This window comes from Girardinichthys multiradiatus, chromosome 18, assembly GCF_021462225.1.
Source record: "Girardinichthys multiradiatus isolate DD_20200921_A chromosome 18, DD_fGirMul_XY1, whole genome shotgun sequence".
In the NCBI taxonomy this organism is placed as follows: Eukaryota; Metazoa; Chordata; class Actinopteri; order Cyprinodontiformes; family Goodeidae; genus Girardinichthys; species Girardinichthys multiradiatus.
The window spans coordinates 28,096,155-28,384,512 of record NC_061810.1 but is presented as its reverse complement, the minus strand read 5'-3'; the positions used below and the strand labels follow the sequence as shown (position 1 = coordinate 28,384,512).

General features: G+C 39.5%; 4 protein-coding genes across 10 annotated transcripts; 3 read left to right on the top strand and 1 right to left on the bottom strand.

The window, feature by feature from the left end:
- The first annotated feature begins 12,400 nt into the window (after positions 1-12,400).
- Positions 12,401-45,721, top strand: ttc12 (tetratricopeptide repeat domain 12). 7 transcript variants are annotated; one of them, XM_047390948.1, is made up of 22 exons: positions 12,401-12,545; positions 12,860-13,011; positions 13,244-13,265; positions 17,668-17,745; positions 17,856-17,977; positions 19,916-19,975; positions 20,341-20,412; positions 20,797-20,857; positions 22,158-22,349; positions 25,193-25,262; positions 26,047-26,135; positions 28,550-28,718; positions 29,001-29,096; positions 30,033-30,096; positions 30,193-30,327; positions 30,485-30,577; positions 30,889-30,957; positions 34,327-34,428; positions 36,583-36,682; positions 37,567-37,795; positions 42,631-42,701; positions 45,591-45,721. In XM_047390948.1, exons 1-21 carry the CDS (start codon positions 12,491-12,493, stop codon positions 42,698-42,700), a joined length of 2,100 nt encoding a protein of 699 aa, XP_047246904.1. In that variant the 5' UTR covers positions 12,401-12,490; the 3' UTR covers position 42,701; positions 45,591-45,721. The 7 variants fall into 7 exon arrangements, with proteins under 7 accessions (XP_047246904.1, XP_047246905.1, XP_047246906.1 ...); XM_047390949.1 differs by lacking the exon at positions 45,591-45,721 and having other exon boundaries at positions 22,161-22,349; positions 42,631-42,725; XM_047390950.1 differs by lacking the exon at positions 45,591-45,721 and having other exon boundaries at positions 30,488-30,577; positions 42,631-42,725.
- Positions 45,722-57,310: 11,589 nt separating this feature from the next.
- On the top strand, positions 57,311-65,354 carry LOC124884645. The gene is made up of 4 exons (XM_047392677.1): positions 57,311-57,533; positions 58,328-58,484; positions 64,260-64,380; positions 64,603-65,354. Exons 1-4 carry the CDS (start codon positions 57,352-57,354, stop codon positions 64,788-64,790), a joined length of 648 nt encoding a protein of 215 aa, XP_047248633.1. The 5' UTR covers positions 57,311-57,351; the 3' UTR covers positions 64,791-65,354.
- Positions 65,355-77,038: 11,684 nt separating this feature from the next.
- Positions 77,039-99,499, top strand: ankk1 (ankyrin repeat and kinase domain containing 1). The gene is made up of 9 exons (XM_047390973.1): positions 77,039-77,375; positions 78,181-78,463; positions 78,542-78,693; positions 79,030-79,079; positions 91,084-91,239; positions 91,378-91,493; positions 91,864-91,906; positions 93,677-93,917; positions 97,944-99,499. Exons 1-9 carry the CDS (start codon positions 77,191-77,193, stop codon positions 98,989-98,991), a joined length of 2,274 nt encoding a protein of 757 aa, XP_047246929.1. The 5' UTR covers positions 77,039-77,190; the 3' UTR covers positions 98,992-99,499.
- A 54,091-nt stretch (positions 99,500-153,590) lies between these two features.
- On the bottom strand, positions 153,591-261,761 carry drd2a (dopamine receptor D2a). Its single transcript, XM_047390678.1, has 8 exons — positions 261,408-261,761; positions 223,879-224,189; positions 186,452-186,561; positions 171,114-171,250; positions 166,800-167,008; positions 165,797-165,883; positions 163,448-163,817; positions 153,591-156,405 (listed from the first exon to the last, which is right to left on the bottom strand). Exons 2-8 carry the CDS (start codon positions 224,155-224,157, stop codon positions 156,209-156,211), a joined length of 1,389 nt encoding a protein of 462 aa, XP_047246634.1. The 5' UTR covers positions 224,158-224,189; positions 261,408-261,761; the 3' UTR covers positions 153,591-156,208.
- Positions 261,762-288,358: the final 26,597 nt, after the last annotated feature.

Below are 288,358 nucleotides of genomic sequence, written 5' to 3'. Positions count from 1 at the left end.
GCGTCTCTGATGGTGGTGTAACAGTGATCCAGAATGTTGTCCTCTCTGGTCGGACATTTTATAAACTGTCTATATTTGGGGAGTTCGTGGGTCAGATTACCTTTGTTAAAGTCACCAGCGACGATTACTAAGGAGTCCGGGTTGGTCCGCTCCACACTCAGTATCTGGTCGGCGAGCATGCGCTGTGCGACCTGCACGTTAGCTTGCGGCGGGATGTAAACACCGACCAGGATGAACGAAGCGAACTCACGGGGGGAATAGAAAGGCTTACAGTTTATGATGAAGGATTCCAGGTCTGGAGAACAGTGCTGCTGAATCACTGTCACGTCGTTGCACCAACCACTGTTGAGGTAAAAACAGATTCCTCCACCTTTTGCTTTGCCGGAGAGTTCCGTGTCTCTGTCCGCTCTGTAGAGCTGGAATCCTGCCAGCTGCAGCGCAGAGTCCGGTATTAATCCACACAGCCACGTCTCCGTGAGGCACAAAACTGCCGATGAATAAAAGTCCCTGTTTTTCCCCAACAGCAGTTGTAGTTCGTCAATTTTGTTGGGAAGTGAGCGCACGTTAGAGAGAAATATTCCAGGTAACGGTGTTCGTAGTCCACGCTGGCGAAGACGTACCAGCACCCCAGCCCGTTTCCCTCTCTTCCGGCGTTTCACCGCGTGAACAAAGGTGAGCGCACCTTTGACCAGAATGTCCAAAAATTCCAGAGCAGTAGGTAGAAATGTTGGAAATAACTCCTCTGGTGTAGTAGCCCTGATGTTCATGAGTTCTTCTCTGGTGAGAGAGCTCCGGGTACCACCACAGAAGACCGTTTTAAAGCAAAAAACAAAACAAAACAATGCGCACCAACACGCCGAGGCGACCATCTGCGGCGCCATCTTGGTTAGGAGAGTGTGATCTCTCACTCACTCCACAGAACATATCAAACTTAATCAGTTTAGGTTGTCTATTTAAGCCTCAATACAACTGGGTTCACTCTCCATATCATGCAGATATGTTGCTGCTGCCTTCTTTTTACCCCATCCAGCACATCAGCATCCAACCATTGAGCTCCAGAGTCAGAGCCACTCTTCTCACTCACTCTCTGGTATGTTGAGACACATGTTCAGGGAGAAGGGGTTGAGAAACACTCATCACTTTATTGGAGTGATTGGAGCCTGGATGCCAAACTTCAACTCGCATAGCATTATTAAAATAAAGAAATAGACTTGTTTACATGATAGAAGCTTCTCTATAAAAGAAAATGAGTAGTCCTCAGTGAAAGCTTCTTTAACCTGTGGGGTTCCTCAAAGCTTGATACAGAGCACATTTTTTGTTAATTTTATATATGTCCCCTAGCATCTGTTATTTGGCCATTTATTTAAGTTCATTGTGTTTATGGTAATGACTTTCATTTGTGCATGTTTTTTCCAACATGGATCATGTTTTCATATTTTGTGACACATTTTTCTTTACTGCGTTGTGGCTGTTACAGTGCATCTTCAAAAATAATACATTGATACCAATCCAGTCTGTGAATAATAGGTTTGACTTTTGGTATTTCTTTTCTGATATTATAAGATTTAATTTAATAACCTTTATTTGATGTAATAAAACTTTTTTGGATTGATATTTCACATCTGTTTATTATTGTTTTTATTAGTGGAGAACATGGAAGCCTGTTAAATTGTAATCAAAATGTCCTATGTAAAAAAATTTAAATATTGTATTCACCATACATTTTATTTATGCAATTTTTTTTCTTACTGAAAGATGTAAGAAACATGGAGTAAATGTGTAAACATTTATTTCTGTGCATTCATTTTGTCTCAAAATTAACATTCAAAAACAGTGTATTTCACTGCTGAGTGACCTCAAAAAAGATCACAAAACTCAAGATAATGAGTCCAGAGATGAATGAGATGATATTTAGGATCTTGGCTGTTGCTGATGCATCTTCTGCAGCCTCAATGTCTCCAGCAGCATTGGCGGCTTTTACCTTGAAAAGAACATATTCCAGGAAAGTTAGGCACAACTACCACCACAAAACAGAAGACTTGTTTATGGCCTTGTTTTCTGTAGGCCTCAGTCAATCAATCAATCAATCAATAAATCAATCAATTTAAAGTGCTCTGAAAATTTTTTTTTGCACTTTCTGTTTTTTTGTTACAGTTTGATGTTTAACATCATTAACCAAATTTTTATATCAAAGATCCCCCATGGATGCTCCTTTTGCCCCTTTCTTGTTGTTGAATCATAAACACTGACCTTATCTGACACAAGTGAGGCCTGCAATGCTTTAGATGTTGTTCGTGGTTCTTTTGTGACCTCACCAGTGCACTCTTTGTGTAATTCTAGTTGGCTGGCTACTCATGTTTTTCTGCTATTTGCTTAAAATATATCTCATTTTGGTTCACTGAAGTCCCAGAGACTTAGAAATGACGTAACTTCTTTCAGACTGATAGATGCCAATAAATTTGTTTTTCATCTGTTCTTAAAATTCTTTGGATCAGGAGATATGTTTTTTTTTTAGCTCTATTGGCCTACTTTATGAAGTCAGACAGGTTCCATTTATATAACTTTCTTCATTCTACAGCTCAGGCAATAATCAGGCCTGGGTGTGGCTACTGAAACCAAACCAAAACAAATCTGATAAATCACAAATAATTTATGTTTTAACAAGGTGTGTAATTGCATTTTCACATAGGGCCAGTGAAGAATTATTAATTTTCTAATTCCATTTTGTATTTATCTGTTATTTTAGTCTGATGTTAAAATTTGTTTGAAGATCTACAACATTTAAGAGTGACCAAAAAGCAAAACCAAAAAACTTGTTCACAGGCTCAAAATTATGGATAAACATAGCAGAGGTTAAAGCCAAAACATGTGTGATATTCAGAAAACATTACTGACCTTTTTAGAGTAGTGCAGAGCTGCCATCCCAAGAGGCCAACAACAGCATGCAGCACTAAAAACAGACCAATTGTAGTGAGAAGGGACAACGTCGACCTGCCCTCCTTCCATAGTTTCTCTCTGTCTTTTAGAAAATTTTGCAGTTATGTTTTGGCTGTTAGTCTTCAGGACCAGTGCCTGGTAGGGGTTGTGACATAAACCTTTATATGCTCTATGGGTGTGGTTTAAAGAGCAGTCACTATGTGGTATATTTTACATGAAAAATAAATCTATTTGAAATCAACTGAGTTAACTCAAGTTATTTAAATATGCTGCAGTATTTTGTAACTTTTAGTATCTTTATTATGTACCTAATACAGAGTTACTTAATAGTTATTGCCCATTACAAATATGCTGCAGAAAAGTCAACATGGTACAATATTGGCTGTGTTTGGAAAGAAATGTGTTCAGAGTCTGACTGCAACCTTGATGTTTGTCAATAATAACAATAGATACTTTAAGAGAGACACATATACCCCTGCTTCTAATAAATGTCCCACCAATCCAGCTATTGGTTTCTAAAATGTATCTATCTCCCATTAAAGTAATGAAAGACTAGTTAAATGTTCAGCCTGTCGTTGCAGTAACAATAATCTTTACTTAATAAGAACTTTTGTCATTTCTTGATATGTAAACAGCATGTAACAATCCCTATTACGAGAAAAAAATGAAATCACTTTCTTACATTGGTGCAAGTGTGTTAGATTTTTGTCCTTTTTACTATGCAACAGTTAAATACTGTTGTAAAAAATAGAAAACAAAAAGTCCATGAACTTCCTTTTAAAAAGTCAAATGTATACACTTAGAGATCTAAAGAAAAGGTAAAGGTAAGACAGTAATGGTGATCTAACATTTAAAGGTAGATTTCTGAAAGTAAATAAACACGTCTCTATTTTTCTCACACTAGGTTTGGCCTACTTGAAACCTTATAGATGTGGTGAAAGACAATGGTTTCATGTCTCTCATTGGAAGGAGCTGTGAATAAAACTACAGGTTTGCAGGACATATGTTTCAGAAAGTCAAAATGTATTTTTTTAGGGAGTGCAATATTTTAAAAGCATGCAATTATTGTTTTAACTTCTATTTTATATGGCAAACTGTCATGTAACAGAGTTTATGTCTATTCTTTTCTGAACTTAAGAGTAAAACTGTGCAAGAAAATTTCATAAACCATGTTTTAGTTCACTGAGTATGAGGAGCAAGACTCACTTGTACGCCTGAACGTTTCCAGCACATCTCCTGAATGTGGGGGGTGGCCTGCTTTTCCACAGATGCACCAATGAGGACTGTGTCCCAAGTTGTCTATATGATAACCAACCATGACACTGGGCTTGATACAATTTGTGTCTGTAAATCCTCATAGTCTGTGAGCTAAGTGATCAAGCTTAGGATAACAGCACCAGCTAAAATGCTGTTGAAAGGACACATTATTTTCGAACTCAAAAGTACTTTAATAATCCCAAAAGGAAATTTATTGAATATGTTATGACTGTGGTAGAAAAGATCTCCTGTAGCGATCAGTCTTAGCAGTCTGAAGAAACCTCTGACTGAAAACACTGTTGTTGTATGACAGCCTCATGAAGAGGATGCCAAGCAAATCAACATGACTACAGACCCAATGAATAAATTTGTCATGACTTGTGTAACGGATGACCCCGGAATGCAGATAAGGTCGCGGCGGCAATCCCTGAACCCGGTTGTGGACACCGGCAGTAAGGGTAGCTGACGAAGGAGTCCTATTTGCTGTGGTTGGCTTGTGGTACTTCTGAGGCGGCTGTCGGGTACTGTGAGGCCAAGCGTGCCGTGGCCCGGGCTGTGGCAGAGGCAAAAACTTGGGGCTAAGAGGAGTTCGGTGAGGCCATGGAGAAGGACTACTGGTTGGTTATAAGCAGAACAAAGGATAATAATTCCATGCTGTCTAATACTTTAACCAAATGTATACAGGTACATCCCAAAGATTTTATACAGTGTAAAAGCTGCCTTCAGGTCATCTGCCTTGTCAGGTCTGCTGTCTCTCATCTTCCTCTTGACAACAGCCCATAGATTTTCTATGGGGTTCAGGACAGGATACTTAACTTTCCGAGGTGACTGGCAAAACATATTGCACTTTTACGCAATATTATAAGTTTCTGGGATGTACCTGTTTCCAAGCACTTTGCCATGTGGTACTCCATATATGACACTGATAAATGAGGAAGATTGTTCATTAACATGAACAAGACAAATATGACAAATATGCTGGCCAATCAAGAACGGTAACACCATAATCATTGAACCAGCTTTTGGTACTTTTTGTAGTCTGGGCCGGTGCCAAGTACTGTTGGCAAATGGAATCAGAATCTCCACAAAGCTTGTCAGTTGAGGGAAGCATGAAGTGCCCTAGAATTTCCTGGTAGATGGCTGCATTGACTGTGGACTTCAGAAAACACAGTGGACCAACACCAGCAGATGACATAGCACCCCCAACCATCACTGACTGTGGCAACTATACACTGGACTTCAAGCAACGTGGATTCCATGCCTCTCCAGTCTTCCTCCAGACTCCTTGATTTCCAAATGAAATGCAGAATTTACTTTCATCTGAAAACAGGACTTTGGACCACTGAGCAACAGTCCAGTTCCTTTTCTCCTTAGCCCAGGTTCTGAGGTTGTCTGTGGTTCAGGAATGGCTTGACACGAGGAATGCGACATTTGTAGCACATGTCTTGTATTCGTCTGTGTGTGGTGGCTGACTTCAGCCTCAGTCCACTCCTTGTGAAGCTCCCTCACATTCTTGAATGGATTTTGTTTGACAATCTTCTCAAGGCTGTGGTTCTTCCTGTTCTTGTGCACCTTTTCCTACCATACTTCTTCCTTCCACTCAATTTTCTGTTAATATGCTTGGCTACAGAACTCTGTGAACAACCAGTTACTTAAGCAACTTTTTGAGGCTAACCTTCCTTTGTGGCTAACCCACCTTGTGAAAGGTGTCGATGACTGGCCTCTGGACACCTGTCAAGTCAGTAGACTTCCCCATGATTTTGTAACCTACTGGCCCAGAGTAAGAAACTGTTTAAAGGCTCAGGAAACCTTTGCAGGTGTTTTGAGTTAATTAACTGATTAGGGTGTGACACCATGAGTGTCCAATAATGAACTTTTTCACAGGATTGTAATTTTCTGAGACACTGTATTTTGGGTTTTTGTAATCTATAAGCCATAATAATCAAAATTGCAAGAGACAAAGGCTTGGAACATGTCATTCTATGTGTGTAATGATTCTGTATAATATATGAGTTTCACTTTCTGAGAAGACTGGCAAAAAACATTGCACTTTCATTCTAATTTTCTGGGATGTACCTGTAAATCCAAGCACTTTGCCATGCGATACTCCATACATGGCACTGATAAACGAGGAAGACTGTTCATTAACATGAAAAAAACAAATCGAATCAACCTAATGCTGTTTACTTGATCCCCGCAGCCCAAGATTTGCGCTCCTTGCACCATTGAAACTAACGTTTGGCATTGGCATGAGTTACCAAAGGTTTGGCTATAGCAGCCCAGCCATGTATATTGACCCTGTGGAGCTCCAAACGGACAGTTCTGGTGGAAACAGGAGAATTGAGGTGCACTTTTAATTCTGCCGTGATTTGGGCAGCCGTGGTTTTATGTTTTTTGGATACAATCCGGGTTAGCACCCGAACATCCCTTTCAGACAGCTTCCTCTTGCGTCCACAGTTAATCCTGTTGGATGTGGTTCGTCCTTCTCGTGCTCTTACCCTGCTAATTGAATCTTCACACTCTGCTCTTACTGGTGCAATGTGCAATCAATGAAGACTAGCTACCAGGCTGGTCCAATTTAGCCATGAAACCTCCCACACTAAATTACAGGTGTTTCAGTTTCATTGTCCAACCCCTGTACATCGCACTAAACCTATCTCTGCCCAGCCCAAGCTATTCCTAATAAAGAAATAAAAATGAAAGGTGGATTTTACTTGTTGTTGTCTCCTCTGAGCAGAGGGAGAAAGAGCGGGGGGGTTGAAGAGTTCCACGCATCTGCGGATTTTCAACAAAGCAGTACGTTTTCTTCCTTGGTGGCCTCCGTGGCAGAAAGGTAGAAAAATTATGACGGACCGTCACTAATCGACTGGTACAAAACAAGGAGAGAAAGTTGCGTCTCCTTGAAACTCTGTGGTTTTTTGGTTACGTGTTAAACTCACGTCTTCGATTGGCAAAGTGAAATTTCTGGCCTTCTTATTCCAGAAACCTCTTTCATTAATTTTTCGTTGGCCAACGAAGGAGAATAAATGAAGACTCCACGTGGGACCTCCTCCTCTCCAGAGGATGCTTCAGTTGCGTGGTAACCGTTTCGAGGTCTCCAGCTGAAGGCGACTTTTTAAAGAGGGTCACCTCCTTTATAATCTCCTGTGACGTCAGACTTGGGACGCCCCGTCATATCAGCCGCAGTGGCCGCTGGGATTTGTAGTAACTGTCCTGGATACAAAATGGCCAAAAACGCCAGAAGGCCTGGTGGCGTCCAGCAACGTGCAAATGGTCCAATATTCATCAAACAAGTGGTCCAACACACCATTAAGACCCATTTTTCCAAAAGGTTTGGTTTATAGTCAAAATAATGTTTCCTTAAATATTATTTTAATATTTCCTTAATAATATTTCTTTAAATATAATTTTAATAAATGAAGGCAGCTAATTAAACACCATTGAGAATTGGTCATCCAGAAGGTTCGTTTTATTTAGCAAATCATTCTTGTTTTAATCATGATTTATCTGATCTTGCATTTTGAATGGTTGTTTAAAGGTATACCAATTATTGCCTAAGTTGGTTTCAAGACTAACTTAATTGAATTTTCAGATTCTTCAAGATAATCCTTGGTTCTCAAACATAAATAACATTGCATTGTAATATTGCATCACTCTTTTGGTCATAGTTTTCATCCACCTTTGTTTCACTTGTTTATATTGTACATAGCCCATTAGTCTTCCTTATTCTTTAAATATTCATTAAAATACGTTTGACTTTGGGTTTACTTATTTTTGTTAATAAATTCTTGTATTTTAATAAATTGTGTGAATTCATTCTGTGTGTTTATAGAGTTTTGCTGTTCAATAACGCCAGAGCTTGGCTCGTTCCTTTCAGTTTTGTCCTAATACCACCGCCTTATTGGGCTGGTATTCACAGGACAACCCTTAACAGACTGAAATATTATTAAATAAAATATTAAAGTATTAATATTAAATATTAAATAATATATTCATATTCATAATCCCAACAGTTGTTTGCGTAGATGCTCTGGCCATGTCCCGGAGTGGGATCCTGAGCTATCTCTGTAGTTATGCTACTGTGGGTTTAGGGAGCTGCAGAACATAATGACCACTATTCCTCACTTTGCTACATTCTCCTACTACTCTGCAATTTTGCATTTTTTGCAGGTATTTTAGCTTTTATCTCTATGTTCTCTCTCTGTTTTTTCTCTTCCTTGAAGCTACACCTTGCCTGGCTCTGTTTAGCTGTTACACCTTCTTGGAGGGGAGCTACTGCGGCCAAAAGCTTAATTTTCTTCTACAGATGAAACACTTTGCCCTGTCTTTCAGTGTTTATGTGTTAATTCAGTAGTGGCTCCTAATAATCCGCTTTGACCAAAATAATAAGATATGCAATGCTTTAAAATATGAAGTTGAATAAGCTTGTTATTTCAGTGTTTAGGCACTTTATGCATAGTTATTATACAACAGAACTAAACTAGTGGTGCAATTAAAATGTCTTATCAAGTAAAAGTGTGTTGCCGAAATAATAACTTTACGGAGGTATTAAATAATACTTTTTATTAAGCCTAAATTTCTGTATCAAAAATGTTTCTTTTTATTGGTCTGATATAATTTTCTAATCTTAAATATCATTATTTCATTAGCTGTAAGCAGAACATCATCATGATTAATAGAAAAAAAAGAGCTTTAAACAGGTTTTCTTCAAGTGTTGTCCTGAATTTAGCTACATTCATCTCTCCGTGAAACTTTGACCAGCTTCTGTGTAACTGCTAAAAATGCATCTCCACAGCATGATGCTGCCACCACCATAGGAAATGTGACTTCAGGGTTATGTGCAGTGTTAGTTTTCTGCCACACATTAAATTTTGCATATAAGCCAATATGTTTAATTTTGTTTTGATTTGACTAAAACACCTTGTTCAACACCTTTGTTTTCTCCCCTACATAGCATGTGCTACTTACGTTCACTACATTTGTTTTAAATGTTATGTTAGAGTCACTGAACAGCTATCTGGATAAAAAAAACAACTATTGATACCCTTGACAAAAATGGAAAGGGTGGTTTTTTGTTTATGAGGAACTAGTCATTATTTAAATGCATCCAATAAGATGATACAGATTATATAATGTCAAGGCCACAGTCAGCTGCTGAATCATCACCGACGCAGAAACTGGCAGAGTTATTAAACATGTAAACTTTTGTAAGCCTGAGAAAATCGAAGGTCTAACTTAAACAGATTTGAGAAAGGGAGGAAAGGCTGTCACGGAACAGCTTTCTATTGATAATCTATCCTACATGCTCCATAACACACTGCTACAGGGACAGACAAGGCCTTTATCAAACAAATAAACTGCTGCCATAAAGAATTATCTGTCTGTCTCTGCAATGCATTTATCTTTTATGCAGAGTTTAAGATTACAGGATCTATGCAACAAGTCAGTGCATTAAACATTTCATCAGTTCATAAGCGGAATGCACAAGATATGTAAAAAAGCACTTTTTATTTGATTGAGTTTGCACTTTATAAGCATCAATCCTTAAATTTTTAAAATTAGCAACCTTTTTTTCCTTTGTACTCTTACAGTTAAAGGGTGAAACATATTTGGTCTTAAAGAACAATACAGTTTTATTCAGAAAAACATTTTAAATCTCAACGTATCCAGATATAACTAAACAAATAGCTTAAGCTAAATTAAGCTACATTATAAAATGATATGGCACAGTAGCTGTTTAGCCACTATTCAAGCAATAATTAAATAGTGTTAAACAGCTGAAAAACATGGCTGGACAAAGATCCACATTGATTTTGTCTCAACATGAGGGACCTGGTGGGTAAAAGATTCAGAAAATTCTTTAATCATTTAAAACCATTAGTTTTTTACACACCTTAATCAGTGATGGCAATAATCTCAAAGCGTAATGTGTATTGTAATTTTTTTTATTTTTTTTACTTAGCTTGTGATTATCTGCTAACACACTATATGGTAGTAATAACGGATGTTTTAGTTGTTTGGAAGGTTCCCGTTGGAAATATTTGGAACTAGAAATAACAGTGGTAAACTGCTTTGCTGCAAGACATTCCTGGGGTCCAATCTTGTCTATTATTTAAACATGAGTTAATTAGCCTCTGAGTTTGTTCATGCATGAATGTCTAGTTTGTCACTTTGATGAACTAGCCTCCTGTCTAGAGTGGATCCCTCTTCCTGACCTATCAAGTGTTGGAAACTGCTTCCCCCCGGGTCCCAGAAGGCTTAAACAGGTATAGAAACGTTTTCAGAAACAGTGGTCATACCACTGAATGTTTGATACAAAGAAAAGCAAAATCTTGAAGCAGTAGTTTTTTTTTTATTGAATTTTTTAAGTGAATTCTTTAATGGAAAAATGCAGATACTGCATTGTTTTAAACAGCCATTTATCATTTGATAAATGTTTCCTCAGGGTCTGATTTGGAATAAATGAGTTTCCAATGCATTTGTCTTTATGGGAATAAAAGTTTAAAAAATAAATTGGAGCTTAACTCACTTTTAAAAACCCATTATTTTGAACAGATGTGCATGTGTTTAATTTACTTTACTTTGAATCAATTTCTGCTGATTTTATAGTTTTTCATTGTACTTTTTTTTCCAATTCTAATTTAATATGTGAAAATTAAAAAAAGACTGTTTTTTGTTTTTGAAGAATGTCCATTTCCATTTTATTAAAGATGAAACTGCAAATAACCCATATTCTAAATCCACAGACATATCAGTGACATTCAGCAGTAGACAGTGAAGGTGCTTCTCTACAACCTTAACTGACATGTTCTGTGTATTAGTTGGTAAAGTCCTATAGGACCTGACTGGAAATATATGTTAGTTTCAGTATAAATTTAAAGTGGGGTTCCAGCTTTTAAAATGATATCTAAAATAAGACAGGGGTATTGAGTATATTTACTGTGGCAGAAGGCAGAACATTTAAAATGCCCCCTGACCATGGTGTTTGTTCATGTTTTCTGTGGGGATGTCTCACAGAAGCTCATCCTGTCTGAAGTCTCCTTCAAAAAAGTTTGATTTCATTTTATTTATTTAGGAAGGCTTCGGTTAATTTTCACCTGTTGTGTCATGGAAAAAAAAACACACGTGAAGCCGACAGAAAAGATGCCATCTCAGAGACCTAAATATGCAAAGATGGATTTCTTTAAAATAAAAATAAAAACTTTTTAATAACATGAATTAATTGGACATTTGATGATTGCAAAAAAGGTTTATTTCAATCTACGTTTATTATTTTAAGTATATTTCAATGAAAAATTTATTAATTTTCAGTTTGACCTATAATCTAAGCAATATTATCTTGTTTATTGTTTTCCTAATAAAGCCTGCATATTTTGCGTTGAAAACTATAATAAACGTACCATGTCATTCTTGTTTTTGTATATTTTCAAATTTACAGTCTAAAATAGTGTGTCTCACAATTATACATTTTACTTCAAAACCTACAAAAAATATTCATTTTCTACTATTTCCATGTAGCATTATGGGTAAATGTAAATCAGATTTTATTTAAGAAATAATAATTTTAAAAAAATAGACAGCTGAATTTCTGTGTATTTTTGAAGTGATTAGGATATCAATAAACATAGGATTTTGAACATTTGTTCAAGTTAAAATAACATCTGTCGAATAAATAACATGTTTATAATGATTTAGGACCAGTTTAAATTTATGAAATGGGTTTCTATCGTTTTTAGTAGACTCATCCAAGTATCCAGTGACAACATACCGTGCTGATACTGACAATCTATAAATATCAATAGACAAAACGTAAGGACGTTTAAGGACGTAAATCGCCTATTAGTCCTTTATTTAGGTTATAGCAACACTCATTGTAAATTTATAATAAAATAAAAACAATGTTCCCTCATAATTTGGGTGAATGATGCATCTTTAGCCACAGGGTGACAGTATAGAACCAGCAAAAACCAGGAAAGGATTTTAGTGTCGACACTGCTCATACCAGGGTTCACTAACATGCAACGTAGAAGATAAAACAGATCTTTTGGGACGTATCTTCTTTAAATATATATATGACGAAAAGATCAACTAAAATGTGGCTTGTGTAACGTTCGTAGTTATCACTACGAACTGTTTGCTACTCCTCAGAGTGCTTATGATAAACGGATGACCGTAAACGCCTCTGCGTCACTATGGTAACAAAACGCCAAAACTTGAAAAGAAGCGTGTACGTTACATCGTTGCAACAACATTAGCTAGAAAATAACCCGTAAAGCAGGGTTTAAAATCCAAGAGAATGATGGAGAATGCTGACGACTTTGAGAGATTTCTGAACAATGTTGACAAAATAGGTAAGTAATGTAGCTTCTGAAAAACCTGCTTTAATTATGAAGAACTCAATGCGTTAGCATTATTACTTCCTTTATAATTGTCATTATCGAAACATTTAACAAGATATGGAAACTATATAATATATGGAAGAGGTCCTGTACTAGTTTTTTCAATTTCTAGACTTTATTGCAATACTAACTTTAGAAGTTTAATGTGGTCACTATTAGGTACCCTGCATCTATTTCAGTGAGATTTTAAATCTTCTTTTTAATTGAAATAATGTGACCTTTCACAAATATTACAACAATAAAGTATTAAGAGGAATTCTTTTCAGGTCAGTTATTGGAAGATTTTCAATCTTCTGATGTCGGAGTGCAACAACAAGCCGTGGCAAAAGCAGATTCCTTAATTGCTACCTTGGATAAACCTTGCAAGACAAACGTCAACAAGACTACAGTCAATGCAAACCCACTCCTTCAACCTTTGGTAAAAAAAAACAAACAGCTAGAACACAAAGTCAGCATCACACAGTTTCACTCCCCCTCCCTGTCCGTCTTCGTTTTTGTCACTATGTGTCTCTTTGAGTCTCTGTCTTTGTTTCTACTTGCTACAAGTGTTTCTCAAGCATGCATGTATCATGTGCACTTGTTGTATTAAGCTGCCTGCCAAGTCTTTCTCTTTTCAAGACTTTCTGCTAATTATTTATTTTGTTTTGCAGGCTTCACATAATGAAAGTCAAGGTGAGTAACACTAAAATTCTCAGCATTGGTAGTTTTCTTTCAAAAAGCAGAATTATATTTTCTTTTTGCTCAGTTGGTATAATTTTAGATCAATAAATGCAATAATTAAGGAATCATGAGTGCAAGGTGTTATAGCTGCAAGCAACAGCAAGCATTTGGCAGAATAAATATGGACATGATTAAACAGTCGTCTGCGTGGAGGCTTTTAAAGTACTGACTTCAGCCACAGTCTGCGGTTTTGTGCACCTATTTCTACTACACTTTGCCTTCCACTCAGCTTTAATATGCTTAATATGCGTGGATGGCATTCTTGAATAGCCATCTTCTTTTGCAATGACATTTTATGGCTCAGCCTTCTTCTGGAGGGGGTCAGTGACTGTCTTCTGGACAAAAATTATGTCAGCAGTGTTGCCCGTGCTCTTATTCAATTCAATTCAATTCAATTCAAAAATACTTTATTAATCCCAAAGGGAAATTAAATGTTGTTGTAGCTCATTATGAAGGTTTCCTCAAAGAGCCGTTGTAGATGCTGATGGCTGTGGGCAGGAAGGATCTCCTGTAGCGCTCCGTCTTACAGCAGATCCGAAGAAGCCTCTGACTGAAGACACTCTGTTGTTGTAGGACAGTCTCATGAAGAGGATGCTCAGGGTTCTCCATAATGTTCTTCATTTTATGAAGAATCCGTCTTTCCACAATGATCTCCATAGGTTCCAGAGGAGTCCCCAGAACAGAACCAGCCTTCTTTATCAGCTTGTTGAGCTTTTTTAAGTCCCTGGCTCTGATGCTGCTTCCCCAGCAGATGATGGCAGAAAAGATCACACTTTCCACAACAGACTTATAGAAGATATGCAGCATCTTGCTGCAAACACCAAAGGACCTAAGCTTCCTCAAGAAGTACAGTCTGCTCTGTCCCTTCTTGTAGATGGCTTCACAGTTGCATCTCCACTCTACAGGTCCTTCTCAAAATATTAGCATATTGTGATAAAGTTAATTATTTTCCATAATGTCATGATGAAAATTTAACATTCATATATTTTAGATTCATTGCACACTAACTGAAATATTTCAGGTCTTTTATTGTCTTAATACGGATGATTTTAGCATACAGCTCATGAAAACCCAAAATTCCTATCTCACAAAATTAGCATATTTCATCCGACCAATAAAAGAAAAGTGTTTTTAATACAAAAAACGTCAACCTTCAAATAATCATGTACAGTTATGCACTCAATACTTGGTCGGGAATCCTTTGGCAGAAATGACTGCTTCAATGCGGCGTGGCATGGAGGCAATCAGCCTGTGGCACTGCTGAGGTCTTATGGAGGCCCAGGATGCTTCGATAGCGGCCTTTAGCTCATCCAGAGTGTTGGGTCTTGAGTCTCTCAACGTTCTCTTCACAATATCCCACAGATTCTCTATGGGGTTCAGGTCAGGAGAGTTGGCAGGCCAATTGAGCACATTGATACCATGGTCAGTAAACCATTTACCAGTGGTTTTGGCACTGTGAGCAGGTGCCAGGTCGTGCTGAAAAATGAAATCTTCATCTCCATAAAGCTTTTCAGCAGATGGAAGCATGAAGTGCTCCAAAATCTCCTGATAGCTAGCTGCATTGACCCTGCCCTTGATAAAACACAGTGGACCAACACCAGCAGCTGACACGGCACCCCAGACCATCACTGACTGTGGGTACTTGACACTGGACTTCTGGCATTTTGGCATTTCCTTCTCCCCAGTCTTCCTCCAGACTCTGGCACCTTGATTTCCGAATGACATGCAGAATTTGCTTTCATCCGAAAAAAGTACTTTGGACCACTGAGCAACAGTCCAGTGCTGCTTCTCTGTAGCCCAGGTCAGGCACTTCTGCCGCTGTTTCTGGTTTAAAAGTGGCTTGACCTGGGGAATGCGGCACCTGTAGCCCATTTCCTGCACACGCCTGTGCACGGTGGCTCTGGATGTTTCTACTCCAGACTCAGTCCACTGCTTCCGCAGGTCCCCCGAGGTCTGGAATCGGCCCTTCTCCACAATCTTCCTCAGGGTCCGGTCACCTCTTCTCGTTGTGCAGCGTTTTCTGCCACACTTTTTCTTTCCCACAGACTTCCCACTGAGGTGCCTTGATACAGCACTCTGGGAACAGCCTGTTCGTTCAGAAATTTCTTTCTGTGTCTTACCCTCTTGCTTGAGGGTGTCAATAGTGGCCTTCTGGACAGCAGTCAGGTCGGCAGTCTTACCCATGATTGGAGTTTTGAGTGATGAACCAGGCTGGGAGTTTTAAAGGCCTCAGGAATCTTTTGCAGGTGTTTAGAGTTAACTCGTTGATTCAGATGATTAGGTTCATAGCTCGTTTAGAGACCCTTTTAATGATATGCTAATTTTGTGAGATAGGAATTTTGGGTTTTTATGAGCTGTATGCCAAAATCATCCGTATTAAGACAATAAAAGACCTGAAATATTTCAGTTAGTGTGCAATGAATCTAAAATATATGAATGTTAAATTTTCATCATGACATTATGGAAAATAATTAACTTTATCACAATATGCTAATATTTTGAGAAGGACCTGTACTTTATATCAATTACTGTTATATATGTCTATGACTTATTTTTGGAATAAGCTGGCAGGGATGTATGCCGATCTAGTATAAATTAAAAACGTTTCATTCTTACAATTGGCCTGGAAATTTCACTGCTCTTAGAAATTGCAGAAAAAGATATTCATATCCCTTGAACTTGTTTTCCACATTTTGTCACCTTATAACCACATATTATATTGTGTTTTATTAGAGGTTAATGAAATAGACCAGCACAATATAGTGAATTATCTGAAAAAAACTTTAGTTTTAAGGGTGTTAAGTTTTAAAGAGCCTGGGAAAATAATTAACTTTATCACAATATGCTAATATTTTGAGAAGGACCTGTAGTCTGTTGTCCAGGTGAACACCGAGGTATTTATACTCCTCCACCACCTCCACTTCTTCTCCCATGATGGAAATAGTTTTTGACTTATTCCTGTTTCTCTTAAAATCTACAATCATCTCCTTTGTTTTAGTCACGTTCAAAATGAGATGATTGTTTCCACACCATGCTACGAAGCGGTCCACCACCTTCCTGTACTCAGCTTCTTGTCCATCTCTGATTATAGGCTATAACATAAGATTCCTGTAAGAAAAAATATGTTTTTACTGTTTGCCAGTCCATTGTATGGCTTATTTAATATTCAAATTTGAGTTTTGCATTTTTAAAGGTGTCATAATCATCATATTTATCAGATGTATTTTGATGTTGTACCTAAGGATGAACCAGACCTGTGGAACTCCACAGCTCTCTTCCTGACTTATTGGCTAATTTCTTTTGATATTTCTGTAATGTCATAAAACAAACCAGTGTGTTCTATGTATTGCCTTAAACTATATCCAAAGGTATGCCTCCATATATTGTTGTAAATTAACCTTACAAAGCCATGACATCATCTTCTTGCTCTACCACATTGTTTGAAGGCATAGTCATTTATTGTATGTGAACTATTGAATCTAACAAATGTAATACAAATTATTTCTCTTAGTGATTTATTGTCTAGCAAATACTAAGTGACCTAAAACAGGGACATTTTAGCCTTATTTAATGTGAAATAGTGAGAAAAGAAGGTTTTATGTTTTTAATATGATGTATGTATATGTCTGATTTCAGTTGCATATCAATCTTTTCTGACTTTGACTTTCTATATTGAATTATGAAATGAATTAACCTTTTAGTGATAGTCTAATTGATTGCATTTTTTTTGTAGTTTGGGTTGAAGCTTTTAGTACCTCAATAGGCCACTGAAACACCACAACACACAAACATGTTTTCAGAAACATGTAAATGCAGATCATCTCTAAGTCGGTGAGCAGAACATCTTTATGCTGAAATTCACTGAGGTGATGCTGTTAAATGAACTTTGTGTCAAACCAGCAGTTTCTCTCCAGACTCATAAGAGCAACACTCATCAATACCAGTAAAGCTGCAAATATTCAAACATTTCAGATCTCTGTCTGCGATCCCCCTTCAAACTGAACGCAGTTTAAGGAGTGAAATTAATTCATGATAAGAAAGACAAAAACAAGGACTATACTCGAGCCGCCCAAGACAGGATGTGACAGTTTTTAAATCATGTCTGACCTCTTTCTTCGCAGTAATACCTGCCATAAAGTTGTGATATGATATTTAGAATGAAAAACCAGCTGTTCTTTTCAATCTCACTTTGAGTGACCTAGAGACAAGCATATATGATGATCAGATTTTATTCATTTAAATTGTGTATGCTGGCTGTGTGTTGTTTTTTTAATCTCCTTTACAATTTGCACTTTAAAACTGAACAAAATACTTTAATCATTGAATTGTCTTTCATGTTGTTCTTTTGCATAAGAACATTTCAAGAAGATTATGGAGAGAGATGCAGAAGAAAGGAGAATAAAGAGAATGGCTAAACTAAAAGAGTCCACCGGTATGTTTTTCTTTGCTTCTTACATGTGTTTCTGTGGTTGCAGTTATTGTCGCTTCTTTTGAGTTTACTGTAATGTCTTTTTTAACATTGCTCTGCTTAAATGACCGTAGCTCTCAAAGACAAGGGGAATGAAGCTTATGCTCAAGAAGACTATGAAACTGCAGTGAAGTATTACAGTGATGGATTGGCTGTACTAAGGGACATGCAGCCACTGTACACCAACAGAGCACAAGTAAACATCTTAAGTCTTCGTTTACAATAAATGTTCCACATATATATACAGTACATACCAAAAGTTTGGACACACCTTCTCATTCAAAGAGTTGTCTTTATTTTCATGACTATGAATATTGTAGCTTCACACTGAAGGCATCAAAACTATGAATTAACACATGTGGAATTATATACTGAACAAAAAAGTGTGAAACAACTGAAAATATGTCTTATATTCTAGGTTCTTCAAAGTAGCCACCTTTTGCTTTGATTACAGCTCCGCACACTCTTGGTATTCTGTTGATGAGCTTCAAGAGGTAGTTACCTGAAATGGTTTTCCAACAGTCTTGAAGGAGTTCCCAGAGATGCTTAGCACTTGTTGGCCCTTTTGCCTTCATTCTGCGGTCCAGCTCACCCCAAACCATCTTGATTGGGTTCTGGTCCGGTGACTGTGGAGGCCAGGTCATCTGGAGCAGCACCCCATCACTCTCCTTCTTGCTCAAATAGCCCTTACACAGCCCAGAGGTGTGCTTGGGGTCATTGTCCTATTGAAAAATAAATGATGGTCCGACTAAACGCAAACCAGATGGAATAGCATGCCGCTGCAAGATGCTGTGGTAGCCATGCTGGTTCAGTATGCCTTCAATTCTGAATAAATCCCAAACAGTGTCACCAGCAAAGCACCCCCACACCATCACACCTCCTCCTCTATGCTTCACGGTGGGAACCAGGCATGTAGAGTCCATCCGTTCACCTCTTCTGCGCCGCACAAAGACAAACTTGGACTCATCACAAGCACAGATTTCCACTGGTCTAATGTCCATTCCTTGTGTTCTTTAGCCCACACAAGTCTCTTCTGCTTGTTGCCTGTCCTCAGCAGTGGTTTCCTAGAAGCTATTTTACCATGAAGGCCTGATTCATACAGTCTCCTCTTAACAGTTGTTCTAGAGATGTGTCTGCTGCTAGAACTCTGTGTGGCATTGACCTGTTCTCTAATCTGAGCTGCTGTTAATCTGCGATTTCTGAGGCTGGTGACTCGGATGAACTTATCGTCCGCAGCAGAGGTGACTCTTGGTCTTCCTTTCCTGGGGCAGTCCTCATGTGAGCCAGTTTCTTTGTAGCGCTTGATGGTTTTTGCGACTGCACTTGGACACTTTCAAAGTTTTCCCAATTGTTTGGACTGACTGACCTTCATTTCTTAAAGTAATGATGGCCACTTGTTTTTCTTTACTTAGCTGCTTTTTTGTTGTTGCCATAATACAAATTCTAACAGTCTGTTCAGTAGGACTATCAGCTGTGTACTGTATCCACCTCCTGCACAACACAACTGATGGTCCCAACCCCATTTACAAGGCTTGAAATCCCACTTATTAAACGTGACTGGGCACACCTGTGAAAACCATTTCAGGTGACTACCTCTTGAAGCTCATCAACAGAATGCCAAGAGTGTGTGGAGCAGTAATCAAAGCAAAAGGTGGCTACTTTGAAGAACCTAGAATATAAGACATATTTTCAGTTGTTTCACACTTTTTTGTTCAGTATATAATTCCACATGTGTTAATTCATAGTTTTGATGCCTTCAGTGTGAAGCTACAATATTCATAGTCATGAAATAAAGAAAACTCTTTGAATGAGAAGGTGTGTCCAAACCTTTGGTCTGTACTGTATATATCTATATAGACATATAGATATAAAGATATATGCAGCAACCTAAAAAATAGGCCCCAAGTCTGTCGTATGAATGAAACTGCATCTGCGTACCCTTACTACCTTGCTATTATATATCGTTGTTGAAAGTTTACTTTTTTACTACAAAACAGCTTTTCAAAATGCCATGTTTCTGACAAAACAGTTCTATAAACACCAATAGCTGTCCTTGTTTTACAACGCCAGATTCTTTGTTCTTGTCAGTTTTCAAGTTTCATTTGCCTTCTGCTGAATGTTTTCATGTGTCCAGGCCTTCATCAAGCTAAAAAGATATAAGGAGGCCATCAGTGACTGTGAATGGGCCTTGAAGGTAAGAATCTGGCAAAGAATTCAGACATTTTGTGCCTTTTTTCAGTATTTATGTATTTAGACACTGTTTATTTGAAACCAGCAAACTAATCAGGTTTTCTGAAATATTCAAGGCATTATTTTAAATTAGGTATGAGTGTCACATTCTTGGGGTCTTTGTTATGCTACTTTTTATAGTAATTTTCTTCACAGTAAATAGGTAAATACATTACATTCAAATGGCTCAATCCATTTTTTTTATTTTTTTTTACCAAGCTGAAAGTTAATATATTGTTTCTATATGGTTGTGTTATCGGTGTTCAAACATGAAATGTGGATATCTTTCTGATGAATACCCATTAATGATAATCTTCTCTGTCGTCTCAGTGTAATGAAAGATGCATAAAGGCTTACGTACATATGGGCAAGGCATACCTGGGTTTGAAGAAATACAATGAGGTGAATACAACAATCTCTCATTACATCCAATCACATTCCATCATTTTAATAGTTGCTCTGCACCTATCCAACCACACCGAGATTTCCCAAGAAAGAAAACACTGTATGTAATCAGAGTTCAATCTGATTGTAATTTAGTCAATGTCTTGTCTTGGATCTATTGCTATTATAATGTAAGCCCTCATTACAAAACAAGCTGATATCTAATTTTGACATCAGTGTGGAAAATGTATAAAACCTAATTATACTAACATAATTATGATGGTTTGGTCTACTTTGTAGCCTATCAATATTGCTGCGATGCCTTTATATTTTGAAGATATTTTTTATTGGGTTTAGAAGAGCACATAATATATTTAACTGTACAATTTTCTTTTGTTTCAGGCTAAAAGCTGTTTTGAAAAGATACAGGAAATTGAACCTGGGAAGGGAAACATGATAAAAGGTAATTGCATTTTTTAATGAGTTAGGTGAGGAAAAATTAAATAAATGAAAGGCTTAAATAGAAGTCAACTCTTTCAGTTTTAAAAGGTTTCTCATCTCTCATTCAACAATGTTACTCAGTTCTGAGGTTTAGTCACTCCTCTGTGGTAAAAAGGTTGCTTGAATGAAGCTTATGAAAATGGTTGAAAATGCTTTACTGATATTCAGTTAGTTGTCAACTAAAGGTGTAGTTAAACAGTTCTTACACTGTTCATGGGCATGCATGTCAAACTAATTTCAGGCGTTAAAGGATGGACTTGAACCCCTTTTTTCAGAGTGGAGTGATTAAATAAATAACTTTTAGGAATGAAGATTTGTTATTTGTTTTCTAAATTACACAGGATCAAAGTTATCCATACTAACTCAAATAAACGAAAATCCTCTCTAATAACAAAGCTTTAACCATCCAGTTTCTGATTAATTAATAATAATACATTTTATTTTTTGAGACTCAAGGTGACCCTTCAAGGTCAACAAAGCAGTAAGAACATAATAAAGCAATAACAAGTCCCCCACCATAGAAGACAGACAAGCTCATTGGTTGAGTGAGCTCAATAAAGTGAATATGAATAATGAGGTAGTATTCTATCTATATTATTCCATCTATGTCTTTCTGGCGAAATAGTTTGATCATCATCTAATGATAAAGTGGTTTTCCACAATTGATTTGATTTGTCTAAATGGCCAGCTGCAAATTTTAGTCAACCTTGAAGTTTTGAAACATAGACAAATTTCTTGACGTTATGCTTACTTCACCGAGGACACTGGTGTTCTAGCAGCTTCCAGTTCATGATAGGCTTGAGCTTTGTTCATCCTCGACATTGTAACCAAATTTCCTTTCATCTGGGGGTCGTATAGTTGAAACCTGAACACAATTAGGTGTTTTAACAGGGCAATAATCCCACACGTGTAAAAATTGCTTTTGGAATGCGTAAAGCACCTAAAGTTAAGCACCCTCCCCCCCCTGGAAAGAAAAAAACACAAATCACAGCAGTTTGTTGAATGAGGTTCAAACATATAAATAAAAACTAAAGATTAATGACAATCATGCTGAGCGAATGTAAACTTTTCTCCAACATTGTATTTAATCTCACTGCCACTTCAAATGTAAAATGTTTTAAAGAATGTATAATAAAGAACTCTGAAGAACTGCAAATAGATGGATAGAAATCCCCTAAAAAATATGTGTACAAATATAATAGTGCAACTGCAGTCATTGCTGATGAATAACTTTCTCTCTTCTCTGTCTTCTCATTCTCTAGTAGAATACTTGGACCTGGTAGATTTAGAAGAAAAAACAGACAGTCAGGAGAGGAAAGCAAGACAAGAGCTTGAAAAAGGAGAGAGAAAGGCCACAGTGGTGCCTCAGCTGCTGGAGAAGCTGTCTAGGCCCGGCCAGATGCCCCTCTATTACTGTGGAGTATTGGAGAGCCTGTCTCCAGCAGTTACTGACTGTGAGTGTTCCTTCAAAAAAGCTTTGCAAAAGTCTGTTTCCCCTCTAATCGTATTGAGGCTATAGCATCTGCTCATTAACCTGCTTAAAGGGTTCAATCTATGTTGTTCAATGATGTTTCTTTTGCTAAAACAGTAGCAGAAAGCCAGGTTTAAAATGTTATCAGCCAGTTAAACAGGTGGGAAGGAAATAACTGAGTACCATCAGCATTGTAATGTTTCCTTCATTTTAGTTCCTTATCATAGAGAAGAAAGGCTTATAATGAACAGGAATGAAGTAACTGTAGAGTGGCTAATGCTATTTCATTATTGGTTAACAACATTATAAAATAAAACTAGAAAGTAGAAATTTAGATGTGCTGTAGGAATACTAAATACTCAGGCTTCGCAGTCTCAGCAGAGATACCCAAACTTCCCTCTACTCAGACACTTCCTTCAGCTCCTTGGGGGCCTAAGGCATTCAGAGACATAGTCACTCCAGCGTGTCCTGGGTCATCCCCTGGACCTCCTCCTGGTGGGATATACCGGGAACACCCCCCGAGGGAGGCATCCATGGGGCATTCAAAACAGATGCATGAATCACTCTGGCTGACTCCTCTCTAAGTGGAGGAGCAGCGGCTTTACTCCAAGTCCCTCGCGGATAGCTGAGCTCCTCACCCTATCTCCAAGGGAGTGCCCGGCCACCCTCTGGAGGAAGCGCATTTCTGCTGCTTGTATCAGGACCTCGTTCTTTCATTCATGACCCAGAGTTCATCATCATAGGTGAGGGTAGGAGCGTAGACTGACCGTTTAATTGACAGTTTTGCTTGTCAGTTCAGCTCTCTCCTCACCACAATGGACCGGCGCAGCTTCCACGTTACTGCATCTGCCACACAGGTCTGTCTGTAGATCTCCAGATCCATTCTCCCCTTACTGGTGAACAAGACCCCAAGATACTTAAACTCCTTCACTTGAGACAGGAACTGCCCTCCGAGCTGGAGAGGGCAAGCCACCCTTTTCCAATCGAGAACCATGGCCTCAAACCTGGAGGAGCTGATTCTCATTCCCGTCTCTTCACACTCGGCTGCGAACCGCCCGAGTGCATGCTGTAGGTCTAGAGGGAACCAGCAGAACCATGTCATTCACAAAAAGCAGAGGCAAAATCCATTAGGTCCCCAAGCTGGACCTTAATAAAGGGGATGCCTTTATTAAGCAGGGACAAGAAAGCCAGAGTCGAGGCAATCCTGGAGGAAAACAGGTTAGAGGGTGCAAAATACTTGATACTGGAGGTTCATCTGCCAGCAGGGCAGAAAACCATATATCATTTTTCATGTTTCTGTTTTACGTTGTGTTAGTTTGTTATATAACATTTCAATAAAATACATTAAAGTTTGTAATCGTAGCAAAATGTTAAAAGTTCACCTTCATTCAGTTAAGGTTGTATTCACTCAGTGTGAAGCAAAATATGATTAACTTATCACAGGGCACAGACAGAACTGTGTGAATTTACTTTCTACCAGTTTTATTTGCTAGAGAGAAACACATAAGCACCAGTGCAAAAATGTAACCGATGACGGTGATCTGCAATGGGTCCAAAAAAATGCAACACATTTACTCTTCTCCATTTTCCAGTTCCAGGTAACCTCAGGATATGGATTTATTTGGAGTATGTCTGTTGTTGTCCTAATTAGCAGTATAAGACCTGTGAGCTCTTTGAAGCTCTCTGTAAATGTCTTGGGTCCAATTTTGCGATCAGTCCAGGATGTATGTTTCTAATAACTTTAGGCAGGTATTGAACATATTTTTCTTTACATTTCTGTATTAAATGTTTTTTATTTATTTACCCGATATATACAATATTCTAATCTTAAATGTCATGTTTTCATTAGCTGTAAGCACAAAACCCTAATTAACAGAAATAAAGGCTTGAATACATCAATTATGATAGAATCCGATACTTATGTGAGTTAATTAGCCACATCTTCTTGTATCAGATCAGTTGTTTTTTTTTTTGCTGTATAGGTACTTGAAAACATTAAGACTGTGTGCTTGATTTAGAACATCCTGCTCAACGTCAGGTAAATTAACTATGCTTTTGTTTGACCAAAACTTTAGGCTGTCACTAGAATGAAAATAGTAGACAACAAATGACATTGTGGGGATGTTTACTTTTCGTTACAGAAATTCTTGGATTCTTTCATAGCAAAAAGAAACTGTTTTTATAAATGTTACAGCTGGTTGCATAATCACTAAATTAGCAATCTAAGCAACAATTGCAGCTGCAAATTCACTGATTGTAACATACCAGCTTTGTACAACTTTGACATTTTTAATTCATGGATTAAATAGATTTAATTAAAAGAGGAAAGCTTTAATTTGTTCAGTGAGCAAACGTTTGCAAACTGCTCTTTTTCAGTTAAATTGACATTACTTTCATCACGTTTTACTCTGAATAGTGCTATCCATTTTTATCCGAATTCTCTCTTTTAATGGTTAATAATATTGATGTCATATAATATTATATCTATCACTCAGTGTCATTTTACTGTAGATGGCAAAACCTCCGTAGCTGACAGGTTAAAGGATCTCAGCAGGGTTGACATTTGCAGCTTTCCCACGGTTGAAGTTCTCCTTCATAGTATTGCCCTACTTTCCAGACTTTATATATCATTATTAGTATAAAAGACAGCTCCATTAACAGTATACTGCAGGTAATTTACATCATTTTTGAACCTTAAGACTCTAAACCAGTGAGCGAGGTAAGCTGAACAAGGAGAGAAGTGTTGTGATCCTGTAAAGCTTCTCTGTCTCCAGCTAATGAATGGTTTTCTGTCTTCCTCTACAATCTACTCTTCTCTTCTAAAAGGTACAGGACAGACTCTCTTCCGACTGAACAATGGCTTTAGTATCATCAGCAGCAATGACGTGCTGAGGAGGTAAGGAGACTATTGGGAGAGGTGACTCTCGGTTCTCAGTGGAGCTTTGACAGATGTACAGAGAGATGGGGACATACAGAGACAATGATGGCCTAAACTAGAAAGATCATTCACCTTCCCCTCTGTCTCTTTCCAGCTGTTTGTGTAATAGCCCAAAAAATAAAAGATGATCACTCAAGAGACGGAGCTGAGTGCTGCACAGAGCAAAGGCCTTATGTTTTTGTCCCACAAAGTGGGAGTGTTTTGTACAAGATAAGAATTATTAGTCCCTCATGACAGATCACTAAGGATATTATTAACTTGTCACCGCTCTCGATGTTGTCATTATTAGTGCTGTCATAGATCAAGTTGGAACACATTGTCCATGAAGTATGAAGCTGTAGAAAGTGCAAAAAGTGTAGAGTGAACTTTGATTTGTCAGGGAGAATGCTGATGTGAGGGGAGATACACCAGTCAAAACCAATACAAAACAACATAACAAATAAGGCCCCAGTCTATATTTTCCAGGTATACCATAATCTGTCATTGCCATATTTTTATAAATGTTCACAATGATAAAATATTCAGTAAGAACTAGTGCAGAACCTCAGCTTGATTGGCAGTATCTCAGACATTGTTTCCCAGACGGGTAACTTTTGCTAAGTAATTTAACATTAAGAATAAATATTTCATATAAAAGATGTATTTGGTGCCGCAGTTTCTTCAACTTGTTTATTTATATGTAACCAATCTTTACTAATATAGTTTAATGTTATTCACAGTTTTGACATTGTTTTCTCTACAGTTGCTTGTTGCAGAAAACTGATGTTCTACTCAGCCAAGAGTCGTGTGTTTCCGTACTGAAACTATGGAGGATTATTTGTCATGAAAATGGTAGGTAAGCTTTCATTATGTGTTAGTTTGTTCTGAATAATTTAGAAATACAAATATTACTTGTATTACTATTATTTTGCTGGGATTTCTCAGCTTTTCAGTGTTAAGTCATTATTTGTTCTTGTACCACTTAAGCATAAAGGCGTTTTCTCTTTTTTAATTTGTTCGTGTATACAAATGCATGTTCTGTAAATGCCAATGAATATCCAAAGGCACATTTTGATTATGTGACCCACAACATTTTCAGCCCAGAACTTATTTTCTAGATCCTTGTATTCTACTCGTTCCGTCAGAGCATTTCCACTGTGGGTGCAAAAACTGGGGTGTTTATATAAAATCGATCGCTGACACAGAGCTTCCTTCTTCCGCAAGATTGTATCTGGAATCTGAGGACATAGATCTGCTGCAACAGTAGAGTTCAGAAACTCTTTGCAGCTTTCTGTAAATATCTGGAGTCCAATTTTTGCGATCCATACGTCTGTGATCTATAATAAAATCTAGTGTATTTAACTCTGCATGTAACTCAGCTATCAAGTAGATTGTGTTCACTGGTTTTATTTGTGATTAACCTGAGGTCATCTCTGCAGACAGGAGATTAGCAAAATGCTGTTCAGTATTTTTAGTGCAAGGTTGTTTCGCAAGAAAATGTTATTAAATATTGTGTTCTCTTCACTGCCAAAGATTACCAAGTTACCTGTGACAGTAAAACAAATAAATGGGCAATTACAGTAAATGAACGTTAAAAACTGGACCTACTTTTTTTTCTTAGCCAAGTGGGTGAATACAAACACATTCAACTAGGTTTATAAATGTGATTCACTCTCTAGCTGACATTAAACACTCCCTCAAACAACAATAATCCCTAATTTCTGATTGATTTTTACTTGTTTCTAAAAGCTTTCATTGTATTGAACTGGACAGACTTGGTTTAGTATTTTTAGTCTTATTTGTCAGACTGAGCTAAAGAATAATTTTAGGCTGTCATAATTAAGTGCTTTTAGCATACAATTTTTGACTTTGTAATAACAGATGCATCAGGTCAGTCTCATGTTTTCAGTGGTACATTTCATAAACTGAGTATAAGTGTTGCCAGAACAAGCAGTTTCAGACATGCACTGCTATTAATTTACCCTACATCTACTGAATATGCCATTGCCTCTTCTGCAAGAGCTTTTCCATAACTAATTAGGATGGGTGTCTTACTACATCCGACATTGATGTATTTGTGTTTCAGTGTCAAGGAAGCGCCAGCTTCAACACTGCATGCAGTAATAAACAATGATGTACACATACAGCAGGAATGTTCATATTCAGTATATAATTTACCTATCTCAGAGAAGTCCATGTGATTAATTACTTTTCACTGTGAGTACCAAAACTGGGCTGTTCATATAAATTACACCCGCTGACACCGAGGGCTTTCTTCTTCAGCAAGTCTGTTACTGCAATCTGAGGACCCAGATTTCCAGCTGCTGCGAGTTCAGAATGTGGTTGAAAACAGAGACATTTGACCAAAACTGGATTAGTCTGAGATTGTTCAGCAGTTATGGCTATAATCTAAGTGTTGTCACTCTAGCCCTTTTGGAAATGTGTAACTACAAGGGATTTTGAAGGAACTGTGCAATTCCTTACTACCAAGTGTGCACAAGAAATACGAAATTAGTTCACTCTCAAAAATAAAAAAGTGTGATTTTTAGCAATACAACTGGAACGAATGATTCTGTCTCAGGTATTACACTTTATAACATATATAGAGTTAATGAGAGTAGGGCTCTGGTTGGGATTACAACAATGATCTAAACCCATAATCTTTGAATATTTCTACAGTGGTTACATATGAAGATGAAATAAAAATCACTTCTAACCTACACACTCAGAGGTTTGTAACAATCCACAGATTTTTAATAATTAAGGCCTGTGCAACAAGTCCAGGAGGAAAATTAATCCCACATTTAGCTGTTGTGTGTCTGCTTCATTCAGAAGGTTAATGATGCACATTCCTGGAGGTTGTGGTTGCTTTAATTTCTATCTGAGAAATTAAATACTTTAAAGTGATATTATAACGTTTAAACGGGATGTAGGCAATTCTTTTCATTTTTTTAAATTCATGTTTCCACAAAGGTAGGGTTATTTTTACCCTAATTTCTTTGAATGTAAACACTGGGCTACACAACATGATTGGCTAGGTTTAAATAAACGTAGAAAGCTTTTTTCATGTAATTTAAGTTTTTCTGCTCATGTAAGTTTTAACTGGGACATAACTGAAACAGAATAATGGGAATGGGTATCTGCAGAGGAAACGAACCCGATGCACCAAGCCTACCAAAATGTAATGTTTATGCAATCATATTCAAGAAATGTGTCTGTTTAGTCCAACTCGTTTCTTATTCATGTATTTCTTCTCTTGGTGTTAGATGAAAACCAGAAACTCCTGATAAAATGTTCAGTTGCCAGACAGCCTCTTGTGCAGCTGTTAACATCGAAGCATGGTGAAGTTGTGAAAGAATGCCTGGAACTACTGAGTTTATACTCAAAGACATCACATGGCAGGCGTTTGGCCATTGACAACCTAAATCTGCACACGTAAGACTTATATTTGTCTTTATGTATCTCACTGCATTTGTTGTAGACAAAACACAACCACAATGCAGGGACAGCAAAGACATCTTTGGGGGAAATTTAGGTCAGCCTTGGGCTGCATGTTCATTATTGCCAGCTAAATGGGGTTAATTAGTTTAACTTTTATTTGAATTAAAGATCATTAGAATTAAGATTACCTACTTATTCCTTTTACAGCACAATAGTGAACTGCATACTGGATAGATATTATTTGGTATTATTCCCTCTCTCCTTATCTCTTTAAAGGTTAGTGAGAAACCTCATGAGGTGCATCTCTGAACCAAAGCAGCAGCAAGAGATCTCAGCAGTCTGTATTCTGGAAACCTTTGCTGCAGAAGATGGGTAATAATGCTATAAAGCTAATCAGATGTCTCTAGGCTAATTCTCATACAGATGAGGCAACACATATGGTTAGATGTTTTTTTGAAGAGGAGAGACAACTGCTTTCCCTGTTATATCTATATACTGCATGATAAAAGTGCTTCACAGAAGGGAGAAGACCTTAAAGAAACACAGTGTGTGGCATTTTTAATAAATCAACAAGTGCTATCCGAGTGTTAATGTCACATAAAAGCAGATGCCTTTCCCAACTTGCTCCTCTCTCTGCCATCTCCTGGAGACTGACATGAAAGGACATGTCAGGCTCTCAAACACAGCAGGAAATAAGTTGAGGTGTCAAGCCGTGAAATGGGTGGATCAATTTTCCTTGTCTTTAGCTCAAAGAGAGTTTCAATAAAATGTGGCGTATTGAAAAGAAAGTTCCCCTCTATTGTAGAACCTGAGCTGAGTCAAGGTTGGTATTTTATTAACGTTTTTGTTGTGGTGTAGAAATGAATACACAAGTGGCACACAATTGATTTGAAAAAAAACAGAACACTTTCAAATTGATTAGCGTAAATCTTCAAACATTAATGATCTGACAGTAAAGATTTTAACACAGTCAGTCATGTAGCACGATATGTTTACTGGTGCACCTGAATCAATTAGACAGTTCTGTAAGAAAAAAGATTTAGTTCAGCAATTCAATTAAAAAAGTGAAAGTCATAATAAATACATTTACTACACAAAGAGTGATATATTTTAAGTAATTATTTCTGTAATCGTGATAGTTATGGGTTTCAGTTACTGAAAACCCAGAATTCAGTTTGTCTGAAAATTTGTGTTATGTTATGGCCATGATGCCTTTTACAATCATAGAGGACTGCTGACACACTCGACAACAGACAGTTATTGTAGGAAAAAGGTCATTACTAGAATTGTGGTTTTTTTTTATTGCAGATTTCGGTTGAAGCTAAGAAATATGTCAACAGATTGTGTCGTTGTGCCATTTAAAATAATACTGGTAAGATGTTACAGCAAAATCCTAAATTCTATTTTATATATAGTTAAATGTATATTTGGGTAAAAAAATAAATGAGCTTATCTAATTTTTTTACAGGGAAATATCAGCAAATTTAATCAAAATGTCCTTAAATCGCTCATATCAGCTGTTGGCTTTCTGGCTGAAGATGAAGTCATCTGTCGAAAACTTGCTCATGAGCAGGAATGTTGGGAAGCCTTCGTCACTGCCACTGTAAGCACACAGCTGCATACTCGCCACTTTATTTAGAGAAGTGTAAATTACTGCTCATTGTGTTAAATTTAGATGCTTAAAAAATTTTAACACATCAGCCAAGTGTTAACGAGGGTGTTTTTAAAGTTATTTTAGATCATGATTTGCTTCTTTGCAGAAGCAGTGTGGTACATCTGAATACAAAGACATCCTTTACATTTTGCTTGGCTTGATTATCAACCTTTCAATGATCACTTCCTCACCTCTGCAGGTAAGAAAGAGTTACTTCATGAAGCAGGCTACTTCAAAAGCACAGTAGCACTAATCCACCAAAAAATCCCTGAACATCTGGTCCTTTAAAGCAGCCCTGTCTGTCACCTGAATGAAAGTAAGCTGCTAAAAAGAAATTTTGCAGCACCACAGTTACTGGTCCAATTGGTACATTTTTCACACATAAATAAAACTGACTCCTACATCAGGGACCATCAGGGACCATGCAGTATGTAGAATGTGTAATGCATCTCTTAATAACTTCAGTCATTAAGGGGCAGAATGTGTGAAAATTAACTTTCTCTTTTAAAGGAGCATGCAGTTTCTCTCTGTGACTGCTGTTTCGACCTGCTGAAAAATGCTGATGGACGAATCGTAACTGTAAGGAAAACCTACATAAGCACCTTTCCGAAAATTTAGTTTACTCTGTTTGGTATTATAATACAACATAAAACTTCAGTACATTTAAAAAATGAAAATTTGGTCCACAAGTTGGAATTTAAAGTGGATTTTCTCCTAGCAACTACTTCAACAGTATCACAATATTACATATAGCCACAAAAATAGGCTTGCATGACCATTAATAATTGGATGAAAGTTTTAAAACTAGTTTCAGAGAAACCACACAGGGCTTCTGTATCTTCAGCACTGTTCTGTGATCAATCTGGCTGGATATTTGACAACAAATATTTTCACAAAATACTCCAATATTCTTTTTAGAGCTCATTTAAATCAGTTCATTTCCTGACACAGTCTTGGCTCCTAAGCATAGCTCATAAAGTTTCAATAAGGCTGAGGTTGAAACCATTCTTCAAGCTTAGTTTTGACCTGCCTCATCTTTTTAAAACCAGTTTTATGAGCATTTGGGATCTTTCATCTTAGAAAACCCAATTCTGTCCAAGTTTCAACCATTGAACTGCTAAATTGAGGTGAAGTTGAAGATTGTGTGCAATACGGGAGCCTCATTTGACATTTGGTGCAGTGCTCTTAGGTTTGAAAGCCTCACCTTGTCTCTTCGATAATGTTTTTGTCATTATTGTGGTCAAATAGGTCAATCTTTGTCTCATCTTCCCATTAGTCCTTTTCCCCAGAAAGCATTTGGCTTGTTGTCCAAAAGGGGATGGAGGGGGGGTATGTATACATTTTATCCTATATTTTAAAACTGTATGGATTACAAAAAATCCACAATACTTCAATTGTGTGTTTGCTATATGATTATACCAGCCCATTAAAAGAATGGTTGAAATGCATAATTAAAGTCCAAATTTAATCACATTTATTTCAATAATCAGTGTATGTAAACCTCTGACTGGAAGTATGAATGTTTTGTAATTAGTGCTCAAACCCGGAATATGGTTGAAAAACAACCTAAAATGGACAAATAATTGTTTGTTTGAAATTAAAGTTAAATAAAACTGTGACTTAATATACGGTAGTTTTGATTACTTCTGTCATTTGATCCCACAAACAGCCCAATCGCAGTCGCAGTTTTGGTGTTCATTCATCTTATAATAGAAATGCTATCCTTTAAAATGGAATAGAATTAGTTTACTGTATATGGCACAGTTTTAGTCATACCGACCTCTCAAAGAGCTTTAACACCAGAGCCACATTCACCCTGCATTTACCAGTATGCAGATCGGTACACAACTTGTGGGTAAATTCCTTGCCCAAGGGCACTTCAACATGTGACGGGGAGGAAGCTTGAATCAAGACTATAACTTTCTGACTGCAAGATGACCATTCTTTCCACCGTTTTTAAATGCCTCCCTGTATTGAAGATGACAGATTGGTGTAACGATTAGCTTAAAAAAGATTCGCAATTTCTAATCTTAGGTCAAACCTTTTTTTTATCCATGTTCTACCTGTACCACAGTGGGTTTTCTGCAGGGGTTCTGATTTGAGTGTGGATCAGTGAGGGACTGTTTTCTTAAATAATTCTCCCCCTATGGCCCTGTTATGAACTATGTGACCTTTCCAGGTCACCAAAGAGTTGCAAAGCTCTTGCAGACGAGTGGGGATGAATTTAAGATGTCCTAAATATTTTTTAGACCAATATTCATCGTCCTTCCACTACAGCAGCTCTTCGTTTACCTTCTTTTCTGTTTGATGCACCATGAAGGTTTATCATAAAAGCACAGCAGAGCTGTTTTTCCCCTGTCTACTACATTATCATAACAGAGCTGTACACGATTCGAAACTCTTTAAAGAAGCACTAACACTACTGCTTAGTCTGTAAAATTAGCTGATTACATATCAAATATCATATATTGTCATACAAAATATAAATGGCTTTGAACGATTACAGTTGAATTGCCTTATTAAATGTGATAAGCATGAGATAACAATAGCACATAATTGGAGCCGTATCATATAATAAATATGTTTAATATAATGATTCAAAGTTGTTGTAAAATAATTGTTTCGCAATGATTTTAATTTACACCCCACTGTTTTTATTATTATTGTTTCTTACTTTGTTTCAAACACACTCCATTAGGTGGTTTGCTCTTAACCTTATTTTGTTCTCCAAATATATTTTTAATCCGTTTTTGTTAGGTGGCCTGAATTCTTTCTTTCCCTTTAATATTAACATAACTTTATACACAAATTGGCCATTGTGGAAAGTTCACAGTGAACATTAAATAAAACTATGCTTGCTTTAATCCTACAACGATTCTAATATTTTTGGGGTAAATTAATTGAATGATCTCAGTTTCTAGTTGGTGATAAAAAGAAGCATTCTAGTGCTGTAACTGCTGCTGTAATGTTTAATGGCTTTTAGGATCTTATCTTACTGTGGTAGGGTTTGTTTTTATTTTTATTTGTATACGGAAAATGTGCCAGAACTGTATGTTTAGTTTGTAGTTCTGCTCCAAGTTGAACTTTACCCCCATCTCAATTCTTTCAAAGCCTCTTAAAGCTTTTTTTCTTTGACAAACTTTTATTTAGCTCCATCCATCTTCCTTTTATCTCTGATCAGCTTCTCTATTCCTGCTAAAAGAAGGTGTCCCCCCTCGGCATGATTCTCATAGTGCATAAAGGAAGATTTCTATTTAGGTCTATTATGACCAGAGCACCTTCTATAACATGTTTGCCATGTCCTCTACATGGCTTGTGATAAACTGCAAATAGGATTTCTTATCATTTTCTTCCTGCCATATTTCCATAAAGGCCTGATTTGTGGAGTGAACAACTATTGCTCCTTTAAGCTTCTCCTCAACATTCTTCCTGACCTGCTGGGTTCCTTGGTCGTCAATGTTCCCTAACAAATCTCTGAGACCTTTCCAGAACAGCTACTTTTATACTGTGGTTTAAATACACTCAGGTGAACTGTCTTTACTAGTTAGATGACTTATGATGAGAAATTGGCTGCACTGAATTATATTTAGGTTTATCACTGTAAAGTGGACTATATACAAATGCACTTTACATTCAGATTTTTTGAAGTTGAACACATTTTAAAATCATATATTATTTCCCTTCTGTTTGACAATTATAAACTACTATGTGTTGGACTATTACATTCAGTCTCATTGAAATACTTTGAAGTTTGTTGCTGTAATTGGACTAAAGATAAAACGGGGGTGTTACTACTTTGCTCTGGAACTATATGCTCTTGCTCCTGTTGGTCTTATTTCCTGTTCCATTTCTACTGTGTTTATTTTTTTAGCAGTTTTTTCCTGTGTCTTTCCTACTCTTCTAACGGTTTCTTTTCTAATGTCAACACTCTTCCTCTTTACTCTCCAGAAAGTGACGGGCGTGTTGAGCACTGTCCTCCCCCAGTCCTCTGAAGCTGTTCAGCATGCTGTTCGAAGGAAAGTCATTCAGACCATGTGCTGGCTGCTGAAAGTGTGTAACTGTATAAGACACGGCAACTTTTTAAATACTTCTGTGTTTTTTCATACTTGCAAGAGCTCCATTAGCTTTTCAAATCTTGAAAAAACACATTATTTAACACACACACTTAGACGCTTACACATCCTAGAAATGTGTAAAGCTACAAGCTAGAGGTGCCTTTCCTTTCAATAAAAGCTGTACTACTACAACAACAACAAAAAACAGCTGCCTAAAAGACCATTAATTTCCTTCAGAATTTCCTTCAGTAAAGTACCAAAATACTACCCAACAGTGAGGGTTGGCGCTAGACTTTGAAAGTAGAGCCTAGGCTGCATAGCTTCTGTGGCTTAAATCTGTCATCTGTACCCGCCCACTAGAATCTGCTAGTGGTCTCTGTGGACATTTGCATGCAATGCAAATTACTCTGAGTATTCCTGCCAGGAACAGGAACAGACGGTGGCGCCAAACATAGAAAAGATAAATAAAAAGACAAACCAGCTGATAAGCAGAATAAGAGAAACAACAGCAAAACTTGATTTAAAGAAAATAAATCAGTGATCTGCTATTTTCTCTGTGTGGATAATTTATCTCTCAGGGACACAAAGATACAAACATTTCTTTGATGTGCTAGGGAGAAATTACTGTAGTCTTTTATTTTAGTTATTTTCTTCCAGGTTTTTGCTGAGTATAAAAACCAGCTCCTTATTGCCCACTAGCTGTAGAGACTGTGTGCATCTGACTGGAGAGTAGATTTTCACCTGTACTAAACATAAGACGGATAGGAGCCTGTGCTTGTCATAGTTGCGTACCAGAACTGTAGATTCATAGCAACATGCAGGCCTTCCAGTGATGTGACTTATGGCTCTTTGAAGGGAACCAAATCTTCAGGATCCGTTCACTTCGAAGAGCCGTTAAAAAGACTCGTTCAAATGGTCTGTTTTTGAAAATGTGCATCTTTCGAAGAACAAGCAATTTTACCCTTTATATAGTGTTAAATATATACATTTTTGTAAACCTGGCATGTGTGGATAAAAATGTATAACTTAAGCTAAATTATCTGTATTAAGTAAAATTAATATTTTTATTTAAAAGGTGCAAACTACGGCGTGTTCATGCAAAAAAATCTTTATGCATATATTTTCCATAAAATGAAGTATAAAAGATCAAAACATAAATATCAAATACAAATGTAGTTCTTTACCAAGTGTTGTGTGCACATAGAAACAAAATAAAGAAAGCAAAATAAAGAGAAAAAAGTGCATTTGACTTGCTTTGACAGAAATAAAAATCACCTTCTGTAGCATTAAATATAACTAAAAAACAACACACTAATGTTAAACAACACTTAAATAAAAATATTAACCAAATAAAGTGCGTAGGCTATTTGTTGCGCCACTCACTGTTTCGTCCTTGAGCAACGCAGCCTGTGTCGGCGTCACACAGTGCCACACACCCTGCTGTCATGACACAAAAACAGTGAGCAATGAGCATGCGCGCTGTGTGCTCGTACCTACCCCCTTTCGGGTTTTGTATTTGTTACTGCTTTTTTAGAATCTGCGATACTTTTGAAATATTATACTTAAAAACCAATTTAGAGAATGAAGCCAATCATAGTGACCCAAATTCTTTAGAAAAACGATAAAATAGCTCTTTAATTGCTGCCAGGACTATTTGGTTATCATAAAAATGACATGATAGCCATCGATCTTTGATATGAAATCTGTCTATTACAGTCTTCTTCTGTACTCCCTTAAGTTTATGCATTTATTTGCCAAATTATCCTGAAATCCATGGAATCTTCCCACAAACAGCTCAGACTTTTCTTTTTTAAGACGCACTTAAAACAAATAAAACCCCTGAAGGACAAATTAGATTAAAAACGCCATTCTAATGTGATTTACAATGAAATGGCAAAACTGACATTTGACATGCTGTTTTATTAAAACAAACTATATCTAAATGCAGTTAGATTAATTTTCTGCATAGTTTATCTAGTAAATTTAAAACCATTCATATCATGGTTATTTGTTCCTGGTAAGATGAAAGCAAATTGTTAAATCAAAGGTTTTTTTGTTCATGACCTCCAAGTTTTGATCTTGAGCTAGTTTTTAAAAACAGAAACATTCTGCTTGCTTAATGGTTTTATTTTTGTGTTTGCTTACCCAGGAAAAAGGTCATCCAGCCACCAAGTCGGCCATTAAGACATTGACGGTTTGCACTGCAGTCAGTGATATGGCAAGGGAAGAGCTGTTGAAGTCTGATAAAAGTGAGAAATGATTGACATGTTAGCATTAATAGGATCCTTCGTTAGTGTGAATACTGCAGTATCAGAGGGATGACCTCTGAAATAAACAAGTGTTGATCCATGTGTGAGTTCAGGGTATAGCTGAAACCATATATTTACATACACTGTATAAAAATACGCAACCTTTTTTCTCACTGTCTGATGGTAAATCAGACTAATTTTTTCCTGTTTTAGGTTGGTTAGGATTACAACAATAATTGTATTTACTAAAAACCTAAATCAGGAGAGAGAGATTTTTAGTAATTCTTCAAAGTCAAACATTTACATACACTTAGATTACTATGGCTTTAAACAATTTGGGAAAGCAGAGATAATGATGTGATGACCCTTTTTTGAGATAATGAGCTAAAATAGTTGATATATTTTAAGGCAACATCTGAAACACACAGTTGTGTTCTATCATGGAATAATTAAGAGAACTCAGCCCAGACATCAGGAAGACAACTGTGGACCTCCACAAGTCTGGTTCATCCTTGGATACAATTTCTAGATGCCTTCGATGTTCATCTGTTCAAACAAATCATACGCAGGTATAATCAGAATGGGAATGTCCTGCCTTCATACTGATCAGGAAGAAAAAGTTCTGTGTCCCATTGATAGATTGTGCGAAATGTATCAACTTTGGAATAAAAACAAGACTTTGCTAAGACGCTGGCTGAACTGTTGAGAGAACTGGGTCTTCCAAACAGGCAATGAGCATAAGCACACTGAAAAATTAATTAGTTCTGTCAGGAACCATTTATCTGGTTATAAATGCATCTTCTAATTGCTCTACATCTGTTTGTTAATGGTTTTAATTTTCATTATTCCATATTTTCCATGTTTTCATCTGTTATTCTTTGCAGAACTGTCTACTTTACGTCATTTGCTGAGTTCCAGCTATGATGAGGTGATTTCAGGAAATGCAGCTTTGTGCTTGGCCCATTGCTTTGAACTGGAAGGAGTTGCCTCCCACCTGCTGGGTACTGATATTGTACTGCTTCTACTACGGCTCGCTGCGGGGGAGGCTAAGAAGACAGCTGTGCAGCAAAACGCAGCTATTGCCCTCAGCAAACTGTGCCAGTCTGAGCCCAGGTACCCTCTCAACTCACTTTACAGACCACAAAATATTATTTACATTATGGAAGCTAATGTTCTTCATTATTAATGTTTAAAAAGGTCTCAAATGTGATGTTGCTCTGGTTAAAGAAGCGAAACATAAAACTCCTGCTTGGGCTAATGCAATTTTATGAGGCATGCATTTTTAATATTCAGCAATGATTAAGTCTTAACGCACATCCATTTTAATGAATAATGAGTAGGTGTGTTCGAAATGGGAATCTTTTTAGGACTTACTTACAGTTTGGTTCCATTAAAACCCATCTTTTAATGATTTAAATCCACAAACAGACAAATTTGAAGGGTTTTCTGTGAATTTCTAAAACAACTACAATTAAAAAGAACGATGAACAGAGCTTAAAAGGTGTATTTTTTAAAGCACTATAAATACTACTGCAATACAGCTGAATTAAGGCATCCACAAAGTCAAGAGCATCCAGTGCATTTCCTTGCAGCCACCCTCACAATATGTGAAAATGTAGCATATTCTTATGCTATGAAAAATAAAAAATATATATAACAATTTTAAATTGGTGGTTAGACAAAAGTCCTAACACGCTACTAAATAAAAAGAGAGAGGGAGATAAATTAAAAACTCTGCACATGTTTTCTAATTTTCTCTTCTGGCGCTGTTCCCCGGATGATTTCCCCTTGTCTCTCGTACTGCTAGGCTTAAACCATACCCACCAATATCCCAATCTGAGGGTGACACGGGAGTGGAATTTCTCTCCTGTCCCATCCTGCTCCCACAGAAAAATGTCTTGTCCCATCCCAATCCCAGGCCAGCAGAAAAAAAACAAAAAAAAACGTTCCCATCCCACTTCTGGTAAATTGACTCCCGCTCCCATTTAGAACGACTCCCACTCCTGTGCCACTCCCAATTTGTTTTCTTCATTTAGTCTTTTGGCAATTTCTTTGAAGGACCAGTTAGGTTCCTGTTTTTTTAGCTGTAGTAAAGGCTAGTTAAAGTAAAAATAATAATAATGAAGAAATAATAAAATATCAAACAAGGAAACAGACCATGCCTATCTCAGCTGAATAAACAAAATGTACATAGTTGTATTTTACTCATTTATTAAGTGATTGTTTCCTTTGAACAATGACATCACTTTTATGTTTCAAGTTGCTGAAACGAAAGAAAAATGCACCTAGTAAGAGAACTGTACTTGTTGAACAAAAGTGCAAAAAGCCATTACCTTCACAATTTAGAAACTGTACGTCAATGGTTCACAGTCCTGGTCCTCAGGGACCCCTTCCCTGCAGGTTTTAGATGTGTGTCTGCTCCAGAACACCTGATTCAAATTCTGACATGACCTCTTATACAGGCATCAAGAATGGAGGGTCAAACTGGACAAAATTAATACAATAAAATCATCATTCAATAAATAAATGTTGTGAATGTCCAATAAGTGAAGTAAATGTAACATGAAATAAATGTAACATTAAATGTGACATTAAATTATAGGTACCATTTATTTATTTAATATATCATTAGAAACAATAAATGTACCATTATATCATGAAATGGACTATAATGCAATTAAATGTGCCACTGAATAATTAAGTATAATTTTAAAGACAACATGACGTAATTAATGGTACACTTAATATTTAATGATGTATTAAATAAATTGTACATTTAATGGTACATTCAATTTTTTTTGTATTTCACAACATATTTATTTAACATCTTCCTTTGATGAAGCCTTTCCCCTCTACTGTGGTAAAGGCTCTTAAATCTTTAGTGCACATGGAGCAGTTTTGTTGGTCAGATGAGACTTGACACGTGATGGTACTTTTCGTTTGATGAATGAAGAGATGCAGGGCTGATTCAATCCAGAATTTGTCTTACAAGTGTCTCTTAATCACTGGTGAACTTGATTACGACTAAACATGTTTTACAAGCAGCAGACTGCGTGTTAACACCGCTGCATTCAACTCTCCTGAAGTTCGGTAATATTTGCGACTTTCCTGTCAGCTCTATGAGTTTAATAGATAAGTCCTTACTAATGACTTTACGTTGCAAATCCAATTTTACCACGTCCAGTTCTCCACCTGCGTTTGCTCCCTCCATCCTGAACGCAGGTGGAAAACATCGATCAGAAGCACTGTTGGCTTGTGGGTCGTGTAGTTCGTTTGACTCGCATTATAGTATAGGCTTCTTGGAAAAAAACTACACAATGGCGGCGTCGATCCAAGTTTTTTTTTTTCTTAAAGTTTATAACAAAGTCTTAGTTTTAAATTTACAAAGACAACTGATCTTAGTTTGTTTTCCCTCTTATTGGTTAGCTCCCACTCCTGTCTGCTCCCGTTAATTTTTTATCCTGTACCGTCCCAATCACGTGATCTTTACTAATGCCGTCTCCCATCCTGCGTGACCCGTGGGATTCCCCAAAAAATGTCAGCCTCTAGTCCCAATATCACAGTCCTCTGTCTGGGCTTTAAAAAGATTGCTTTCATATTTAAAGTGGAGCTCCTGTAGAGAACGTCTGAGTAGTCAGTTTCTTATCTGCAGTCAGCAGGAGTCATTATGATCTTATTTGGGAGAATTAGTGAGGACTTCCCGTGGGTGAATCAAACTAACTGCTGCTAAGAACCCTGTCATTACAGCAAGTTTCTAGCATCTGACACAAACCAGCTCAAAGGTTTTCTTGTGCTTTGAGCGAAGACACCTGAAGATGTTTAATATTTGTTGCAAGAGAAAACTGTTCTATTTTGACAACCAAATAACAACTGCTAGCTATCTAAATGCTGTGGAAATACATCCTGACACTAATGAGAAAAAGTACAGTCAAACTTTATACTGTTTGTATTATCTTCTCTATATGTCCTGTGAATGCAGATGTCTTAGAAAAAGCATGTTGTCATTGCTTATGTAATCACTCATTGGTTCTGATTTGTGGTTTTTGAATGTGACCAACAAAATAGCAATTAATATCTGTTTCGGTCAATCAGTCATTGAAGATGACCATTTTATGGGTAAAACAGATACCAGTTTTATTATCCTATGCTTAGTATTACCATTTTAACATGAAATTGACATTAATCCATGTTTATAAGTAGAAACTAAACATTTGATCATGTGGGTGGTTTATGTTTCTATTATGATTTACAAAGAGAAAACACTATTTTTAATAATAAATAGCTCCACCAAACCACATACCATCGGTTACAGAATTTTTTTTGTATTCACATTCATAGGTTTACTGACTAGCCTGGGCAGTAAACCTAACAAAACATTTCTATGTTTAATTTTATAAACATGTTATAATGATCCCACTACTAAAGTCTAGTCGGGACAAACATAGATTTATCATATGCCAATGAGACTGATGTTGCAAAGTGCAAGTAATCAGTTAGAATTGGTAGCAGCAGAAGTCTTGTTTCCATAGCGATACATCCTAAATTGGCCTAGCTAAAACCAAGTTTACATTTTGCTGCTGTTCTTTTTCCTCTATGGGATTTTATTGTCAAATTAAACATAAAGGTTTCATTGGGTTTGTTGTCAGTTATCAAAGCCAGATCATGAGAAGAAATTAGTTCATTGGATGCTGCAGTAACTTCCTGGTAGGCCTGTAGCTAAAACCACAGTGTAATGTTGTCTTTGGACTTGCTATGAACCAATTCCCTACTTCATCTGACAAAAAGAGTTCCCATTCTTGCATCAAAAGAAAAGGCACCATGCTGTCTCCTACCGTTTTCTAACCTATTTCTCTTGTATTGCTGTAGTTTGCCAGATGTTTGTGTTCTGTATCCCTGCTGACTAAATAATAATAATAAATAAGGGTATGTATGCATGCATGAGTTGAAAGCAAACACACTGCTTTATTGTGTGCCTCATGAGAAAATCTAAAGAAATCAGCAGAGATATCAGGAAGAACACTTCAGACCTGGTTAATCCTTGGATACACTTTCTAGATGCCTGAAGGTTTCACTTTTATCTGTTCAAACCAGTGATGTGTCATGAGGTTCATTACTGGTGTTACTGGAGTTTTAAAAGTTTTTAATTATGCTTTAATCAATTCCAAACTGATCAACAATACCATAGCAAGAAAAACAAAAGAACGTTTTATATAAAGTCAGATTTGAATATTTAAAATGATTTTTTTCCATTTTGGCTAATCTGTCTTTTTTTATTAAAATTAAAAACCTTTCCATAATTTTACCTATCAGTGCGGCCTTGACTTTCTCCCATGTATTTGAATTGGCAATGCACAAATTTAACGATTTTGATCATAAAAATTTTAAAGTTAATACATAAAAACTTTTCATAGAACAGTCAAGTGGGCAAATTGATTTTGTCTTATCATTGCTAGTATTTTACATCTTATGATAACAGGTGAGGCTGTTTTTCCTTTTAAATAACAGTGAAACTTTTAACTGGGTCAATGTCTTTACATTCTGCCTAGCACCACATCACTCCTGCACTGGCCTGCCTTTGACTCTCCATGCCGGCTGTTGTCTCAGTTCAACAGAAAAAAAATCTCTGTTTCTATTGTGTACATTTAGTCAGATGCTGTGAATCACAGACTCACGGACAGTTTGTGTCAGGTTTGCTTTAACATTTTACAAATGAAGCACTTGATGTTTAAGAGTAGTCAACGCCTGGGTGTCATTCTATAATAAATGCTTTAATCTGATGTAAGAGTTCTTTGTGAAAGTCTTAAATGCACCTCTGGGCTGATAGGCTTGGATGTGACTTTGTTGAGTATGAGTTGATCACGCTTTACAGAAGGTCGCACAATGTTTAAATTAAATGTCAGCACACTGTCAAAATATTTTCTTTCAAAAAAACCTTTTTCTTTTTTCAGACATGTGCACAAACTACGGGAGCTTCACGGCCTTGAGATCCTGCACTCCTGTGCAAAACTCATCTCATAGAGTAACAATACAATATAAATCTTTAGTCTGTCTGTCTTGTTTTCTTCTGTTCTTTACTGAAAACGATTACTTTTGCTTGTATTTTTATTTCTTTTTTAAACATACCCATACTTATTTCTTAAACTTTAGGGGAATTTTATTATGATTTCTTTAAAAACAAATCAGTTTCTAACAAAAAAATCCTAATTCTTAGTGTTTTCCATCTTGAAATCTTAAAAGGTTGATACAGGAAGAAAATGTTAAAACTAACTGAAGTTGCAGAGCCAGCTGATTGACTTGATGCAATCTGCTGGGTTTCCTTAGAAAACGTTTTAACCAATTTGAAAAAATAAACTGAATTTGACTGCAGTGTTTAATAATTAGGATCAATTGGAATGTATGTACTTGACTTGAAATCTGTATGACTCGATTGAACTGACTTTGTAAAGTGCCTTGAGATGACTTGTGTTTTGAATTGGCACTATATAAATAAACTGAATTGAATTAAATTTAAATAATGCTGAAAACAAAAACAAACTGACAGGACAGGGGAACAGGAACAGCAAATAACATGAGTTTCATATTAATTTGATGCTTTATTTGAAACGTTTGAGGTTTCGGGATAATGACCGATCATTTACAGAGGCGACTGTGGCTCAGTAGGAATAGTAGTTGTGGGTTCGATTCCAGCTTCCTCCTGCCATATGTCAATGTGCCCCTTGGCAAGGCACTTATCCTCAAGTTGAGAGTGAATATAGCTCTAGTGTAAAGTGCCTTAAGTGGTCTGTATGACTGGAAAGGTGATATATAAGTTCTGTTAATATACCATTTACACACTTGTGTCCATCAACAAGCTTTAGTGTTAATTCTATCTGGATATTTGACCACAGTTCTACAGAAACGGTGGAACGTATTTGAAATGGCTGGTTGTCTGGCATGGACCAGGATTTTCAGCATAGTTCATTGATTTTAAAAAGTGCTGATGTCAGGATTTTTTTCTGAAGGTAAATGTTATTTTGCTTTATCTATTCCAAAATCCGTTTTTAAAGTATGTTTGAGTTTATTGTTGTCACAGTCTGGTTGTGGATCAGACCAAAGTGCAGATAAGAGCTTGGCAGCATGTTTGTAAGAGTCTTCAAGTTTCATTCCAAAAAGGTTTTCAAAGCAAAACAAAGCACTGCAGGTATGAGATAATAAGTTGAGGTTCAAAACTTACACATACTGAACAATGCAGGAACATGGGATGACGAGGGTAGCGAATGTGAGCGAGTCGTGAGACGAGGAACCAGCAAAGGACAATGAAACAAACCAACTAATAAACAGAGTGAGAACAAAGGCAGGTAATCAAGGAACTAAGAACAGGTGTGACAAGCAGGCAGGGAGGCAGAGGGAGCAGTAGAACCTAATAAAACTAAAGCATGAGGAAATAAACAGACTGCAAAAACCCAAACTAAATCAAAAGTTGAAAACACAAGAACACAACAAAGTCAAAGATGTCATGACTATTGTACTTCCACCTGTGTGATGCCGGAGCCACAAGTGGCTCTTTAGACTCTTAATAACATTAGCCATTAAACAATTGAGCAACGCTTTCTTAATTTAAAGGTAAAAAAATTCTAGCTTTAGCAGTTTTTTGTGTGTTTTAATATAACATTAGCATCATATTTTCAAAACAAAAAACTATAGTAAAAATACAATTTCTTTGTATGGTTGGTTTTTTATCATTAGGTAGCAAACTGTTTAGATTTTTCATAGAAATGGAAGGGTCCATTAAAGGACATGTATTTATAACCTTTTAGAAAATGTTTGATGTTTTTATAAAAAAAAAAACCAAAACTAAAAATAGAAATAAATACAATGGTGGTTGTATTTACAGCTGACATGTTTAATTTTGACATAACCTTTACTCAAAAAGTCATCTAGCTTTTCCCTCAAAATAATTTTATTTTGCTTAACCAAGGGCATAAATGGCATAAAATGCTGACCCCTGGGTTAAATATCGATTTGAGGTCATTTTTTAAATAAATTTTAAGGGAAGCTACCCACTTTGAGCAATGTCTCAGTACTACTGTTAGCAAATCAGTCCCACAGTATGATGCTACCAACCCCATGCTTGACAGTTGATTCAATGTTCTTTGGTTTGAAGGCCCCACCTTGAGTCATTCAAGCAGTCCTTTTGTGTCTGTTGCCAAATTAATCTGTATTTTTCCCCTCTGACCATAAATCTTTTTTTTTTGCTGAAGGCCACCTTGTCTGTGTGAGCAAATTTTTGACATTCTTAAACTTGCCAATTTTGGGACACCAACTTTCATTACTTACTCAGATCATAATGATGTAGAGCTGGTTTTACTGTGGATTGTGAAGCTACAGTTTTCAACATCGTCCAGTTTATGATACACCTAAATCCCACTGATTCCTGGGTTGTTAATGATCATTCTGACCAGTTTTCTTATATCTAAGGGTAACAATGCCCGCCACATATTTGAGACTTGAACACAGTCGGGTGTATCAACAGGACAATGATCGCATACATGCACCCTTTTGAAAAACTATAGACTATGCCAAGTCGTCAGGTCAGGGCCAGGATACCAACCAATTTAAATGACTCTGCCACTTGTGAAAAGAAAAGTAGTCAAATATCTAGTCAGCAGGACGCCAGAAGCTCGATGATGGCTAAAAGATGTTTTATTGCAACTTAGAGACATTTGCCCATATTTTAGAATATGATATTGAGCGTATATGAATTTAAGTGAATTCACTATGAAGTCAAACGTCTGCCAAAAAATACCTGTTTTTAAAAATCACTGAAACTGTATGTTGCATAAATATTTTGCCCTAGAAAAAAATTGCTAAAAAACATCTTAAAATGTCAAAAGGAATGCATTTCATGCTTTGTTTTTTTTTGACAAAGAAACCGAGCCGGAACCACCCAAGACCAAACGACGCCCACACCCATCCAAGGCCAACCACCCATCCCCACCCCAGAAGGAAACCTACACCCACCCCAACATTCAAACAACTCCCAGAGCACATAAGACATTGGACACCCAGGTTGATCCCACCCCACCCCCTCCCGCAGATCCTCAACCCCACCAGCAGAATGTGCTCCTTGAAGGAAGGAGTACCTGCAATGAGATGGGACCTACCCGCCAGTTTAGAGGCCCCTATGCCCACCGACGCATCAAAGGTCCCCGAGCCAGGGCCGGGTGCCCAGGAATGCACCAGCCCAAAACTCCGGCGACATTCCCGCCAGGACCCAAGACCCCCAAGACCCAGCCAGGACCCCAGCCTGGGGGGTGATACGCCCCAGGAACCCCGAGCCCCTAAGCCCACCCCAGACCCACCCAGGAGCAGCACGGCCACCAGGCCAGTGACCTATATCCGTCGGCGCAGGCCCCCCGAAAGCATCGCATGCAGCTATCAGATGTCCTGCACCATTCTTTGGAATATTGGGGCCAAAATATTCCAGAAAAATTAAGAGGCTGCTGGGGGTAAGAGGGGGTGAGAGATATAAGGTTATGTTAATAGATATTTGTGTGTGTGTGAGTGTGCTTTTTATGTGTGACAGAGAGAAAAGAGAGTGACAGAGAGGTGTGGTAACAAGTGTAAATGAGAGGAGACAAAAAAGGGCCATATACTCAAAAGCCCAGCCTTGGGCCCACCCACATCAAACAATGTAAACAACATGCTGAGCTGTGCTTTACATTACATTTGCAAGATATCTAACCCCTTATCTAACCAGTGTTACATGGTTTAGATTAGCCTGTCTCCCAATAAAGCCACGGAGTGATCTCCCAGTCCCTGAACAACTGACCATTGACATAAAGTTTATCTACAGCCACTGTAGCTCTGGTGCCTTCAGTGATATATTTCTTCCTGATTGGGAATAAAACTCGCCTCTGATCGAGGATCTCCTTTGGGAACTGGTCATTAATGCTATAGTTCGCTCCCCGCAGCTTGCTGTCCCGACTTCTGACCTGCTGTTTTTGTTTATAGTGCTCGAATTTTGCTACAATTGGCCGAGGTCAGCTGTGTTCAGGTTTCTTACTTCCGAGCCGGTGAATACGATGGAAAGTGATGTTTTTTACCTCGTCACTTGGGAGTTTTACCTGACGTTGGAGAAATTCACGGACCGTGGATTTGGCGTCCTCCTCTGCCCGTTCCGGGATACCGGAGAAAATAAGATTGTCCCGCATGCCCCGGGCCTGTATATCCAGGATGGTCTCCTTCATTTTTTTATTTTCTCCGGACAGCTGTGTCATTCCATCGGTGAGTGTTTTCACGCTATCCCTCCGTGTTTGGTTCTCAGCTGTGAGCGAAGCGAGTTGTTCTTGGCTAAACTCCAGAGACTCCCTCAGAGCTTGAAATTCCCTATGGAGAACCTCCACCAGGGCGAGACGGGCATCCAGGCTGGTTAGCTTCTTGTCGATAGAGTCCAGGACATCAGCGTAGCTTTTCTCTGGAGAGATAGTGGAGGTGCTGGCCGAGCACTCTGAACAGGTGCGTTTTGATGTTGGTGTGGCCATGGGTGGAGATTTTTGTGGCTTGCCCATTACAATGTTATCAAAACATACGTCCACGTAGCTCTCCAGGCTGTCCAAGGTTTCATCGTCCAGTTTGTTTTATTGGGAAAATATGAGACAGTGGTTAGTATTTTACACGTTTCTATGTTTGGTTTGAATTTATTGGCTTGTTTTACCTGTTTTACCTGAGTTCTGTCGTGTTTGTTTACCAATATACCGCCATATTACTTACGCACAACTCTCGCGAGATCTCAGCCACTCATCGCCTCCTCTCAGCTGCTCATCACCTCCCTAGCCGCTCATCACCTCCCTGCATGCATTTCATGTTAATAAAACATGTTAATCTGTGTGACTAAAAAAGTCACACATTGTAACAAAGTTGTAATTTTTATTCAGTAACATTTGATTAATAATAATCTGATTTTGGTGGACCTGTGGATCACATGTAACTCAATGAAAGAAAGAACTACTGAGAAATGTAACCTTTGTGAGAATGAAGTTCAGAGGACAGCCACCCTACAAGTGATGACATTATCAGGGTCCTTGTGGATATATCTGCAAACAGCTGAAACCCTGTGCTCTGCAGTATAAAGGACCACTAAGAGCTACGACTCGCTGGGATTTAAGAGATTGCTAATGAGAAAGAAAAAAAAAACAGAAATGTGGAAGTTTTACTCCCTTCGACTTGGCCTTTTCTTGCTTACAGATATGTTTTACTTTTGATATTTCCTTTTTTGGGAAAATAGACTCAAATCTGTCATTTTTTGTCAAATGAATTTGTGCTGCTGTTGTTAAATAGTAAGTATGTTGGCCTTGCAGATTTGTGATTGGTTGTTATTTTATTTTCCAGAGCTAGTTCTTAGATAAAAAGCTGACCCGTGTTTCATGCTTTTCATTTATTTGCTTTGTAAAAATTGCAAGATAAAGCTTATAAGAAAACTAACACTAAAACTTAAACATCAGGAGCAGAAAAAAGTTGCACATGTCAATATATCACTGATATGATTTATGCATTTATTTATTGCAAAATCTTACATGATATACAGATTGTCATGATCACCCTCCACCTAATTTACAATGTGATGTGTTACAATAACACATCAGATTTGACACACATTAATCAGAAAACTGCCTAATATAAGCACAAAATTAATAGTGAAATCATCTGACATTTAATATTCAGCTAATCAGTCACACATCATCTGGTGTCTGTTACTAGTTTTCTAAATTAATTTCAGCCACAGCAGGGTTTAAATTATTACATTTGCTTTCGAGAGGCTTTAATGCCATTTAATGCATCAAATTTGCTAAAATGTCAAATCTTAGCAAATTTTCCCATTTTTTAAATATTCATTTATGTACCTGTTTTACATCACGTTCTTCTCTCTTTTTGAGCATCACATAATCTACAGTAGCAGCTTGCATTATGACATATTTGAAATTTACAGCTCCAATACATGGAGGTTGAAGAAATCATTAAAATCATGAGCTCGGTGTTTAAAAATGTATAACGCCTATGACATTATCACTGGGGAAATTTGTACGATTAATGTATTAAATCAACTCTGCAAACACTCCCCTTTGTCATGACAAAATTTAACATAGTGTACATGTTCACATATAGCTGAAAAGTCATTTTCTGTGTCTTTATTACATTTTGTTGACTATATCATGTTTTTGCATGCATCACCTCTTAGTTTTATTTGCTTCTAAATTGGTTTTGTTTGTACACTACTTGTAAAAAAAAAAACAGCAGTTGAGGATAAAATATGATTGACATGTTTCGTTATTTTTTAGTAGCTGGGGCAGAGCAAGAAGATTTCCAAAGTAACCTCCCAGAACAAACAAAAGGCACTGTTGTCACAAAATATGGACTTATGGTAAAAACAGATGCAATTGTTCGTGGCACAGAAGCAGTACCTACACAGACTACACACCGAGGCACCGAGGAGGAGACGGCCACTAAGTTTCCAAAAACAAAAGTGTTTGACACAGAACTAAAGCCAACTAATGAGGGGATGCAAAGCACAAAATCATTAGTTACTGCTTTACAAAGCATGGAACATCTTCGCTCCAGCAATGTGCAAAACACTCTAAAATCATCAACAGCTTATCTATCAGAATCAAAAGTCCAACTGCAGTCTAATTATGAAAAGTTGGTTTTGTCTTCCCCACAAGCTGCATTGGTCTTGAATAATGCCTTTGAGACACAGGTCCATTTGTCTGCAGATGCAGTGAAAGCCACTCCTTGGTTTCATGCTCCACGTGCAATCGGTAACCACAGAAATGCCAACTCTGTTATTCCAACATCTGCTGACACAGGGCTCTTGCATCTGATCCTATCTGCATCTCATCCTCGCGTAATTGATAACCTGATGGAGCTGTTTAATGACAGCGATGATAAACGACCTCAAGGGAAGAGCATTACAAACCTGGGAGGAAATGTGGATCTGTCTGGTACAAAGCAATCCATCCTCCAAAGTGATCCAAGAGAAGACTTGATGAAAGGAAATGCTGTGACAGACTTGTGTTTGACCTGTCTGAAAGATGGAAAAGTAATGTCCCGGAAGGAATTTGCAGCCCAGCCTGCTGCGTCACCTCATGTCTCTTCAGGCTCTCGTAGTCTTGCAACTTTATCACACAATTTCCACCCACTTTCGGTTGGGAAAAGCAAAGAGATTAAAGATAGAAACAGTACCAAGGATGCAATAATTTTCAATCACACGTTTCTTCCTTTTATCCTTAATAACTGTTTCATTTGTCTCCCAGATTGCTGCTGAGATGTCATCAGTCACAAATTATTACACAACAATACACCCAACCCAAACCTATCCTGGTAAAACCTTAGTCCCAGCAAAACCAAACTTAACATCCACAGCACAGTACGCCTCATCAAAGTCTCTTTATACTGGTGAGAAACCAGTAAAATATGGACAACAAGAGGTGTTTTATAAAAAGGTATCCTTTAGGGAGCCCCAGTCAAAACTGATGCATTTTACTGAGAGCAAGAAAAAGGCTTCCCGCAGCCTCTCAACAAACTTGAAAAATCAGGACATCAGCAGTGAGCCAGTGAGCAATGCACCTTTAAGTGCTCCCCACAGCAGTTTTAACAGTCTCCTCCAAAAAGGTCTGGCTCACAGCTCTGCATCACATCCAACTGCAAGAATGAACTTGATTGAAGCTCTTAACACCCGTCACCCTTTGCAGGCCAACCGCTTCCACAGTCAAAAATCTCAAGTCTCGCTTTCTGACAGCAAGAGCTGGGGCTTTCATCTCTTTATCGAGCAGCCAAACAGAATCTAAAGCTGCCTCCCCGACAAAACAGCCGATATTGACTTTGTCACCAAAGGGTCCAACAATTAGCCTTCCATCTGTCACTCCTAAACACTTTTTAGATGAGCAGGATTCTCAGACGTTTACCTTTGAGGACAGTATTGTTAAACAGTCTCCTGTTAATTTCCAAACAACAATGAATATGATAGCTACAATCAAACTACAAGCATCAAACTTTGGTGCAAAAAAGGTTACACCAGTGAGGGTCTTTGGCTCTAGATCTAGACTGGGTTCTGACAATCAGTCAGCATTAACAAGACTAATGAGTACATCTTTCACTAAGAAACAGAAAGAAGCTCAATCAAAAACCATTCAGCATGTGACTGTCATGAAATTTAATAGCAAATTATTCTTAGAGTCACAAAATAATCACAGTCTAAAGCTTGAAGAAAGAAAAAAAGTTTTCAGTGTAGTTGCTGAAAATGAGGACAAAGACATTCTTCAGACCAAAAGCAACCACAGCAGAGAAATTACAGAAACAGATGAGATACAAACACTTAACAAAGAGGATGAAATCCTGGAAAACAAAAGGGAAATATTATTAAGACTAGACAATCCCGGAATTGGAAATCTGGGAGAAATATTTAATTCAACAGCAGAGACAAACCAAAACACATACAGAGAGGCTGTTAAAATGAAAGGGTTCATCACCAAGACAAGCAGACAGGAGCATGTAACACTGAGACATGACAAAGATTTACAACATGCTGAAGTCAAGGATGAGGGAGACGCCAAAAGAGATGGTGTGACTAAAATAAATACAGAGACCTCAACCCTGGGTGCTGCTGGAAAGCAGAGACATTTTTTGGAAGAGAAAGGAGCACAGCCTGGAAGTGGGGACAACATAAAATTTAACAAGGATATTTGGAAGCAGGACTTGGCAAATGCGCCTCTTCAACCTGCAACAAATTGGAAAGAACTTAACGGAGACAAAGAGCGCATCGTTGAAAAGCTGTCTTCCTGTCATGGTTTGATTAAACAGTTGGATGCATCTGAGCACAAGGGTGTTCATCTGGGTGAAAATGCTTCACAAATAGGAGACCTAACAAACAAGTCATTTTCCTTTGTGGTGACAAGCAATCGCCAACTGCCACACCCATCTGTGAGATCTCAAGCACCGGATCTAAAAGCTGAGCTTCCAAAAGAAGACATTACGTTGCCGCTAAATGAAACAAGTCCTCAAGAGGTGAAGGGTACATTTCCTGCCACTGCTTTGCCCAAATGTTCTGAATTTATAGATATGTTGAAACCACTTATTTCTCCAAGCAGCAGTGCTGCTAAAAAAGCGAATCTGCTGTCACTCACAACCCAATTTCAGAGAGCCCAGTCCCACTTTGTAGTAAACAGTTCCCTCAATGTATCGATTATTCACAGTACCACAGATCATAAGCATAAATTTAACTGTTCAGTTTTTAAGGCTGAACCAGTTTTACATAGAGTGAATGAGCAAGGACATGCAGAATATGTTACGCCCTCAATACACCAGCAGATGTATGACGATTCATCTACAAAAACACCCACAGTCACAGCCTTGTCATCTCAGCCCCGCATCTATCTAGGCCCGTTGCAGCCGCACCGAGGGCAGTCTGCTGCTCAGAGGAGTCACTCCTCCTCCTGCTCTAAAACAACTCCAGGCCATTTATGCCCCTCCAGGCTGTCAGAGCAGGCATCTTATCCCGACACTTCGGCTGTGAAAAAAAAGCAGATATTTTCACAGGCGCCGACACTATCAGGGATCCCTGCAGCAGGAAACAATCGGTTGCCTTTCAAAAGAGTGTCACCGGTGATTAAATTAAGTATGTTTTGGAGTGACAGGTTAACTGTAACCTCTATGTTACAGAAGCTAACTAGATGACAGCAGATCAACTTTGTCCCTAGGTCCAACAGCAGTGAGTCCTTGTTAAGGACCTCTGTTGAGGCAAATCAAAGTAAAAAGAAACACGATGTGATTTATGATGACGTTAAATGCAAAACAGTCAGATGGAGTTACAGGTGACAAACAGACGACTGTCAGAAGTAAACATGTTGCTAATAACACTGATGAATTCAACTCCACTACCCTTCAGATTGAAAATAAGACTAAACAGAATGACCTTACTAATGCTGGTGGCAAAGATGAAGCAAACAATATAATTATGACTCCGAAGCATCATCATCGCTTTGAGTTAGAAGATTCTACGCAATTTGGGCACGTTACAAATTATGTTGACACAACTGATCGAGCTGGCACTGCTGCATTTTCCCAGGCAGATAGTCTGCCCAAAAGGCCTAAAATACATTTAGATGATGAGCTTTACCCATCATCTGTTATTAAGCATGGTGTGGCAAAGACAACTGAAAGGCACAACAGCCAGTATCTGACACAGCAGAGTGAGAGTAACAACTCAGTCCATATTGCAAATAGTAATTTGAGCATTAATCTTACACTTAAACACCAGATCTCTGCCCAACAAAGAATTACTACTTCTCAATTTGAGATTAAAGCCAATAAAACCACTGACATTGTTTCGCAGACAGTGACTCCTGTTGCTATCAGAGAAGGCTTTAACTCTCTGCTGACCATGAGTGAGACTCTGCCACACAGTAAAAAGTCAACTCAGAATGCGTTTGAGCACATATCTCAGCCCATTGCTCATACCAAGCCTTTAACTCAAAGAGAGCTTCCCATAACTCTCTCTTCCGACAAGCTCACCCCTGCTGTGCAGAGAATAAAAATAATAGAAACACATATTGTGCAGAAGCAACCCAAGCAAAGGATTCTTGCACAAGCTGCCAAACAAGGCCGGCATGCTCTGCTTTCTACAACTGCATTATCAGACACTATTAATATGCCAAAGTTTGAATTTCTGAAGATGGCGCACAGAACTGGGGAGGGAAACGGCCAAACGTCTGCAGCTACTGAACAAATGAGCGATTTGTCACTTAAAGGGATCAAATCAGTTCGTTACCTACTTGAAAATATTTATGGAGAACACTCACAGGACAGGGTAGACGAACATAAAAAGCATACATTGCCTGAAACAACCTCAATAAGTCAAGCAGTCTTTGCACATATGACAAATTTTGTGCCACATGCGAAGATCCCTCCCACAGAGTTTATGAATAAAACCAGCTGTACAAGCATTGGCTGTGCAATGTCTAGTGAAACTACTAAAGCAGGTGTGATTGATCATACAGAGGAAATGTATAAAACTCAAATCCCAGAGAAAGATAATTTACATGCACAAAATGCTAATAAAACAAAATTCAGGAACAACTGGAGCTTTCATCATTCGTTACCTGGTAAGCCTGCACCCCAGGCTATCAAGCTTAAAGTGGAGCTTTCACCAGTCACCAGTAAATGGGAGCATGACTACCCCAGTGATGACACAGTGTCAAAAGGGGCCAAAAGTACATCAGATAAAACTGTTCATTTGGAAAGAAAAGACACACGCCAGTGGTCTAAGTTTGCAACGAAAACAACAGAAAGACGCTTTCAGAACACCTCCAGAGCTGCTGCAACAGAGGCCGCACTGTCTGAGTCTGGAAGAGCTGCCTTGGAAACTACAATAAAGTCCACTGAACATACACTGCCTGCTGAAAGAAACACCACAACACAATTAGACAGAAGAGCAAGCAGAGCCAGGATGCTGGAAGAACAAAATGCCAGTAGGTCACCGCATGCCCAGGCTAAGAAGGAGACGGCAGGCCCGGAGTCTGGGAGTAGGCTGTTAGTGTCAGAGCTGCAGACTAAATCAGAGCTACCAAGGCTGAACCAAAGGAGAAGGACATCACCTCACCAGTATGTCTCTGGGTAATGTTATTACATCTTCTACCATTTCTATTATTAACCCACTAACAGATTAACTGTAGACGGGTTTTTATAATTGTTTCTCAGTTCACATATTACATTAGACCAATAGAAAAGAATTTTAATACAGAAATACTGGCCGATCAAAAACTACTTCCATCAACTTTACAGTATGCACTTATTATTTGGTCAGAGCACCTTTTGCTTCAATTACTGCATCAATGCAGCGTGGCATGTTCAGAAAGCCCAGGTCCCTTTCATAGTGACCTGCAGCTCTGCATTGTTAGGTTTGGTGTCTCGTCTTCCTCTTAAAAATACTCTGAATATTCTCTGTGTGATTTAGGTCAGGCCAGTTTACAGCGATACCAAGGTCTTCAGAGTAGATTTTGGTGCATTTTGCTTTTTTGGCCAGGACTAATTCCAGCTGGAAAATGAAATCATTGTATCTGTTAAGCATGCCACAGAGGGAAATATGAAGTACTCTAAAATTTGCTGTTAGAGAGCACAGCACTGACTGTGAAACTTCAAAACAACTTCTGTTCCTCTCCACTCTTCCTCCAGACTCTAAACTTTACATTCCAAGAGAAATGCAATGTTTACTTTCATCTGAAAAAGAGGACATTTATGATTTTTTGTGATTGTCTCTAGTTCAGCAGTAGTTTAACACAAGGAATGGAACGGCTGTAGTCTATGTCCTTGACACATTTGTGTGTGAAAACTCTTGAAGCACTAGCTACCGCTAAAATCCACACCTTGTGAATCTTTCCAAACTCCTAAATTAACTTTGCTTCATAGTCATCTTAAGGCTGTGGTAATCCTGTTGACTTTTTACCGTTTTCTGCCATACTTTAACCTACCACTGAACTTTCTTGTAATGTTTGCGGACACAGAGCTGTGTGGACAGTGGGCTTTTTTCGTGGCTTGCCATCCTTGTGGAGCGAGTCAGTGACTGATGGACAAATGTCAAGCTAACAGTCTTCTCCATTATTGTGTAGGCCATAACACAAGAATTTTGCATTAAAAATACATTTTATTGGTCTTATAAATATTTAAACTGCATTTTGAGTAAGCCATGGTCACCAAATTTAATAGAAATAATGGTTTTATATATCCATATTAGTCTGGTGTAATGAGTTTATAAAATTTTGCTCATTTTATTTTGTGAGTTAAATACTGGAATAAATGAATTTTTGTAATATTCTAATTAATTGACATGCAACACTTGATATTGTCACATTAAGCTTTTTGTTTCTGATGATTTTATCAAACCATTCCTAAACTGGGAAGGTGGAAAATGCTGCAGTTATTGTCTCACAGCTGTCATTGGTAAATATCTTTGGATGCTGAAACAAGTCAGTCACAGATGTTTTCATTTCCTCAGAAAAAGTGAAAACATGTCCCTGTGATCTCTTCCTAGATTTACCTTGAGGGGTTGAAATATTTGATCTTTTGAAATGGATTTTGGTCAGACTACATTGAGAGCTTGGTAAACAGCTGTGCTGTTGTTGACTACTCTATGAATTACTGTCATAAATAATTTTTCATAGCCTGACGCAGCAAAGACACAAGGTAAATGCATAGATTTTAGATGTTCCCACTACTTTCCTAACTATACAGTGTAAAAAAATAACGTTGATATCAATGGAAATGATACATTAAACTATGGAGATACAAATTAAATTCGGACATAAAACCTCCGTTGGAAAATTGTGTACAGAATCGGTTATAGTTTATATTCTTTTCAGCAACAACTCTTTTTTTTATTTATTAAGCAGCAACTCCTTTGTCTCAAACAAACTTCCTGTTGATAAGATCCAAGGGCAACATATCTATTTTTTTTATTTATGCTTTGCTCACTCACTCTTTTATCTCCTGTTACATCTCTCAAGGGCAAATACAAAAATGAAGGCAGGTAATTTCTGTGTCGAAATAACTGGCACTCCACGGGAAACTGCTGGTGTTTTACAACAAACATTGTATAAGAGAGCAGAAACCATGCTGTGTGATTGTTTACATCAAAGAGTTTCAGCATCTGCCATTACTGCCTTATGTTCTGATATCTCCACCCCAATGTCTGTGAAAGAACATTCTTAATGCATGTCGAATAACTAGTATTCAGGGTTACTATTTTAGCCAAAGTTTACTATTTTAGCCCAGTCATTTGCAAATTTGGTGCAAAAGTATTTATACCCCTTGAACGTTTCCAAACCTTGGTACATAAAAACTACATTTCAATGTATTTGATAGTGACTTTAAAAGATAGACCAACAGAAAGCAGTGCATAAGTAGAAGAAAAATGCTACATGGTTTACATTTTTTTTTACAAATAAAAATCTAAAAGTGTGGCATGTATATCTATCCAGCCCTCTTTACTCTGATACCTTTGAATACGTAGAATCATCCATTGTCAGCAAATCCAAATAGCACAACATGACTGCAAACCTACCAAGATACGGTTGTCAAATTAAACTGACAGGCCGGGGTAGGAGAGCAGTAATCAGAAGCAGCCGAGATGCCCATGGTAACTTTGGAGGAGCTGTGGATATTCACCGCTCAGGTTAAGCGAAACAAACAACAGTACAAGTGTTTTGCACATTTTTCCCAATCAGTCTTGAGCTATGGGTGATGGACATTATGTCCTTTTTTGTTATTTCTTATGCAGCTGTTTTTTGTCATGTGCTCATTGTTTTAAAATGATTGTTCCTTGCTGCAAAGATGCCCTTTGGCAGCTAAACACAGATTTTCAAATCCATACTCCTCAGGATTACCATTAGTCCAGTAAAGATGTTCATTGTGATGGATTACATGACACTTTATCTGTATAGTCAAATTTCATTTTTTAAAAGAAATATGGCAAGATATAACTGAGAAACATTAGAAATAATGAAATTGTGTATTAGATTTCACATATATGTTATTTAAATAGACAATAATTCCCATTGCAGAAAATAATGAAATATTGATCCACTGCTAGCGTGACAGAAATTTCAGATGACCTCTGCAGCAGCGGAAACTACACAGCAGAAATGAGGCTGAAGATGGGAAGAATTCTGGAGCCCGGTGATGTGGTGCCAGTCCAAGGAAACCTTCGAGTGATTATCAATCTGAAGACAAACAACAGTCAGATAAACCTTGGTGTCACCTCCTGTTGCCTGTCACCAATACTTCAGCCGGATGTCACCAACTCTACCTGCAGCCTTTTTTCCAGGTAAACTGGACAGACTCAAAAACTGTGGATGAGAAGATTTGGCATAGTGTTTTCCTGTTAGCATAACAGCTCATTGAATATAAAGGATAACAGGGGTAACTGGACAAAAGTTTTATATATTAAGTAACTAAATAAATAGATAAATCTTGATTTTTGATGATTATTAGAACACAGTGAACACAACTGTGAGCACTTTTGCCTATTTACAAAAGAAATTGTATTACTTAAAGGTATATCAATTCAGAGAGCATCAACAACACCTTTTAAGAGCTGAATATTTTTAGTAAACATGAGAAAGTTGATGTTATTATCTTCTTGTGCCAGCATCAGTCGAATCGAAAAATAGATGTAAATGTATTGCTCTCCCGGAGACTAAGACAGCCCGCTGTATAAATGCACACACTAATACATGCTGTATGTCAACACATCAGAAGGACACTTTGCAAGAAAGAACAACTTTAAGGTGGGTTCACTGTTGAAAGGTGATTTTAATCTTTCAAACAGGTTAGCATGACATCTATATTAATACATCTATACTTAGATTGTGAGAAAACTCAAGTATAACATTTGTACGTATAAAAACACTAATGTCAAAGCATCATAACTTGAAATGATTAGTTTGCCATTATCTTTCACCTCTTACCAATATTAAATATAGTTTTTACACTAGATTGCCACATTCATTTTTGCTTATCAATAAAGCCTTGACGTCTAGAAATGGGAGAAACTTCTGTTTCTTTTCAAGAGAAACGCCTCAACAAAGTTTATCAAATCCATTTGTGCTTGTTTCTCAGGCCAGCAGCCGAGCTGTCGGGGATCACACTGCTGCCCAGCGCCTTGTCAACTAGTGCCAGCTTCACCATCAGTCTCTTTCAAATGATTAATTACTCAGTGGTGTACCTACACTGTGATATCAGTGTCTGCCTGAGGAACCACTTTGACTGTGAAAGGGTAAGATTGCAGTGGGTTCACAGAGCACTGCAGTGCAATGAATGTAGGGGAATGAAAGAATGAGCATCTGAGAGTGATTTAAATGTAATGGCCTCAAGTGTGACGCTATGAAGCATGGAGACAGATGGAGAATGAATTGGCTCTTGAAAACAAATAAGAAAAAGAGCAAGGAGACAAAGGTGGGGGGATGTGTGCTAAAATATGCAAAAATGCATCGTTTTGATAAATCAAAATGAAATGGATTATGCAGTTAGTATAAAAATCTTGTCATAGCAATTCTCTGGAAGCTGTTTTCGAAATGTTGCAGAGTTTAATGCAAGGTTGTGTCTGACAGCCAATGTCTCCATTTAAAACATCTGTCATGACATTAGGATGAAAGAGAACTTTGCAAAGTAACAGAAAAACATTGTTTTATGAGTAGCAAAGGATGCAGATGCTTTGATACCTACTTCTATAACTCAGTGTTCTTGCAGTCACTCGTCTAATGGAAAAAATGTGAATCATCTGACAAGCATGTCTTATAGGTTGACTGTGAAGCTGAGGAAAAGCTCTGGAGACCCATTCAGAGGTCTATTTTTAAAGAGCACTTCTTAACAGCTCAGAATAGCTACGTCCCTAACACTGCTAAGGTCTCATTGTGAATTTGCTGTTTAGTTGTTTATTTGATTGTATAGTTGTTTAAATCACTTTCACTTCTTTACAGATATGAATGCTCTTAAACATCCATCCTAATTTCCAGATGCATTAAACTCTGTGGTTAAATGACTTCAAATCTGTGGATACTTGCAAAATTCTTTCTTTGATTTGCATTAATATGATTCTCATGTGGATGTCTATCCATTTTTTTTAAGCCAGACCCTTCTTCTAAGGTAATTTTCCATGGGAGACCCTATCACAGCTGGACTTAAGGCCATCGGTTACCTTAAGATGTGTATTTGAAGGAAAGTTAGACTTACCTAGGATCAAAGTATTAGGATCATGTAGATGACGAAAAAACAAATTGGCCACGGATGAATAAATTTCTGTAAAAAATCTTTTTCTTGCAAATTTAAGACTGTTCTTCATAAGAGAATATCCTAATCTTTCTTTAAATCTACAATGGCCTTAATACTCTACTGTAGACTTACAGATTGACCAAACAAGACAGGAAATTTTAAAACGGGAACCAGGCCTGGAGAAAACTTGCTAACCGGTGCCGTTTTACTCAAGCCTTAACTTGTTCACTTACAGTCTGTCTAAATAGGCAACACCAAGGCCCTGGCACATTGGTGCAGTCTGAGGCAAGGGCGAAGGCATTGACATTTCCAAGAGAAGAGATATTGGGCGGGTTTGGGTACACCCACAAGCTTTTGGCTGAATGCCTTCGTGTTGGACTTTCCCAAGGTAGGGAGAATGTCACCTCTCTAATCTTTAGGCTGCTGGGGGGGGGGGATTCCGAGTTATCTGGTCTTCTTGGCGTCTCTGGATGGTGCCTTGAACAGGGAGCCATTTGGGTGTTCTTTGGTTCTCTTGGGGGACTTAACTGGCCTTGTAGGTAATGATGAATGAAGTTACTTGGAGGGATGTCACAGCCTATGTAAGCTTAACCATGGGTGTTTTGTTTTTTGGACTTATGTGCTGGGCATGTGTTGTCCATAACAAAACATTTAGCCACCTTTGGTCAAAGGTCTGATTTGTTATCATATCAAACGTTTTGGTGCCTTTGATCCTTTGCAGAACAGGCAGAGTCTGGGGGCTCGAGGGACAATGAGTCCATTGCCATGTCAGAGGTCACTAAAGTAATTGATGCTTTACGTGGACAAGATTTAACCTAAATGCTGAAGAATTTAGATGTTTTAAAGCTTTAATGTTTGACACACTTCTTCAATTTTGTATTAAAAACCAGAACAACACATTTAGCATTGCAGAGCAGAGCAGCGGTGCCAGTGTTTAAAGGTGACCAAAGATTGTTTTCTAGTTGTTGGGGATCACACTTTTCAAAGATCGCACATCATTTCCAACCTCCCTTTAAAAGGTTACGGTACATTAACCAGCTCTGACCTATTCTCAAACCTTAGAATCAGGAGCAGCAGTTTGGCTTTTGTTCTGGCTGTGAAACTTTGGACCTGGGCCCGCATTCTCAAAGGTTCTCTGAGTCCTCTCAGAGAGCTCCTAACTTAGCCTAAAAATTCCTAGTAAGCAGCCGTAGTTTAGAAGTGATTCAGGTAGTTGCTGAGAGAGACTCTGAGCCAGGAGGAGATAGAAACTTTTATGTTAGTGATGATGTGTGGTTGACCCAGTCCTGTGTGTGACTCCCGGGATCAGGGTGCAAACAAAGAAGGCAAGGCAAGGAAAGTTTATACGTAAAGCACATTTCAACAAGACAATTCAAAGTGCTTTACATGAAGAAAAAAAAGTATTTTGCAGTGACAAAAAACATAAAAGTATATTGCAGGGGCACAATAACGGAAAGTAAAATAAAGAAAACTTAGACTACATACTAAAATTAATGAGATTTAAAATTTTAGGGTTGAACGAGTCCCCTGTCAGACAATCTGGTTCATTGATGCACTTGGTGACTTAGGAGTACATTGCCGAGCAGATCAGTGTGTTGTATCAGCTTGAAATGCAAGCAGCACTGGTGCCTGCTGCAGTCAGAAGGTAGAGAGGAAGAAGCAGAGGAAGCAACTGGTGAGCCTCTTCACAGATAGGGGGTGTTGTAGATGACCATTTAGGCTACTGACATCATCATGTACAATATAACAAATACTAATTCACAAAAACATTAATTTCCTTCTACGTATATAGTGTTTAGATTATTATTCTTTATTTTGTCTAGAGTGTGTATTTACGTGTATATATGTTTTTCGACTTTTTCCAATTTTTTCCAAATGTTTATATTTTTGTTAATTAATTTTACAGTCTGTAAATAATATTTAAATTATTTGGTACTATATTGTTTGAATATTTTTTATACATTTTTATTTATGGCTATTCATTATTTTTTTCATTCATTCATTTATCTTCTATACCGATTATTCCATAGTGGGTCACATGGGGCTGGTGCCTATCCCCAGCAGTCTATGGACAAGAGGCAAGGTAGACCCTGGACAGGGCCTCAAGCCATTGCAGAGCAACACAGAGACATACAGGACAAACAGCCATGCACACACTCAGTCACACTTAGGGCAATTTAGAGAACAAGTAACCTAACAGTCATGTTTTTGGACTGTGGGAGGAAGCTGGAATACCCGGTGAGAACCCACGCATGCACGGGGACAACATGGAAACTCCATGCAGAAAGACCCCCGGCCGGGAGTCGAACCCAGGACCTTCTTGCTGCAAGGCAACAGTGCTTTCATAATTTTTTTCTATTACTCATTTTTTCCTTCCTTACTACAGGTGCACCTTCAACCTGCCCTGCTGCTCAAACTCTTAACATTTGTTCACCTTAGGAGCTCTCTTAAGGCCTAAGGTGCTTTGAGAATAACTTTCAATCATAGAGGTAAAAGTCGATGAAAAAGTGCCTTTGCCCCTTATTCCCAACATTGTGTAACGTTCATCAACAGAAAACTCAAGGCATAGTTTACTAAAGGAGGGAATCTGCTATGGGATCCTCAGGGTCTCATCGCTCCTTTTTGCAAATGATGTGGCTTCTCTATTGTCTTCAAACATGATGTTCAGGGTCTCCTGGGGTGAGTTGCAGTCTAGTGTGAAGCAGCAGACATTAGTTAGCCCCTCTAAGTCTGAGGACATGGTTCTCAAGAGTAAAAGGGTGGACTGCTCGCTCTGGGTTGGGGATTAGTCTCTTCCTCAAGCTGAGGAGTGCAAAGTCAAGAGGTATAGGAAGTTGGACCACAAAATATATATAGATGGATGGGGGCTTTGTGTGTTTTAATGATTTGTGATACCCCAGAATCACCCATGAGGAGTAGGGAGAGGCATGTTTCTCTGTTATCCCTTTGATCTGCCTCAGATGAGCAGACAAGAAACAGATAGAACTAACATGGACAATTTTAAACACATGAATGAGCCTTATTTCTACTGGCATGTTTTTCCATGAAAGTGAACTGATATAAAAGCATCTTTTGGACCACAAGTGTATGTAGATAATTGACTTGATAATGAAGCAATAAATGAGAAGCAAAATATATTTTGTGTGAAACTCTCATCGGCGACGTAAAAAATATTGAGAGAACACAGTGTTATTTGGTCTCTGAAATCAGAAGATCAAAAGCTGTTTGATGGGAAAACAACATGAGAGGATTATGCAGAGGGTTAATAGAAATGATAAAATTACAAAGAAACGCACTATTTCAAACCACAACAGCATCAGAGCTAATGCGGACCCGGTTAACATCGTTTGTAAGCCTAAAGTTGTGCACAAACCTATTATCCTACTATCATGTTATGCCCCATAAACATCAGATGCAACGTTTTTTTCATGACGGCATATTACCAAACTCTTACATCAACTCCAGAACAACTATGAAGCTGTGGAATAAGGCTCCAATACATTGTTAAAACTAATAGCAGAGTAAAACAACAAAATATTAGAATTGATAGAGATAGAAACACTGATATATTAGGTAAAACCTCAAAGGACTCTTTTTTTTAATTAATTTGAGTTTTTGTTTTATTTCAAATTCGTCACAGATTTGTCACTTGTTTCATTTTCTTTCACTCAATATCATCTAATACTTGCTTTAGGAATGTGTGAATACATCACTTGAATAATTTCTCAGACACAAACATTCCCACTGCAGTTTTATAGATATTATAGGAAAAAAAGCCCCAACACGTTTTTTGGAAAATATTGTAGAGACTGACGAGACAAAAGAGGAGAATTTTGGAAGGTGTCCTCTCACATCTGGTGTAAAACCAACACAACATTTCAGAAAGAAACATCGTACCTACAGTCAAACATAATGGTGGTAGCGTGATGGTCTGGGGCTACTGATGGAACCATGAATTCTGCTCTTTACCAGAAAATCTGAAAGGAGAAAGTCTGACGATCATCTTGCGACCTTTAGCTCAAGCACTTCTGAGTTTTGCAGCAGGACAATGATCCGAAAGTCCACTTTCGAATGACTAAAAAACAGGTTTGGATCGGATTAGTTAAAGTCTAGTCTTAAATTTGATAGAGCTGCTGTAGCAATACTTTAAACGTGATGCCCAGGGCGACACAACTAGTTATCGGGTTTAGGGGGGAAAAACATTTTCACCTTAGTAAACTAAATCATTTTGAAAACTATATTTACTCTAGTTATTGTTGTCTGATATTAACATTAGTCTGATCTGAGATGTTTAGCTGTGACAAAAAAAGCAAAAGCAGAAGAAGAAAGCAAATACCTTTTTAAAGCACAGTGAACAATGTGGCTTAAAACAGCATAAAGCTTTGTGATCTTTGATGAGGTTTAGAACACAGACAATATATCAAGGTTTTTACATTGTATCTTTAAAATTATGTGTTTTCCTATTGATTGATGTCAAAGTCTTTTTAATCACTTTTCAAAACACAGCTTGTGATTTAAGATTGCCAAACATGATTAAAAGAAAGCCCTACCTTCAGTTCATTTCTGTTTCCTATCCTATGCATCAAAAAGAAGCTTGTAATACCGTACTAATACCCTACTTTATTTTTCTTAGCCTCTCTGATGAATATTTATATCAAATGCTATTGTATTTCTTTTGTAATTTACAGTCAATACAACCTTTCTTCTTCATGGGTTGTTTACATGTTAGCTACTTCATCATATCTCCTGCTATTGTATTTATTTCTTATGTTTTATGCAGCAATGCCTTCAGAGGCGGAATGCATTTCCTTCTGAAGACGCAGGCACGGTCGTGGCCAATCGCATATCCTTTGGGCCCATGTTGAAACAAGCAAACAATTCAACCTTCCCCACAGAGATAGGTAATTATGAACTCGGCACAAAAAAACAATCATTCTGAGATGACAAAGCATGAAATGCTCCAGGAGAGCAAATGAGAGATGACTGTCAACAGAGTTTGAAGAATAGAGTCACATATTGGCTCTGTGTGTAATAGTATATACTGTATACACACCCTCTATGGGTTCATCATGCAAAGGACCAAGAAATATATTTTTAGTTTATTTTTGTGTTGGATTTTTCAGATCCATCAGAACTGGACCTGGTTTTGGTCTTCATCAGCCTGGCGATTGGCTTCTCTCTCATCTCTGTGATGCTGCTGCTGGTGTGGCTGGACTACCATCGGCGGGCCATCTGGCTGCTCCGCTCTGCAGCTCCATTGCAGGCCTGTTGCAGCTGCCTACGCCCAGGAGGCGACTTGATCTTACCGTGACCAAGGAGGAACTGCTGCCAATTATGCTGATCAAATCCCCACCAAAATAGCTGCAAACAATTACATTAGTCAACAGACAGAGGGGCAGTCAATCATATTAGGTGCAGAGCAGAAGTGGCCAGTCTCGCCACCAGGCATAGAACAGAATGGACAATGAGGTGCAATCCAATTCACACCTTCTCACACAGGTGACACAGCTGTTGCAGTCAGATTTCACACTTAACCATGAAAAGTCTATTATCATCCACTGAAAATAAACACCATCCCTAAATAGAAAAGCTGCTCTGATCCCTTCCCTCACTGGCTAGAAATCAATAGGCCTCATATAACACTGGATGAATGGATAACTTGTTGATAATAGTTCAATATGATGTATGCATTAGTGCTTTAAAGTCTTTATTGAGTTTCTTTGACAAAGCATTTAGGAAAAATGTCACTTTGAGCTTAACTTTTACTGCAATGCTTCTGTAATGTTTGCTTTTGCATCCTCATGTCGTAATAAGTAATAACACAAGTGATATAGATGTTCATCGATTGTGTACACAGGCAACAAATGACTGGATCTTTTACCTGAATTATTAAAAACCACAGTTAAATGTTATTGCATAAAACAGCCATTTTGTTTTTAGTGATGTTACCTTTATGGACATTTTTCTCATATTGTTATACATTTCAGCAGTTTTTGCATTGATGAAGGGCTGGACACTCCCCTCCTTTTGCGCCCAACTACAAGCCCACAACACACACTGGAACCACACACTTAAAGCCTATTCTGGAAAAAAAAACCAAAAAAAAAACCCAGTAATTAAACATTATTAATTGGAATGGAAAGACATAAGGGTTTCAGAAATTTCAACGATTTGCAAACTGAGGATAATCAAATGCAGTCCAACCAACTGAGCAAATACAGAAATAGCCCTTTGCTACCAGCTTTAGTGTCAGTAGTCCCAGACCCATAGGCTGAAAATGCGACCCGGCGATACAAATCTCCTTTAGTGATGTTTTAGTAATGTTTTTTTATGTTGAGTGCTCACGACATCCCCTAAGCTTTGCCACCCTGGGTGGTGAGCTGTACTAAAATCCCAACTGGTCTTCAGTAAAGCGAGATTTCTTGGTTAAAACAAGACCAATGCAGATTAATTTCTTTTTCACGCTTTTTCAGGCTCATAGAGATTTTTGTTTTTTTTTAAGGCTTGATCTGTCAATTTTCTTTTTCTAAGGACTATAACATATACAACAAAAAAAATTGTGCTACAGATTCTTTGATAGTGGTAGCAGTTTTGAGTCCAACATAAAATGAACACTTATTCTTCAAAGCATACGTCCCTAATAGTTACTTGACATTTAGCAAATTCATAAATGTGCATAAATGCACATAAAGTAAAAGTCAGAAAATGGTGAAGATTCTTAGTTTTTATGAATTTATTAGGATTTCATCATTTGCAAATAAGAGCTGATTAATGAAAAACTTGCAAATTCGTATCTCTAGGCAATAGATTGGGGCATCTCCAATTTTCTAATCAAACACACTTCAACTAATTATTGAAGGCAAAGGTTTGCCATCAGTTTAGGGCAAGCCTAGAAAAGATCAGGCAGATTAGTGGTAGCTCAAAATGTTCTGGAGGTAAAAAGTATTACCCAGTTGGTTTATAAAACTCTCCCCTTCAGCCTGCTGTGAATCTTACCTGCTATTTTCTGTAATTCTTCATCACACTTGAGAAAGAAAGTGGGCTGTTAAACGTATTTCCTTTATATCACAATTACTCTCATTCAAGTCTAATATCATGTCTGGTTTAAAACAACATTTATGAGTCCCCAAGGTTAATCCAAAACACTCCAGCCTTAATTTTTAAAGGAAACAAATAGTTTTAGAGCATAATCTAACACTGATTATTACATTAGAAATATTTTTTCTTCATCAAAACAAGTGAAGATCAAATTTGAGCAGCATATATTCAGGTGATTCTCATGGTTTTTTAGTGTGAGTGATGTAATGGAAGCTAAAAGGTAATCTGTTGTCAGTCTGGTATGTTCCAAAAGTCTTGTGGTCTCCACCTTCTACATTCTGAAAGCTTGAAAAACTTGTTCGGCAGATTTTATTGTTACTGTTACTCAGCAGTAACTGGCATGTATGGGTGGGTGATTCAGTTCAGTTCAGTGTATTTATGTAATGCAAATTTATATTAAATGTCATCCTAGAGGTATACACTACCACTCAAAAGTTTTAGAACAACTTTCTCATTTAATGGTGTTCTTTATGTTTATGACTATTTACACTCACTGAACTGAAGCCATCAAAACAGTGAATGAACACATATGGTATTATGTAGCAAACAAATAATTGTAAAAGAACTTTAAATATGCTACATTTAAGATTCATTAAAGTAGCGGCCCTGGCTGAAATATTAACGCTTGGCCGTCTCTCAATGAACCTCTGGGAAGTTTTTTCAAGAGTTATTGATCGCTCAAAACTGACAGTTTTGTAACGAGAATTAGGTAAACCAGTGACAAAATCCAATGCAATATGGGACCAGGGTCGGCTGGGGATGGAAAGTGGCTGGAGGTGACCAGCTGGGGCTTGGTGAGTGTTCTTGTTACGGGCGCAGATGGAACATGAGTTGACGTATTCTACGACATCTCGGTTGAGAGTGGGCCACCAGAAGTACCTTCGGATGAAGGCGATAGTTCGGCTGGAACCAGGATGACCAGAGAAACAGGAGACATGTGCCCAAAGAATGACCTAGGATCGAATGGCCGATGGAACAAAGAGGCGATTAGGAGGTCCTCCTCCAGGATCTGGTTCATTGGCTTGGGCTCTTCGGACTCACTCTTCGATGTCCCAAGTGAGGGAACCGATGACACAGGACTGTGGGACAATTGTTTCAGGCTTGGGATCATTGTTATCAGGGGAGAATAATCGTGAAAGGGAATCTGTTTTTTTGTTCTTGGAGACCAACGGGCTTGACGGGAGGGAGAAAGACGTTTGGCTGACTGGAGGTAGGCCAGATTTTTATAGTCAGTCCAAACGATTATGGGGAGAGATGTTCCCTCTAGCCAGTGACGCCATTCCTCTAATGCCAATTTAATGGCCAGCAGTTTGCAGTCCCCACATCATAATCTATTTCAGGTAGGGTGAAGCGCCTAGAGAAAAATGTGCAAGGGTGAGGTTTGTCATCGATAGTGCTCTCTGAGAGAGAACAGCACTGACCCCAGTATTGGAGGCATCCACCTCCAGAATAAACTGGAGCTTTGGGTCAGGGTTCACTAGAATGGGGGGCGAGAAAAAACCCTCCTTGAGGTTCTGAAAAGCCTTCTCTACATCTGGAGTCCACTGAAAAGGAGTCTTTGTGGATGTGAGTGCCGTTAAAGGTGAGACTAGATGACTGAAATTTCTAACAAACCTTCTGTAGGAATGTGCAAATCCTAGGAACCTTTGGGGCTCCCTTCTGGTATCGTCCACCACAGCTCGGATCTTGCTAGGATCCGCCTTCACCTGTCCACCCTCGAGAATGAAGCCCAGAAATGTTATTGTGTGCACATGAAACTCACATATTTCGGCTTTGACGAACAGGCAATTCTTCAGCAGCCTCTGCAGGACCTTTCTTACCTGGATGGTATGGGACTCCACATCTTTAGAAAAGATGAAAATATCATTCAGGTACACAAATACGAACACATTGATGAAATTGATAGTTTCTCTATTGATGATCTCTTAAGACGTCATTAACCAGGGACTGAAACACTGCAGGTCTGTTGGTCAAAACGAAAGGCATGACCAAATATTCAAACCCCATCAGGTTTTTAAATGCTGTCTTCCATTCATCACCCTCTCTGATTCCGACCAAGTGGTAACCATTTCTGAGATCTAGCTTTGTGAATATAGTGGCATCTGTATAGTGGCACAGTTTCAAGGGCGGTGGTCAAGAGAGGTAATGGGTACCTGTTTTAACTAGTAATTTGATTAAGTCCTCTGTAATCAATACAGGGTCGCAGGGAATAACCTTTCTTCTTAACAAAGAAAAAACCTGTCCCGTCATGGGAGGAGGATGGTCGAATAATGCCTGCTTTAAGAGAGTCATTAATATAACTCTCCATAGTCTCTTTACTAAAAACCATCTTAAGGTCATGATACAGGGGAGGAGTGGGACAGACCAGGCTGGAACTCAGAGGAGTTAGGCTGAGCAGAGGTGGAGACATGAAAATAAAGAGACCCATTAAATGAGAAAGTGTCTAAAACTTTTGACCCGTAGTGTAATATAGAATCCAGTTCAATCCGAGTGCATTGAAATTACTACTTTAAATCAATGTAGTTTACTGAAATACAATACAATTATATAATAATATTCAGATTCAATTATTACAACTACAAACCTCAGTGTATTTTATGTGGATATTGTGTGGTAGAACAAAGCACGGTATAAATCCAAAACGTCTGTCATGCATTTGTATTCAGCCCCATGTGTCAATGCCATGTGGAAGTCTTTAGGGATATGTCTCTACCAGATGTGCACATCTTGACTCTAAATTTCTTGCCAATGCCTTTTGGCTAAAAAGTTCAACCCCAGAGCATCTGTTTAGTGTTCCTGCAGATTCTCAATTGGATTTAAGACTTTGACTAGGGCATTCCAATAAATGAATATGCTTTGATTTAAAGGGGACATATCATGCAAAATCCACTTTTTAAGCCCTTAAATACATTTTGTTGTGTACTTGGAATCTGTAGCAGTGCAGAAAGGTTGAATTTAGTCTTTGAAGGTGTTGCGGAGAAATCTTTACATTCTGTTTGGGTCACATTTTTCAGTTCGTTCAGTTTTCTCTATCATCTGTTATGTTTTTCCAACTGTTACGTCACAGTATTTGAGGTGGAACAGCTAAATAAGGCCATGGACTTCTGGCTGATCAATTTTGTATAGTCGCTATATTTATGTCGTTGCGATTTTGTAGTCCAAGCTCAAGTATGTATACGCTGCAAGAAGATAAGTTCGGTTCGGTTGTTTGGTGCATTAACCCACATTCTATACATAATCTGCCACCATCAGAACCTATTCGAAGTGCCTGGTTAAATTTGATTTTCATGGAAATCTACCTACATCATTAGGGAAATTCCTATTTCTCCCACTTCCATTGTTTAGAGACACTTAAATACAATTCAGATTACACACAGGCTAAATAGAGTTTGCATTTTAATGATATCTAAATCACACAGCACCCTCCTTGACTGCATGTCACTGCTGTTCCCTGCCTATTTCCTACCTAAGTGTTAAATGATTTTACTTAATGTTTAATGTTTTTGAGTTACAAAAAATCCAATGAGCATATGGACCGGAGAGACTTCAGTAAAGCTATTAGAGGACATGAGGGGCAATGGAAAAGCCTTTAGCTCTAACCAGTCAGCTTAGCCAGTGTGGTGGAGCCTGCTAATGCGATTGGCTGGCCCGGTGAGATGTGGTTTTCATCAATGAAGACAGACTTCTCCCCTCAGGTAGCCTATCAGAAATCTGATCACGACTATGCCGTTTTCATTGGAACATCAATCCATGGGTCTGTCCTCAATAATAGTGGGAGTTACTGAGGCATGAAACTATGGCTGTCAGTGAATGTTAAATTCATCTTTCACCACCACCCCTCCCCACACCCTGCATGCATAAGGAGAGTTGAAAGGTTGTGTGCTTTGGAGTTCATTGTGCTGCCTGGAGTAAACTCTCACCTTGGGAGTAGTATGTACTGTTTAAAAAGATAATTGACTTGGGTGGAAAAAGATACACAGATCTGAAATAATTAGATGTTTATGGACTATTTTGTTCACCTCATGCCAAATTTTATTTCTTCCGAGGACTTTTAACATTTCACATTAATTGCTTTGCAGTGTGTTGATAAAATCGCTAATCTACAATCAAATAAAGCCACACAGTGAAGCATCCACATGGAGCCAAGAAAAGGTCAAAATTATTTTAAATACAAAAAATAAAAAAAAATAGTTGAAACTAAAAAAAAAACATATAAAACATCTTCTCCCATGAGTTTCACCTTGTACCACTGTTGTGGGTTTACATGAAGTATGAAACTGAGCAGTATATTAAGGTTTCAACATTTAGTATTTCAGTTTTAACTAGTTTTTTGATACATACAATAATTTTGGCTCTTTCTTAGCTCCGTACTTCATAGCCTTTTGGTTTTTGGGTTGTAGCGGGCATTCCACATCCATCAGTGGACAAAGATGAATGTGCATCAGTAAAGTACTGCAAATGCTTTCCCCTACCAGAGCCCAACACCATATTTTTTAAAAAGCTGAACTTGAAGGAAGGGGCTAATCTTCCGTTGACTTAATCAGAACTTCAAACCGTGTCTTAAAAATGAAAGGATGAACAGAGAGCCAGCTCTCACCATATAGAAGAGAAGAAATGAAAGAGCCATTCTGACCTGTAGTTGCGCTCTCGTGAGACGTATGAGATGAACAAAAATCCTAATGTATCACATTTACATCGCCAGCATATGAAAGCTGGAAGAAGGCAAAAAATAAAATGAAGTGTTGCCCTGTATAGATGGGTTATACATGAGTATGGGATAGAGATCTGAATGTAAGGATTATGATCATTTTGTCATAATGTTTCAAACAGATTTGACCCACATGCAGAAAGCAATTCAGGAGACAGAGTTTAACGGTAAGGAGTTTATTTACAGGAAGTTGAAATGTGCAGGAAACTGGAACCGGGTTACCAACTGTAAAATAAACAGAACGGTGAGCAAGGGGAAACTCTGGACCTATATTCTTAAATGATAATTCTGTCTTACTGATTTGAAGGAGAGATCCGCCAGAGGTGGGTGGAGAGACCAGGAGGTTGATTACCCGTGGGACTGGAGACTGTGAATACTGGTGGGCCAGGATGATAGATGGTCCAAGAGTTTCTGTAGTTGGTGCAATGGAAGAAGGAGATCCACGGAACGAAGGAATCAGGAGACTGCCAGCTGCTTTGATCCAACGAGGTAACAGGAGGCTTGAGTCTTGGTTCATGGAGCTGGATAGTTTCTTTCCAGAAGATGGTAATCCTGGCTGGGTTCGATGCTGAAGGCAAAGTCAGGTTCAGGTAACCTGCAAGGCAACAAATCCAAAATTACAAAAAGAGCAAAGCAAGGTCAAGGCAAAGGTAAAGTGGCTTGAGCTGTACCACAAAGGGCAACACTCTGGCAGTGAGTTGCTGGCAGCCTCCTCCTTAAATACTCCTCAGCAGATCATCAAGAAGATAGAGAACACCTGTCACCTCTCATCCGGTTCAAACGCCATCTAGAGGCTAAGAACAGAAATAGCACCAAACAGACAGACATGGCACAGCTCCTGACACATTGATTAATTAATATTCATCAAGAATTATAATTTAAAATCATAATTTGAAAAAAAATGATTTCTTAACCAAAAATCATCACTTACGAATAGAAATCAGAGATGTCCCCTGGTGTTGTGATTATGGGCTCAAAACTCTCTAATAATTATAAATTATTAACCAAAACCACCAACTGTCACTGTTTATACAACCACTTCACCGGAGGTGGGGGAACTTCGATCTTGTTTTGACAGATAAATCACTCTTGCACGAAATAAACACAAACGCTTCTCTTAATTATATATATGAAGATTTATTGAAGCCAAATAATCCTGATATACCATTATTCTGGTCCAAAAACCTTCACCTAACTAGCAAGCACTATTCTACACAAAGGGAATAAAATGGCTACCTAACCATGATAATAAACGAAAAATATATATGCACATTTAGTGTCTATGAAGATCAAGCCAGTAGTTTTATGGACAAAATATGTAATTTGGGTTAAATGGAAAGAAATCCTCCTGTCGTGTTGATGTTTCGATCGCAGTGATCAGCTGATAAAACGGTGGGGCCACGCCCCTTTAGCCACAACCAGCTGATCGCCCCAAATCTTGACAAAGGGTCATAAAACTCTGAGTTGGGAACTCAGTGGAAAATCTCCAGTAATAAAACTGGAACAAAGAGTGGTCGGGCGAAGCCAAGACTGCAGTTGCTTTGAATGAAAAACTTTTAAAAGTCCAACTTCTAACTCCTGGCTGATTTGGGATCAGCCGGACAAACATTAACCACACACAATTCAGCAGCGCTATTGCACCAAATCAAAACACAGCTCAGCCTAACATAATTCAATCAGTATTGCATGCAACAAGTTAATACCTTAGATTAACTACTGGTGATCCTATATCACCTTAACTAGGCCTCATCCTGCCCAGACCTCTAAATGCACCTATCCGGTTTACTATGAAAAGAACGAAATTACTTTGAAGTTGATTTCTTCTCACCGGTTGAGGATGGATCAGGTCTGAAGAAAAAGAGGGGAGGGGAATCACGCGTCCGTGATCGAATTAAGGAGAAAAAAACAAAAAACGGTAACTTCTCATCCGTCCAGGAGGGGAAAAGATGGCGAACCGTTTAGTCAACTGAATCAACAAGGAGGGAAACTTATATCCTTGGACATAGAACCTCTGTGGGTTTCACCTGCGCCAAGTGTGGCGCGGTCTTTGATCGGCAAATAAATCCTCTGATCTTTTCATATCAGACAGATTTCCAGCTTTCAAGCTCTTCCGGGAATGGCCTTGTGGAGCAAAAGTTCGCCTGCGAGCTTTTGTCTCTCCAGATATGCGCCTCCGTTACGCTGCCCTGTGAGACAGGCTGGAAATGGCACCGAAACTTCATCTCCTCTGGGTTTTATGCTCCCAGTGACATCAGAGCTGCGACGTCTGTTGAGCTGCGTGTGTCAAAATGTGCGACCAAAATGGATGGCCCCAACATGAATTATATGCTCAGCAGGAGGTATATTGAATTCAAATGTGCTAGGAATAATGAAGCCTTTGGGCAAAATATCTTCATGAATTCCAAGAAACACCCAGGAATGTTTTATTTTTTATACATAAGGTACATATGTGGATTTGTCTTTGTAAGGCTGCAACACGACCTTATGCCTTCAGATAATCAGGTTATAAATGGGTCTGAATGGTGGTGTAATAGGAAACAGTTAACACAAAACATCTTTTTTTTCTTTGTCTTTAAAGGTCTTTCTATTGCTATAATCCCTGTTATAAAAACAGACAGCTTAAAGCTTTGCTGTCAAACATCAGCTCCCTGACTGATTCAGGGTGATGAAACACAGGGTATCACTGTCCTGCCTTAACACTGTGTTCAAACCTGTTTATCCTTTGCAAACATTCACAAAACTAAATGTATTTTAATTGGCATTTTATGTTAGACCAATATAAAAGCAGTGCATAATTGGGAGTTTGGTATGCATTTCTATTGCCTACCTACATTTATTCTAATACCCTTAAATAAAATGGACTTTAGAAGTAAACTAATTAGTAAATTACAACCCCCTTGGTTGTAATTTAATCTCAGTATGAATACAGCCACAAGCCGTTAGAGGCTTTTTCGAGAACCTCAGTGAACAAACTTCATCATGAAAGCCAAGGAACACAGCAGACGGCTCAGGGAGAAAGTTGTGGACAGGTTTAAAGAAGGGTTAGGTCATAAAGAATCCAAAAAAGGATTGAGTATGGCACTACTGCAAACCTACCAAGATCCGACTGTCCACCTAAATTAACAGGCCAGACAAGTACATCATTACTCAGAGAAGCAGTCTAGAGTCAATGGTAACTCTGCAGAGATCCACATCTCTGGGAAATGTATAATAGAAAATTGGAAAAATCAATTGACAGGACAACTCCGAGTCATGTACGCCATAAATCTAGCCTTTATAAAACATTGGCAATAAGAAAGCAATTGTTGAAAGAAAGACATAAGAAACTCTGTTTACAGTTTGCCACAAGCCATATAGAAAAAGAAGGTGATCTGATAAGATGAGAACGCGGTATCACCATTCCTATGTGTTTCTTCACCAGAGTCAGGGAATCTGGTCAGGGTGGATAGAAGGATGGAGTGAACTAAATGGAGGGCAGTCCTGGAAGAAAACCTGCAAAAGGCTTGAGAATAGGCCTGATAGTCACCTCCAAGCAGGGAAACAACCTTAAACACACAGCTATATCCACAATTGACACAGAGCTTTTTATTTGTTTATTTGTTAAGAAAAAAAAACCAAAACATGTGTACTTTCCTTTTCAGTACACAATTATGCCCTACTTTCTGTTGGTCTCACATATGAAATCTCCATGAACACACTGAGGTTTGTTGTCATGAAATGTAAAAAAATGTGAAAAAGTTGAAAGAGATGAATACTGTTGCAAAGCACTGCATACAATGTTGTAAATCATATGCAATAAAAGCTTACTTGAGTTTCACTCATTTCAGTCTTTTTTCTTTAGGGCAATGCATTTACTCTCTGCTTGCAGAAAAGCTAACTTTACATTTAATAGTTTTCCCCAAACATAGGTAAATTTGGGCCTCGCATTATTATTTGCACAAGCCATTTTCTTAAGAGAATAAACACATATTTCATTAAGACAGAAAAACAACCAGTATTGATGAAGCCGTAAGTGTAATAGTCCTCTAGGCACAAATTGTAACATTTTCTGTTTCTGTCTCAGAGGTTTAAACCAGCTTATTCCATTGTGCTTCTGGCTTTGCTTTAGATGTGAAAGTTTTACACTCCCAATAATAGATACCTGGATTCAGTGGCAATTCATAGCATTGCTGATACTGTTATGATTTGGGGTTGTTTGATTTTTGGTTTCGGGTTTTTTCCTTATGTTTTTCACTGCTCAAGTTTTGAATCATGCTTCTGTTTATCATTTTCCTGTTTATGCTTTTGTTTCATGTTTTTCTAGTTATATTTCTATTAGTTTGTTTCCTTGGATTTGCGGTCTGTTCAAGCCATGTTTTGCTCCTGTCACGTTGTGTTCTCTGATAAATGAACTTTATTCGGTTCACCTGCACCTAGTTAATCTGTCTTGCTTCACCTGGTTTACACTCCATATATACACACCTGTTCTGTCATTCATTGCGGAAACATTTCTCATGCTCATGTCTTGTTTTCAGATCATGCTCTGGTTCTGTGATTCACGCCAAGCCTGTTTTGCCAACCTGCCCATGTCTGTTTTTGCCTATCTTGCCTGTCCATTTGTTGTTTTGGTTCCTGCCTCCTTCTGTGAGTGAGCTTTTGTTTTTTTGTAGTTATTAAGTCCTTTTCACCTACCGTCACGCTGCCTGCTCATCTGCATTCTGGGGTCCTATTTCGCAAAGCCTTAACAGATACAAATATAAAAATAAAAAAAATCAATGATTGCTTTATTAAAAAACAATTCCAATCTGAATGTTTCAAAAGTTTCTGTTGAAATACAAAAGCTTTCTGTCCTTACCTAACCTTGTGTGATAACAGCAGAATTATTTTGAATGCAAATGCACTCCAGCTGGGGAAAGCTTTGATAGTTTCTCTAATCTCAAAGAAAACAGCTGGCTTTGAGGCTATTGTTCAATCCATGAAGAGAATACAAAGAGTTATCTGAGAAAAGACGTCCACAAACAAATCTGTTTTATAATAATGCTGAATACAGGGTTCAGAAAGGTGGAAAAATAAAGTCCTGCTGAACAGGTTACACAAAAAGACCGACGCCACTCATGTCTGAGTTTTAGGTTCAGGTTACGGAAAGTAGAGATAGATGAAGTTGATTGAAAAACAAACTTTGAGATAATGGCTGAGCTAACCCTATATATGATTGGAGTATTGATCTCAGTAACCTAAACCTGCTGGGACAACCTTAAAATAAGCTTGCATTATTAAGAGCAGCTGTTTAGGTGCATCTTGCTGTTTCCCTAAGCACACTCACAAAAAGACAAAATACATCTAGCTCCTGTTGTTAGCTAAATGGCCATATCCTTAAATTCCAATTGCAGCGCACTGAGCCCCTCCATTAAGACTGCTGGGGGTTAAATGTCTTGTTAAACCGCATTTAGATGGAAGTGGATGGTTCATTAGGCAGTTAATTTACTGTAAATACCGACCTGAATCACAATGTGTTTACCTATCATCTCAACCATAATAATTGATACCCTGTTATTGTTGTTGCTCAGTCTACATTTTCCCAACATTGTCATGCTATCCTCTTCTTGAAGAGGAGAGATTATAGGTTTAGATTGCATTGCATAGAGTACAGAGTTGTTCAGTAAGGAAGCCTGAAGGTTGGGGAACTGGTTAAGCAACATTACAACACAAACAGGCTTTGCACTTCAGCTCCTCCCACAGATCAAAACTCGATTATTCTACAACCGACTACCACTTGTTAAAGCACTTGTGTGTGCTATGAAGTTTCTTGTTTCCCTAAGTGAGTCACAAGTATCTCCATATCAACTGGCTGAGATGGATCTGTAGGTTAAAACCCTATTTCGACGTAGGACTAGAGGGCAAGAGTGTTCTGAGTATCCTTCTAATCATGGATTGCTGTGACAGATTCCTTGGACAATTCAGGGACTTCAAGAGGGATGACTTTGAGGCCGATTGGATTAAGGTGGCTGAAGGCAGATTTGGTCAGGTGTACCAAGTCAAAGTCAAGCTCTGGCGGGAAAAATGTGCCCTGAAAACCTTTGATCCAACCTTGTGCAGCAAGAACTTTTACAGGTATGAGGAACTTTAAGAAAACTCTCTAGCAGGTATGAACAATTCTCTAGCAAGGCAGAATAGTCCCACAGTATATACGACAAGGATTTTTCTAAACAAGAAGTAGGTGTTCATATCTAACTTAAGTGATGGAGGTGTTCCATCATCTTCCAGCTTATGATAGATTTAGTGGTTCTTGGCGTGTTCTCGAACATCTTAACCAATTTAATTTCCCCTGAGGGAGACAGCTTCGGTCAGGTCATTAAAACGTAGACAAAATTAAATGTTCTAGCAGGATCCCTGGAGTGGAGTGGATAAATCCACCTGAAATTAAACTTTTATTTAACTTTTAGAATGGCCTTCCCAAAGCCTCAACCTATGCCTATTTGAGGGTGTGTGGGATATGCTTAAAAGATAAATCTGAAACCAGAAACTGAACAGGTTGAATGAATTTTTTCTAATGTATAATTTTGATCCTGTATAGATTACACAAAATCCATCATAATTTTTATTTTTCCAGCAATTTACTTTTAAAAAGTCATTGCGGTAGTGTGCTGTATCATACGTTTACCCTGGAAAAATAATGCTTAAATCCATTGTAAAACCATTAAAATTAATAACATTCCAGCCTGTGATGACTGCATGTAAACCTTTGGTTCAGAGGGGAGACCAACAGCGGTGTGATCCTGTTTCACCGATTTCACTGGGCTTGTCCTGGGGAGATTTGATCAAAAAAAATTGACCCATACTTATACATACTTCAACTCTCTTCACCAAGTTCAAAACAAGTAATTCCCCATCTTCGGTTGTTTTTTTTACATCACAGGAAAATAACAGATGAGGTGTCCAACATAGCCAAACTAAAGTTCAAATACATCATGTCCATCTACGGAGTGTGCAGTGACGCTACTGCTGTTGTTATGGATTACATGAGTAACGGATCCCTGAACAATCTCCTGTCCAATCACAACTTCATGTGGCAAAAGAAGTTTCAGATGATCCATGAGATCTCCATGGGGATGAATTTTCTTCACAGCATGAAACCTCCCCTGCTCCATCTTAACCTTAAGACATCCAATATCCTACTGGATGATCATCTTCATGTCAAGGTCAGAGAAACCCCTGTTCACATATTATATTTCTTAGCGATGTATGATGATGGGTAATTCCAACTGTTCTTGCCTCAGATTTCAGATTTTGGTATAATCCACTGGAAGGACGGCATGTTCAAGACGCCGTTCATGGAGCGCCTGACAGCAAGAGGGAACATAAATTATATTCCTCCTGAGGTCTTTACCCAGTGCCCTGATTCACCAGGAACTGCTTTTGATGTTTACAGGTGAGCTGGCAGGGGTGTTTTCAGAGTACCCAATCAGAATCCCTGCATTTGATTTTTTGATTCAGTGCACAACCCAAAGAACCCACAGCATAAATCTGTTCTCTTCTGTATTCTGGATGTTTCCCAGCCACAGAAACATAGAACATTTCACTCACATCTCACTCACTCTGTGTTGCCCTTGTGTCTGAATATTTCATTGGATGTCAGAAAGAAGGACAGGAAAACTTTCTGTGCCCTTTGTGAGAAAGAGCAGAAGTCACAAAGTTCCCTGAATGCACGTAAAATGTAAAATTATAGTTTTATTACTGAAGAGCCTTTTCCTGCTTTAATCCACAGCTTCGGGATTGTGATGTGGGAGATACTGACACAGCAGAAACCCTACGCAGGTAGGAATTCATTATTTAAAATGAATCACATCTCCACATCAAACAGATTTATTAGTTACTTTAGCAGGAAGTTATGTAACATTTAACAAGTTCACTTAAAAAGCAAAATGTGTTTCTCGAACTAAAATTCACTTTGGCTTCAAAGATCTTATTTTTTTGTAGTGGAAATCATGTGATTCCACCATATAGTCCCTTCAGTTTTATTTCACATTTTGTCATGTTTCAATCACAAACTTCAAAGCATTTTATTGAAATTCAATGTGATAGACTAACAAAAAGTAGTACATGGTACAATAGGCAAATGAAAGGAGAAGGAAACGTGGTCTTTTAAATAAGAATCTAAAAGTTTTATATTCATTTGAATTCAGCCCCATTTACTCCAATGCCCCCCAAAATCTCTAGTTATACTGTTGAGATCCAGAGCTCTGGTGGGAGAATAACTTTTAGTCATGCACTTCACAAAATGTGCTCTGGTCAGGGACTAAAAATACAATTTGGAGAAAAACACAGCACATCAACATGAACAAACCTTCCCCACAGAGAAACATGGTGGTGGAAACATCATGCTATTGGGATGCTGTTGCTCAGAGTTGATAGTAAGATGGATGAACGCAATTTTAGAAGAACACTTATAAAAATCTGCAAAATATTTGAGACGGGAATAAAGGTTCCCCTTCCAACAGGATAACCTTGTTGTGGAATTTCTTATCAAAGTGGAGAGAAGTTGACTCACAAGAAGAGAAAATCCGGACTTTGTCTTATAAGTTTTATTCAAAGGCATTCAGCGTTTGAAGACCCTGACACTGAGGTTAGTCAGTGAAACAGAGCCCCGATCAACATTTACACACAGTATTTATACCAGAACATGACAGTGTTATCTCAACTGCAAAGAGTTTTAGAAATATGGCCCCTAGACCCTCCCCGGGTCAGAGTTAACAAAGTTATTTATGAGGGCACCCATCTACCTTCCCTTGAAATATACACTTCAGGAAGTGTTAACCATAAAACTCTCCAGCATTTGAATTTAGAGTCCATCTGCTAATAAAAACAGAACACTAATCAAACACAGAGGTCAGAGGTGAGAGGTAGATGGAAGGTCACCTGTGAGTGATACAACACAGAAACAAATGAGAGAGGTGAAGGGAATATCAGAGCACTTTGAAATAATTTTCCATTACACTCCTTTCTTCTGATTACAAGATAATCACAAAACTAAAAGAAAATTCTACAAAACCAGCACCCAAGCTCATAATCAAAGTAAAACTAATAAATGAAAAGAATATATAACAAATACATGTGTTATTTCATGGCTTCCCCTAAGATCTACTGTTCTCAAATTACAACCAAAACAAAGCTAAAACAATAAGGATAACAACACTTAAAAAAAAACTCCAAATCTCTATATATACCACTAAAATGCTGAACATCAGTAATAACTCCCCAAACACTTTAGAGTTAGCACATCATTAAAGCATCTCAAGCAACATAAAATCCATCGGTATCCATACCATCTGCCACCGCAAATGCAGAATCATCACAATCATGACAAACAGAAATTAAGTTCACATCCTTATCAACAGGCAACACAGAAAAACGTACCAGTCTCATCACCATTCCCCTAACCATTGGAATAATACAACATGAAAGAAACACCAAAATCAAAAAGAAACATAAAAGAATCACTCCAATCTTTACTAACCAAGATGTCCATCCACCAGTAAAGAACCAAGACCAAGGAGTCCAAGAGGAACTCATATTCTCCTTCTGTTGGGTCGTCAGCAAGTCCTCAAACTTATCATGGATACTTGTCATGTTCTTAGACACATCGGGAATAAAAGTGCAACATTGTTCCCCAATTAAATGACAAACACCACCCCTCTCAGCTAACAGATAATCCAAAGCCATTCTATTTTGCAAACTCATAGTTCTTATAGCCTGCTGCTCCGTGGTCAGAACAGTGAAACCTTCCTCAGATAAAGCAGTAAGATTTTCTAACTCAACTGACAACTCATTAATCCTATGGGCGGCGTTAGCAGCACCATAATTAGGAAAAATTGTACCCAAAATCCCTTTCCAATGTGGGATCCTAGCTCTCTTTTGCCGTTTGAGCATTGTCTTCCTCTCTAATAATGGGCTGAGTGAATCATAAGTCGTGACTGTAGGTAGTAAATGAGCTAGATAACATACTCCAGACCAATTAGCAGGCAGATACAGATATGATCTGTTTCCACACATCCAAACCATGTTCTTAGGACACGAGAACCCATCTCTACTAGGAAAAGTAACAAGAACCCTGGTTAATTTACCTGCCATGCCATACAATTGACTTCCATTCGGTAAGGTTAAGAGTTAACACAAAAGGATCTGGAGCCAAAGATTCTGAAATAGTATACGGATCAGTTCTGACAGGACAAGGTCTAGATGTATTACTGTGGATCAAGGCACATGAAACTGGTATAATAGTTTTACAACCCTCCGTCTTTCCAAGGAAATAAGGTGTGCTTTCCTCCTGAGCAATACAAATATCTGGATCTTTAATTGGATTTCTATTACCCCGAAATCTATAAAGAGTTCCTGTAGACGCACACGTTAAATTAGTCTCACTAGAAAATTTACCAACATTTCTGCTTTTCCGTACAGCATAATTCCTCACCCAAGGAAAAATGACCTCCACCAACTGGTTATCTGGAAAGAAAGTAGCTAGAGTATAAGCAGTATCAATAGGAACTGGTACCAAAAATGGTTGATCATTAATAGCATGTGGAATCAAACAACAAACATAGCAACTATCATTTCTTATCTTCCTCACAGTTTGATGCATCAGTTGCCACCAGACATTATCAGCATGATCATAGTAGTCAGAAAAGTGATGGATCTCTCTTCGAATCCGCTGATGAGTATTATTAGCACAATTCCTCAAATTAGCCTTACATTGTCTTTGCTGTACCTTTTCCCAAATGAACACAAGAGTTATAAAAATACTTGAAATACCAATCATTAGCATCAGAACAGACCATCTTCCATTTAACTGCATCGTGACCTTGAAGTGGAATGTCCTTTCTTCTGGTACTGAAAGCAAACAGTTTTTTCTCAAAGAAAACAAATTATAAACAACTTAAAAAAAATTAATAATAATTAAAAAAAATCCTGCTGCCTCTCCTGAGTGGCTTCTGCGCTTCAAGCTGCCCTGTTACCAGTCTGGTACAGGTGGGCGGTCGTAGGAAGCTCCTCTAGAAATATATTTAGAAACAGGAACTCTAACCTGCTGGAAGTCAGGCTTCCATAGTCCAACTTATGATTTCTAACTTTCAGGCAATGCGATGGCCTTAAGTAGATTCTGAAATAACGTTGCACTGTCCAAGGGATTATTGTGCCCTTGTAAGAACAGTGTTCTTCAACCACCTGTTCAATCACTCGCCAGTGATCAGCTTACAGTTCTTTATCTTGTGGTGGTCCGCTGTCCTCACACCTTTCAGGCTGTGGATGATCCAGTTGGAAGATGACTTGCGTCCTGGAAGCCAGATGAAGCTGGAGGAGCTGGAGCTTTCCTGCAGCTTTCCTGGGTGTCTAGTAGGATCTGATATGGGCCATTCCAGCGCCTGGACTTCCTGTGTTTTCTCCTAGATTCTCTGACCAGAATCCAGTTGCCAGGAATAAAGGACTGGAGGGTGGAAGTGGCTGTTTCTGGTAATGCAGCCTTCACCGTCTGTGAAACTTGAGAAAACACAGTGGACAGGTTTTGACAGTAAAACAACATCCTATCTTCACACAAAGATGTGGAAGAAAATTATCTTGGCAATATTCCCATGTCCAAAATAGGAGACCTGCTACACAGCACTTCAAAAGGACTGAGATTTGCCTGTGTCCTTTGTCTCAATCTCATATAAGTGAGAACAATAGGTAGAGCCTTCACAACACTTGGCTAATTTTCAATTCAAAGTCCCATTCTCAAACCTAAGTGCTTAACTACATGAACTCCATCAAAACATCCAACAAAATTCAAAGAATTGATCTTCTGACTTCACCTGATATACTAGCAGTAACCATCAGCTAAATATTCTGAATATCAAAAATGTGACATGATGTTTGAGGAAGGTCTGATTACAGCATTTCATAGTTTCAGAAAACCCAAAAAGAATTTCAAAAATGGTCTAATCTGTGGAGATATAAAATTTCACAAAAGAATCAACACCATAATTTCAGAGAGGTTTTCAGAATGTGGTCTTAGGGAGCTATGCACCATTTATATAATCAAAGTACAACGTCTCTCTCGCATTGTCACTAAGTCCTCACTGGAGGTCTGAGCTACCCTTTTTCCCATGAGTGCTAAAACTTTTGGAACCCCATGTTACTTTATTCTGACATTCCCCTCTTCTGGCGCAGGGTCCAACCCATGCGACAATCCAGCAAAAAGTTTGTACAAAAATGTTTTAGTAACCAAGATCACATTACATAGAACCAAAGAAATGAATTCTGACATAACTATGTGTCACTATGAATTTAACGAAAGCAACATAAAGAAAATCCAGATGTTTTTAACTGCAATTCAGTTTAACTGTCATTCAGTTCATCAATGTCTCACTTAGAAATTAGTCACACATCATCCTAATTTGTCTTGTACAAAGATGAGTATTAGATTAATGGACATCCAATGTAATTTGGATGAATGAACCCTACAAATTGAATCAAATAAATAATTCCCACCAAGTATAAAGGCATGACTCTGATTCTTTATCAAAAATATATTCCTTACTTTTGACATATCTTGAACTGTCAGCTAGCTTAATGGCACCAGGGAAACTTTCAATCTAATAAATCACCAATGATTCTGCTTGCAAAACTAATTCTTCAAACTAGTTTAAACTATTTCATTAACCTTTTAGTAATAAAACACTTAAATCTAAAAGTCATGCTACATCCTTAATTATTATACAAAAAAAAAACATGTTTTTAAGGCAACAATCACTACAAGCATTTTGACTCTATTGTCTCTTAAACAGTGTTAAAACTCAGGAAGGGAGGTGCTGAGCGTTACCATGACAACAAAGGCATGAACCAACCTGGTAGGTGGGCGGAGTCAGGCAGAACTAACCTCTGATTGGCAGCCTATGGGCGGACCCACAGTTTCTTCATTCCATCCCATCTTAGTGTAACTTAAACTGCAAAACTATTAACATGCACCTACCTCAGAAACAAGCTGCTTCTTAACTCTCCTGAAAACTCAAAGTTTTAATCAATCTGGGATTTAGAAACATTATTCTAAACATGAATTATTGTCATGCAACATATAAACAAACATTAATTCCAACAAAACAAAGACAAAACATCAAAGACAGACAAATGGCCAAATTTGAAGCTTCAAGAATTCAAAGAAATTTTTAACAATCTCTTTTCAGAATATGTTTTCTCAGCCATATCTTTTAATGCTATAATTGATCAATTTTGTTATGACAATCGTCAGGATCCTTTTTAAAAATGAGTGCACATAGTCCAAAGAGATCTCAAAGTATTTAGAAGCACAGCAACAGTTTTCTCTTATATGAATCCAAATTTACTGATGCTGAAACCTTTTGCTAATTCTTTGTACTGTAACTCTGTAATAATAACTACAATCCTGAGAGTTATTGTTACAATTCTCTTTTTGTTTGGCTCAATTTGATCGCAGCTGCATTGCAGAATTTCAAGTTAAATGCAAAGAAGTATTTTTTATTTAATTCAATTCAAATTCAAAGATACTTTATTGATCCCCGAGGGGAAATTAGAAAAGTCAGCGTTGACATTTTTATGTTATACCCAAACTAAACTAAACTGCAGTGTTTGACTTAATCAGAAATTAAGATAAGAAGCTTGTCTCCAAACTGGACTTTTTCCCACATAGTGTTTAAAGAAGAACAAACATCATTTTCTTTAATTTGGCTATTTAAATTTTGAGAGTTGGGGAAAACTTATTACTAGAACCCCTCTTTTACAATCCAAATGCTGATAAATGTTTCAATATTTTATCTCTTAGTAATCTGAAATCACCTTGTGTACCTTTGTACTCCCATGTATTCTTTTAATCTTTAAACCCTAAGAAATCAAACAAGGAGACTTGAGTTTGAGCCGACCATCCTCTTACTGTTAAGAGAGCATTTATTTCTTTTATTTTCCTAAAATAAAGAATTTTACTTGTCTTGATTCTGTTATAAAAATCCTAACCTTGGTTCCAAAACTAAACTCTTCAACCCCAATCTGTGTTCCCCAAAGTAGAATTTTTGAGTATTATTGCATTTCAAAGTCACCAAAATGACTGGAACTCATCATTGACTTAGATCTATTTTAATAGGTAATCAGTCTACCTTTAATTAAGTATTATAATTTCATGGACCCAAAATCTATGGCTTACAGGCTTCAGGAGTCCAGGAACCACAAGTTGAGTACTACTGCATTGAACAATGGTGTTAACTTTCTGCAGAGATTGAAGGATTGGCTAAATATATTGTTTCTGCTTGGACAATAATCAGATTTAAAATTATTAGTTCACAGCTCCTAATTTACCTCAGATCATATTTGCTTCTAACCCAGTTCATAAGAAGCTTCAGACAAACATTATGCTAAAAAGCCAAAAACAAAACCCAGATCTGTTTTAAAATAAAGAAAAAGCATCCTTAAAAACTTGATACTGTGGTGGAAAATAACTCCACGGTTCTGAAGGCCTTTTCATGCAGAGTCTTTTAGGAAGCATGAGATTAGTTTAATTTTTGTGTGGTACCACTGTCCAATCAGATTCTTTATAAATAACCCAATTTTTTTCATACTCATTTTAAAGGTTTGTTTTACCAAGGAAAATGTGTTTAACAAAACCAATTACTCTCAAAAGTTTTAAAAGTTTTTAGCTGGTGATATCTTAGAAAACAACAAGTGTTTTAATATTTCTGTGCAGCACAGAACTGATCAGGTGTCCTTTCCTTCTCCAAAGGGAGAAAAAAGAAACTGCAGAACCAAACCTTTCATAGTTTTTTGTCAGGACCTGATATAAGGTACAGTGTAAATCAACACGCTGCATGAATCAGAAGAGGGAAGAAAAAAACCTAATATAACCTCTTCCCAGCAGCTGCTGTGAAAAACAATGAATTTGTACTTTCCATAAGCGTCAGTTAACACTTGTGGACAAGAACTGCACCAAACTGTAAATACTGTGTCAGAAACTGTATGAAGACCATCTGCAGTAGAACTAAGCCTGTTTTAATGAGGTCTCTACCCATTAGATTTATGGGATACAAACTCTGACAACAGAAAATAATATCTGAAGGAGAAACCCATCAGGTTTTACGCATGCGCTTGGTTTTAAAAATGCTCCTTCATGAGATCTGTCCTGAGAATAACATAGAAACACTTGGTTACTGCTGAGTTTTGGAGATGTTGTAACTTCCTCTGCATTTTCATAACTTTTAATAACTATAATAATTGATCCTGAATATTCCACGACGAAAGAGAACTTGTTTCTCTGAAAGAATTAACTGGAAAGTATCAAATGAGTTAAGTTATCACCCTTTTAAAGATACTTTTCTAACCCTAAAATAATATTTTAACCCGCTATATCTGTCAACGTCAAGCAAGCGTGTCACATGAGCAGCGGTTAATAAGCGTTCTTCATTGCAGAAAATAGGAAAAGATTTATGCAAATGTGTGTGTGTTTGTACGTTACCCCCATCAGTTTCTTAATCGCTCCAGAGTCAGACTATCATGGCACACAGTCCTCTATCAGTCCAAAAAACAACCAGGCCCTTCCCAGGTCTGTTGGTGAGACATTCAATCATTCTTTGTCCACTTTAACTTCTCCAGGAGGGAGAAAGAAGAAACTTTGCTCCGGTTTCTCTTCTGCCCGCATAAGATGTGCTTTCAATATAAATCCAGTGTATCACTCTTCTGGCTCTTGCAAACAGCATGGATCTTTGTCCATCTCAGTGGGTCCAGACTTCTTCTGAGTTTTTTTTTTTTTTTTGTAGAAAGTCACACTGCGATTTTCAACATGCAGGAAGGCAGATCTCTCTCTTTCAGGCCGTGCTGGAGAAGCGTCTCTGGCGGAGTAGCCATGGAGAAGGGCAGGTTTCTAAGGTCCAGACTCAAAAACGCAGATGTTGAACTTAAATCCCATATATGTGTGTATTTGTGTGTGAGAGAGGCAAAAGAAAAGTTTAGTATAGGTTCAGATTTTGTACAAATACATATTATCAGTCAGTCAGTCAGTTGTCCCCCTGCCTGTCACTTCCTTCCACAACATGAACTATACTCCTTTCTAAAACAACTTTCTTTTCGCATCTCTAATGTCCCTTTTCAATTTTACCTTCTTTTCCGACTGATCGCAATATTTAAGACAAACAAAACTTCCTTCAGGAAAGTTTTAACTCTTTAACCCCTTAATTGATGCACTCTGTGCTTTTTAATCTTTTCTTGTTTTTTATTTATTTTTCCATCAACTGTTTTACTTGAAACTTTTTAAACTATTTAACTTATTTACACTCAAACTTCCACGCTGTGAAAAACCAAACTTATCTTCCAAATTAAAGCACATTTAACACAATCATCCCCACTTTTTCCTTTCATTATTTTATAAATCAGAGTCTGGAGGAGGAGACACCCCTGATGCCTCAAGGTTCCGGAACCATTTTTTTTTACCTGTTCAGCGGCACGTCTGCCCACTGGCTTTTCTCCTTTATGAGGTGTAGAAAATTGCTAAAAACCACCCGCAAAACCCTGTGTTTTGCTTTATCTTATTGTTACCAATAAGAACCTCCCTGCAATTCCTTTTGCAGGGTAACCGGGCCCTCAGCTGATGTCCTCCCTCTCGCAACTCTGGAACCTAATTAATTAGTTAGGAGATGATGGTTAATGTGTAATAAAAATAATAATATACATTATATCATACAGAGCAACTTCTCACCCAGATATATTTGAAGACAAATTGTTCGGATCTAATCAGCCAGAAGCCGCAGGCGGACATGAGGACTCCCCTCCGTAAAATGGAAGTGGACTGAGGACAACGTCTCCAGGCTGGCCAGGCGTCCGTGTCCCCTCCTGCGGTCTCCTCTGGCACGTTAGATCCTGTTCGTGACGCTAAAATTGTTGTGGAATTTCTTATCAAAGTGGAGAGAAGTTGACTCACAAGAAGAGAAAATCCGGACTTTGTCTTATAAGTTTTATTCAAAGGCATTCAGCGTTTGAAGACCCTGACACTGAGGTTAGTCAGTGAAACAGAGCCCCGATCAACATTTACACACAGTATTTATACCAGAACATGACAGTGTTATCTCAACTGCAAAGAGTTTTAGAAATATGGCCCCTAGACCCTCCCCGGGTCAGAGTTAACAAAGTTATTTATGAGGGCACCCATCTACCTTCCCTTGAAATATACACTTCAGGAAGTGTTAACCATAAAACTCTCCAGCATTTGAATTTAGAGTCCATCTGCTAATAAAAACAGAACACTAATCAAACACAGAGGTCAGAGGTGAGAGGTAGATGGAAGGTCACCTGTGAGTGATACAACACAGAAACAAATGAGAGAGGTGAAGGGAATATCAGAGCACTTTGAAATAATTTTCCATTACAACCTAAACATGCAGCCAGAGCTACAGTGACATGGTTAAAGTCAAAGGCCATATATATATATATATATATATATATATATATATATATATATATAAATTCCCACTTTCCATGTACAGAAAATGCAACATGAGTTAATGTCCCCATTAGATATACAGGTGGGAAGGCTTTATGAGTCTTAGTCTTACTGTAACTGTGGTGTGAGATTACACTGCAAATCTTATCAGTATTTTACATCTTAAAGCGCAATCTGCTCCAAATCAGCAATGAACTTTGCAGTCAATTCAAGCATTTAAATGCCTGTTTTCTTGCATAGAGTGTTGCTAACAGTTATAAACACAAAGTAGATCAACTTTATTTTGAATATAAATTAACCAGCATTGAGGTTATAATCAATGATTTAGATGCTAAAACTCCACCAACATTTTTATGCTTTGAATGCTTCATGCATACATTTTTATGCACTTTTCGTTTTTTAAAGAAATATCCTAATTAAACATGAATGGTATGTGCTTAGCCGATATAATTTTCAATGCTAGACATTACCCTTCACATTTTCTACCTGACATCAAGTGAAATATTAATATGTCTGATACCTTACAGCAAATAGTTGAGCCAGGATGCTAAAGAACCACCTCAAACTCTAATCTGACTTTACAGTGCACCTCAGGTCCTCAAGGTAGTTGAAACGTTTTGGGAGGCTTTGGTCTTTTCCTACATATATGCAATAAAAAGTCAGAGAAGCGCCTGATTTTTAACACGTTTGAGTTACTGTGGAGAGGTGTTGGGGAACGCATATAAAAGTAATATACATACATAATATGCAAGGCAGAAACAACCATCGCATTATTAAATAATGCGGGTTATAAAAAAACCACAAAATTAATTCAGATTATTAAATCAGAAGCCACCAAATTCAAGGACATGAATAATTTAAAAACAGCACAAATAATATTCAAAGATAGAAATATTTTGCTTCTAAATAAAAGACAGAGACAGGAGATATGATTTTAAGAGGGAACTGAATTTTAAAAAGGCGAAGTATGTGCAATTTATAATCCGGAATACAATTATGAGATATTGTACCACATATCAGTTAAAAATAATACATATTTAAAAAAAAAAACCACCCTAAGATAAAGAGCAACTGGGTAATCCAGGACAGTAATGGCACAGTAAAAATACACAAATAGTGTTGTTTTGCTTTTCTTTGGTGTTCATTTGCTGTTTTACAATACGAAAATTATTACTTTGAATAAGTAAAAAGCTAAAAAATCACAAAGTAGTTAATACATTCAGTCATGTAGTCTAGTAAAAATATATGTTTATACTTTAACCTACTCCTATTGAAAACCTAATTCTATTTAAACACGTTAGAAGGAAATGTAATATGTGAGAAAATGTTAAAACTATGAATATTTTAAATTTTTTTAAATAAGTAAACATTTTTAGGTTCAGTTCAGTTTACAGAATGCCTCTTTTTATTTTCATGTAGGGCTGCACAATTTATCACAAATATATAGCAGTTTCAGCATGTGCAATATTAATACTGCAAAGTCCTGTTTGGAATGTAATATTTCATAGCTAATATTTCCAAGTATCAGGAGGTAGTGCTTTGCATTCTTCTAAGATTTTTATTCTGTTGAATATAGTCCAACTGCAATAAATAACCAACCTAATGCAGATAATGTAAGGTCACATGGAGCGGTGGAAGCATCATCATATCAAACCAGAAACAGAGAAGTGTGTAGAATCTGTATTTATTGCAACAAATATCGCTATCGCACCATTTTTTAATACTGAGCCACTTGGTTATCTGAAGTGTCAGAAGCATCAGTGTATCAGTACAGGTTCGAAAAGGATTTGGGGGTTTTGCTTCAGCCAGCAACCAGACATCATTGAAACAGAAAACAATAGGGGTTGAAAATAAAAGAAAGCCCTCAATAGTTCTAAAGAGCTGAGATCTTCCACAAATCATTCTTAAATCTTAAAAGTTAAAATTTTTATTCAAACAAGTACATTTACAAGGCTATTATAGACCATTGTATGTAGGCTGTTAAAACTATCTTAACTATCAAATAATGAAGAGATAGTTATTGCATAACTCAGATAAATAATATGTCTGTTAAACATGAAGTTAAAGCCAAGAGACGTTTAGCTTTAAGACAGTTTGACCCATATATATATATAGGTGTAGAAACACCTATAACGCTGTCTAAATAACTCAAGCAGCTTCATGTGTTTAGTTAGTACAATAATAACATTTAACTGCTGAAGAAGAAAAGCTTTAAACCTATTTCACAGATGTTTTATGTGTTTTGGTCCAATTTACAGCGAGTTTTCATTGATGTATCCTGAGAATTATTGTTGTGTGTTATGGATAAATTAGCCTGACAGACATATTTTGTTGTCTCAGGGTGCAGTGTGACCAAAGTGCTGCTGCAAGTGTCAAAAGGGAAGAGGCCCTGTTTGGACATGATTCCTGAGGAAAAGCCCCAGGAGTGTGACGAACTGATCAACATCATGAAACAGTGTTGGGACAAGACTCCCCAGATGAGACCCCCGTTCTCAGGTGCAAAAGTCAAACATAACAATAAAAAAAAGTTTCTAAGTTAGGCAATGCCTACAAGTTCTAAACAGTATTTTTTTTCTTAAATAGGATGTTTGTTTTTAATAGTATGAGCATTGGTTTCCTACTTTTTGTTTGCAGACATTGTGTGGAAAACAGAGACTCTGAACGAAGTCGTAAAGATCCCAGGACCGATAAAAAATGGTGGTACTGAGCAGAAATCAAATTACTCCTGGATGTTCTCTCCAGTACATAAAGTTAGTTCAGTCTGATGCTCTTATTGAGCTGTACGTTATGGTATCTAATGTTTGCTTATTTCTGTATTTTTGATGGTTACTAATTACCTGATCATCACTGCATGAAATGTTACTGTATATGCAGTGTTGGTTGTTGTTGAAATACTGCTATTTAACAAAAGTCACTGCATATATACAAGAAAACCTGTTACCAGCATAAATGACTAAATGCCCTAACAATCTGAGTTCAAGATTCAAGATTCACTGTTTTATGAGATGTATGAGATGTATTCAAAAAGCATAAACACCCATGGGTTGGCTTTGTGACGAGGTGAAAATAACCTTCAGGTATCTGTGGTACTTTTTTTAATTTCTGTCTTTACCCCTTTAGATCACGTTGCCTGAGATGTCTGATACACCTTCAGTAAGCACAGGTAGATAGATCCGCATACTGGGACACAACTGGCTTTTTGTTGTTCACAAAACTGTTCAAATGTAGCATTATAGCATTATAGTCTCCTTAAAACTTCTTTATATTTTATTTAGCAAACTAAAATATTTAAGATTTTTAGCATGCACAACCTTTCATATTCTGGAACGCAAAGTTATTTCATTGTAGTTAGACATGTTGTCCTGTAGGCTCAAATTGGTCTCTCCTAAAATACAGTCTGAAAAGTGTGGCAGGCACTTGAATTCTGAGTAAATAATTTGTAGAATCCTGTTTTTTTAGCAATCACAGCTCAAAGTCTTTTGGGGTGTGTCTCCTACAAGCTTTGCTGAAACAGAAAATTTGCCAATTCTTCTTAGCAAAATAGCTCAATGTCAGTCAAAATAGATGGAGATTATCTGTCAACATCAATTTACAGGGTTTGCCACAAATAGTCAGTTGGATTTTGGTCTGAACTTTGACTGGGCCATTTTAGCACAGAAATATGCTCAGATTTAAGCCATTCCATTGTAGCTCTGGATGCATGTTTGGGGTAGTTGTCCTGCTGCATGCTGAACATCTGTCTAGGTCTCTTGTTCTTTTACCAGGCTCCAACAGGTTTTCCTCCAGGTTTGCCCTGTATTTAGCTTCCTTCATCTTCCCCTTAACTCTGACCAGCTTTCCTGTTCCTGATGAAGGAAAGCATGTGCTTTCTGAACAAACCATCCCCATCATGCTGTGGGAATGGTTTGTTCAGAATGATGTGCTATGTTTCCACGATTCACAACAAATGTAGGCCAAAAAGCTCAACTTCAGTCTCATCTGATAAGTGCAACTTATTCCACATTTGCTCTGTTTGGTAGGTGTTCAGCTCTGCCATAATCTTTCCACTTTCAAATGATGGATTGAACAGCGCTTTGTGAAATGTTCAGAGCTTAGGTTATTGTTTTATGTCTTAACCCTCCTTTAAACTTCTCCACAACATTATCCCTGCTCTGTCTGCTGTGCTCCTTGGTATTCATGATGATGTTTGTTTGCTAATGTGCTCAAACAAACCTCTGAGGCATTCACAGAACAGCTGGATTTGTACTGAGATCAAATTGCACACACTTTTACTGTATTAACAAATAAGGTGGATCCTAAAGGCAATCCATCACACTTAAATTTATTTATGGGTACCTGTGTAAAGGTGTTGAATATAACTGCATGCCACATTTTTCAGATTTATATAGGTCTTTAGGCATTAAAGATCACGTCAACATTGAATGAAAAACTACCTTTCTGCTATGCTGACTTATTGGTTCAGGAGATGGTATCATCTACATCATTCTGTTTTATGATGCTCACATAATGGGCCTCTTGCATGTTAGAAACTAGCTTTGTTGCTCTGACGTCAAACTTTTAGCATATAAATGAGCCAAACAGTAAACTGTAAAAGGATCAACAAACAAAAATGCATGTGAACAAAAAAAAGTGACTGAAAGCAGTGTCAGCACTTGTTAGAAAAGGGTGTAGATGTTACTTGTTGTATATGACTAGGTTTAACAATTTATATGAATGCACATGGTGCTCAGCCTCCAAATCACAACAAACAAATATTTTACACCTTAAGATGACTGACCAAACTCTCCTTTCTCCCCAAAGCCACACCCTGTAGCATTTCAAACATGCAGTTATGTAATGAAATCAGGAAAGTTAACTTTAACAAAGCACACTTCATCACAACTTAATTTTACCATGGCATGATCAGCACTTGTGCACTGTTTTCTTTTCACAGCTGACCAACATGGCAAGGATGGCATTCTCTCTATGCTATCCAAAAAGGACTTCAGTAGTTTCAGGCAGTCTGTGAAAAGAGAGGACGTGTACATGCAGTTTTCGGGCCAAAAGAGCCTCCTTCACTTCACAGTAGCCAGCGGTGATGCAGAGAGTGTCAAGCATGTCCTGAGTCTGGGTGCTGAAGTAAACTGTACAACTGCCAGAGGTTATACTCCCCTTATCATCGCTGTTCTACAAAGGTCTGTATGAAAATCTGGGCACATTGTGTTCTATGAGTGGAGCGGGGCAGAGTTGTTGTTGTTGGAGTTTGAATATATTAACATTTTGTGAAGAACAATGATGAGGCTTTCATGTTATACACATTTTGTTCCCTTTCAGAAAATAATAATACCATTATTACATAGACAGGGTCAGTATATGAGATTCGTACTTAAACAACATAAACAACACAAACAAAAAAAGGACATGAAGTGATTGTTTTTATTCAAAAAGAAATGCCAAAGATGTTACTATTAAAAAAAATCATATTACATATTGGTATAATACTTATCATTAACAAATAATATACTGTGATTTTGATACATCTCAAACATGTGTATTAAAACAAGATGGAAATTGCATGGGAGGAAGCATCACCTGCCACATCTCTTTGCATCCAAGCAGGTAGAGGACTGGGCAAGAAAATCAGTAATGTTTTTTTCTGACTCTCGTTCAGGCTCCATTGTAAAAAACTGCTGTACCAACCAATGGGTGGTCGCAGTCTGTGCCACCTCAACCACCTCTGTTTCTTTTTTTTTTTGCCACACATGTTTTCAGATCAGGAGATAAAATTCCAATATGGTGGCAGCATGGTGGTGGTAATATGGTTATCTGGGACTGCTTTTGTGGCTTTTGGGCATTGATGACTTGCTGTTATTGATAGGATCATGAATTATGCACTCAACCTGAAAATGCTGAAGGATAATGTTTATTGGTTTGTAACCTTCAGCTCAAGCTCAGTTGGGTAATGCAGAGCAATGACCCAAAGAACACCATCAAGTTCACACCTGAATGTCTGAAAAAAAAAAAAAAATTAAGGTTTTGGAATGGTGTAGTCAAAGTCTGGACTTAAATCCAACTGAGATAATATGGCAGTACCATAAACAGTTGGTTCATGTTCAGAAACTTTGAATGTTGCAGAAATAAAATGACTCTGCAAAGAAGAGTTGGCCAGAATTCTCCACTTGTTAGAAGTTGTCGCAAATATGGAAATGATCAAAAACCAAAATGCAGCCGTCTCTTATCTGTGGTTGTACATACTGCAAGTGTACTTGCATCTGTAATCTGTAATCCACGCTGTTATTCAGGGAATGATATGTGGGGAAGAAGCTGTGATGTTGCTCTTTCTCTGCAAGTCAGCTCTAAGCTAAGAGTCCGGCCTCCGTCTCCAAGCACACCGCAGTCCTTGCATCCTAACTCTGTTAGCTCGTTCAGCTGACCTTCCTTAGCAGTTAGCCATGCAGCATCTCCTCCATAACAAGCCAACTATTATCTTCCATACATCATCAAAGGTTATCCTTACCTCCACTAACAAAAACTACCAACCATAGTGTACGGAGCCAAATATAAAACTAGTTTTGTCAGAGAAAGAGTGTCTACTGTGAATGGACAGCCATCCTCTAACCCATATTTTCTATTTTATTTAACCTTGTCTTAAACTGTAAACAATAATTAGGATTAACAATCTATTTTTACAAGTGTCCTGGGCAAGACAACAGTATGAGTGTATGAATCTTTTTTTATATCCATAATGAATCCCAAAGCTTGATAATCAGCAATCAGCTGTATCCAGAGCATTTAGGCGTTGAGAGGAAGTGCGCATATAAAGCCCATCACCATAATTATGTACAAATATAGACACTCCAGTACATAAAGTTAGTTCAGTCTGATGCTCTTACTGAGCTGTACTGTATGGTATCTAATGTTTGCTTATTTCTGTATTTTTGATGGTTACTAATTACCTGATCATCACTGCATGAAATGTTACTATATATGCAGTGTTGGTTGTTGTTGAAATACTGCTATTTAACAAAAGTCACTGCATATATACAAGAAAACCTGTTACCAGCATAAATGACTAAATGCCCTAACAATCTGAGTTCAAGATTCAAGATTCACTGTTTTATGAGATGTATGAGATGTATTCAAAAAGCATAAACACCCATGGGTTGGCTTTGTGACGAGGTGAAAATAACCTTCAGGTATCTGTAGTACTTTTTTTAATTTCTGTCTTTACCCCCTTTAGATCACGTTGCCTGAGATGTCTGATACACCTGAAGGTGTATCAGACATCTCTATCTACCTGTGCTTACCTTCAGGTAAGCACAGGTCTTTGTCCTTGACAAAACCATTATATTATAACCACTATAGAAACCTAGTATTCTTTTAAACCAAAATGTCCTCTATGTGAGACCTAAAACAAATTATAATGAAAAATAGAGTAAACAATAGTTAGATTTAGAATTAGTAAAAAAAACAATATTTGCATATTTTACAAAATACTATGGTTTCAGCCGTTCCAGTAATGCGGGGAGTTTCTCGAAATTAATACTGGTTTCAGTACAGAAATCTGAGTAGGGTGTTAATTTTGTCAACTGAAATGATTACTTTCATTGGCTGTCACTACTGTGTTTTTTAAAATTGCATGCTGTAAAAAATAAAAAAAATAGATGTGCCATGTCATGCCTGGATTTTCTGCTTCCAAAAAATTACCAAACAGTGAACTTTGCCATCTAGGTTAAGTGGGGGAAAACCTCACCAAACAAACAGTTGACTGACAGCTTGCAGCAACAGGTATGGGAGGGGGTGCATTACTCTATGACTAGGGAACACTGTGCACTGCCTCTGGCATCTCATGAAATTTAAATAGCAGGAATACTATTAAAATTGGTTTGTGACATGACATTGCTGTTCTTTCATGTAATTTTTTCCACACCTGTTCTAGGTTGTCTGTAATTACTTGCCTTTATGATGTGTTCACTTGTGACTGATGAGCACACAGATAGTTCAATAATGTTAGTCTCCATGACGTTTGCACAATAAAGCTGAAAACTGATCACTGAGCAGTATAAGAAATTTTCAAAATGCCATTAAAAATATAGATAAAACTTTCAAAATGCTTACATTATTTTATTATCTCTGTGTATTATTATTATTAAATTATTTTAAACCTTAATCTGCCAGGTGTCTGGATCATTTTGGGCTCAAGTGTAAATAGTCCAACCATAAATCTTACCTCCAACATTCTTCTCGATTACTTCTTCATTTTATATTGCATAGATTCCTCCCTACTAGTTTGATCTATTTCTGACCTAAGAACAAAACAAAGTCTTCTTTTTGAAAGCTTCCAAGCATTGCAGATGCACAAAGAGGGTGTGACTAAAATAAATGTCATTTCGACATGCTATTTAGAACGCATAAGGTTTTTTGTTTTTTTTTTACCTGCAGATACATTCTCTGATATATGGTTTTAAATTGACTTAAAAAATTAATTTTTATAGATTTCATAGGTGAGGGTAGGACGTTCCTACCAATGGTCATGAACTTTGGGTCATGACCGAAAGAACGAGATCCCAGATAGAGAGGATGAGATAACCATCCTCCTTTGGGTGGCCGGGCACTCCATTAGAGATAGGGTGAAAAGCTCGGCCATCCGGGAGGAGCTTGGAGTAGAGCCGCTGCTCCCCCACATCAAGAAGAGTCACCTAACTGTTCCGGATGCCTCCTGGACGCCTCCCTCGGTAGGTGTTCCAGGCACATCCCACCGGGAGGAGGCCCAGGGGGATGGCCCGTGACACACTGGAGGGATTATGTCTTTCGGCTGGCCTGGGAACACCTCGGGGTTCCCCCAGAGGAGATGGAGGCTATGTCTGTAGAGAGGGTAGTCTGGGCATCTTTGCTGAGACTGCTGCCCCCACGACCCAGTCCCCGATAAGCAGAAGACGAGAAGTATGGAAAAATCTGTTTTACCCATTTTTAACTAAGGCTGTTTCTTTTGTTTTACAGTTGTGACCTAACCTAAGCTGATTCTTTATTTAGTAGAACATGGGATTGTAGGTTTAAGGTTAACAAGCCAAGGTACTTGGTGAATTTTAGCTTGTTGACCTAAAAAAAAAAAACCTTCCTGTCGTGGCTTTTTTTTTCCGCTGTTCTATTATGAGTGATATCAGTGCTCCTGTTCAACAAACAAGAATACATAAAATTGTTAAACTGTCTTTTTTCAACAGGTTTTATGACATCATCTCTTTGCTGCTGGAACATGGAGCAGCTGCAACACAAGGAGATGAAGATCAATGGACACCTCTGCATTTCGCTGCACAGAATGGTGACGACAGAACCATTCGTCTCCTGCTGGAAAAAGGAGCTGTGGCCGACGCGCAAGAAAAAGCCGGATGGATGCCATTGCACCTGGCGTGCCAGAATGGCCATGAAACAGTGGTGCGCCTGCTGCTTTCGCGGCTGTCGGAAGACTCTATTGTGGATCAGGAGGAGGATGAAGGAAAAACGCCGCTCCACCTAGCCTGCTCCTACGGACATCTCACCATTGTCAAACTTCTCCTTGCTCGTGGTGCGGATCCGAATGCTACAGACTATTCTTTCTCTACTGCTCTTCATCTAGCAGCTGAGCAAGGCTATAATCGTGTAGTCAGACTATTGGTGACTTATGAGGTCAAAACTGATATTTCAGACATCAGGGGATACACTCCACTTCATCTGGCTGCGCTGAAGGGTCATGCGGGCATTTGCAGGCAGCTGCTGAGTTTGGGAGCCAACCCAAACTCCAAGACTGACCAAGGGTGGACTCCCATACACCTGGCAGCTCTAAGAGGACACGAAGCTGTGGTGGTCCTTCTGGAGAGTAAGGGTGGTTCAGTGAACCTAAAAGGCCAGAACGGATGGACTCCACTACACCTGGCCTGCCACCAGGGTGAATCAGAGGTAGTGGCAAAGCTCCTGGGAGCCAAAGCTGACCCAAACACCACAGAGGACAGTGAGGGATGGACACCCCTGCACATAGCCTGTACCAGTCTTTGTTTCCCATGTGTCCTCCACCTAATATCACATCAAGCAGATGTCAATGCAGTAAACACAAGAAATGCAACGCCTTTACACCTGGCTGCCCAACATGGCTGCGTGCCCATTATTAAAGGTCTGCTGTTGAACGGAGCAGACTGGACACTGGTGGACTCTTCTGGATCCACAGCTCTGAATGTAGCCCAGCGGTGTGAAAAATGGGAAATTGTGGAGCTACTAAAGAATAAATGTGAAGAGTAATTTTATTGCAACCAGTGTTAAAGAAGAAATTGCAGCAAAATGAAAATATTATTGACCACCGTGGAATATTGTTTGTCTGCGGATTGGCGTTTTGGTCACACACCTTATGACAGGATGTTAAAGTTTTTTGAATATTTTGGTATCTTTGTCAATAATCAAGATTCAGATTGTTTTAGAAAGGCTACTTCAATTAAATCATCAGAAGTATAAATTTAAAGCAACATTCACAGACTTTCTCCTTTTTATTTGTCCAACATTCCTGCCAAAATATATCATAGGGTTCAACACAGATTTTGCTCAGGCTGAATAGGTAGTAGATGGGCTTGGTCTCAGCGAGGCCTTTACTAAATAAAATAAAGATAAATAAGGTAAACTAGATTTTAAAGACAAAACATACTGATTTATCTCTTTGAAGCATTTTGTGTGCACTCAATGTGAATTATTCTTGTAGTTGGAAGAAAGCAAAATAAAAGGAGAGCAGTTTTAAGAACGTCTAGATCTTTTTATTTGATATAGACAGATTTTTCATTCAATAATTAATTTAATTAAAATTTGACAAACTCAGCATTGATATTTTTAAATAAAATTCTTGATTGTGTGCTTAATGACAGGGTAAGATAATTATATGTCATTCCTAACAATGCAATGGAAGTACAACCCAGCTCGTGCCATGTTCATATACCACATCTGACATCTTATTAAAATGGAATGAAACGCATAGATTCGGGAGCAGAAATTACTGACCTAAGATTCACATAGTTTTTCCTAGAACTGCCAGATCCAAACATCTGATGGAGAACTAAGAGTTGAGCCCAATCGGATTAATCTAAATTAACATCACAGATCTAAATTGGCATGTTTTTTTCTATATTGCCAGGTAAATGTATTCTGTGACATATTTAACATGAGATTTACTGCTACATACTAAAATAATCCTTCCCATCTCATCACCTTGACTGACCTCTGTTTAATTCAGGTCCATTAGGCAGATTTGAATGATTGCGACAAAAACATGAAATCATTAAACCTATTTCACTTCTTTTGTTAAGAAAGTAATTAATTATTGATTACTTTCCCCATTTGTAATCTCTTAAACAATACAATGAAAATATTTAGTTTTATGAACAATACAGTTTAGTCTTAAACCCATGTGTTGCTTATGGCAAAAGTATTATTGCAGAACATTTAACATAACCTTGATTAATAGAGAAACCAAATAGCTTCAGACTGTAGCTATAAATTTTAACTTGGCTTCATTTTTGTGTTTTGGATGTAATTATTTCTAATTACTCTACTAATTTCAGATTTTTTTTCCCTACCACTTAGCAGCAAAAGGACCTTTTTGAAGTGTGACTATTGTGCATTCACCGCACTTTGCCTAAACTATCAAAAGCAGTATCGTGTAATGAAGGGGGTAGTGGTAGTTTTAGATTTTGGCCCACAGAGGCAAGTTGTGACAGGGCAGCTTGTGTTTTTGGAAAATAAAAAGATTTAGTTTTTTATCACTAAATTGCATGTATGGTCATGCAGAGTAGGGACCCCAGCTGCTCCATCCAAAGTAGATTGGCTGCCCTCTGCTTATCAGACCAGGTTTTATACCAACACGCTCAGAAATGGCCTCTCATAGACAACCAGCATTAAAATGCTGCTGAACATATTAACACTCCTCAAATTAAGCATGGAACAAGAGAAAAAATTATCTATCAGTCCAACATCTAAAAATATACACACCAAAGTAACCACAGTTTTTTGAACACCTGGTATGCGTTACTGGCTGTTTGTACTGTCCGACGTGTAGCACTTATATGCCTGACACGATGATGATGATAAGTTTGCAATATATTGTACTGCCCTAGTGTAGCCTAATCCTGGATGCAAGTTTGAATTCATTAACATTGTGAAGATCTAGAAGCCAGGGTTGAAGCCTAATCTTCCAAAACAAATAATATTTGTCCAAGCGTGTTTCTGTGTGCTGTATTAATATATCTGTGTCTTGACATCTTTTAAATCAACTTACTACTCTTACTACTCATAATAATAATATATGCTCTGCATATGACTAAACGGACAGTTAAATAACTTATTTTAGTTCTTTTGGGGGAGTTGCGTGTGTGCTTGTTCCAGTTTGAGCTGTCTGAACAATGCAGAGGCATTCATACCGCCTTGAGGACAAACACTGATAGGAAGTTAAAAATGAGCTCAGAGCCACATACAGTAGTATCACTCACTTTTCCCTTCCTAACACAGCCTTAAGTGTCCCTTAGACGGGAACCAAACCAGTATTTATCTGGGTTTTTATTATCTGATGACACATTTCTGTGAAATGCACCACTGTATCACTGTAGGATCAGTCTAACAACATTTTTGTCACTTGGATGAAACCCATCTTTTGTTTTTCCTCATACCAAACCCCTGGAACCAGTTCCAGGAAATAAATTACACAGACTTTGGCACCTATATCCAATCAGACCCACTTAAATTAATGGTTTTGCCTCAACCTTTTTACACAAACATGCAACGACACATCGGCTAGGTTCTATCTCGGCCAGTAATTGGGTTTTCAGGCAACTAAACTAATTTTATTTCCTAATAGGGAGACAAGCAGGAAGAAGATAATGTCATGTAAGTTGTTGTTACCACAAACAACAAAGGCATTACAAAGACAAGAGGGCTGCAAAGCAGTGGCTTTTAAATTTAATGGCCATGGTGTTCTGCTATATTCTGTCTTAATTAAATGGTTTTGACTTAACTTATTATATAGAATGATAATTTTAACATGGCTGTATATCTGGAATTAAAGTGGTTGCTTTTCAGTCAGAATTAGCTGGTTTGGTTCTAGCCTCCCCTAAATAATCCTTGAACAAGCCCCTGAATCTCTTATTACCATTCAGTGTGTATTGCTTTTGATTACAGGCTTTAATCAAATAATATTTTTATCAAGATTTCTAAACCTATTCACCAGACTTTAAAATTGCTCATTGCACAAATAGTTAGCCCTTTAAAAGAAATTTGCCACAGTTTTTATTTAATTTGCCTATTTTATTTTAAATCCTTATTTAACTGCAAAGAATTGAAACCTTGAACAAACATGCTTGTTTTTAATCACGTTTGCTCTTCAGAAGTAATTATTTGTATTCTGTACGGCTGTAGCAAAATCCGAGTTGTATGTGAAAAAACTGCATAGGTTTCAGGATAATTTGGCAACAGAAATTCATGGAAGCCGTTTTTGAAGAGGACCAGGACAATCTGAACGGCTTAATTCGACTTTCAAGGCCCGACAATGTATCCTGCTGGGATCTGAATTATCCAACATGACTGCCAAGAATGTTCAGTAAGCAGAGATACTAACCATGGTTCCAGTCAAACCAGTTAGCACCACCATGCCTTCACCTGCAGCACAGCCAGTAGGAGAAATAAAAAAAACCCTTTTTATGGCTAAACATTGAACATGACCCAAGGCACATTATTAATCACAACATGAAGAGTGAGGTGGGTTGTGGCGAATGGAGCAGTCGATTCAGTTACACACAAGTCAAACAGGTCCTCTGCTCTCTTTATGGACTGCACGTACCATTATGCAGTTGTACAAATTACTGCTGAGCTGGAATGTCACAGAACCAGTTCAGCTGATACTTGCAGAAAATGGGTTCATGAATGACGAATAGATGTACAATTAAATCAGATACAAAACTTTAATAGTTGCTTAAATATAGTTGTGCAAGTTTAAGTTCTGATAATAACCATCATCCCTGCTTCAACCTTAAAATCCATGTTAGCGTCCATCAATGCTTGTGCATAAACAAAGTCATATTCCAGCTCAAACCTATTAGGCTGAATCGCTTGCTGCTGAAATGCTCCCTCTGTCTGACTTTTGTTTCTATGAGGAAAAGGTCTGTCAGCCTAGATGAAAAAGCTTTGTACTGCACGTCAGAAAGAAGTTGTTTATTCAGCATAGTGTTTACTAAAGCCAACAAATAACCTTATAGCTCTTTTTTGTATGCTTACGACCCTCTCTGACATCAGTTACCCGGATGTTAAATATACAGGAATAATACCAAGCTTTTTCATAACTAGTTTCAGAAATTCTAAATATATTACCTGCTGTGTTTTGTAATACAAATTTTAAGCTGTTGAGAATGAAACACTCTTCTGGATATTTGCTTTAAATGATTCCCTGATGCTTCTCTAAGTCTTGTGAAATCCACTTGTAGCAAACTGATGTACTCGTACTCATACTCGTACTCGTCGTCTTCCGCTTATCTGGGACCGGGTCACGGGGGCAGCAGACTCAGCAGAGACGCCCAGACGTCCCTCTCCCCAGACACCTCCTCCAGCTTCTCCGGGGGGAGCCCAAGGCGTTCCCACGCCAGCCGAGAGACATAGTCCCTCCAGCGTGTCCTGGGCCGTCCCCTGGGCATCCTCCCGGTGGGACGTGCCTGGAACACCTCCCGAGGAAGGCGTCCAGGAGGCATCCGGTATAGATGCCCGAGCCACCTCAACTGGCTTCTCTTGATGTGGAGGAGCAGCGGCTCTACTCCGAGCCCCTCTCTCTAAGGGAGTGCCCGGCCACCCTACGGAGGAAGCTCATTTCAGCCTCTTGTATCCGGGATCTCGTTCTTTCGGTCATGACCCAAAGTTCATGGCCATAGGTGAGGGTAAGAACGTAGACCGACCGGTAAATTGAGAGCTTTACTTTTTGGCTCAGCTCTCTCTTCACCACAACTGACCGGCACAGTGCCCCCATTACTGCGGCAGCTGCACCAATCCGTCTGTCGATCTCCCGCTCCATTTTTCCCTCACTCGTGAACAAAACCCCGAGATACTTAAACTCCTCCACTTGAGGCAGGAACTCCCCTCCAACCTGAAGAGGACAGACCCCCCTTTTCTGGTCGAGAACCATGGCCTCGGACTTGGAGGAGCTGATCTTCATCCCAGCCGCTTCACACTCGGCTGCGGACCGCCACATCGCATGCTGTATGTCTTGGCTAGAGGGAGCCAGCAGGACCACGTCATCTGCAAAAAAGAAGAGACGAAATCCACTGGTCCCCAAACCATTCCCCCTCCGGCCCTTGGCTGCGTCTAGACAAAGGTGACAAAGGGCAGCCCTGCCGGAGTCCAACATGCACCAGGAACAGGTCCGAGCACCCCCCACAGGGCATCACAAGGGACACAGTCAAATGCCTTCTCCAGGTCCACAAAACACATGTTGGGCAAACTCCCATGAACCCTCGAGCACCCTGTAGAGGGTATAGAGCTGGTCTAGTGTTCCACGGCCAGGACAAAAACCACACTGCTCCTCCTGAAGCCGAGGTTCGACTATCGGCCGGACTCTCCTTTCCAATACCCTGGCACAGGCCTTACCAGGGAGGCTGAGGAGTGTGATCCCCCTGTAGTAGGAACACACCCTCCGGTCCCCCTTCTTGTGAAGGGGGACCACCACCCCAGTCTGCCAGTCCAGTGGCACTGTCCCCGACCGCCACGCAATGTTGAAGAGTTGAAGAGTTGTTAGGCTGTCAACCATGACAGCCTAACAACATCCAGAGATTTGAGATACTCAGGGCAGATCTCATCCACCCCCGAAGCCTTGCCACCGCGGAGCTTTTTAACCACCTCGGTGACTTCAGCCTGGGTGATGAAAGAGTCCAACCCCGAGTCCCCAGCCTCTGTTTCCACCACGGAATGCGTGATGGCAGGATTGAGGAGATCCTCGAAGTACTCCTTCCACCGCCCAATAATGTCCTCAATCGAGGTCAGCAGCCTCCCACCCCCACTGTAAACAGTGTTGGCGAAGCACTGCTTCCCCCTCCTGAGGCGCCGGACGGTTTGCCAGAATCGCTTCGAGGCCAACCGGTAGTCCTTCTCCATGGCCTCACCAAACTCCTCCCAGGCCCGAGTTTTTGCCTCTGCCACAGCCCGGGCCACAGCAGGCTTGGCCTCACGGTACCCGTCAGCCGCCTCAGGAGTCCCACAAGCCAACCACAGTCGATAGGACTCCTTCTTCAGCTTGACAGCATCCCTTACTGCCGGTGTCCACCACCGGGTTCGGGGATTGCCGCCGCGACAGGCACAGCAGACCTTACGGCCACAGCTACTGGCAGCAGCATCGACAAAAGATGCGGAGAACATGGTCCACTCGGACTCTATGTCTCCAACATCCCTTGGAATCTGGTCAAAGCTCTCCCGGATGTGAGTGTTGAATACATCCCTGGCCAAGGGGTCCGCCAGACGTTCCCAGTAGACCCTCACTATGCGATTGGGCCTGCCAAGTCTGTCCGGCTTTCTCCTCCCCCAGCGGATCCAACTCACCACCAGGTGGTGATCAGTGGACAGCTCAGCCCCTCTCTTCACCGAGTGTCCAAAACATGTGGCCGAAGGTCTGATGATACGACAACAAAGTCGATCATTGACCTCCTGCCTAGGGTATCCTGGTGCCAAGTGCACTGATGGACACCCTTATGTTTGAACATGGTGTTCATTATGGATAATCCGTGACTAGGACAGAAGTCTAATAACAAAACACCGCTCGGATTCAGATCGGGGAGGCCATTCCTCCCGATCACGCCTCTCCAGGTGTCACTGTCGTTTACCACATGGGCGTTGAAGTCCCCCAGCAGAATAATGGAGTCCCCAGGAGGGGCACTATCCAGCACACCCGACAGGGACGCCAAGAAGGCCGGGTAATCCGCACTACCACTCGGCCCATAGGCTGAAATCATAGTCAGAGACCTCTTCCCAAACCGAAGGCGCAGGGATACGACCCTCTCATCCACTGGGGTAAACCCCAACACAAGCAAACCCACCCCAGCCCGCCGCCTCTCCCCTTGGGCCACTCCAGAGTAGAAGAGAGTCCAGCCCCTCTCGAGGAGATGGGTTCCAGAGCCCACACTGTGTGTAGAGGCGAGCCCGACTATTTCTAGTTGATATCTCTCGACCTCCCACACAAGCTCATGCTCCTTCCCCCCCAGCGAGGTGACATTCCACGTCCCTAGAGCCAGCCTAAGCATCCGGGGATCAGGCCGCCGAAGTCTCCACCTTCGTCCGCCGTCCAGTCCTCTTTGCCCCGGTCCCTCACGGTTCCACCTGCAGGGGGTGGGCCCAGTGGGGTGGCTCACCCCACCCAGTGGGCATCAGACTCTGGAGTTGATGCTCCAGAGTCTGATGCTTCAGACTCTGGAGCATCAACTGCTAAGTCTGAAGTTGATGCTTCAGACTCTGGAGTGGGGCTGGTACTTTCGCAGCGCTCCAGTGCTGACCACAAGCTTCACCCCTGTGCCTTTTTCTCCCATCATCTTACTCCCACCGAACGCAATTATGATGTGGGGGATCGGGAGTTGTTGGCTATAAAGTTAGCCTTGGAGGAATGGCGCCACTTACTTTAGGGGTCAGAAACCCCAGTACAGATCTTTACTGACCATAAAAACCTTTCATATCTGCAATCAGCCAAACGTCTTAACCCCAGGCAGTCTAGGTGGTCATTGTTCTTCTCACGTTTCAACTTCAACATCACTTATCGCCCAGGTTAAAAAAATACCAAACCAGACTCCTTGTCCCTGTTATACTCCTCCCAGGATGACGAACGGGCTGAACCCATCCTACCGCCTCACTGCATTGTTGGAACCCTCTCATGGGAGGTTGAAGATTGGGTCAAACAGGCCCTGTTATCAGAACCTGACCCCGGTACGGGACCACCTAATCGTACCTATGTTCCATCCTCTATTTGTGCTAAACTTATTCATTGGTCCCATACCGCCAAATTTACCTGCCACCCAGGAGTAAGCCGCACCATCGCCCTCATTACCCACCGATTTTGGTGGCCCTCTCTTCACCATGATATCAGGGCATTCATACTTGCTTGTTCCATCTGCGCCAGAAACAAGACTGGGACTCAGTCTCCATCAGGGTTATTACAACCCCTTCCTATCCCTAAGAGGCCCTGGTCCCACATTGCCCTAGACTTTGTGACTGGCCTGCCAAAGTCAAGAGGTATGACCACCATTGTTACGATTATTGATTGTTTTTCTAAAGCCTGCCATCTTGTCGCCCTCAGAAAGCTGCCCACAGTGCTTCAAACTGCCCAGATCCTCATTAAACATGTTTTCTGTCTCCACAGCATTCCACGGGACATTGTCTCCGACCGGGGAAATGTATGGAAACAGTTTTGCACAGCCTTGAATGCCTCTGTCAGTCTCTCCTCTGGTTTCCACCCCCAATCCTGTGGTCAGACGGAGCGAATGAACCAGGAGCTGGAGGCCGCTCTTAGGTGTGTGACTTCATCAGCTCCCTGGGATTGGAGTACCCATCTTCCTTGGATTAAGTACGCTCATAACTCACGTGTCAGCTGCTACTGGGTTCACCCCCTTTGAAGCCTCACTGGGGTACCAGCCCCCTCTGTTTACAGCCGATGAGAAGGATGCCTCAGTCACCTCAGTTCAACATTACATCAGACGCTACAAGCGCTTTTGGCAACTTACCACCGCAGCGCTTCATCGCTCCGCAGCCACTAATTGCTGCCTAGCTGACCGAAGAAGAGTTCAAGAACCCCATTACTCCCCTGGACAACAGGTATGGCTCTCCACCCGTCACATTCCCCTGAAACCAGCGTCTGGCAAGCTCTCCCCCAGATTCATTGGTCCCTACGTCATTGACACAGTACTCAGTGCCACTGCAGTCTGCCTCTGGCTGCCGCCACACCTACGTATTCACCCCACGTTCCATGTCTCCCATGTAAAACTTGTCCGTTCCAGCACTCTGTGCCCTCCTTCCGAGCCCCCACCGCCCACCCGGGACGTGGAAGGGCAGCCTGCCTATGCTGTCCGACGTATGGCAGGGGATGGCAGTATCTGGTCGACTGGAAGGGGTATGGCCCGGAAGACCGCTCCTGGATCCCTGGGTCCTTCATTCTCGACAAATCCCTCATCCGGGATTTCAACGCTTCCCAATGTGGTTTGTAGCTCTGCTGGACCGCCTAGCGGCGGTCGTTGAGGGAGAGGCAATGTCAGGATCTGTCTGTGTGTCTGTTCCACTTTGTTTTTTTTTTCAGCAGGTTCAGTTGGAGGGTGGAGCTGCGCACTGCCTCTCACACCTGTGAGTCGTTAGGCTGATTATGGCAGCTTCTTAAGGAGAGGGTTGCTGAGCATTCAACACCTGAGTGTCGTCCTTTGTGGTACCTCAAGCCCAGCATCCTGCTCTTGTTTTACAAGCTCTCTGAGATCTTCTTGTGACCTAGCTCTGTTCCTTTTTAAGGTGCCTTCCTGGATCCTTCTGGTGGTTCCTGTGCAACCTGTTCTCACTCTCCTTCTGAAGTCCCCGTTTGGATTGCAGGCTTACCATCACTGGGTTCTAGATGCTCAGCTGCCTAACCTGTCCGCCCTCCAATGAACTGCTTACCTTTTGGAAACACGGACCTTCCATCCAAAACTAACCACCCCTCCCAGACTCCATTCCTGCCAGCAACAGTAAGCCTTCATCACTCAATCTTCCCCTCCTCACTCTGAAACAATACTCACCGTTCGGCTTTCCCTCCTCAGAGGACATTCCGCCAGAGCCACCCTGAATTCCTCATTCATGTCATATCCCTTCTGAATAAATCTCTTAAAACTTCATTTGTCTCCTGAAAGTTTCTGCATGTGGGTCAAGAAGCTCGGTAAAACGATGACACAAACACAAGTATGGGGATATAGATGACGCAGAAGGACTCTCTGATTTTCACACCTCCTATCATGATGGGAAGAATGTAATCTGGCTGTTTAGCATCTCAGAAGAGTGACACATTATAAAGCTCATCACTGTTGAGCAGCTGCAGTCGTGACTGATGGAGCTGATGCTTTGGCCTAGGTGTGCAGCCTCCGCAGCTCCAAGCACACATCAAGGTACATGTCTCCTGTCATGGCCACTATGATTGACAGTGATCCCTTCTGGTTCCTGGGGGTGGATTCTATGACATAGGAAATATTTTGGTGATCTATCGTTCTTATATGTAGCAGAGAATAAACAGTGGGTCAGTCTCTCTACATCCCCACAGGGCAGACAAAGGCTCTGCTGTAAGTGTCGGCTATTTTCACTGAGCCTCCAGTCAAAGCAAATATTTTTGTTAACTCAGTTACATTGTTAATTACTTTCTAGTCACATAAAGACTTTGAATAAATTACTTACTTCAAGAAGAAAAAATGTGCAGCAGCTATTGAACTATGGGCACTGACTTGCCTTCTGTTCCTTTGTGAGTTCTTATTATTCGTTGAGCTTCCTCTCCTTGGTGTTGTCATGCAGTCGTGAGATGATTAATGGCAGATCACGCTGCTATCTAACGCAGAACAGAAACTTGCCAATATTCATTTACTATGCACCATTTCAATACTCTATATAGTTTGTTGTATAGCATCAACATCTTCCACCCACAGTGCAGGTTTTTTAAAGAAGTCAGTTTACATTTCAGTGTCTTTCATGCAGGAAATGATCTCACTGACAATTCTAAATGAATGCTTTGGTTTCTTTCTTTCTTACTAATTATGCATGGCCTTGGATGAGTATTAATGCTTCTAGGAGCTTGCCACATTTGTTCTGTTTAAACCACAAACTTAGACACAAATTAAATACACGGTATTTTATTTAGATCTTATGTGATGGTTCTTCATAAGGTTGTGAAGCAGAAGGAAAACGATACGTGGTTTTCTAAAGACTGACATTTTTGCTCATTGTTCTTTGAAAAATAGCTCAAGCTCAGTCAAGTTAGATAAACAGCATCTGTGAATGTATCCTTGTTTTAAATCAACTATTGTAGCTGTTCCTGCTGGAAGATTAGCCTCCAATTCAGTCTCAAGTCTTTTGCCGCCTCTAACAGGTTTTCTTTAAGGAATACCCTGTATTTACCCCCTTTCCTCTTCTCATCATCTCCAACCAAATGTTTTCTGTCCCTGCTGAAGGAAACCATCCCCAAAGGATTATTCTGCCACCACAATGTTTCAATGTTTAGGGTGACAGTGATAGTTTCTCTCCACACATAGCCTTTTGCATGCGGAAAATTCACTTTTTTCTCATTTTCTTGCTTCCTCCACATATTAGCTGGGTCACCTTGTAGCAAGCTACAGACAGGATATGTTATACCTTGCTTTTAGCAGTCACTTTCTTATTGCCTCTTTTGCATAAAGGCCAAATTTGTGAAGCACGTGACTGTGTGTTGTCGAGCGTGTTGTCGACAGATTTGTAGCTGTGCCATACTTTTTCCATTGATGATAGATTGAAACGTGCTTTGAGAAATTTCCAGTTCTTTGGATAATGTTTTAAAGCCTAAACCAGGTAACGTCTGAAGGAAACTGGCTGCACTGGAAGGCAGTTTAAACTGGGCAAATATATTTATTTGTCAAAAAGAAGAGAAAATTATATACTATTTTCTTTCCACTTCACAATTGTTTGTTACTTTGTGTTGGGCCAATGAATAAAACCTCAATAAACTATATTGAGGCTTGTGGTTGTAACGTGACAAAATGTGGAAAAGTTGAAACTGTATGAATGCTTTTAAAGCATAACATATATTCTGTTTTATTTAGATTGTGAAATCCTTCAATAAATTAAAATGAAGTCCAACCTTCAGAACTATTCTTTTGTAATTCAATTAGCAACTATAAAGCTGTGTTTTAAAGCTTTGAATGAAAAATGCAAATTAGCAGAATAATTTTAACCAATGCGTTTAGTCTCTCTTTTGCATCTTCATAACACGAGTCATTTGAATTATTCTATGGTGCTCTGTTTTAGAGACATATTTAATTGTTAAAAGGGGCTCTAAAAAATAAAAATAAGCACAACAATTCACTATAACAGTGTAGTTCTTTATTTGTTGCTTAGTCTTGATTCAAAATCTCTGCAAACTGTAATGGAAAAACAAGACAAATAAGGGGAAACATGTTGGAAGGTCAAAAAGAGTTTAAACGTTATCAGAAATAATATATGAGATAAGCGGAACTTTTGTTTGGACTCTGATCCAAGAACTGTACATGAATCAAGGTGCTGAAGTAAACAATAATGATGTTTTGTACTGAAAATGTTGAATTTATGAATTACCAAAGCAACATGGCCCATGTGCTCATGCGGGGAATTGCCAGGAAAGGAAAGTCAGCTTGGACGGTTTCAGGTAAGTATAGGTAAGGTAAGTCTATTTTCAATAAACATTGTTTTTATTTGCAGATGGAGTTATTGTTACTCTGAGGATGTGTGGGTAGTTCATAAAGAGTTGAGTGATTTAGAGCCTTCTCAATAATCAATGGAAAATTATTTGCTAGCACTACACCAATCAAAGCCTTCTTATAAATGCTGACCAGTTTTTTAAATATTTCCACTGGTATTTCGTCTTTGGTAATAAGCTCCCTGTCTTTGAGCTTGGAAGGCCTCTTTGCCATCACCCTAATCTTTAACTCTCACCACAGATTCTCTATCAGGTTCAAGTCTGGACCCTACGGAAGCCCTAAAAGGCAAGTGGAAATGCAAGTGGAGAAATCTAGATTAAAGTTTTTCTGCGTTGTGCTTTTTATGGGTTGTGCCATTAAAGGCAAGTGAGAGAAAAATCTAGATTCAAATATTTCTAAGTTTGTTTTTTTCTGTTCTGCCCTGAAAGGCAAGTGAGAAAAAAAGAAAGACTTATTTTTCTAAGTGTTTGTTCTTGTAATACTTGGCTCTTCCACTAGAGCCAATGGAGTAAAACCACCTGCCTTCTCTAACCGCTGTATTAATTCAGTCAGTCGTTTTCTACCGCTTATTCCATAGTGGGTCGCGGGGAAGCTGGTGCCTATCTCCATCAGTCTATGGGCGAGAGGCAGGGTACACCCTGGACAGGTCGCCAGTCCATCACAGGGCAACACACAAACAACCATGCACACACTCATTCATACACCTAAGGGCAATTTAGAGTGATCAATTAACCTAACAGACATGTCTTTGGACTGTGGGAGGAAGCCAGAGTACCCGGTGAGAGCCCACGCATGCACAGGGAGAACATGCAAACTCCATGCAGAAAGACCCCTGGCTGGGAATTGAACCCAGGACCTTCTTGCTGCAAGACAACAGAGCTACCAACTGTGCCACCATGCAGCCCTGTATTAATTCAATTCAATTCAATTCAGTTTTATTTATACAGCACCAATTCACAACACATGTCGTCTCAAGGCACTTCACAACAGTCAGGTACATACATTCCAATTAATCCTAACCATTGAACAGTGCAGTCAGAGTTAGTTATTTATTCAAATTGGATAAAACGTTTTTCTGTCTAAGGAAACACAGCAGATTGCATCCAGTCAGTGACTTGCAGCATTCACTCCTCCCGGATGAGCATGTAGAGACAATGGACAGTCACTGGCGTTGTGTTATGGCTTGCAAGATATTGGACCCCAGAATGCAGACGAGCAGGCATCGTGACGGTAAGTCACGATGGTCGTCCCCAGCAGGCACAGAGTTCCGGCGGGCGACCAGGGGGTCGTCCCCAGCAGGCACAGAGTTCCGGCGAGCGACCAAGCAGAGTAGAGGACCCCTCAGAAACTCTGTGGAACTCCGGAGGCGTGGAGCCTGGCGAACGCTCAGAGGCAGAAGCAGAGCCTGGCGAACCCTCAGAGGCTGAAACAGAGCCTGGCGAACCCTCAGAGGCTGAAACAGAGCCTGGCGAACCCTCAGAGGCTGAAGCAGAGCCTGGCGAACCCTCAGAGGCTGAAGCAGAGCCTGGCAAACCCTCAGAGGCTGAAGCTGAGGTGTCGCTGAGACCCTCGGTGACGTGAGCAGGAGCTGAGGCATCGGCTGGACCCTCGGTGACGTGAGCAGGAGCTGAGGCATCGGCCGGACCCTCGGTGACGTGAGCAGGAGCTGAGGCGTCGGCCGGACCCTCGGTGACGTGAGCAGGAGCTGAGGCATCGGCCGGACCCTCAGTGACGTGAGCAGGAGCTGAGCCGTCGGCCGGACCCTCGGTGACGTGAGCAGGAGCTGAGGCATCGGCCGGACCCTTGGTGACGTGAGCAGAGGTTGACATAGGGTAAGGCTGTGGTGTGTCAGGCTGTGGTGTGTCAGGCCTGGAGTCAGGCTGCTCTGCAGCAGCGCTCTGGAGACCTGACATGGGCGGCTCTGCAGCAGCGCACTGGAGACCTGACGTGGGCGGCTCTGCAGCAGCGCTCTGGAGACCTGATGTGGGCGGCTCTGCAGCAGCGCTCTGGAGACCTGACGTGGGCGGCTCTGCAGCAGCAGCAGCTCCCTGGAGTCCTGGCGTGGACAAAGGTGGGCAGCAGTAAACCAGCCTTACTGCAGTCTCATAGTCCCTCTCCACCTGCCTGATTCTCTCCATCAGCTCCGGAGAGGAATATATGAGGCCGGTCTTCCTTAAGCTCTTTATATGGCGAGCAAAAGACCTTAACCGCTGCTCCAGCTCGTCAGGTATTGCCTCAGAACACCGAGCTGGAGCGAGCGAAGACGGCATGGGCGGAGCTGCAGCGAGCCTGGCAGACAGTGCTGTGGCAGGCGAAGATGCGGGCTTACTTACCGCAGTCCTCTCGTAGGCTGGCTGGGAAACCACCTCCTCACCAGCCGAACCACAGGAAGGTGCTCCACGCCGGCGTTTCTTGCGGCGGGAGGGTGTCACCGCCGGACCAGAGTGCGCAGCCAGGGGAGCAGGCGGAGAACTGCGACGAAGGGGACCTGTCCCCGGAACTGGAATCGCCAACCTGGATCCACCATAAGCTGACTGCGGCACAGACAGCCCTGCAGACCGACGCAGTGACTTCTCCGCCTCCCGAGACAGGAAGGTAAAGAGGTCCACTGCATTGCGGCCAGACCCAGGACCAGCAGGTGCGAGCTCCATCTCCTCCAGCAGAAGTGGAGAGGGCACAACCTCCAGGTCGGTCGGCAGATTCCTCATAGCCTCTTCCTTCTGCCGTTCAACCCAGCGATACAAGGCGTCTGCCTTCTGTTTCTCCGCGAGGTCCATGGTTGGCGGAAACATTCTGTTATGGCTTGCAATATATTGGACCCCAGAATGCAGATGAACAGACATCGTGACGGTAAGTGCAAAAGATTTAATAACAAAAAACTCACTCACAGCAGGAGGCAGGAACAAAACAACAAACGGGCAGGCATGAGCAAAAAGCAAGACATGATCTGAGAACAAGACATGAGCATGAGAGAAATGTTTCTGCGATGACTAACTGAACAGGTGTGTTTAAATGGAGCAAAACATGACAAAAAACTTGACAAAACATGAACAAAACGACAAAACTAAAGCATGACCAGGAAAATAACAGAAGCATGAATCAAAATCTAAGAAGAATAATAACAAAAGAACAAGTCAAAACCTTAACTGTGAAAAACATAAGAAAAAACCAGAAACCAAAAACCAAACAACCCCTAATCATAACACGTTGACTTTGCAGCAATCCCTCATAGTGAGCATGCATGTAGCGACAGCGGAGAGGAAAAACTCCCTTTTAACAGGAAGAAACCTCCAGCAGAACCAGAACCAGGCTCAGTGTGAGCGGCCATCTGCCACGACCGACTGAGGGTTTGAGAGAACAGAGCAGAGAACAAAGAAGCACTGATCCAGGAGTACTTTCTATGGGAAGGAAAAGTAAATGTTAATGGATGTAGCTCCTTTAGTCGTTTCACCTAGAAAGAAAGAACAGATAAACTCTGAGCCAGTTTTCAAGGTTAGAGTCTGAAATAGAGCACATAGAGTTTGTTACAGTTAAGCTCAGTCAATCGCCATGTCTAGGAGAGAGAAAGGGTTAAACACTAAAAGACAGGGCTATGTGGATCATCGGTAGAGGGTGAGCATTAAGTTGTTGCCAGCAGAAGCTTGGACGATTCCCCTCTCCAGAAAGGTATCACAGGTAGACACAGAGCCAGGCCAGGTGTAGCTTCCAGGAAGAGAAAAGAGAGAACAAAGTTAAAAGCTGAAATAACAGCAAATAATGCAAAATTGGAGAGTAGTGTGATAATGTAGCGAAGAGGGTGAAAGTGGTGTATTTACAACAATGTCGTCTCAAGGCACCCCACAAAGGGTCCCATTGATGGTCATTGTTATACTAAAAACCACAAGGATTGGGATACCTCCCTCTGTCAGACTGATTATAACCACTGGAAAAGAGAAGGGGTCATACAGGTAGCAGAAATGGAGGGTGTGTTTGCACCTCAACCATAACTGAGCCGGTTTAGGCTAAACCTGACTGCCCCTTACTCCAACCAACAAGGAGGGAGGAAGGCTCCCTCCCTGATAACCTAGGCCACTCTAACTATAAGCTTTATCAAAAAGGAAAGTTTTAAGCCTAGCCTTGAAAGTAGACAGTTTGTTCATCTAGAGCCCACTGATGGCCATTGTTATACTAAAAACCACAACGATTGGGGTACCTCTCTCTGTCAGATTGACCATAACCATTGGAAAAGAGAAGGGGTCATACAGGTAGCAGAAATGGAGGGTGTGTTTGCACCTCAACCATAGCTGAGCCGGTTTAGGCTAAACCTGACTCCCCCTTACTCCGACCAAAAAGGACGGAGGAAGGCTCCCTCCCTGATAACCTAGGCCACTCTAACTATAAGCTTTATCAAAAAGGAAAGTTTTAAGCCTAGCCTTAAAAGTAGACAGGGTGTCTGCCTCACGGACTAAAACCGGGAGCTGGTTCCACAGGAGAGGAGCCTGATAACTAAAGGATCTGCCTCCCGTTCTACTTCTAGAGACTCTAGGAACCACCAGTAAACCTGCAATCTGAGAACGAAGTGCTCTGTTAGGAATATATGGAACAATCAGATCTCTGATGTATGATGAGCTAGATCATTAAGGGCTTTATATGTGAGGAGGATAATTTTAAATTCTATTCTGGATTTAACAGGGAGCCAATGAAGGAAAGCTAAAATAGGAGAAATATGATCTCTCTTTTTAATTTTCATCAGAACTCTTGCTGCAGCATTCTGAATCAGCTGAAGGCTTTTAACTGCATTTTGTGGACATTCTGATAGTAAAGAATTACAATAGTCCAGCCTTGAGGTAACAAATGCATGGACTAGTTTTTCAGCGTCACTCCTAGATAGGATATTTCTACTTTTGGCAATGTTCTAGAGGTGAAAGAAGGAAGTCCTAGAAACCTGTTTAATATGGGATTTAAATGACATGTCCTGGTCAAAAGTAACACCAAGGTTTTTTACTTTATTATCGGAGGTCAATTTAATGCCATCCAGGTTAAGTGATTGACTAAGCAGTTTCTTTTTTAAAGACTCCGGTCCAAAGACGACAACTTCTGTCTTGTCTGAATTTAGAAGCAGAAAATGTAAAGTCATCCAAGTTTTTATATCTTCAAGACATGCTTGTAGTCTATCTAACTGGTTGGGCTCATCAGGATTTATGGATAAGTAAAGCTGAATATCATCAGCGTAACAGTGAAAATTTATTCCATGCTGCCTGATAATTTGACCTATTGGAAGCATATATATAGTAAAGAGAATTGGCCCAAGTACTGAACCCTGTGGTACTCCACAATTAACCCTGGGGTTTAAAGATGATTTATCATTTACATGAACAAACTGGAATCTGTCAGACAGATAAGATTTAAACCAGCCTAGCGCTGTTCCCCTGATCCCTACAGCATATTCCAGCCTTTCTAAGAGAATATTGTGATTGACTGTATCAAATGCAGCACTGAGATCTGACAGAACCAGAACAGACACAAGTCCATTATCTGAGGCCATAAGAATATCATTAGTGACTTTCAGCAGAGCTGTTTCAGTGCTATGATGAGCTCTGAAACCTGACTGAAACTCTTCAAACAGGTCATTGCTGTGTATTATTCAAATGGATAGTCAAAGGGCTGGTTTCCAAGAACCATTGTCCCATTTTCTAAATGAGATTGTTGTAAAGTAAAAGCACATAAACAATGTATTTGTTGGCCATGCTGTGTTGCTGTCATACCAAGATTGTATATTCATGTGAGATATAGAATTACCTACAACATTGATCAAGAATATCTGTAGGACAAATGACCATTGCCCATCATGACTGCTGTTTCTTGGGACCAAGACTGTATCTTGCAAATGGCCTTCAAACTCGCTGTCAGTACATTGTTGTGACTACGAATCTGAAAATATTATTTAATATTTAATATTAATAATTTAATATTTTATCAAATAATATTTCAGTCTGTTAAGGGTTGTCCTGTAAATACCAGCTCAGTAAGGCGGTGGTATTAGGACAAAATAGAAAGGTGTGAGACGAGCTCTGACATTATTGAACAGCATAAATTCTGCACATATATGGAATGAATTCACACAATTTCTTAAAATACAAGAATTTATTAACAAAAATAAGTCAACTCAAAGTCAAACATACAGGGGTTGGACAATGAAACTGAAACACCTGGTTTTAGACCACAATAATTTATTAGTATGGTGTAGGGCCTCCTTTTGCGGCCAATACAGCGTCAATTCATCTTGGGAATGACATACACAAGTCCTGCACAGTGGTCAGAGAGATTTTAAGCCATTCTTCTCGCAAGATAGTGGCCAGGTCACTACGTAATACTGGTGGAGGAAAACGTTTCCTGACCTGCTCCTCCAAAACACCCCAAAGTGGCTCGATAATATTTAGATCTGGTGACTGTGCAGGCCATGGGAGATGTTCAACTTCGCTTTCATGTTCATCAAACCAATCTTTCACCAGTCTTGCTGTGTGTATTGGTGCACCGCCTTCAGGATACAAAGTTTGAACCATTGGATGCACATGGTCCTCAAGAATGGTTCGGTAGTCCTTGGCAGTGACGCGCCCATCTAGCACAAGTATTGGGCCATGGGAATGCCATGATATGGCAGCCCAAACCATCACTGATCCACCCCCATGCTTCACTCTGGGCATGCAACAGTCTGGGTGGTACGCTTCTTTGGGGCTTCTCCACACCGTAACTCTCCCGAATGTGGGGAAAACAGTAAAGGTGGACTCATCAGAGAACAATACAATGTTTCATATTGTCCACAACCCAAGATTTGCGCTCCTTGCACCATTGAAACTGACATTTGGCATTGGCATGAGTGACCAAAGGTATGGCTATAGCAGCCCGCCGTGTATATTGACCCTGTGGAGGTCCCGACGGACAGTTCTGGTGGAAACAGGAGAATTGAGGTGCTCGTTTAATTCTGCCGTGATTTGGGCAGCCGTGGTTTTATGTTTTTTGGATACAATCCGGGTTAGCACCCGAATATCCCTTTCAGACAGCTTCCTCTTGCGTCCACAGTTAATCCTGTTGGATGTGGTTCGTCCTTCTTGGTGGTATGCTGACATTACCCTGGATACCGTGGCTCTTGATACATCACAAAGACTTGCTGTCTTGGTCACAGATGCGCCAGCAAGATGTGCACCAACAATTTGTCCTCTTTTGAACTCTGGTATGTCACCCATAATGTTGTGTGCATTTCAGTATTTTAAGCAAAACTGTGCTCTTACCCTGCTAATTGAACCTTGACACTCTGCTCTTACTGGTGCAATGTGCAATCAATGAAGACGGGCTACCAGGCTGGTCCAATTTAGCCATGAAACCTCCCACACTAAAATGACAGGTGTTTCAGTTTCATTGTCCAACCCCTGTATTTCAATCAACAAACTTTTCACTATGCTAAACAATCCAACTAAACTTCCAAGCAGAATTAAAGAATAACGAAGATTAATGGCTTATGTACAATATAAACAAGTTGAAGATGATTGAAAATCATGACCGAAGGAGTGATGCAACATTGCCATGCAATGTTTATGTTTGAGAACCAAGGATTATCTTGAAGAATCTGGAAGTGAAGTTAAGTTAGTCTTGGAACTAACTTAGGCAATAATCAGCAAACGTTTAGACAACCCTTCACAATGCAAGATCAGATAAAATATTATTTTAATAAAATCATGTTTTAAAGAATGATCTGCTGAATAAAACCAACCGTCTGGATGACCATTTCACAACGGTGTCTCATTAGCTGCCTTTATTTATTAAAATAATATTTAAAGAAATATTATTAAGGAAATTGTCAAATATTTAAGGAAATATTTTGGAAAAGAGCCACATCTTTTTGGAAAAATTGGGCTTAATGGTGTTTACTTAGTTATCAGATTTAGTAAAATAATGTTAGGGAAATATTATTTACTGGATTGAAAACTAACAACCTTTCTGGGTAAATATTCTTTAGCAACAAGCATGTGTCCTTACCTGTTAGCAGTTAAAGCTAACAAAAGAAGCTGATAGCTTAGCACCAGAATCAAACACACACCTTTAAAAATACCGTCAATAAAACGGTTAAAACTCAAAACTGAGCACGTGTACTGCAGATAGCCAGCTAGCACTAAGATAGCTGAGTTTCACACAAACAAAACCAATCATAAAATGAAAATCGTTCATATCATAAATCTTTCTCTATTACTCTGCCCACACACCTAACCTCGTATGAACCATGCTGAGGAGTTGTCCGGGTGACAACAAAGTTTGAAGAAAGCTCTGTGAACAAAAGGTTAGCTTCCAGCTAACCTCCTTAGCTGCGGAGAGTGGCAGCTGTTCTGTCAGGCCACCAAACTGCAAGTTACCGTAACCACGATGATACGGCTCCTGTTTTCCTCCTTTCAGACCGGGAAAACCGCTCCACTCGGCTTTGTAGAGACAGCGTCTCTACTGGGAATTCTCTGGAACACAGTTTGCTTCTGCAGGCCTCAGAGAGAAAGTCAAGCCAGGCTTGTCCCTTAATTCCCGTTCATGAATGAATCTACCAGATACACAGACAGTATTTCATTTGTACTTAACTTAACTTAGTGCATATGATCGATGATCGTATGACACTCTCGGATCCGGTTGAAGAGTTATGTCTGTTTGCCAGCAAAGAGACATTAGCGTGCTGGGTCTCTCTGTCCAGGTCCCTGTGTGACCAGCGTAGAAGAGGCAGGATGTAACAAGAGCGGTGCTTTTATTTGGACAGTGACATCACAGGAAGTCCGCAGTTACCCCGTTCCCTGGCTGTGTCGGAAGTAGGTTAATGCAATTTATTTTGAAAGTTCCAGGAAAGTTTGTACTGGCCTTTCACGTTGTAATCATGGCTGTGGGTCCCAACAACATGCTTATCATAACTATCCATTTGAACAATACAGCTGCTAGTCAAGGCTGGTGGTTTTATTCCAGTACCTCTGGTGGCAGAGCCAAGTATTACAAGAAGAAACACTTAGAAAAATAAGCTTCTGAATTTTTTTTTTCTCACTTGCCTTTCAGCACAGAACAGTACGGAGCCCGCGAGGGGACATGGGGGGAATATTTTTCTTTTGCGTCCCCACACAATACTTTTGTGTTTGCTCGCAATACTTTTCGCGATACCACACAATACCTTTGTGTTCCCTCGCAAAAGGTATTAATCACCTTAAGAAAGCTGTTCATTTTAGAACAGCAGCACACATGACAAACGGCTCACAAAACAAACAGCACTGATATGGCATTGGTAAGGTTTATTTGTCGTATGCAGGCTAATACACAGTTAACATTGCAATGAAATGTTCGGGATAAGAAGAATCGTTCAACTCCCTATAAAAACAAAAGCTCTAATGGTGTGCAATAAAAAAACTACACATTGGGCAGCAGCAATAAGCTAAAGTGTCACAAATGTGGCTTAGTGCAGTATTATTGTCCAGAGTTCAGTAGTCTGACAGCTTGTGGATAATAGTTGTCTTTAAGTCTGATTGAATACCCTTTTCTTTAATGCCAATTTCAAAATAAAATTCAATAAATCTCAAAAGAGGATGTAGTGTTTGCTTCATTTTTGCAGTTGTCTGGTTTGGAAACTATCCCACAAAATATTGCCAGATAACGCAAAGACTATTGCGTGAGTATGGCATATGAACACAAAAGAAAAAAAACATCACCCCCATGTCCGTTTGCGGGCTCCGTAGAACAGAAAAGAAAAGTTTTAAATATTTTAATCTAGATATTTTTTTTCACTTGCCTGTTAGGGCTTCTGTAGTACTCTTGACTGTGCAATACCAAAATGTTGATATCCAATCAGAAGAAACATGTTAGTAAAATTCAAGGATACTTTAAACTCAAATCTGCCAGGGCTATGGATAATTTTTTGAGTAGGATACTTGTGGAGATTCAGTGGAGATTCACATTATATTAAAGCAGAACAGTAAATCCAGAAATTGCCAGGGTAACAAGGGCAAGCTCCTGTGTAGACGCAAAGTAAATTACAGGTGAGTGATTCTCTTCTGGGCCATAGGGAAATAGATAATAAGCAACAAGTTTTTACTTGCAGCATAGCTTTGAGGAGAGCTGGATTACCACAACCATTCCCCGACAGACTGGTCATTTCCAGAAGTCCTGCTGATCCACAAATTATATCAGTTGGCTAAACCCCAGAATGATGAGATAGAGAATTTCTCATCATTTATTTAAATTCAATTTGGGAAAACCAGATAATGATGTCATGTCTTGGCAAGCATTTGACTGGGGAACTCATAGAGTTAAATTGGAGGCACCACTGTGAATGTATTTTAAGGTAACATCTCAAACGTACTGCCTTTTTGTGTGATATCATGGAAAAATTGAAAGAAATCAGGCAAGCTATGTGGGAGAAATTTGTGGAACTCCACAAATCTTTTTAATATTTGTGTGTAATTAGCAGATATCTGAAGCTGTAAGGTTCATCTGTTCAAACAATTATATGCAGTTATTATCAGCATGGGAATATCTTGGCATCTTACCGTTCAGGAAGTAGACGGGTCATGTGTTCCTAAGATGAATGTGTTTTGGTGTGAAATTTGTGAACCAATCCCAGAACAAAATAATGAATCTTGTAAGAAAGCATAATTAAATACACAGTGAAAGGAGTCTTGTACTAACAAGGGCTGGTAGGCCACTCAGAGAGAAAGAAGGCATTACTAGAAAAGCATCAGGAAAAGCCAGGTTACAGTTTGCAGATGCACTCAGGAACAAAGACCTTAATTCTTTGTTGAGACCAAAGCAATTAGTTCTGATGGGTACACAATATTGTTAAGATACTGGTAAAAGTTAACATAGATACATGATACTGAATAAGAGTAATGTATTCATTCTGTGTTAAATTAATGCCACAGGACTTTTGGGCAAAACAATAAAGAATACAGAAACATGTGTAAGCCTTTTTTTCCCCCGTCATTTAAGTAATTTAAGGATAGACATTTTGTGACTCCCAATCTGATCCCACAAGAGAATTAGTAAAAATCAAGGCTTATACTTAAAAGTTTACTTTAGTATTGTGATTGTGTTCTATCTCACTCATTAGTGACCTTTGGGATGTTGCAGTATCTGTCTTAAATGTGACAGTTTTGTGCATTTATCTCCTGTAACAACAGTAGAATCAAACACTGTGCACAGAGCAGGAGACATGATACATACAGGTAGGTGCAGCAGCCAATACAGTCTCTCTTTCACTGTGAAAGTCATTGTAATGGGTGGAGAAACAGATTGTTTGTAAAAACCAAGATTGGTTAGAACACCAAAGTAATATTCCTGCCGTAAAATACAGTTTTACAAGCTGTGCAAATTAAAATAGGTTCTTATTAATAAAAAACTCTGCAACTGCACGACTCTGGTTTACAATGTGGGTGCAGCTGACAAAAAAAAACAAAAAAACACTTTGATATAATACAGAAAACTAGGATTGGGAGCTGAGGTTAGGTAGAGACTGCCACGATGACCTTTTAAAAAAATGCCTTGATTTGTGGCGGTGTGTGGTGTAGTGGTACAGCAGAGGCCCTATGTGGGAAGGCTATTATTTCTTTATGCAGGTTTGATTTCTTACCTTAGAACTTTAGCTGCATTTCTTCTGCCTTTTCTTTCTTCCTGTTTCCCATCTGATTACTGTGAATAATGGCAACAAGTGCCTTTATTTAAATTTCCTTGATGGGGACCCCAATCTGACATTTGGGACAGGGTAAAGACGTTTCTACTAAAAACCTTCAAAATGTTGTCACATTTGTACTATATATTTATCAACATGGAATGCATAGAATATCTTGATCTGTCAAAATTCATGACACCAGCTTTCCCTGAAAGTCCTATATTTTTGTTTTTTTTTAGACCACATTATCACAGATAATTATTTTGGCCAGAGAAATGTAACATTAATTTTGCAGCACATGTTTTAGATGCACAAGGCCATCGGTGCAGTCCACCATTCATTCAAATGACTGTAAACTTTTTTGTTTGTTTAATTCAAGCATGGTGGCAGTTTGAAGGTTTGTAAATCAATGTTTGCATAACCAGCTTTGGAATTGTTTCACTGTGGCAGAAATCCAATTTTGTTTTGGTTCCGCTGTGACTAGTCTGTTTCAGTTGAATGTGCTAAAATATTATCCAGATAAAATATGAACTGGTTATATCCTAATGACAGAATCTGACTTAAAAAACCTGAATTGTCCCTTGAAGATAGGAACTATGTCAGTTGTTGACTTAAAAATTCTAGTTTGTATGGCAGATTAAAATAAAGATAAAAACTGATGGCGGACAATCTGCTGAGGAAATTAAAATACGAGAACAATCTTCCACTAACTGATTTTCTAGATAACACATGAATTATTGAATTTTTCTGAGTTAATTTGACTTTTGCTCTATTTCATTCAAGTGCTTTTATAATTCTGGTTACAATTTTATCATTGACAACATTTCAATGTTTCTGTTAAATATTTTTGATCTGAGACACATCAGTGAGTTTTTTACAGATAACTCAAAATAAACTGATCTAAATTAGGTATTGTGCTCAGTGTATTATACCTTGGTGCTCTAACCAGGTTAAAATGATCAGCTTTGTGAAAACGCTGACATTTAGTTCAGCATAACTGGCTGAGCCACTAATCCTTCTTCCTAATATGCCCCCCGAGGAGGTATTGTCACAGCAAAACAGTTTAAAAACATTATTGTGTATGCATAGCATCTAATATGTCAGCAGGAATAGTGATAACTGCACTTTAGAATGTAATCTACATCAAATATGAAGCAGACAATCTGACTCTGTATCAGTAGGAAAACAAAATTACTCTTTTTGCTGCCACAGGATCATAAGGATCCTTTTGGCAAATCCTATTAACACTTCTGTGATACCATCATGATGCAGAAACAAAACAATGAAAATAAACATTTGTATGACATTGCCAATGTTAAACTATCTGGTACGGAAAATTCTGACCTTTGAAACAACAGATGCTACAATGTAAATCTTTTCTTGAAGAATATTCAAAACTACCCCACCTAGAACAAGACAATTGGTAACCCTTACTACTAAAATGTGTTGTGAAAAAATTACATCATATGGTTAAATGTTGAGCTTCGATCAGAGTCTAATTAGTGGGCTTCTTAAGGAGCTGAGACTAGGAGGGAGACGTCAGCCCGTCGCTTCATTTTTGAGTGGTAACTGACCGTGGTGTGCAGTGCTTTTGCCTACGTTATCCGAGTCTAATCGGGATTTTTTGTCTTATTCTCCTTAGACGTTGCCTGTTGGGTTTTTAAGGCTCCTAGTCCTGTGACCTGGTTCTGAATGAGCTTCAAGGTTTGTTCCTCGTCTCCTACTTTGGGTCCCCCTGCCTCCTCAGCTTCTGCCCCCGGCTCGGGAAAGTTTCTTACGGAGAACCATTCTCCTGTTGTCACCTGCTTGTCCACCCTCCTACATGGAAATTCTCAAACTGAGACCTCGAGCTATACAAGAGAACTAAGGGAAAAAACTGCTGCTGACAGCATACATCCTGCCAACCTCCTTCACAGAGGAAGGACTTACGTCCCCAGTGAAACCACTATCATTCTGGCTGTAAGTTCCTATATAAATCCTCCAGAAAGAAACACCTTCCAATACTCCTGGAATATCAATAACCCTGTCGCCTTCCTTTCCAGAGAAGAACCAGTCCCTTGCTGTCGTTGTCTGGATTCCTGTCTTGCCTCCGTTCATTTTCTTCGCAAAATAAATCTGTTAAAACGCTACCCTGAATTTGCGGCTGTGTTCTCCTCAGAGTTAAAAGAAACGCTCTATTATGACAATCTCTTTGTTTGTCCTTCACACATTTCTTTATGTGTTTATGTACATACCTACCTTAAGCTTTTAAGCCAGTTATTTTTTCATGTTTTCCTCTTTCAGTTAAACGTTATATTTTATACACATTTTTCAATCTCACGAAGTCCCTTTTTTTTTTTTTTTGTATTTCACATCTTTTTACCTTCAGAGTTTATACTCTTTTGTTTTATTCCTCAGTTTGATTGCACTGTTTTCCTATTTGTAAGTGCATTAAATCAATAGGTTGAATTTTTTTTTTTTTTCAGAGTTTCTGTGAAGTACTTATCAGTACTCAGTAGCTCACATGCTTTATCAAAGTAAGCTTGGAAACAGGGAGACATTCTTTTGCAGGAGGACTGCTAATGACTTGTAACTCTGACTACAGGAGACTTGGCTCATAAGTTGTCTATCCCTGGAAGCCAGTACTAGGCCATATTATTGGATTTCAAACACTTTTGCATGAAACTGCTGTGTAGATTGCTGCTGATTTCTCATTCGAATGTCTTTGTTGGCTATAAGTCTGTGAAGAGTTCAGTGATCTACTAGATTAAACCTCAGGTCATATGCTTTTCTGTTCAGGTAATGAAAGAAGATTATTAAACAAACAGGAATTTAAGAAGATAGAAATCTCTACATGCTGGTTGACAGGAATACTTTCTGACTAAACTCTGAAAATCTGTTAACTTTTACCTTCCATTGAAATAGAAAACATGTTGCATAAATCTTTAGAATTGAATGAAATAAAATATCAGAATGATACTGCGGCATTTGGATATTCCCCCCAAAAAATTTTAAGTGTCACAGATCTTCAGCAAACCTTTATCACATTCTTATCCAACTTTGTTTTGTCTTTTCTATTAATGTATATTTTAATTTGTGCCTCATTCCTTTTATCTTTTGTGTTTCATTCCTACCTACCTGCTGTAGCAGCACCTTTTATTTATTCTATTAAGTCTAAAATACTTTATGTAACTGCTGACTTTAAATTAAAACATTTTGCCGGCATTTTAGCCATAGTTGGATTATAAGAGGGGTTTTCTCGTGAAGCATGTAACATTAGGGTGTTCAAATCACCAAAAACACCCCAGGATGCCAAACTGTTGTTTTGCCATATGGCAGACTATGAAGAAGTGTTTAATACAACTGTGAGCATCAACTGTGGTTTTGAGCCGATTACTTTCTGGAAACAGGCAATAGCTTAAAAAAAAAAATCATTAAGCAAAACTAGGATTATATAACTACACTGACTGTAAATTGTTATTCTGAGGAAGTACTTGAAATTTTTTTTTATTTCATTCCCTGATTCTAGATTGCGTATATTAGGAGTTTAACACTAAATTATGCCTCAGAAAGGATGTACAAACATATATTAAATTGTATTTTTTAGGAAATCATATACAAATCAGAAAACAATAAAAACTAACAATGGTCACACAAGCAAAATATAAGGGTTATAACCAAATAAAGGACAAATAATTTAAAAAATATATATCGAAAAAAAAAACAAGGCTAAAAAAAGGAATAACCATTAGGCCATCTTGCTCAGAAGACGGCCTCTACCAGCTATAAACCAAATGGCCTTTTGGCCCAGAGGAGTAGCTCCTCTCCAGCTTAATGCTCTGCTCCCAATGAGCAGGGTGGAGTCACTCACACCCTGTTACCTGAACTAATACTTCTAACAGTAATTTACATCAGAATGTATCATTCCATATTTAGCATTGAACAAAAAATGTTATATCTGCAGTTATAAAAACAGTTTGTAAACATCAACACCAAATGTGCACGGTAATGTATTGTCAACTTTTAATGTTGGCAATATGGCTTGGAATGGGCAGGCCTTGTGCACATTTTAAGAAAAGTAAGAAAATGATGTAAACATTGGGGGGCTGAGACGGAGACGTTTGTGTCTGATTCAAGGCTTTCGACTTAGCGCTAAAAAAAACCCAAACAATTTTAGTGATTTTGTATTTTATATCATGACAAATGGGACAAATAGGAAGACATATAGGATGGTTAAACCTGAACTGAATCATTCTAGAGTATGTATTTTCATAACATATGTTTTTTCTATACAAGAAAATATGTGCAATATGTGTTTGATGGATCAGAGATATTGCAGGTCAGAGATGCTGAATATACCAAAGTGAGAATCAAAATTACACAAAAGTATGTTTCTTGATGTAAACTCTAGGAAATTTTGAATAATTAAAGGGTACAAATTGATCATACAAAAAAATTAGCATTTATTTTGACAACCTTTAATGATGTGATGTTGCAGTCATTTATGAAAAAGCTGATCTGTATGTTCAGTAAACTGGAACATGTCTTTCAGTGTAGAATAAATAATTGTACGGAATATGGTGCTGCGAAAAAAAAACAAGATTTGTTTCCTTATAAATGTCTCTTGTTTTTGCTTTTTTGACTCACTTAAATGTTTCAGGTTGAGATTCAGATTAAGATAAAGTGAATAAATACACAAAGCAGTTTTTAAATAATGATTTAATTTATGAAAACAAAATGTCATCCAAACCAGAGTGGCCCTATATGAAAATTTATTTCTCACTTAAACTAATAACAAGTCATAATTACATCAGTGAGTGGAGAATTTGAACCTACTGTTGTAATTCAGTCACATATGTAGTTTTTTGTGCATGAAGGCCCTGTTTAAGTTAATATTACAGCACCTCAATTGTGACTTTCATTGGGTTTGTTTTTAGCCATTCAGTGATGGAGGCTTAAGGCTTAAATAAATTGCTCCAGATATTCATTTTGAGGATTTTCTGGGTGAGAGAAGAATTTATTATCAATATTATGTTCTTTACTAAAGTGACCTATACCAGGTTAATGCCAGATAGTGTGTAACAGGACACCCACCTTCTAAAAAGCTTTACTTTTGTCTTGCTAGTCGACAGAATATCAGCTATCAGGTGTGACTTTTTTTCTTTTTTTTGGTTCAGCAGTGTTTTTCACCTTTGAACTCTTCCATGGATGTCATTGTGACTGGTAGTTTTGTTGCTGGTCATTTTGTCACCTCCTGAATGAGTTGTTCATGTTCTCATAGTGATTTTTGTAATCTGGTTTCTCCTGGGAGGGTTCACCACTGTTCCCTGATTTCTCCATTTGTGGATAATGGCTTTCAGGCTGGTTTGCGGGAGTCCCAAAGCCATTAGACGCATGATGTGTTGCTTTTTGTGGGCTTTTAGCCTACTTCATGTTGTGAGGCAGGATTTGTTCAAGCTATTGGCAGTAATCATGACCAGGTGTAGCTCATGAAATCTCATGCAGCTTTCTAAAAAAAAAAGGGGGATTCATCACAGGTAATTCCTGATCTAACAAGAGGAGCCAGTACTTTTTCACTATGAGCCAGGTTATTTTTGATTGCTGTTTTCCTGAAATAAATGAAATCATCTAAAGCTGCTTCTTTATTTACTTATTTACTCAGGTTAGGGTTCTGATATTATAATTATTTGGACATTATTTTGAAATATTTAATTGGGAAAAAAAGGAAAAAACATCAGAAATTAGTAGTGGAGAAACATTTTTTCATTGCACTACTTGCAAAAACAGCAAAGCTTACTTTTTATTGACTGAATTATGCATGCTTATATGTAGGACTGACAATGGACTAAAAAGAGAGGAGCCCAGAGACTGAAAATGTATATCTCCATTTAAAGGGATATTTATAAGAGAGCACAAACAACTCTAATGCTGTTGAAACTCTGGGTGACTGAGCCAGGGAATACAACGCTTGTTAAGGTTTGCAGTACCTATGTTTTCTGTTTTAAAAAGAGTTTACTATAAGTGCATCTCAATAAATTAGAGTATCATCAAAAGTTAACTGTTTACAGTAATTTAATTCAAAGTGAAACTCATATGTCATACAGAGTGATATATTTCAAGTGTTTATTTCTGTTAATTTAGTTTATTATGGCTTACAGATAATTAAAACCAAAAATACGGTTTCTCAGAAAACTAGAATATTGCAAATGATAAAAAAAATAGATGCTGACTTGATCGTTGTCCACCAGGAGGGTAAGGCACAAAATGTCTCTGCTAATAAGTAAGCCTTTCACAAAGTGGTGTGATCAAACATTTCAACCTGAAAAGATTAACAAATAAGAGAAACACAGGAATGGCAAATAGAGAAGTTTATTTGCTGATGTTTGTTTTCTTTTGGCGCTCAGACCCTGGGTCAAGACATGGATGCTGATAATGACATGAGCTTGAATGAACATCTTAGGGTTAGAATTAGAGAAGTCTTCCCCCTGGGATCCTGATACTGGTGGTGGGGTGGAGGCCTGAGGACATAAGGGAGTCGGAAGGAGCTTGGAAGCCAGATGGTGGAGATGGGGTGGAGGAGGGTCGAAGCTCAGCTGAAGAGCAGGAGATTTTGCGTATGAAGGTCTTTAAAGCGAAGCCTTGAGGAATGATTGGCTGAAGAGGAATGCGGACCAGATGCTGATTGGTTGGAGCGGAGAACCTAGTGGAGTAGTTAGACGGAACCGGATGTAGAGGTGAGTCTTCCAAGTTGAATTTTCGTCTAAGCTCCATATTAATGGAAAGTTCAGTTAAAAATTTGATAGAAACAAACCAACAGTACTAACTAGTGAGTGGAGTGTGAATCAAATTCTATTCATGATTTATACAGCGTAGGCTGTGGCTAAAGACCGATCTATCTAGGACTTAGGCTTCAGCTCTTGTATTTCTTTGGATTGAAAGAAGCATCAAACATGGGCTATTGAAAAAAAGGTCTGGACTGATGCACAGAGGTCCACGGTCCTCTTTTCAGATGAAAGTACATTTTTAATGTAACTTGGAAATCAATGTCCCAGAGTCTGGAGCACATTTTCTCTAGTGGACACAGTCAGTGATGATTTGAGGAGCCTTCTCATGTGCTGGTGTTGGACCACTGTATTTTATTATATTTTATTATATATTGCCATTCGTAAGCCATCTGGAACTTGCTGAAAATGTTTTCAGCTGTTCAACATTTTGTTGCAGAACTCTTGAATCCAAAAATATCAGTTTAGGCATTCCTGTATATTCTTAACTCAATCTGGGACTCATGAAGCATTGTTTTGACCACTCAGGGTCATTGTACCCTATAGAACTGCCCTAATCTACTTTAAAAAAAAAAAAAAGAAAAATAAGTTATAAGGAAAATAATTCATAAAAAAACCAAAACAAAGAAAACGAAAATAATATTTGTTTTAAAACAAATAAAAATATAAAACTAAGTAATATGCAGTTTTTTTTTATTTAGTTTCTCATTAAATTTTATGTCCAGAAACAAACACTCTAGTTTTTACATTTTATTATTAACTACTAAATATCAACAGTTATTATTCAAATATCATTCACTCCTGCAAGTCCCTCATCGCTTTTTTATTATATTTTGATAGAAAATCCCACAAATTGTCAAGACTAGTAACAACTTCAAATTTCATCGTACCTGATTCTTAGATGCATTCGGCAATTGTTCACTTAGTCCTAATTGATACCTAATGTTCATGCAGTATTCTAATAAATTCTTGTACATTGTACAGAATTGAGAATATTCGTGCAAATCAAGCCGAATCTCACGATTTAGCTTTATCTATCGTACCTGTGTCGTAACTGAATCTTACGGCATCACAGATTAGACCAGAATATTTGCAAAATTCCTAGAATCCTTACAAATCATACAGTTCTACAATTCTTTACAATTTGTGTTATTATTTGTGGTTTGTGTGGAATAGTAGCATTAATAACTATGATTTCATTGTGTTTGACGGTACTGCCCTGGCCCAAACACCAGAATTGTTCTTTTCACCAAACCCAGGGCTAAACTGGTGCTGGAGCTTGTCTAGCACCAGTTCTTTATGTCTCTACTGCTGTAAGCTCCGGGCTATGTCTCTGAACAACCAGGGATTTTCAAAAACCAACTCAGAACAGCTTTCATCAAAAGCATATGGAGACCAACAACCAATCAATATGTTGTGAGAGTTTTAAACTCTGGAGTTAGTCTCCCTTTCAAAATTCTTAATTTAAGATAATATAACTGTAAAAACAACAAGCTTTAACATTAACAAAAAGTTAGAATAGCATTGAAATACAGTGAGCTCGCTATCTCTTCCCAGTGATTATTCACATATCATGTTACAGAGTTTAAGAAGGTCAAAGTGCTGTCAATCTTTTAATTCACCTGCAAGTAAGTCCTCCTCCAAAAGTTGTGCTTAACTCCTGCTTTCAAGCACTCCTTGTGCCAATTAGAAATCAGCTGATTGAGATTGTGACTTGTTTCTCAGGCAGCATTCAGATGACATAAACTTGAACTGAATGGAAATCATTAGTCATTATAGCAGCAACAATAATCTAGGAGAAAATGAAACTCCAAGATGGTCTCAAAAGGCTGCAGGCTGAGGAGGAGATGGGAAACAGGTAAGGTGCTGAAGCCAGAAAGACAATCTTGATGAATGGCTAGTCGGAGGATTTGAGAAATGAAAGAGAAGAAAAGTGAGATGGACAAAGAAGCCTGTAATTTAATTTTAGCTTTTCTAATTCAGTAGAAAATAGGAATTTAAATTTAGTTATCTCTGTAAATCTGTCAACCTGCCTGAGAGAGAGTTTAGATTAGGGAGAAAATCTGTTGTACTGGACTGTTTGAACATTCTGTTTATAGGTAAAAACACAAAGTCCTAAGATAATTGGTGCTTCTATATTTTCTTGATCTATCCTTTGTATCAGGATGTCACTTGCCCACATAACTACGTGACATTTATGTCTTGGTAAATCCCCCATCCTTAATAACTGTCGAGCTTTTTCTCTGGTTTAGCTGCTCTCGGGTCAATAACTGACAAAATAGCAAACACTATCGCAGTGTCTAAAAAGCTGGATCATAATGAAAAGAGTAATTAAAAACCCTAAAATATGTCCGTTTGAAACTGTGGTTACGACTTTAATATTATGTCTACTAAAATTTTGGAAAACGTCTGGTAATTAAGAAATGGGATAGAGGCCCTTCAATCCAAAATATTGTACTTTTTGTCAAAATGAAGTGTTTCAGATAACTACATATTTTTATCATAACACATTTGAATTATTTTATATTATATGTATATTAAAAACACACATGTACATATTGCTTTATCTCCTTAGTTATTTACAGTAAGTGTTTTTACACACTGTGGTTGTTTGGATTGATGTTGATAGTATATGATTCAGCGTTGGAAACTGAAGTCAAATTCCTTGTTTGTGCATAGAAACATGGCTAATAGAGTTGGTTCTGATTCTAGAAAAATAAATACAGCAGTGATCATGATTTCATTTGATAAAGGATAAATGCTATTGTAACTGCCATCTTGTTTTTATAGTAAATTACCTGTGATTAATCATATTTTGTTGCAGTTCAGTTTCACTAGCCAGTCCCAGTGTCAGGATCTGTGTTGTCTTGTTGTTGCACTGTGCTTGGCCTCTAGGTGGCTCTGGGTTCGTGAGGAGTGGTGACAGGTGTCCCATATTCCCTAATCATCCCTGAAGGGTACTTAAGATGGAGGCCGCCAGCAGTTCAGCGCCAGAGTGTTGCCCTCAGTGGTATTGACTCAAGCCACAGTTTGCCTAAGCTTGTCTTTATCCTTTTGGGTAATAAAACTTCATCGGTCTCCTGATTGCTTTCTGCATGTGGGTCAAAACAATCCATAAAACTATGACAGAACACTCTGGCTAATCTGACCCAGCAGAGGCTTTCAGGAGATCTATTTCCGAACAGTCCCACCAAATCCAGGCTCATGACTCCACTCTCCGGTCCTTAGCTGAACAGCAGAGACAAACAAACCTTCAGATTGAACAGCTAGTGTCCATGCTACAACACACCCTGAACAGTTTACCCAACCCAGCCGCAGAGGGCGATGCAGCCCCACCGGTCACACAGCAGCTCCCATATTCTCGTGACGTCACTTCCCCCAACCCCGAAAAATATTCCGGTGAGTCAGGAGATTGCAGAGGTTTTTTGTTACAATGTACACTTGCATTCAACCAATCTCCACAATCCTTCCCTCATAATCAAGCAAGGCGTTAAAATGGGCGGAGGCCCGCTTTAACAATTGCAGCGATTTTGGCTGTACTTTCTCAGATTTTGAGAATGAATTTTGAGAGGTTTTTTTCTAATGAAGTACATCAAATTGCAACAGCCCGAAGACTTTGGTCTTAAAACAGAGAGGCCAATCTGTTTCTGAGTTCTCTATTGACTTTAGAACTTTAGCCGCAGCTTCTGGGTGGGATGACTGTGCTCTCAAGACAGCGTTTTTTCAGGCTCTAAATGAGCTTCTTAAGGATGAGTTAGCTGTAATAGATGAACCTAAGACTCTTAATGGGTTAATAAATTTAGCCAACAGACTTGATAACTGCATAAGAGAGAGAAAGAGGTCCCGACAGGAGTTTTGTGCCAGCAAAACACAAACCCCCAACCAGTTTCGCTTAGCTGTCCGCTCACCTGTTCCAACCCAAAACATAGAGTCAGAGCCTATGCAGATTGGGCGAACTCACCTCTCGGCTGAGGAGAAACATAGACGCCGCCGGTCTAATCTTTGTTTTTACTGTGGTTCTTCTGAGCATCTTCTTGCCAGCTGCCCTGTCTGTCCTACTGGACCAAAAGGGTGGGTCCGCCAGTAGACGAGGAGAAACTGGCGGACCGTTTAAACAATCCTACTGCCCCCAGACTTAGTTTGCCTGCATCCTTAATTCTTGAATGTCATATTCAGAATCTCTCAGCTTTAATTGATTCCGGGAGTGAGCATAATCTTATTAATCAGAGTTTGGTTTCGGAAGCTCAGATTGAGACAGAACTACTCCCTTCACCTCAGTTAGTATCAGCTTTGGATGGGCACAGATTACAACAGGTCATCCATCGTACCAAGCCATTAACCCTGTTGTTATCAGGAAACCATAGAGAAGAAATATCCTTCTTCATTTTCCCTATCACTCTGAACTCTATGGCTTTAGATTTTCCGTGGCTACAGAAACATAACCCTCATATAAATTGGTCTGAGTGCCGAGTAGAGTCCTCGTCTACAAGCTGTCTTTCTTTGTGCCTTTAGTCAGCGGTACCCCCTCAACCTACCGACGTCATTTTTGATGAGAGTAAGATTACTGATCTTTCTCTTGTTCCCACTGAACACCACGACCTAAAACAGGTATTTAGTAAAGTTAAAGCATTAACTTTGCCTCCACACAGACCATATGACTGTTCCATTGAGTTACTTCCTCGAGCCCCTTTACCGACTAGTAGATTATACAACATCTCTGAACCAGAACGTAAGACTATGGAAAACTATATTAACGACTCCCTTATGGCTGGAATCATTCACCCATCTTCTTCTTCCCTAGGCGCCCGGTTTTTCTTTGTGGGTAAGAAAGACGGTACCCTTCGCCCATGTATTGATTATAGGGGATTAAGTCAGATAACTGTAAAGAATAAATACCCACTTCCACTCCTTTCTTCGGCTTTTGAGCCAGTTCATGGTGCCAGAGTTTTTACTAAACTCGACCTGGTAAGAACTGCTTACCATTTAGTTAGGATCCGCCAGGAGGACAAATGGAAAACTGCATTTAAAACCCCCCTGGGACACTTTGAGTATTTGGTGATGCCATTCGGACTTTGCAATGCGCCTGCTGTTTTCCAGTCACTCATCAATGATGTGCTCAGAGATTTTTTGAATGTTTTTGTTTTTGTCTATCTTGATGACATTTTGATTTATTCGAAGGACATTGAGGAGCACCGTCAACATGTACGTTTAGTTCTTCAGAGACTGTTGGAGAATTGTTTATTTGTAAAGGCTGAAAAGTGTGGCTTTCATAAAGACTCTGTAACTTTTTTTGGGTTTATTTTGGAGGGTGGACAGGTTCGCTCGGACCCAGAGAAGATTAACGCAGTCCTCGAGTGGCCTGTCCCAGACTCCTGCAAACAACTCCAGCGCTTCCTAGGGTTTGCGAACTTCTATCGCAGATTTATTAAGAACTTTAGCTTGTTGGCTGCCCCGCTTTCTGCTCTCACCTCTACTAAGACTGTGTTCTCCTGGTCTCAGGAGGCAAATAGAGCCTTTGTGGCATTAAAGGAGAGATTCTCACAGACTCCCATTTCAATTCACCCTGATCCCTCTCGACAATTTATTCTGGAGGTGGACGCCTCTGAGACGGGTGTACACTCACAACAGTCCACCACAGATGGTAAGCTCCATCCCTGCTCTTTCTTCTCCAGACGACTCAGCGACACAGAGAGAAATTATGATGTGGGGGACATGGAGCTTCTAGCCATTAAATTGGCCTTGGAGGAATGGCGGCATTGGCTTGAGGGTGCTAAACACCCTGTACTTGTTTGGACAGATCATAAAAACTTGGCTTATTTACAATCGGCAAAAAGACTGAATCCACGCCAGTCACGTTGGTCTCTTTTCTTTTCTCAGTTCTTCCTTTGTATCTCCTATAGACCTGGTTCTAAGAACCTGAAGCCAAACGCCTTGTCCCGTCAGTTGTCCCCGGATAGCTTAGCTAAGGAGGCTGAGCCAATTATTCCCTCCCACTGGACTGTTGGAGCCTTGTCTTGGGAGATAGAGAACCTCGTAAATCAGGCCAAGCATCATGAAACTGATCCTGGCACTGGTTCTCCTAATAGGGTTTATGTTCCTTCTTCTGTCCGGTTCCGGCTTATCCGTTGGTTTCACACTGCCACATTCTCAGCACACCCTGGTGTCAGCCGGACCGTTTCCCTCATTTCCAGAAGATTTTGTTGGCCGCCTCTACATAGTGACATTAAAGAGTATGTTCAAGCTTGTTCCGTCTGTGCTAGACAAAACACTGGAAATCAACCACGTTCTGGTTTACTTCAACCACTCATTGTCCCTAAACGCCCCTGGTCTCACATTGCCTTGGACTTTGTTACTGGTTTGCCCATCTCCAGAGGTATGTCGCCCATTCTCACTATTGTAGATAATTTTTCTGAGGCTTGTCATCTTATCCCTTTAAAGAAACTTCTGTCAGCTTTCCAAACAGCTCAACGTTTAGTGCAGCATGTTTTTCGCCTTCATGGCATACCACCGGAGATCTTATCTGACAGAGGGCCTCAGTTCACCTCCCGAGTGTGGAAACAGTTCTGTTCAGCTCTGGGGGCCAAGCCTACTTTAACCTTGGGTTATCATCCACAATCCAATGGACAAACTGAGCGCATGAACCAACAGATGGAATCCGTTCTCAGGTGTTTATCTGCTTCAGATCCCTTAGACTGGAGCACTCACCTGCCTTTGGCTGAGTACGCCATTAACTCTCATGTTTCTTCAGCTACTGGACTGTCACTTTTCGAGGCATCTGTTGGGTATCAGCCACCTTTGTTTCAGGCAGATGAAAAGAACATTGCAGTTGCCTCTGTTCGCCTCCATGTCCATCGTTGCAAAAGATTCTGGTCCACGGCTTCCCAGGCTCTCCTCCGTACAGTGGATCAGAACAAGAAGTATGCCGACCGTAAACGGAGGCTGGCCCAGCATATCAGCCGGGGTTATGTCAGGATCTGTGTGTTGTCTTGTTGTTGTTGCACTTTGCTTGGCCTCTGGGTGGCTCTGGGTTCATGAGGAGTGGTGGCAGGTGTCCCATATTCCCTAATCATCCCTGGGGGGTACTTAAGACGGAGGCCGCCAGCAGTTCAGCGCCAGAGTGTTGCCCTCAGTGGTATTGACTCAAGCCACAGTTTGCCTAAGCTTGTCTTTATCCTTTTGGGTAATTTTGTATTTGCTCTTTGTAGACTGGATTCCTATGCCTGACCTTGACTTTGAAGAATGCTCATCAACTTGGATGTTTTTTGTCACTGGAGAAGGATTTCCTAGCCACGTGGATTATACCTGGATTGCCAACACTTTGCTTCCTAAGTTACTGGCTGGCGGCTATTCCGATGGTGCCTTTCCCGGAACAACTACGGAACAACACAAGCGAACCCTGTCCACCCTCCACACAATAACATCATCAGCCAAACCTCAGAGTAGTTCAAAGTGAGTCCAAGTACCTACTAGCTCCGTTCATTTCAGTGTGCAGTTCCATTGCTGTCTCACCCCCTCCTGGCGGATCAAACTCCATTCCCTAGTAAGACAGATTTTGTTATTTTGTTACATTCACCATCTTGAACTTTACATATTCTTACCGTGTCTACTTACCTTGCAGTTGTCTTCCGGTTCCAGCTCCACTTCCCTTTACCTGCTCACTGTAAAATAAAACCTCTTGTAAAACTTCATTGGTCTCCTGATTGCTTTCTGCATGTGGGTCAAAACAATCCATAAAACTATGACACCCAGGCCTGATTACTGCCAGACCTATACAATGAAATTGCTTAAGCAGAAGATGTCTGACAAATGAACAAGACTAAAAGATCTCAAAAACCAACACATGGTTTAAAGAAATTTAAACACACAGGAGAAACAAACTCCTTGACATCTATCACACTGGGAAAGCCATTTCTAAGCCTTTTGTACTTCAGTAAACCACAGTGTGAGCCATAATCTGTCAGAGTCTGGTTGTCTCCATACCTAGTGCTTCCATTTTCCACCTCTAGGGGCCACGGAGCTGGAGGACCGAGGGTATGACAGGTGTTCATCATTGACTGATCAGTTCAGAGGACTATATGAGGGCGGCTCACCAGCACTTCTTCGCCTGAGTGTTTTTGCCCCCCGTGGTAGTACTCCCTGGCCACCTACCTGGATCCATTCCCGGCGGCAGCCCGCCCTGGAGACCCCTCTGTCTGGTTAAACGAACCCTATCCACCCTCCTACGGTACCTATGGGATCACCAAAGAAGCCCCAACGGAATCAGCACGACTTCACTGTCCCAGACTTGCAGCCATCTCCTCCTGGTGGATAGCCCCACCCGAATAGTAAGCCTAATCTCAGAATTAGCAAGTTTGGTACCCCAATCTGAACTCAACTTGTTGTTTTCCCTTCCAGTCAGACGGCCTTCCTGGAAACTTCGCTCCTTGTATATTTCACGAGTTGTTAATAAATTGTTTGAACGTTTCTCTGTTTGAGTGTTCTCTGCATGTGGGTCAGATCGGCCTTAAAAACTATGACATAATCCTAACACAGAGAAAACATGGAACAGTGATGGAAGTAGATTGACAACCCATTCAGATGGTCACAAAATAACTCAAAACACCATGTAAATATCTGCAGGACTCACTGGTCTCAGTTAAGGTCAACATTCATGATTCAAGAATGAGAAAGAGAGTGGCCAAAAATGGCATCCATGGGAGAGCTCCGGGGACAAAACCACCACTTTTCAAAAAAGAACACAAAGGCCCATTACTAATACTGCAAAAACCATCCTAATAATCTCCAAAGTCTTTGGGAAAATATTCCTGAAATATCTCGTGTAAAACTAAGGTAGGATTTCAAAAAGCAATATCATACAAACAGTCAAACATGGTGATAATAGTGTGGTTGTCTGCTTTGCTGCTTCAGTATGACTCCTAATTGATGGAACCATGAATTCTGCTATCCACCAGAAAATCCTCAGGTGGGAAAGTCTGGTCATCTGTTTGTGACCTTAAGCTGAAGTGCACTTGGGTTGTTAAGTAGAACAAACATCCAAATCACACCAGCAGGTCCACCTCTGAAATGCTAATGTTGGGGCCATCCATTTTGGTCGCACATTTTGACGCACGCACCTCTGACGTCACTGGGAGTATAAACCGGCTGAGATGCAGAGTTTCGGGGCCATTTCCCGCCTGTCGCAGGACAGCGCATAGGAGGCGCATTTCTGGTGAGACAAGAGCTCGCAGGCGAACTTTTGCTCCACAAGGCCATTCCCGGAAGAGCTTGAAAGTTGGAAATCTGTCTGATACAAGAAGATCAGAGGATTTATTTGCCGATCAAAGACCGCGCCACAACCGGCGCAGGTGAAAACCTACAGAGGTTCTATGTCCAAGGAGAAGAGTTTCCTCCTTGTGTAATGCAGTCGACTAAAGGTTCTTCATATTTTCCCCTCCTGGACGGATGAGAAGTTACCGTTTTTTTTTTTTTTCCTTAATTTGATCATGGACGCGTGAATCCCCTCCCCTCCTTTTCTTCAGACCTGATCCATCCTCAACCGGTGGAGAGCAGAAATCAACTTCAAAGTAATTTCGTTCTTTTCATTTTAAACCGGATAGGTGCATTTAGAGGTCTGGGCAGGATGAGGCCTAGTTAAGGTGATATAGGATCACCTGTAGTTAATCTAAGGTATTAACTTGTTGCATGCAATACTGATTGAATTATGTTATGCTGAGCTGTATTTTTATTTGCTGCCAAGCGCTGCTGAATTGTGCGTGGTTAATGTTTTGTCCGGCTGATCCGAAATCAGCCAGGAGTTAGAAGTTGGACTTTTAAAAGTTTTCATTCAAGACAGCTGCGGTCTGGGCCTTGCCCGACCACTCTTTGTTCCAGTTTTATTGCTGGAGATTTTCCACTGGTTTCCCGCCTCAGAGTTTTATGACCCTTTGTCAAGATTTGGGGCGATCAACTGGTTGTGGCTAAAGGGGCGTGGCCCCACCATTTTACCAGCTAATCGCTGCGATCGAGACATCAACACGACAGGAGGATTTCTTTCCATTTAACCCAAATTACACATTTTGTCCATAAACTGTTGGTTTGATCTTCAGAGACACTAAATGCATATATATATTTTTCTTTTATTATTATTGTTAGGTAGTCATTGTTATTCCCTTTGTGTAGAACGGTGCTTGTTAGTTAGGTGAAGGTTTTTGGACCAGAATAATGGTATATCAGAATTTTTTGGCTTCAATAAATCTTCATATATATAATTAAGAGAAGCGTTTGTGTTTATTTCGTGCAAGAGTGATTTATCTGTCAAAACAAGGTCGAAGTTCCCCCACCTTCGGTGAAGCGGTTGAATAAACAGTGACAGTTTGTGGTTTTGGTTAATAATTTCGTTCGTTCATTCGTTCGTCGTCTTCCGCTTATCCAGGACCGGGTTGCGGGGGCAGCAGACCCAGCAGAGACGCCCAGACGTCCCTCTCTCCAGACACCTCCTCCAGTTCCTCCAGGGGGAGCCCAAGGCGTTCCCAGGCCAGCCGAGAGACATAGTCCCTCCAGCGTGTCCTGGGCCGTCCCCTGGGCGTCCTCCCGGTGGGACGTGCCTGGAACACCTCCCGAGGAAGGCGTCCAGGAGGCATCCGGTATAGATGCCCGAGCCTCCTCAACTGGCTCCTCTCGATGTGGAGGAGCAGCGGCTCTACTCCGAGCCCCTCCCGGATGGCCGAGCTCCTCACCCTATCTCTAAGGGAGTGCCCGGCCACCCTACGGAGGAAGCTCATTTCAGCCTCTTGTATCCGGGATCTCGTTCTTTCGGTCATGACCCAAAGTTCATGGCCATTGGTGAGGGTAGGAACGTAGACCGACCGGTAAATTGAGAGCTTTGCTTTTCGGCTCAGCTCTCTCTTCACCACAATGGACCGGCACAGCGCCCCATTACTGTGGCAGCCGCACCGATCCGTCTGTCGATCTCCCGCTCCATTCTTCCCTCACTCGTGAACAAGACCCCAAGATACTTAAACTCCTCCACTTGAGGCAGGAACTCCCCTCCAACCTGAAGAGGACAAGCCACCCTTTTCCGGTTAATAATTTGTAATTATTAAAGAGCTTTGAGCCCATAATCACAACACCAGAGGACATTTCTGATTTCTATTCGTAAGTGATGATTTTTGGTTAAGAAATTTATATTTTTCAAATTATTATTTTAAATTATGATTCTTGATGAATATTAATTAATCAATAATCATAATCCTTACACTAAAAACATATTTAAAAAAAGGTTTTGGAGAGACTTCATCAAAATCCAAGATTAAATCTAATTAAGATACTGTGGCATGACCTTAAACAGGCTATATATTCTTAAAAACCATACAATGTGGCTAATTAAAACCGTTCTGCAAAGAAGAGTGTGACCTAATTCCTCCACAGTGATGTAAAAGACTGATTGGCAGTTATCACAGCCTGGAAAGTCTGCAAAGGGGAAAACACTTGACAGCACTGTATGTCATTCTGAAGCTGTAATTACTACTTTATTATTATATTTACTGAAATACTAGACCATCTAATACAGGGTCATTTATGCAATTTCACTTTTATCCCCATTACAAAATACCGAATATGTCCAATTTAGAATTTAGCACCACAGTTCTATCTGTTTTCTCACCGCCTACATCTTCAGCACATTACTAATGCGTGCAACAAAATGTTTGGCTCTGAGATCAGATGGTAGATATAAAGAGTAGTAAGAGTTAATGTCTACTTCACCTAAAAATGTTCTGGGGAAATATCAAAACATTTTACATTTGACTCTTGCTTTGAAAAATTCTGATGCCTAAATAAGTAAAAGTTACCAGATTTTACCTTAGAAAATCCTTACTATTTCTGATGGTCAGGTGCAATGATGTAATGACTCCTGGGAACTGGAAAGAGCAAAATGCAAAAGCAGAAAAATGGAGCACATTAAATGGAAGTGAGAAGTGAATACATAGAAAAAGAGGTCCAATTTCTCCAAGAATGTGATTAGAACTCTGCGCTGCACCTCAAGAGCTTTTCTCCAGTCTCCCATTTTCACTCTGAGCCCAATTAGGCACTCACCCTGCTGCTCAAATACCGTCCTCAAGCTTCTAACTTGATGGATTGTGTTATGATTTAGATTGATACTCTACCTTGGGGAATAAATAATAAGAAATGTCATGGGCCTCTTTTGTAGTTCTCCTCTTAAGCAGAAAAGAGCCTGGTGGTTTCAGAAGGTCAAAAGAGGAGTCAACTGGAGAAGATGAAGTTTTACCTCGCTTGCTGTGAACATTATTGTCGTAAAAAGCAAGCTCAGCTCAAGAACCAGAGAATAAACAAGACAAGAAATATATAAAAAAAAAAAAAATCTAGTTGCAATATATTTCTTGTCTTACAATTTTTCTTCCCTCAGGTGCTTTAAAAAAAAAGAATGTAATGCTTTACTGAGATGTTTGAGAATACCAATGTGCTATCAGGATGTATTTGATTTTTTACAACAGTTACGAATGACAGATGCTGTTGACTCATCCTTTAAAGGGTTAATACTTGACTTCCCTTAAAAGTAAGGAAAGTAATGATGCCTTTTATTAAACAGGAAAAGTTGCTGTTTATTATGTTATAAGTATATAAGATGGATAATAAATACAGGCTCCCGTGAATAAAAGCAGCAATTGTCAGCTTTTTAATTCATTAAAATTTAGATTTTCTTCAACATTTAACTAAGAATACAGTGAAACTGCTCACTTTTCCATATGACAAACATTTTGACTAATATACTATAAAAGCACTAGTGTGGTTATATGGAATTCATTCAATTTAGATTCTTTTTAGGTGGAAAAACCTATTAGTGTATGCAGTGTTCCTCCAGGCTTAATATTAGGACCACCACTCCTTACTAAAATATTTTGCTGCATTTCATTTGTATGCAGAATTACCTATTTCGTATCTTCATTAGTAGTTCAAACCTTCAAATTTCCAGGCCAATGGTTCAGTCAAAGTCAACACAACTTAGGTTTGTGATTAATGCAAACAAGCTAGTTTTGTGATATGTTAAAAGGAAAAATAATGTTTTTGATAAACTTCGCAAATCAAAACGTTTTAGGTAAAAATGGAAAGCTAAAGGATTTAGGGATGAAATTCAATACTAATCAAACATTGTGGTAAAATTCATACTGAAACACTTGTCTGTTAGTTGAGACTTTATGTTTTTTTAGGAATAAATCTTGTCTTTTCATAAATGAAACATTTCTTTTCTGAAACCTTTTTGTGTTTTTCTTTGGGTAATGATGATTTGCTTGTTATTAAGCACTTGACCTGCACCTAAAAACTTTGGATGTCTATTTTTGCATGTCTGCAAACTCTTCCATTGTTTATTTATATGCACTATATTACCAAATGTATTGGGTCACACCACCAAATGAATTCCTGTGTTCCAATCACTTCCATGGCTGGAGGTCTAGAAAGTCTGCTGAGGAGAACCTTGACTGCCCTGCGTCAAGTCCTGAGCTCTACCTTCTTGAACACCTTTGAAATGAATTAGAGCGGGGGCTGCAGTTCTGGTTTTCTCATTTAAGTAGTAACACACTCCTTAATGTTGTGGAAGATGTTTACAGGATAGTTTAAGTTGCTATTGTTGGCAACGGTGGGTCCATCAACAAATTCAACCTTTTAGATTAGGAATAGGATGTCATTAAATCTTATGTAGGCAGACAAATACCTTTGGCAATATAGTGTATGTACTGTATAATTCACTGCTCTTTCTGACATTATGTTTTCAACTGTGTGATTTGTGTAAATACCACATTCAGTATTATTTAGCCTATGTGGGCAATTTTCACATGATGATTATTTATTAATGAAAAAAAAAAAAAACTATTAAAACAAGCATGGCACTATGTGAAAAAGTAATTATCCCTTTTGTTAAATAATACGTTTTCTCTAATTAATCACAATTCCTTTAAAGACTTATTTCACCTTCAGTAGCCCAAATCAGGCCCAATTAGTGAGAGACCCGTGGGCTGAAATCATTACATGAAACCTGTCTGGTAACATGAATTAGGCAACAAAGATCTTAAAAAGCAACACATCATGCCCTGGTCTAAAGAAATGTAAGACCCGATAGAAAAAAAATCTAACTAAAATGTATTAGTTGTTTCAGTATTTTACACAGCTATTTCCAAGGCCTTTGGACTCCAGTAAACCACAATGAGAGCCATTATCCACAGTATACAAAATCTGGAACAATAGTGAACCATTCCAGGAGTGGTCTGCCAACCATATGTATTCCAAGAATAGATTGACAGGTAAGGCTGGAGGTCACAAAAGCACCCTGAACATCATCTAAAGCACTACAGGCCTCATTTGGCACAGATAAGGCAGGAGTTCATAATTCAACAGTAAGAAAAAGACTGATCAGAAATACCATCCATGGGAGACTTTCAAGACCAAAACTGCTAACCAAAAGAACACAAACACCTGTCTTACATTTGGAAAAACAACATCTGGATGATCCCCAAGACATTTGGGAAGACGTTTTGTGGGCTCGTTAGATGAATGTGGAGCTCCTTAAAAGGTATGCGTCCTATTGCATCTAGCATAAAATTGACACAGCAGATCAGAAAAAAACACATCATACTGACAGTCAAACATGCTGGTGTTGGTACACTGGTCTTATGCTCTTTTAGGTCCCAGGTGACCTGTTGTAAAAGATGGAACCATTAAGACGGATTGAGCTGCTTTAGCATCACATTTTGCAGTACAATTCATGGTTGACATTGTCACGATCCATGGATGTTTGTGTTTTAATTGTTTCCTTCTTAAGTTTTTTAGGTCTTGCCATATTAATTTCTCTGTGTTCACTGTGGTTATTAAGGTGTTTCCATATCAGTTCATTACTTTGTGTTTAGTTTCTTAGTTTATTATTCTGTTCTGTTCTTTGTATTTTTGGATTTATTTCTCTTGGATCAGTATTAATATATTTTCCACCTTGGTTTATAGTTATCTTTCTTTCTTAGTTCAGCTCCCTCTGTGTTAATTAGTCTCCCTCTCTCAGCTTCCCTGCCTTCAATCTACCACAACCACCCCATGTTTCTATTAATTAGCTCTTTTGGTTCATTTGTCATGTTCCACCGCTGCCTCAGTGTTATTAACTGTATTCTTCCGTTTTACTGCCGTGTTCCGTTGTTGCCCCGTTATCCTGACTGTCACTCTTCCCGTGCTCCATGACCTGTTCCTCTTGCGACCCCTCTTTCCTCATCATTTTTCATTGTTAAAGTACTTTGTTTTTGCGACAGCAAGTCTCTGCACTTGGGTCTTTTAATACCAAAACTTGACAGACACACCGTACAATCTGGCTGAATTAAAACAATTCAACAATGAACAAAGGGGAGAATGTTTGCACAGCAATGTAATTATAGTCGTTGTCAGGGTTGGAAAAAGAAGATATTAGGTTTATGGTGCAATAAGGTTTTCACATAGGGCCAGATTGGTTTAGATAGCTTTTCTCTCAGTAAATTACATCATCATTGGAAAACGTCTTCTTGAATTTATTCAGATTATCTGTGCCTTGTATTCAAATTACTTACTCAAAAACATTAAAGTGTGGGAAAGCAGCAAAAACAGAGGAAATGTGTATGTGGGCAAATACTACTTTTACTGTACTGTATATATGCTTTTAAAGCTCTTTAATCTCTAGAGTAAAGAGCTGTAAAGCAAACCCCCTGTAGAGTGATTTAGAAATGAAAAGATTTAATAAATTCAGCTGCATTGCGAGCAATAACCCCATCCTTACCACTGCATTACCAACCACTGCAAGAAAGAATTGCTGCACTCTGAGCCTGTGGCCATACTGTCAGAGCCTGACCTTTCAAAACGAGTATTAAAAACATTATTCTGAAGTGTCACATCATCCTCTTCTGCAGAATCAAATCCTACAATGGGATTGGACCAATGCTGCAGCTTTTGACATTGATTGGGAGATGAAAAAAAAATTTGGGAAAGAAAAAGAAATTTGAATGCAAGGCTAGGCAAAGTTATTCCAAAGTCATGCAAAAATGTTGCAAGAAAGGCAAAAAATGCATAGTTGTCAAACTGAGTGCTGAGTGCTGTCGTGAGGTTTGTTGAGCTGTGCTTTATTTTTACTTATCATATACAGAAAATGATTTGCGTTGCATTTCTTAAGCTCCTGACCTCTTCTACATTCTTATTCTCTGTGTTCAGTATGTTTGTGTTCCGTATTTAAATTTTCTTCACCAACTTCCTCTTGTCTATAATATTTCCAGTATTTGCATTCTTTACTTTTCTGCAACTGTCTTTGCTCCCTAAATTCAGATGTGAAGACTCAAAACACACACTACCCAATAAGCATTCAAACTCCAGCTTAAACATTTTTCCATAAACTGTTTTTATAAAACATGTAGAAATGCTTTCATGACCTAATTATTGTAACTTAAACATAAAGCTCTAACAACAGCATATTTTAAGTATCTTACTCAAACTTCCAGCAGTATTTCTTGACTTGTCTCGCAGTATGAAGAACAGAATTATAAACTGTTCTGTGGGGATGAGGGAAAAACATCCACTGGAGAAAAAGGCAGAAGAAATATATGGATGATAGACATAACAAAGGCTTTCATAGAGACCCCATGTTTTATATTGCAACCACTTACTTCATTCAAAGGACACTGCCAAGGTTCCTTTCTTGTTTTTTTTTTTTTTACCCCATCTTTAATACTCCACACAGCAGACCAAGCAATAAATGTTGTAAATGAGAGTATCACAGCCAGGTCATGTGTCATTTCAGCATGCGGCATTAGGAAATATTTGGGATACAGAGAGACCAGAGAGAGGAGGTGTGAGCGTTGTGGCTAAAACAAGTAGAAAGGAGCTTCAGTAATCCTTTAACTGGAGCCCAGAGAGTTTCAGGGAGACTGATGCCTGGAACCAAATGGCCAATATTGTAATGTTTCCCTAATACAATCAGAAATGTGATCAAAAGCATGGCTTAGCCCTGCGGCAACAACAAAAATGGTGGGTTCAACAACTAAGCTGTTGATAGACTGAGAGGAAAAAGGAACAAAAGTAGAATTAGAATAATATTGAAAAGTTCATTTATTTCATTATCTCAGTTCACCAAGTGAAACAATTTATATAGATTAATTACACACAAACAGATGTTTTCAAGCCTGTATATCTATTAATTATGATGATTTTCCACTCACAGCCAATGAAAACACAACAATTAAGATTAGAATATTACATCAGACAGACAAGTAAGAATTTTAATAAATAAATGTGGACTTATATCTGCTTAACTGTTATTTTTAAAAGTTACTTTTTATTTGACAAATGAGCCTCATTGGGATGCATATTCTAATTTATTGAATATAACTATACACTACATGTGTAGTGTGTCTGGCTTTGTCAGTATAAACTGCTCTTTTTAATAACTCATATTACACATGGTTACACTAATAAGTCATTTTCATTAAGGTTTGACTAAATTCATATGTCAAATAAATACAGGATTTTTTTCGTTACCTTTCTTTGTTGGAAGCAATTTCGCAGGCAGCAACATGGAAGTACAACGTGACAGAGAGGACTTCTATTCTTTACAGTTTATTACCCCCTCCCACAGTCCCACCCCATCCAACAGAGAATAGTTCTCACCACAAATACGAAATAAGGAAAATATTGAAATGCGTGAGTTAAAAAAATCGGAGAAACAAAATAAAAAGAAGGGCTCAGTTGTCACAGTTAGAGATTCAAAATGACTGAAGAGAGGTAACCGAGGTTTTTCTATACGTTTGAGGAGGCAGTGAGTGAAAATCTAAGCCTTTCAAGGTTAATGGACAGTAAAACCTCTTTTATCCACCTGCTATAGAATAGGGGTTGAGAGTTTTTTCAATTAAGCGGTATTAGTCACCTAGCCAGCCTGGTGTTGAAAGACAAGAACTGTCTGTGTGACTTTAGAGGGCTGCAGGGGTGTGCCTAATAAAGCCAGGAGAGGTTCAAGGAGATTGTAGTGTAATATGCTCTCCTAAGAGTTTTGAAGATTTCAGATCAGAATGTGACAAGCCTGGGACGAACCAAAACATATGGGAACGGCTGGCTGGAGACTGTTTGCACCTATTAAATGAGTCAGTTATGTTATAGTATATCCGAGATGGTCTCAAATTAATGTAGTGAACTTTATATACAACTTTACACTGTAATGCCTGGTTTACATGGCAAGATTTTAAAATTGTCGGCTGATTTTCTAAACCTGAGAGACCCCCCACGAAGATAAAAAATCATCGGTTTAACAGGTTTGGTCCTTCAGTGTGGTGTCCAAACCCTCTCAAGATCAAATATGAGCTCAGAGTAATTCCCTTCCGTGTTTCTGACACCTCGCTTTCTGATTGGCCACATGTCACATTCAACAGGCTTTGTCGTCGGGGAACACCCCACACACTAGGATATCGGGCCACTCCAACATGTTGAATATGATGTCATAGCGGTCCCGACATCTTTCCCAGCAGACAAGATCACTCTTAACACACCACACACAGCACAAATGTTTCTAAAGATAATCTTCAGAGCCATCATGATGATCCGGTATCAGAAGGGGAAGATTGGGTCAGATTTGGCATAAAAATCCTACAGTGTGAACCAGGCATAAAATGCCGTGCCTCGCAAAGATTGAAGAGGAATGAACTAACTGAAAGCTTGTTGCCAACGATCATCAGGCAGTGCAATTCCAAGCTCTAGCTCTCAAGAATCCTTAGGATCAGGCCCCAGGGCGTCAACAGCAGAGTTGATAAGGCTGTAAATGCTAGAAATTAGCCGCTTCTGCTGAGGATCAAGAACCCATAATGAATCCACCAGGGTTTCAGGAGTCGACTTGGGAATTTGGAGTTCTGAAGTTGGAGGTGGTCACAGGAAGTTGGGAGCAAACCAGAGAATTAAGAGAGAGTTTATAGCATGCAAATCAATACAGAAATTTAGCAAATACATTTATAGCAAGTAAAGTAAATTTTGAACACATCCCCCTTTTTCTCAGTAAATACATTTGCAACAACCCAAGTAATCCACACATACAAAGAAATCAAAGTAAAATAGTCCACAAATGCAGTTATGGTTAAAGATTTGGAATGACACATGGAGCAATTAATAAACGTAAATACAGAAATAAATTAAATACTCCAAATATTTGTGGAAAAGTCTATTTTGGTAATGACATCTTAAAGACATCTCTTTTATGGGGAAATAAGTCATATGCACTGCTCAGGTGGGATTTTAACCCATTCTTCAAGACAAGATTGGAACTGTCTTCCAATCTTATATTTTTAAACTCTTTTATTTCTTCCAGTTCTTAAGTATCGTTGTTTTTGTTTTTGCAATGCTTAGAACTGCAAGATGGGTGTGCCATTTTTTTTATATTCGAATCCACTTTTGTGATGTCACCAAGCAGGCAAAGTGAGGGCCAGACAAGGACTGCATACTTTTGGCATGTTGATATCTTCACATATTTTTTGCCAAAAGCCTTTGACAGGCAGACAATGCCAGAGAGCATGGAGGTAGTCATCGGATAAAACTTTGGACATGTGTTACTAAGTGGGACACCCATTTGGAACATCCTTTGTCCTGTGTTGTGCGTTCTATAATTTATTTTGTATTGTATAAGCTGAAGGTTGGCATTTTGGGTCATTTAAAAGCGTTCGTCCAAGTTTTACTCCAATAGTTAAATTGATGTCCCATTAACTGATAGAAAAAGAGATTACTAAATCTACATCTGAACGTTTTCTGTAGATTTTAGAAAGTAACTTTGGGGGTTGAAATTTAAAGAAGCTAGTTATTACTAGAGGAAGTTCTATGTTTATTTGTTTAATCTGAAAATTGGATTGGATAATAGATTTTAGTTGATGACATTCAAAACGTTTTCAGGAACATTTTTAGGAATGCCATATAAATCTTTGAAAACATTAAAGGTTATGAAATATTTTCCAATAAATATTTCCTCTGATTTATCTCTTTACCGTTCCATGTTTAAAGGTCAAGAGCCCTTTTATTTTGCATGATGTCTGGGTTGTTCTAAATGGTTGTTCGTCTGCATGGGAGAATTGAAGATCTATTCATTTTGAAATATTCCCACTAGGCTATCAGAGATGTACATATATTGATGTGTTTAAAATAGATGTGCTGATAAATGGAATTTCTGAGATGCAGATTTCCTTACACAGCGTTTGTTCAATTTCTCTCCATATTCTGATGGATTTTTCTAAATCCATTTTAAGATATATTGTAATCTATTTGCCAGGTAATATTTATAAAAGTTTGGAAGTCCCATTCCTCCTAAACCTTTAGCCTTTTGTAAAGTTTTTAAACTTATGTGTGGAGGTTCAGATGTTCAAATGAATTTAGATATGATAGAATCCAAGCAGTGGACCCAGGTTTATTTTAGGGGGGACCTTAATTTTAATTGCAGACATTCTTCCCATGAGGGAGATAGGGAGAGTTCTCCACCGTGTGAGGTCATCTATTAATTTGAGTAATGGGATATAATTATATTAGTCATTTAGTCTGTTAGAAATATTGATGCCCAGGTACCTGATGTTTCCAATCTGTAAAGGAATGGTTGGAGAGAAATGATTATTGGAAGAGATAGGGGGGCCTTTGATTTGTTCCAATTAATTGATTAATCTGAAATTGTTAAAAACCTATTTATTGCTGGTATTGTCTCTGTAAGAGAGGAGTTTGCATTTTCCAGAAAGAGCAACACATCATCAGTAGATACAACATTTTTGTGGATTCTATTAGCTGTTCAAATTCCATAAATATTTCTGCTTTGACGAGTTGCACCCACCAGTGGTTCACGGAATATAGAGAACAGTAAGGAGGAAAGTGGACAACCTTCTCTGATGCCACTTTCAAGATTGAAGTTCTGAGAAATCCAGTCATTTGGTACAAGCATTGGGTGAGCCATGTAATAATCCGATCCATGACAAACAATTATGTCCAAATGTAGGTAGGGTAGCAAATACAACTTTCCAATAAACCTTCTCAGCATCTAATGACGAATAAAACTGTTTTTATTTTAGATGTTGCAGAAGTCTATTAGGTTGATGCGTCTTCTAGTAATACTTTTAATAAATCTAGTCTGGTCAGGATATACATAATATAAGGGACTACCTTTTCAGACCTTGTGGCCAATGTCTTGCTGCATTTATAGGTGATAATGGGCAGCAACTAGATGGAAGTGAGGAATCTTTATCCGGCTTCATGTAAGCACAATTCATGTTTGAAGTGTATCCAGGTTTCCTGAAATTCTGTGACCATGTGTTGGAAGGTAATTGTAGAATTTACAGGGAAGCCATCAGGTCCTGGAGCTTTGCCATTAGGGATACTTCTTGCTGCTGAAGGTAACTCCAAAACCGTTTTCTGTTGCTTATTTATTGTAGGAATAATTAATATTATTGAAGCATATATTTTTTTGAAAGTCCTCAGAAGAATTTATAAAAATTGTGTGTGTGTATGTATATATACTCGTACTCGTACTCGTCGTCTTCCGTTTATCCGGATTTATCGGATTTGGAGGAGATGATCTTCATCCCAGCCGCTTCACACTCGGCTGCGAACCGCCCCAGTGCGTGCTGTAGGTCTTGGCTAGAGGGGGCCAGCAGGACCACGTCATCTGCAAAAAGAAGAGACTTAATCCTCTGGTCCCCAAACCAGACCCCCTCCGGCCCTTGGCTGCGCCTAGAAATCCTGTCCATAAAAGTTATGAAGAGGACCGGTGACAAAGGGCAGCCCTACCGGAGTCCAACATGCACCGGGAACAGGTCCGACTTAGTGCCAGCAATGCGAACCAAACTCCTGCTCTGCTTGTACAGAGACCGGATGGCCCCTAATAAAGGGCCCCTGATTCCATTCTCCTGGAGCACCCCCCACAGGGCATCACGAGGGACACAGTCGAATGCTTTCTCCAGGTCCACAAAACACATGTGGACTGGTTGGGCAAACTCCCATGAACCCTCGAGTACCCTGTAGAGGGTATAGAGCTGGTCCAGTGTTCCACGGCTGGGACGAAAACCATACTTTAATTTAATTGAAAGGTTATACAAAGATATGCAGGTTATATGCTATAATTTTATAAATGTTATAGGTAAAAATGCTGCATGCTCTACAACAGTATGCTAAGATCTGCAGAAGGCATCGTGCACAGGAGAACCTCCTCCCTCTTGGTCGTGTTCTTCCCAGCAGAGTGACCAGTGTTCCATTTGCATACTATGCATAAAAATTCTACTTGCCAATAATAATTTTGGCCAGTTGATTGGCCCTATATTTGATGTACAACTTCAGTGACTGAGATACAGAAGGTCACAAAGAGTGATGAGGACATAATGAAGGAAAAGAAAGAAAACAGTCATGAAAATGTCAGTTAATTGTAATTGATAAAGTCAATATTCAGCAATAGTATCACAATTACATGTTTTCCTTGATACTGTGCAGCTCTACGTCTGATAACCTGATTAGTTAGGCTAGCCAGTTGGGTGACGAAAAGGTACACTTAGAATTAAATATTGTGCTATTGGAAGTAATAGTGTGTTCTCTATTTTCCAAGTTCCCAGTTGGAAATACAAGTACACCCTCTAAAGTTTGATTCCAGCCAAAAAAGTTGCAGTTCATTTATCTTAATAAAACAACCTCTTTTTGTTATCATATTTCTTTAGTGTTTAAAGGCACAAAAAGGATTGAAATACATTATGGGCTGATATTTGTACTAGTAGTTAGCACCACAATAAATAGCAAAACCTGCTTGTTTTTCAATTCATGACAAGAACATGTTCAAGTCGAGTAAGACATCATTCACAGATCCTAGCTTCAACTTTCAAGATGCAGCATTACATCTTATTAACCGTTTTTACTTTAATTTTGTTTAACTGTTTAACAGTGTTCAAAGTAAATTTTGTGAGGCAAATAACTTTTTTGTTAACCAATATTTTATAACCATGTTTTGATTTTGATTAGGAAAATAGTGTTAGACAGTTATTCTTGAACAAGCAAACAAAACCAACACATAAATGCTTTTCAGAGGTAACAATGTCAGATATGTTAAAATTGCTCTAACCTTACATCGGTTTTCAGTGTCGTTAAGAGATTTACATTTACAAAAAGTTAAAGCACAAAGATAAGTATTTTTGAGCAATTTTATGAAAAGAAAATGTGAGATCTCACATCAAGAGGCAATCATCACTCCAGACATATTAACTGAAACAACCAAGATGGCATGTTTCTCCACAACAGAGTTGGAGCAAATAGACAGTTTTAGGTTCTGATAAACTTCTCCTCTTTGTTAGCACCTCTCACCTGGTTAAGAAATCTCAAAACAAAACTTCAAAAGCAATCTCAGGAAAAGCTAACCATCTGAAATATAAAGATTTCAAATATGGCCACTCAAAGCTAAAGAGAGAGATGATTTGTAGTAGGTGTTTAAAACATTAGCACCGCCCACCTACCAAGCATCAATATATTGGTCATGTCAGGTGTCTATGCATGGCCAAAAAGAGGCAAAATGCTAAAACAGATTTTTTACGGGTTTCCATTTTCATAATATTGTGTAAAATACAGAAATATTGCAACATCTTGAATTGTGCTACCTCTCTTTGCAAAGGGCTACTTGAAAACATTGTGGCTCTTATTGATAATGTCTTTAAGACTGTACTGTATATATTGCAAATATGTCACTCTGAACACCATTCAGTGATTTATTGCAGCAGCTTTTGTTTCTGTTCCATTGACTTAACCTCATTTTCACTTGCAAAACCCCTGGGGAGCAGCTTTGGGGCATACACACATCCAAATAATTAAACCTGGAAGCTGCAAACTCCACATACAGGTCATTAGTTTGCCATGAAAAAACTCAGCTGCAGCAATGCAAAACCAGCTACATTAATCAAATGAATACCACCTAACAGTGACAAGTTTGAGCTATAACTCAGTTTGTGTTGACACATACAATAAAAAGTGACATTTGTGTGGCACTTAACTATACATTTTATTTTCATTTATTGGAGATCTTTTTCTATTTTTGTAATATACATTTCATGAAAAGTCAAGTAGAGGAGCAGTGTAGCATGCATCACATTTCCATTGCAGGCATATATCCACAGAAGATGTGTTAAGAAAACTATGTACAATACAGGAAATAAAAAAAATAACATTAATAATGATAATACATGCATCAAAATAAATAAAATACTATCAAACAATTAATTTAATCAACATTTCAAATCAAGACATAAGACTCAAATATAGAGTCATTATAGAAAGAATAATATAACCCAATCTTTTATTTCTGTTAATTTTGATGATTATGACTTAAAGCCAATTAAAACCCAATACTTAGTTCCTCAATTTAAAGATTTAAAGACCAGTAAAAAAGTTTTTTTTAATACACAAATGTTTTGTTAGGGTGATGTAGTGCTGCATCTAAGCGTACTGAAGGAAAGTTAAGTGGAAGGAAAAAGTGCGTAAGAAAAAGGTAAACAAGAAACAAGTACGGATTTTCCACCAAAGAGGTTCCACCAAAATGTTTGTGCTAGAACCTGTTCTGGACTGGTTCTACTTTAAAAAAGAACCGTTTTGGTTTTGGAGAGCCAACTTATAGTCATGTCATTGTGTCTGTATGAACAATAATAATGTCACTGAGTAAATTTTTGATCCTCTGGTTTTTATGAACTTTTTGGAGCATCGTAGTACATGGTGGTGGTTTGACTTCACAAAATATATTGTTTTTTCTCAGTATTTGTGCAAACAAATGCCCTGATTTTACCATGTTAATTTTATCAAAATGTAATCAGCAGTACTGTGCTCTGAAACACGATTCAATGAAAACATTTGCAGCCAGATTTATACACATCATCTAGCAAAATTAAAAGATAGCGGTAGAAAAGATATTGGTATTTCTGCAGAAACTATTGGCTGTAAGTGCAGCTCTATGCAGCACATTGACCGAGTAAAACTTTGTGTAAGGTAATATGGAAATAAAGTTTTAAGTCAGCAAAGTTGGTGTTTTTCTAATGCTACTCTGACTTTTGATTAAACGAAACAGATCAAAAAGATAACTAACTCCAAAGTTTTAAACATGAAGCTCACAACATTTTGACTGATTGTTGGCGTCCATATGCATGAATTCAGCTTCTAACAAAAGCTATTTTTTCCTGTAGCCCAGCTCAACGTTAGTACCAGTGCCAGGGCCTCACCTTACAGTGGAAGAAACACAAAGACGTGGTGCTAAGGAAGCATTAGCACTAGTTCAGACTGGAACTTAGGTTGGTGAACCCCCCTCCAAACAGATGTATCAAGAAAATGGGGTACAGGAGTTGCATTGCTTGTGTTAAGCCGTTCCCAGATGTGTCTTGCCAGGGCTTAGTAGAAAGTGGACTGGCATGTTCTAAAGCCTTGTTTTTAGATGAAAGTATATTTTGCATTTTATTTGGAAATCAACCTCCCAGAGTCTGAATGATGAGTGCAGAGGCACAGAATTCAAGTTGATTGAGATTCAGTGTGAACTTTCCATAGTCCCTAATGATTTAGGGAGCCAGGTCATCTGCTGGTGTTGATCCCCTGTGTTTTAATAAGTCCAAAGTAGGAGCAGCCATTTGCCATGAAATATTAAAGAACGTCATGCTTCTTTCTGCTGACAAGCTTTATGGAGACATTAAATTCCTTTTCCAGCAGGACACTGCCAAAAGAACCAATACCTGCGTTGATGACCATGGTATCACTGTATTTGATTAACTTAAACCTGACTTAAACTGTATAGAGTAATTGTGGAGTAACCTGAACAAAGTATCGAGTGCATATACCATCCAGTACATGGACATACTTTTCAGTAAGCCAGCACTTCTGTTTTTAAAATCATTTCATTGGGATTAGGTAATATTAAAATTTTCCTAGAAACCGAACTGGGTTGGAGCTGTTAGCCATAATCATTAAATTAACAGATACAAACACTTGAAATATATTACTCTGCATATAATTAATTTCCCTTTTTGAATTGAATTCATTAAATAAACTTCTCAGTAATATCATTCATTAAAATTCATCTTTGATAGTGAACTAATCAGTGTATAAAATGCAAAAATGCAAATATTGGCATCGTCACATTTTACAGAAAATACATCTTGCCTTCGACACACATTCCCAACATGTGATAGATTTAAAGGATAAGATCAAGTGGATCGATATCAACACTGCAATGAACACTGAAGTCATAATGTTTTTCCATCATGAAAACATAAAATACACATACAATAAATAGCAGTATGCTACTTGCATTTGTGTGGTATACACAGATGGCTCCTTACATAACACTCACAATGATTTTAGAGAACAGTGGTAGTTTTGTTTTCTCCATAAACAGATCGTTGGTACAGACTTTTCTTGTTTTACATTCAGTTATCTGGAGAACAGGACTCCACAAACAACTTACACAAACAGTCAACGTGCCTTCCAAGAAGATACTTCCAGTATTTTTGTAACTTTTCAGTTTTCTTCCCATGTGGTGCATTTTCCTTTCGCAGTATGAGGTATTTGCTAAACCCTTTATTTATACCATCTCCCTCAGTCTGATCTGTAAGGGATGCTGCAGCTTAGCAGTGCAGGATTTTAATGAACGCCTTCCTGAACTCAATATTAAAGGTGGTGTATATGATGGGATTTACAGCACTATTCACATAGCCCAGCCAAGTGAAAGCATTGTACATCTCAGCGGGAACCTTGCATTTGGTGCAGTGGGTGTTCAAGATATGTGTGATGAAAAACGGCAGCCAGCATATGATGAATACACCTGAGGAGATGAAAGAGAGAAAACAATGTAAATGTGAGAGAAAAAGTGAATGAAAACAGAGAAGAGTCAAGTTTACTGTATATTAGACCCAAATATGGGTTTGCAGACAAACTATTTGGCCTCTGTGTATGAAAACCATTACTGTTTCTTGCGTCATTTTCTGATTTCTTTTTTTTTTTTTTTTTATCATTCTGCAACATTTACAATGCTCATCCAGGCAGCCAACTAGATGTTGGAGAAAAATGTGGAACAGCACACAGACAAAATGTCCTGAAAAAGTGTCCTGAAACTGATGGTTGTGTGATGTTTCGCCGTTAGTTTCAAGCAGCACTCCCTAAAAGTTTGATTAGGACTGCTCAAAAATAAAAAAAGAAATCACAATGACTCATCACGTTTGGAAAAATATGTTGAACTTAAAGATTAGTGAATAAACCTAAACTGTTATGATTCTGGCCTGTCTGCCTGCTCTGCTCTCACTCATGCAATCAACTCATCTGCTTCACCTGTCTGCTGCTGCGCTGCTGCGCAATCACCGTCATGCCACACACCTGTGGAGTTGCAGTTATATACAGCCATCTGACAGGCAGACGGTGCCAGATTTTTGAAAACATTTGTGAGTAGTTATCCAGTGTTCCCTCCTGACTGATCTTGTTCTCTGACCTTGCCTTGCCTCATGGATTTTTGCCTGCCTGCCTGCTCCTTGTCTGATGGATTGGGTTTCTGGAATTCGACCCTGTTTCTGTCCCTGGATTTACGCCTCAGCCTAGCCACTGGTTTATTCAGCCTGAGCCTGCCTGCCTCTCAAATCCGCCTGGAATTATTGTCAAGAGGACAATCGCAGCTCTCTGTGTTCCTGTCACAGCTTCAGCTGATTCCCCGGAGGATTTGGCCCTGTCGGCAATCCGTCTTCAGTCTGTTGGACTCTTCCTCATTAACTGTCTGGATCACTTCCTCCTCTGGATTCAGCACCTCATCCCCAGACTGAGAAGGTTAGTGGCTCAGTGTGAGATTCATTTTAAGCTTCAGCCTTCTTCGTTCCCTTCTGAGCGCTCTAAGGTGGCGTTTGTTACATCCCTGCTCTCTGGAAAGGCTAAGCAATGGGGCACTGCTGAGTGGCAGAATGGTTCGGTCACGTGTGCTTCTTATGCCGCATTCTCCAAGGAACTCATCAGGGTTTTTGACCCAGTTCTTCCTAGTCGTGAAGCTGCCAGAGGTTTACTCTCCATAAAACAGGGAGAGCGAAGCGTCACATCATATATCATTGACTTTCATTTGTTGGCAGCTGACAGTTATTGGAATGAACATGCGTTAATGGATGCATTCATCCAAGGTCTCAACGAAAACATCAAGGATGAACTGGCTACCCGAGACTATCCTGCCTCCCTTCACCAACTTGAGGACCTGGCGACCCATATAGATTTACGGCTCACAGAAAGGAGGAGGGAGAGACGTCATAGAGAGGTTAAGCCCTCCTCAGCTCACAGTCTTGTTCCCCTTCTAGTACCCAAAGATCTGCTGCCCCCTTCTGGTCAATGTTCTGACCCTGAGCCCATGCAGTTGAGCAGATCAAAGATTTCTGTGGGGGAGCGAGCCTGAAGAAGGAAAAACAATCTGTGTTTTTATTGTGGGGAACCAGGTCATGTTGTTCTAAGATGTCCATTAAAAGGCCAGGCTCAGTAGAGGTGAGGAGAACTCTACTGAGCCGAAGTCACAGTAGAGTCACAGTCTGTCTCCTCATGCTCTTTTCCCACAACTATTCAAGTGTCTTCTACAGCTCATCAAGTGTCTTCTACAGCTCATCAAGTGTCTTCTACAGCTCATCAAGTGTCTTCTACAGCTCATCAAGTGTCTTCTACAGCTCATCAAGTGTCTTCTACAGCTCATCAAGTGTCTTCTACAGCTCATCAAGTGTCTTCTACAGCTCATCAAGTGTCTTCTACAGCTCATCAAGTGTCTTCTACAGCTCATCAAGTGTCTTCTACAGCTCATCAAGTGTCTTCTACAGCTCATCAAGTGTCTGTGTTTATTAATTCAGGGGCTGACACAGAGTTTATGGAGGAGTCGTTTGCCAGAGACCTTGACATCAAGCTCATTCCCATGTCTGGTACCCAGAACGTTCTGACGTTGGATGGCCACAGCATCAACAGTTCACAATACATAACAGAGGTAATAAAACTCACACTGGGGGGCAATCATCAGGACGAAGTCACATTCAGGATCATCAATTCTCCTAAGTTACCCATTGTTCTTGGGGCCTCCTGGTTACAAAAACACAACCCTCACATAGACTGGCAAGCCCAAGAGATTTTGGGCTGGGCAAGGTCCTGCTCGGCCACGTCTTTCCTCTGCTATCACAGACAATGTTCCGGAAAATGACATTGTGGAGACATACTCCGATTTATCTAAAGTGCCTCCCAAATATGAAGGAGGTTTTCAACAAGTCCAGGGCCATAGCACTTCCTCCACACAGACCCTATGACTGTGCAATAGATCCTCTACCAGGCAAATCTCCCCCTAGGGGTCGATTGTATCCATTGTCAGGACCAGAGAACCAAGCTATGAAAAACTGTCGAAGATTCACTAAAGGCAGGAATTGTTCAACCTTCTTCTTCACCAGCAGGGGCAGGCTTCTCTTTGTGGGTAAGAAGGATGGGTCCCTGAGACCATGCATAGACTACAGGGGGTTGAATGACATAACCATGAAAAACCATTACCCTCTACCTCTCATGAACACTGCTTTTGACCTAATTCAAGGAGCCAAGATATTTACCAAGTTGGATCTGAGAAACGCTCATCACCTGGTCCGCATCAAGAAAGGTGACGAGTGGAAGACGGCTTTTAACACTCCCACAGGTCACTACGAGTACCGTGTGATGCCTTTCGGGTTAACCAATGCTCCAGCAGTTTTTCAGGCCCTAGTTAATGATGTCCTGAGGGACATGGTCGGTCAGTTTGTTTTTGTACACCATGATGACATTCTGATTTATTCCCAGGATCTGGAAACCCACAGAAATCATGTCCGGGCTGTCCTCCTTCGCCTCCTTCAGAACCATCTTTTTGTCAAAGCTGAGAAATGCGTGTTTCACACCACAACCACATCTTTTTTAGGCTTCATCATTTCTCCTGACCAAGTCATTGTGGATCCTTCCAAGGTCAAGGCGGTCTTGAAATGGCCATCTCCTACTGACCGTAAGCAGCTTCAAAGATTTCTGGGGTTTACTAACTTCTATAGACATTTCATAAGAAATTACAGCCTTGTTGCCGTCCCTCTCATCGCTCTCACGTCATCCAAAGTCAAGTTTGCATGGAACGAGGCGGCAGAAAAAGCCTTCGTCAAGCTCAAGAACCTGTTCACGTCAGTTCCTGTTCTACTGTCCCCTAACCCCGACAAGCAGTTCATAGTGGAGGTTGACACCTCTAACACTGGGGTTGGAGCAGTCCTAAGCCAAAGAAGTTCTGATAATCGTATTCACCCATGTGCCTTCTTTTCTAGGACTTTGTCTCAAGCTGAACGCAATTATGATGTGGGGGACCAAGAACTTCTAGCTGTCAAGTTGGCTCTCGAAGAGTGGAGGCATTGGCTAGAGAGGGCTAAAGAACCTTTTCTTGTTTGGACAGACCATAAAAACCTGGAGTACCTGAGATCAGCAAAGCGCCTTAATCCCAGGCAGGCTAGGCGGGCTCTTTTCTTTAGAAGGTTCAACTTTTCCTTATCTTTCGGACCTGGAGTCAAGAATGGCAAACCCGACGCCCTGTCCAGAATTCTGGAACCCACAGAACCACAGAGCACTGGGGAGGACGAGTTCATTCTCCCAGAATCAGTGAGACTCTCAGTCACTATGCTGGAACTGGAAGGAGAAGTCAGAGACGCCATCAAAGATCTCCCTGTCCCAGCTTCATGCCCACCTGACCAATGTTTTGTTCCGGAGCACCTCGTACCGAAGGTACTAGATTCATGTCATAATTCACGTCTGTTCTGTCATCCTGGTATCAGCAGGACGTTGCAGATGGTCCGGACTCAGTTATGGTGGCCATCTCTAGTCAAAGATGTTACAGATTATGTCACAGCCTGTAGTCAATGTTCCCAAGTCAAGTCTTCTCGTCGCCCTCCTGCTGGACTCTTACATCCACTGCCTCTTCCTCCTCGTCCCTGGTCCCACGTTGCCATGGATTTTGTGACAGGTTTGCCAGTATCAAATGGCTTCACAGTTCTGCTAACTTTCATCGACAGGTTTTCTAAGATGGTTCACCTTGTCCCTTTCAAGAAGTTGGCTTCAGCCAAGGAAATGGGGGACATTCTGGAACGTGAGGTTTTTCGCCTTCACGGCATACCCACAGATTGTCTCGGACAGAGGGCCCCAGTTTGTGTCACGTTTCTGGAGAGAGTTTTGTTCCTTGCTTGGAATTCCAGTCAGTTTGTCCTCAGGATTTCACCCACAGTCGGATTGACTGTGGGTGAAACTAGGAGGTGGAGGCCAAACTTCGCGCACTGTGAGTCAGACGCAACAAGATGGTCTCAAAATTTACCCTGAGTTGAATATGATGTGAAGACCCTCCCGGCTAGTGCCACGGGGTTATCCCCTTTCCAAGTTGTGTTTGGTTTTCAGCCACCCATGTTCACAGTCCAGGAGAAAGAAGCTGAGGTTCCCTCCGCTCAGGCCTTAGCCCTAAGATGTCAGCACATCTGGAGAAAGGCAAGAAGGTCCATGATCAGGATGTCGGAGGTGCGGACACGCACAGCAAGCCGTCGAAGAGTCCCTGCTCCAAGCTACCAAGTGGGACAGAAGGTTTGGCTGTCCACCAAGGACCTCCCGCTTCTGGTTGACTCCCATAAGCTGGCACCTCGTTTTGTGGGACCTTTTCCCATATCCAAGATCATCAATCCTGTGGCTGTTCGTTTACGTCTGCCTCGTACCATGAGAGTTCACCCTACCTTCCACGTGTCCAAGATCAAGCCCTATGTGGTGTCCTGTTTCGGGCCCACCTCCGGGTCCCCTCCACCCGCCCGGCTTCTTGCTGATGGCCCAGTCATCACGGATTTTTGCCTGCCTGCCTGCTCCTTGTCTGACGGATTGGATTTCTGGATTTCGACTCTGTTTTCTGCCTCTGCCTGCCCCCTTGTCTTACGCCTCTAGACCTGGAATTCGACCCTGTTTCTGTCCCTGGATTTACGCCTCAGCCCGCCTGGCTCTCAAATCCGCCTGGAATTATTGTCAGGAGGACAATCACAGCTCTCTGTGTTCCTGTCACAACTTCAGCTGATTCCCCGGAGGATTTTGATCAGTCGGCAATCCGACTTTAGTCTGTTGGACGCTTCCTCATTAACTGTGGATCACTTCCTCCTCTGGATTCAGCACCTCATCCCCAGACTGAGAAGGTTAGTGGCTTTATCTAACTCTTTGTAAATCCTGAGTTTTATTCAGCCACTAACTAGTCTCTCTGTCCTCAGTGGTTCCTGGAAGCTGACTGCTGTTCTCCTGGTTTCTGATCCTGAGTTACTGAATAAACCTTTTTACGTTTCACTTTGTGTTTGGCTGAATTTGGGTTCTCTGTCTCTGGTCGTGATATAAACGTGAGTACAATCAAAAGTAAAAGCAGCAATATAGTGTCGTTTCAGAGTATACCTTTAAAAATAATTATCATAATTTATTTTAAAGATACAAAATAATTTTATGAATAAATATAGTATGAAAATAATAGTCACAGCTAGAAAAGCACTTAGTTATTTCAATCAGACAAATTTGCATACATTTTAGTTAAACTAATAAAGAATCCTGTACATTTAATTAAAAAACAAAAATAATTAGGATGTTTATGTGAATTTAAACCTTTCTTAGTGAAGTGCATTACTGAGGTTAGACACTGATGTTGGAGAAGGCTCCAACTCATGGTTGTTATATCAGGTGGAGTTCAGGATTGTGTGAAGGACTGTCAAGTTCACTCCAAACTGGATTATACATGTCCTTGTGGACCTTGCTTTGTGCACTGGTGTGCAGTTGGAGGAGGAAAATTGTTCCTTAAAAGTCAGGAGCATTACATTTTCCAAAATGTCAAGATATGCTCAAGCATTGAGGGGTCCTTTCACTAGCACTAATGGGTCAACTACTACCCCAAAAGAACAGCCTCACACCATAATCCCCTCCACACCAAACATTACACTTCACACAATGCAGCAAAACAAGTGCCGTTGTCCTGGCAATTTCCAAACCCAGACTCGGCCACTGGATTGCCAGACTAGACAATGTGGAGTGACAAATGTCTCCACTGCTCTAGGGCCTTGCTGCTCAGCCATGGAAACCTATTCCACAAAGCTCTCTATAAAATGTTCTTAAGCTAATCTGAAGCTATTAATTGCAGAACATTGGTGACTTCTGCTCACTATGCTTCTCAGCATCAGCTGACCCTGTTCTCTGAAGACTCAAAGTTAGCTATTTTTAGTATTGTTAGGTGTTTAAAATCAAATAAAAGAATGTAAAGGAAACTGTTTTTTGAGGAAGCATGTTGGCTGTATATTCAGGCTGACAGCGGGGAGTAAGAGTACTGATGAGCTGAACACATTACTGCAAAGTTGCTCTGTTTTATCCTTTTGAATAGGCAATTTCTGTCTGCCATGGGACATGATGGATTGGCCATCTTTCAGAAATATAGTCAAATTAAGGATCTAAGACATTATCTTTACATGGAATACACACATAGACAACTGTAAGTAAGGCTAACCATGCTAAAGATGATAAAGACAGCTTTGTTTTAAGTGCAGAGCTATGTGACATAGACTGTGCTCTCTCATATACACAGTGTGACACTCTTTGAATCTAAGAACATATCATACCAAAAAGACTTAAGACTCCTGTAAAGGTTTAATAAATGAATAAATGATTTAACAATCAAACACATAGCAGTAAATCAGAGCTGTTTCCTCTAAAATATCAAGCTGGATAAGCCTTTTTATTTTTGTGCTCACTGCTGAAAACCCTACAAAACATGCAAAATATTTACTCCAAAATAAAAAGTTGTAAAGAAATGTGAAATTGATGGAGCATACCAAGGACAATGGCTAACATTTGAGTGGCTTTTTTCTCCTTCTGTTGGGAGATCTTCCTCTTGCTCATGTTTTTGACAGAGGTTTGAGTCTTGCCATTAGGTAAGGCCTGTGTCTGGAAGGCTTTGGCTACAACTGGTGCTGGGTCAGCCAGGGCCTCCTTGGGCTCGCCATTCTTTTCTGCTTTGTGGCCATCCTCAGGGTGTGTGGGGCTAGCGTTGGCCTTGCTGGGCATTAGCTGCTGGTGGCTGGTGGCCGGAGTGTCTCCAAGAGCACTGTGTGTCTGATGTCTTTGCCTCTGGCTGCTGCCACTGTTGTTTAGCTCATCCAGCTCCAAATCATCCCCGTCAGTGGCTGCATCTTTGATGAAAATCTGAAGTCCAAGATAAGCAAAGCAAGATATGATTTCTCAATTGAAGAAAAGGGTGACATTTAAAATAACAGGTAATAAATATAAAGCCTTGTACAGAGGTGTGGTGTAATTTCTGTATAATTTGCTTCCAAGTACCTAGCCTTTTTTGTAATATGAGAACATTTGCCTTGAGCAATATTTTTGTGGCATTTCTTGGCTGCTTTTTAACACTTTCTCAGACCAGTATCTCGCTGTTTTCATAGAAAGTGTTTTTGTTGTTTTATTGAACCAATTAATTCTGATCTATATATATCAAACAAGCATAAAAGCCTGCTAAGCTCTAGGATCCAACTTTTTAGTTCTGATAATTCGCACTGCACAAAATGCTGCAACATTGAGGTACAACCCCTGCAGAGAAAATGCTGAAAAGTCAATTCAAGTCCAATGAAAAGGCCTTTCATTGAAATAAGAGGTTGTTTAAAATTGTTGGCGTAGCAGTGAATATGCTTCATCTCTTGATTTAGGAGAAGACATCTGACTTTTTAAATGTGTGTCTACTAGGTTTGAAACTATTTGTTGACATAATTGATATGGACTGCATAAAATTATGGATGGGTCCTGTGTGCAATGCACTACTGGAAGTTGTGAAAACAATGTTGCCTCCATGTTCTGTCAGTTAGTTGAGTGCCAGGTGTACAAAGGAGGGTTGTTCTTCCATGGAAACGCTACTGCGAGCATCTAAAATACAAGCGCTGCAAAACAGGGTATGCAAGCTATGTGTGTTGCGCGTAAATTTGTACACATCAGTTCTTGCCATTAAAAAAAATCTCACTGGACGCATTGTGCTGAAGTGTGCTCAGTAAGAACTTATAGATAGCTTCTTTAAAAGCACTGACCACCAAAAACTTTAAGAAGGCTTCTTGGGTTCTGCGTCATGAAGTGGTGTTTAGCCAGATGCTTTAGGTGTGGGTATTTAATAAAGTCCATTTCAATTCAATTATATGGCACCAAATTACAACAAATGTCATCTCAATGCACTTTACAAGACAAATAGGTCCACTTCATATCCAAACATAAATAATCAGATCAATACAGTACAATTATATAGACAGATTTAAATTCAGTTACATAACATTCAATTAAATCCTGGTTGCAATACAATGCAGTCAAAAAGGCAAACCTTTATATGGGGAGTCATTAACTTGACAGCAATTGCTCCTTCTGAGCAAGCATGTGCATAGACGTATTTATGCCAATGTTTTACCTTTGGGTTTCATTAATGTTTATGTAGAAAGCCTGAGTCAAGAATTGTTGCAGAGTGTATATTGTTTCATTTATATGTGCTAAGGTAAAAGCAGCAGTAGTAAATAAGTGAATGAGATGATGCTGAAGGCCATTTCGCTGCTTCCAAGGCTTTTCATTTACTTTATTTCTAGACTCTTTTTTTTCTGCTCCAGTCAAAAATCCAAAATACTAAACACTCTGCCGCACTTCTTTCCTTCATTGTATGTTGGTTTGTCTACAAATCCTTGAAGTATGTTTGTTGCTTTTGATGCGGCCCCATTTTGTCTAGCGTATGTGTATTAGGATGTAGGATCATTGTCTTGCTTAAAGGTCCAATGATGCCCAAAGTTTATCTTCCTTACAGACAGTGTGACATTTTCTTCCAGCATTTCCTGATAGTTGATTGACTCCATCTTGATTCCCATACTCTGCACATATCCAGTGCCAGGGGAAGCCAAGTAGCCCCAGAGTATCACCGAGCCACCACCATGCTTCATCATATGCAGGGTGTTATCTTAAGTGAGTTATTTATTCTTCATCCTCAAAACATGCTCATTCATTGGCCAGAAACGTTTCTGTTTTGATTCATTGCTCCACAGGACACCAAGCCACTTTGGCTATTTGCCACGCTCTCTACTGCTATGCCACACCCACTCTAGAGCTTTTTAAAAAGAAGAATCTTGAATGAGACTCAAATGATTTAAAGAAGTACATACCACTTTTTTCTTGTTGGCAGGTAAACTTCCATTGGACTTCACAATCATGGTGCACAACCTCACATCCTCTGGATGAGTGCACTTGTCCTGCAACAGAAACAGCTGGGTGAGGCCAGGAGAGGGTACAATGTCAAAACAACTGACCAAAGGCCTGTCTATGAACAGACGTATAAATATTGCTGCATGTGAGGTCGGATGGGATGACATAAGAGTTACGGGGAAAACAGATGCTGTTCAGCAACACCAATATCTGCCATTTGTTTTGAAACCCAAATGAATTTCATTGAAATCGTAATAAGTTGTTAAATTAAATACAATTTTCATCTAAACATTAACAATCTAGGTGAACCTTTAATCATGTTCTACTTCTCAAACATTCTTGTAATGACCTACCAATATACAGTTTCCACTTGTTGACTGGCAGTTTTACTCCCAACAAAGGTCCCTGCGAGTTTCTCCATTTTGAGAAAATCAATAGTCTAAAGTTCATTTAAGACCATTATTCATCATGCATTTTGATAACTGATCATAAATGTGCATTTCACACTTAATTTCCTTTTGGAATGAATAAAGTGTGTTTGAATTGAATTGAATTATCCTTATATTTATAAAACACTGTCAAAATGCACTGTATAGCAGGAAAGTACCTTTTACTAAAATTTTTGGATCTTATGTAAAGAAAAATCAATCCTTCATGTTTTTCTTTTAATGAAGGGTTGCAATTTAACATGATGTCAGCTGTAGAACAATGCCTGTTGTAAAACTGTCAGATGTAATTGGGCTGAAAGAAAAATTGATTTGCCGAGGCATAATATTTTAAAATGCAGGGCATTGTCCGTAGCCACGTTTACTTTAAGCAATGTGTGGAGAAAATGTTATTTTAAAACAGTAAAATAGCACATAAAAATAAAGAGCCCTTGTGTAACAAAGAGGTAAATCATTCATATTAAATCCATAAAGCTGCCGAGCTGTAAACAGAAACCATAATTTTGAAGCTGCTCACCCTCAGTGAAGTTGCTACGTCGGTGTCAGCAGGCTGACACACACGCCGCTTTGGCTTTGTGTTTACTCGTTTTCTGCGCTTTCTCAGGACCACATAAATTTGCACATAAACCAGCAGAGTAATGATGAAGGGTACGTAGAAGGACACTATGGAGGAGTACACCACGAAGGCTGGGTTGGCGATGACACAGAGAGACGCATCGCGGGTTGCTGTGGAGATAAAAAAGCCATATTTGGCTTGAACCAGAAGTTGCTTTGGTTTTGATAATGTGAAATGCATCTAAAAATGTAATCACTTTTTAAACACTCACCTCACTCAGAGGTCATTCACCAAGCCACATATAAAGGTAAGGCCAACCCAATAACCCTAAGCTCTTATTACAGTTCACTTTTTAGTTTGTTGGTTAGATATTCATTGCTTTATTTTAGGATTTAGGTATTTTTATATCTAAAATGTTTAAACATGCATCACAGAAGTTTGACATCCATGACAGTGAATGTCTTGTTGAGTGTATTTGTTGGATTTAGATTTAGCCACATTACAGTCAACAGTGAAACAACATATCTCTAACTGACATTAAACACGTTTCTCGACTCCTTCCCTGTGCAGTCGGTGACACAGAGCAATGAGCTGGACTGACAGGAGTTTTAATTTAAATCAACTAACACAAAGCACAGAACACGACTTTGAAGTGGGTGGAAAATGTGCATGGGTTTCAAAAATGTTTATAAGTAAATAATATGACTTGCATTTGTATTCACTCAGTCCCATTTTGTCTAATATGCTAAATATAATTTATTGCAACCAGTCACCTTTAAAAGTCCCTTAGCTGTTGTGTGAAGTCTTTAATGATGCATGTTTATTCCATTGCCCAAAAATGACACAAAACTGAACTTTTTGGCCTAAATGCCAAAAATGTGCAGTGAGAAGCTTCATATTACTATGAGCACATCATCCCCATGCTGAATAATGATGGTAGCATCAGAATCAGAATCAGCTTTATTGCCAAATTCATACATACAAACAAGGAATTTGACTCCGGTACACTTTGCTCTCTGGTTTTTGTTTTTTGCATTAAAGAATATACATATATACAATATACAAATATACACATATATAAATAAAAAGGTGCATTGCTCTGAGTTTGCTAATGTTCAGCTGCAACCAGAAAACTGTCAGAGCTGATGGAAAGAAGGATGTGGCTGGGATGGAGGTTCGTCTTCTAGCAGGACATTGACCCTAAACATACAGCTAATGGTACAATGGGATGGTTCTCAGATGTTTCAAAACAAGTACCAGCTCAGTAAATGTAAGGCTTTCAGGCACCCTCCTACTGACAGACATTTGGACATTTTATGATATAACTTTACTCTTTTTCTCAAAAAAAACATTTATTGATATTGTGGTTTTGGATGAAGGATGAAGATTAATGGCATATTAAAATTTTATTTAAAAATTGTATTTCCATATTCTAAGTTAAATAAAACAGACGGGAAAATATTCCTTTACTGCGTGAATACATATATTGCAAAGAAGTACACTTTCATCAACATACATTGTGATGAGCATAGTAATCCGCATATCCAGCTGGTGTCCCAACTTGCAGTTGGAACAAGCTTCATGTCAAATTGCGTTTGGTGTAATTCACAGATCAATGTATCACCTTTAGATGCAAATAAGTAGTACTTTTTGGTTAACTGTCATCAACTTATCCTGGGAGTTCTTCAAATATTTTTCACTGCATAGTGAATAGTTTGTTTGAATCAAAGATCGTTGTGTTTGAACAACTCACCCTTGTATCTACCTAGGAAATGAATGATATAAATATTTGGTCTAAGTATCAGTAAAGGTAATCCAACTACCACCAGCAGAATGTATACCATAGTTTTAGAAGCTTGGTTTAACTCATATACAGGTTATAATTCGGCCGAGAACATACCTGTTTTCTTCAGTCTGTCGGTTATGTTGTTCAATACCACGCTGGTATGCCCTGTCAAGCTGCGATGCAACATTCGTTGTCCCTAGTAAAGCCAACTTGATCGCATTATCCACATGTGATGCACCACTTTCGTGTTTTACCGGCCTTTCTGACAGATGTTTTAAATCTTTAAATCCGGTTGTCGTCCAGACAGTTTCCCCTCCAAAGAGAAGACACGGAAAGCAGAACAGGGATTTTTTCAAAATGCTAGCCGTTAGCCACGTTTTCCTTTTGAACCACTCCTGGTTAAAGGATCTTGTTTTATCTTTATTTTCTTGAAAAATGGTAGTCATCTGGTCGATGTGGTCCCAAACGTTTAATTTCCAATTTCTCCTCAAATGGCAAGGTGCAAAATCGAACGGTTGTTAAGTAGTCCACACGATTCATCATTAGTAGCCTACTGTATTTATATTTCATATCAGTCCCTCATTAGCTAAAGAACAGCTATCGCAAAGGGCATGCCCGCCCTTTTGTATCAACCAATGGGAACACTTCAGGGCCCTGGCCACCAGGCCCTACTTACGAAATTAAAGTGCATGTTGAGCACGCGCAACAGCTTGTCCAGCTCATAACAGTGCACGTACAGGGCCAACTCTGCTGTGCCCCACCGAGCGAAAACTGGCAAGCAGCATAAGCACAGAGACAAATTCACACACTACTACACTATTACCTTAAGCTCAATCACATTATTGTGTCTGATTCATAAAACAAATTATAAAAATGTATATCTTATATCTGATTTATTAAAAAACATATATCTTCTTGTACAAAACAGCCCCACGGGCCCCTAATGCAAAAACGCCACTGGAAGTAACACTGATTAACAATCAGTTTCACATGCTGCTGTGCAAATGGAATAGACAACAAGGGGAAATCTTTGGTGATTAGCAATAAAGGAGTGGTTCTGCAGGTGGGGACCACAGACCACTTCTCAGTACCTAAGCTTTCTGTCTGATGTTTTGGTCACTTTTGAATATTGGTGGTGCTTTCACACTCGTGGTAGCATGAGACGGACTCTACAACCCACACAAGTGGCTCAGGTAGTGCAGCTCATCCAGGATGGCACATCGATGTGAGCTGTGGCAAGAAGGTTTGCTGGGTCTGTCAGCGTAGTGTCCAGAGCCTGGAGGCGCTACCAGGAGACAGGCCAGTACACCAGGAGACGTGGAGGAGGCCGTAGGAGGGCAACAACCCAGCAGCAGGACCGCTACCTCCGCCTTTGTGCAAGGAGGAACAAGAGGAACACTGCCAGAGCCCTGCAAAATGACCTCCAGCAGGCCATAAATGTGCATGTGTCTGCACAAACGGTTAGAAACCGACTCCATGAGGATGGTGTGAGGGCCCAACACCCACAAATGGGGGTTGTGCTCACAGCCCAACACCGTGCAGGATGCTTGGCATTTGCCAGAGAACACCAGGATTGGTAAATTCGCCACTGGCGCCCTGTGCTCTTCACAGATGAAAGCAGAGGTAGCCTGACTGCCATTAGGTACCGAGATGAGATCCTCAGACCCCTTGTGAGACCATATGCTGGTGCAGTTGGCCCTGGGTTCCTCCTAATGCAGGACAATGCTAGACCTCATCTGGCTGGAGTGTGTCAGCAGTTCCTGCAAGATGAAGACATTGAAGCTATGGACTGGCCGCCCGTTCCCCAGACCTGAATCTGATTGAGCACATCTGGGACATCATGTCTCACTCCATCTACCAATGTCACGTTGCACCACAGACTGTCCAGGAGTTGGCAGATGCTTTAGTCCATGTCTGGGAGGAGATCCCTCAGGAGACCATCTGCCGTCTCATCAGGACCATGCCCAGGCGTTGTAGGGAGGTCATACAGACACGTGGAGGCCACACACAATACTGAGCCTCATTTTGACTTGTTTTAAGGACATTACATCAAAGTTGGATCAGCCTGTAGTGTGTTTTTCCACTTTAATTTTGTGTGTGACCCCAAATCCAGGCCTCCATTGGTTAATAAATTTGATTTCCATTGATGATTTTTGTGTGATTTTGTTGTCAGCACATTCAACTTTGTACAGAACAATGTATTCAATGATAATATTTCATTCATTCAGATCTAGGATGTGTTATTTGAGTGTTCCCTTTATTTTTTTGAGCAGTATATATATATATATATATATATATTCATATATATATATATATATACATATATATATATATAAAATCACTACTACCCAGCACTTACACTAGTTTCTAGGGTGGAAATGTTCATACCCAATGCCATTCATGCCATTCAGCACCACCGCTGCTCAAACAAACACTCAAAATATTTTTCAGTGACCGCAGAGCAGCTTTTGTACTGAACTCCTTCTTACCTGTGTTATTGAGGCCAAACAGCAGGGGACATGATATGGCAAAGGACAGAACCCAGACAACAGAGATCATTATGGTGACTCGTCTCCTGGAGCTGTAGCGTGTGTTGTACAGCATCGGCATTGCCACTGCTGTGTATCTAAAAAAACAAGCAAAGAAGAAAGCACCAATATTATCATGTATAATAGCCAGACACCTGTTTACAGTATAACAGCTTAAGTATGGAAAACATTCTTTGTATTCATTATTTTATTATGTTCACCCCTCTGCTACCTGCATGTTTTTTTTCAGTTGGTGGGATGTTTGTTTTGCCTGAAGCACCGCAGAGAACATGGAGTCCACAATTGGGTTAAACTTGAAATGTTGCCTGTCATTTGTGATCAGATCCTTTTTGATGTCGGACTGGCCCTTTGGAAACAGTCTTGTGCTGCAGGCTTCAGTTCACATCAGAATGAGATACTGTAATGCAAGGATGTGTTTTTTTTCTTGTTGGATAAAAGACCTTATCATTTAACCTTGCACCATTGTTTAACCTTATTAGTACGCTGGTTGTAAATACCAGGAAATGAACACCATTTGTATTTTCCGGCTGGAGAGACCTCATTCATAAAGCCAAGGGGGGTTGGCTTGTTTGGAGACTAAACAGCATTGGTGTGATAGTTAAAATAAATTGATACTGTAACATGAAATAAAGAAACATTTGCTAACATGATAGATACATAATGAAATAAAACGATTTAAAATGAGAATATTTCATAATTAATACCTTTAAAAACATATTCAAATAAAAAATCTTCAGAAAATAGAAAGTCAGGTAATATCAACACATTTAAAACAGATGGGTTTTCATGCTGGCAGACTGAGGCATATTTAAAATAGAGTTAAGAACACAGGGATTGTGACAATTTGAGGTAATAATTTGCATTAACTATTTATATTTCTCTCATTTAAGGATGGTTTGAGAAAATTTACAACACGTTTATATGGAAGCAAATCGTTACCATATTTCAAATGAAAAAGCATTTTCAGAAATGCTTTTTCATTTTAAGAATGTGGCTGCATTGTTTGACTCATAAATGAAATTAGTTATCAATAATCCTATTTGCATTTTAATGTTCTTCTTCACGACTGCACATTCTTTCACTTAATTAAAATGAAAAATAAAAATACTTTTGAGATTTATTTTTCAAAATATGCCCCAGCAAATAGATACCAAAATTCAATTTGAAATGTAAAATTCGAAAATGAAAAAGCATTTCCAGAAATGCTCTATAATAAACCGGCTGTTTGTGCAATAAATCTTCGTCATCCTTTCAACACGTCACACATACACATAGTGCTATTTATTTTCCATGTCAAGTAAATACAATCACCTTATGTTATGGGTCTAAAGCTGTTTATTAAATAATAATCAATAATGAAATCATTATTTAAAGGTAACAGGCTATAACAATAATGACAACCCATTTGCCGATAATCAGCATCAGCTTCCACAAAAACAGCGGCAACCGCATTGGCAAGCTTTTACGGCCGGTCTGGCACCTTCTGGCATCCTCGCGGAATCCCGTGCCACCCTGCGGCAGACTGTGGCAGTTCCGCCACAGCCTGCCACCAGAACTACCAGTTCTTCCTGCCACTGCCACAAATTGAGCTCGGTCCTGCTGCAATTCAATCAATTTCTCGGCATGTTTGCAATGTAATGCACTGCAGACGTGCACAGCGCCTCCCACCGAACAAGATGGGTAGCTCGGTCAGCAGGGAGCTGAGGAAGGGCGGCTGCTGACGTCACTCTTCTGCGCCCGCAGCTCGGAATGCTTTTTCGTTTTCGAGTTCTAAGGCAGTACTTTGCGGACAGACCACGAAAACGAAAAAGCAATGTCTGCTTTGTTTTCTTTTTGATTATGGCATAAAATGTGCAGGCGTGAAGAAGAAAATGCAAATGCAAATAGGATGATTGATTACTAATTTTATTTATGGGTCAAATAACGCAGCCGCATTCTTAAAATGAAAAAGCATTTCTGGAAATGCTTTTTCATTTTTGAATTTTACATTTCAAATTGAATTTTGGTATCTATTTGCTGGGGTACATTTTGAAAAATAAATCTCAAATGTCTTTTTCTTTTTCATTTTAATTAAGTGAAAGAATGAGCAGTCTTGAAGAAGAAAATTAAAATGCAAATAGGATTATTGATAACTAATTTCATTTATGAGTCAAACAATGCAGCCACATTCTTAAAATGGAAAAGCATTTCTGAAAATGCTTTTTCATTTGAAATATGGTAATGATTTGCTTCCATAGTTTTAAGCATAAGAAAAGAAACGTGCAGTTTGTGATTTTTTAATTTGCGCTCAAATTTTGATTGGCTGCTCGGGTGTTCTCATACTTATACTATTAAAATGGTTTTCTACCTAATATTCTTTCATAAATAGATACAGTAAAATATCAACAAATCTTCTTAAATTATAGAGACCTAATGAAACAAAATAAAAACATAAAATTAAATAAGGTATTTTTTTAATGAAATAACTGTATATTGTTAAATCAGAATCAGAATCAGAATCAGCTTTATTGCCAAGTTCGTACATACAAACAAGGAATTTGCCTCCGGTACAATTTGCTCTTTTGTTCTGTTTTTGCATTACAGAATATACAAATTTACAATTTACAATGTACAATATACACATATCTAATAAAAAAGGTGCATTTGCAACATCTGTATGCTGTTGTTCTGTACTCTATTGAATGTTCATCAGAGAAACAGCCTGGGGGAAGAAACTGTCTCTGTGGCGGCTGGTTTTAGTAAACAGTGCTCTGTAGCGGCGGCCTGAAGGTAAAACTCTAAACATTTTATGTGCAGGGTGTGTGGGGCCTGCAGAGATTTTGGCAGCTCTTTTCTTGACCCTAGACCTGTATAAGTCCTGGATGGAGGGAAGGTCAGCCCTGATTATTCTCTGTGCAGTCCTGATTATTCGTTGCAGTCTGTACCTGTCCTGTTTTGTGGATGAGCCAAACCACACTGAGCTGGATGAAGACAGGACAGACTGAATGATGGCAGTGTAGAAGATGACCAACAGCTCCTGTGGAAGGTTGAACTTCTTGAGTTGCCTCAGGAAGTAAAGTCTCTCCTGAGCCTTCTTTCGAACAGTGTCTATGTGTGAAGACCATCTCAGGTCCTCAGAGATGGTGGATCCTAAGAACCTGAAGTGGTCCACGGCCGATACAGTGTTGTTGAGGATGGTGAGGGGGGTGTATGGGGGTGGTGTTCTCCGAAAGTCCACCACCATTTCCACAGTCTTGAGTGGGTTCAGTTCAAGGTAGTTCTGACTGCACCAGTGTACCAGCCGATCCACCTGCTGTCTGTATGCAGACTCATCACCGTCCTGGATCAGTCCAATGACAGTGGTGTCATCTGCAAACTTAAGGAGTTTCACGGACGAGTCCGATGAGGTGCAGTCATTTGTGTACAGAGAGAAGAGGAGTGGGGATAGAACACACCCCTGGGGGGCACCAGTAATAAACCTTGAATTGCCACCTTAACGTGGTGGAGGAGTTTGAGTGCTCGAATGATCCTAGAGGCTAAGTTGTCTGGGGCTGAAATGGCCCTGGTAGGGTCTCCCATGGCAAACAGGCTCTAGGTGACGGGTCAGACAAAGAGCGGTTCAAGAACCCCTCATGACGACTATTAAATCGAGGCAAGTGACGTCGCCCGGTATGGCGGAGACGGGGTCCCACCCTGGAGCCAGGTCTGGGTTCGGGACTCGTCGGAGAGCGCCTGGTGGCTGGGTTGTTCCTCACGGGACCCAGCCTGGCCAAGCCCACTACTCTGGAGTGGCCCACGGGGAGAGGCGGCGAGCTGGGTTGGGTTTGCTTGTTGCCCCCCAGCTCAGCCGTCTCGTGTTGGGGTTTACCCCAGTGGATGAGAGGGTCGCATCCCTGCGCCTTCGGGTTGGGGACAGATCTCTGACTGTCGTTTCGGCCTACGGGCCGAGCGGTAGTGTGGAGTACCCGGCCTTCTTGGAATCCCTGTCGGGGGTGCTGGATAGTGCCCCTTCTGGGGACTCCATTATTCTGCTGGGGGACTTCAACGCCCACTTGGGAAACAACAGTGACACCTGGAGAGGCGTGATCGGGAGGAATGGCCTCCCCGATCTGAAACCGAGTGGTGTTTTGTTACTGGACTTCTGTGCTAGTCACAGATTGTCCATAATGAACACCATGTTCAAACATAAGGGTGTCCGTCAGTGCACTTGGCACCAGGACACCCTAGGCAGGAGGTCAATGACCGACTTTGAGGCAAAAACTCGGGCCTGGGAGGAGTTCGGTGAGACCATGGAGAAGAACTACCGGTTGGCCTCAAAGCGATTCTGGCAAACCGTCTGGCGCCTCAGGAGGGGGAAGCAGTGCTTTGCCAACACTGTTTACAGTGGGGGTGGGAGGCTGCTGACCTCCACTGGGGACATTATCGGGCAGTGGAAAGAGTACTTCAAGAATCTCCTCAATCCTGCCATCACGCATTCCCTGGTGGAAACAGAGGCTGGGGACTCAGGGTTGGACTCTTTCATCACCCAGGCTGAAGTCACCGAGGTGGTTAAAAAGCTCCGCGGTGGCAGGGTTCCGGGGTGGATGAGATTCGCCCTGAGTACCTCAAGTCTATGGATGTTGTGGGGCTGTCATGGTTGACACGCCTCTTCAACATTGCGTGGCGGTTGGGGACAGTGCCTCTGGACTGGCAGACTGGGGTGGTGGTCCCACTTCATAAGAAGGGTGACTGGAGGGTGTGTTCCAACTACAGGGGGATCCAACTCCTCAGCCTCCCTGGTAAGGCCTACGCCAGGGTATTGGAGAGGAGAGTCCGGCCAATAGTCGAACCTCGGCTTCAGGAGGAGCAGTGTGGTTTTCATCCCGGCTGTGGAACACTGGACCAGCTCTATACCCTCTACAGGGTACTCGAGGGTTCATGGGAGTTTGCCCAACCGGTCTACATGTGTTTGGTTGACCTGGAGAAAGCATTCCACTGTATCCCTCCTGATGCCCTGTGGGAGGTGCTCCAGGAGTATGGAGTCTCTGTACAAGCGGAGCAGGAGTTTGGTTCGCATCACCGGCACTAAGTCGGACCTGTTCCCGGTGCATGTTGGACTCCGGCAGAACTGCCCTTTGTCACCGGTCCTGTTCATAACCTTTATGGACAGGATTTCTAGGCGCAGCCAAGGGCTGGAGGGGGTCTGGTTTGGGGACCAGAGGATTTCGTCTCTTCTTTTTGCAGATGACGTGGTCCTGCTGGCCCCCTCTAGCCAAGATCTACAGCATGCGCTGGGGCGGTTTGCAGCCGAGTGTGAAGCGGCTGGGATGAGGATCAGTTCCTTCAAGTACGAAGCCAAAGTTCTTGACCGGAAAAGGGTGGCTTGTCCTCTTCAGGTTGGAAGGGAAGTCCTGCCTCAAGTGGAGGAGTTTAAGTATCTCGGGGTCTTGTTCACGAGTGAGGAAAGAATGGAGCGGGAGATCGACAGACGGATCGGTGCGGCTGCTGCAGTAATGGGGTCGCTGTGCCGGTCCGTTGTGGTGAAGAGAGAGCTGAGCCGAAAAGCAAAGCTCTCGATTTACCGGTCGGTGTACGTTCCTACCCTCATCTATGGCCATGAACTTTGGGTCATGACCGAAAGAACGAGATCCCGTATACAAGCGGCTGAAATGAGCTTCCTCCGTAGGGTGTCCAGGCACTCCCTTAGAGATAGGTTGCGGAGCTCGGCCATCCGGGAGGGGCTCGGAGTAGACCGGCTGCTCCTCCGCATCGAGAGGAGCCAATTTAGGTGGCTCGGGCATCTATACCAGATGCCTCCTGGACGCCTTCCTCGGGAGGTGTTCCAGGCACGTCCCACCAGGAGGAGGCCCAGGGGACGGCCCAGGACACGGCTGGCCTGGGAACGCCTTGGGCTCCCCCCGGAGGAGCTGGAGGAGGTGTCTGGGGAGAGGGACGTCTGGGTGTCTCTGCTGAGTCTGCTGCCCCCGCGACCTGGTCCCGGATAAGCGGAAGACGAGTACGAGTACAAGTTATAAAACAGATCAAATATTACTTGTTAAATAAATTGATATTTTCATAGATTCTAATATAAAATACAATGATACAGTGAAATAAAAAAGAGCAAAAGCTTCTAAAAATTAACATATTAAAGTAAAACTAATATGTATAAACTATTAAAACTAAAACTAATTAATAAAATGATAAAGAAAAAAAGAAATCGACCAAAACTATTGAAACCTCATAAAGTGAAATCAACTGTTTCATAGCTAATAATATGAAATAAAATTATACAGTGTACATAAAAACAGAGCAAACCCTCTTACAGCAAAGGAGCAAGCTTTTTAAGGGAGGCTGGGAAGTATCGTCCCTTGATAATTGGAACACACTTTCTGGTCCCCTTCCTTAAAATTGGGACCAACACCTGTGTTATCTCACTCCTCCATGCGGCCACCCTACGGAATGTATCTAGGATCTCGTTCTTTTGGTTATGACCCAAAGTTCATGGCCATAGTTGAGGGTAGGAACGTAGACCGACCGATAAATCGAGAGCTTCGCTTTTCAGCTCAGCTCTCTCTTCACCACAAAAGACCGGCATTCCCACTACTGCAGCAGCAGGCACCGATCCGTCTGTCGATCTCCCGCTCCATTCTCCTCTCACTTGTGAACAAGACCCCAAGATACTTGAACTCCACGTGAGGCAAGAACTGCCCTCCACCCTTTTCCGAAAGAAAAAGAGAACCATGGCCTCGGACTTGGAGGAGCTGATCTTCATCCCAGGAGATATGTTATACAATTTTCATACTGAAATTGTATCACAGAAAAAAGGGACTTTTCATGTATGACTGAAAAATAAATAAATAACTGAAAGAAAAAGATTTTCGCCTTACATGTGTTGTTCATCTCAGGTTTTTATCAATTTCATATTGTTAATTTTTTTTTTTTATGTTAGCTACTCGTGTGCATGTACTTACTTGCATGTAAGGTAAAGTAGATAAGAAATACTTCTGGGTGATGTCAAGAAACAAAACCTAGCTGCCTCTGTTTCAAAAACATTTTAGTTGTCCTTTTTTGAAAAAAGTGTATAAAACAGTTTTGTGTGTATATAAAATATGAAAATTTTAAATAGACTCGTTAATTTAGTTTTTTTCTGAAGTTGTAAGTTTGAGAGTTGAATGCTAAGTCATACATTTGTGCTATCTCTATTGTAGCAACAGCCAAAAGATAAAAACACCATCAAAATAACATATTCATATAATGAATCGCGCTTTCTCTGTGTGTTCTTCTCACCTCTTACATAAAAAGCATTTTCCTCTTCTCTTGCTTAATAAGGGATTGGTCATTGTTAGAGAGCAAATACTCCATCTGCTACTAATCTGCTCATCCTTTTTATGCTTGAATTCACAAAAGATTTAGCAACAGTCTTTTGGCACATAAGTTTGACTGCTACCCACAGCTGCTACACTGATAAAAGTAAACAAATTAATCTGGGGCTGTTATCTGGACTTATACAAATCAGTCTCAGACGAGTGAACACACAAATGTACTGAAGCTAAGGAAGGCAACTTTAGATCAACTCACGCTCATCCCCTTATTTCCATTCTCAAGTACGCAGCACGCTCACACAATTCAGTTGAATACCATCAACATGTAAATGTGGATGCCATTCCTCTCTTGCATGCTTGGAACACTAGCTTACAATAGGCACAAATAGAAATCAGCATTGATATTATTCAGATCAACCAGATATTTCTACAAATGCAAGAGTCATCCTGCATTCCTCTTCAGTGCTTTCAATAAGAACTGGAATGGTCTCCACATGTGACGATGTTTTTCTTGCATGTGGACTCTAAAACACAGCCAAGCAGAAAATAATGTAAAATAAATCAGGATCCAAATCTACAGAAGGAAAATATGGGGGATGTCTTACTCTTGGTACTACATTACATATTCTGGAAGTCAGCTTTACAAAATGACATCTGACAGATTTATTAATAAAAATTCCAGCTTTTCACTGCGTCCAGCAACTTGTGATCTACTTTAATTGATTGGCAATGATAACTTAAATATGATAATTTGCAATAACCCATCAGGTGTTGTTAAATTTAAAGACTGCACATACTCAGTTTTTAAATGATTTCAAGTTATTTGTCGCTGCTCATCATTCAGTTATATTGAATTACAGCTGACTTAGATAAAAATTTTCTATGAGAAAGTTTTGTAAATGGCAAATCTGACAAAAATTTAAAATGAGACTGTGACGTTAAATCCAGTACCTCAGAAGGTTTCTTATAGTATCTTCTTTCATTCTTAACTGCAAGACCTTAATTTTCTTTTTCACTTGCACCTGCAAGGTTAGAACCTAAAATTAGTGTTACTGTAACCCAGAGTACAAAATGCAATTTAAAAACTGATATAATCAGTGTTGTTCAAGTTCTAAATTCAGTTCAACCAGGCTAAAAGTACTTAATTAATATTCATAGTTCAAAATCTAAATAGAAATCAGGTGTACGAACCATTTCCATGTCCATTAAAGAGGAAGAGATTGGGAAAAACAGCAATTTAACCGCAAATTGGTAGCCCACTTTATTACCTAATTCAATAGACACAAATTTATTTTTGTATTATTATATTCTTAGTTTTATTACATTCTCAATGTAATACAACTTATTTTACTTACTTTTTTCTAAGATGTGTCTAAGTGTGTTTCATTGTGGTTTCTCAGCCTCCAGGCTCTAACTATACCAAAACCTTCTGCTCTGACTTTGTTCTTAAATTACCTTTTCAATACACTGCACACTGTCCTGAGTTCACTCTTTCATTTATTGCTCTGTAACAAAGTAATGGTTATCGCATTTATTGGTACACGTGGAAATGAAAACATTTATGTTTTCTACAACTATCACGTTTTAAACATGCAGCAGCTTTTTTGAATTTAACACCACACCGCAATAGAGCTTTGGGGTGTGGGACAATGGGCCTTGAGAGCAGGGGGGGAACACCATGCAGTGCCCCACTCTGCTATATTTGGCCCTGTCCTGCACTTCCATTTTATAGCACTAGTGACACATTTAGAGTTTTAGGGTTGGGGTGGGGAAGACTCTGCTGTCAACAAGCATTGGGTTATGATACACCCCAGCCAAAACCCCAATTTTTACAATGTACTTTAGACATACACATCTTCAGTCATCACCACACTTCACATTACCAAATAAATACTCACAAATACCATGACGGGGGTCTGTGCTCAGGGAGCACGGTGTGGTCCCCTGGCTCCTGCCACAGAGCCTGTGCCGGTTCAGTGGGGACTGGGGGTATGAGGATGACCTGGGGGTCTCTGACAGCACCATGGGGGGCCCCTGCTGGGCCCGTCTGGTTGCTTATGGCTCCCGGAGGTGTGTTGGGCTGGTTGAGCACTGGGCTCTTGTGGGTATCCCTTACTGTAGACCTTTTGGGCACTGGCCCCCCCAGGGTGAAATACAATCTGCCCCTACTACGTTGGGTTCCCACTGCTCAAGTGAGCTGGTGCTGACCCAATATGTTGGGGGCACTGGGGTGTCACCCCTGCTTGGTGCTGGGTGGTCTTGCTGGTGGTGGTTGGTGCAGGCCTTGGTCCGCAGGGGGGGACCGGTTCCTGGGCTTGGCCTACATTGCTGGGAGTGGCGGTGTGGCTGGGTTAGAGGGGCTTGGTGCCCTGCGTCTCGCTATGTGCCTTTGTGGCCTTGGGGCTGCTGCTCCTGTGCCTTGCTAGCGACCTACTTCTGTGCTGGGCTCATGGCTGCCCTGGGGTGATGCTTTATGTCTGGCTGCCTGGAACTGCTGTGGCCTTCCAGTGCCAGGTTTACCTGCCCTTTGCTGCTCTTAAGTGCTGTGGATTGCAGGCCTTCTTCCGTTCTCACCACAATTACAAATGTACACTTCCAGGTGACAAACTCGCACTCACACACAACCACTCATCACAAACACTTATTTCTACACATATGCTCACACACACACACACACACACACTCACACACACACACACACACACACACACTTACACACACCAAATACCAACACTTGATTACTCAAAATGGTTTAAGGTCATATACACACAGGTTACTATAACATCAATGTGGCCTGCCTTCTTTGATGCTGGATTGAATCTGGAATGAATAAAGTCAATCACGCAATTAGGATACTGTCTTGAGATATTCTCTTTGTAGAGCAAAACTGCCGTGGCACATGTAGGCAGCCATCTGCTCCATATTATATATGTTTATAATACAAATATACATTACATATATACCAGGTCACGTTAAAGTAAAAACATTAAATATGTAACAGCCTTTTTCAATTTAAACTTGTGGTTTTGCTGTTGACCCCGGCCTTATGATTACAACTTCATTGGGTGTTGTATTTAATTGTTTTGACTTTAACCTTGGAGATTCCAAATTTAGCTTGGAGTACAAACAGAATGCACTAATAGACAACTGATCATTGGGATTAGAGTAGTCTTTCCCACAATCGTATGCCATAACATTGTCATAAGATAACATTTCTGTATTAAAAATATTCATTAGTCTTTATTTTCTAAAAAAGACTTGATTTGGATTTCTATTAGCTGTAAACCGTAATCAAAATTTAGAGAAATTAATGCTTAAAAACCATCACTCTGTGTGTATTGAATGGATATACAGTCAGATTCATTACATAAGAATATGAGGCCTGTTTGTACCTTTTAAAATTAACAACCTTTAAGCAGGTATTAAACATACTTTTCAGTAACGCCAAATTTCTTTATTAAAAATAGTTTTATTAGCTTTAAGTGGAAAATATTCATATTTAACTGAAATAAAGATTTAAAAACCTGAGTCTGTGTTTAATCTACCGTATCTATATAATGTGTTTCACTTAGTGAATTGAGTTACTAAAATAAATGAACTTCAATTTATTGAATGTGACGGTAATGCCTGGTTGATGCGGCAAGATTTTAAAATTGGTGGTTGATTTTCAAAACCTGAGAGACCCCACACGATGACATAAAAGCGTAGGTATAACAAGTTTGGTCCTACAATGTTATAGCCACAAGGCAAGCACAACACACCACACACGAACAGATTTCACTCACAACCATTCAGATTGGTAATTTTGCAAATCCTCTCCATATCAAACATGAGTTCAGAGTAATTCCCTTCTATGTTTCTGTCACCTCGCTTCTTATTGTCTACTTGTCACTGTCAACAGGCTGCATGCTGTCCTCAGGGAACATCCCACATGGATATTGGGCCAAGATACTCAAACATCTTGAATATCCCCGATTTGAGGTTGAAGCGGTCCCGAGCTGTCTATCTTATTCTTAACACACCACATACAGCAGAAATATGTCAAAAGGTTATCGTAAGATCCATCACGATGATCGGGGCATGTCGAAAGGGGAAGATCGGGTCAAAAATTGGCATAAAACTCCTCATGTAAACCAGGCATAAAGTGAGTTCCACTTTTGGAATTTAATTACATAAATCTGTATTAATGATTTATAAAGCTGCACCAATTTATTAAGCTTACCCCCACTATGCAACTCTTATACAGAAAAATATATTTAATATACATTACGTTGTCACTGCTGCCATCTGCTAAAATCCAATGAGACAGTGTCTGATCACTGACAGATTAGATTAAATAAATCAAAAATCAGCACAAGGGGAGGCAAATTATAACATAATTAATTTTCTTATTTGAATAGAAGATAAGTCTTCAATGTGACTTTTTTTGTACATTGGAAATGCTTCATTGTAGTTATTTTGCTTTTCTCTTACACAAACCTGGTTGCAAAGAATCATTTTAGCTCCCTCCCTTATTATACGAATAAAAAACGTCTTTTTAACTTTTTATCATCCACTCAGTTCTTAATCCGAGTTCTTGGATGAATTTTCAGATTTGATTTTGAGTTAAAACTAATTAATTAGGTGATGCTTTACTGGGACTGACAGAAACAGTTCAGTACTTTTCAGTAGTTTACAGTAGAAGTAGAAGTAACCCTCAAAAACAGTGATACAGTTTCAATGTACCTACACTGAATAATGTCACCTATATGAAAAAGAATGCAATCAGCTCCTTTATTTAAGTTGGAGAGGTATGTTAAAGCAAACATTAAGACAGCTTTAAAATCATGAATAGTTTATTAAGCTGATTAGTTGATTAGTATATATTGTTATGAGAGAAAAGCTGGTATCCCAAGTTTCAGCATTACAGGTCTTGCTTTAAAAAAAATATTCTACTTGAGATTTTAATTATATTCTCCAGCAAGAAGATAACGTTTTCGAGTTTGTTTGTCTGTATGTGTGTGTTAGCAACTTTTGTTGAAAAAGTTACAAACAAATTCTTATGCATTTCTTTACCAGAGGTTGGTCTTAACCCAAGGAAGAATCCTTAAAAATTTGGTGGTGATCTGGATCATGATATGGATCAGGGATTTATTTTTAAAGGATGCCTTATCATTGCGGGATAGGGCCATTCTTAACATGTTTGCATCAAACTCCACAAAAACAAAGCACAAAGGCTTGACAAAAATGAAGGTAAAACATAATCATATGTTCCATCATATTGCCAAGTTTGTTGATGATCGCAGCATAATTCCAAATCTAGTGATCATGAATGTGAAAAAATATAGGTCCTATAGAAAAGTTGTTAGTGTAAGGTAACAAATAAAGCTAGAGATGTACAACTAACGTCAAATTGCAGCGGAAGCTTTACTGGGGCGGTACGGTGCCAACAGATTTCTTTTTTACTTTTTAACCAACAGTGATATAAATATCAATCCAAGTGCTAGTGGTATGTTTTCACAGTCAAATAAATCAAATAAAAAAACTTTAGATAGCATAGAAAGTACCCTTTTTTGTTCTTTCCCTTAATTGGAGTAGCTGACTTTGCCAAGTAGGAATATATGGCATCAGTGACCCTAGGTTGGGTGCCAAAGGTATGAAGTCTCTAACTGTCTTGTTGGTATTGTTATTATTACTGATATACCAGTAAGAGCAAGAAATTAGAGAGAAAGCCTCCAACAACTCATAAATGGCCAGATTTATGATTTTTGTCAGGTCTCCAGTAATAGCTTCATCTAAATTATCAACCTGTCTTGTATACTTCACTCAAAAAAATATGATAATCTGATACCACTGTTATGGGAACTCAGTAGTTATTTTTGACCAGGATATGTCCTTTAACATGCAAATGAAGCAAGTTTCTAGGACGTCCTTCTTTCACCTGCCCAACATTGCCAAATTAGAAGCATGCTGTCTAAGAGAACTGCAGAAGAAAATAGTCCATGCTTTTGTCATTTCTAGGCTGAACGCTTGTTGTCTTTTTTTTACCCTCAAGACATCCCACACAACACTCTTTCTTTTGAGAATTAGGAGAGATTTCTAACAGTTTTCACTTTAATCCGCTAACTAAGAACATTCAGAAATTTCACTTAACATTTCACAACTTAACAGTTGTTGGGGCTGTACAGTGGCACAGTTGGTAGCACTGTTGCCTTCTAGCAAGAAGGTCCTGGGTATGACTTCCAGCCAGGGGTCTTTGTGCATGGAATTTGCATGTTCTCCTCGTGCATGCGTGGGTTCTCTGAGGGTACTCCAGCTTCCCCCCACAGTCAAAAAACATGACTGTTAGGTTAATTTGTCTCTCTCAATTGCCCTTAGGTGTGAATTGGTGCGTGCATGGTTGTTTGGCCTTTGTGTCTCTGTGTTGCCCTGCAATAAGCTGGCAACCTGTCCAGGGTGTACCCCGCCTCTCACCCGTAGACCGCTGGAGATAGGCACCAGCTTCCCTACGACCCTGCAAGGAAGAAGCAGGAATAGAAAATGACTGAACGGATGGATGTTAGTTGTTTTCTAAAGACGTTGTCATTTTCATTTACTACTCTTTTCAGGTTGCCAAGACAATTGCCTCTACTGCCAGGACCCATGATTTACACATGTTCAGTCTGCAGCATGGTTGCACAAAGGTGGTTGTTGCTATTAATCTCAGCCTCTGCAAAGTGAAGGATGCTGAGAAAATCCAACCAGCACAGAAATAATATTTTTGGATCAAATCAAATTTGAAAGCAGCTCCGTGGAACAAAGTGCTGCATGTTGTAAAAAATATAGTACTGGGAAATTCTAAATCAGTTATAACACAAAACTGCGATAAATGAAGCATCACCTAAAAACAACAAAAGAAAACAAAACTGAACATGCACAATGAAATCCTCGATATGCTGCTCTACTAAGATTAAAAGGAAGTGAGAAGAATTTGGATTTAAATAATCTGAGCAGCTCTTGTTTAAAAGGGTAGACTGTTACTTAGATTAGAGGCCACCACAGAAAAGACTGTCACCTCTCTTTCAGCTTAAATCAAGGTAAATCCAATAGCAATTGATTTTTCAACCCCAGTGCTCTGGTAAGAACGGGAGGCTTTAAAAGTTCAGCTATGTAAAGTGCTGCCCTTGATATATAAATATTTAAAAAAAAACTTTTAAAAGCAAACAATGAAATTTCAAACCTTACTCTAAAATGTATTGGTGTATTAATACGACTGAACCTTTGCATTCATTTGTACCCTTTGTACATGAGGCTTAAGAGCAATGTGCAAGACATGATAAAGGAGAAGAAAGCTGGATTCTAACGTGTCAAAGCCTGCAGTCAGAAAATCGTTGAGAAATTTATTTAGAAACATTTTTAAAAATCCCATTTAAATTAAGTTTAATTTGCTAGGATTTCTGAAACAGAAAAAGGAAACATAAAAGTTAAGGTTTATTTTATGATCATTTTGAATATTTCCATTTCACTTGATACCAAAAGAATTTGGTACAGGTTTTAATTATTGTGATCTTCTATCACTGCTTTGAATTAAAATACTGTAATAAAGCTGTATAAGGAGTATAAAGATTCTTCTGTTTTTGAAGTATGAGCTGCTTTAAATGTTTTTGACTGAATTATATATATATTTTTCTCAAAATCTGCTATTAATTAGTCTTATGTACCTGTGTGACAAATTTTAATTAACTTATACTCTCTTTATAGTTGCAAAAGCAACTTTTTAAATAGGTCTATACATGTTTATACTTGTAGGACATCTGGTGGTCCCTAATTACAAACAAAGGTTTAATTTCCAGATTGTGTGTAGTGTGAAATTTATGTCTGAAAAGGCTATTTACTCTGTAAATAGGCACAAGCACCTGGCGAGTCATGCACTGAGAGGTAGCTATTTATTTTATATTATTCAGAAGCTAAATATTTCCATTGATTTCAATGCTGCAATCACGAGTGACCATGCTTTGCAGTGTACAAGATCAAACTTACCGATCAATGCTGATGGCACAAAGATTGAGGATGCTTGCTGTACACATCATCACATCAAGGGTGACAAAAATGTCACAGTGGATCTTGCTGAAGCGCCACTCTCCCACTACCTGAAGAAGAAAAACAGGAAGCAATTGCAGTTTATAAAATGTCAGCAAAATGCAAACCCTTTTTATTTTCCAGGTCCTGAAAGGGCTCAAGAAAGTTCTGTTTTTTATTTGCAACAAAATACAACAATTGTTGTTGTATCATTTCCATCCCGGTAACACAAGTGAAAAAAGGTCCAACATGCAACTATCAGAGGAAGGAATAAAGATGGTTAGGAAAGAATATTATGACAAGGCATGTTTGAAATAAAACAGTTTGTTATAAACACTACAATAACGAAGAGCAACATGTTCTGCAGAAAATGTTATAGTGAAGAAAGAGGGCTGTAGATGGGATCCTATCAAGACATTGTTCATTTTGGCAATGCAACCTGTTCTGCATGCCCAATAAAAAAAAAAAAATCATAGCCTATCTTAATGTACATACAAACTGTTCACCGGTATCATGTGACTAGAATTGCACCGCTCAAGGTGGCAGCAGGTTGGAGTAGCTCTGTTACTTTTGATTCTGATTTATTCTTTTTTGGGAACTATTCCTCTTGTGGTGGATACAGTTGATTTTTTTTGGATGACTGTCCACTCCAGTGTCGGATGCTGTGCAGCTTGGAGGATTTTTCTTAATACTTTCTATTTTTGGACATTTGTTATGATGCATTGCCATGGCAACGGGGTTGTTTCTTACAACTGGGAGCAGCTGATTAATATCTCAAAAGCTCAAATAATACTTCAGCTACAACCCCAAATCCCTGATGAGTTGAAAAGGAGACGCCGTGGATGCAGAGCAGGAGCTAAGAGAAGAGAGAGAAGGAGGAAGTTCAAACCATCTCTTCCGTCGATTTTGATGGGCAATGTGAGATCGTTGGGAAACAAGTTGGATGAACTCCAAGCCCTACAAAGGACCCAGCCAGAGTACCGGGCATGCAGTATCATGTGTTTTACTGAGACATGGCTGCAGGATCATATCCCCGACTCCAGCGTCTCTCTGCAGGGCTTTTTAACCATACGAGCAGACAGAGATTTAAAGAGGAGCGGCAAATGTAAAGGAGGTGGACTGGCAGTACTTGTGAACAACAGATGGTGTAATCCAAGACATGTTACTGTGAAGTGTCATCTCTGTAGTCCAGATATTGAACTGTTGGCAGTAAGTTTTTGTCCATATTATTTACCCAGAGAGTTCACCATGTTATTTTGGTAACAGTTTACGTTTCACCTTCCGCTGTTGCTGACACTGCATGTGATGCCATCAGCTCAGTTGTTGCTAAGCTACAGACACAAAACCCCAATGCTTTTGTGGCAATTTCTGGTGATTTTAACCATGCTTCACTCTCTGCTACACTTCCAACATTTCAACAATTTGTCAGCTGCTCTACCAGAGAAAACAAAACATTGGATTTGTTTTATGCAAATGTCAAGGACTCATACATCTCTACAGCATGACCTCCTCTAGGCAAATCAGATCACAATCTTATTTTTCTCTGCTCGAAATATAAGCCCCTTGTTCAGAGACAACCTGTAATAAAGAGGACTGTGAGAAAATGGTCACAGGAAGCTGAAGAAGCTCTGCAAGGTTGCTTTGAGGCTACAGACTGGGACGCACTGTGCCAGCCACATGGAGAGGACATCAATGCCATGACTGAGTGTGTAACCGACTATATAAACTTCTGTGTGGATAACATCATCCCCACCAGAACTGTGAGATGCTTCCCCAATAACAAACCTTGGATCACCAGTGACCTGAAGGACCTGCTTAACAAGAAAAAAAGAGCCTTCAGAGAGGGAGACAGAATTATTGAGGATTATACAGAAGCAACTTAAAGTCAAGATAAGAGACAGCAAGGAGGTGTACAAGAAGAAGCTGGAGGGCAAGCTCCAGCAAAACAATATCAGAGATGTGTGGACAGGTATGAAGAAGATCACAGGCTTCAAGCAGAAAGAAGATCAGACCGATGGAGGTCTGGACAGAGCCAATGAACTGAACACATTCTTCAATAGGTTCAGTTCAGAAACCAGCTTTGCATCCTCCTCTCCTGCTCACAGCCAAACAGACATTCCATCTTCCTTTGACCCACAGGACCCACAGCTGTCCAGTAACACCTCACATTTTTTATCTTCCACCTCAGCCTTTGACCCTTCTGCTTCTACATGTTTGCCTTCAACCATATCAGAAGATGCTGATGCTTCCTTTGCTATCCCCTTCCACCTGTGTGTCTCAAGAAGTCAGGTGAAGAGACAACTGGAGAGACTGAATAGGAATAAGGCTGCAGGTCAAGATCATGTCAGCCCTAGAGTCCTGAAGGCCTGTGCAGAGCAGCTCTGTGGGATTCTGCAGCACCTCTTCAACCTTAGCGTGGCCCAGAAGAAGGTTCTGGTGTTGTGGAAGACCTCCTGTCTTGTTCCAGTACCAAAGAAAACTCACCCATCAGTCCTCAATGACTATAGACCTGTTGCCCTGACATCTCACATCATGAAGGTCCTAAAGAGACTCCTGTTGGCCCACCTGAGTAAGCAAACAGTAAACCATCAGGACCCCCTTCAGTTTGCTTATCGCTGTGGAATTGGAGTTGAAGATGCCATCATACACCTGCTTCAACAAACCCACTGTCATCTGCACAAAGCCAGCAGCACTGTGAGGATCATGTTTTTTGATTTCTCCAGTGCATTTAATACAATCCAACCTGATTTGCTTTGTCAGAAACTCCAGAAGACTCAGGTGGAGACCTCAACAATCTCCTGGATCAAAGACTACCTGACAAACAGACCACAGTTTGTGAGACTGAAGGGTTGTGAGTCTAACCAGGTAGTCAGAAGCACAGGAGCACCACAGGGGACTGTACTCTCACCATTCCTTTTCACTCTGTACACCTCAGACTTCCAGTACAAGACGGACTCTTGTCATCTGCAGAAATACTCGGATGATTCTGCAGTCGTGGGGTGGATCAGAGATGGACAAGAAGCTGAGTACAGGAAGGTGGTGGACCGCTTTGTGGCATGGTGTGGAAACAATCGTCTCATTTTGAACGTGACTAAAACAAAGGAGATGATTGTAGATTTTAAGAGAAACAGGAATAAGTCAAAAACTATTTCTATCATGGGAGAAGAAGTGGAGGTGGTGGAGGAGTATAAATACCTCGGTGTTCACCTGGACAACAGACTAGAGTGGAGATGCAACTGTGAAGCCATCTACAAGAAGGGACAGAGCAGACTGTACTTCTTGAGGAAGCTTAGGTCCTTTGGTGTTTGCAGCAAGATGCTGCATATCTTCTATAAGTCTGTTGTGGAAAGTGTGATCTCTTCTACCATTATCTGCTGGGGAAGCAGCATCAGAGCCAGAGACTTAAAAAAACTCAACAAGCTGATAAAAAAGGCTGGCTCTGTTCTGGGGACTCCTCTGGAACCTCTGGAGATCATTGTGGAAAGAAGGATTCTTCATAAAATGAAGAACTTTATGGAGAACCTTGAGCATCCTCTTCATGAGACTGTTGTACAACAACAGAGTGTCATCAGTCAGAGGCTTCTTCAGATCTGCTGTAAGACGGAGCGCTACAGGAGATCCTTCCTGCCCACAGCCATCAGCATCTACAACGGCTCTTTGAGGAAACCTTCATAATATGAGCAATAACAACATTTAATTTCCCTTTGGGATTAATAAAGTATTTTTGAATTGAATTGAATTGAATTGAATTGACTGGCTCTGTGTTCAGCTGCCTGGAGAGCAGCTGAAACAGTGTTCATTAAATGTTATGGTGTTCAAACCAAACACTACGTTCATGGAGCAGGAGAACAACATCTTCTTTATATTTTATATGCTCGTACTCGTCGTCTTCCGCTTAACTGGGACCGGGTCGCGGGGGCAGCAGACTCAGCAGAGACGCCCAGACGTCCCTCTCTCCAGACACCTCCTCCAGCTCCTCCAGGGGGAGCCCAAGGCGTTCCCAGGCCAGCCGAGAGACATAGTCCCTCCAGCGTGTCCTGGACCGTCCCCTGGGCCTCCTCCCGGTGGGACGTGCCTGGAACACCTCCCGAGGAAGGCGTCCAGGAGGCATCTGGTATAGATGCCCGAGCCACCTCAACTGGCTCCTCTCGATGTGGAGGAGCAGCGGCTCTACTCCGAGCCCCTCCTGGATGGCCGAGCTCCTCACCCTATCTCTAAGGTAGTGCCCGGCCACCCTACGGAGGATGCTCATTTCAGCCGCTTGTATCCGGGATCTCGTTCTTTCGGTCATTACCCAAAGTTCATGGCCATAGGTGAGGGTAGGAACGTAGACCGACCGGTAAATTGAGAGCTTTGCTTTTCGGCTCAGCTCTCTCTTCGCAACAACAGACCGGCACAGCGCCCCCATTACTGTGGCAGCCGCACCGATCCGTCTGTCGATCTCCCGCTCCATTCTTCCCTCACTCGTGAACAAGACCCCGAGATATTTAACTCCTCCACTTGAGGCAGGAACTCCCCTCCAACCTGAAGAGGAAAAGCCACCCTTTTCCGGTCGAGTACCATGGCCTCGGATTTGGAGGAGCTGATCCTCATCCCATCCGCTTCACACTCGGCTGCGAACCGCCACAGCGCATGCTGTAGGTCTTGGCTAGAGGGGGCCAGCAGGACCACGTCATCCGCAAAAAGAAGAGACAAAATCCACTGGTCCCCAAACCAGACCCCCTCCGGCCCTTGGCTGCGTCTAGAAATCCTGTCCATAAAAGTTATGAACAGGACCGGTGACAAAAGGCAGCCCTGCCGGAGTCCAACATGCACCAGGAACAGGTCCGACTTAGTGCCGGCAATGCGGACCAAACTCCTGCTCCGCTTGTACAGGGACCGGATGGCCCCTAATAAAGGGCCCCCGATTCCATACTCCTGGAACACCCCCCACAGGGCATCACAAGGGACACAGTCGAATGCCTTCTCCAGGTCCACAAAACACATGTGAACCGGTTGGGCAAACTCCCATGAACCCTCGAGTACCCTGTAGAGGGTATAGAGCTGGTCCAGTGTTCCACAGCCGGGACGAAAACCACACTGCTCCTCCTGAAGCCGAGGTTCGACTATCGGTCGGACTCTCCTCTCCAATACCCTGGCGTAGGCCTTACAAGGGAGGCTGAGGAGTGTGATCCCCCTGTAGTTGGAACACACCCTCCGGTCCCCCTTCTTATGAAGTGGGACCACCACCCCAGTCTGCCAGTCCAGAGGCACTGTCCCTGACCACCATGCAATGTTGAAGAGGCATGTCAACCATGACAGCCCCACAACATCCAGAGATTTGAGGTACTCAGGGCGGATATCATCCACCCCCGAAGCCTTGCCACCGCGGAGCTTTTTAACCACCTCAGTGACTTCAGCCTGGGTGATGAAAGAGTCCAACCCCGAGTCCCCAGCCTCTGTTTCCACCACGGAATGCGTGATGGCAGGATTGAGGAGATCCTCGAAGTACTCCTTCCACCGCCCGATAATGTCCTCAGTCGAGGTCAGCAGTCTCCCGCCCCCACTATAAACAGTGTTGGCGAAGAACTGCTTCCCCCTCCTGAGGCGCCGGACGGTTTGCCAGAATCGCTTCGAGGCCAACCGGTAGTCCTTCTCCATGGCCCAAGTTTTTTGCCTCTGCCACAGCCTGGGCCGCGGCACGCTTGGCCTCACGATACCCGTCAGCCGCCTCAGCAGTCCCACAAGCCAACTACAGCCGATAGGACTTCTTCTTCAGCTTGACAGTATCCCTTACTGCCGGTGTCCACCACCGGGTTCTGGGATTGCCGCCGCGACAGGCACCGCAGACCTTACGGCCGCAGCTACGGGCAGCAGCATCGACAATAGATGCGGAAAACATGGTCCACTCGGACTCTATGTCTCCAACATCCCCCGGGATCTGGTCGAAGCTCTACCAGAGGTGGGAGTTGAATACATCCCTGGCCGAGGGCTCCGCCAGGCGTTCCCAGCAGACCCTCCCTATGCGCTTGGGCCTGCCAAGTCTGTCCGGCTTTCTCCTCCTCCAGCGGATCCAACTCACCACCAGGTGGTGATCAGTTCACAGCTCAGCCCCTCTCTTCACCCGAGTGTCCAAAACATGCGGCCGAAGGTCTGATGATATGACAACAAAGTCGATCATCGACCTCCTGCCTAGGGTGTCCTGGTGCCAAGTGCACTGATGGACACCCTTATGTTTGAACATGGTGTTCGTTATGGACAATCCGTGACTAGCACAGAAGTCCAATAACAAAACACCACTCGGATTCAGATCGGGGAGGATCTCCTCAATCCTGCCATCACGCATTCCCTGGTGGAAACAGAGGCTGGGGACTCGGGGTTGGACTCTTTCATCACCCAGGCTGAAGTCACCGAGGTGGTTAAAAAGCTCTGCAGTGGCAGGGCATCGGGGTTGGATGAGATCCGCCCTGAGTACCTCAAGTCTTTGGATGTTGTGGGGCTGTCATGGTTGACACGCCTCTTCAACATTGCGTGGCGGATGCGGACAGTGCCTCTGGACTGGCAGACTGGGGTGGTGGTCCCCCTACATAAGAAGGGTGACCAGAGGGTGTGTTGCAACTACAGGGGGATCACACTCCTCAGCCTCCCTTGTAAGGCCTGCGCCAGGGTATTGGAAAGGAGAGTCCGGCCGATAGTCGAACCCTGGCTTAAGGAGGAGCAGTGTGGTTTTCGTCCCCGCCGTGGAACACTGGACCGGCTCTATACCCTCTACAGGGTACTCGAGGGTTCATGGGAGTTTTGTGGACCTGGAGAAAGCATTTGACTGTGCCCCTCGTGATGCCCTGTGGGGGGTGCTCCAGGAGTATGGAATCGGGGGCCCTTTACTAGGGGCCATCCGGTCTCTGTACAAGAAGAGCAGGAGTTTGGTTCGCATTGCCGGCACTAAGTCGGACCTGTTCCCGGTGCATGTTGGACTCCGGCAGGACTGCCCTTTGTCACCGGTCCTGTTCATAACTTTTATGGACAGGATTTCTAGGCGCAACCAAGGGCCGGAGGGCGTCTGGTTTGGGAACCAGAGGATTTTGTCTCTTCTTTTTGCAGATGACATGGTCCTGCTGGCCCCGTCTAGCCAAGACCTACAGCACGCACTTGGGCGGTTCGCAACCGAGTGTGAAGCGGCAGGGATGAAAATCAGCTCCTCCAAGTTTCTGGTTCCCGGCCAGAAAAGGGTGGCTTGTCCTCTTCAGGTTGGAGGGGAGTTCCTGCCTCAAGTGGAGGAGTTTAAGTATCTCGGGGTCTTGTTCATGAGTGAGGGAAGAATGGAGCGGGAGATCGACAGACGGATCGGTGCGGCTGCCAAAGTAATGGGGGCGCTGTGCCGGTCCGTTGTGGTGAAGAGAGAGCTGAGCCAAAAAGCAAAGCTCTCAATTTACCGGTCGGTCTACGTTCCTACCCTCACCTATGGCCATGAACTTTGGGTAATGACCGAAAGAACGAGATCCCGGATACAAGCGGCTGAAATGAGCTTCCTCCGTAGGGTGGCCGGGCACTCCCTTAGAGATAGGGTGAGGAGCTTGGCCATCCGGGAGGGGAGAGCTGCTACTCCTCCACATCGAGAGAAGAAAGTTGAGGTGCCTCGGGCATCTATACTGGATGCCTCTTGGACGCCTTCCTCTGGAGGTGTTTTAGGCACGTCCCACCGGGAGGAGGCCCAGGGGACGGCCCAGGACACGCTGGAGGGACTATGTCTCTTGGGAACGCCTTGGGCTCCCCCCGGAGGAGCTGGAGGAGGTGTCTGGGGAGAGGGACATCTGGGCATCTCTGCTGAGTCTGCTGCCCCAGCGACCCGGTCCCGGATAAGCGGAAGACGACGAGTACGAGTAATTATACAGCTACCTTTCAGATAATGCTAGTCACATTATAGCAACTAGTTTACCCTACTTAACCTAATTTGAAGCTGACCACCAAAAACGTCTGTTAGGATAAAATACCTGTCACTGACCTGGAAGACCTAAAACATTATTGAGTGAGAAAAGTGCTACACAATCACAAAGCTAAAGTAGACCATTTAATACTAATGAAACATTAGAAAGGTGCTATTTTAATGTACACTATATAAATGGAATTGATTTAATGAAGTACCATAGTGGGGCCTGGTATTTCTCTAAATTGACTTATCATGGTATCTGGGGGCAAAATATTCTGCTCAGGGTAAACCCTAGAAAACCTGATCCCTAAAATATTATTTATTTATTTATAGACATGAAAAACTTGAACTTGTTTACATTAGGGTCCTAAAGTTAGACAGGTCACACACAATTACTCAAATTTGATATGTTTAGTAGTGGCAAAGTACATAAAATATCTTGATACAGTCACTAAATACTCTTAAGACTTTTAATAGTTGGCCAGACATAATTATCCTGAGGGCCCTTAGTTTCCCAAAAGCTGCACTTTGAAACCCCTTTGTTTTATATTGTATATTATATTGAATGTCTTTGTTTCCTCAAATGATGATGCTTGAGTTGTACTATTGCAGAAAAAAAAATCGAATGTTAAATAACTTCTTCATCCTTACAAATCCATACACATCTTAAGTGTTCGTGGTATAGTTATCCTACAACATACATTACAGTCTGTCTTTACAGATGGCTTTCTCTCATTAACAAGATTGCAAACTATTTATATCTATACCAGAGTTGGTCGCCATGGTTCAGTCAGCTGATGAAACCAACATCACCGGTGATGTTCTGACAGCTCAGATTACGCCCACCCCAGCTGGCACAAAATCCTACCTGCTTCCTCCTACAGCTGTTTAAAGGGTAACAGGGATGTGAGAGTCACGGGGCACCTCCTGTCTCTCTGTAGATGATTAATCTTTGCCTCGATGCTCTGTTTTCATAAAATTGAGATCCATTATTTAAAAGCTTTATACTGCGTCTTGTGGCATTACACTATAGAGAACAATCAGACCAAGCTATGACTGCCTCACACATCTCAAAAGGCTCCTCTGTTCTCTGAATTTTTACAATCCTTTGCACTTGACATTTGCCTTCTGTGCATCTCAAAACAATCATAATGTCCTCTGCATTGATTTAGACTTCAATTTCCTGCCATCACCTGGATTTCTGCTCTGGAACAACAGTACATATTACTGTCCAGTTCTCTCAAAACCCCTTCAACTGAGCTGTTTAATTTTAAATTCTCATGAGTGGTAGAGCACAAAACCATTTGAATATTTACAACAAAAAATCTCAAAAGAGCTAATAGCTTGGTTATAGATAGCGAAATTGTAATAATAAAGAAATGATTTAAACATTGCATTTCCAGTGGAAAGTAATCAAATTTGCTATGGCTATGTATGGTTCTAAATGTACCAGTTTTTTCATTTAATTAAAAAATACGTTGATATAGAAAATTGTGTGAAAATGGCTGTAAGGCTTTAGAAATGTGTCTCCTGCAATTACAATAAAATTAACCATCCCACTCTTCCATCTACTGGACAGATCTGCCTTGCAGGCAATATAATATTTAAACAGTTCTAATATTACAAAGTCTTTTAGATGTCGGCGCATTAGATTGAAGAAATCAAACTACTAAAAATGTTATTTAAAATCTGGCATACATAAAATCTGTATACTTCGCAGCACAACAACAAATATGCTGGATGTATTAAAATGTTGCTGTCTGTAGCAGTTCGTTTATGGGTTACATATTCTGACTACATATAAGACTTTTTCAACTACTGCATCCTTTGGCACCTATGGTAAAGATCTATAAAAAAGTCTTTAAATAAATAATCTTCTATTGCAGTGGCATAATCTCAAACTGAAAAATCCAAACCTTAATTTGGTATACCAGTTGAGTAGAGAAAATGATTTACCTTTAGAAATGTTTTTTACCAAAATAGTTTGGTGTAGCACAATTAGCAGCAATTAGTGGGTTATTTAGGTTGGTCAGAGTGTCAAGAAACGTAGAGTTCTCTTATTTCCTGTTTACCAGTGATAAAAACATCTTATGAGCCTAATTCACCTAACCATTCAACAAAATGGGAAAGACAGATGAGTGTTGATCTTTTTATACAGTATATATTAATCTGCCAGCATAGATTAGGCATCCCTTTAAAAAGTTCAGGATTTTGTATTCAAAACAAACCTGTAGAGAATTGCAGCAAACACTGGTCTTGGAGTCACCAAGGGTCGATAAGAACTATTTAATTTATCAGGGGTGCCAATATTTGTGGGGGGGGTGTTGTAAATGGTTTTTATCACTTGAAAACAAATGTGAAGTATGTTAAGTCGACAAAAAATATTGCGTTCAACTTAAATACCCTACATTTACAATGTGCATTTAATTTCTCATGGTTGTTTTATTTTACTTTTTGAACACCAAATAAAGAATATGTTAGCATGCTGGGAAAATACCCTTTTTAGACCGAGTAACCAAGGATTAATAGTGTTTGTTTCCCGTTAGCTGCTGAGATATCACTGGCAGTTTAGAAAGATTTTACCCTCTACAGCAGAATTCAATTTCAATTCAATTCAATTCAGTTTTATTTATATAGCGCCAATTCACAACACATGTTCTCTCAAGGCACTTCACAACAGTCAGGTACATACGATTCAATTAATCCTAACCATTGAACAGTGCAGTCAAAGTTATTTATTTATTCAAATTGGATAAAAAGTTTTTCTATCTAAGGAAAACCAGCAGATTGCATCCAGTCAGTGACTTGCAGCATTCCCTCCTCCCGGATGAGCACGTAGAGACAGTGGACAGTCACCGGCGTTGACTTTTCAGCAATCCCTCATACTGAGCATGCATGTAGCGACAGTGGAGAGGAAAAACTCCCTTTTAACAGGAAGAAACCTCCAGCAGAACCAGGCTCAGTGTGAGCGGCCATCTGCCACGACCGACTGGGGGTTAGAGAGAACAGAGCAGAGACATGTGTTTACTAATTAGATATTGAGAATTCAAACTGACATTAGATGTGCACTTTTCCTTTTTAAATGTTTGTCCAGCTGTTTGTTCAGCATGCCAGCTGGCAGAAAAAGACATGTTAATGAGACTTTAACAGGAAATCTATTCAAAGTCACTGCTTTTAATCAAATAGTCAATGTAGTTGTATGTCTTTGAATACTAATTTCAAAACTTTATTCAAATATGCATGAAGGAATAAAATTGCATATATGGAAGGTACTTCTTTATTTGAAAAGACACTTTAAGAACTGGTTGATAACAGCAGTTTCTCACTTGAATCAAAATTGCTTGCTAGGCTCTAAAGCCAGAAAAACTATTTTGGGTTTTGAGTTAGGCTTAAGATGTTACAGCCCACTGCACATCCACACTGTTTGTTGTCCACTTCAAACTCAGCCTGTCGACTTCACATTGGATTCTGCCACACAAAAAAGGCTTTTTGAGGCCTTTCTAGGAAATACATATCTGAAACGTCCATGTTTCAAAACAATACTTGTACGCAGTTAGATGTATCTCTTGTAATACCACAGTTTTATGAGGTACTATACCTTTTGAGCTATGACAAAAATGAAAGATTTGTTTGTTTTTCTACAGGAGGCTTGTGGGACAAATTAGGCACCGTGACACATCCAGGTCTTCTGTTTCCGACATAACACAAACCTAAAGCACATCTAGGATTTACAGTTGTTTTAGGAAAACACCTTTGACAGTTGAGGGAGCACATCTAAATATAATCTCCTGCTGACACATTAACAACAAGCAACGTGACTTTGGACACAACAGTAAAATACCATTTGCAACAATGAGGCAAAAGGATGTTGCAAGAGAAAAGAGTTATATTTTCTTATGTAAATACTTTATTTATCCACCACAGGGGAAAATTAGGTGTTCCACAGCAACATATTCATTCATATATACATAAAAACACAACCACAGACCTTGTCAGTTGCATATACCTAAAAAAATGACAAGGGAAGTTTGCTGATGGTATCTAGGGTAATTTATTGGTCTGTCTGGCTCTAAGATGTGATATTTTCATTCACCTGTGTAGGTGCAAAAGGTAAAAGAATAACATCCTTTGCTGCTCTTGATCCTCACAGTGACTTTTGAGCATCAATTATCAAAGAGAGGAGGATTAAATGATAATATAAAATCTATAAAATCCGATGTCTTTGTCCTGCTCACATGACATACTTCAGTGAAAAAGATCGACACTGATGCTCAGAGAGGCCAAAAACCACAGCTTTAAAAAGTTGTGGATTGCAAACCAATGACATTTTTTAGTAATACTGTTGGGACCACAGCCATGGGTACAAAATGAAAGGCCAGTGAGAATTTGTCTGGAACTTTCAAAATAATTAACCATTAACCTACTTCCAGCACAGCCAGGACAAGGGGTAACAGCGGACTTCCCGTGACGTCACTGTCTGAATAAAAACCCTGCTTTTGCAACAAACTGACCTCTTCCATGCAGGTCCCCAGCGGAACTGGAAGGAGAGACACAGCACGCTAACATCTCTTTGCTGGCAAACAGACATAACTCTTCAAACTGGATCCAAGAGTGTCATACGATCACGCGATCCTATGCACTAAGTTAAGTAGAAATTAATTGCTGTTTGTGTATCCGGTATTCATTCATGAACGGGGGTAATTAAGGTACGAGCGTTGTTTGACTTTTCTCTCTGAGGTCTACAGAAGCAAACTGTGTTCCAGAGAGTTCCCAGCAGAGACCCTGTTTCTACAACGCCGAGGGAAGCAGTTTTTTCCGGTCTGAAGGAAGGACAACGGGACCTCATCACCGTGGTTACAGCAGTGACATGCAGTTTGCCCGGCCGACAGAGCGAGCCGCCCGACCCCACAGCTACGGAGGTTAGCTGCAAGTTAACCCTGAGTCCACTGTGGAAGCTTTTCTCAACTTTGTCGCCCCGGACAACTTTTCCTCAACACGATTCACGTAAGAGGTAGTGTTGGGCAGAGAGAAGTAGTTTAGAGTGAAATAATCTAAACATTTTTCGTTTTATGACGTTTGGTTTTGTTGTGTTGAAAACCATCTTAGTGCTAGCAGATTATCTGCTCAGCACATGTGCTCAGTTTATGTGTTCTGTGTTTTTAAAGTTAAGACAAACTTTATTTACAAGTTGATTTTAAACACAGATGATCGACCGTAACGTGCCGTCCATGCTTATGCATTTTAACCCTTTTATTAATGGTATTTTAAAGGTATATGTTTGATTCTGATGATAAGCTATAAGCATCTTTTGTTAGCTTCAACCGCTAACAGCTAAGAACACGTGCTTGCCTACTAAAGATAATTTACCCAAAAAAGGTTGTTAGTTTTCAATCTAGGAAATAATATTTCCCTAAATATTAGTTTACTAAACTTGATAACTAAGTAAACACCATTAAGTCCAGTTTCTCCAGAAAGATTTGGTTCTTATTAAAAATAATATTTCCTTAAATATTATTTTAATATTTCCTTAATAATATTTCTTTAAATATTATTTTAATGATTAAAGGCAGCTAATTAAACACCGTTGAGAATTGGTCATCCAGAAGGTTGGTTTTATTCAGCAAATCATTCTTTAAAATATAATTTTATTAAAATAATATTTTATCTGATCTTGCATTGTGAATGGTTGTTGAAAGATATGCCAATTATTGCCTAAGTTAGTCCCAAGACTAACTTAACTTCAATTCCAGATTCTTCAAGATAATCCTTGGTTCTCAAGCATGGTAATATTGCATCACTTCTTTGGTCATGGTTTTCAATCATCTTTAATCAACTTGTTTATATTGTACATAGCTCATTAGTCTTCCTTATTCTTTAATTCTGCTTGGTAGTTTAGTTGGATTGTTTTAGCATAGTAAAGAGTTTGTTGATTGAAATATGTTTGATTTGAGTTGACCTATTTTTGTTAATAAATTCTTGTATTTTAAGAAATTGTGTGAATTCATTCCGTGTGTGGAGAGTTTTGCTGTTCAATAATACCACCGCCTTATTGGGCTGGTATTCACAGGACAACCCTTAATAGAATAATAATAAATAATAAAATATTAAAGTATTAATATTAAATATAAAATAATATATTCATGTTCATAATCACAACAATACCAATGCTACCAGATTTAAACTCTTTAAAAGGGATGCAACATGCAGTGCAAGGGTTTCCGTGGTCACATGCAGCATCAAATTGTGCTGCACCATCCCCACCAGTTGTTGCACGATGTCAGTCACAGCTGTGTTTCATGAATAAATAAATTTTCTGAAGTTTTTCTACAATAAAGCAATTTGAATTTAGCTTTTTTGGAACAATATCATAGAGTAACCCATTTATGTTTTAAATGTGATACTGTTTTGAAACAAACATTGACGAGCAAAAATAGTTAGGATGTCTTACTTGAAGGCTTAGCAATAGCAACCCCTCTTACTAAGAAAGATTTTGCAAAGGTCTATGTACATCAAGGACTTTTTAAACATCTGAACATACGTTGAATAGGTCTTGAGGTCTTTTTTTAATCTAAAAATATATTTCTAAACATAAAATTGGTTGCCTTTTTTTAGCTATTGTTAGAATGAGCATGATAAATTAAATTTCATATCAGTGTTGACTCATTTGAGATATGTTTAAAATTTCTGCGTATCATTGTTCTGACTCTGACCTACATTAATTAGCATTCTATGACTAAGAGGCAATGTAGCATGATCGACACATTGGTACAAAGGTCTATGACAAAATAAATGTTTAATAGCAAATGATTTTCGAATAACTTTCCCTAAATCTTATATGAGCAGCTTATGCCCTATGCGTAAAAATTAAGCCATAACTTAAAAAAACACAGAGCAGACCTCTAAACATATTTTTATATTGCTGTAATAATCATAAACATAGCAGGAGGATATGTTTATAGCCAAAGCCATCAATCTGCTCTATCAAACACCTCCCAGTCGCAAATTGAAATTGTAATTGCATATCAATCACAGTTACTGACAGCAGCAAGCTGGTGCCCTTAAATAGCCCTACTATCAGTAAAATGTGTGTCACAAATGCAAGTATGGAAAATTCAAATGAGGATCTAAACCCAGAGGTACGTGGATGTAGGAGATAATAAATGTTTTATGCACATAAAGTGCTGCAGGGACAGAGAGTTCAAAGAGCAAACAACAAACTAACACTTAACTCTAGGGAAAATCTGACAACTCCAGCAAGAAGACAGTGCAACGTTGTAACTGAAAAGCATATATGTACTGAGGATGGTAATGACAAATACACTGAAGGTGGAATTACAGTTGAAAATACAGAATATAAATGTGAGTAAATTCAGCACCAGTAAATGTTACATATAAAGGGGGATCGTGTGTCTGTGATTATGAGATATAGAATAAATCCACATAGAAATGGTAATGTAAATAAATTTTTATTTTCTCAAAGAACTCACGTAACAACTGCCCTGTGGGTCAAGTATTACAAGAAATGCCATTTATGTAAGTGTATTTCTGCTAATTCAGATCACGCATAATTTTCCTTCCATGGGCTCCAAGAATCCATCACACATGAAAAAAGCAAAAACTGGTAATTAATGCAAATCTAGCATTTAATAATAAAGGGCAAGTTAAATGCCCTGCCCACCCTCTGTGACTAAGTTATGCTGAAACATTATTAACACAAGAACCTCGGTCACAGACATGGTCAGTGACACCAGAATAAAAATGCCTGCAAATGATAAAAAAAAAAAAACAAAAAAAAACAGCAAGGGGTAAAAAAGGATGGTCTTTGCTCCAGTAAGTAACAGATAAACACATAATTCTACAGAACACAAAACTGAAGTTTGTTTGAGGGCAAAAACATTTTAAAACACGTTTGTAATGGAAGAATTCTGTTCTGCAGAAATTAAATGAAGCATAAAATATCAACATCTTATTATTCAGTTCAATTCAGTTTTATTTATATAGCGCCAATTCACAACACATGTTGTCTCAAGGCACTTCACAACAGTCAGGTACATACATTCCAATTAATCCTAACCACTGAACAGTGCAGTCAAAGTTAGTTATGTATTCAAATTGGATAAAAAGTTTTTCTGTCTAAGGAAACCCAGCAGTGGTATAATTTATACCACAAAATTATGCAATCAGGAGTCCTTATTTCCATTACTACAAAACCATCTTGCATTGATTTATACCAGAAAAACTGCACCTAGTGCAATCCTCTGCAAATTAGAAGGAGGTCTGATTGTCTAAGAGGGACCAAAATCAAATGACCATCCTATTTGGCTGGTCTACTGATACAGTCAGAATCACCTAGATCTTAACCCGTTCAAGACTGTGGAGATAATGGACGACCTCTAGCAAAATCCCCCAACACTGCATCCCCTCACTATCTTTAACAACACTGTGTTGACTGTGGATCACTTCTGGTTCCAAGGAACCACCCTCAGGACCTGAGATGGTCTTCACAAAGACACATAGACAAATGAAGGCCCAGCAGAGACTGGACTTCCTGCAGCAACTCAAGAAGTACAACCTTCCCCAGGAGCTGCTGGTCATCTTCGACACTGCCATTATTCAGTCTGTCCTGTGTTTGCTCATCACTGCGTGGTTTGGCTCATTCACAAAACAGGAGAAGTCTAGACTGCAACAAATAATTAGGTCTGCAGAGAGAGTCATTGCAACTGACTTTCCCTATATCTAAGGACTTGTACAGGTCTAGGGCCAGGAAAAGGGCCGCTAACATCTCTGCTGCCTCCACATACTCTGGACACAGACTTTTTAAACTTCTACTTTTTGGTCAGTAATACAGAGTGTTAGTTTTCCCCCCAGGCTGTCTCTCTGATGAACACCATGCACATCTCACAGCCAGAGTAGTCAGCTCTGCTGTGAAACAAAATAAGCATATTGCACTATCACAACCTGCCTTTCTTTTTTCTTACATGTATATAAAAATTGGTATTTAAATTGGTATTCAAAAGTATTAATTAAATATTAATAAATACTTTTAAATACTATTAACTATAAGTAGCATGTTTTTTTTTTTATCAAAGAACAAATAGAGTATAAGTATTTTCTTTCAGAAAACTTGCAATCATCAGAAATAGATATGAATTTTTTTCTTGAAGTGGCTCAAAAGATTAAATGAGAAAAACAAAAACAAAAAATGATGTTTCTTGTCAGAGTTGCTTTGTCAGTGTCATCAGTTTTCTAGCTGCTTTGACCCACATGCAGAAATACACTCAGGAAACAGGAAAGGTTTAATAAGTTTATTAAGAAGTGTAAGAATACTGGGAACTGGAACTCGCCGAGTTGAAGACTTGAAGATCTGCCAGAGAGGGGGAAAGTTGGATGAAAACTCTGGGATTGTGTGATGTGAGTGAATTGGTCCAGGTAATCCTGTCTTGCTTGCTCTTGAAATGAAGGTGGCACCAGGTGGGTCTTTCTTGGAGGGTGAGCACGGTGGAGGGTGAGCTAGGTTCGTTTGCAGGGTAGCCCGAGGAGCCTTGGAACCAGAGCGTAGCCAACTGAGAAGATAATCCAGGAAGTTCTCTTGGAAAGAGGGAATCTGGGTTGTCTCCATAAGCAGACTGGAGACTGAAGCTCTGGACTAAAGATAGAAGGATTCGCGATGACAGGTTTGACTTGAGAAACATGGGGGCTAATACAGAGACTCGAGGGAAGCTTTAAGCGGACAGCTGAGGGGCTGATGACTGCCTCGATCTCGTAAGGGCCGATGAACCTGGCGTTGAGTTTCCTGGACATTGATTTAAGAGGAATGTCACGTGACGAAAGCCAAACCTTTTGGCCAGGTTGATATTTAGAAGCTGGAACCCGTCTCTTGTCCACAAATCTCTTGTTCTGTGCTGCAGTGTATTCAAGGGCTTGTGAGGTGGCTGTCCAGATGTGCTTGCATCTACGTATGTGGTGACGTACTGACGCGACAGAGATATCCTTTTCATCGGCGGGAAACAAGGGTGGTTGGTAGCCCATCCAGTGGATCAGGCGGGACCGGATAGTTAATGGGACGTATGTCCGATTTGGGTGTCCAGTTCCGGGGTCTGATTCAGCTCTGAGGCCCCAGGATACCAAGTCCTCTATATCCCACGTAAGGGCTCCAATAACGCAGCTTGGAGGCAGGATGGGAGCCGGTTCCTTGTTTGAGCCGTCTGGGGAGAAATGTCGAGAAAGGACATCAGGCTTTATATTCTTATAGCCAGGCCTGTAGGAGATTAAAATATTAAAAGGGGAAAAGTAAAGGGACCAACGAGACCTGCGAGGATTAATACGTTTCGCTGCTTGAAGGTAGGCTAGGTTTTTATGATCTGTCCACACCACAACTGGGTGTTCAGCGCCCTCCAGCCAGTGATATGACGTGATATGTTATAAAGCCTACTGGAGGGCAGGGGAGCCCCAGGGAGAAGGTTTATGGTGCAGTCATAAGGTCTGTGAGGGGGTAAAGACAGAGCTTTGGTCTTACTGAAGACCTGTTTTAAGTTCTTGTACTCTTCAGGGACTGATGATAAATCTGGGTACTCAGCTGCTCCAGGATCAGATTCAGGTTTCTTGGGAAAAATGGCAGAATGTAAACAGGATGAGAGGCAGCTAGTGGACCAGGAGCTTATTGAGAGTTAGACCAATTAAGGAGTGGAATGTGTTTCTGGAGCCTGGGAAATCCTAACACTAGGGGGTTCTGAGAAGTGGGAAACATGAAGAAGGACATGATTTCATGAAGATTACCTGAGATTATTAATTCTAGAGGTTTGGTCTTGTGTGTGATGTATTGCAGGCTCTTACCGTCAATGCTGAAACTAGGTGTGGGAACGGAAGTGGTCGGGTGTCAATCTGAGTCTGCCCTACCGGATGTTAGTCGATTAAATTCTGCTCGCTTCCAGAATCAATAAGGGCAGACAAATGAAGTGAGTCTTGGGAAAACATGATGGTTGCTGATATGGTGAATCTTCTATTGACAGGGGAGAGGTGATGATCCGACAGGTTCCCCTCTACAACTGGCGGACCCTCTCTTTTAGTCGCACCGGACATGAGGCGATGAAGTGTCCATGAGTTCCACAATATAAGCATCATTTGGATTCCATTCTTCGTTGGCATTCCTCAGGAGAGAGTCGAGTACGACCAATCTGCATGGGTTCAGATTCTGGAGGTGGTAAAAGTGGTGAAGGGCGAGATGCTGCAGGTGAACGCAGAGGTGCCTGTCGTCTCACAGCAATCCTTTCGAAACGTGACCTTCAATCTCTCAGTCTATTATCTATTCGAGTCGCTAATGATATTAATCCATTCAAAGTCTTAGGTTCATCTATCAAATCTAATTCATCCTTCAAAGATTTGTCCAGGGACTGGAAAAAGGCGGCTTTACGAGCGCATGTGTGCCAACCTGGCGCAGCTGCTAAAGTACGGAACTCTATAAAAAACTCTGAAATCGGTTTATTCCTCTGGCTTAATGCCCACAGATGTCGGGCTGTATTAGTTTGATCTAATTCGGTGTCAAATGTCTGCCTGAATTCACATATAAATTCATTATAAGAACAACTGAAGCAGTTATGATCGGTAAAGCGAGCTTCCGCCCATCTTAATGCTTCCAGTCAGAAGTCGTAAAATAAAGGAGATCTTAACATCATCATGGGGGAAAGACTGCGGGGAGTGATTAAACACTAGGGAGCACTGTAGGAGAAAACCTCCACAACAACCAACCTCACCGGAAAACGTCTCCGGGTTGGGGGAAATGACGTCAGGGGAATGAGGAAGTTGCTGTGAAATGGCAGACTCAGCGGCACCCTCTGGTGCAGCAGGGTTTAAGGCTGTTCAGAGCATGCTGGAATAACGAGGACATCTGTTCTATCTGTTGGTTAGTGTGGCGTTGTTGTTCCAGGAGGGATCGAAGTGAGTTTCCGTGAGACTGGATCTGGAGGCTATAGTCTGAAAGAGTCCTCCTGAGTGTATCTGCTGGGTCAGATTGGCCTGAGTGTTCCGTCATCGTTTTCTAGCTGCTTCAACCCACATGCAGAAATACACTCAGGAAACAGGAAAGGTTTAATAAGTTTATTAGGTAAAGTAAGGTAAGTTTATTTATATAGCGCTTTTCAGCAATGAGACACTCAAAGCGCTGTACATACAATTACAATACAATCACAAAGCAAATAACCACAGATACAGACACAGAAAAACAAATCAAATGATAAAATCAAACCATAGTGGTAATTTAAAAAAGTAAAACAAAATAAAGAGAATAGAATGATGGACAAGAAAATGAAAGGAAAATTGGACTGAAAACGCAACTAATCATGCCTAAATGGCACAGTCAAAGGCCACTCTAAACAAATACGTTTTTAATCTTGATTTAAAGCAACTTAGGGTTTCGGCGCTTTTACAGTTTTCTGGCAGTTTATTCCAGATTAGTGAAGCATAAGAATTAAAAGCTGCTTCCCCATGTTTGGTTGTGGTTCTGGGTATGCAGAGTAGATTTGAGCCAGAAGACCTGAGAGGTCTGGGTGGTTGATACACTGACAAGAAGTCTGTAATGTATTTTGGTGCTAAGCCATTCAGTGATTTATAGACTAACAGAAGTATTTTAAAGTATATTCTCTGAGCTACAGGGAGCCAGTGTAGGGACTTTAGAACCGGGGTGATGTGCTCCACTTTCTTAGTTCTAGTGAGGACGTGGGCAGCAGCGTTCTGGATCAACTGCAGCTGTCTGATCGACTTTTTAGAAAGACCTGTGAAAACACTGTTGCAGTAACCAATTCTACTAAAGATGAACACATGAATTAGTTTTTCAAGGTCCTGCTGAGACATTAGTCCTTTAATCCTGGAGATGTTCTTTAGGTGATAGAAGGCCGACCTAGTTATTGTCTTTATGTGCCTCTGAAGGTTCAGGTCTGAGTCCATCACTACACCCAGGTTTCGAGCCTGACTGGTGGTTTCTAGCTGTATTAACTGAAGTTGTGTGCTAACTTTTAAACGCTCTTCCTTTGGTCCAAAGATTATTACTTCAGTTTTGTTTTGATTCAGCTGAAGAAAACAATGCATTGATTTCTTCTAAGCATTTACCCAGCGCTTGAATGGGTTCATGGTCACCTGGTGACATCGTAACGTATAGCTGTGTGTCGTCTGCATAGTTATGATAACTTACGTTGTTGTTTATCAAAATCTGAGTTAGGGGGAGCATGTAGATATTGAATAGGAGGGGCCCTAAGATGGACCCTTGGGGAATGCCACATGTGATTTTTGTGCTCTCTGATGTAAAGTTACCTAATGACACAAGAAAGTCCCTGTCCTTCAAGTAGGATTTAAACCAGTTGAGTGCTGTACCAGAAAGGCCGACCCAGTTTTCCAGGCGCTCTAATAAAATGGATTGATCAATGCTGTACTAAGGTCCAATAATACCAGCACTGTGGTTTTTCCACAGTCTGCATTTATACGGATGTCATTGAACACCTTGACAAGAGCAGTCTCTGTACTGTGGTGAGCTGGAAGCCTGACTGGAAGACATCGAAGCGGTTGGTCGTTGTTAGGAAGTTGTTTAACTGCTGAAACACAGCTTTTTCAATAATCTTACTGATGAAGGGGAGGTTTGATACAGGCCTGTAGTTCTGCAGTAGCAGCTTGTCCTAGTTGCTCTTTTTCAATAGAGGTTTGATAATTGCTGTTTTTAGGGCCTGGGGGAAAACACCTGACAAAAGGGATGTTTATTATTTGAGTTAAATCAGATGTTATTACAGGCAAAGCTTTCTTAAGGAAAGCTGTGGGTAAAACATCAAGACGGCAGGAAGAAGAGCTTAGTTGCTGTACGATTTCTTCAAAGTTTTTGTAGTTTATTTGATGAAATTGGGAAATTTTGTCAAAATCAGTTCTAGTTGGAGACAACATTGGTACTGGAGTTGATGTGGATGTGCTGACTGCCCCTCTGATCTTTTGGGTTCTTTCAGTAAAGAATTTAACAAATTCATTGCAGGCCCTGGTAGAAAGGAGTTCAGATGCTACATTTACAGGCGGGTTTGTTAGCCTGTCGACCGTGGCAAATAATGCACGAGCATTGTTAATGTTTTCGCTGATGATCTCAGAAAAGAAGGATTCCCTTGCATTTTTCAGTTGTAGGTTATATCTGTATAGTCTCTCTTTATAGATAATATAGTAAACCTGGAGTCCAGTCTTTCGCCACCTGCGTTCAGCTTTTCGACACTTCTTTTTTTCACTTCTGACTGGTGGAGCACTTCTCCATGGAGACATTTTCTTCCCAGAAACGACTTTCACTTTAATTGGAGCAATTGAATCAATGATGTCTGAGATTTTAGAATGAAAGTTATGTACCAGCTCATCTACAGTGTTACAGGGCAAAGTGGAGGTAGAAGAGTAAATGTGGTTAAAGGTTTCAGCAGCACCGTCCTTAAAGATGCGTTTTCTTATCATGTCTCTTTGGCAAATTGAGTCATTGCAGATGATGCTTTCAAAAATAACAGAAAAGTGGTCAGATAGGGCAACATCAGTTACAGACACCTTGGAAATGTTTAGACCCTTAGTGATGAGCAAGTCCAAAATATGTCCCTGTTTGTGCGTTTGCTGTTTAACATGTTGAGTCAAACCAAAATTTCTAAGAGTGTCACATAGATCTATTGCACTTCTGTCTTCAGGATTGTCTGTGTGAATGTTGAAGTCTCCCACAATAATTAAACAGTCATAATAAACACAAATCACAGATAAAAGCTCATTAAAATCACTGATAAAGTTTGTTTTGGACTGTAAATATTCAAGAACATGGTTCGGACCGGGCTCTTTACCCGGAGAGCCAAATATTCAAAAGAGTCAAATTTGCCCAGTAATACTTTTTTACACTCTAATAAATCTTTAAACAAAGTGGCCACCCCTCCACCTTTTCTTTGCTGTCTGCTCTAACAAAGAAAATTGTAGTTCGGAGGCGTCGCCTCTATCAGAATGGGAGCTTCATTAAATTCATGTAACCATGTTTCTGTTAAAAACATAACATCAAGATCGTGGTCAGTAATGAAGTCATTGATAAAAATGATTTTCCTGACAGAGATCTAATGTTCAATAAAGCCATTTATATGACTTAGTTGCTGATATTAACTCTGTGTCTGGTTGTACCTGACAGTTTATGGCTTTTGTTGATTGTTTATTACTGTCTCTTTTCCTTTTGGTTTTGCTCTTTCTGTCACATATAAGCACAGAGATTTTACAACTATCTCCTATTAGGGGCCCAAGTTCTTCCTGGACATGCTCATTTCTGATAGAGTTACCACAGGGGCCCAGACTGTATCACAGAGAAGTGATTTGTAGGTCCTGATTAGGAGGAGATAGATTAGGAGGTGGTGGAGGTCTGCGGCATTTGGAAGATGTTGGTTTAGTAGCAGGGCCTCGGCCACGGGGGGTGTTGAATGGAGAAGATGTCAGAGCCATTTGGGTCCCGATTTTAAGAGCTCCTTTCATGTTATCAGAATCCAGTAAAGCAAAAACAGGCTCAGTGGGGAGATGGGAGAGTTCTGTGCGGTCTGGGTCGGGGTCTGGGGTGAGGGGGGTTTACCGGGGGTGTCAGTCTGGGTCTGGGTTTGGGGGGTATAATGGGGGGGTCCACTTCTCCTGTGGATTTTGACGGGGAAACCTTTTGTGATGACCTCTCTTTCTCAGCCAACTGGCTGATTGTTTCTGCTGGAGCTATTGGAGGCAGCGTTATCATTGTTGTTGATACTCCATGTTCTCTGCTGAAGGTTGAAGCTGCTGGCAGATTATTTACTGAATAGAAGAGATTAGATGTGAGACGTCTGGCTCCTGGCTTGTTCAAACAGAAACCATCTTGCTTGAAGAGTTGTCTTTTTTCCCCAAAAATATTAAAGTTGTTGATGAAGTTCACAGGTGTGGTGGCACATGCTTTTTTCAACCACTTATTAATCATCAGAAGTCTCGAAAAAATCTCATCACCACAGAAAATCGGTGCAAAGGGTCCGCTGAGAAACACCTTGATACTGAGACCTCCAACAATATTCAGAAGACGAGTGAAATCCTCCTTCAGTCTTTCTGATTTTTTCTTAGCCACGTCATCCGTGGCTCCACAGTGTATAATAAGATTTTCTAGAGACGGGCGCTTTTCTGTGATTGCAAGAATATTCTCTGAGATATTGGACACCACGTTACTGGTACCAATCATGACTTCTGTGTTTTTCTTGTTGCAGAGGTTTTTCATCCCATCCACAGCTGTGTTGCCCACTATTAGGGTTCTTGGTCCGGTGGGGCACTTTTTATCTGGCAATTTAGTAGAAAACTGTTTAGAATGAAGGTTGTTCTCAAACCATTTATTGATCTCAGAAGATGGATAATTTTCCTGGTTTTCATTCTGTAGTGGAGCAAATCTGTTTTGGAGGGGACTTCCATTATTTCCAGCTGTCTCACTCCTATCAGTTGTTGTGACAGCAGCTCGCTGTCGAAGTCTCCTTTTCCCAGGGGAAACGGGGGCATTTCTCTGTAATTCTGGCCATTCTAATTTATTTAATTACTGAGATCTTCCAGTGAGTCGTCCACCTTGATTTTTTGGACATGCCCCTAAAACATGCCAGGGGGGTCTGCCGGTAGGTTTATTCTCAGTGTTCTGATTGCCGGCTGAGTTGTTGAGCTGGCTGTCACTGCCTGGGATCACAGGCAGAGTTGAATCATCGTTGTACCCCATATTCACCTGCACATTCACTTCTAGTCAATGGATTTTCATCTCCAAAACAGCCAATTTCTGCAAATGTTTCTCGAAGTTCTCTGTGGTGAAGGGAGGCCTTTTGTGCTGACGTCAACCTGTCCTGCTTTCGAGTTTGATTATAAAAACATCAAAGTCCTTTAAAAAAATTTAAAAAATAAAATTATAATAATCCTTGGGAGTCGCTGGTAAGGAGTTGTTTTAGTCCAATATTTCCATAATTTTGGCTAAGAGATAAAAAGTTAGGAGTAATAGAATGCAAGCAAGCAGGGAGCCTAGGAGAAAAGCGTCTGAGTAGGCAGAGAGGCAGAAGTGGTTTGACAGGAAAAGGTTTAATAAGTTTATTAAGAAGTGTAAGAATACTGGGAACTGGAACTCGCCAAGTTAAAGACTTGAAGATCCGCCAGGGAGGGGGAAAGTTGGATGGAAACTCTGGGGTTGTGTGAGGTGAGTGAATTGGTCCAGGTAATCCTGTCTTGCTTGCTCTTGAAATGAAGGTGGCACCAGGTGGGCCTTTCTTGGAGGGTGAGCACGGTGGAGGGTGAGCTAGGTTCGTTTGCAGGGTAGCCCGAGGAGCCTTGGAACCAGAGCGTAGCCAACTGAGAAGATAATCCGGGAAGTTCTCTTGGAAAGAGTGAATCTGGGTTTTCTCCATAAACAGACTGGATATTGATGCTCTGGACTGGAGATAACCTGGGAAGGAGGACACAAGAAGGTAAGTACTCAGAAGTAATCACAAAGAGATTTGTTTTGGCCAGCTAGAGTTACCACTGTAGGTTAACACTCAGGCACTGGAGTGTTGGCAGCTTGGGGTTCTTATGGTCCTCTCCTGATGAAGCTGATGGAGAACACCTGTTGGCTCAGCTCCAACCGTGCGTCTGATACCATCTAGTGGTTGGAAATGGTTAGTAGCAGGCAAACCGGTGGACAACAACTCCCAGAACTCTGACAGTCAGAGATAAAGTACTTTCTATATACACAACAGACAGAAATTTCCTGTATGTGTGTAATTTAAATTTATTCTTATAGTTTACGTTGGCCCCAACAAATGATATTTATCTGTAAGACGTCACTCAAAATGTTTTGTTTTTTATTTATCACATTTTGTGTCAGCTATCCTAAGCTATCTACACAATTTATGAAAATACTTAACTGCAACCAAAGATTTCCTGATATGCATGGCTTAAGCATAAAGGTAGGAAATTGTTTGTTCACAGGTTAGGAAAGAAAGAAGGAAGGGACTAAATCAGAATCTATACGTCGGTGTACAAAATTGGCATAGAGGTGAAAGTACTTTTTTTGTTTAAATGACATTTCGAGCTCAATGTCGAACACAAGAACAACACAGCCTTTGCTAGATGAAGGTGAGGTGTGGAAGGGCCTGAATTCAGTTTTTAGCATCTTCCAAAACAGTGGCTTTTTTGCAGATAAAATGCTGTGTTGCCCAATTCAATGGGAAGACAGTAAAAGATGGTGTGAGTGCACACACTTCACTGAAAGACACCAAGCGGGAGTGATTTGTCCAAATGAGGCGCAAAGATTTCCAGCATGCTAATCAACACGATTTGCTAAACAAAACACAAATTAACTCTGTCTCGTTAGCACAAGTCTGGCACACCAAGTAGTTTTATCTAAGTCAGCAATTTGCCAGGAAGGCGAATCAAGATTCAGTAGAGAGTGACGGCCAGGCAGCAGACTCCCCAACAAAAATCAAACATCACCTTTTCATTCATTAAGTGAAAATAATAGGATGTAATGATTGGTCAGCTCTGTATTTCATACGAACAGCATTCACTTCCCAAGTCCTGGACTGCCCATGCGAAACACTGTCATTGACAGTGCTGTGCATCCTTGTGATTTTTGCTAGAGCCTAGTGGTAGAGTTCTCCTGCAGATTTTATAAAAACATTTTCTATGTCAAAGAAGTGACCTATAATGTTGGAAATGGTGGCAAAGATAGGAGTTGTTCTTGGGCAGACACGCATGCATGGTAAAAGAGAGATAGGGCTAAGACGTCAACAGCTCTGCTGATGTTTCTGTACATTCACAGGTATATTTAGTCAGTTAAACTAAGTTATTATTCAAACATTTACTCCATTCAATCAGAGTTGCATTTTGTGGACTTATTTTGGCTCCAAAATAGCTGAAATATATTCCTTAAAAGTTGGGACATGCGAAATAGCTTCATTCAGTTGCTTTATACAGTCTCCTTATAATTAAACAACAAAGGATAGCTGTTAGATTTGTTGTCATAAAGGACATAGTTTAGGAGTATGCTGTAAATACCACCGGTGACTCAACTGTGATATTTATATTAGCATGCAAACATAAACAAATTGTCAAAAACAATAATAACAAAGTATCAAAACATAAAGGTACCGCAGAAAATGAATTTCTCTGATAAACATCTACAATATGCTTATTTCATCTTACATAATAACCAAAATGACTAGAAATGACACAACATAACAATCTGGGTTGCTGAGGGTCAGCTTCTCACTCAACTCAATCTTCCCAGTTTTGTGGCTCATACAACCCCTCAGGTGTCCAGACAAAAGTCTCAACATCCTCTGAATTGCTCCTGGTTTGTCTTTAAAAAAATCATTATGTCATCCTGGCAGTAGTTCTCCTTATTGCTTTATTTTGGAGAAAACCATTATGCTGCAGTGTGTTCAGCTGGGGTGTCTTCCTCCACACTGCCCCCTGTTGGAGACCTTAGCCAAGTGTTCAGCTACTTCTATTTTCCTGTGATATTTTAATTTATTTTCGAAATCAAACCACTAACTGTTTAAATAATGTAAAAATTGTATTCTTTGGTCAAAAATACACAAAATATTGGAAAAGGGGCATAGTGGTAAGATAAAGCCTTTGAATGACTAGATTATAAAGTCTTCTGTCTTTGAATGGCAGATAGCGGCTGTCTGGTACAAATGGCGGTCGCCCCAGTTGCTGATCCCTCTTTATCAGAAAGTAACTGCCGGCCTCTTAAAAAGGTTACTGCTCGAAATCACTAATTGATGTTTTGGTTTTGCCTTAAGTTACACATTTTTTTTCAATCACAGGGATTTGATAATGGTTTAATTGACTGCAGACGCCTAGCTGACTACTTTTATCGACCCGAGGTAAAGTTCCTGTCTCTGGACTGAGGCACATACAGATGACTATAAAACATTTAAGTTTATAGCAAAAGCAGACAGGCCACTTACTTCTCCCCACTGTTCCTAACCGCCAAATAATGAGTATCTGCTTTATTTTTAGTATCAAGGTGTCACAAGCATGGGACCTTTTAGGGTTGGGAAAAAATCGTTCATCTGTTACCACAAGCCACTGGTACCATTTGTACATTTATCTGTCCCTAAACATGCAGTTCTGTGAAAATGTATTTTCTTCCATGACAGATTTCTTTTGTTTTTGCTTTTTTCCCTCATTTCAATATTTCTAATCTTTAAACAAATTTTAATGTAAAACAAAAGTAAACATACATACAAAAAGTAGCTTTCATTTGTTAAGGAAAAAAAAAGTTATCCAAACCAACCTGGCCCTGTGTGAAAAATTGATTGTTCCCCCTTGTTAAATCATTAATTTACTGTGAATAACTAAATGTTTTTCCAGTTCCTTTAGCCACATTCACACAGTCATGAAATCACTCAAATAGAACTGGTCTTGCAACATGAAGTAGGCTAAAAGTCCAGTCATGGTCTGGACTTAAAATTACAGATAAAACAGAATTAGAATTCAAACAACTCTGCAAAGAAGAGTGGGCCAAAAGTCCTCTACAGCGATGTAAGAAGACTGCTTGCTAGCTATCTTAAACTCTTCATGACAGGTGTGGACACCAAAAGTGGCATAACCGGTTATTGAGTATAGGGGGCAAATACTTTTTCACACTGAGCCCAGTTAGTTTTTATATGTTTTTCAATCAATGAATGAAGTTGTTTGAAAACTGTATTTTCATTGAATCAGTTTATCTTGGTCCGATGTCAAAATATTGTTGATGAACTGAAACATTTAAGTGTCACAAAAGAGCAAAAACAAAATAAATCTTTAAAGTTGCAAACATTTTTTTCTGCACTGCATAGAAATTCTTGTGGCTGGCTGGAACTTTGTGCTGATTGCATAGTGTGCAGAGTGCTCAACTCTGTCACCCCTTCAAATTAAGTACACTACCCCATCAATGGGTACACCATTATGTGAAAAAAAGAAAAGGGACTGAAGACAGAGTGTAGTCGTGTAAGCCAGGAACAAAGCCCAATAAGATTTAAATGCAAGTCTGTGAAAGCTGAGTGAAAATTAAAAAAGCTGTTGCACCTGGCTGTATTTCAATGATACTGGAGGATGCAAAGCTAAGCAGGATTTTTAAGTTATCCATCAGAGCGGGGTAACAGCAAACTAAACAACACTTGTGTTTCTCTCTTTAGCTTTTTGTTTGTAGGTTTTGTTAAACAATGGTAAACGACAAATAGGTATAACAAAAATAACAGCACAGATGTTCTTTTAACTTATGTGTCTGACATTTGTGTCCACTGGAATACTTCAACAGCGCCAAAAGAGTAGAGCACCATCCTTGTAGCTCAATAAGGATTAGCCTTAATGGGCAAATTTTTAGACTCGTGTTAGTTTCTAAAGACTAAAACCGAATATATGTGAATGAGAAAAACATCATATTGGGACTTTTTTGCTATGCCCCCATTGCCCCCATCTCACTCTCTCTACAGTGTGTAGTTCAGATTCAGCAACTCTGCAGCTGACAAGGATGAGAATATAGGCATAAAAGGATCTTTAAAATATTTATTATGCAAATATTACATTTATAAATAGAAATGCAAATAAAATTTTAAGTAAAAGGATGTTAGATCAGAAAAATGTCTGTATTAGCAGATATTTGGATTTTGGAACAATGAAACAACTCACTTGCAAAATACAAAATATGCCTCTGTTTGATTCTGTTATAGCAACCCCCACAGACGACATCGCTCCCTCAGGTTAAACTACCCCCTGCTGAAGTCCAGTGATTTCTATTATTTTCGCTCACTTCAATCCAATGCATCCTTCGCTGAGGGAATACCAAAGTACTTCTACCTTGTGTTTTAATATAAAGATAAAACAGAGATTGGTGCATTTAAAGTAAGTTAGGTATGTATTTGGAAGTACATATGTCATCGTGTGGTTGAAGAAGGACCCAGATGCAGAGTGTAGTATTAGCAAAAAATAGTAAAATACTTTAAGAACAAAAATAGGAAAAAATCGTAAACAGGAATCCGGTAGAGCAACAAAGACATAGGGAACAAAAACCACCGACCATGAGGCTGAAGAACGGACATAGAGAAGGCAGACAAATAGTAGATTCCAGCAAAGAGCAATGAAAACCAAACAGCTCATATACAGAGGAGAGTGAGGAGAAATGGCTAGGAGAACAGGTGAGAGAAATGTGGACTGAAGGAAAGAAGAGTAAATGAGGAGAATATGAACAGGAAGAAAACACAAGAAGAATTCTAACAGAGATACCTAAATATATCAAAACACAACAATAAACTTAAAGAATAAATGGACAAACTAAAATGATGGCACTAAAATAATATAAACAGGGATAAACAAGAGATAAATAAACTTAAACTCAGAACACCTAACACCAGAGGATGATGACAACGTTAGTAAAGCACGTTCTATTTTATTGCATGCAATAGTGTTCTCAGGTTCAACTCAAAACCAGTTTAATTTTGCAAGGCTAGAGAAGTTTTTATCACTGAGTAACAAATTTATAATTATATTCACATCAGGCCTTTTAATTAGTAAAACAGAACCTCAGATGAACCTCAACAGAGAAAATAGTACACCGTCTAGAATTTGTCGATAAAAAAAAAAAACAAAGTATGGTGGAGGTTTGTAAAAATTAAATGAAAACACACTGCTTCCATGTAAATGAAATGGAAAATAGGAGATAGCTGCTGCTATTTAAATGTACTTGATTAATTGACCATTAGCACACAGACTGATGTTTTCAAGCCTTTATTTCAGTTCAACATGATGATTTTCTGCTTACTGCTAATGAAAACATAAAATTTAAGATTAGAATGTTACATCAGACCGCTAAAAATATGGTTTTAAGACAGAAATGTAGGTTTAATGTAAAGTATGCTTAATACCTGCTAAAAGGTTATTTACTTTTAATCTGACAAACAAGCCTCATCCTAACACATATTCAAAATCATTAAATATGACTGTACATTTCATAGATTAAGATGTTTTTATTTTATTTTTCTTTATTCATATAAGAGAAGGAAACCCATTCTAGTTTTATTCAGATGCATGTAATTGGTCTCCTAAATTGATTTTAGTTTGGATGCTGGTCATTTAGCCTTATCAGACCTTTGTAGTTTTGGTCAATATGCAATATCATAGTCTCCTGTAGGGAAATTTGGGGGTGTGACCCCAATAAATAAATAATATCTACCATCAAGAGGTCTCAGAGTTTTTTTGTTTTAATCAGGGGTCCTTATCAGCCATGTATCATAATAGTCAACTGGACCATACAGGGGTCAGCACCAAATTAAATAAAATTTGTCACTAATGCAAAGTCTTAAAATAATGTGCAATTAAATTTAATTTGATCTAAGATTTTGCATTTGGATGAAATAACTATCTATCGTCATAATTCATTAAAATTAAAATTCTATAGAGAGTACATGAAAACGAAGTGGAATTAGAAAAGGATAAAATAGGTACCTAATGGGCAAATTTGCAAAAGGTGGTTTGAACAGAACATTTTATAAAGTGGTTCCAGTATTATTATTTTGTTTTTTTGTTTTAGTGTTTATTATCACTATTTACAAAGAAAAGTGTATTTATTGTCAAATTACATTTTTAATCCCTAGAACATTTGATATTTATTTTCCAAAGGAATCAATGAATGTAGTCATGTCTGAAATGAAGCAGTTTTTAGTAGAAGACAGATGGATGTTATGGTGCACTTGATAATAAAAAGGTTCCTATGGCTCTGCTCTCAAGGGATAAAGACAATTATGAATGATTGGTTTAGAGCTATTCCAAGCATTTATCCAATGTAAACTGCTTAAACAGGGCCAAACATTTCCAACAGCAAAACAATCTACCGTACCTGTGAAAACACAATCTGTCTTTACCATAAACAAGTTAAATATGATATCAGAGACAGATGTGAGGGAATATTCATAAGGGTTTAGAGAAAGAAACAAATAATCTACCTACAGGTGTGCTTAGGTTACAATGTTGATCAACCATGCTGTAGTGCTACAGATCAGTGTATGTCATGCTAAAAAGGCAGACCAAATCATTATCATTTATTAGCATTTAATCAGATCTAGTTAGATGCCCCTTAAATTACTCTGGAATATTTTGGCACTCTGTAAATTTGTTTTGGCTCCTACATATTAAATCTTTGAAAAGATGATCTGTGCCCTTCCTAGCGACCAGCATAAAGTAATGTGGCCTTTTATTTTTATTTTTTAGAGCCTAATTCACTCAACCTAGGCCTTGAATAGTTATCAAGATAATAAATATGTTTGAAGTGTTGGGGTCAAAAGGACAATTCTGACCAATAGCAGGACCCGTAGTGTTTAGGGTTGCATTATGTTTAATCAAAATAAGCTTTCCCTTATCTCCCTACACATGCTCCAGCTCTCCAAGTTTCATTAAATTGGCATAACAAGGTTTTCATAATCCTGCCAGCAGAGAAAGAAAATTGGCACAAACAAAGACAGAATCCTTAAAGATGTAATGAGTATTCTTGTAATTCAAAACTGTCTATACAGGAATTATCCTTGTCAAACCTATAGCCAAAAGCTTGCTGTGACTTGTATTTGATATATATTTCAAAGTGATTCCTGCTTTCAGCACACTCCAAAATGTCATCCTTAAACAATCACAGCTAGTCTCTAACACCTGTCCAATTAAACCACTTTATACCATCAAAGACTCCCTTTTGAGTCTTTGATATGCTATCAAATCCAATTTTCTACTGAGAAGGTGTTATGCTATCATTTGGTTCTTTGAAATGGGTCTGCCAACAAATCAGTTCCAACTTTTATACCATGCTTTGATGTGCCCACCGTCTGTGAGAAGCCAGCTGCCCACAACAACAGAGAAAAAAGTAACTAGTTATGATAAAAATAATATGAACACTTTGCCCTGCATTACTGCTGACAGCAATCCCTCCAAGGTGGATAAGAGCTGTTCTGATGGATCAAGGTGAACAAAGCGAGTGTGATGGGTGTGGTCTTAATGTTGACCATGCCGCAATAAAACTCCAACTATGTGACTCAAAACATTTTGCCCCCCAGAACTTCGTTTCCTGAAACCATCTGTTTGACCTTGGCCATCAGTGGTGTGCCTTTTCTACTGTGTCCTTTATACTGGTCCTTCTCAAAATATTAGCATATTGTGATAAAGTTCATTATTTTCCATAATGTAATGATGAAAATGTAACATTCATATATTTTAGATTAATTGCACACTAACTGAAATATTTCAGGTCTTTTATCGTCTTAATACGGATGATTTTGGCATACAGCTCATGAAAACCCAAAATTCCTATCTCACAAAATTAGCATATCATTAAAAGGGTCTCTAAACGAGCTATGAACCTAATCATCTGAATCAACGAGTTAACTCTAAACACCTGCAAAAGATTCTTGAGGCCTTTAAAACTCCCAGCCTGGTTCATCACTCAAAACCCCAATCATGGGTAAGACTGCCGACCTGACTGCTGTCCAGAAGGCCACTATTGACACCCTCAAGCAAGAGGGTAAGACACAGAAAGAAATTTCTGTACGAATAGGCTGTTCCCAGAGTGCTGTATCAAGGCACCTCAGTGGGAAGTCTGTGGGAAGGAAAAAGTATGGCAGAAAACGCTACACAACGAGAAGAGGTGACGGACCCTGAGGAAGATTGTGGAGAAGGGCCGATTCCAGACCTTGGGGGACCTGCAGAAGCAGTGGACTGAGTGTGGAGTAGAAACATCCAGAGCCACCGTGCACAGGTGTGTGCAGGAAATGGGCTACAGGTGCCACATTCCCCAGACCTGGGCTACAGAGAAGCAGCACTGGACTGTTGCTCAATGGTCCAAAGTACTTTTTTCGGATGAAAGCAAATTCTGCATGTCATTCAGAAATCAAGGTGCCAGAGTCTGGAGGAAGACTGGGGAGAAGGAAATGCCAAAATGCCAGAAGTCCAGTGTCAAGTACCCACAGTCAGTGATGGTCTGGGGTGCCGTGTCATCTGCTAGTGTTGGTCCACTGTGTTTTATCAAGGGCAGGGTCAATGCAGCTAGCTATCAGGAGATTTTGGAGCAGTTCATGCTTCCATCTGCTGAAAAGCTTTATGGAGATGAAGATTTCATTTTTCAGCACAACCTGGCACCTGCTCACAGTGCCAAAACCACTGGTAAATGGTTTACTGACCATGGTATCACTGTGCTCAATTGGCCTGCCAACTCTCCTGACCTGAACCCCATAGAGAATCTGTGGGATATTGTGAAGAGAACGTTGAGAGACTCAAGACCCAACACTCTGGATGAGCTAAAGGCCGCTATCGAAGCATCCTGGGCCTCCATAAGACCTCAGCAGTGCCACAGGCTGATTGCCTCCATGCCACGCCGCATTGAAGCAGTCATTTCTGCCAAAGGATTCCCGACCAAGTATTGAGTGCATAACTGTACATGATTATTTGAAGGTTGACGTTTTTTGTATTAAAAACACTTTTCTTTTATGGGTTGGATGAAATATGCCAATTTTGTGAGATAGGAATTTTGAGTTTTCATGAGCTGTATGCCACAATCATCCGTATTAAGACAATAAAAGAACTGAAATATTTCAGTTAGTGTGCAATGAATCTAAAATATATGAATGTTAAATTTTCATCATGACATTATGGAAAATAATGAACTTTATCACAATATGCTAATATTTTGAGAAGGACCTGTACACTGCTCAAAAAAATAAAGGGAACACTCAAATAACACATCCTAGGTCTGAATGAATGAAATATTCTCATTGAATACTTTGTTCTGTACAAAGTTGAATGTGCTGACAACAAAATCACACAAAAATCATCAATGGAAATCAAATTTATTAACCAATGGAGGCCTGGATTTGGAGTCGCACACAAAATTAAAGTGGAAAAACACACTGGGCATGCTCCTGATGAGACGGCGGATGGTCTCCTGAGGGATCTCCTCCCAGACCTGGACTAAAGCATCCGCCAACTCCTGGACAGTCTGTGGTGCAACGTGACGTAGGTGGATGGAGCGAGACATGATGTCCCACATGTGCTCAATCGGATTCAGGTCTGGGGAATGGGCGGGCCAGTCCATAGCTTCAATGTCTTCATCTTGCAAGAACTGCTGACACACTCCAGCCACATGAGGTCTAGCATTGTCCTGCATTAGGAGGAACCCAGGGCCAACCGCACCAGCATATGGTCTCACAAGGGGTCTGTGGATCTCATCTCAGTAGCTAATGGCAGTCAGGCTACCTCTGGCGAGCACATAGAGGGCCGTGCAGCCCTCTGAAGAAATGCCACCCCACACCATTACTGACCCACTGCCAAACCGGTCATGCTGAAGGATGTTGCAGGCAGCAGATCGCTTTCCACGGTGTCTCCAGACTCTGTCACGTCTGTCACATGTGCTCAGTGTGAACCTGCTTTCATCTGTGAAGAGCACAGGACGCCAGTGGCAAATTTGCCAATCCTGGTGTTCTCTGGCAAATGCCAAGCGTCCTGCACGGTGTTGGGCTGTGAGCACAACCCCAATTTGTGGACGTCAGGCCCTCATACCATCCTCATGGAGTCAGTTTCTAACCGTTTGTGCAGACACATGCACATTTGTGGCCTGCTGGAGGTCATTTTGCAGGGCTCTGGCAGTGTTCCTCCTGTTCCTCCTTGCACAAAGGCGGAGATAGCGATCCTGCTGCTGGGTTGTTGCCCTCCTACGGCCTCCTCCACGTCTCCTGGTGTACTGGCCTGTCTCATAGCGCCTCCAGGCTCTGGACACTACGCTGACAGACACAGCAAACCTCCTTGCCACAGCTCGCATTGAAGTGCCATCCTGGATGAGCTGCACTACCTGAGCCACTTGTGTGGGTTGTAGAGTCCGTCTCATGCTACCACGAGTGTGAAAGCACCACCAACATTCAAAAGTGACCAAAACATCAGCCAGAAAGCATAGGTACTGAGAAGTGGTCTGTGGTCCCCACCTGCAGAACCACTCCTTTATTGAGTGTTTTGCTAATCGCCAAAGATTTCCCCCTGTTGTCTATTCCATTTGAACAACAGCAGTGAAATTGATTGTCAATCAGTGTTGCTTCCTAAGTGGACAGTTTGATTTCACAGAAGTTTGATTTACTTGGAAGTTATATCGTGTTGTTTAAGTGTTCCCTTTGTGTGTGTGTGTGTGTGTGTGTGGGTGTGTGTGAGTGTGTTTCACCACTTTTTATTCATACAGTAAATATTTGTGCCTATAAAGAAAATTATTTTTTGTATGCCTAATATTGTTTATCCTCATTTTCTACAAAGTGATAAATTTTATCAGCTTTTCATTATCTTGATTTCCAGTGTTTCTAATCATTTTTGCATATTAAAACTGATGCTATTACAGGAATTTAAGCTTAACTCACCTTTTTGAACACACTGCTATTTGTTTTAGCACAACTGCATTGTCTCAGCTTTAATTTAGGGCAACTCTTCAAGTACCATCTCACTAACAGAGCCTTTTTTGGTCAGTAAGTTTCAACCCATGTACTCAAATTTAAACCTGATACATCTAGTGGAAAGGGTTCAGGGTAAAAATGTATCTAAAAATGAGGCTGGTTGCTGGAAAAGGTTCCTGTTGTTGAAGCTCTAACTATAACTATAACTCAAAGAAAGATACAGGAGGACTATTCTAACTGTCCTAAATTGTCTTTCACTGAATCACACAATATGACTTAAGCCTTACCGCCCAAAACTAACTATGGATCAGAGTACAGACAAAACAAAGAGATATTTTCAGACAAGATAACCGCCCTCTAAGCATCAATTAGACATGATTTTATGCTTGAGCAAAAATTCTTTGTGGGCTTTTAGGAATCCTAAAAGCATAGATCTCAATTGAGCTATGCTGGATTGAAAGCAACCAGAAAGATTTATTCATAATCCACAACCTCTAATAAAAATGGCTGCTCTGACATTTTGGGGTTGTCACATATCTGCTAAATCACAGGCCTCTGACCACTACAGGGCTCCTGTTTACAAAACTGATGTGAACATTTTAACCTTCACTTTTGTTTTACCTTGTCCCTGTGACCCGACGATACAGTGACTGTGTGCAGCTCACTTTATTGAAGCCTTTTTCCACCAGTGTTTTAGCAGAACTAGATTTCGTATAAAAATATTATCTGCTTTGACCCGTTTTATCCTCCTACTATATGCTGTCTTTTAAAATAATGGTTTTCTTTGGATTCTTCAACTCAGTGTTTTCTGATTGTTGCAGTAACTTATGATAATTGGAAATGAAAGCATTTGTGGCAGGATTATTGCTCTACTGCAAATCTCTTGGTTATCAAGCCATCAATCTTTTTTCACTAGGTTTATTTGTTTTACAGATGTAATGCACAGAGAGAAGGGGCATTAAGAATACACAGGTTTTATGCCTCATTACAAAGAAATATGGGCGATTTCTTTTTGTGTCTGTGTGTATGTTTGTGTTTGTGCATTTCTACCATCCTACCTCTAGGTAGACAACCCAGGGCATAACCAGTGTGGCCACCAGAAGGTCAGCGACAGCCAGGCTGACGATCAGGTAGTTTGTAGTGGTTTGCAGAGCCTTTTCCCGGGACACAGCCATGCACACCAGCACGTTGCCGAAGACAATGACGAAGATGAGCAGCGTAAGAAGCATGGCGTAATAGTTGTAATGGTGCTTCGGTTCTTGCCCTGTTTCGTTGAAGTGCCATGTTCCATTATCGTAGAAACTGTCATTGTAGGCATACTGGGTAAAGACATCCATTAGCTGTGAGTGATGGAGGCCAGAAGGTGGCCCTGCAAGACAGGTGAGACATAATTTCAAAGTTGAATTCAATGAATTAGTTGCAAACAGACAAAACGTCCCAGGTTAATCTGCAATCCTTCAGTAATTGCTGACTGGGGATAGCTTGTCTGTTGATCTCCTAAACAATGCTCAGCCCAGTAATGGCTTTGGTCATTATTTCAAATTGTGGTGGAGATAGAAATCAAAACCATGACAGGTTCAATAAACTTAAAGGCATTACAAAATAGAAGATTAAGAGATTATAGATGTTGCTTTGAGTAACACTTTGCATTCCTCACTCGTGCTTATTTTGTATACCCATATTTTTATATGAATATTAACACAGCATGTGAAACAAGCAACAATCACTGAACTTTTTCTTTAGATGATCTCATGCTTAGGGGTCAGCTATACATCACAAAACAATTAAATTATACTCAAAGTGGCACTTCTTTATGTCAAGCATGGTGCACTTTTCTACAACATCTGCACATTTTGTCTGCCTGCAAACCTCATCTTTTGGGAGGAAATAAAATGGTTTTCAGAAAATTAAATTTATGATGACAGTACTGAATTTCCACATCTCCACTGTTGATTTGTACACAGATCAGGCATAATATTAAGATCAGTTTGGGCTCCCTGACAGATCCTTCAGACATGGTCACAATGATATGCCTCTTTTGTGTATGATGAGTTCATGCAAGAGACAACAAGAACAAGTTTTCCACACCGAGGTAGCTTTATCTTGCACTTTTTGATATTACACATAAATATTGTGCTGAAAAGATTAGTTGATACAATAAAATTGAAAAAACAAATCTCTGAGAAATATGACTTATATTTTTGAGAAAACCTAACCATGATCATCTCATTTCTTTGTGTTTTAAAGTGTTATTAATATTGAAATCTACAAGATATACAGGTCCTTCTCAAAATATTAGCATATTGTGATGAAGTTCATTATTTTCCATAATGTCATGATGAAAATTTAACATTCATATATTTTAGATTCATTGCACACTAACTGAAATATTTCAGGTCTTTTATTGTCTTAATACGGATGATTTTGGCATACAGCTCATGAAAACCCAAAATTCCTATCTCACAAAATTAACATATCATTAAAAGGGTCTCTAAACGAGCTATGAACCTAATCATCTGAATCAACGAGTTAACTCTAAACACCTGCAAAAGATTCCTGAGGTCTTTAAAACTCCCAGCCTGGTTCATCACTCAAAACCCCAATCATGGGTAAGACTGCCGACCTGACTGCTGTCCAGAAGGCCACTATTGACACCCTCAAGCAAGAGGGTAAGACACAGAAAGAAATTTCTGAACGAATAGGCTGTTCCCAGAGTGCTGTATCAAGGCACCTCAGTGGGAAGTCTGTGGGAAGGAAAAAGTGTGGCAGAAAATGCAGCACAACGAGAAGAAGTGACCGGACCCTGAGGAAGATTGTGGAGAAGGGCCGATTCCAGACCTTGGGGGACCTGCGGAAGCAGTGGACTGAGTCTGGAGTAGAAACATCCAGAGCCACCGTGCACAGGCGTGTGCAGGAAATGGGCTACAGGTGCCGCATTCCCCAGGTCAAGCCACTTTTGAACCAGAAACAGTGGCAGAAGTCCAGAGGAACCACCCTTTCTCTGAACTTGAGATGGTCCTCATAGACACTGTGTAGACAATGATCTAAAGAAGGCCCAAAAGAGACTGCATTCCTTGCGTATAAACAACCTAGCATAAGAGCTGCTGGTCATCTTCTACGCTGCCATTATTCAGTCTGTCCTATCACTGTGTGGTTTGGCTCATCCACAAAACAGGACAAGTCCAGACTGCAGCAAACCAGTAGGTCTGCAGAGAGGATCATCGGGGCCTACCTTTCCTCCATACAGAACTTGTACAGGTCTAGGGTCAGGACAAGAGCAACTAACATCTATGCTGATCCTGCACATTCTGGACATCAATTGTTTATACTTTTACTTTCAGGTCGGCACCACAGAGCACTATTTGCAATGGCCAGCTGCCACAGAGATAGTTTCTTTCCCCAGGCTGTATCTCTGATGAACACCTTACAGCCTGACTAGTAAGCTGCACTGCTGTGAAACAAAATAAGCACATTTGCACTATGACAACCTGTCTTGCATAAAAAAAGGCTGTGCATAAACATACATACTGCTCTTATTATCCTTATTTATATTTACTTAGTTTATATATTTATACTAAATGTATGCTGTGGGCGCTTGAAAACAAAGTCAAATTCTTTATTTGTGAACACAGTCTTGGCCAATCAAGCTGATTCTAAATGAATCCAAATGCTTGCTTAGCCTAGTTAAAGTTTGATATTTTTATGCAATCTTTGTGACAAAGCAAGGCATGTTGGCCTGTTGGAGAAGAATGCCAGGAGACAAGGTTTCCTGGCAGAGCCTCTTTTATTTTTATCAGCAGTACTTGTCATTTTCCGTGTTGGTAGTTTTAATGGTGAGGCCGATCAGTTTATATTGACTGACTGCTCATATCACATCAGCGCTTGTCTGGAGGATGTTTTTTCTCTAATGGTACGTGTGTAAACTAAACAGCCAGTCATCAGTTCATCTCACATACTTAATATAGCAACAACTATCAAGAGTCGGCCTTCAGTTGTTCTCCATCAGTACTAAACAACAAAAAACACAAAGTCATGATCACTTTGAAATTGTATGACTTGAATATATGGATTATTAATATATTAGTTAACCACAATAGGATTAGTTTCTGAATTTAATGACAACACTTTAAGAACCATGGAAAATGGATTATACTGCTATGTTAACGTGTCACAAAACATACACCACATTAGATTTACCTTTTACTGCAAATGAGTGAAATATTTAACAATATTAAATATTTTACAGTATTCTAAAGAGAATAGTAACTGTATAAAATATGACTTGGTGTCTCAGATCTGTATCAGAAACCAGCCACTGTGCACCACCTTGTGTGCCATCAAACAATAACATCATGACAATCACTTCTGTTAGTTTTCTTATCTTATATTTCCCTGAAACAGATTTTCTGATGTAACCAAAACTGCATTACTGCTTGTGCACTGTCTGGGATTTGACATATCCCAGATCATTATGTGTTTACCTCAGTTTACCTTGATGTGTGCTTTACCTTATTTTGTACAGGATCAAAGTGTCACTACTGCATGATAAAATGTGATACTAAAAGCCTATGATACTGAAATTCTGTCCCTGCACATCTATCAAAGCTGAATGACATTGTTTTGGAATAAACTAAAATAATAAAGAGAGAATCATAAAGTTCCCTCATGTCTGTGAAGACAACAGCTTATGACATTCTCTGCTTTTTTGGCTATAGTTGTTCTCCACCCTTTACCAGCACTCTAATTGGATCAACATATTTCCAGTTTGCCACTCAGGCAAAATAGAAAATTTGGAATTATTTGAAAAAGTTTGAATTATTTCATGCCTAAAACATATTTTCTTACTTTTGAAGATTTTCCTGTTATTAATCATTGTAATCCTTGTCCCTGAAAAGATAAGCTTGGCAGAATCTACTTAGTTAAATTAATTGAAAAACATTCTGTTTTTACAGTGTGCTTTTCAACAGTTGTTGACTATCTCTATTCAGACAGCTTTACTAAACTTTGAGCAGACTATTAAGGGCAAAAAAATAATAGGTGGAAATAACAAAGACTTTTCATTATATAATTTTTTTTTCTGATTTCATTTACTTTAGAGTGACTCCTTTTTCCTTTCATTGAGCAAATGTTTTATTAAGTATCTTATAGCAAATGAATGTAAATAAAAATCAAGGTTATTTCCTGTTCTAGTTTTATAAAACATGAAGCCACTTAGTTCTTGTATTACCATCCATTTAATTCTACTTAAACAAAACCCTGTAACATATGCACCCAAGTTTTATGGAAAACTGTTATGTTATTCCAAAAACGTTTACATACACTTACCATGGACATGGATGTCAAGTCTGCTGTTTTTATTGGTGTATTGGAACTGCTGTTTTTCAAGATAAAATGACCATGGAAACAGATTAAGTGAATTAAAGAAATAAGAATTCACTGCAGAACTTTGGATTTATTGTGGATTCTCTTTAATCCATACATGTTCAAAATCATATGTACAGGGTATATATGATTTGATAAATATATATGCCAACATATGCATATGCCCTCCAAAATATATGATAACATTTATTTTCAATAGTTGTAACTTGATCTTAAGAATTTTGGAGTGATCAACAAACTTCTACCATAATTCTGTCTGCATAATTAATCTCTCTTCTTGGCAGAACTGATCAAATACACGTACATTGGTTGGTTTCAATACTTTAACCTGAACTGACCCTTGAAGAAGGATGTTTTTGAGAGGTCATTCCAATGCTCTCAAAGCTAACATGAAGCATGGTGGTGGTAGCATCATGTTGAAGGTTTATGTCACTGCCCCTGAGAAAGTACATTTTACAAAGGTTGGTGCAATATTAAGGGAGGGCTACATCCAAGTTTAATTTCAGCTCAGTAGTTAGAGAGCCAGTAGGACAATAATCCCAGATATCCAAACTAGTTTTGGAATTGATGAGACAGGCTAACACTGTTCTTCTGGAATGGCCTCAACCCTAACCGCATTGAACATTTATGGTCTATGTTTAAAAGCTGAGTCCTTGCCAGGAAACCAGCCCGATTAAATGAAAACTAAAAATTTTTTCAAGAAGAGAGTTAAAATATCCTGCCAGAATTATGATAAAAGCGGGTCAATGCTTACAAAGAGCATGTGGTTGAGGTTGTTTGATTGTATTTGAATTTATATGTATAATCTTGGATATGTGTTGGCACAGAGAAGATCCACACTAAATTAAAATATATGTGTACAATGCTTGTTCCATTACATAATTAAGATTAATTCAGGTTTAAATGGCATTATAGCCCAATTGTCTGAACATAAAAACAATGCTGGAACCAAATATGACAATATTTATGGCAAAAAAGTTAATTCTGAGGAATATAACATTACTTTTAAAGGAGTAATGATTTTGAAGGGGTTGTTAGAATAAAAAAAAGCAGAATGCAGTGATGGATACAAGGCAGCATTTCCATGTACCTTTTCATTGATGTGTGCCAATTCAGGACCAATGTTCTATACAAGAGATATATTAATACCTACTATGCATTTCTCCTAACTGCCCTAGAACTATTGCTGTATGTCTTTGCTGTCTTGTGTCTACAAACATCAGCAGCACAAACTTCATCACTGGAAAAACATTTGTAATGTAACTGTTAAAGCTAAAGCGATGTTCTCTGAAACAACAATACCGAAAATTGAACACACTCACCTAAATAATTATCAACAAAATGATTGCAAAATACAATAAACAGAGCATAAACAATCCCACAACACTTGAAGAGTTTTAAAATGCAACTTTTCCAAATTCCTGCAGTAATTAGCTGTGGTGGCGTATTAACATTAGCTTTTTACATGAACAGAGGAGTCCAAAGCAGAGATAGTTTCTCCTCTATAACATTATTAAAGACAACATTTTCTGTAAGCATCTTTGTTTATGAACATTATGATACTCCACCTTGGTTATGTGAGGTTACAATGTCGTTCAGCCACCACAAGAAGGGTTGCAGACCTCAAATATCCTGAGCCAATGCCCACAGACAAATAAAAATAAAGATTGAAACGCGTCTCCATATTTTTTATGTCATTATTGAACACATTTTATTCATTAGACTTCTCTGAATTCTCTTGTATATCATAAGGACTACAGGAACTGACCTGAGCTGCAATGATGTGAACCACTGACTTGTAAAGGCCAGACCTTTATGCATTCTTGTGTGACCTTTGCAGCTATAATAAAATCACCCTTTGTTTTTATTTTAAGGTCCTTGAAAATCCCTATTGATCACCACATTGCATAGGACTGACAGCTCCTAATAGTGTCTGGTACATCTAATCCACAGCAGAATTTAATGTCACAGCACCATTGAGATTAGTCACACTTTTAAGAGGTTATTGTGCTGTGTTTGGCCTTGAATATAAGGGATAAATGAAATAAGACTATGTTAGTGTTTTAAGTTCATTTATTCAACTAACTCTCTTTCAAAACAATTTCTTTAGCTCCATGAAGCAGAGGTTATAGAAGGGTAAAGAAAAGCCTTAAGAGAATGAAGAAGGACTAAGTGAGGGGCAGTAAGAGAAGGAAAGGGAATTGGAGTAGGGAAAAAGCATGTTCCTGTTAGAACGTGTAAGCAATGCTCCAAGGCAGCTGTCTGTGTGTGTGCCCTGCAGATGCCCTGTGCTGTCTAATCTTATTTGTTTGCTCAATCGACTTCCTTTGTTACGATATTTGATATAGTTCTCACTGCTGACCTGGTACCTGCTTTCCTGAACAAACATCATAGCTTTCTCCCTAAAGTCTCGAATATCTACAGTCACAGCAAAGAAAAGAGAGTACACCCTCTTTAAATTCTAGGGTTTTATGTCCATAGTTAAGGCATACCATTAAGACCATTGACAAGCGTAGTGAGGAACACTTATTATCACTGTCTTACTGCACCTCTTGGTGGTTGGGATATATTAGGCAACAAGTATCCGTACCTATATCGCTCAAAGGTGGTTCAAGAAAGTAACACTGGAAAACCAACAAACGGGTCATAAGCAACCAAGCCTCACTGATGTACAGTTAAGCCAAAATTATTTACTTTGATTTAAAATTATTTTTATTCAACCAATATGTTTATTATACTTCTCTTATAGTTGCTGATCTGGATTTTGCATTTTTTTCACCAGTATTTTGCTGATTTATCATTGGTGAGTAACTCCAAGTCTTTGGAGGACCCTCTTGCCATCACCCTAATCTTTAGCATCCTCCAAAGATTCCCCATCATATTCAAGTTGGGACTCTGGCTGGGACACTCCAGACATTAATATTACTTCTATAAGAAGAAAAATGTTGGTACAATTTAAAAATTACTTTAATCCTAAATCTTCCAGGGATATAAATAACTTTGGGCTTAACTATACATAATCAGCCGAGACTGCTCCTGCATCCAGCAAAATTTGACCACAACCTGCTACAGACCAGTTAGGGTGCCCATAGTGACAACTGCCCACCAGTAAAACCACTCACAAGAGAAATGTAAGCATCAGAACCGCCCCACAGAGCAATGGGAGGTGGCCTGGTCTAATGACTTACATTTTCTTTCACATCACAAATATATCCAAATGCCTGTGTGTGACTTACCCAGTGAACTAAGGGTTGAAGGTACGTGGGTGAAGGCAGTATAATGCTTTGTAATGCAATGCTTGGGTCCTGCTATCTGTCTGGATATTACTTTAACACATATCACTACTCTAAGCAGTGGCTGCACGGTGGCGCAGTTGGTAGCACTGTTGCCTTGCAGCAAGAAGGTCCTGGGTTCAATTCCTGGCCTGGGGTCTTTCTGCATGGAGTTTGCATGTTCTCCCCATGCATGCGTGGGTTCTCACCAGGTATTCTGGCTTCCTCCCACAGTCCAAAGACATGCCTGTTAGGTTAATTGGTCACTTTAAATTTCCCTTAAGTGTATGAATGAGTGTGTGCATGGTTGTATGTGTGTTGCCCTGTGATGGACTGGTGACCTGTCCAGGGTGTACCCTGCCTCTCGCCCATAGACTGCTGGAGATAGGCACCAGCTCCCCTGCGACCCACTATGGAATAAGCGTTAGAAAATGACTGACTGACTACTCTAAGCATTGTTCCTTCCGAGGGAAACCCTTTCATTGAAGATTATATTCCCTGAAGGCAATGGCCTCTTTCTGTAGAACAATGCGCCCCATCATGAAAACAGCTCCGGCATGGTTTTGAGGAGCACAATCATTATTTGGCCTATCTGTATATTTGTACAGATCATACAGTTTTTTGGGGGTATACTAGTTGTTTCTCAAACAACTAATACACCCCAACAATCGTTATTTTTTTAGTAAATAATGACATGATGGAATCTGGTGTGTGGTGTGTGGTTTCAGATACTTCAGGATAGATTTAAATAATTTCTGAACCTAATCAGGTCAGGATAAGTAATCTGAATGGAGAACGCATCTTTACATGCAAGCAATCTTGAACACTAAGACTGATCTTTCAATGCTATTTTTAAAGCATGTAGTTACAGATGTTTTGGAACTGTTCTTACGTGAGAGATCAGAAGTCTTTATATTGTTTTGCCTTTTGCTCCAATCAAACTTCATAATTAAGTTGGTATTTTTTGGTTTCTGTCATTGCAAACATGCTTTCAGGAATAACTGTTCTGTTGCAACCTGTTGCAAAGGTGTTAACTCAGGTATTATTGAAATGACATTGAGCAGCAATGTAAATCAGCCTCAGCCACATCTTTTTTCAAAGAATTAAATGATATTCTCCATTTTAGTAATACCAGGCTGCTGCCACATGAAGTTGTCAGCTCTGATCACTTCTCTATTAATGCAGTGCCCTTCACATTTATTGGCACTCATAGTGAAGATACACAAAACCCTTTAATTAAGTGTAACTTTCAGTGCAGTAGCATAAATGTACACATTAATTTAATGGGGTACAAAAAAAGTTTTAGCGCCAATGCCATAATAATTGCCATTCCTAAAGACTCATATAAAAATGAACGTAACTATAGTATTTTTGTATTTACAGCATTTTTTAAAGTTAATCAAAGTTTGTAGGAGGGATGTATTAGAAATCTATGACTTTTCCCTAAGGAATCTCTCCATCTCTCTCTCTCTGTAAAATAAAATTGAGGAACCTATTGGAGCTGTGAAACGCAAGGTTGGGCTCAAGGTTATCTTCCCACTTCACACTGTTAGGATGGTAGGGGAGGTAAACAAAAAAGATTCAGTGTGTGGTTATGCTACTAAGCCTCTGTGGATCTACTCACTTTCCTCCCTTGTAACTTCACTATCTCTCCAGCAGTAAGCTAACTGTCTCACCCATCATTTCCATCATATCTGAACCATATCAGATATACTTATGATAATAACTTCTCCTCCTCAGTGCTGTCCTGACTTTCTCCTGTGAACCCAGAAGAACCATTCAATATTTCACTTATATTAATGAACCGTTCAAACTTCTCTTTGGTGTCCATAATTGTTGCCTGCATGGGGGTATCAAACAAGACCAACATGACAGAACTATCTGGCCACCGAGGCCCTGCAGCACAATTATGGACAGCCCTCTCCAAACAAGGCATTCTCCACACAACTCTATGCTTCCGACGTAGTTCTGTAGCTCACGACAAGCGTCAGGGTTTTTTGCTTCAGTGTGCACTGGTATTTAGCTCATTCCCTGACACAAACAGAATTTCCTACATCATTGGTTTCCTACGGGACAAAGCTCTCAGGTGGGCTGAAGCTATAATAAATTAAAAAAAAAGATAATTTCTATCAAACCAGGAACTCCCAATTTTTTTGGATTATCCCTGGCCTCAGAAGCTAACCCCCACATAACCTGGTCCAAATCTTGCATGGTCTCATAGAGTTTCCACTGTTGGTCCACCTGTTATCAGCTGTTCCATCCATTCCCTTTGATCCAGCTAAAAGTGTTCCTTCTCCTGATCTCTCCAACATTCCACCCTGAATATCATGATCTCCAGCAGGTTTTCAGTAAAGATTTGGCTCTTTCTCTCACGCCACACTGCCCCTAAGATAGGGCAATTTGTCCTTCTTTCTGGTGGTCCTCTTCCGTCTGGGGGATTGTTCAACCTCTCAAGTCCTGAATGAGTACATCAGTCAGTTCCTTGAATGCAGGCATAATACATCCTTCACCTTCTGTTGGGACGAGGTTTTTCTTTTTGAAGTAGAAAGACAAAACACTGAAACCCTGTATTGGTTACAGAAGTTTACAACACATTGTTTATAGACTATCATAAAAGATCACAGCAATATTTTAATAAAATATTTGTTTTTGAATGTTCTGTGCTTGCCTCATATGAAGGCAATATAAAATTACATATAAAACTAATGGGTGAAAATGCCTTTAAATATAATGATGCAAATCACAGCTATGCACGTGTCTTTTCAAGAATACTTTTCTTTTTTTACTTTCTACTTTTTAACAAAAAGGATAAATTGTTCCAAAATAAAGTAAAAAAAAAGAATCAATGTAAAGTACATTAAAATCTGAAAAGTTACATGGTATATTTACATTAAACAGAAGTAATGTCACGATTTGTAGATATTTGGGTTTAGTGTTTACTTTTGAATTTTTTTACATTATTTCTGTGTTATTATTTTTTGTGGCTTGCCTCTTATCTTTATTGTTTATATTCTCCAGGTGACACGTTATTGTTTATCGTGCATTTTTAGCTCTGTTGTATTTGTAAGACATTTCCTTTGGTTAGTTTCTTGTATTTCAGTATAGTTTCAGTCATGTTTTGGTTTCCACTCTCAGCTATTGCCACCATTACTGCTTCATTCAGTCCACCTGCGCCATGCCCTTCAGTCTCCGTCTCCCTTGCGTGTATCACCATATATATTTTTCAGTTCTGTTTGACCCTCGCTGGTTAATTCATGCCAATCCTATCCATGTCAATGCCTGCTTTTTGCTCATGCAAAGATGTAAGTTTTCACTTTTTATTTATTAAATCTTTCTACTCACCGCACTACTTCCACCTACCTGTCTGTTTGCAATTGGGTCCAGCTCGAAGAGTCCTTCCTAACATAATGAAAGATATTGTATTTTTAAGTATACATTTCTTACTGGTGGTATCATATAGATTCAGACATCATTAACATTTGCGTAGCCAGTTGTCTGAATTTACATTACAGTTAAATAGACTGCAAAAATATAGTTAGTAGTATTATTAATATAGCATACTAATTAAAGCAATATTGCGAAGGCTTTCATAAACACAAGCTCTGTCTTCTAAGGCTTCCCTGTGTGTCTAATCGATACCGGTTTCTCTGAAATTATTTTTACAGCACCACCATTTCTTGCAGTTCAACCCCTTTCAATTTTTCCTGTCTCTTTTCAACAATAATCGCTTTGTGATTCTCAAACAAAGAAAATGGAGGTTTCAAAAGCAACAAACCTGGTCACGGACCATTATGTTTGTAACATTTATGATATTTAATGCTTTGAGGGTGCAAAAGCAATTACCACATTTTTGCTGCTTCTTCTTGGCCAACACTTAAATGTATTTTGTTTTTATCCTGTCCATTTGAGGGCACACCAGAAAGCACAACCCACCCGATATGGGTATTACAGTCCTCTGTATTATGTTTTTTTCTTATCTCAGAAGCTGCTGGGTGTTCTATAGAGCATAAGGGTCTAAAATAGTAAATAAGGTTTTAGTATAAAAAACTCTCAAACATGAACTCAGAGTGACCGGTGTATACGTTTAACGTCCCTGATAGAAACTAAAGTAGCCTGGAGGTATTTTCCATGTTGTCCTATGCAAACCTAGCAACCGCCAACTAAAGATTTACATTTAGTTTAGCAAACTAATTGTGAAAGCAACAAAGAAAATAGACCAAGTGGAGCATTGTTGATGGAATTATTTGAAATTGTTTTACCAGTTATATAACTTATTACTATCTGAGTTATAAAGTGTAAAGCAACTTTAACTGTAAAATATTGGGGCTTTAAAATAGGTCAATAAATAGTTTTGCAAAGTTTGAACTTTCAAGGTATACATGCAGTAGCTATTTATGAATTTAAAGGCATTTGTTTGCATTGGATTTTGTCTTTATTCAGAAATATCAGAGTAGAGGCAGCTGAATACATGTGCACACGAAACATTTCCTTTTGTTTGTAAAAAAACTCTGAAAATCACATCAATCGTATAAATGACAGTGCAGTTGAAAATCATAAAAAGCACTGATGCCAGTTTCAGATTCTGTAGCTTGAGGCCTAAAACAGCACATTTCAAAAGTCGAATGGATAAAATGTATCATAAACGCTTTACTTCATTCTAGCACAAAGACCCTTTTATTATGAAAACATAATTTAAGACGAATTCTTTGGATTGGGTTAATAACTGGTCTATAGCTTTCTGGAGAACAAACATCCATAAGTAGTTTAAGACTTTATTCATTAGTTTACCTAAATAGTTTTTCACAGTACAGGATCACACAGACATAAGTGATTAAGCATGGTTACAGCCTAATAAAGATCCAATAAGAATGATTAGACAAACTTTTTGGACTTTCAGTCAACAATCACTTTTATTGCTTCAAATTCCCAGTCAAATCTGCATTAAGCAAACAACAGTTCATGATATTATACCTTCTTCTGGACTACTTCCTTCTTTGTTATAAATTCCTGTGTACATAAACTTCCATCTTAGCAGTGATCAAAAACATCTATTTTCTCCTTGGATTAACTAATGCACAAGCCTTTGTTTATGAGTAAAAATTTACATATTGTACATTATGTTTAGTTGTAAACAACTGAACGTGGCAGAAAGCGGAAGCTATCAGTGACTGCAACCAGATTCCTTAAGAAAAAAGTGGGCAAAACCCCTCAGCTGATTACAAGGTGCTGACCTGTGCTTCCACATTTAATAATACCACCAACAGCTGACTGTGGAACATTTGGTAGCAAGAAAGTTTCAGGTCTGGACTTTGCACAGGTAGTATCCTATGTACTATGCTGGAATTTACTGAGCTTCTAAGATCGACCCGTTCTTCCAATGTTGGTGGAAGTAGTCTGCATGCCCAGGTGTTGGATTTTATACACCGGTAGGTATTGAAATAATAGCAACATCCGAATTCAACAATTTGGATAAAGCGGACACTTTTGGCAATGTAGTCCATATGCAACATCTGTATAGTTTATTTAATTATTAGGTGTGCAATTGTTTTTGTTTGGGTGGGGGTGGGGGGTTTAAACTTGAAAGTCCAGACTAAAATGAGCCAAAAAAATCACTTCCAGCAACACAGGACCTGGAGTCTGATTTAATGAATCAGTGCGCTCAGATATTCATTTGATCGTAATACAATCATGTCTGTTTGTGGTCTGAATAGAATACTGGATCTAATACTTTGAAATTTCAATTAGACTTTACAAACCCACATAGAATTGTATGCTTTAATTTGAATTTATGTTTCTTGCAGTTGTGTAGAAAATACTTTAAAGGCACAACTATTTTTCTGACCCAAACACTTTACAGCATCAATCCTAATAGTCTCTGATAATAAAGGCATGTTCTGGATCCAGCAGTTTGAAAACCATTTTGGAGCCAAGTTCTATATCACATCTAAATCTGTGCCATTTAGGCACAATGGGCTGAAAGCGATCAATCATCCAAAAATCTTAGACTCCTCAAACTACCACCGAAGATTCCCTCTGCAACGTACAATTCATTCTCTTGCTTAGTATTTAACATGCTGTACCAAAGAATCTAAGGAAGGACACTGTGAAAGGATGTTTGACATAATGTTGGTCGGAGAGTGGAATATTGATAAAGAAATGGTTAAAGCTGGCTCATGTCTATTTTTAATGGAATTGGACAAGAATCTCTACCATTTTGAAAATTTCCTTTAGTTTCATTTCTTCCAGACTGTGCAGCAATTCTCTACGGAGAGCTGCAAAGACTTCACATTATAACCTAAGAGATGTTCAGCTATGAGACATTCCTGCTACATAATAATCCTTTAATAATAATAGATTGGCTTTACATTATTAAAGAAGTGGATCACAGAGCAGCAGCCACAGTGTATCCAAACCCCATCACTAAACAGGTTAATAGCACAATACCGCAGCAGATGACCCCTGGATCATGAGCAGTTGACCTTTCCTGGATGAAATCCTTAAATAGCCTGACTGCTCTTTCTACCCGCAATCCCACTCTCACATCTTACTGCATATTTGTATTTCCAGTTGACCCCAGCACTGATCTACGAGAACAGGGAGCATTATCAGGCTATCCTGGATGACAAGTCTTCTGTCTGCAGAGGATGGAGCGACCATCCTTGAGTTCTCAAACGAGAGTTTGAAAAAAACGTGCTTAAAGAACAGCATGTTGGCTTTATACGTGATTATGGCACATCTTGTGTTTACTGCAAAGTGTGAAAAATGTGCTCTATCAACAATGCTGTTACAACATAAGAGTATTATCTGATAAAGCTCCCACATTATTGTGTGACATTATAACCATAAATGACTTTAATGAAATTATGAAGACATTTAAAAATCAATCGCAAGGTGCATTATTCAGTTACAGTTGAGCAAAACAGGTTTTAATTTACCCAGCAATTATAACCATCTATTATCTAAACAGATCAGCCTTGATCACTTCATAATCTCGTCATAAATTAAAAATTGTGTTTTGTTTTCTCTGTAACTAAACTAATGAACCCCAATGTATATTTTATCTAAAAAAACATGCTATCATCATTATTTTTTGTAAAACATTTTATTCCGGCATTTATGGAAAGAAGATTGTTTAACAACTTCAATTAATTTCTTCATTGATCAAATTATCAATTAAAGTGCCATCAGATCTAGTACATTTAAAGGAGTTGTGAACTAGTAAAAGCCAGAGAAAACCAATTATTCATGTGTTTTGTTGCTCCTGAGGACAGATGACAGTCCTGTGTCACTGATGCACTCAGCTTATTAAACCACGTTACAATGAAACTCCTTCAATCAACAGACTGGCCTTCAGGCATGGTCTGAAATTATTCTCTTTACAGCCGTATTCAGGGAGTAATTTCCTATGCTAAAACACAAAGGGTTGTATAATTGTTGTATTTCTAAATGTAGTTTGTGGTTTTAACAAATTTTACTGATACCCCTGGCAGTTTTAGGTGGAAAGTAGTATTTTACCGACATGTTTCTTCTGACTGGATGTAATATTACCATTTTAGAGTGGCCCTTCCAGAGTTTCGACTTGAATCTGATAGATAACATGTGGAGAGCTCTAAGGATTAGGGTGCTGGCAAGGAGGCCTTGCCTTGGATATATATATATATATATATATATATATATATATATATATATATATATATATATATATATATACACACTGTATTATTATATATTATTATTCATAATAAAAAGATTGTTTATTCTACTGTAGAATATATATATCCATGTCTTCTCTGCTCCATCCATCCATCCATTCATCCATCCACTACCGGTCAAAGGTTTGTTTTAAATTGTAGATTCTCACCAAAGGCATCAAAGCTATGAATGAACACACATGGAATTATGTAGTAAACAAAAAGAGAGAAATAACGCTAAAAAGTTTTATATATTAGATTTTTTTTAAATATCCACCATATGCTTTGATTACTGCTTTGATCTCTTAGCATTCTCTCCCTGAGCTTCATGAGGTGGTCACCTGAAATGGTTTTCCAGAGATTCTTGAAAGAACTTCCCACAGGTTAATTGATAGATGGCCAAAGGTTAATATTTCAGTCATCACAAAGGGTGACTACTTTAGGAATCTAAAATATAAAACATATTTAAAGTTATTTTACAATTTCTTGTTTGTTTGCTATATAATTTCATATGTGTTCATTCACTGTTTTGATGCCTTCAGTCAGAATCTACGTACAATGTAAATAGTCATAAACAAAGAAAACCATAAAATGAGAAAGCTAGTCTAAATATATATATATATATAGAAGTACACTGTAGCTAATGTTAATATTACTGAGTCAATAATGTTTAATTTTGCAGTGAGAATGACTGACTTTGGTCAAAATTAATGCCTGTCTCATGAATACCTTCTCTCTCAGAAATGGTTGTGTTCTTGGAGATCAAGACAAAAATCAATTTGAATCCTGTCTTCAGGATGGCTGTGTAGGTGGTGGCTGCTATGACTTTTACAGGGTTGAAAATAAACTTGCTCATTCAGTGAACCAATTACTGTGTCAATACCCTTGCACTGCATTTATGGCTGCTTTTTCACTGCACTCACAGTCAAGAAGGTGTATTTTCCTCCAAGTAAAATTCAAAAATGTACATTTAGTTTTAAATGCAAGATGAAGCCCTGTTCATTATACACTACTCAAAAAAAAATAAAGGGAACGCTCAAAGAACACATCCTAGGTCTGAATGAATGAAATATTCTCATTGAATACTTTGTTCTGTACAAAGTTGAATGTACTGACAATAAAATCACACAAAAACATCAATGGAAATCAAATTTATTAACCAAGGGAGGCCTGGATTTGGAGTCACACACAAAATAAAGTGGAAAAACACATTACAGACTCATCCAACTTTGTTGTAATGTCCTTAAAACAAGTCAAAATGAGGCTCAGTATTGTGTGTGGCCTCCACGTGCCTGTATGACCTCCCTACAATGCCTGGACATGCTCCTGATGAGACGACAGATGGTCTCCGGTGAGATCTCCTCCCAGACCTGGACTAAAGCATCTGCCAACTCCTGGACAGTCTGTGGTGCAACATGACGTTGGTGGATGGAGCGAGACATGATGTCCCAGATGTGCTCAATCGGATTCAGGTCTGGGGAACGGGCGGGCCAGTCCATAGCTTCAATGTCTTCATCTTGCAGGAACTGCTGACACACTCCAGCCACATGAGGTCTAGCATTGTCCTGCATTAGGAGGAACCCAGGGCCAAACCGCACCAGCATATGGTCTCACAAGGGGTCAGAATCTCATCTCGGTACCTAATGGCAGTCAGGCTACCTCTGGCGAGCACATGGAAAAGAAATGCCACCCCACACCATTACTGACCCACTGCCAAACCGGTCATGCTGAAGGATGTTGCAGGCAGCAGATCGCTTTCCACGGTGTCTCCAGACTCTGTCACGTCTGTCACATGTGCTCAGTGTGAACCTGCTTTCATCTGTGAAGAGCACAGGACGCCAGTGGCAAATTTGCCAATCCTGGTGTTCTCTGGCAAATGCCAAGCGTCCTGCACGGTGTTGGGCTGTGAGCACAACCCCAATTTGTGGACGTCAGGCCCTCATACCATCCTCATGGAGTCAGTTTCTAACCGTTTGTGCAGACACATGCACATTTGTGGCCTGCTGGAGGTCATTTTGCAGGGCTCTGGCAGTGTTCCTCCTGTTCCTCCTTGCACAAAGGTGGAGGTAGCAGTCCTGCTGCTGGGTTGTTGCCCTCCTACAGCCTCCTCCACATCTCCTGGTGTACTGGCCTGTCTCCTGGTAGCGCCTCCAGGCTCTGGACACTACGCTGACAGACACAGCAAACCTTGTTGCCACAGCTCGCATTGATGTGCCATCCTGGATGAGCTGCACTATCTGAGCCACTTGTGTTGGTTGTAGAGTCTGTCTCATGCTACCACGAGTGTGAAAGCACCACCAACATTCAAAAGTGACCAAAACATCAGCCAGAAAGCATAGGTACTGAGAAGTGGTCTGTGGTCCCCACCTGCAGAACCACTCCTTTATTGAGTGTTTTGCTAATCGCCAAAGATTTCCCCCTGTTGTCTATTCCATTTGCACAACAGCTGTGAAATTGATTGTCAATCAGTGTTGCTTCCTAAGTGGAGAGTTTGATTTCACAGAAGTTTGATTTACTTGGAGTTATATTGTGTTGTTTAAGTGTTACCTTTATTTTTTTGAGCAGTGTATGTTTAAAGTGCCTTTTTTCATTTAAAGAGACATGCAATAATCACAGCTTTATTTGAATGTCCCTTAAATAAACCTATGTAATTGTGAAATATTTCAAACATGCATTGCTTTATCACCCTCAGTAGGAAAATGTGTAGCAGATTGTTGTTGGATTTGTGAATTATGTGTTCCCTTTGCTATTGCTAAGTAAAACAGAGAAATTTTGAATTTCTATAGCCCCATTCACATGACACTTTTAGGACGGGCCTGAACAGCAGCTTCAGTGTAATGTTTGATATACCTGAGGCGGAATGAAGGGAATACAGATGATCTAATGCTGGGGCGTCTTTGACCTGGCAGCAGAGGTATGTTTGTATGAGAAAGAAGGCATTGTGGTACAAGTTTGTTTCAAAGTTATTACAAATCCACAGATAAGACCAAAATTATTCATATGCTTGGCATATTAAGACCTAAAATTATTTCCATTCAACCAATAAGTTTTTTTTTTGTTTTTTTTCTGACATGAAATAAACAGCCATTTCTCAAAACATGATAAACTAAAGTAAAAGAGGTACAGTATCAGTTTTGAAACCAAGCCTTTCTTATAAATACTGTGCAACTTGTATTTTAGCATTTGCTGGTGTTTTGATATATCTTTGATGAAGAGCTTCAAGTCATTGATGTTGGAAGGCCTCCTTTCCATCATCCTGATCATGAGCTCCTTCCAGAGATTTTCTTCAAGATTAAAGTTGGGACTCTGAGGCTGTCAAAAAATTATCATATTACTTCCAGTCAGAACAAACCTATTTGTAAAATTAAAAGATGACACTAAACCTAAATACGCTATGGATTTAAACTATTTTCTAATCAAATTCTGTCATGACGCGCAGACACACGTGACACGTGACATGGGCATGTAAACAGTTGAACAAACACCCTTGCCAGTAGACACAGTCAGCACCAGAAAAGATGTCGTAGCCACCTGCAAAACAAGCTAAAATATTTATGTTTTTTACAAGCCCCCAGAGTTGTGAGGATAGCAGCACTCACTCTCCTCCATATCCAACTATAGAAAATAGCCTGAGTGCTTCAGACCCCCACAGCAAAAATCAACACATCACCGGGTGACAGGTTTTGACCCGGCTTGGATGTCAGAGGGGAAATACTTCCCCTGGCTGTACAAGACTGATCTTGGTATCTAAGCATGTAAATACATATATAACAGATTAATATAGAGAGATTGAGAGAGGTGAAGAGAAACAAGTAAAGATAAAAAGAGAAATGGAAAGATACAGATTAAGATAGAAATATAGAGCGAAACAGACAGGAAGATGGAGAGAAACTGATAGATGAACATAGAAAGATATTGACAGAAAGATAGATATAAGTACATAGAAAAAGATACATTTAGAATAAAGATATAATTATAAGGATTATTATTAGTAACAATGATAACAATAATAATTTGTGTCAAACATGTCCAAATTGATTAAAGCAATGAATTGTTATATTGCTGTTATTAAAAGAAACACAATAAATCAAGTCTTCTTTAAGTGTTTGTCAGTTAGTCCTTTTTACGAAAAGCGGAAGACTATCTCGATTTTTCACCATTGAAAGAAGAAAGAAGGCTACAGGTTTCATTCACTTAAAAGAGAGAGAGAGATATGTCTGTTTGGAATTATTTTGGGTTGCAAAAAAACTACTGTGGAAACTATTGTAGAGCTAGTCTTATTAACAATGTGCTGTTTTCATGCTACATACATTTATACCTCATTTATTTGAATGTATTAAAACAATACATCCATTTTCTACACCTGCTTGTTCCGTACAGGGTGACGGGGGAGCTGGTGCCTATCTCCAGATCTCCAGCGGTCTACGAGCGAGAGGCGGGGTACACCCTGTACAGGTCGCCAGTCCACCGCAGGGCAACTCAGAGACACACAACCATGCACACACCCATTAACACCTAAGGGCAATTTAGAGAGACCAATTAACTTAACAGTCATGTTTTTTGACTGTGGGAGGAAGTTGGAGTACCCGGGGAGAACATGCAAACTCCACGCAGAAAGATCCCTGGCCAGGATTTGAACCAAGGACCTTCTTGCTGCAAGGCAACAGTGCCACCCCATGCACCACCTGTATTTAGCCCTTCTTCACAAATAATTAATCAGTTATTCAGAATTCACATGTAACAACAGGACAAAATGTGACACTATAAATACAATAACAACTTAGAGTACCTGGACAAAGCCCTTCTTCTACAGGTCCTTCTCAAAATATTAGCATATTGTGATAAAGTTCATTATTTTCCATAATGTAATGATGAAAATTTAACATTCATATATTTTAGATTCATTGCACACTAACTGAAATATTTCAGGTCTTTTATTGTCTTAATACGGATGATTTTGGCATACAGCTCATGAAAACCCAAAATTCCTATCTCACAAAATTAGCATATCATTAAAAGGGTCTCTAAACGAGCTATGAACCTAATCATCTGAATCAACGAGTTAACTCTAAACACCTGCAAAAGATTCCTGAGGCCTTTAAAACTCCCAGCCTGGTTCATCACTCAAAACCCCAATCATGGGTAAGACTGCCGACCTGACTGCTGTCCAGAAGGCCACTATTGACACCCTCAAGCAAGAGGGTAAGACACAGAAATAAATTTCTGAACGAATAGGCTGTTCCCAGAGTGCTGTATCAAGGCACCTCAGTGGGAAGTCTGTGGGAAGGAAAAAGTGTGGCAGAAAACGCTGCACAACGAGAAGAGGTGACCGGACCCTGAGGAAGATTGTGGAGAAGGGCCGATTCCAAACCTTGGGGGACCTGCCGAAGCAGTGGACTGAGTCTGGAGTAGAAACATCTAGAGCCACCGTGCACAGGCGTGTGCAGGAAATGGGCTACAGGTGCCGCATTCCCCAGGTCAAGCCACTTTTGAACCAGAAACAGCGGCAGAAGCGCCTGACCTGGGCTACAGAGAAGCAGCACTGGACTGTTGCTCAGTGGTCCAAAGTACTTTTTTCGGATGAAAGCAAATTTTTCATATCATTCGGAAATCAAGGTGCCAGAGTCTGGAGGAAGACTGGGGAGAAGGAAATGCCAAAATGCCAGAAGTCCAGTGTCAAATACCCACAGTCAGTGATGGTCTGGGGTGCCGTGTCAGCTGCTGGTGTTGGTCCACTGTGTTTTATCAAGGGCAGGGTCAATGCAGCTAGCTATCAGGAGATTTTGGAGCACTTCATGCTTCCATCTGCTGAAAAGCTTTATGGAGATGAAGATTTCATTTTTCAGCACGACCTGGCACCTGCTCACAGTGCCAAAACCACTGGTAAATGGTTTACTGACCATGGTATCACTGTGCTCAATTGGCCTTCCAACTCTCCTGACCTGAACCCCATAGAGAATCTGTGGGATATTGTGAAGAGAACGTTGAGAGACTCAAGACCCAACACTCTGGATGAGCTAAAGGCCGCTATCGAAGCATCCTGGGCCTCCATAAGACCTCAGCAGTGCCACAGGCTGATTGCCTCCATGCCACGCCGCATTGAAGCAGTCATTTCTGCCAAAGGATTCCCGACCAAGTATTGAGTGCATAACTGTACATGATTATTTGAAGGTTGACGTTTTTTGTATTAAAAACACTTTTCTTTTATTGGTCAGATGAAATATGCTAACTTTGTGAGATAGGAATTTTGGGTTTTCATGAGCTGTATGCCAAAATCATCTGTATTAAGACAATAAAAGACCTGAAATATTTCAGTTAGTGTGCAATGAATCTAAAATATATGAATGTTAAATTTTCATCATTACATTATGAAAAATAATGAACTTTATCACAACATGCTAATATTTTGAGAAGGACCTGTATTTGTGTTTTGCTTGAGTGGAGTTTTGAGTGGGTCATGCTAGGACAGTGCTTTAAAACTTCACCTGAACCACTACATAACTTCGCTCCACAGTAATGTTCTTGGGTATGTATGTTTAAAGTTTAAAAGTCTGTATATAATCTGAAAGTTCTTTCTGGCTGGGAAATGTCATACTTCACAAAAACTCAAACGCAAAACTCCTGGGAAATCCTTGTAGGTCCCTCCTATTGTAACTTTGGTGAATGTAATAACCTTGCCCACTTAGACATTATGATCATTCATACAATTTTCACGAGAAGCCATGCAATAAAGCAGTTACTATTGAATATTTATGTTCTGCCCAGAACAAGATGTGAGAACTCACAAATTAGGGATGCAAAAACAATACTGTACCTGCAAGGTATGTGCTTTTTAGTTTTCAAATTTGATCAGGATTAGGGTATTCGTTATTTTATACATAAATGTTGAGGTGTGAAATGAAACTTCAGTTGGCAGACTGCAGACTAGCTCCCAGAAAAGATGGCCTGACTAATGAACCAGTTTATATCAGCTTGTTGTAATCCAAAAAGAACAAAATGACAGATATAATGATCTCTACAATAAGTGCTCGAATTTAGCAAACATTTATTCTAGATTTGAATAAAGTCCATGTATGTTTCAAAATCTACACATAAATGTATAGATAACTATTTTAGAACAACAGTAATCAAGATTTAAATTATTTTTGGAGCAGAAGGAATAATTTTTGCTTCTCTTTTTTAAATAGAAGCAATAAGACAAAGCTAAAAACATGTTGCACATGGAAAACAGTTTTGTTCATCTGTTGTATCTCAGAGCAATACAATTTATTTCCTAACATCAGGTTGTATCATCAATTTAATTACAGGAAGTGGGTCAAGTTCGTCACTCAAAGTTGTGTAATTTACCATCTAATGATCACAAACATTCTCACTATCTAACTTTAGAGCCAGAACACAAAAAATTCTGTTTTCCATACCCTTCACAAGATTAAAGTGGGTGCTGTTTGGTAAACTGCACACACAAGCCTACCATGAGTAGTATATACTGAAAGAGTAAATCTCTTTTTTTATTTCCCAGCTCCCATGAGCTGGACTCTATAGAAACATTTCCCTTATAGGAAATTCTTCCACGGCATTTGGAGCTAGTTCACAACTTGCTGAGTCAGTTTCTTCTGTTTTAACTGCCAAAATATCAACAACTCTAAAAGCCTGCTGCAGTTGCTGGGCAAACAACTGTTTTTTTTTTCAGCATTTTGTCTGCTTAAATCAAGATAAAATATAAATGCTGGGTTTTAATACTGAGGCAAAATTGGAATTAGCAGTGGCAGAGCATGAGCTTACTCACTCTCAGCTTTCTTCTTTAAAATGCTAAATTGTGTTTTGCATATGGGCTGATACAGGCCCACATGATGGCAGAGTTGGTAATGCAGTTAAAATAAGCTGTAAGCCTGGTCTCTCCCCACCAAGACGCTCCAGCATTTCTTTCATCTGCTCAGCTCTGGATTTCACACTGCAGCCTGGGCCCCCTTACTGATCCTGGGTCTGGGACAACAGACCCACCTACCTAGAGTTGCATTACACTGCAGTTTTCAACTGAGTTTAGGAATGCAATTTGCAACTTTTTCTCTGCAAAACTGAATGATGAATATGAACAACAGGCGCTTAAACACCCTTATTATTGACTACAACACTGAGCGGTCTTTGACAGATATTTGAAGATTAGACTTTATGAAAATGAGAGCTACTCTAACTCTTCACATCATCTGACAGCATGTTCAATTGATTTACAGATTTTACAGAGAACACTGATTACCCAAAAACAGTATGGTGCCATGATTTTGTTCAAGAGTTAACTTTTTGAATAACCTTCACCCTAGTAATACAGCTTTTTTACAGGACGAATTAGGCAAAGCTCTTCCAGGCGTCTATAAAGAGCAGTCTATTTGATATTGAGCGAAACTTGTAAATTGAGAAACTTTAAGGGCAAACATTAGCTTCATTATGCAAAGAAAAGTCACAACATTTACCCTTAAAGGTAAGAGTTTGGTGACTGCTGTGTCAGTATGTGAGTGTGTAGTTTTTGCTCAATAATTTAAAAAAACATCTGATTGTTACCTTCAAATTATTAAATAACAATGTTTATTTTTTCTTTCCTAATTTTATAACTTCTGTGAAAATACGACATTTAAGGTTAAGGGCTATATGTGCTCAACTGTAGAAAATGCAAGGGGTTGTCCGACATGTTAATACTGCTCTTCATTATATATATATAAAATACATAACATTTTGAGCAGCTTCTATAGTTTGAATATTCTTTAGCCTACACCTTAGACTTTGCATTTAATGTACACATTTCACACATGCATTGAAGCTGTTATGTTGGAATACTGACAATATGGAGAAAACAAATGGGATTAAATTGAGACCATCCATAGCCCACATGAAAACAAAAAAAAATTAAGTCTAACTTTAAGCTTGAATCAAGACCGAAATAAGACTTAATCTTGTCTGAACAATTACGAAACCATTCACGCATTATGATAAAAATGGTAAGGCATCCTCCTACTGGAAGGAGAGGACAAGGAGGTTGGTAACAAGCCTCAAATGACTTCATTAGGTTCTGGAGTATTTCCAACCAAACAACTAGCTTTGTCTCTCGTGCAAAGGACCTAAACAAATGGGCAGATACACACTGACACACACACACTCACACACACACAAACCCCTTGGCAGTTTTCCATTGCACACCGTGAACCACAAAGACGTACAGGCAAGCTCTGGATGCAGGTGTGTGGAAAAAGTAAATCAGCATGCACGGTGGCTCTGCCTCTGCTATATTCTCAATACACAAGGCTCATAAGCCTCTGATAAATCAACTGCTTCTTTAGCTCTCACGCTATCTGTTTTGCAGCGGCTGTCTTGTGTATAGAATAAGTAAATAAAAGTGGGATTCAAGCTTTTTTATCTGTGCCTCCACTTAATTCACAGTCAAATCAGGCAGTTTATAATCCTGCGAGAATCCCAATAGTGACTTGATCGTGGCAGGATCAGCGGTATAGAGAAAACTCTGTGTATTTGAATTTGATTCAGTAGTTATCAATATAAATACCAACATCTTGATTTTATGCAGAAATACAGCCAGCTAAATCAATTAAGTACATTTTTAAGATATTACATTATTATTATATGATTATCCATGCATCTAAATTTTAGTAGCTGAGATCACCTTTAATAATATACTTTGTGAAAATATGTGAAATTAAAACAATAATAACATTGTTTACTGATATAGTTTTTGACTTTTGTTTTTTTTTTTCTAGACTAACCGCATGGAAAGCCGTCTTCCTCAAGTTTCACAGTAGGCTTTGAGATTCAAAAAGTGTGAGCTATGTAAACGCTCATTGTAAATGGCAGGCCTGGAGGTAAGCACAAGGACTACTATCATAGCAGCAGAAGGAATAGGGCCTTAGAACCAAATTATTGAGGTAGAGTTTACCACAGCAGAACTTGCCCAAGGCATGGGCCACGCAAGAACACCCCTGAGGCTTTTCCCAACACACTGTAGTAAGGTGTCAGATGAACGCTGAGACAGTGCACTCTGACAAGCATAACCACATGGCTCAGATAGTGTGCAGGGATATGAGGGCCAAGCATGGGTTGGAAGTCCCCAAGTCCCAGTAGGAACACACCACAAATTGGCTGAGAACAACAGAGCTTAAAATCCTATGAGAGTTCATCTTCCAGACTGACAAGTAGCTGAAGGCAAACCAACCAGACACAATTATGGTTGACAAGGAGCAAAAGAGGGCAGGTTTGACAATCCAAGCTTACAGCGACATCAGAAAGAACGAGAAGAAGAAAATTAAGACATAAAAGTGCATGGAGTAACAACCCGAATCTAGATACATAATCCTTGAGGTTTATGAACCCTAAAGCAACAAGTCCATATAAATGATTATAATGCTCGTCCAGGTACACACCTATAAACATTTCTGAAATATGTCGTATTGAGTCACAAAATCTGTGACCCAATGTTTGGACAGGTTTGGGTCTCTTTCCTGGTCAGTTTGTGTACTTTTTAATGTTTATTTCAGCTCATTTTTATGATTATGGCCTTAAATGTAAAGAAGGTTCACAACTACAAAATCTCAGAACAATTGAGTTTTACATAAAACCAATTAAATTACTTAATTGCAGAAATGTCCTCTGACTGGAAAGTATTTCAATGTACTGTACAGTATATGCACTCAGTGCTAGGGGCAGCTTTTGCATGAATTACACTCTCAATACAGCGTTGCATGGAGGCGATCAGCATTGTGGAGCCTCAGTTTGTTTTCACAGCGGCCTTCATCTTGTCTGCATTGTTGGGACTGACGTCTCTCTTCTTCCATCTGCAAACAAACTTTATGATGTACTCATGAAGTGCTCTAAAATTTCCTGGTAGATCACAAGTGACTTTGGACTTAAGAAAACAGTTCACCAACATATGAGATGGCTCCTGAAAGAATCACTGACTGTAAAAACTTTACTCTGGACCTCAAGCAGCTTGAATTCTGTTACGGCTGCACAATTTCAGGAAAACATATTTCAACACTTTTGGCAAATACAGTTATTACAATGTCAGTTACAACTATTTTATTTATTGACTCTTTTTCTTTGCTACAAATTCCCCACAGCCACTGTATACACATTAGGTGTGGGCATCAAGGGTGGCAAAAGCCCATTCAACAGGCCAGATAAACAGAATTTACATCTATATCACTTGAAATGTAATATCCTATCAAATATTAAAACAAATCCGTCCTTTCAATTACGATGCTGCAAAAACTGATAATGCGACAATGTTTGCAATATAATAGAGTGCAGCTCCAGATATTACTTCTAGATTTCCTAACTTCTAACACAATCTGGGACCTTGCAAAATACACTTTAATCTGAAATTAGGATGTTGGCCCACTGAGCATCAGTCTAGTCCTTTTTCACTTTATGTAAATTTTCTATTAAACGCAATTTTGGGGTTTCATTTGCTGTAGCCATAACCATAAAAGTTCATTAAAATAAATGCTTGAAATGTACCACTATCTGTTCATGAGTCTGTAATAGGTTTCACATTTTGAATTAAATTACAGAAATAAATCAACTTTTTGACGACATTCTGACTTATTGAGATGTACCTATTTTAATTTTTTTTTGTCACAGCAAAATTACATTTATGCATCAAATAAACTAACAATGTACTAAAACAGCAGGGTTTGATGCTCTATTTTCTCATCTCTACCATATGTAAAAGCTCAGCTAATAATATCATCGGAGATAATAATATCACCTTATGCGATAGCTGTTCTAGGAGTGCAACTACACTCAGCAAACTGAAAATGTAATTTCTTTATGGACCACACCATTTCAAAATTGAACTATTTACCGCTATAAGAAAACAACAGTTAAATAACATATTAGTGCAAACTGTATAATTGTGTGTGTATATATTTTTTGCAAACTGAAACATATATTTTAGTTCATGCCATAAAGTAACTATTTGGAAGAAAATATCCAGATGTTTGTTCACCTTACTTAGCAACCACCTGTTATCCTTCGTTCTCTGCTCTCTCTCACTAATTTGGTGAGCAACCATGAAATCTATATCAGACAGACGAAGCAATACGTTTAGGCTGTGGCAGGCATAAAAGCAAAATATTGGTTATTTTTTGAGAGATTGAATCTACCTATGCAACCATGATTGATCCATTTCATATAAAATATTGAATATGTTTCTCCTGATTGTGATTGATTGTAGTTCTGTTAAAGGTTTGTCTATATTCAGACATTAGAAAGCATATACAGAAGGGTTTGATGAGACAATAATTTATTAAAGCTTGGACCAAAAGGTCATACAGGATCTTGCTTTGTTCTTCAAACAAGACAGTCACAGGCTGTTAGGGAAAATGCCAAGGACCACTGAAACCTACCACTGAAAGGTTGTTTTTTTTTCTTTATTTTTATTTGACAGTGGATGGGAGGTAAAAATTTCTCAATGTAATGCATGTTTGTTGTTATGCTGCTCTTAAACATGAATCCCACTCCTGCAACAACTTGCACCTCCATCATGCTGGTTTCATTCCGACTGGATATTTGACCACTCTCCTTGGCAGAATTTGTTTATTTTAATTGGTTGGTTTCCTGCCATTAACATAACCTTTTAAGCATAGTACATACATTTTTAGTATAGACAAAGACAACTTTCCAAAAGTATTATGAGCCAATTTATCCAGTTTTGATGTGTGTTTGGGATCATTGCCCTGTTGGAACACTATTGTGTCCAGATTTACACCTCTAGCTGTTTGTTTGAGATGAAATTCAACATTTAGAAGTAGTCCTTGTTGTTTATAATTAACTTATCACTGCTGATACCAGTTGGCAGCAAACAGTCATAACGCATGATGTCACCTCCATCATGCTTCACAGTTAGTATGGGGATTTGGTTTGAAAGCCTCTTGTCAATGAGGCCAAACACCTCAATCCTTGTCTCTACTGACTATGAAAATTTCCTCTAACATAACATTGTGAAATCAGTATTGAATGGTGCAATGACAACGTTGTTAATAGACAACCCACATTTTTCTCACTACTCTCTTTTCCTTTATAACAATGTCCCCACCACACTTTCAAGGCTTTGTGCTTTCATCACCAAGATGTAGATCAGGTGTGTGCATTGAAGACAGTGAAAGTCAGTCCAACTGGCCAAATTTGTTTCGGAAAGCAGAGTTTGAATTTATGGCACCTCAAATTATACATTCTATCAAATATTTCAGGAGGTTTTTGCAATTACAATATTGCACATATTTATATTGCAATGCGAAATTGTGAATCAGTATATTGTGCAACTCTTTTCTCTGGAGGTATTTCAGTTGTCCATATGGATAGTTCCAAATTTTAGTCAGGCTTCAAGGTTTTAAGCAATGTAAAGTTGCCTCACTTTGAACAGTGACACCAGAATACCAGCAGCTTCAGTTTGATGACAGGCATTTTGGTTCCCAGACTGTTTGCTGCCTATTCTAACCAACTTCTTTTCGTCTAAGGGGAACAATCAGGGTTAGGTATTTAAAACCTTGACAATAATCCCAAACAAAGAAGTGGTCTTAGAATTTAGCTTTTTGAAACACTTTTGCTCCCTTCTAGATTTTATTTGGTTATTGCTTTTTTGTCAAACCTGAATGAAGCTGATTATCAAACAAATGTTAATATCAGAATAAAATAACCTGAGGAAATGCAAATTCTGTTTTCAAATGAAGATAGATTTAGGCTTTCCAAAAAAACATGGCCCAGTGTGCAAAAGTAATTGCTCCCTAAACCTAATACTGGTTTGTTTCACCCTTGGCAGCAACAACTGCCATTAAGCATTTGCAATGTCGCTGAATTAAAACACTTCTGCAAATAAAAGTGGGCCAAAAATCCTCCTCAGTGATGTGAAAGACTTCTTACCAGTCAATGGCAGTTGCTGCTGCCAGGGATGGCACAAGATTTTTTTAGGGGGCAATTACTTTTTTACACATGGCTTGTTGAGCTTGTTCAAGTCAGGCTCTGACTTGAAAAAGCTCAACAAGCTAATAAAGAAGGCTGGCTGTGTTCTGGGGACTCTTCTGGAACCTCTGAAGATCATTGTACAATGAAGGATTCTTCATATTATGAAGAACATTATGGAGAACCCTGAGCATCCTCTTTATGAGACCATCATACAACAGAGTGTCTTCAGTCAGAGCCTTATTCAGATCTGCTATAAGACAGATTTCTACAGTATATCATTCCTGCCCACATCCATCATGAATAAAGTATTTTTGAATTGAATTGTAAGTTGTTTTGGATTACTTTCTTCCTATAAGCAAGAAAGCCAGTAAGAAAACTGCATTTATTATGTACTCATCTTTTCTTTGTTTACAACATGTTTAATGATCTGTAACATTGTGTTTAACAAAAAAGTAAAAACCAAACAAATCTATAAAGGGTCAACTACTTTTCCATGGCACTCTGTGTTTGAGCTAATATGAATAGTTTTGACCTTGTGTGGAGTAGAAACAAATTCACAATAAATTCAAACTTGTGCACCTAATTCTTGTTTTTAAAATTCATTACGGTTTATTGTACAGTATGAACTTCCACTCTGGACGAACAAAAGCTCACATCTAATTTAGAGTCCAAAAATATTATGACATTCATGGCTATGGAGAGTGTATGTAAACTGATACTTCTGATACACTTTGAGTGGCAACGTTTAACTTTGAAAATCTTGGAGTGATTGTGAGCTGGGTACCCTCTGATGGAGTTCAGATGTTGTGACCTCTTGCTAATATTTTTAAACTCTATACAGATAGTGTTTAATGGACAGTGTGTTTCTGTTGCAGGGTATTCAGAGCAAACACACAGCAGCAAGTTAAAAGGGAAGCATTTTTACACTACTGGAAAATCATGTTCAATCTTTCTAGCTTTGCTATTAATCCTCATTCTTTCGCCTCTATTTAATAGTCATCTTGCCACTTCCACAACAATGCGTCCCCTCTCATTATTCCAGATTTTTCATTTAAATAGTTCCCCTGCGGTGACCTCAAACAAGTTTTTAAGACATCACTTGTGAATTTATTTGACGCTCTTACATGTCTACAGCCAATTAGGGCATTTTTAGCAATGTCCCTGACTGATAAGCATTCTGTGGCTATATTTAATACATATGTGCGAATATGGATGTAGAAATAGCTGTGATGTGCTCTGACCGAGATATTTGACTGTAGAACAAACATTTTCATACCTCTCAGGGAAAACTTCGGTGTATACCAGTGTTACCCTCAGTGTTACCTTTAGAAGCACAGTTTCCAAAGACCAAAACCAGTGGGCTGTTTTATTTATGTGTAGAAAAAATAAAGCATTGGAGTCTTCAAATGAAGTTATTTTTATCTGTTTTAATGGTTTAGTAGTCTCTTTCCCAACTGTGTGTATTGCATTTAGTGACTGCTGTGATAAATAATATCTAGTCACATATACTCTTTAAAAAGTGGTACAAATGTGAAAATAAGGGCAAAAAGGATCTTCACTGTAACATAAAAGCATTGTTTTTTTTGTACACCAAAAAGAGCAGCATTGGATATTAGAAAAACAGAACAGCCATCCTTCCTCAACACACATCTGTTACATGGAGAATAACAAGCTCAAAATAGATCTCCTACTGGCTTTTTCATCTAGCCATCCATTGTCAGATGCCACTGGGTTGTGGAAGGAATGCATGAGGCAAACATGTAAGTTTCATTCAGAAGGACCCCAGGTAAGGATTTGGACCAAGGACCTTCTTGCAGCAAAGCAACAGTGTTAGCAACTGCACCCGTTGCAGTTTGCGGTTTATCAGAAACCATGTTGGAGACACAGCCAAGATGAGGTAGAAATTGCTCTGTTCTGATGAGGTCAGATTATAACTTTGTTGTCTACTACTAAAAGCTGTGTATATAAACTAACACTGCGTGTCACACTGAACACACCATCTGCACTTTAAATGTGGTAGTGACTGCATCATGCTGTGGGGATGCTTTTCTTTAGCAGGGGCAGGAAAGCTGGCAAGGGTTGGTGAATAAAGGGATGAAGCTTCCAGAAAATACTGGAAGAAACCCTCTTAGAGGCTAGATGATAACAGGAAAACAACCCAAAACATACAGCCAGAGCTACAATGAAACAGTTCAGATCAAACTATATACATGGGTTAGAATGATGCAGTTAATGTCCAGACCAAAATCCAATTGGAAATTTGTGGGAATACTTTAAAATTAGTAATCACAGAGGTTTTCTATCCAATCTGAATAATTCTGAGTTATTTTGCAAGACAAATGGGCCCCTTTAGATGCTTCAAGCTAGTAGAGACGAAAGACTAGTACCTGTAATTATAGCAGACACTAGTTTTACAAAGCATTGGTTTGGAGCTTGAATATAAATGCATACTAATGCAACACCTTTCAGATGATTAAAAAAAGACATTGAACACCATGTATTGTTCCTGTCCAGGGTGTACCCCGCCTCTCGCCCATAGACTGCTGGAGATAGGCACCAGCTTCCCCGCGACCCAATATGGAAGTAGCGGTAAAAAATGATTGATTGACTGACCATGTATTGTTTTCATTCCACTTTAAAACTAGGTACTACTTTGTTTGCTTTGTATAGTAAAGGCTAGGAATATTCCTGAAAAGCACTGTACATTGAATTTCAGTTTTTCTTGGGTCACTTATTTTATTTAACCACACAAACTGCTCCTCGTGCCTTTGCTGAGGTGCCAACGATGACACAGTTCGAGAGTCATGCCCTTACAAGTACTAGTGTGACGACCCCTTTCTTTGCCTCCATTATGTATTTTTTTAAGAATGGTTAGAGTGGTTTAACATTGGGTCCACTTAGCTCATTGTTCTGAGCTCTATGTCTGTTTAAAAGGGCTGCTCCTGGCATTACTGGCTGGTTGGTTTTGGTTCTGTTTCCTTCTATTTGTGCAACTGTTGTCTGGTTCCAACAGAATAAACACTGATATCTTATATACATGCAGATCCAGCATCAACAGCTTACTGATTTTTACAGGTGCTCATTTTTGTTCTTCTCTTTGTAGCGCATTGAAGATGTTTCTTTCCTGCTTTGAAAACCAGCGATTTAAAGTATTTTTCTATCATTTCCTCATAGTTTTCTTTAACGAAACATGATTATGTGACTCCAATAAATGATATCTACCAGCAGGAGGTTGCTCAGAGTTATTTTGGTTTGATCAGAGGTTCTAATGCCTCAAGTCTCTCAAGTGTTGACAGGACCTATCAAGGATCAAAACCACAGTTGGTGGTAAAAAATAGGGTGTAAAAATAAATCCTAAATTAGTCATGACATTTTAAGATTTTTTGTTATTGATCTCTATAATTCATCGAAACGCTTCACATTCAAAAGAAAAATAACCTAATAAGCAAAGTATGCAGATATGAAAAGGAAGTGGACTGGGGATAAAGCGGCTATGAATTGGCAAAGGGGTGAATTAACCCAAAACAGTGCTTCAGTTTTATTAAATGTGAATAAAAATTTTTATTTTATTTTATCTTGGGTGCTGAAATCTGTGTCTCTTTACTTTTGTGAATGGCACAAGTCGGCCCACAAAATCAGTTTACAGATAATGAAATTTAGTGCTTTATTAAACAAATGTTTATTTTTTCCATGAAGCCTGGCATTTTACCCATGCTTATACACACATGACAAAAGCATTACATCGCATTTGATTGCAATTACCATCTCACAATTTTTACCATAAAGCAAAGCAAAAATCCAAGTTGTAATATTTAAACACAGGATCAATTCATAACAAAATGTTACTTGCAAATTAATTATGACCAGTATATTTTATATGATTATCTAAAATGTAATGTACAGGTGTCTTTGATGTTTTTCACATTTTTGTGGTGAGTCAAATGCAACTTAGACCATGAAACAAGCTAGATAGTTTTAAGGATCCAAATATACAAGATTAGAGTTATATAAACCTTGAATATAAGGGTTACAGTTTGATGCATCCATTACCCATATTGTACATTACAAAACGCCTGTTTCACCGACACATTACAACTACTTATGCAACCACTTTTTGTGATAAGACATCTTTTAGCTCAAGTGGTCACAACAAAGTAGCAAGAAGTCATGTCACTGGTGACAGAATGTGCAGCTTTTTGTTAGCTTGAAAAAACAGGCAAATCTGAGAGTACATACTTTATTTGCCCTGGCAGACTGCATATTTGCCCTCACATTCAAATGGATTTCTGCTTTGTGCCAGCCAGGCAATCGTGGCAGTTTATCTAATACTTGAGGGGGGCTTCAAAAGATAACACTGCACATAGAAGCAGTGGTGAAGCATATAATTCTGTGCCCCATTGCACTCTTTGTTACTCTGATTGGCTGCAGGTCTTTTCATTTGTGTCCAAAGGAATTTTAGTTTGCAGTAGATGATATCGTCCGCTGGAAATTGAAATGTTCCAAGCTCATTTTGAATTGTCTAGTGAGGTCGGGCAAGTTTTCCGGACTGTTTTATCCTAGAAGGCTTGTATTCCACAGCTTTAAACGCTGTAGTTCTACTTGTGCGAACCTGACCCATTTTCTTTCACACACAACTATATCTGCAGTCCATTCTGGGTGTACATTAAGCAGTATACGTGTCCATTTAAATATTAAAGCTCTGTTAAAAAGTGGAACCATGTGAGATACATCTTTGTCTTTTTTTTTTTTTCAATTAGCTGACCACCTCTGGGAACAACTAGTCTATATTCTTTATTTGTGGATAATGGTTCTCACTGTGGTTCACTGGAGTCCCAAAGCCTCAAAAATGGCTTTCTAATCATTGCAAAATCACAGAGGTCTGTGACTTTGTTTCTCATCCTTTCTTGAGTTCATTTTGATTAGGGCATGCTGTGTGGCTTTTTGACATACTTTAGGCTACTTCATGCTGTCAGACAAGTGGTATCTTGATTATACAGGTGTACAGGATGCCAGCCATGAAGTGAACAAGGATGAATTTGGACTCTGAACTGCACATGAACAAAGGCCAGTATGAGCTTTTCTACGACTTTCAAAATCACACTAACCAATTCCTAACGCAGCCCAGGAAGAGGAGGAGTCAGAGCTGGAATCTCTGACCCAAGGGCATGTTTCCCCCTCCGCTCGGTCTCAATCTGGACAGCAGCTAATGGAGGGACCAGACCATGCGTCAGCTGAAGGCCTTGAAAGTAAGGCTTCTAAGTAAGGTGGGTAAAAATCCTTGGATCCAAAAATGACAACGATCACGATTGTACACAACAACGCTAATAATGATTTTGCTGTTCGAGTACCCAGCATTAATTCATAAAATGGGTGTAATAAGACAAGCATGGCTTGGCTTTTCTTCTGAGGCCTCCAGAAGCAGCCCTAACCCAAGTGGATTTTCCCCCACAGCCTGGAAAAGAAAGCATCAGGACCACAGCATTGCACTCTTTCCTGAGTGCATGTCCAGGGAGCGAGAGCCACCCCCACTGAAGTTGCCGCAACGTACCTTTGACGTACAGTTTGGTTGGGCCAGCTGAACCTCTCAGCTACTGAGATTAGCTGCAACACTGATCCCTTTAATGCCCACATGTGGATTACATGTGGATAGCTCCGCTTCCCTAAACTCATCGCCCAGGAAACCTTGTCTTCACAACGCTTTTTAAAGTTAAGGCAACTTTACTTAAAGGGTGTTTTTTTTTTTAAAACACAGATCGGCCATAACGCACCTTCAACGCGTATGCAATTGCAAACGCTTTTATTAATGGTATTTTAAAAAGGTACATGTACGACTTTAAGGAGCTATAGGCCTCCCTTCTTTTCTTAGATTCAACATCTAAGGTAACGCGTGACTTATGACCGCCATCTTATGAGTCTATTAAGAATTATTTATCCAGAAAGATTCTTAGTTTCCAATATAGGAAAATAATATTTTTCTAAATGTTATTTTACTAAATGTGATAGCTAATTAAACACCATTAAGACTAAATTGTTCAGAAAGGTTTGGTTATTATCCAGAATAATATTTCCTTATATATTTTTTTATATTTCCTTTATGTTTCCTTAAATATTATTGTACTAAATAAAGGCAGCTAATTAAACACAATTAAGAATTAGTCATCAAGAAGGTTGGTTTATTCAGCAAATCATTCTTTAAAATAGTATTTTATTAAAATAATGTTTATCTGATGTTGCATTGTGCATGGTTGTTTGAAGGTATACCAATTACTGCCTAAGTTAGTTCCAATACTAACTTAACTTCAATTCCAGATTCTTCAAGATAATCCTTGGTTCTCAAACATACATACCGTTGAATGGTAATGTTGCATCACTTTATTGGCAATGGTTTTAACCATCTTTGATTCACTTGTTCATATTGTATATAGTTGGTCTTCCTTATTCTTTCATTTTGCTTGGTAGTTTTGTTGGATTGTTCTAGTATAGTAAAGAGTTTGTTGATTAAAATATGTTTGACTTTGTGTTTACTTATTTTTGTCAATAAATTCTTGTATTTTAAGAAATTGTGTGTGCAGAGTTTTGCTGTTCAGTAATGTCAGAGCTCGGCTCACTCCTTTCACTATTGTCCTAATCCTACCGCCTTATTGGCTGGTATTCACAGGACAACACTAAACAGACCGAATTCCTATTTAATAACATATCAATATGAAATATGAAATAATATACTCATAATAATAATCACAACACAGGTAATCATGCATGTCCTGAAATTAAACCAAACAGTGTGGTTAATAACTGTTAACAAAAAAGGTAATCGTTTTTTTCCACATTGGGCCAAGTTGGTAAGGATAGCTTTTTAAATGATCACTTATAAGCTCCTTTTTATTTACTCAATTTATCTTTCAGAAATTAGATTGTAGCAAAAACAGAAGAAACACGTAGTGGAGAACTGCATATTGCATTACGTTACATGATTTAAATACCCTTTATTTAGATCTAGCTAAGCAGCACCAGATCTAAAATGTGAATCCTTAATAGGGAGACTTATTTTTTTACAACTCAAGCAGCAACTAAATTTTTACCCCTGTATGCTTCTTTCTAAGAGGTCAATTCTTGAAAGCATTCATGTCCTGACAAGCAGCTGCTCCGGTGAAGCTGTTTTGCTCACAAAAGAGTGTAACAGATAAGAGACAGGAGTGTGTAGAATTCAGTATTTGTCTGGGCGCTGTCACTGGAAAAACACTAAACACACGCACTCACATACGGAGCCAGTCTCAATTTATGCCCTGGTATTTGCCTGAAAATGCTTTCGTTGTGATTAGATAATAAATTCCCTCTATACAGACATCATTTATATCCTAATTCTGCCAATTTATTGGGAAAAAAAAAAAGTCTGACAGCATACTTTTTATGCACCAGTTTGCCAAACTGGTTTTATTACAACCTAACCTGTGCAGACGCGAATATTGGTACTGGGTTAGAGAGCGAATGCAGATCAAATGACAAAGTACATTCCAGTTTTGATGGAGGTTATTCAATGCTTTCTAGATGGTGGAATAATTACGGAAAAATCTTAAACAGTCAACTTGCTGTTAAGAGTAGAAGCTGGACGTGGATGCACATATTTTTATGTAATTAAAAATAGACAAATTAAATTATAATTTACAAAACTTTCTATATCAACTTGAAAGCACTCACAAGTTGATCAGAAGAGTTGCAGAAAAACTATCAATCTTTTCCCCTCCTTATTTATGTAGTTTCTTGACTCTAGCTTGTTAAAACGTACCCTCGACTTGGCGTGGGCACCGGGGGGGAGGTTGCGCAGTCGGAGCAGCGCCCACCTTACAGCCGCGGAGTCCTTCTGTCTTTGCGGCGCTAAGGACTCCGCTACCTCTGAGTCCAGCGCTGATTACCAGGTGGGAACAAGCTGAATTGTAACTGGGTGGGCAGGACCGGCACACAAACACAAAAAAAAAAAAAAAAAAATCTCGTTTGGAACGCTCTAAATGCTGGATCACCCCAGAAAATCACATAAATATTGCCTTTCAGTAAGTTTAAATCGAATCCTGCAAGGAGCATTAACTGAGACAGCACTTTCACATAATTCCCCTCTGTTTGCCTCAGAGCACCTGAACCGTCAGCGCGCTCAGTCATTCACAGAAAACGGAATTTCGCAGGAGTAAGATAAAAGGCCGGTCAAAGTAATAACCTATATTATTACATAAATATATTTCAAATTGTGTAGCGATACGAAGTAGAAAAACAAACAAAAAACGACCTTACCTTCACGCCATAAGTTTGATTGAATCCCTTTTAAAGGCACCGACAAATAAATCCAAAGGAATCCGGTTAGCTCCCCCTGTATCCTCTATCTGCTTTGCTCATTTTTACTCTTTAATGACCCGGATCCACAGCGCGTCAGTTCGGGTGCGATGCATTTATTTCAAGCTGATCCGAAAATGTGCCAAAAGGCGCTGCCAACATATAAAAAATGCCGGTAAGTGTGTTTTTTTTTTTAAGTTCCTGGAGTCTAATATCAGATGAAGATTGATTTTCTTCAGCCTCTGAAGCAATGGAACAGACCCTGAAACTGTGAGTGCGTTGCGTGACTGGCCAGGAGCTTTACCCACGCAGCGGTGTTACCTTCGGTACTGAAGGAGGCAGGAAACGCGGGGACTGTAAAGAAGAGTGGAAAATTCAAGGCGGGGTTACATCTGTTTAATCCACAGCGGGGAGTCATGCTTCTGAGAATGTCACCATCGTGGGAGACTCCTTCTCTATTTGCCTCAGACTTTCCCAGCTGCACTGTTCACCGCCTTACGCCTTTTAAAATACAAAGTCAAACTATGTTTTTAAAGAATTTTCTTTTTTGATATTATGAGATATTATGATTTGATATTCTTAATTCACTTGTTAAATCAGCTAATGATGTGCGAACAGCTCCTCATTAGGGTCCTAAAAGATTTAGACAGATCAGTCCATCTGAATTGCTAAACCCACCAATAGGCCTATATACCGTCATATCAAATTTGATTATTTTTAAAAGGTTCATTTATTTCGGTAACTGAATTCACCAAGTGAAACACATTATATAGATGAATTACACGCAGACTTATGTTTTCAAACCAATCTTTTTGTTCTTTGATGATTTCCCACTTAGAGTTAATGAAAATACAACATTTAAGAATAGAACATTCAATCATAGCAATAAAAAACATTTAATATAGAAATGTGACTTAGTAAAAAGTATGTTTAATACCTGCTTAAAGGTCTTTTTTTCTTCAAAAGGTTCTTTTAATCTGACAAAGAATTGGAACACATATTCTAATTTAATGAATATGAATGTACATTTTATGTACGATGCCTTGCAAAGGTATTCACACACCTTTTCCACTTGTCAACTTACAGCCACAAAGTTCAGTGTATTTTTTATAGGGTTTGTGCTATAGACCAACAAGTATAGCATAGTTTCGATGTGGATGGAAAATTATTCATGGATGTTTTTGCTAGTTAAAAGCTAAAAGGTATGATACATGTTTTCAGCCTGCCTGAGTCTCACCCTGACCCTGTATTTAAACTAAATACATCTTCCAATCAACTCTGACCACCTGCCCTGTCTCTATTCCAGAAATCTTCCAGACAAAATGATGCTCCCACCGCTATGTTTCACAGGGGGAATGGTGTGTTCAGGGCGATGTGTAGTGTTAGCTATCAACCACCTATAGTGATTTCATGTAGAACAGAAAGGTACATTTTGGTCTTATGTGACCAGATCATCTTCTTCTCATGTTCGCCATGTCACGTACATGATTTAAAGAAAACCTTCTTATGGTTTTTTATTAAACAGTGGCATTCTTCTTGTCACTCTCCCATGAAGGCCAGATTTGTGACACTGTCAATAGTTCTCCCACTGACAGAATTCTCAACCTGAGTTTTGGATCCCTGTACCTCTTCCAAAGTTATCACTGGCCCATTGGTTCCTTCTCTCTCCTTACCTGTCTTGTCAGTTTAGGTGAACGGTCATGTCTTGGTCTTTGCAATTGTGCCATACTCTTTACGATATGATGGATTGAACGATGCTCTCTGAGATGTTCAAACCTCGGGATATAATAACCCAACAGGGCTTTAACCTTCGCCACATCTTTATCCCTGACCTGTGTGCTATGTTCCTTGGTCTTCATTGGGATGTTTATTTTCTAATGTTCTCTAACAAACTTTAAGGCTTTCATAGAACATCTAGATTTATCCTGAGATTAAATCCAAAACAAATGGACTGTTAACTAATTAGGTGACCTCTGAATGTAGCTAGTGGTAAAGGTGGAGTAAAGGGGGCTAAATACAAATGCATGTTGCTGTTTTCAGGTTTTTTTTTATTTCTAAAAAGATTTGAAAACCATGTAAAAAAAAATTCTTACACTTTACAGTTATGCACTACTTTCTAATAATCTACCACACAAAATCCCAATAAAAAATATTGAAGTTTGTTCTTATACTGCGAGTAAATGTGGACATTCTCAAGGGGTATAAAAACTTTGGCAAGATACTGTATTTTCTCAGGCGTATTCTTTGTTGTTTTGCAAGTGTAAATGACAAACTGCTCAGAAAACCAGCTGTGTTGTCTGAGTGCAGGCAATGAGACAACAAAATTGTTTTTTTATAATCACATCACCAGAACGTACCTGCAGATCTCATGTGCATTTGAGGACAAATTTGATACAGACACCAGGTTTGCAACATGCTGATGTTATATTTTTATGCCCCAGGCGAGCTCCATCCCAGCCACGGTCCGTCTTTCCCTTTTGGTGCAAAAAGCTCCACAGTTATTGGTTCTGCTTGCAAAGATTTTTGAAAAGCCTTTCTAACCTTTCATGCTCTAATCTTTTATTGAAGAAGCATAATGCACATATATATATATATATATATATATATATATATTTAAATCTAACCCTAATCTTGGGTATATTTATAAAAAAAATATTAACAAATACTTCTTTTGTTATAGTCAGAGCCATATTTATTGAAGCCCTTGCTTTGATTACTCTGTATGACCCCATTCTGACAATAGGAAAGCCTTTATTCTTCTATAACCTTTACAAAGTTGGAGCATAAAGAGAGAGAGGGATGTTTGACCATTCCTATTTGCACAATCTTTATCTCGCATTCTCTTCAGTCCACCCTGCAGCTTTTCTGTAAGATTCAGGTTTAGGTTGGTTTTATCAATTTCTGTGCTGATTTGTCCATATGTTTTTGATCATTTGGTGATTTGCCGCAATCCTGTACTAATGTGGAAATGGAGGTGATTTAGCTTGAGTCAGTGGTTACCTGGCATATCGAGAAATTCGGAGAATGTCAGCAGCTGTTCTGGCAATTGTGAGGCTGCCTGGCATGTATGATGGGATCTTCAGGGAGATCAGCACTCAGACTGAGATGTTACGTGAGCTGAATCGCAGACTGGATGTGATCCTTACACAAGATCGCAGGCAGGTTGCAGTTCCTGGACTCAGGGGTGAAATGGGATAAATCTTGGAGAAAGTTGTTCGGTCGGATCTGGCGAAAGACCAGGAATTTGGCTGTTTGGATTCACCTTTGAGAAGCACCAGCGAGACTCTCAAGGCTGACGGAAAATTAAGAGTCAGCCTAACCCAAATACTTATTGTTTTTCTGAATATGGGTCCCCTGCACGGCCTTGATGGCTGGCTATCTTCAACCTCTCCTGGAAGTTATGTAAACATGACGCTCTGCTCCCTCTGCCCCCTCCCTTCCCTGAGGATATCTGTAGACCTGCTCAGAACTTTGTGGCCAGTTGATGAACATTCCAACGTACCATCAAGGATAATGGCCTCTGTGACAGTGCTTCATGGACTTACTTGCACACTCATATGCACACACACACATGCTCAAGATAAACATATGCACCCCTCAAACCACCTTCACCGTTCCCGGCATAATGTGTTGTTTTGTAAACTTGTTGCTTCTTTGTGCTGAGGTTTTTTGCAATCTCAAACTGTATCCTGCTAAGGATAAAGTGTGAAATATGATTTTTTTCCCTCTACTTTCCTAATGTGGCCTCTTTTCTCATCTAGCAAGGGCAGCGCCTGTGAGTGGGCAGCAAAGCCTCGGTGACCCGTCCACACCTTGTCTTGTGTCATGATGTCTGTTTGGATGGGTTGTAATGGAATTCTAATTTCCCCTCGGGGATCAATAAAGTATCTTTGAATTTAATTTAATTGAGCTGCCTTTTCTGAGTGGAATCTAAGATGGAGGTAGCAAATGGTTGTCTGAGGTTTTGAATGTGTATGACTGAGTAGCTGCAGAGTGGGCAGGCGCTGGAGTGGGCAGGCACTAGCTGCTGGTGGGTGAGGACGCTGGAGCTGCAAAGACTAACCGTGGACAGCATTCCAGAAAGCATGAGCTGGGAGATATTCACAGTGTTGTAGATCTGGCGCATTAACCAACTGTATGGTTTCAACCTGGATGCGAGAAAGACAGGGGGTATCAACTTAACAGAAGGTTAGTAGTCAAACATACGTTCTAGGGACTTGGGGACCAGATGTCAGCTTGAATACTACCAGCAAGGCTGAGCATCAGGCAAAGAGAGTTTGTCCAGCAGCACCTTGAATCTTCAGGAGCTTGATGAGATAATTACCCGCAGGTGTGACACCTGCAGGAACAATCCCGCTCTCCAGCAGAGATAATCTGAGGGAAGAGTGCTCACTCTGACTCACTCAAATTTACAAAAAAACACCAGGATGTGACATCGTAGAGATTCAGTTACAACACAGGTACAATAGATAAAGAGATATCATGAGATTCAACTTGATTTGCACCAATATTGTCAAGAATTGAGTACAATTTACAAGAATCTACTAAGAATACTACACAAAAGTTAGGAATGAGTTAAGAATCATTTAACAATATGCTAAATGCATCTAAGAATTAGGTACAATTAAATTAGAATTTGTTACTGTTCTTGACAAGTCATGGGAAATGAGGGGGTACAATGGTCCTGAGTGGTCAAGACAATGCTTCACGAATCCCAAATGGAGTTAAGAATACATAAGAATGCCTAGGAATAAATTAGGAATCGACTGAGATATTTTGGATTTGGGAGTTTGATACCAAAATTTTAAACAGCCCAAAACTTTTGCCACAAATTCCAGAAAGCTCAAGAATTGCAAGAACTAACTAAGAAAAAATACAAATCAGTTACAAATTCAAGACGTTATTAGGATTCAAATAAGAATCCTAAAATTAGGCAATTTTTGGCGATCATATTATTCATAGTTTGTGGGGAACTTTGGCTTTGCCATTTTAAAGAGTGGCATTGAGAAATGGGTCTCTGCTTTATGTTGTATTGGTATCCCAGGCAAACGAGGTTTACTTAAAAATATAGAAACTCTGACTAACAGAATAAAAATGTAAAGTATGAATTAAAAAGAACCTGCCTTTGCATTATTTGGCTAGGGCTGTCAATAGGTGATGCAAGTGATTTTCAGTTTTTTTCTCTTAAATGAATAAATATTCCTAAATTAAAAACAGAATGTTTGAAAATTAAATTAATTAATTAACAAATAAATTATAGGACACATCAAGGATGCATGTAATATAAGGAACCAAAGTTGGGGAGACAGATACACCATAATGTTAACAATCTTTTCTACTAATGAAATATCAAAAATTAGTGACACAATCGGAGCACTGGAAATTGCCTGTGCTAGAGGCAGGTCTCAAAAGGACCAGCTTTTCTCGCTTCTGTGGTCCTGTAGGGAAAATCCAGGCACAGTGCCAAATATCAGTGCAGACTCATGACTGATTCACTCAAACACGCGTCTCAAATGCATACACTCTTACAGCACTACAAGTTATTGTTGGATGCACAAGCATGTACACATCTGCTAAATGTCATAGAATATAATGGATTCTGAGTTGTTGCCAATTCACTGCTACTTAATTTGTGATGTTTTACAAAACCAATTTCATACTCATGTTATGATAATAAAAGTGATAGCCTACCATTTTTTAAATCAAGAAATGAGCCAAATGAAGCCAAATGAAATCTGCTTACAATCTTTGTTTTCTTTGGGAGCTGGCATTCCCCTTAGTCTGAAGTCATACAGAGACAGGGATAGGAGCCGTAAGTCGGACCAATGCATAGACCCTCTACTGGTACTCTGAAGATGACTTATGGTGTTTTTGCAGTAAACACTGACTTAGTATGAAGGTGGACCTCACTGCCACAAAAAATGCACTGTTTTTTCTTTTACACAACGAACACTTTGCAGCAGACACATACTCCAGTCAGTGGTCCTGGAAGTGAATCGTATTTTACGCGCCAGCAGTCAGAGCTTTAAAGTCTGCCTTATCATATAAAGAATTTATAAAATCATGACTGGCTAGCACCAAGCGAGGTTCTGTGACATCTTGTGCTTGAAGTTTTGGTGTGTTCCCTGGCTTGCCTTGCACTGTAAGTTGATGCACAGAACTGTGTGTGTGTTGAAGACAGCAGAGAGACAAGGAAAAGGAGAGTGTTGGCATTACCGTCTGCTTTGGAGGACAGCTGTGACAACAACTGCACATCAAGAAGGACTTTGACAGAGATTCACAGGGGAGAAGTGAAGACTGAAGGAAGGAACATTCAGCTGTGGCTTACACCTATTTTCTCATCTAAGAGAAGATTTATTTATTAAGTATAACTGTTAAAATGTCTATAATTTTCACACTATCAGCAAATCCTACAACATATTATACTATTTTCATTTCAAATACTTCACTGAAGCATAGCCAAGCATTGCAGCAAACTGGCTCAGGTGTTGCTCTGCAATTTATTCTTCCAAAATCCTCCACATACCAAACTGTTTTTGGATAAAATGCTGGAGATGTAGCTGTTCCTGATGGCAGGCCAGCATTTTGTATGGTTACTGTAGCGTTACTGCTCTATGTGAGGAAACGGATAAATGGATGAGTGAAACCACAGTAAAACTCTTTGGTACCTTTATGGTAAAAAAAATAAATAAATAAAAAGTAACAATTTGGTCAGTTTCTAGTTTTATATATTGCTTCCTGTCGAATTAATCCCCCCATAGTTCAACATTCTGTATGTGTTGTGTGGATTTTCAGCTTCAGATGAAATTCAAACATTTCAACAATTATTGGCTGGTGTCTGATAATGTAAAGACCTTACATCTGAATAAAGCCAATTTATTTAATGATTCTCTATCACTATGGTTTATGTAACATCAGTGGTATTTGGTTTCCGTTCAGCAAAACTATTTATATATGGAAACCCAAGTTCAGCAACCATAATGAGCTGGACTTTGATGTAAAGTTAGAGTGCAGAGATAGCTAAAATGGTGGCCCAACTACCTTATGGTCTTGGCTTTAAATGAAAAGCACCATAAAAAGTTACGGTGGAGAGTAAAATATAATACCATGAGGGAGGAACAATAGTTTCTTCAAATGCAGCAGCAGTGAGGTTAGTTAACAACAATAAATGTAAAACAAGGATGAAGAGGTTATATCCCAAAGAATAAGAAAACACAACAAACTTAGTTTTACTGTACTGCTGTCTATAAAATATTCAAAAACCAACACACTAAAAGAATCCCCTTTATCCATCACACTCGTTAAAGCAATAGATGGATCGATGTATGGACTCGGAACCCATAATGTCCTTATGTTAATGCAATAGGTGAACCTTGCATAGCCTGATCATTGGAAAGTTTGACTAAACTGATAGATTAGCATAGTGAGCAGAAGCTGGTCAAAACAAGTCTAAACCACAAAATAAGAAACATTTCACACCAAAAATTGTTTGCCATTTTTAATCAAGTACAATGTGCAACACCCCTTTTATGTTTTCAGGCTGGTTACATGAAAATCACACTGTTTGCTTCATTAAATAAACCAGATTTATTTAATTGCTAAACATATTCAAATCTAAATAAACTTACTGCTTTATTTTAATTTTGAGGAATTTTTAGTTTTGTGGTAGACAATTCCTTATCATATTTTAGTCATGGCCCACATTGCAAAAGGTTTGGACACCACTGGTTTGGATCAAAACATGACACAGTAGGGTTGAACATAAATGCACGCCAATCCTTTTCTTATTAAATCATTTTATTTTATTTTGTCTTTTCCAGCCGAGTAGCACTCACGCAGATTTACTTTCACAAGTGGAGCCCCTCTTGATAAAAAAAACATTATTAGAAACTGCATTGTGATTATTTTAATGGCTATGGACACATTGGAGACAGAAATGAAAGGGGAAAAAAAGAAACAAGAAAAAGAGAGAGCTTGGTCAAAAACGTAAAGGGAGAAATGGAGAAAAGAATTGAGGAGAGAAAGAAGGATAAAGAGAATCCAAGATAAGACCCTAGAAGACTGCTTCTACACCTGCAGAAAAGCATATGTAACAACAATTTTACACAAGTACACAGTACTAAAGAATGGGAGTTGTATTTAGTGGCAACCACAACTCAATATAGAGTATTTCTGTGTATCTGTAGCATTTGAATCCAAACACCTGTGCCTATATGTGTAAGCACGCTTGTCTATATAAGGTTTCTCCATAAATATATGCAATAACGGGTGTGAGGAGCCACAGACCTGCCCCCTCGGACCCGAGACACACACAGAGGAATTCTGAGCCATAGACATCCAACGGCCCCCCAGAGCACGGGAACCCCGGGAGGACCACCCCCCAGCAGCCACAGCCCAGGTACCAACACCCCAGAAGGGCAACAAGACCCCAGACCCAGGAGGTGGTCCCATTCATTCTGGGGTGGAGACAGGCAGACTGACCGAGCATCAATCCAGACTAGTGCCGGCACCGCCCAGACTTGAACGACCCTAGTTCATACCCCAACCCCCTGCCCCAACCCTGGCCCCCAACGACCCCTGTCGCCATCCAGGGCCACAAACAAAAGAGGTGTCCACCTGGTCCAAACGGGCCCGCCAACTCGCCACAACCTGCCTCCCACAACACAGCATGCTGTGGTGGCAAGGCAAGGACCTTGTGCAATGCCAGCGCAGCCTCCACCCACAAGCACAACAGAGCAGACACCATCGAGCACGATACTCACAATGAACCCCACACCAAGACCGGTCTAAATCACCCGGCAAGCAGTCCCTGACCGGCAGCATGTACCTGGGGCCGACGGCCCCCACCATGCCTCTGCAACCACACAAACACACCTCATCACTGCCACTGCAATGGCAGCCCAGGGAAAAACACCAACCAGCCGGCGACCACACATTCAAAAAGTGGACATAACCCCCCCATCCCACAAGCTGCAACCCCTCTGCGCTGACCAGTTAACCCAGGCCGAGCACAACCTGCCAGCCGCCCCAGCGCAGGTACAATACACACTCCGTTGCCCCACCCACCTGACTGCAACCACAGCTCGGGTGCTTGAGCCGCAGGAGAAAGCATCAGAAGAAGGCCAACACAGCACACCAAAGACAGGGCACCACACCAAACCTACACCACAACCCTGCGGTCTTCAGCCACTATTCCACACACACCATAAAGAATACAAATTGCCAACAATTGATACATTTTAGGATTCGTGAGGACTTAAAGGATTTTGCAAATTTTGTGGTCCAAAATTTGGACCATGTATACCCCACCGCACTGAGCAGGTCAGCCAGCCTGTCCACCAAAACAAAGCCAAATTTTCACCAGCTGAGAGACTGCAACCTGGCAACCCCCCAGCCAAATCATTTTATTTATTTATTTTTTATTTTGGAAGCCATGTATTCCTCCCTTTTCCTCCCATTTTAATGTTTATCCATTACTTTTTGTTCTTTACATTGGACTATCACATAAAATTCCTCTCAAATAAATGGTTTTAACAGAGAAAATGTGAAAAGGTTCAGGGACTATAAACTCTTTGCAACACACAAACATGTTTGTGGGAAGGTGGAATTTTTGACACAAGTTCATTACCCTACAGCAACCTATTTTTGTCAAAGAAGTTTCTCAGCATGAAATTACAACAACAAAACAGAATAAATTATGTAACAATCAGTGTGTGTGGCTGTAAGAGAAGAACAGAAGGAAAAAAAGAGCAAAACCTTGAAGCCAAACTGTGGCTGTTAAATTTGAGGGGAATTTGGAACACAAAGCATAACACTCAAATAACTCAATATACTGCACAAAATGTTAGCTGCAGAGGACAAGAAATACAATAGTTAAAGAGAAGAAAGGAAAACAAGACAGATTTATTCAACTGAAATGATGAAAGTTTAATTCTTTGGTGATTAAGATGCTACATTTGGGCTACAGAGCTGCCTGGCATTGTAAAATGTTTACTGATTTAACTTCTGTATCCAAAAATTATGCAGTAGACCCTAATGTATTAGGAAGTTTCTTATGTGGACAGTATCAATGAGCAAAATACAGGCAGAAGTTGTGTATGGTTTAGTATGCAGTTTTGTATGCAACATGTAATTGTGTAATTTGCTCATTAAATCAGAGTGCAGCAATTGCAATTTCTTTTTTACAAATGCCACTGCACACCAGGTGTGGGAATTGCAGAGGGAAGACAAAGAGATGGAGAAGAAGCTGTGGGGCAAATAATTTATGATAAAATTTTAAAAGGTCATTAAGCTCGGTTTTGTGGCTTTCTGATGTCTGCGCACAGCATCTTTGTTCACAAAGAAAAGGATACGAATTGTGTGGTACAGGGAGAACAAGCTGTCAAAGGTAAGTTAGAATAAAGAGAGAAGAGAAAGCTGCCTTATAATTTGAGCTCAAGGTCATACATGCTGCTGGATCTGCCGAGCTAAGCAGCACATGTGAACAATACGACAGAGAAAACAGAATTTCTCTTTGCATTCAAATAGATGCTTATTAGCCCTCCGGCCACCCATGACTGAGAGCAGAGATGTGACTGTCTCCCTGACACGCTTTCATGTATCTTTTTTCCATCTGCTTGGAGCCAATTGTAGTTGGATCCAAAATTGAAAAGGCTTCTCCCTTGATAAGTTTGGAGTGATTATGCACAACCTAGGGACTGAGTGGAAAAGTAGCAGATTGCAGTAGGATTGAATCCAATATCTGTATTTACCTTGTATGCCTACAGTTCCCACTGTTGCATTCCAAAAAATGGTAGCTCGAAACAAACATGCCTGAATGTCACATGTGGATACTTTGCAAAATCCTGGGATCAGATTTTAAATCTACAGCAGATACAGGCAAAATCGCTAATTTATTAATAAACCTTACTTGCACTGTGTCTTAGCCCTGCCAAGAAATAGTCTGCTAGTATCATCAGCATAAAGTGTTAATGAGGACAGGACAGCTGTTCGCACTGTGTCATTTTGACTAAATTAGAAGAGTTGAATGTTTGCTTTTAAAGGTGTTGGTGCTTGGAATCTTTTTCCCTTTTGTCCACCATGATTAATTCCAATGAAACACATGCTTCTACTGTCATTTTGTTTGAAAATGGCTTCACAGACAAGAATATCAGTGCTACTAAGATTGTACCAAAATTAACCATGTATCAAATCATCTAGAATTTCAGTTAGAGTTTCAATCATTGTGTTAAAAGCTTTAGCAAATTGCAATTAGAGACATTTAAATAAAGGAACTGGGTTGCCACCAGTGAAGAGCATGCTCAGGAAAAGCAATAGGCAGGTGGGATGTGTTTGTATGCAGTAAGGTGGAGACCTTTGGATACTAGCCTAGTATGAAGATGGGTAGTTACTTCTCTTCAAGATAACACAAAGGACATATGGAAAAAGGACTGTCCAAATAAAAAGGGTAAATGTTATGAGTATCTCCATGCTGGCAATGAAGCGTCCTCTGACCATTCAATGTAGAGGATTGGATCTTGTCCAAAGGAATGGGCTCACTCTCAGTTTTGCCGAAAAACACTGGAATACAATGAATAAAGAACTGGGTTAAAGCATCTTCCAAGACCATGCTGCTTGAAATTCCTGGGGCCACTTGTTAATTTAAAATACTGTTTTTGCAACATGAAGCACCATATCACAAGGTAAAATAAAAACTAAGAAGCTCTGGCATTAAAACATTGGTATTTTTGGTTCATAGCCAAGAAACTGGTGATACTTTTCATATGCTTGATGTAATTCTCCAATAAATTCTTTCAGCTTTATGAAAAGAAAATTATTTAAATTCATTATAGTGACATGAATCTGTGTGGATTACATGTGTTGTTTTACATATACTTAACAGTTTTACTTCTCTGAATGGAAATTTTACAAAAGGCATTCACCAAGACTCTAGAGTGAGCTGAAAAAGTTAGAAAAAAAAGTCCCATAATGTTCCTGAGATTGTCAAAATATTGCAATGCTTATTAATCCGAAGTTTTTTGATCAAGAAACTGTTCAATTAGATGCATGTCAATACAATAGTACTCTTAAAAGTGAATGAATTTCTTCTGCTAATTTAGAAGGCAGTGCTTGTTTTTACAAGCCAGTCTAATTTTAATTTAAACCTTTAGCAACGTTTTGTGTTTCTTCACGCACCCACTGAACCAGACAGGATCCAACTTACTCAGCAAGTAAATCTCATCATTACTCATCATTACTCATACATTGTACTTTTGATTACTCGTTTCCAAACTCCAAGGGAGAAAACACTGAACATCCAACACCCAGATGAAAACAGCCGTGTCTTGTTGGAGTGATGAATATGAGGCCAGGTTGAACAGCTGTTGTGCAAATATTCTCCCATCCACTGATCTGAGAAACAATACAGTGATAACCGTAGGTCCAAGGATCCTGTCAGGTCCATTTAGGGTGACACAATGAGACCTGTCCCAAAGTAAGATGTTTCATGTCTATATGACTACTTTTGGTGCCTGAACCTACCAGAGCTGAAAGGGCCTTTTCCTTTGACTTTATTCATTTTCCTCTTCCAAACCTTTCCCTTAGACCTGAGTCAAACGTAATCTTTCGTTTTGTCAGACCAAATTTAAATGAATGTACCGTTACAAGACCTGTCCATGAAAACACAACTGCCCTCTGCATAGCTGTAGAGTACGAAGCGACATGCTGTTAGCTGTCTGTGCATATAGGGCTCAACTCTGCCCCCTATCAGTGCAACACGGTACATTTTGTACAACCCTGTACATTTCACTGCACATTTATGGCCAATTAGAAAGACTTAATATGTCACACATATTCATTAAATATATTAGACTGTGGAGTGTGGAACATCAACATATTTTGTACATGTGTAATCCAGCATGTATATCGGCGATATATAGATCGAGAGCAATGGGCAGGTGGGCAGGAGCCAACTGCCTGCATCAGTCAGTGTGTGTGACACGTCATTGGTGGTGAGGCACAGCTACTCACTGCCTCACCTTGCCTTTCTCCCATGTATTTGAATTGGCAATGTGTAAATTCAGCGATGTTGACTATAAATATGTTGAAATCATACAGAAAACAAATTTATAGAACAGTCAAGTGGACAAACTGATTTCATCTTATCATTGCTATTATTTTACTTGCCATGATGACAGATGAGGCAGTGCCTCTCCTGACTACACATCACTGCACCAAGTGGTTCCTCCACATAATTGTAATATAATAAATGCATTTATCATAAGAAAAATTAAAGCAAATGCTTTCATGCTTTGTGTTTCTTCAAAATGTATACGATAAGTAACATCATGTAATTAAAACCCAGACTTCATGTTTATTAAGTAAAAGAAAATATCAAATCCGCTTTACATTTATTTGGATCCTTGAGTCTAACTTAATTGAGACGCGACCTAAAAGAGATGACCAATTCATATGTATTCTTTTTTTTAGATTTTAGATTAGTTTCTGTTTATTATTTTATGTGGTGTTTAGAAACAAGTTCAGACCCAATTTTAGTTTCACTGTTTATAGAACCTTTGGCAAGAATATATTACATTATCCACCTTTATGGAAAATTATAATTTGTCAGCTTTGTTCATATAAAAACAATATGTTCCCTTTAGGAGCTGAAATGTTTAGTTTGCAAAACCACATTCAAGGTGTAATGGATATTTATGGAAATTTGAAAATAAAACATGACATGAGTTGCAAAAAATATTTTTTGCAACTCTTCTAGCTTTTGACAGTTTGAATTCTTTTCCAGCCTCTCAGGATAAAGCCTTGTCACAGACCTTTTTACTATTCGATTTCTCCTATCAGTTTTCAGCAGGGCTGGAATCCCTGCTGTTTGTTGACCATGGAGTGCCAATCTCTTTGTAAAGTTTAGGTGTTGGATAGAAAGTTGCATTTTCACACTAAAAAATACTTCCTTATCATAACATCTGCATTGATTAATGTTATAGAAAAGTGACAGATTGATGTCCAATGTCATTGATTGCCATTTAAATTCTATATTAAATATGGCTGTATATGATTTTGTTTTCCCCTTTTGAAAGTTTAAATGTTTAATGTATGTTGCATCAAACTAGTTTTAGCATTAGCTCTGTTATGATTCTGGCCCGTCTGCCTGCTCTGTCTTCATGTAATCGGCTAATCTGCTTCACCTGCCATGCACCTGTTTTTCTGCAGTTATATTTATATGGCGTCAAATTCACGTCAAAACCCGATAGGAGCAATAAAGAAGATCACGAGCAGCTCATTTTTGCGCGCGTGGATTAAGTCCCATGCGCGCACAATCCAATGACCACGAGCGCTACTCTATGCTGCAGGCACAAAAGTCAACACAGGCACGCCAGAGATGCTCCTTTCTGTGCTCTCAGTGTATCAATCTGTTCGCGCGTGGATTACTCCTGCGTGCTCGTGTGAAACATTTGGCTGTTTAGAAAAAAAAGACATTTACCTGCCTATGATTGGCCACTTTTCCGCTATCCCCGCCCCGTGACCCCTGTTGCTAACCGTGACCAGCTAATGCAGCTGAGATGAAAACATTTTTCAGGAAATCGGAGTTTGGTGAATAAGGGCTTTATGAATTTATCATAGAACATTATGCACGTTTCATAGTTGCATCGGATTATGCATGTATTAATTCACAATTCACAATATTACTTGGTCTGGAAAAAGACAGGTTAAAACGTTCAGTAGCTAATAGGTTAAGCTAACTTTTAGCTGCCTTCTGCGAAGGGAATCAGCAGTGGATACAAGGGCTATAACCACCCAAAACTCCAGTTGATATTGAGTGACAAATACAGAAATTATACAAATAAATTATAGCACTAGGATTACAGACTTTGCAAGTCGTTAATAATATGCTTAAAACTTATGGCACGTTTTTTCCACACATGGGCTAAGCACATGCTAATCTCTTGCTATTTGAAAATAATATCAACCAAAAAACACACGGAATAGACTGTAATGCAGACACTTTTGGTCTATCTTTAAATATGATCAATTCTACTTATGCATTATATCCCCTATATTAAACAGAGATTCATTAGATGAATAAAAACTAGCTAATAGTTTCCTGTCCATTGTGTGATAATGAATTCACACAAGAGTTTATCCAAATACATGCCAGCATGTGTGGTGAAAAGGAAAGGAACAGGTACATGTTTTTACCATACACATTGTATGTGTTTTATCAAAGATTTAAAACAGATTTTTTTGTTTACATGTTAACATCTTCACAGCACCATACTAGGTGCAGATGACACCTCAAAGCACTTGAGCAGGTATGCACTTTTAACAATTTTGTATCTAGCTAGGTTTTATACACAACTTGTTTTAATATGTTTTTGTTGTTGTTAATAGCTTATCAGACATCCTGAGGTTTCTACAAGAAAGAATTGACACCACTAAAACCTTTAACATTAATGTGACAAGGGAGGACCTCTACCAGAGAGGTCTGAAACAGTGGGCCAGACAGAAACAGGCCTCCCCCAGGAACCAACTGCGTATCTGCTTTATTGGAGAACAAGGCATTGATGATGGAGCACTACGTAGAGAGTTTCTTAATGGTATGTAATCCTTACGAACATCAAGATACCATCTGAGAAAGGATTTGTAAATGGCAAACTGTTTTTTTCATAGACATGATGCGAGGCCTTCAGTTAAATTTATTTGAAGGAGATGCATATAAGGGCAAAAACCCTAAATATAGTATTTCCTACTACCAGGACAACAAATACAGGTATGTGTAGTATAATGCCGTCCAGCAATTAAAGAGCAATACAGCCCAATTGGCTTTTTACTATTTTTAAGAATCACTTTGATAGGACAAGTGCCAAGAAAAATCCCTGCCATTTATAAATGTTTGAATTTGAGCAGGTATTGTTTTGTACCAGTAGATTGAGAAACTGAAGCATGACCTTGTCTATATTATAGAAAGAATGCCCCAAGGGTATTGATTTACTCTCTGCTGTGCTTATATTTCCAAGTTTCCAAGTATTTATCTGCTGTAGTCGTAGTTTTGTTGTACATATATATACATGTATATATATATGAAACATGCATAATGTTCTATGATAAATTCATAAAGCCCTTATTCACCAAACTCCGATTTCCTGAAAAAAGTTTTCATCTCAGCTGCATTAGCTGGTCACGGTTAGCAACAGGGGTCACGGGGCGGGGATAGCGGAAAAGTGGCCAATCATAGGCAGGTAAATGTCTTTTTTTTCTAAACAGCCAAATGTTTCACACGAGCGCGCAGGAGTAATCCACGCGCGAACAGATTGATACACCGAGAGCACAGAAAGGAGCATCTCTGGCGTGCCTGTGTTGACTTTTGTGCCTGCAGCATAGAGTAGCTCTCGTGGTCATTGGATTGTGCGCGCGTGGGACTTCCAATGTGCGCGTGGGACTTAATCCACGCGCACCTGGAATTAAAATGAGCTGCTCGTGATCTTCTTTATTGCTCCTATCGGGTTTTGACGTGAATTTGACGCCATATATTCAGCCCTCCGACAGGCAGACGGTGCCAAATTTTCGAAAACCTACCAGTTAGTAGAGGTCCCGCATTCCTTCCTGCCTGACCACGTTTTTTGACCACTTTTTGCATCTTGGATTTCCCTGTCTTGCCTGACCCTCATTGGATGTCTCTCACCTCTGGATCACGACCTTGTTTCTGCCTCTCGACCATAGCCTCCTGCCTCGCCCCTGGATTTGTCTGCCTTAGTCTGTATTTAGTCTGCCTCCCTGGTTTCACCCAGTTACTGCCCCCCTTTGACCACCGAGTCTTGGATCTTTCCCCCTGTCGGCAATCCAACTTCTGGCTGCGGCGTGTTCTGCACCGACCCCCCCGGTCCGGAGATCGCCAGGACCGCACCCCGCAAAGGAGGCTATTCTGATTCCTCCGCCCTAACCTAAGCCACTAACCTGCCTCTCCGTTCCCAGTGATCCCGGGTCCCCTGCTGGTGGAGTCCTGAGTATCTGTGCGCTGCTCCTGAATAAATCTTTTAACTTTTATTCTGTTTCTGGCTGAAATTCTGGGTCATCTGTCCTGAACCTCACAAGCTCCTTGCTCAGCAAATGATTCATCACAAAGCATTCCTTTCTTTTGTCAATCCCTGCCACTCTTTAGCCCACTGCAACCTTGTTTTGTTTCGTTACTCAGTTAATGATTACTTATGTTTTGTTTTTCTTAAAATAAATAACAGGGACATTATTAGAACATCAGAGTAACATTGTGTCTGCATTTAATCTGTCATTAAAATCAAGTGAAATCCCAATCCATATTTAAAGAAGTACAGTGCATTACATTTCTCAAGTCAACCAGTTAAAGAACTGTTTGAGTTTTAGTGTCTCTTAGTATCTTGCTAATTTTATTTTGTTCTGGGTCATTAGACTGGATTGGTTCAGATTGGGATGGATGGATGGATGCTTTTGTTCGGACTAGTTATATAATAAATTTGGATCATTAGTGGATAGCTGAATTGAGTAGTAATGAAAGCACTGCTTAGCTATCATGATTTCTATGTTGTTATTTGTGTGTTCTGTCATTCCCTTCAAGAGTGTTTCTTTATTGCAGGGGTGTCCAAAGTTGGTCCTCGAGGGCCAGTGTCCTGCATGTTCTAGATGTGTCCCTGCTTTAACACACCTGATTCAGGTGATTGCAGTTCAGCATAAGCCTGTTGATAATCCATCAATGCAAAGCAGGTGTTGAAACAGGGAAAAATCTAAAACATGCAGGACACCAGCCCTTGAGGACTGGCTTTGGACAACCCTGCTTTAATGCATCAGTTTCCTCCTCTTTTAACAGCTGTTTCTCATCAGTCAGTCTTTACATCTGCTATCAATCTCAGTATATACTTTATACCTCCCAGTTTCTTTCATGCACTGTAATGGACTGGTAAGCTGTCCAGGGGGCACCCTGACTCTCACAGCTTGAGAAAGCACCAAATCATGGATAGATGGATCTTTCTTTAATTTCTTATCAGATCAGGCCATTACTTTATCATTACCACTGGTACCTGTTTGCTTTCCCTTGTGCTAATGTTTTTTTTAGCTCTGTTTGTTTGCCACAAGCAATGTGCTTATTGATCTTCAACCTAGTGGAGTTTTGGACTAAGATTTTATTTGCATCAAATGCTTTTACCTTAAACCTTTATTTGGGCATTTCACCACCACACCAATGGAAGGATGGACAACTTCCCAGGCTGTCTAAATTACATAGCTAGTCTGAAAGAGAATCATTTTAGAGAGAAATATGGGAAGTCTTATTACAGTTGATGTATTATGATGCACTTAAGTTTAGTCCCCAGCAGCAATGATTAAAATGATTAGCCACAAACTACTTTAATTTTTCAAAATTGCTCAGCTCCCATCTGTGGACATGCACATTGGCATTCCTACTGTGTACACAATTTTAGTAGATCATTATATCTTTTGCATTTTGATGAACCCTCATTCTTCTTGGTAAAGCAAAGAAATGGTAGATTACATACATACATACTGCTAAAAGAAAATAAAAGGAACACTCAAATAACACATCCTAGATCTGAATGAAAGAAATATTCTTATTGAATACTTTGTTCTGTAAAAAATTGAATGTACCAACAACAAAATCACACAAAGATCATCAATGGAAATCAAATTTATGAACCAATGGAGGCCTGGATTTGGAGTCACACACAAAATTAAAGTGGAAAAACACACTACAGGCTGATCCAACTTTGTTGTAATGTCCTTAAAACAAGTCAAAATGAGGCTCAGTATTGTGTGTGGCCTCCATGTGCCTGTATGACCTCCCTACAACACCTGGACATGCTCCTGATGAGACGGTGGATGGTCTCCTGAGGGATCTCCTCCCAGACCTGGACTAAAGCATCCGCCAACTCTTGGACAGTCTGTGGTGCAACATGACGTTGGTGGATGGAGTGAGACATGATGTCCCAGATGTGCTCAATCGGATTCAAGTCTGGGGAACAGGCGGGCCAGTTCATAGCTTCAATGTCTTCATCTTGCAGGAACTGCTGACACACTCCAGCTACATGAGGTCTAGCATTGTCCTGCATTAGGAGGAACCCAGGGCCAACCGCACCAGCATATGGTCTCATAAGAGGTCTGAGGATCTCATCTCGGTACCTAATGGCAGTCAGGCTACCTCTGGCCAGGTCATTTGGCAGGGCTCTGGCAGTGCTCCTCCTGTTCCTCCTTGCACAAAGGCAGAGGTAGCGGTCCTGCTGCTGGGTTGTTGCCCTCCTACGGCCTCCTCCACATCTCCTGGTGTACTGGCCTGTCTCCTGGTAGCGCCTCCAGGCTCTGGACACTACGCTGACAGACACAGCAAACCTTTTTGCCACAGCTCGCATTGATGTGCCATCCTGGATGAGCTGCACTACCTGAGCCACTTGTGTGGGTTGTAGAGTCCGTCTCATGCTACCACGAGTGTGAAAGCACCACCAACATTCAAAAGTGACCAAAACATCAGCCAGAAAGCATAGGTACTGAGAAGTGGTCTGTGGTCCCCACCTGCAGAACCACTCCTTTATTGAGTGTGTCTTGCTAATCGCCAAAGATTTCCCCCTGTTGTCTATTACATTTGCACAACAGCATATAATTCCACTGTGGCAACAAAGATAAAACTCATCTCACCAGTTTAGCAAAATAAGAGCCATGACTTTTATCTTTGAAAAAGTTGAGTTCATAAAGTACAATAGACTAAAAAAACAAACATACTTCATCATTATAACTACAGAGAATTAAGGCAGCAATGGTCTAAATGTCCATAGTATCAGAGATAAAGACTTTCAAACAACCAGCTCTGGTCTATACCTGGGAACTAGCTCATCCACAGAGCTATGTGCTGTTGGTGTGTACATGTGTGTCTCTCCTCCAGTACTGTATGAATGGCAGGTGTGTCCTGCAGCTGAAGATCATCAACGCTAATCAGGAGGAGCATGAAGAGGATCAGACTCCCTTAGGCAGATGCCAGATTGTTTTTGCTCACCAGCTTGGAAATCAGGCCTACCTTCTCTTGTGTTACCAGTCCTTCCCAGATCTTATTCTAACTCTTGCTGTCTTCCTTCACAGTTATTGTTTCCCATGCATTCTCAAGCTCCCAAGCCCTAGTTTTCTGCTTCCTTGCTCATCGGATCAGTGGAGAAAACCACTCGAATGCTCTTCTGCAAATCTCCTCACTGCTCCTCAGACTGCTCCCCTGACCTCAGCTGTTCAGATCCCTCGGCACCTTAGCGACACTCACCTGCCTGTCCACCCTTCAACACTCTGCCGATGCCATTCCTGGAAGAAAGAACTACAGAGACAACATTACTCGCCCATCATTTATCACCGACAGCCAAACTTAGACTCTGCGGATTTACTCATTCCCCCCTGGAAATTCTCCTTTATTGACATCTGTGAGAGGTCTCAGGATTTGTCTTGCATCACAGCACTACTGTTTGCAGACATATCTTCTGAAACTTAACTCATTATTATTCACCCTGCAAAATAATAACTTGCTTCTCCTCCTCAGTGCCAAACCCTGTTAGAAGCTCTCAACAACCATTATTCTTCATTCAATCCTTCAATCCATTGTGTCTGTAATTGTTGGTAGTCCCAGAGTCCAATTCAGAACTAACATGACAACAACTAGTGAATGTGGAAGTTAGCTTGTAATGTGACTGATACCCCATGTATAGATGTCTGCTTCTCAGGGAATAAGAGGGACAGAAAATGAAAAATACTAAGACCAAACATCAGAAGGTGAAATTGTAAAATGACATGGCTATTGGATGCCTGAGAACAATTATCTTTACCTTGAAAAAATATCTCCAGAACACTTAAAAATATAGCCCTCGGAGTTAAAATAGGAATAAAACTCAAAAGGCAAAAGCAGAATTTGGTCCTATTAAGATGTTCATTTCATCAAGCAAAAGACAGGGTCAAACCAATGAGTTGGAAAAAAACAAGAATTTAAAATGTTGAGACTGACATAGAGATCCTTTATCTGCAAAATCTCTTACTACCCAAAGTTTTACAGAGATTTCACTTTTTTTTCATAATACTCCTGTTGTAGTTTTTAATAAGTGGGGAGCCAATGAATGTTGAGTACTAAAGCAGAAAATACATTAGTAGAACAAATATACAGAACCACTTAATCAAGTTGGCACACTGGTAGAGGTTAAAGTAAGGCTTATATTTTTTAGTATTGTAAAAAGCAGCACTATCAGAGTTTATGTAACTGTTTCACATGCAGGTCATGATATTTCAGGCTAGCAGTATGTTGTGTGAAAGCATACAGAGTTGACAAATCACAGTTTGTCCAGCATGTAGTGTCACATTTCTGAGGAAGTGCATGTCAGGCCATGGGAACACCATGACCTAGTTTAAGCAGTTTATCTTAAAGGCTTTTCAGCTAACAAAAAAAATTTGAGTATTTTTATGTTAGGATAAATAGAAGCTGTTTTTCTTACGCTGCCTTTTTCCTTTATGCAATAATATTATCCAAGTTTAGAATTTAAAACATCCTGATCAGATTTTGGAAAAAGATCACATTTCAGAATATGTAAAAGTATCTATGGTATCAAATGTTGTATAGCTGACAGTGTTTTATTAGTATTGGTATTCTTGGTTAAAACTGTATCAGAGGGAAGCTAACAGTCATAGCTGACAGAAGTTGTAAATGCCCAAGAATAATCTGACTTATCCAAGACACACACTGCCATTCCATCCACAAAGCTGGAGCCCCTGATGGAGAAGTAAAATAATAAATCTATGTCAGAAAATCAGAGGGGAGCAGCTGGTACTGCATGTGCTAAATTGAACAGGAAAAAAGGTGAGAAAGAAACAGCATCATTACTGCTATGTTGCTGTACCTTACCTTAAGATAAGATAACATAATTTATTTGTCTCCAGTGCGTTAAATTTGTCTTGCTTGGTTTTGGTGAAGGATATCACTCGGAATCTATTTCGGCAGATTAAATGTTTGTGTTTTCACACTATGCTGACTCCGTTGGGTGGTTGGTTGCCATCAGTTTTTACAACACAACAGAACAGGTGCCAATCACATTATATTTCTCATTACCCCATGGTAAATTGAATTCCCCCTTTGCCAATAGACGCACCATACAGCCAATTCAAGGCAGATTGCTGATAGGAAATGAAAAAAGAATTGCTTGGCATCAAGGCCTTAAAGTAGAAATAGTTGTTTATAGTATAGTACATCAGTAGAGGAGACAATCACAGATTAAGGATTATTGTTTTTAACAAAATCACTGGTGCCCCAATTATAGGAGGCCCTAATAATTACCATGATGTAAATCTAGAGCTTTTTAAATTGAAAAAAATAGTTTAGGTTTTTAAGTGGATCAAAGTGACTAGGAACCTTTACGAAATCAGGCTATAATCTGTAAATAGGGCTGACTTTCCCAGTAAACTGGATGCAAATTTATATCAGAATGACAAATTTTACAAAAATCTCTTAATTTATTGTGTATAAAGCCCCAACTGTCTCAGGAAATGTGGGGATTTCTTTGCAGCCTAGGTAGGATTACACTTTATGAACAAAACAAACATGTCAAGTTCTTGGAAGAGAAATTCAAGAGTCAGTGAGGTTATCCAGCTCAAGGATGCAAGCAATATAAATGGTAGCCAAGCCATGGATTGAGTCCACAACACGCAGCAATTGGAGAAGAGTTAAGGCTTCACCATAGGAAACTGGTGAGCATGGTTGCCAAAAGGCATACAAGGTATGGGGTTGTTTCCCTCCACGCAAGGAAGAGTTGCTGTCTGGTGCAGAAGGGGTAAACACTAGTGGAAGAGGCAATAACCTCCAGGATGATGGTAACGATACAGCAAGGAGCTTGGGCAAGGTAGCTGAGTGTTGTAAAAAAGAAGTAACCTGGTGGTTACTTGGAGAGCTGAGCCACACCACTCTACATTTGAATGACCTGTATATGTTTCAAGAAAGGAACACTGGAACAGATTCTCAGCAGCTGTGCAAAGGCACTTCATAGGGGGCATGGTACAGATAGATAAATCACCAAGTTCCAAAGACCATCACTGAAACCAAACTGAGTTTACAAACATATTGAAAGAAAGAAAACTGTTGTCTTTGACAGAGATAGAGTGCAGCCCAAAATGTCCAAAAGGGATATCAGAAGGACATCTTGTACTCAAAGAGTTGACAAATGTTGGCTGATCTGGGATGACAACTGAAATCACACATCTAGCAACATTGCCTCTTACCACCTACTGAACAAGTTGTGCTGCTGGAACTAACAGTCCAGTGTGAAGGTTGTCTAGCAAGGCTTTAAAAAGGAAGCTCAGATACACAGTGTTGTTGGTAAAGGTCAGCATGCAGGTTGGAAGCGTCCACCAGTGGAGGTGGGATGCCGGGGCTTTGTGGCTTGTTCTTTGCTAGGAGCCTACAGTACCTTAGGTATTATGCGTGACAGTAAAAAAAGACTATCTAAGGTACTACTGAAATGGAAGAGATAGTCTTAAGATGGCCATCTCTGCTAATGTCACGGTTTATTTGGCTAGCTAGCCACGTAAACTACACCAAAGAAGGATTGTAATGGAGGTGAATAAAAAAACTCCAAATTTCAGTGTTAAAGAACAGCAAAATGTGGCTTCTTAGCCTCAGTAAGTATCTATGAGACCATTTATTTAAGCCTGTTCCTCATGTCTTTACTAGGAGTGCCTAAATTAGTGAAGGATTATCTGTTAGAATTTTGTAAAATAAAATATTTTTTATTATTTGGAGCTAAGCCACAAACAACCCCAGAGCACTTACACTGTAGTTCCTATATAACTTGATTGAATGCCACTTAGATTTACCATAAAGGGCTTTTGACCTTTATTATTGGGCCAGTACAGAGCTCTTCTCTAATTAACTACAATAGATTCACAGCTACAGCTTTTTTCTTTTTTTTTACATTTGTGAAGGTTATATTGAAGTGCTGTATAGAGTGTTAGAAGTGGAAACGGTTTAATTTATGCTTGCAATTTTCATAGCTAGAAAATGTGACCAAACGGGATAATTCAGGATCGGTTATTATTCTGCTGAAGAAGAGAATGTTCCAGGAACGTTAACCTCTGTGGATGTGTCGGTAAACACATTAAAAGGTGGAGAAATTATGCATATCTAGAAAATTATGCAGCAAAACTCCCAGCTCATTCCACCAAAATCACAGAGAATCTAGGTGAAGCATGATCCCTCAAAATAAAAAAAGCACACACTGATTTGTAAAGCAATAGATGCTTATCCTACAGAACTTTTGAACATTCTGCTCTTTTTGGAATTGCTCATTAAATTTCAAAGTTGTTTGTTACCTTCTTTGCAATAGACACACTTCTTCTTCTTCTTCTTCTATCAGCCTTTTGTAACAATGGCATAGAAAGACACAATGTCCTAGAAAAATAATGTGCTAGCATCACCTTACTAGATTGATAGTAAGTGACAGTGTTGCATTAAGACATTAATAACCAGATAGATCAAGCAGTCAAAAATATGAAAATCTCCAAAAACATCTTCCACATGAAAACAGTATATATACCACACATGTTGTGTGTGGTATACACACAAGATGTATGCCACACATCTTGGCCTCTGCTACAATATTCTAATAAATGCTACAAAAAAAACAAAAAAAAAACATGAATTGATTACATGAAACACAGTAAAAATATTCTGTCTGCTCTGATGACTATTCCCTCACCTTAGCATGGAGGATGCTTGACATTGAAAACGTTTCAGAAAACGATTACATGACCTCTTGGGGGTGCTAAGACAGCACTGAAATTTAGCTCCCAGACAGTCATTTTATATGGAATAAAATAGAAGATGATTTTAATGTCATGGCAAAAGTACTGCATTCTGATACAGCAGAACATTCTGAATTCCACACAATTGATCCCGATATGCACACTAGGGCTGTGTGGTGGCGGTGCAGTTGGTAGCACAGTTGCCTTGTATCAAGAAGGTCCTGGGTTCAACACCCAACCAGGTGTATTTTTGCATGGAGTTTGCATGTTCTCCCTTTGAGTGGGTTCTCTCCAGGTACTCCGGCTTCTTCCCACAGTCCAAAAACATGACTGTTAGGTTAATTGATCTCTCTAAATTGCCCTTAGGTGTGAATATGCATAGTTGTTTGTCCTGTATGTCTCTGCTAAAGATAGGCACAAGCTCCCCTGCAACGATGTATGGAAGAAGCGGTATAGAAAATGGATGAATGGATATACACATCTATTCAGAACGGGAGGACATGAAAAGCAGTACACATACTTTAGAGGTATTGCTTTTTCCATTACAACAGCATGAATGTAGGAAACAGTATGAAAGCAGCTTTTGCAAGAGAGTTCACAAAATTGCATAATTTTTCAATCTCATGAAATGCTATCCAGTTGCTATCAGTATGCAACTTTATTTTGGAAAACTACGGTAAGCTATTATTGAGGCTCGAATATGAGAGTGAGTGTTTTAAGCAGGACACCATGTTTCTGTGTTTGAGGTTGATAAAACTAGACTGGATTATTCTACACTGAATGACTACATGTTAAAACAATGCTTGACACTTATGAAACCTTTCTTTTGTGAAAGCAAATAATTTACAATTTAAAATATTTTTGATAAATCTTGCTAAACTCTAATCTTCTAATGAACCCAATATCATGTGCTATCTCGCTAGACCCCTGCTAAGCAGGGGGCACATCTCCATTTTAGATGGAATTCACCACCTCAAAACACTCAGATGCTGTGATTTGTATTTACATAAAGGGTCTGGACCAGGCAAGTGGTCTCCTTGCCCCAGGTGTGCTGATGTTCCCAAGTGTTGGCTCTTAAAACTCTAGTCTTAAAACACCCTTCCTCAGGCAACCTATGTACAGCTTACATTCAATCTTGGAGCCTGGCAGCTTCAGAACTGTCATACTGTCTCTTGCCTTTCTTTGTTTGCATCTATTGTTCTTGTCTTTCCATCCATCGTGCTAAACCTTCTCTGTCATGATTATTTTAATGCATAAAGTCTAAGTTTTTGTGTTTTGAGCTCTTATTCTCTTTTCTTTTACATTGCACTGAATTCAGCAGATATGTTTGGATAATTCTCAGTGGGGACTCATCATGATCTATTTTCCTAATAATTTACTTGCATTAAGAATGTTTTTTCACTCTAAAGTTGTTTTGTGTGTGGCTGCAACTTGGGTATTAATAATTCTTGGCTGTTGTTTTTGACCAGCTCTGCCTGCTGCCATATGAAGGCTTTAAGACAGTAGACGATGGGAAATAGATGCAGAAATTAGACTCAAATAGTTGGGAGGAGAAGGGAAAGCGAAAGATAAGACGATGGGATGGGCCCGGAAACTAGGGGGCAAACGTAGACGTACCGATGAAGGGTTAACCACAGAATCTATAACATATGGACCGATGAACCTGGGAGATAGCTTCCGGGACAGAGACTTGAGTGGAACAGTCCGTGTAGACAGCCACACCTGCTGACCCGGGCGATAGGTAGGAGCGGGGATCCGTCGCTTGTCGGCGTAGCTTTTGTTGGCTGCAGTAGACCGCTGAAGGGCCTTGGTGGTAGACGTCCAGATCCGTCTGCATCGTCGGACGTGCTGTCGTACGGAGGTAACAGCGATCTCCTTCTCATCAGCAGGAAACAGGGGTGGTTGATACCCCAGCGAAACTTCAAATGGGGATAAACCGGTGGCAGTGGAGACATGTGAATTGTGTGAGTACTCAATCCAGGGCAGGTAGTCGCTCCAATCAGTAGGGCTGGAGGATGCTACGCAGCGTAGCGCTGCTTCCATCTCCTGATTAAGTCTCTCCACTTGACCATTGGTCTGCGGGTGATGACAGGAAGTTAGAGAGACGGTGGCCCCCAGCGCTGCACAAAACT

Coding starts and splice junctions, on each gene's coding strand:
- ttc12 (XM_047390948.1), top strand. CDS start 12,491: ATGATGGAGAATGCTGACGACTTTGAGAGATTTCTGAACAATGTTGAC. Junction 12,546..12,859: donor GAACAATGTTGACAAAATAG/GTAAGTAATGTA, acceptor AATTCTTTTCAG/GTCAGTTATTGGAAGATTTT. Junction 36,683..37,566: donor GCTGTTGAAGTCTGATAAAA/GTGAGAAATGAT, acceptor TATTCTTTGCAG/AACTGTCTACTTTACGTCAT.
- LOC124884645 (XM_047392677.1), top strand. CDS start 57,352: ATGAGGCTGAAGATGGGAAGAATTCTGGAGCCCGGTGATGTGGTGCCA. Junction 57,534..58,327: donor ACCTGCAGCCTTTTTTCCAG/GTAAACTGGACA, acceptor CTTGTTTCTCAG/GCCAGCAGCCGAGCTGTCGG. Junction 58,485..64,259: donor ACCACTTTGACTGTGAAAGG/GTAAGATTGCAG, acceptor TGTTTTATGCAG/CAATGCCTTCAGAGGCGGAA.
- ankk1 (XM_047390973.1), top strand. CDS start 77,191: ATGGATTGCTGTGACAGATTCCTTGGACAATTCAGGGACTTCAAGAGG. Junction 78,694..79,029: donor ACTGCTTTTGATGTTTACAG/GTGAGCTGGCAG, acceptor TTTAATCCACAG/CTTCGGGATTGTGATGTGGG. Junction 91,494..91,863: donor TGTTCTCTCCAGTACATAAA/GTTAGTTCAGTC, acceptor TTACCCCTTTAG/ATCACGTTGCCTGAGATGTC.
- drd2a (XM_047390678.1), bottom strand. CDS start 224,157: ATGGATGTCTTTACCCAGTATGCCTACAATGACAGTTTCTACGATAAT. Junction 165,884..166,799: donor ACGTAGCAACTTCACTGAGG/GTGAGCAGCTTC, acceptor TTTCTGTTGCAG/GACAAGTGCACTCATCCAGA. Junction 163,818..165,796: donor CTGCCAACAAGAAAAAAGTG/GTATGTACTTCT, acceptor CTTGGACTTCAG/ATTTTCATCAAAGATGCAGC.